The sequence below is a fragment of the Phasianus colchicus genome, chromosome 6, assembly GCF_987193195.1.
Source record: "Phasianus colchicus chromosome 6, bPhaCol1.hap1.1, whole genome shotgun sequence".
NCBI classification, from domain to species: domain Eukaryota; kingdom Metazoa; phylum Chordata; class Aves; order Galliformes; family Phasianidae; genus Phasianus; species Phasianus colchicus.
In genome coordinates this window covers 9,805,470-10,093,827 of record NC_143441.1, presented here as the reverse complement: position 1 = coordinate 10,093,827, position 288,358 = coordinate 9,805,470, and the positions used below count along the sequence as shown (strand labels likewise).

At 40.8% G+C, this 288,358-nt stretch overlaps 6 protein-coding genes across 11 annotated transcripts; 3 read left to right on the top strand and 3 right to left on the bottom strand.

Moving 5' to 3' along the window:
* Window positions 1–52,101: 52,101 nt before the first annotated feature.
* On the bottom strand, window positions 52,102–57,279 carry EIF1B (eukaryotic translation initiation factor 1B). Its single transcript, XM_031590376.2, has 4 exons — window positions 57,108–57,279; window positions 55,483–55,646; window positions 54,698–54,799; window positions 52,102–54,115 (listed from the first exon to the last, which is right to left on the bottom strand). The coding sequence occupies exons 1-4, from the start codon at window positions 57,136–57,138 to the stop codon at window positions 54,071–54,073; spliced, it is 342 nt and encodes a 113-aa protein (XP_031446236.1). The 5' UTR covers window positions 57,139–57,279; the 3' UTR covers window positions 52,102–54,070.
* Window positions 57,280–58,146: 867 nt separating this feature from the next.
* Window positions 58,147–67,436, top strand: LOC116227211 (uncharacterized). The gene is given in 3 exon segments (XM_031590378.2): window positions 58,147–58,904; window positions 63,975–65,830; window positions 65,832–67,436. Coding segments are annotated over 2 exon segments (1,941 nt in total). The 5' UTR covers window positions 58,147–58,904; window positions 63,975–64,382; the 3' UTR covers window positions 66,325–67,436.
* Window positions 67,437–68,590: 1,154 nt separating this feature from the next.
* LOC149917414 (uncharacterized) lies at window positions 68,591–70,604 on the bottom strand. The gene is made up of 2 exons (XM_090142138.1): window positions 70,278–70,604; window positions 68,591–70,072 (listed from the first exon to the last, which is right to left on the bottom strand). Exon 2 carries the CDS (start codon window positions 69,987–69,989, stop codon window positions 68,673–68,675), a length of 1,317 nt encoding a protein of 438 aa, XP_089998264.1. The 5' UTR covers window positions 69,990–70,072; window positions 70,278–70,604; the 3' UTR covers window positions 68,591–68,672.
* On the top strand, window positions 70,360–79,253 carry LOC116226998 (uncharacterized). The gene is made up of 4 exons (XM_090142128.1): window positions 70,360–70,505; window positions 74,934–75,075; window positions 77,805–77,973; window positions 79,075–79,253. Exons 1-4 carry the CDS (start codon window positions 70,360–70,362, stop codon window positions 79,251–79,253), a joined length of 636 nt encoding a protein of 211 aa, XP_089998254.1.
* Window positions 79,254–80,834: 1,581 nt separating this feature from the next.
* MYRIP (myosin VIIA and Rab interacting protein) lies at window positions 80,835–283,181 on the bottom strand. Of its 6 annotated transcripts, XM_090142406.1 has the most exons (18): window positions 270,583–270,600; window positions 219,462–219,521; window positions 219,333–219,373; window positions 186,219–186,440; window positions 126,842–126,978; window positions 125,152–125,235; window positions 124,461–124,558; window positions 124,059–124,139; window positions 122,347–122,496; window positions 111,931–112,108; window positions 107,667–108,316; window positions 102,079–102,318; window positions 90,646–90,840; window positions 87,439–87,600; window positions 85,707–85,811; window positions 85,551–85,611; window positions 84,727–84,845; window positions 80,835–84,081 (listed from the first exon to the last, which is right to left on the bottom strand). In XM_090142406.1, the coding sequence occupies exons 4-18, from the start codon at window positions 186,434–186,436 to the stop codon at window positions 84,049–84,051; spliced, it is 2,511 nt and encodes an 836-aa protein (XP_089998532.1). In that variant the 5' UTR covers window positions 186,437–186,440; window positions 219,333–219,373; window positions 219,462–219,521; window positions 270,583–270,600; the 3' UTR covers window positions 80,835–84,048. The 6 variants fall into 6 exon arrangements, with proteins under 6 accessions (XP_089998532.1, XP_089998528.1, XP_089998529.1 ...); XM_090142402.1 differs by lacking the exons at window positions 219,333–219,373; window positions 219,462–219,521 and adding an exon at window positions 283,017–283,181 and having other exon boundaries at window positions 270,583–270,733; XM_090142403.1 differs by lacking the exons at window positions 219,333–219,373; window positions 219,462–219,521 and adding an exon at window positions 282,653–282,714 and having other exon boundaries at window positions 270,583–270,733.
* On the top strand, window positions 150,247–153,735 carry LOC149917413 (uncharacterized). The gene is made up of 2 exons (XM_090142400.1): window positions 150,247–151,353; window positions 151,559–153,735. Exon 2 carries the CDS (start codon window positions 151,642–151,644, stop codon window positions 153,055–153,057), a length of 1,416 nt encoding a protein of 471 aa, XP_089998526.1. The 5' UTR covers window positions 150,247–151,353; window positions 151,559–151,641; the 3' UTR covers window positions 153,058–153,735.
* Window positions 283,182–288,358: the final 5,177 nt, after the last annotated feature.

Sequence of the window (288,358 nt, the reverse complement as noted above, 5' to 3'; positions counted from 1 at the left end):
TCAAAGATGATGATAACATTTTATAAAATTTTAATCTCGGGAGATTAAAATATGTAGATATGTAAGATATGTAAAATATCTTACATATCCCTTGATAACTGAATGTATTTAAAAGCACTCAATAAGACACCTTTTCAAAGCCTAATAGAAGTGCTTGTAAACCATACCAACCAAACCATTCTCATTTAAATGCATGCTGATTCCCTCACAGAATGCATTATTTCTTATGTAAACCTACATCCCATGAAGGATTTTGCTTTTCCTCAGTGTATCAGCCTTGTGTCAAGTGAACTGATCCATTATTATCGTTTCCATCAACTTACCTTTTGTGGAATTCAGACTTCCTGGGTGGACTGTTTCCCAGATCTCACATCAAGCTCTTTTCCAAGATGAGTGCCCACCTATGAATGGTACTTTCCCTTAACTGAACTGGCTCATGGTTAACAAAGTGTGGTTAATCTTATCCACGTGACAATTTATTTTGTCTACTACTGAGCTATGTCCTGAGAAACAAGAGCTTGGCAGGCTTATTAGTGTATGAGGAGGAACTTAGAATTATAATATATTCTGGTTCAGTTCTATAGTCTTGTCATATTTCCCCCTTGGAATTAATCAGAAGTGTACATAGCCACTTTTGCCCACATGCTGCCCTTTGTTATTAATTTGTTTTGCAATCTGTTCTTCATTATTTTGGCAGAGATAACACACTGTTTTCAGCTGTCTACTTAGGAATCTTTCATGCAAACCCTAACAAGTCTCTGGTGCATTTTTCTTTTAATCTGCCTCCTTACTGATCCCCTAGCTCTTACACTGTTTCAATGGATCGTGTTCATTGTGGCTGTGTTCCCAGAGATAGAAAAATTCAAGTGATGCCAGAGAACGTATGTATCTCCTTTGCCCTTGGTTGTTCAGACCATGGTACAACTTGATAATGAGTATATTTGAGAGTTACTACCACTCTGATCTTGATCCTATTAAAATTAAGCTAATGTGAAAAATCAGACTAGAACTTCCAAGTGGATTTGTCATTGGGCTGCAACATAATCCTATCATAAGCAGGAGAAAGTTAAGATAGAGATTTAACTATTGAGGATTTTCATACGGAGGTTCAAAGGAAGGTACAGTGTGTTTCTGTGTTCTTCCAAATGTCTTGCACCTCACCTACTTTCACTGTTTTCTTCTCAGATTGCCTTATATATGTGGAAATTTTGTGGGGTTTTTCTTCTTGTGTCAAGCTTATGGCAATTTAACTACCTCTGAGTCAGAAATATTCATCTTTCTCTGATTCTGTGCACCAACTGGTCAGTGCAAAGCAGACATAGTCATTGCTGTTTGTTTCAATGCACTACATGCTGGTCTATAGCTAAATGCATTAGCACATGTCTCATTAGCCTCTGAGCATCTGATATAAATCGTCACTTGCACATTCAAGAGATTGTCTGCATTAGCCCCGTTCATTTCCTTGCAGAAGTTAACCATTCTGACATAGACCACCACTGCTTTCAGTGGTTTGAACTCTGGAAATTTTCCACAGAGACAGAAAACTGCATGTTCCATTCCACCAGCTGAGACGTGAGAGTGTAAACACTCATCTGGGAAAGCTGAGTTAGGCTGAGCATCTGACAAAGATGCTAATGGCATCAGCTGGTTTGAGGGCTGTCCAGCTCTGCCCTCAGATATACACTGTTCAAAGCTGGGGTCATGGTTCTGTTTTCATTGCCACCTGTGGGAAGAACTGTTAGAAAATTCCCTTCAGCTCGTACAAAAATGGGGACAGTTGTCCCTGAGAAAATGTTCACTGTGCATTGCAGCCACCAAGGAGAGCCAATCTCCTGTGGTCTGCTTCAGTCCAAGAGCAGTGACCTTAATCAGCAGATAAAATGATTAAAAGAAAAATAAGAGTTATGATAGGGTATACATTTTTTAGCTTGCTTAAATACAGAATGTGCAGGTGTGGAAAACCATCTTTCCCCGGGCATTAGTGCTATTTAATGTATGCAGCAATACAGCTTTCATGACAGCAGTTAATCTATTTTGTGCAATAAACTGTCCTCTTTATGTGATGCAATCAGTACTAATTACTTTTCCATGGGATGCGATCAATATTTACAAGTCAGTATTGCTAAATCATTCCTCCCACAAATGGCAGTGGAGAAGCAGATCATAAAATGCCAGAGAATCCTTTCTCAAGAAGAAATAAAACTTCGTGAAAAACAGAGCTTTTTCTTTTGGGCTGCAGTGAATTATGATCTTGAAGTGAAAATACATTGTGAATTGAACCACTTCAGGCTTTTGCTACTACAGTCGTGGAGGACTGATGCAAGTAACATCTTGCATCTGGAAGGTGAGACCTGGTAAGCTATTTAAAATGGGCCAGCACATCTGAAAATCATGTGTCACTTTTGAAAACATGTGACCTGTTTTTAAACTTTGGAAAAAAGAAGAAAAGAAAGCCAGAAGCATCTGCAGTTTCCCAGAAAGATTGTTCAAAGATTAAGTAATATATACATGACACTGGGCAGCCTTCTGCCTGAAGTGCCTAGGAGCTCTTAGACCTTTAAAAGTGATCTCTCTGCCTAGCGTGCTCCAGTGAGCTTTCCATAAGATGTTCCTGCACCCCCACTAGTACATCCCCACACAGCTGAAAATCTCTTTCCTTGTATTCTGGGAAAACAACTACAGGTAGACTGCAGGGAGGAGGCATCAGGAGCACAGACTTTTAGCAATGTCTTCAAAGAAAATGAAAGTATTTAATACAACTCCTGATAGGTATAGTCCTGATATCATTGCCCATTGTCTGAGAGACTGAAACCTGATTCAGTATGGGCAGCTATATCACAGCTGTACCTTCTGTCTCACAGAGAATGAGATCTTACTCAATAGCAGCTAAGAGAAACTCTTGTTTTAAGTTCAAGGAACAGACACCATCATCATTTGACTGAAATATGCTGAATTTTGTTACCAGCAAAAAACTAGATGGATCAATAAAGGTCTTTTGTTCTTTCTGCTATTATAAAAGGCTAGTGGAAGATTGTGAGATATCACTGCATGTAACACATATAACTGCATGTAATAGTATTGTAGGGTACATGGCTCTTCATTTCCCTCCTGAAAAAAAAAAAAAGATTTTTTTAAATAGAAACCTTTCAATTCAATCACTAAATTGCTTCAAATGCCACATCTTAATCCTGCAGTGAATACAATCAATCAGAAATTATAGAGAAAACAAAGCCGTGCCAGCCTGTTTTAAAACAAACATACCTGTAACAATATTGTAAAAAAGTATTTCATTGAATACTGAACTTCCCATATCAGTAGGGACAGCTCCAATGCAGCACGATTGATCAGCCTGTAATCCAGAATGAGTAAGAAATTTACTACGTGGCCTTGTGTTCCTGGCCCATTAATTTCACAGACTATCATCATGTGTTTATGGTATCCTGATGTCAGCATGCATCTGTGCAAGAAAACAAAGCAAACAGTCAAATATCAATGAAGATTAGGGCAAGGCTGTGCACTGCTGAGTGTTTACAAACATTAAGACATCTTTCCAAAAGAAAGTAGACCCTTACATTTTCAAAGACACCAAAACAGACATACAAAGCATCGTGGATCTTGTTATCACAGTACCACAGAATGGCAGGGATTGGGAGGAACCTCAGGAGATCATTGAGTCCAACCCCCTGCTAAAGCAGGTTCCCTACAATAGGTCACATAGGTAGGTATCCAAATGAGTGTTGAAAACCTCCATAGAAAAAGACACACAACCTCTCTGGGCAGCCTGTTCCAGTGCTCCGTCACCCTTCTCGTAAAGATTTCTTCACAATATTGTATCAAAATATGGTCACAACACAGATTTATGCTGCTGTATATAATTATATTTTCTGTTTTCTTCTTGGTTCCTTGGTTCTACTAACTCATAATATTGCATTTGCTATTTGAACAGCAAAATGAGCTAGTATCTTTCCCAATTTCTCCAAAAGAGCTGGAGTTTATCCAGTGGCATTATAAAAGTAGCAAATTTAAAACAAAGCAGAAGAAGTAGTTTTACAGTGAGTGTCAAGAATTTACATGGTGTAACTCAGTGTTCCTAGATGTCATGGAAACTATATTTACAGAGAGATTTTCAAAGAGAACAAAATTTTTGTGATTATTGCAGAATACAGGGTTCAGATATCTCAGAAAGTTTGGGAACTACCAATCACTAGATACTAGGAGGGCATTGCAGGTATAACACTTGTGCTATTTCTTAAGCAGATGCTACCAGTCATGGTACTCATCTCCTTAATCGAGCATCATTGCCTAAAACATCTAGAGGTATGCTAAACAATATAGATGGACTAGGAACATATTAAAGTGTAATATGTATTCAGGTAATTAAAAGCTAAGAACTAAATCTTCTCCAGTGATTTAGACAGAGGTTGCAAAAATTAAAAGAATGGGATCTTCGTTTACTTACAGGTAAAAAGCTACAGTGTGTCCCCAAGGGAGAAAGCTCTGGTACTGTGAACTTTCATTCCCTGAGGAGGGGGAGAAGCTATTGTCCCAATTGAATTATTGATAGTGCTGTCCACACTGTACTGAAGTTAATGGAGGACAGACACATTTTTTCACCAACTGTATGCTCACCAAACCTCACGTGTAAGTTATAGTAGTTGTCTCAGTGGGAATTCATATGGAGATATGACAGCTGTGGGGTAAAATACCCTGAAGAAGAGACAAGGTTAGCTGAGGACAAAGTACTTCTTTGTTCAAAGTTTAAGCTAGGATATCATTTATCTCTCTGACTGGCTTGCTATTTAAAGTGCAAAAAAAAAAAAATATCTTGATAAACAATTATTTTCATGGAAAAAAAAAACAACAAAAGGAATGCCAAGAATTATTCCCCCAAGTCACTATGAATTCTTATGTCCCGCTGATAAGATCCCTTCTATTCCTTTCATCCAGATTTTCTGGTATTAGGAGTTACCTTTGTATTGGCAAGGGAGTTGCAAGAGGTAAGGTGATGTAGAATAGTAAAGTGTAAATGCTGATAAGCATTTTCCATTTCATTCCACTTCAGTAGAAAAACATCTGTGAAATCTCCATGTCAAATCAAAATTAGAAGAGGTTTCTGAAATCAACACTAGGAGATATTTGCAGCCATTACTGCCTATCTGTGGTATAATCCAATTTAACATAGACAGGTAGTAGAGATAGTGGAGAAAAAAGTAAAAATACAGTACTTACAGTCAAATATATTGCTAGAGTTCTTATAGTGGCTCTACAGCCATTTCACTGCTCTTATTTTTGAACTGCATAACTTCCAAAAAGATCCTTCTCAGGCCAAGACTCACCAGAGGCAATAGAACTGAATTGAGCCCTAAGCTACCAAACACGCACTGGGTACTGACTGGTGCTAAGGCATCCTCCGGCTGACAGAACATCCCTGCAGCCTGGAGCAAGGAATGATGAGAGGATGGGTGGGAAGAGCACAGGAACTGCAAGTGGCACAGGTTGGTTCATCCCTGCAGTTCTACGCACTATGTTGCATTTCTTTGGCCAACAACATGAGTTGATGCACAGAAGAACTCAGGACACCAACACCTACACATAGCAACTCAGGTTTTGTCAGATTTGATCCTTTCTTGGGGTGAGTATCTATCTCACTCACCACAGAACACCTATCAAATACACATTTATTATCTCAGGTACGTCAATCAAGTGCTTCTCAGTAAGTGAGTTGAATCTAGCTGTAAACAACCACACTTTCATGATGCTTCCTGATCAGAATAAACAATGAAAATCAGTAGCAAAATAAATAGATTGTAGTAAATGTACATAGGTCCTGCAGAAACTTCATCTCAGTTTGGAAATCGCTTCTACGTCAAAGTGTATTCCCAACCCATTCATTTTTTATTGTATATTCCCATCTGCTTGGTTTGTTCAGTTTAAAACAATATTTAAAAGAAGCAGGAAGAAATAATGATAGCAACGCAACAGATATTTCTGCTGGATAGGTCTAATATGGATCATGTTTGCAGTTTTCCCCAGAGCCAAAGCAATCTCTGCTTGACAGTGACATTATCAGCAGCTCAGGAGAGTGATACCTCCGCTAACTATCTGATGGTTTTTTTGTTATTTAAGAAGACTGCTTCCAAAGAAATGAAATTGACTACATCTGTACCTGGAGCACATACACACGTACTGAGAGAAGCCTCTCCAGAGTGTCTTCACATTCAAAAGGATTTGGATGTGGGCACTAACACTGCTTGCCAGAGGAATGGGTATGAATAAAAAAGGAAGGAATTCTTTGCTCTGTTTGCAGTATCAGCATGGAATCTACTGCCTGAAAACTTTTTCTTGGGTGTGTGTGTGTGTGTGTATGTCAAGCTATTGTTTTTGGTGGTTGTTTCAGTACATTTCCTGTCAAGAAGCTGCTATCATAGAATCACATAATGGCTTAGGTTGGAAGAGACGTTAAAGGGGACATTGGACAGGGCTGCCACCCACCGAATCAGGCTGCCCAGGGCTCCATCCAACCTGGCCATGAACACCTCTAGAGATGGGGCACCACAGCTTCTCTGGGCAGCTGTGCCAGGACCTCACCGCCCTCTGAGTAAGAATACTTAACCTAAATCTCCCCTCTTTTAACTTGAAGCCATTCCCCCTTGTCCTAACCCTATGAGATTATGTAAAAAGCCAGTCTTCCTCCTCTATGCAAACTCTCTTCAAGTACTGGAAGGCCACAGTGAGGTCTCCCCAGAGCCTTCTTCAAGCTAAGCAATCCCAGTTCCCTCAACCTTTCTTCATAGGAAAGGTGCTCCAGCCTTCTGGTTATCTTCATAGCCATCCTGCTGTCCCAGTCCAACACCTCCACATCCTTGTAATGTGGGTCCCAGACTTGGACGCAGACCAGGAAGGAAGAGCTCTGTCCTGAGCAATTCAGGTTTATACAGGAATGTTCGTGCCTGTTCTTCGAGATGACAGGCTACCAATTAAATCTACAGAGTTACTGAGGCTATAGACTCAATCTCTTACCAACTTTGTTTACTTTATTCAGTTTTTTTGGAAGACAAACAAGCATACAAACCGTTTCTTGTGACATTCAAAAAACGCAAGACAGGGTTCAGAGGGACTTTTTGTTTTTGCCAAAACGTCTGCCAAAGGTTTGGGCAATCCCTCAGCAAGATGATTTCATCTCTAGTTGATTGCTGTTATTAATCTCTGTTAAAGTCAGCATTGCCAAAGAGATCAATTGATAAATCTCCACTGGCTTCACAGAGAGCAGAGTGCTAGTGCTTTCAAAAAGCTTGACTTGACCTAACCTCAGAGATTAAAAATGATTAATTTAGCAATTTGATGCTGTCTTTTCTGCAAAGCTTATTTCAGTATGATGACACTATTACTCTAGAAGAGATCTCCACTATGACAGGACATACTTTCACATACTGATATGTATGTATACGTTCTAACCTTTCCAAGCTACAATCTGCAAAACAAGAATTGTTCAGACAGTTTAGTCCAGGCAATAGACTGGAGAGGAGTGGAACTTTGCTCTCATATAGAAAGGACCATGAGAGATGTAGAATAAGACAAGCTATGTGCATGGGAACTGCTGAGTCACAGCCTGAAGCACTGATTGATCACCTGAGGCAAGCACTGAGTCAGCCATGCAGCACAGGTGAAGGCAATTCAGCTGTGTGACCGAAGGGGTGGAGCCTGGCTGCACCTCTCCTAGACCCCATTTAAGGGCTGAACTGGGGAAGGGTCTCTTTCTGGAGATCCCTCCTTTTGGAGCTTTCTACTGCAAGCGTAGGATACAGGTGAATATTTCATTTTTGCTTGTCTCTTTCCACCATGATAATCTTTCTAACTATAAACTTGTAAAATACCATCCTAATGGCACTGTTCTTCTAACTGAGCATCTGTTAATTGTGCACTGTGGAAGGAAAAGCATGGTAAAAAAACAGAAGGTATAGTGGAGAGTACCTCAGAGAAACTGCAGAGGCAATAAGGATCAGCTGGTTCATATGAGATTGCAAAGCTGGATGTAAAAGCAGAAATTGCTATGAATTCCCCTGTGCTTTTTGCTTGTTTGTTTGCTGGAGAAAAGAGGGCTAAAAACTTCTAAGTTCTAGACTAAAGACAGTCCCAAAATAGAACCTGCAATCTCTAAGATACACAGAAGAGGTGTGCGGGGTTGTTCATTGTATAATCATAGGTAGCCTGCTATACTGTCGAGCAGAGGTGCTACAGAACTGCTGGGGCCCTCTGACACTCTTTTTTTCAGTATGTGTACTGCTGAATCTTCTTACCTAATTCTATGTGATGGGATGAGGGGAAAGGGCCTTCTTTAAATCATTCTGGATGTGGACAAGAGCCTGCTCATGGACTTACAGAATGGCTGAGGTTGGCAGAGGCCACTGGAGATCATCTGGTCTCACACCTCTGCTCCAAAAAGGGTCAACTAGAGTAGATTACTCGGTGCCATAACCATTCAGGTTTTGAACATCTCCAAGGATGGGCTCTCTACAACTTCTATGAGCAATGTGTGCCAGGTTTTGATGACTCTTACAGTAGAAAACCTTTTTTCTTATGTATAAGGTGAATCTCCTGTCCTTTTTGAAAGAAATGAGAGCGTCACTGGACTGATTGGTTTCTCAAGTTAGGCAGGTCCCTAGCCAGAGTAAAAGGCCAAGCTAATAATAACTGCCTATCAAATGACAAATTCTGTCTGAGATGGTGGAGCAAAAGAAAAACCATTTTTCCTCAAGGGTGAATGCCTTCATGACAGGCTTGATAAATATACGTATTTTATAATAAATGAGCTATCCATAACCATTCAAATGAATGCTGTGTGGTGCTTCTGAATTTAATTATTTTCACCTGGTATTTAATGATTTTCACCTTGTGAAGGATCTAATTTTATACTAGTATGCTGTTGAAATCAGTGTAAACAAAGTAAATGAGTCATGGTACAATAACAGTTATCCACCAAGATGGACAAGAACCAGTAAATGGCACATTAACTGCAAACTTCTGTTTGGTAACAGTAACAAGGGATTTTGTTCTGTGGAAAGATCAGAAATTATGATTAGAAACTGATCTTGTGTATGATCTGGCCCTATTTTTGTACTGCTTAAGCTGCTATCCTTAAAATAATTCCATATCCATCCTGGAAATGTGGTAGCTTATAGTTTTAAATATAATTCTTGGCTAAGCCAGAATCTATTGCCTTTATTATATTAGTGGAATACCAGTTTCTCCATTTACTTCATGGGCATCTGTGAGATTGCTCACCTTGCCAATCCTATATAAAGATAAGTGAGGCAGCAGGCAGTGGGCCTACATGACCAAATGGAAAAGGATAAATAAGCCACCAGGACGACTCATTTTCAGTCCCTGTCGTCAGTCATAGCATGCAGGGAGCCGTAAGGCTGCAGTTGCACTGGGCTGAAAGCAGTACATCCACACAAAGAGACTTGGTGAGAATAGTGTGAGAGAGAACAGAGGGAGGAGAACAAGTCAAACTGTCCTAACTGCACCCTTTGGCTATTTGTAGCTATATATGCCCTGTCATCCTGGTTTTGACTAGGATAGCATTAAGTTCCTTCGTAGTAGCTGCTACAGTGCTATGCTATAGATTCAGGATTAAAACAGTGTTGATAACATGCATATAAATTAATTGTTGCTGAGCAGTGCTGTACAGAGCCAAGGACTACTCAATTCCTTACACTGCCTTGCCAGAAAGGGGAGGGGATGGAACCAGGACACAGCTACCCAAATTGGCCAAAGGTATGCCCTATACTATGTAGCATTTTGTTGAATGATTGAAGCTGAGGTGAAAGAAGGATGGGACTGGGATGTTCAGAGTGATGGTGCTTGTTTTTCCACTAAATTGTTATGTGTGATGAACCGTGCTTTCATGGAAATGGCTGAACATCTGCCTATTGGTAGTAAGCAGAGTGAATTCCTCATTTTGTTTTGCTTGCAAGCACAGCTTTTGCTTTGCTTTTTAAAATGTTATCTTAACCTATGATTTCTCACACCTATGATTTTCTGATTCTCTCCTTCCCTGGGAGGAGTGGCTGTGTGGGGCTTAGCACAACACCTGTACAATATCTTGCTGCACAGCACTGAGCAATCATTTGCCCTTTGAATGTATTGAGTAACTGTCCACACTTGTAATGCTATTTGGATAATTGCCTGTGTGTGCAATGATTTATTGAACATCCAGCTAGGGATACTTTATTGAATAATTATTTGACAGATGTATTGTTTCAATCAATACAAGTTGGTTATTTTGCTTCATATTTCCTAGGACCATTTCTGAGTAGAGAAAACTTCCTCTGTAGTGGGTTGTCTTTTGAGCCAGATCTCTGCCAGGTTCACTCATTTCTTCTTCCAGAAGCTCTTTAATCCCAAAGCCAACTTCACAGCCTTGCTGCCAACACCACCTGATGTTAATTTTTTCTATAAGGTCTGAATACTTCTCACAACTGTTCCCATATTCACTTCAGTTGTCTTTTTCGTTGAAAATTCTGGCCTTATGAAGAAATTGTGCTCATCAGAAAGCTGTTCATCATTCTTTTTCTGTACTATTCTTGTATCTGAACTCTTAAATTTTGGGTCCATTAGTTCGCTGTGTAGAGCCCTGGTGGTGTGCATAACCAATGTGTTTTGTCACTGAAATTGAGGAGAATTCAGAGCTATTTCCATTGCACCTCTGGTCTCTGGCAGGTAGATGTCGTGAAGCTTAGCAAGCCTTGCTCTTTCTTCTGCTAGAGTGGAGGTATTTTTCATCACTTCTCATTGATTAAAGGCTGGATGCATTTCAAAAGCAAGATGTCTTATGGGAAAAATATTTTCAACATTTTTTTTTGAAAAGAGTAGTCTTTTTTTGAAATATGTTACCTCCAGTGCAGCCCCGTGTTGCTAAGTCCTTCTTACTGTTCTTTGCTTATTTTTAGTATATCAGAGTAAATCTGATTCATTGGGATGTCAAGCCTTACGTCAAAAAAACCCAGAAAGCAACAGAACCATATAAACCTATTATTCAGCATTGTTAATAGCAGCTATACATGACAAAAGGCAACACTGAGCTGGCTGGAATTTTTTTTATTTAGGATTAGCGGTTCAGGATCATCATACAGGTATTGCTTGTTCTCTGAACACTGAAAGAGAAACTACATGTGAAGGCAAGAACTGGGTGACTATTGGTCATCCAGCAGTCATGCACTGTGTGTTTGAGGTCTGTTATATTCAGTGCTCTTGCTAAAACCCAGATTGCTTTGTTCATGTGTTATTTGTCCAGACTAATGCCGTCTTCTGTTTTGGTTGTATCTATTGTTCTTTGTTGCTCCCTCTCTTTTCTGTTCCCTTTCAGTTTAGGTGATTCAGTTCAAGGATAGTGATGAGAAATATGCAGAGATGCTTACACTTGTATTTCTGGCAAAATGAGGGCTCTAATAAGCATCACAGTACTAAAGGAAAAAAGTATAATAACATTGAGTGATGATGGGGTGAAAAAAAGCAGGCTGTCTGCTGTCTGAAATGTTATGTATAAAGTTGGAACACATTATCCCATACCTAACAGATACATGGAGCAGAAAGAACAGAGTTCTTTATTTGGGGTTATTGATTCTCCTCTGCTCTTCAGGGAGAACACCTGATGCTGTCTCCTGTGCTGATGGTGTAAGCAGTACTCATCTCACATACATAAGTAGAAAGGATGGTGTAGGAAAGCTTAACAAGGCAAGACTGTACCTCTTCTCTTTCCGAAGGGTAGATATTGTATGCACTGCTTTGTCTGTGTCCTATACAAATGAGAATGGAGGCAGCAATCAAAAAAAAACATTAAACAAGCTCCCTTTGTAACAGAATACCTATAGGAAAACCTATAGGTATGTACGATCTATTTCAATCAAGTAACCTAAAGGGAACTTACACTGTAAACCAGATATATTGATTTATCACAGGAATAGCATAGCTGAAGGCAGGGGTCTTTTCTGAGCTGGAATTGTTTATTTAATCATTAGAGGAATCTAGGAAACTAGCAGAGATGGTATAGACAGACAAGTCCAAAAGTTGCTGAAGGCAAAAAAAAAAAAGCACATTCCTGGGAAGCAGTGCCAGACAATCTTTTTCACCTGGTAAGACCTCTCCAATTAATGTTTTAAAAGTCCCAGTGAAAGTATACTAAATATTTTATCAAGTGAGGTGACTGTTTTATACTTTCTTGGTAAATATTTTATTTTGTTCTCATGGATTCAGCAAATGAAAGAGGTTGCTATAGTTCTTCTACCTGTCTTGGTGCTTGTGTGAGCTGTCCCAGCTTTAGCTCTTCTGTCTAAACTGCAAAGAAGTAAGCTCTCCAGAGCTTTTTTTATAGCACCAATGAAATGAGAATTGGAAAACTCCACCACACCACCCTGAGTCTTGTTCCTCCATGTATCAGCTTTGGAAATATCATGGGACTTCAGCCACTGACCAATAAAGATTGCTGCCAACATCTTAGTCTAGTTCTGTATTCTGGCCTTATCAGAAAGGGAAGGAAACAACAGAGCACTAGAAAGTCCCCCTGGCAAAATACCATGTCTTTTCAAGTGAAATACAACTTGTTTCTCCCAGAAAATTTCAGGTAACTCCTATAAATTCTACTTACTCTAAGATATTATAGTGAATCTCCAGTGATGATGTGACCTTTACACACCTGGGTTTCAGGTAGTTCTTACAAGTTGTTGCAAGTGAGCAGATTTAGGGTCAGACTGAAGAGGTGGTGATATTTTCTGGTCATACTTTAGTATGCCTGCATGCCAGTACTCACTTTAGGAGAGTTACTAGTTGGTATGTGGATGTTGCTCTGATCCTGACCTTGCAACAGTCCACATGGCATTCTGTTTTTACATCCTTATTTTAGACAGGCTCTCTCTAGTAACAGCTATAACAATGAAATAGTGTAAGTATTGCAATGCTAAGTGTTTGAATATGAGGTTACTGCTGTTTACAGGAATTCACACAGTCAAGTTGTTGTTTAGTACTTCTAGTTCATGTAGAGAAGATCAGGTACAAAGCAGGATAGTCTGCCTGAGCTGCTAGATGTGCTATCTAACCTATAGAGAATAGGTGGGATTTAGCTATTCTCCTCTTTGTGAGCAAAATAATCACCACCCCAAACTTCTGGTGGAATAAAAAAAACATGAGAGGAGTGCCTAATATCTCTAGACAGCATCTGGTTTAAGATGTGATTATAAACAAGCAGCGTGAGGAGCAAAAATATGCATAAGTATCCTGTATTCCTCTTCTCTAAACATCTGTTCTTGTTTTAAGGAGGATCACTTCAACCACTTTAGATACATGTCCCTGATGTGTCTGCTCTAGTTGGGCCCTCCACTGCATATAGTACTCATGCAGGAGAAGACCCAGCTGCATTTCTTGGATTTCAAGTTCATACATCTTATCTTATGGAGTCTGTCTTGCACAGATGAACCTTGTCAGCTGTTGAACTGGTTCTTTCTAGTCTATGCCATCCTGACAAATAAGCAGATCTAAAAGGGAAAGAAATCAAATGCCAAAATCTGAAGGTTAGTTCCACCAGAAGACAAAACAAGATTCTTCTGACCTAAGGCTACCTCCCTGTTTTATCTACTAACTGAAATGTGACTTGTTACAGAAGAAGGTGTGGAGTCCTTTCACTTCACTTAGTGAGTCTGATGTCTCCTCTTGTGCTGTCTTGCCAGTTAATTCTTTTGAAATGTGGGTTTGAATCTCCTCAGGGAGGAGGAGGAATTAAATCTATGTGCCTCTGGCTGGGCAGGGTTATAGACTGTTCCAAAAGAAAGTGATTCTTCATTTCCATCCCACTCTCTACATCTTAACAGAAGATGCTGAGCTATGTCTTGGAGGAAGGTCAGGCCTCAGTGTGCTTTGGGACTGCTCTAAGGCTATCTATCCCATATCACCACCCTATTTAGATAGGGAATTATCCAGTTTCTTCCTCTGAATGACCCAGCAATGGAGTGTTTATGCCTAACACAACCAAGTTTCTCCACCATTATGCAGGAGCAGGGCTAATTGGGTGCCCATGACAAGAAATCCCAGTGGAGCTCATGCACAGGGTGGCTTAAGTAGCAATGAGGTGGAAGAGGGTGTCCCAGCTGTGCTATAGGAAATGACCCCATGCAAATACTCCGGAGGGATTTGGGGCTCTGTTTTACAAGTGACAGGACATTATGCAGTTAAAAGGTATGTTCTGTACATGTGTGCTCATGTTTATTTCAAGAAAATAAAAGGAAAACAAACCTGTGTTTTGTCACACTACTCTGCATAATACTATCCCAGCTCCCATATATGCCTGGCATCATTAGACACTGGTACACGGAGAACTGCTGGAGTGGTATCTGCTAAGAGGCCAACGCCTAATAAATGCCATAAAATATACAATTTGTCCAGGCCTGAAGCCCAACTACCTTTGGATGACTAAGTTTATCTGTCTGAGAAATCCCAAATGAAGGAAACTTGCTTTAGAGTTCATGCACTTTTAAAATTATTTTTATAAAGAGCACATTCTCATTAAAAATGACCTTTTTTTTTTTTGCGATATTTTATACTTTTTTTTGGTTAATGGAACTCTGATGTCAACTTTTTTCTATGTCCTTGAGGAAAATAATCTTACATCAAAAGTGTAAGTTCTTTGTTACACTGTGGAGTTAAATGTCATCTTGAGAAAGTGGGGAAAAGCCTTCAGCTGTTACTTGTCTCTGGGGCAAGTTTCATCACATTTGCACCAACTCAGAAAATGCAAATGTAGTTAAATAAAATTCCAGAATATATGAAAACTGAGCCCAACTGGACCATGAAAGAAAGAATCGTTCCCTTTCCACTGCAGGATCAATCAATAGTAATTATGTCAGTTTCTGCTTGACTGGCTGAGCTACATACAGTAAATCCCCGGTGCAAAGAGACAGCTGATTCGGAGTTCTAATAGGAATAACACTTGTAGATTTCTTTTCTATCTACTTTTTAAACAGTGATCAAAACAATTTGTTTTCACCTTCAACTTGTACATTAGCTCTTTGGCTTTCTGTGCCCTTTCTGTGTCTCATAATTCCTGATTGTTTCTGATTAATAAGTGTGCAGTATTTCAGGTCTGATTGTTCACAGTTTTCCTAGTGGCATCTTCGAAACCTTCCCTTACTTTTAAGAAGCCATATATCATGTAATGTGGTAAGTGGAGCTTCTAGAAAGAAATCATTCAATCCAATGACGTATTTCTGTTTGTGCTGTTGGGCTAAGGGATTGTTTTTATGTCACTTGCAAATGTGCCTACCTCTGTGTTCCCACCCTCAGATGTCCTGATTGTGAAACTTACAATGTCAGTGAAGGTTTAGTGAGAAATGGCTCAGAAGCAGAGACTGCTGAGAAACAGCTTTGCAATATTTATGTTCCTAATGGAGGGAATAAAAATTATTTTAGCACCATGAAGTGAAAAACAAAGCTTTAGTGTAAAAAGATGTTGGAGAACTCCATAGATAAATTTTTTGATGTTGCTGAATATAATATGAAGTGCTAAAATATTCCATTTCTTTGGCAAGTCAGGACTGTTATACAGAACTATGGAAAAGAGAGCTACTGCATTTCATACAGATTTACTGTTTAAAAATCTAATTTAAAAAATGTGAGTGAATGCAAGTCCCTTTTATCTATACGAAAATAGATGGAAATATATTCAATGCATTTATGGCATATGAAAGGTTATATTTAATGTTATCTGGTCTTGACCTTTAGACTGAAATTTGCATCTGATTTTCAGTGCCTCTGTGAATGCTCTATTTCCTGCTCAGACCCTTTTTAAATGGCGAGCAATGCGCACCATGTTGCAGTATGGATCATTTTACACTGATGATGGTAACTTTTTATGGCTTTATAAAGTCAACTGCTGTTTTGAAGTGAAATGCTGAATTTCGTATCCATTGGGGCTACACTGGAAATAGACTTGTTCAAACTTGAGACAGGCGTTCTGCTCTGTTCTATTTGTAGAGAGTGGATCTGCTCTTTGGGAATGTTTATCATAAGTCCTAGCTTGACCTGAGTTCACACCATGGCACTGCCTAAAAAATAAAACTGTATACAACTTAGACTATTCTTGAAATTTCATCTTATGATCCCTTGGCTGGTGAGACATTTAATAACACCAGTCACCTAGACTAAAGCACCGATGTTCATTGAATGTCACACTGCACTTCTCCATGCCATGAATGTTCATGCAGAATTTCATATTTCACAAGTAATCAATTTATTTTTCCCCTGCCATTCTCTCTCCACCCTGAAGCACAACAAACTAACCGTCTTCATCTTAACAATTCATTTGACTGATCCAACATTCTCAAAATCAGAACAAATTCTCTACTCTTACTGATCATTAAACTCAGCAAACTCTCTTCCAGATCTGAAGAAGGATGTGTGTGCTTACTGCTGGCTTGCTTTTCTTTTTTTCCAGTCATATCAATACTGATCTATTTTATTTAAATGTGTCATCTCCACTTTAAATTTGTTGGCATTAAAAAGTAGCACTTGAGAATTGGGACCTCCCAAAGAGCACAGGAAGTGCATGTGCTCACTCATAATGTTAGCATTCTGTATAACTTCAGATCTTCTGCTCTTTTATTTTTTCCTGCATTTTCCTGCACAATTCATATAGTTTTGTAGGACGGTGTCCTCCAGTTTCCTAGAATGATGCATGCAAACATATTATCCAGTAGTCCCAGTGTGCTCCCTTTCCCCATCTCTATGCCATCCTCTGTGCCATCTTCATCTTGGTGCCAAAGCAAACCAGAGGAAAGCTCATACCCTAACACAATGTCTGAATTTTCTCCCAAAGGAAAGAATGATGCATCAATCTGCAGCAGTCTTTTAAAAAAATTGAGATACATTTGTTAAAGCATCTTGAAGTATCTTTTTCTATTCAACTGTAAGATACACCAGGGAATTAAATAATGATCCTCTGTCCTCTTTAGAATCAGCAATTTGATGACCAGCATCATTAGTGCAATGAGGTTAGTGGGCTGCTGTGTTAGACAACAGGCTGCATCATCTTGCATTGCACTTGGGTTGACTTGCATCTCACGAGGGGAAGAGGGATGTTCTCAGAGGCCTGTGTAGATGTGCCAGTTCAGATCAGTTCTCAGTTCTGAATGCATCAGAAGTTGTTTAAGTTTATTAAAATATTTGAAATATATATTGTGCTGATAACAGAGTAGTGTCTGGATTATTGCATAATGACATAAAGGTCAAACAACAAGGGGAAAGGATATGTATTTAATACACATAATTCATGATTAGATACTATGATAGCCCCAGTGAAATAACTTTTTCAATGAGTGTCCCTAGCCCTCACTGGATTTGTTCTCTCAGGAGCACTAACAGTATAGAGTTTATATATTAAATCCAGAAAAGCAATTTATAATATGTGTTACTTGTCATGACAGTCATATTTACTGGATAATGTAACTATAATATAGCATAATAACTATCCTAAGTAGGAAAAAACAATCAGCTAGAAAAAAAATTATACCACCTTTTTTAGAGACATTGAAACATGTAGATTAATATCACCAATAGAATATTTTTGGCTGAGAAATCAGAATGCAATGCTTAAGGTCACTACTTTGCCACTCTGCTCTTCAAAGATACCCTATAGAAAGATGGGATGTTGCAGTATTACTTACAACGCAGGACCTATTTTTTTTCTCATTTTGAAAATTGTTCCCTACCTTTGTCTTTTACTGATAAGACCTGTATGGAACCTGACCATGAAATGATTAGCACTGCAGCAACAAAAACTCAACTGTCAGTGTTAGGGGCTAGGATTTACAGAGCTGAGCCTAGTGTTTAAGATCTCTGCCTACTGCCTGGGGAAGATGCAGGTGTGATGTAAGGTTTATGAGATATGCTGCACAAATATGCTGGGGTGGCAGTACAAACCAATCAGAAAAAAAGAGAATAGAAAGATTGAGATACCTGATCTGTATGCTACACTTCTCCCCACCCCAAGTTAGAGCCCTTGCTCGTGAAGCAAGGAGGATGTGTTCTCATCCTGCCATAGGCTTTGGTTATAAATTCTCCCTTACAGCTCTGAGTTCTGGGCTGATACTGGGCCAATAGGGTCAAGGGAGGAGTAGCAGCATCATAGCAGTGTCCCTCAGATGGGTGAAAAGAAATTGAGGAGTGATGGCTCTGCATTGTTTCTGCATGTCTGATGCAGAAACAGGTGAGGAAACTGGAACAGACCCCAGAACATCTTCCTGCTAGTAGATATTTCATTGCTCCAGCCATGTATACCACTCTAAAATGCTTCACTCTAATGTATGGAGTGGTTCCTCAATCTTCTCTCTCGTTTGTTTTGCTTTCAAGTGAGCCAGCCTCTGTTTGAGATTTTACTTTTCCCAGGCAGTCTCTCCTGTAGTAAGTGCAGCTGTAATCAGCTCCCTAAAATCTGCATTGCACCAGTCTGAAAGGAACCTGCACGTTCCTAGTCTCCTCAAGTTTTTGTCTTTCTTTTGGAAAAAAAGCAACCCAACAAACACCAAGCAAACACCAAAAACACAGTTCCCTGCTGGTCCTGAGACACTGCTGCACTTCTCTGAGCCCTTCAGCATTTTTTTTATTGTTCCAGTACAGCATCTTCCTGCACTCAGATGAGGGGTCATCTGTTACAGTCGTTTCTGTGTTATCCCTGTTTTTCCTTATCTTTTGGGTGAGTGACCTCTCACATCTTCTGCATGCTCTCTGCTATCACGTCTCTTCCTTGGATCTTTGCTGCTTAGCTGCAGTGTCTTTTCTTTGTTGCTTTTGTGTTGCAGCAAACCAAAACAACAACAGCAACAACAAAAACTACCTACCAACCAACCTCCCATGAAAATACCTACTTGCAGCCCTCTGTGCACTGACTTCCTTTCACTGAGCCTCAGCATCTTGACATGACTGACACCTTATTGTGACTGAATGTTTTCCTGACTCCATACATCCTGTCTTTCTGATGTTCCTCCCTGCCCACAAACGCTGCAAGCTCTTTAACACCAAGCATAAATTAGCAGAGGGAAAGTGCTGTTGCTTCAATATCTACTGTTCTTTTTTCTGCTGTCCAGCATACGGCTAAATAATACCTCCTGTAGAAAAACACACTGCTGGTGTTGGAAAACTGCACATTTTAATGATGTTTCACTATTCAGGAAGCAGCAATCTTACCACGCAATGAGACCATGTGTGGTTTGCAGAGCTATTTGGCTAAGCTACAACCAGGCTCTGTTGTAGCTCACAGGTGTGGGGAGAGGATTGCTTTGTATGAGTAAGAACAAGCAAAAAAGAAAACCAAACAATCCCCTTCCCCAGAGTTCTTAGAACTGGCTCATACTCTCCTGCTAAATCCCAGAAGAGCTGTTCCAATCATGGCAACATTTCCTAAGCTTCAGTGGCCTTTTCCATAAATAACCAGACTGCAGGTTTAACTGGGATAAGCAAGTCTTTGCCACTCAGAAATAATGTTTAATTCCTCAAAGGGAAGAGAGGCTCATTTTTAATTGCAATGCATAAATAGCCTTCCAAACAATAGTGAATGCCCATCTTTGTCAATAAGAAACATTTTCACAGGCTTAGAAAAAGAGCTAAAAAAGTTCGGCACACGTTACAACAAGAGACAGGATACTATTAAAAGCTTGTGCCTCTTTCACTCTGCGTAGAGTTTTCTTCTATCTAGAGTCACTGCATAATAGACAACTGGCTTAGTGACTCATTTGCAAGGGGAAGCAGGTTTAGTTTATCTAACATTATCCTCAGGAAATTATGACTGAATCAATCATCAATTATTTTTGCTCACCCATTTGATCTTTTCCCAACCTTCTTCAGGAATGTCTGCTACAAATACTTACAAATTGTATGCATGCTTTTATGCCAGCAAAACAAGGCTTTGCCATTGCTCATCCTTGCACCATGGCCAAGCATCACTTACTGAGAGGAAAACCACAACAGTAATAAAAGGACAGTTTAATTTTCTTCACGCTTTCTATCTGTTTATTTTTCTTTTCCTCTGCTTCATTCCTTCCCTGCTTCTTACGTTGATGCAGTGTGTTGGTTAAGAAGTACTTTATATCCAAAGTAAGTCCCTGTCATTGCCTCCATTTTTCATCCTGAAGGAGCCATTCTGAGGACTGCCTGTCTCATTTCCCCTATTACATCACTAAAAGCATGAAATCTCTTTAAACTCCTTTTTGCAAGATATCATTCTCCTTACATTTCTTTCACGTTACTTCCTTTCCTCTCTATCCCACCCTTCCTTCAATTGTATTTCTTGCTCCCTACACTCTTGGCAGCTCCATTCCCAATGGCACATTCTGGAGCCTTTAGCAACTTGAAAGTTCATGAGACAGATGTGACTGCATGCCATAAAAAGCAAGGTAAGAAACCAGGTCTGAATACAGTATCTATAATTGGCCAAGAAATCACCAAAGGGAGTACCAGAAGGAGATAGGCATTGCCTGTAACCACAACTGCTAGAGAGAAACCAGAAAACATGGTTTTGGGGTCGTGCAGCCCCTTGTCAGTCAAAAGAAAGAGCAAAGCCATCCAAAGTGATGCTTCTGGGGGGAATGCTTTTCTGGAGAGCTTCCTTCCAGCCACGGCGAAGCTTGTGGCAACATCTGGGCCTTGCTTGGAGGCAGGTGGTAGCTAATGCCCATTTGGAGGGGGGCCAGGGAGCGGAGGCTGTTGGCAGCATGGCCAGACCCATGTTTGTGCTGGCAGCAGCCGTGGTACCATTTGCTTGTGCCTAGTGTCTCTGGCCAATTCCCAATGCAAATGTGGCAGCAGATCATTCTCATATGTGAGTCAAGCCTGTTAGAACAGGGCTTCCCTGCTCTCCTCCATCTTGGTCTTCTGTAGAGTTGCTCTGGAGAATCCATGCAATTGCTATGATTGCAGATGTGTTAGTTTCCAGAGGCCTCCTTAAAATCATGTTGATCTATAGGAGCCATAATTACCTCTCTGAAAACATTAGATGGAGCTAAAATGATGGGCAATTGCTCAGGTCTATCAAAGTATGTACAGACTTTTAAACTCTTCTGATATCCATTGGGTAAGTTGCTAGGCATAACCTGTTAATGTGAGGTAATAATTTCTAAGTGTATTTATAGGCTTAGGAATGTTAAGGTATGGGATAACCATTCCCCTCCTTTTTTTAATCTAATTTTGGCTGGGCTGTTTCATTCTATCCAAAATAGCTGCTGGAATTCTTGTGTGTCATCTCTACTTACAATTTCTTCCTTCCTGGTGGCTTGTAAATGTACAGAGATGATAGCGAGAAATTATGACTGCGTACTTTGATTTTTTTTACCATGCATTTCTTTGGTGCTACCTGTTGCCCTATATAGATGAGAAGGATAGTGACTGCCCGTGAACTTCCAAGTTTCCCAGCGCTGGTGATGTTTTTAATTATTGTTGCTGAATTTGGAAATTTTCCTTCTTTCCAGTCCTGATGGAGACTGAAACCTACAGGGTGTATTGTCAAGGGTTTCTTCATACAAAGCAGACCACAAACCATCTGTCAAAGACTTTTCAATTGCTAACTTAAAGGAGAGATGGGTCACCGCTAAAATAGCTCCCGCTAATTAAATTTGTCAAATAAAACTGTCCAAACCATTCCAGGCTTTGCTTGAAAATGTGCTTAAGCAATTCCTGAAAAAATAGTCTGTGAAATAGATAAGGTAACAAAAACAAATGAAATCCATCCCATGTGAAATCTCAAGAGAACATAGGACCTCCCTCCAGAAATCTCAGCAAAACTATTCTGCTAGCCTTGGAGCCTTCATAAACTTTTATAAAGGAACCCTTCTAAACCTTAATTGATAATGCCTTGCTCATATCCTGGCATCCAGGATGGAATTGTTCTCTTATACCCAAATGAGATGTTTCCTGCAGAGACAAAGCACACTGTGAAGGAAATGGCAATTAGGTATGGAAGCCCATAATGGCAACAGTTGTAAGTGAAAGTTAGTCATGCAGTTGCAATGAGAATTGTTTACTTATTAAATTTTAAAATCTGACCTTAGCATTATTGTTACCATAATCTCCTAAATATGCAACAAAATTTTATTTGCTGTAAAATGCTTTCGTTGAGTTGATTTGTGTGGAGCAACACTTACACACGCAGAAGTACATAACATTATCGTTGTCCTTGTGTTAGCTCATCATCAGATGTACATGAGGTTGTATCAGAGGTTCTCTTTTGTCAGTCCGTCTGGTTTACGAGTAATATAATGGATACTAAATCAAAAGAATTATGGGAATCGATTACTCCAGAGAGCGTATGTACTTCAAATGCTGCTCTTTAACAGATCACTTCCTACTTTATCTCCTTTGACCACTAATTGCAGAGAGCAATTCTGCTGGGCAGGAATTATTTAGAAAAGATTACACGCATATGACTTTGATTAATTTTTTAATGCCATGTAGGCAAGAACATTAAACCCTGCAGGAGATTGCTGTGCTTGTAATCACAGCTTGAAATGCATTTAGTGTAGCAGGTGACACCATGTATCACAAATATCAAATGCACAATATTCTTTTTGTACTTGACGGAGACTAATGAAATCTTTGAAGATGCTGTGAGGCATATTCTTGTAGCAATACGTTTGCCTTGGAACTGCAAGTCTGTAGAGCTTTCATACGCACATCTTGTGTCAAGTCCTTCTGTCATGAAAAGTGGGTACCCGTGGCTGTGCGTAAGCATAAGTGTGTGCGTGCGTGCGTGCATATGCTGGAGGGAAATGTCAATTCTGACTTTCCCTTAGTTTTTGTATGGCTGAGATAAACTCTCATGATCTCCTGCTGTTTCCTGTTAGTAGACTGTCAGAGGAAAGATATTTATTCAATGCCAAATATAATTTCATTTTTATGTCCTTAAGGATGTGTTTGTTGTTAAATTTAAGGATGAGTTTTATCATCCACCAGAGCTAGAATTTTAGCTAGTATAAATGAGATTAGAGCTTCTGAGATCTGTGGAGTTGCAGAGCAACAGATCCACAGCTCTTCTTTTGGATATAATGATGGAAAACTTACATTACATGCTAGAAAAAGAGTAATAGCAAGAGAAAGGAAGAAAAAAGAGCAGGGGAGAAGAGAGGATTTTTTCTCCAAAGAGAAAAAATGTTGAACATTTTGAAGAATGAAGAAATATTTAAATAATAGTGACTAGCTTATCCAAAGAAAAAGAAAAAAATAAAGTTGGGGGAGCCCATCCTTGTTCAGTAACTGTCTGAGATAAGCAGAGAATAAGCATCTGGTTCTGATATAATAGAGAGGGTCATACTGGGAAGTTTTCCTTCAGATTAGCCAGAGTATAAACATAGCTCAGCTTTCACCTGCACCATCAGCAGTGAAGCCTGTTAGGATAGTGACAAACATGAAAAGCCTGTGCAAAAATCAGAGGAAGTTGGGTTTTGTTACAAGGCACAGGGAGGTGGATATGGCTGATGTGATTCACTGAAGCTCAGAATTCCTCTGGCTTGCCTGAAATCCAATTGTCAAGTGAATCTAAACAAATGAGTCTTAGAAGAGTTATTAAATACTGAAAGAGTCTAATGTTGTTTCCTCTGTCAAATAGGAACTTGTGATGAATTCTGTTTTGAGATTGAAAGTAGAGCTGAGAAAAGTTCTATGATATTTTGTTTGAAATGGCCAACCTGTAGTAACCAGAACCTTTTGTAAGGACACATCAAACGAACCTTTCCATTAAAATTGTGAAAACATATGGATTTCAAAGTCCTTGAATGTTTCACTTAATCATTGCTAAAATGTAAAAATCACTGATTCTCCAAATCAAAACAGCTTTCATCTTGAAAAGTTGGGTATTTCAAGAGGTGGCTAGAAACTCACCAAATGATTGTTGTTTTTTTTAAGTGCTGTCATTTTGTTTGAGTCATCTGTTGATTAAAACCTTTAAGAGCTTATGGTATCACCTGATTTGTGTCAGGAACATTTTTATTTATGTAGAAGCTTGTATAGAATGGGATTACTTCTTCCTCTATTGCTGTAATGATTAGCTCATCTGTTAACTGAAATGCAGGGCTTGCCCCATCAATCAGGAGTTTATGATACGGCAAAGTTCTCTTAGTAGTTCTCATGCAGCTGCCTTCATTTTCATTGGATTAGAGAAAAGGTAGAAGGCTCTGTTTACACATGCAAGCAACTTGCCTCCTAGGCACTAAACAAAAGCAATAAAGTTTGGAGTCATTGGGTGGTTTCACTGCTAGCTTACTCCTTCTGATCTAATGGCAGCTCCTCTGTATAGCAGGTAGCACTGGGAAACATGCTCTCTTCTAAGCTGGACCAGCAGAGTGATAGCTACATTTCTGAGCATTTAGCCTTGACCTGTCCCATTCCGGGTTATATAATTGAATAAGTAATTGCAAGGAGACAGTACTTAGCCTTGAGTTTATTTCTGATGGACCAGCCTCCCTGTTCCTTTGATGATGTTTCCATATTTCTGTGGCCAGCATTCGCATCCTTGGTTTGAAGCAATTGCCTTGTTACCATGCCCTGATGAGCCTTTCCTGTTGCCATTGTAGCCAGGAAAGCTGGAAATTGCAAGTGCTGCAGGTGGTGAGCAGCAGGGTTTGATTAATCCAAATTCCAATTTCGCATTATTGAAAAAAGATGGGACAAGAGGAATGCTCTGCAGCTGAGTGTCAAACATAGTTAGAAATATTGCAGCCATGGGGATGATGATGTGGGTCATGCAGTAATTATTTTGAGCTGGGAAAATAAAGTGAGACCATACCAGAGATTTGTCAGAGGGCATTGCTTTAACTCATGCTTATATAAGAGCTCAGTGAGAAGGCTAAACTGTGAGACAAGTGGCTTTCTGTCCTCTGTTGTATTAAAAATGTGATTTTCATCAAAACTATGCTGGACTAAAGGCTCTTAATACACAGAACTGACACGAATTTAGTGCACAGCTCTGTATCAGAAGATCGTGCAATCTTCATACAAGCAGAAAAACACTCACCTGCTGGCCATGAATTGCAGCCTTGAAGTGAAAATAGCACCCAGATATAACTGTGACCTTCAGAAATAACAAGGCAGCATCATCCTTTTCCTTATTTCCACCTGCTACAGATCCACTAAGCTTGGGGCTTTGGTTTGCATTTCTCTGCTATGGCAGTTTAATCCCGGATTTCCTGTTCTTCTAGATCCATCTCTGTTCCTGCTATTGTACCTTCTCAAGAAAAATAGGGTTTTGTTAGTGCCATTTCAGAGCTGGCTGTGAGGGGACTGTGCTTTATTTCAAGAGGGAGCAAGATATTCCACATGCCTGGGAAATAGAGGAAAAACATTTTATTTTTCTGATCTGTAAATTCCATGAATTTTCTCATTTCTGTGGGTAGGAAGAAAATGGCAGAAATAAGCACCAAGTGACAACGTTCATTTCTGCACTGTTCTGTCAAGAAATTGATGGGACTGACATCCAGTTATCAAATTGCTTCAGACTTGAAACTTACAGATTTGCTGTGGAAACATCCATGTATTTGGGACATGTAACATTGGCCTCAAGTTGTCTGATGGAACCTTGAAATTGTTTTAAAACGCACTCTTTTATAAAACCTTTCCTGTCTACCATCCTCAGGGTAATTCTCTCAAACTAAAATGTAATGCTTCTTGCAAAGCAATTCCAAGGCATGCTAACAAAAGCTTGCAAAACATCGTACACTGCCAGAGCCCTCTTTGAAGAGGCCACCATTTGGTACAGTGCTTACAAGTCATGCTGAATTCAAGCACAAGCCAGGTTGGTGTAACCTCAGTTGCCGAGGCTGAGTGCTCTGGGTTTGATTTTTGGTCTCTGTCAAGCAGAGTCTTGCAGACAGTGACAATGTGAGGAGCAGGGTGCCTTTGAGGCTGTTCATGGCAATTGGTCTGAAGCAGGCTACTTTTTGTTGGGATGGGATGGGGCTGACCTTCTGGTTTGAAGCCCTGTTGGAATGGGCCTGAAGGTGGGTCATGTCTGGCAGAGACTTAGTTGGTGTGGTTTTACTCCACGTGGTCAGCACTGGGATTCCTCGTGGCCTTTTCCTTGCAATAGACACGTAGCAAGTAAGCAAGTAAATTGTGCCAATAAATACAAAGAGGCTTGGGAACGCTGGGCAGCTCCAGGCTTCATCACAGCAGCGTGGAGAGCAGAAGAAGCTGTTTTGCAGGGATGTTTTCTCTGGGTTGGCCTGGGTCTCCTTGTGTTTCTTGGCAGCATGCTTGGCAAAGGTATTACAACTACTAGTTGGCTCCTCTCCTCTGAGCTGTATGGCTTCCAACAGCAGATTCCCCTCATGCCCATCCACTACTATGCTGCCATCTGCACTGACTTTCATTGAGGCCTTGGAATGTGTTCAGAGAAGGGCAAGGAAGCTGTGAAGGCTCTGGAGCACAAGTCTCATGGGGGGCGGCTGAGGGAGCTGGGATTGTTCAGTCTGAAGATGAGGCTCAGGTGAGACCTGATGCTCTCTACAGCTGCCTGAAGGGAGGCTGTGCTGAGGTGGGAGTTGGCCTCTTCTCCCAGGTAACAGTGACAGGGCGAGAGGGAATGGCATCAAATTCTACCAGATTGGATATTAGGAAACGTTTCTTTTCAATGTATGATTTTAAACAGATTATGTTTGCTTTTTTGGTAGCTCCTTTTACCATTAAATACTTTTTTTGCAGGTACACATTCTGTTTGGAACTATACTCTGAGAAGGAGAAGCTTTAAATTGGCAATATTTTACATACCATGTAGCATATTTAATGGACATTTCCCTTCCTTCTTTCAAGGCAGGCAATCCCTTCCTCTTATTCTACAGCCCATATTCAGTATTAAAGCAGCAGTTTAATTTAGGATGGGGATCTTGCAGAGTGACTGCTGCTAATCAGAAAATTTAAACTCACGTTGCTTTGCATGTGCACAGAAAGAGTGTCACACTTCTGCAGACTAATATAATGTTGGTATTTCTAGCAGTCTGCATGCACATCTCAGTGACTTTAAAGCTCCTCTCACACAAGATTCATTTTCCTCCTCAGCTGTGGAATTTCTAGAACAAAAGTGAAGAAATAAAGCAGTACCAGTTACATGGGGACAACAAGTAGATGCCTGTATTCACATATGTTCCAAAGTGCTCTGCTTGCCTCTGGCTGCCAGCTGGATGTACTACTGACCCATCCTGACCATTGGCTCTGCTGCATCACTTGCACTGCCACAGTGCATCTCCTCACTGGGGATGTGCTGAGCCTCAGCTACACCTTTCCTATCCAAACAGCTCATTTTTCTCTGCCATTGATTGGTGGCTTACAGTGACCCTCATGTGTCAAGGAGTGAGCGTATGAATTGATGCTGGCAGGGAGTGTGGGATAAGCAAACGAAGAAGGGCAGGGGCTAATCTCTTACTGAGTACAGCTGTAGCCAAAAGGGAAAGATAAATCAATCCTCTGTCAGCAGGTATCAAGGAATAAGCCAGGGCTCTTAATTCATAAACATGGATATACATCAATTAGGACTCCTGCCCCTTCACACACAGCTGTCCCACAGAATATGGAGAGGGCAGGAATCAATGATTGACAAATATACTCCACTTGCTGTCTTAAAAGTGAATGTCTTCACTCTTCTGTCTTGTAAAAGCTGATATAAGCCTGGAAGAGTGCTGTGAGATCTCTCATTTAGTGGAATTTTCCACTCAGTTTATATACATATGCATGCTATGTGCTGCTGGGATGCTGGCAGAATGGCTGCAGGTACTACAGAAAAAGTGGCTTTCCTCAATGGTTTGAAAGACAGGAAAAAATGAAGGGGAGAATAATGAGAAATGGCTATTGAAAAATGCAGTAAAATAGCCTTAATCCTGGGAATGAATGCCAGGGCTTCACAAACGGCTTATTATCTGAGGCATCACTGATCACATTGAGATGGTGATTTTTGTGTTCTTATTTATTTCAATTTCTGCAGTCATTAGCACTGATATAATATTTTTTAAAAACAAACAGGCAAGCATTTTTGGCACTGTCAGCATAGAGCAGTATTTGAACCTCATTTTCCTCTGTGCCAACAAATGTCAGATAGCCAGCCTAGGGCAAAAGAAGGCTCCTGAATGTGCTGGGGCAAGGTGAGCACTATGGGAGGAACTGATTGGGAGTTCCCTACTAACCAAGTCTTGTGTAAAACCTTGAGCTGCAAAAACAAATGCTGGCAATACTGCACCACACTTGAAATCTTATGACAATGAGCCAGGGACCACTGAGGAAATAGGAGAAGGGAACAGGGGAACTCGAGGGAAATACTTCAAAGAATTAAGGAATTATCCTCCAAAAAGGCGACAGGGTCAGCTGTGCAGCTGAAATGTCTCTACACCAACACACGCAGTTTGGAAACAAACAGGAGCTGGAAGCCACTGTGCTACTACAAAACCATGATGTAGCTGCCATCACTTGAAACCTGGTGGGATGATTTCCATGACTGGAGTGTGGTTATCAATGGCTACAAGCTGTTCAGAATGGGCAGATGAGGAAGGAGAGGAGGGAGGAGGTGTTGCCCTCTAAATCAAGAAAGGAGTAGAGTGTGAAGACTATCCCTGAAGAACAGCCATGAGCAAGTAAAAAACCAATGGGTGAGAGTTAGAGACTGAGGCAATACAGGGAGCTTTGTGGTTGGTGTCTACTACAGGCTGCCTGACCGAGTGCAGCTTGATGAAGCCTTCTTCCCCCAGCTACAAGAAGCATCACGATTGCAGGTCTCATCCTGCTAAGGGACTTCAACCACCCTGACATCAGCTGGAAAAGTAGCTTGATGACCTGTAGGCAATCCAGGAGGATAACTTCTTGAGCCAAGTAATAGAGAGCTGCACCAGGGACTTGTTGCTCACTAACACAAGTAAGTTGATTGGTGACATCAGGATTGGAGACTGCCTAGGCTATATTGATCGTGCAATGGTGGAGCTCACGCTCCTGAAGGATGTGGCACAGACAAAGAATAAAATAAGGATGCTAAATTTTAAAAAAGCTGAATACAGGGAGTTAGTCAACAAATCCTCCTGGGAAACTGTCCTCAGGAACAAGGGAGGGGAGCAGAGATGGCAGATCTTTAAGGAAGAGCACACGAACTCTCCATCTTCAGGGGTAGGAAGCCAGGAAAGGAAGGAAAGAAACTGGCATGACTGAACCAGGACCTACTGGTCAAGCTGGAGAGTAAGAAGAAGCTGCACAGGCAGTGGAAGTAGGCACAGGTATCCTGGGAGGAGAAGCCTCATAATTACATAGCTAGTTAACTAATATCAGCATCCAGGCTCCTCTAGGACCCTCCTTACATCCCTAACTCTAGTCATTCCCTAGCTTGCTACTTTGGGAAGCAGTAATAAAAAAAGTTATACTTGTCAAGTGATGTATCTGCTTTGTTGTGTTCAAAATTTGACACAAGAAGGCAATTTAAAACCTGAATTTTTTAAGCAAAGTCACTAAAGCTACCTTGCATGCAGGAAAGAAAGACAACAGAATGCAGCTCAACCCTTCTGTCTCCTATTGATATCAACTTCATGTCTGCAGTAAGCTATTGCATTCCTTCTGAAGGTCAGATCAACTAGAAAAGCGAAGTTTCCTAAATGAAGTTTCCCAGTCTGTGTCTGGGAGCCCCAGCTCACACTTCCACTTTGCTATAGATTAAAAAAAAAAAAAAAGAAAAAGTTGTGCTTTTCCCTTACCGTTCCCCTTATCTTTTTCAATGCAGTATTTCATTTCAGTTCACTTTTTTCTTGAGTTCCTTACCAAAAGCTGAAGATACTACAGATTGTAAACAACAAAATCTCCTGCTGAGAACCAGTTCTGCATACTGACTGTTGTGTATGTGTGAAGATTTTAAAAGATGAGACTGATCTACAACTTCTGAGATATAAAAAGGAAAAGAAGGAAAATGTATTCTTTTACTTGTATTTTATCATATCCTCTTTATTATTCCTTATGGATAGAGAGAGAGTATTTGGGATCTTAAACTACATTAGGGTCAGGAATCTTCTTAATACGAAAACTGAAGTACAAAAAATGAAAAACTGCAATTCTAGGAAACCAAAGCAAGGCTCCAATTAATAACCTATACCTACATCTACAAGTATTTTTGAGATTTATATATAATCTACATATCTAACTTAGTATAGAAATACATATTGTTATGGGTCTATATTTATCATAAGACAGGCTGTGAGAATGTTACAAATTGGCAGTGCTTGAAATTCATGCTGCACCTAGAAATGGTAAAAAATAAATATTGTTCTGATCTAGAAGAATCAGCCTGGTAAGGAAGTACTCCTTATATTCAGTCCTTTTCAAGCAGTTCTTTAATTAGGCACTTTGTATTGCAATAGAGCCTTCAGCCCTCTCTGAAGTGCCTATAATTCTAATGCTATTTTCAAGGTCTACATCTTACACTGTTAATAGGTATTAGAGAAGCGTAATATATAATAGTACAGACATATAAGTAATAGGGCAGGTATTTTAGAAGCACAGATGAGCCACAGGAAGATTAATGAAATTTGACAACGTGACGGAGAAGCGGGTGCACAACTGCATCCATCTGTAAGCTTTTTGTTGTGCATTGCTGTGAAGGAAACCATCACTGAAGGAAAATAACCCTTTCACGAGTGTAATTTGGTAACAATTCACACAACATAATAATGTGTCTTCTTAATTCAAAGACATTTGACAGAGACATCTTGACATTTTCATTAGTGAGGCTGTCAGGATCAATCTGGAAGAGAACAAGAATCTTATTGGAAAGTGCCTACTTATCCTCAGTAATCTAATAATCTGCACTAGTAGGGTCAAGTCATTTTTTATGATCCGGCCTTTAATCATCTATCAATTACAACTTTTAATTACAGCCAAGCTGCTGAGATACAGCGAGATCTTCCCATGATGAAATGAATGGTTATAGCACTGCTCTGAGTAGTGCTCTATTGCCAGAGAGACAGCAATTCCCCTCCACCACTGCTGCTATGCTGACATGGCTGTGAAATGACACTGAGCTCCTGACACATCATGCTAAATATCTGGTTATGTCATTACACTTACGCAAGAAAAACTGAATGAAGATGATGGGAAAAGTTTTAACTATGGTATTTTCCAATTTATAACCATTTAACTTTGCCCATTAACATTTCTAGCTAGCTAGCTATATTTACAGCCGTAAATGTATATAGATAGAAATAGATAGCATTTGTCTACATAAATATGAACATCTGTATAGACAAGGAAATTCTGTTCATGTCAATGACTCTGGCATCAAGAGGCTCTGCTGCAGGGCGAAGGGAACTCCTCGTCCAGGAGCCACAAAGGTCTGCTGAGGGCAGGGCATTGAGCTTCACCTCCCTCAGCAGCACGATCCAGGTCGCAGTGTTCATCACTGGCACTGTGTGGGGTAGATAAATAAAGGTACACAGCATTAATACCCCAAAAGTCAAACTGTCATAGCTCACTCGCTACCCTGAGAAACAGAAATTCTCCCTTGATTTCATAAAACACAATTTGCTGTGTTCCCTAAAGGCCCCTGTGTCTTGTTGCTCCTTGGTGGCCCTATTTTTCTATCGATTCTGTGGCATTAGAGGGCTTCGATGTCAAGAGCACAGCAATAGTTTTACTGATTCTACAGGCTCATAATGCAAGAGGCCAGCTGCTCATAAAGATAACAGGGAAACAAATCCCCATGTACTTTACATCAAGTGAAAACTTCATTTTCCCCTTTCTCTAAGTATAGGACACTTCAATCTAAAACAAAGACACATTGAATGACCCTACCAATAAGATCAGGGTAATTTAGAGAACAAAATTAATCTGCCAAGCCCTTTATGTGGTTTTTTTTTTTTTGTTGGTTTTTTGGTTTTTTTGGTCATTTGACATCACTGTCGTCTCTTTTCATCTTCAATTCTTGCTCCTCTTTGTTATTTTCTATAAGGAGTTTTATTTAGAGGAAGAGATAGATAGAGGAGTTTATGCCTCCATTATTCAATGGTGGATTTTCATCCTGGGGCAAAAAGGACAAGAAGGATTCTGATGGCAGAGCGAAGTGAATTAAAGATGAGAAAATTTGCTAGATTTGGCTGAGTGTTTATGCACTAATTTGCATACTTCTGGTTTTAATCTCAGTGACTTGTTTCCTGCTCTGCTGCCGTAGGTTTTTTTAATTTTTGTTTTCAAATTCAATTACTTGTGTATTCATTTTCACACTTTGGGAGACAGCGTCCCTGTGAGATCTAATTTAAGAAGTATATTTCCTCTTTGGAAAATAAGAGATTATTTCAAAAAGAAAAAGGAAAATCAAGAACAACAGCATTTTTGAAATAACGTACCGTGAACAGCATTTATTTCCTAGGGCTTCTGAGGAGGGGTTAATGGCTTTACAGGAGATTTGCAGAACACGTTTCTGACTCCCACCAGGCAGTGCAAAAGGCCAGAAGAAGCACTACAGCACTGCTCAAACTTGTTTAAGTGGACCTTGTTTAAGGGGTAGCACTATGTTTCAGCCAGGTGAAGGTGATTTTACTCTTCCACCTCCACCAGAGCACACCTGAGTACATTGTATATATGATGTCTCCTTCTTTCTTACAGCCTCCCTTTAGATAATGAAAGACTGCTATTGGGTCACCTCACAGCCTTCTCTTCTCCAGGCTGAACAGCCCCAGCTCTCTCAGCCTGCCCTCACAGCAGAGATGTTCCATCCCTTGGGTCATTTTTGTGGCTCTCCTCTGGATGCTCTGCAACAGGTCTACGTCTCTTCTGTACTGAGGTTCCCAACTTGGTTCCCCCCTTTTTTATTGGGCTAAAACAACCCAACCCCATTGTAACTAACAAACATAACAGTGCTGCCACAGAGGACAAACTTCTTTCCTTCTGAAACAAGTATTTTTTGCCAGGTGACACTTTCCTCCTTCTCCTGCAGCTGGATCACCTGTGAAGTGCTGCACACCTTGAGCACAAGGAGTACAAACAACTGCTGGCAGCACAGGAAGGCCTGTCCAGAAAGCCCCAGGATCTGAAGGTATAAAATATGTTGCACCTGAGTCAGGAGGAAAAAACACCATGATTCACAATCCTAATCTTGAATAGGGGAGCTTCTTATGCTCTGTTGAGAACAAGCCTCAGAGAAAGCTCTTCTCTTCTGTGAAATTAAATTCATGAACGAATGTATGTGTTTCTGATAAGTGAAAGCACTCCATCTCTGGAAAGGGAATGAAAGGAAATGACTTTTCAGTTATTTGACCTCTGTAGGACTCTGAGGGCTTCATGCTATTCCTTAATCCAGACAGTAAAAAACTCTTCTGTCAAAATACACGAGAAATTCCCATTGGGGTCAGATTTTTACAAGGGCATTTCTGGCAACCAGCAAAACCAGTAACAAAGGCTTTTCTGAGCTTCATAGGAAACTTTGGATGATGGCACTTCCCTTTCTACATCAGTTTAGTCTGCTGGTTGGCCTAAAATCTTTGGGATCGTGGTCTGCCATGCCTCAGCTCTCCTTGCAGTATCATAAAACCCAGCAAAATTTAGGAGGCTGCAAACCCCGTGTGTACATGAGGATTGGTTGTGCAATATGTCTTATTTTAGGGCCAATGAATTATTTTCTGACAGCTTCTGAGAGGAGATTCACACTCAAAAGTTATTCTGGAAGAGATGATTTTTGCAGAGCTGGGAACACTGACTCACTGCCACCTCACTCCTCTCAGTGTCTGGTACGTGATGTAGATGTGAGGTAGAAAGAAGGCAGTGATGTCTTACTTTTGCTGTGATAAAAATTGGGGCTGGTTTGTGACTTGGCTCTTTTCCTGTACATTTCCATCATGAGATGAGAGACTGCAGCTAGAGAATTGCAAATAACTGGCTGCTGGTACATAAAACAGAAAGGCAAAATTTTACTTCCCTTTCTTACAGACAGTTGCGTAAAATACTGAGACCATACAGTCCTCAAGGAACAGAAAGATGAGACTGGCTGTCATGGTCTTCTTGTACTAAATCTTGCATAGTTAGATTTACAAATGTCACCATGAAACGAGATGAGTTCAGACACTTAGACAGAGCTACACCTCCAAAGAAGAGCTCCTTTTCTCACTTTAATTTTTCTGTAAATGTTACATCTCAGCTCCACTGCTAAATGCTTTGCATTTGCTGGTGGAAATGCTCCAAATTTTTTCCTTGCATCTTGCTGTCCCATTCCTGGGCTGCACCCCTTCAAAGTAACTCAGCTGAAATGAATGCAGTGACTTTGGGAGGCAGCAGTGCTTACAGCAAAGAAAATGTGAGAAACTGCATTATTCAGGCAGCTGAAGAAGGAAAAGCAATTTTAAAGAGCTGTTTGGAATGGCTGATGCTTTTATCTTGCACAAATGAATTATTATTTTTACATCTATGTACCAAGAAACCAATTTTAATCTGTCTGTGACTACAGGAATACAATTTTCTGGTGATAGTTAGAAATACGCTTAATAATACTGGGAAAAGAAACAGCATTGTAACCACAAATGGAAATGGGATCAAACCTGTAATGGTGATGAATTCCTCAAAAATATCCTCAGTGATGCCTTGCAATGGAAAATTGCATCTCCTAGATTTGTTTTTCATACAAAAAGATCATTTATTCACAAGGGTTACTTTGCAGTGCAACATTTTTATAAAATATACTCACTCAAAAATTATGACCTGTCATAGAAAAACAAAAATCCAGCAGGAACATACTTTTCTGTATTTATTTTAAAACTAAGAGACTTCTTAATTTTTCAAAACAATGCAGAAAAGTGTATATACATATACAGAGAAGCTACTAGGAAGCTTCTAAGATTTTGCATTCGAAAATGTGATTCCTGGTAGCTGTGCATTTAAGGTCAAAGATCTTTCTGTGGAGTGAATCAGTTATATCACCAAACTAAATCTTTCTTATTGACTGCCCTCCGAGATAAGCTGAGAATGCAGGGAAGCTTCACAAACCTGCCCCCAGAGAAATCAAGTATTCTAAAGTAATGTTGCAAGCTTGTCTCTCTTTTCCTTTGGAAGTTAATGACTTATAAGCACATAAACAGTAAGTAAATGGAGAATAAGCAATACAGGATATGCAAAAGAGAAGTGTGTCTTCCAATACTTCACATTTTAACTCAACAAAAGAGCACCTCAACCGTTGCTGTAGAATTGCTACCCTACTAGATCTAGATTTCTGCTAAGTTTCAAAGGGCAAGCTCCAAAGATTGCAGTGCATCTCCAGGGAACCTCGACACAGAAAAGTGTTTTGTTCCTCTGATGTTTGGAACAAAGGCAACAGAGAGGGACTTGTTACAGAAATGATAATGTTCAGGCACTAAATATTGATCAGAGTAGAAAAGTACAAGCTAATACATTTTGGGGAAAAATACCAGCTAGATTCCAATGGGAGGGAAACTGTGCGGTTACAGACTTCAGGAGAAGAAAATAATGCACAGGAGAAATTCCATTGTTCCTCTGTTGCAAGGCTGTAGGAAGACAACCCCTTGATTTTCAGGACATTTCACTAGTTTCAGCTGTTAAGTCCTAGCTTGGAGTGGCTGCCAAAAGGTTACAAAGGGCTGATGATGCTATAGAGTAAGGGAAATTCAGAAGTAGTTAGGGCTGAACTTTCATTTCATAAATTGTAAAAAGGTTAAAAAAAAAAAAAAAAAGCCCACAGAAATACAGAAATAAATGGTAGATCTGTGCTAAAAAAATGATGATGATCTCAGGATTTCCTCTATTTCCTCTTCACTAGCAGACCTCTCCACGTAAGCAAAGGTCTCTTCTTTACAGCAAGCCAACTGAGCATCTGGTATAAGAGTTGCTGTGGCTTTAGGCTTAGCCAGGCTGTTTTGTTGCGATGGAGCAGTCCTTTGTTGCCTCCTGAAAGGATAAAACGGCATTGAAACCCTTTTGGTTTTTGTTTGATTTGTCCAAAGAGCATTTAAGGAGAGGTTTCAAAACGCCAACAAAATCTAATAAATTCTAATATCACAACAGTGAAAGGATGCCTTTGCAATGACACGGACCTAGAAGTGGTTGAACAGGTGGGAGAACCCCTGGGCAGTGAGGAAATTCTGGAAAAAATATAATCCACATTATGATTTAATGTCAGATGTGGAGAATGTACCATATGGTACAATCCTGAGTGACTAGGAAAAGAAGCAGGAGCCTTCATTCTCTCACAGCACCAAGCTGTACGTTTTCAGAGTAGAATCAAAGTGAGGACTAAATGCAGAAGAAGTGGGGAAAAAATATTCAGGCAAATGTTATCGGCACACCAACAGCTGATAATAGGGTGATAGTCAATGTTGTTATTCCTGATGTGGATTATTTCTTCCAGGTTATGGAAAGCAGGTTAATATTTGATCTTGTATCAATACATATTCCATATAAAGATTATTCTGGAAAACATGTCTTGTCATGGCCATGAACTTACTGTGATAGTTTACAATAGAAATTGACTGGGAATCTGAAGAATTTCACTGCAATTAATTATGTGAATACACTGATAACCACTCCCTACTGTAGGTGTATTGTCAAAGGTGATGTTACTGGCAGGTATTTAAAATATGTGACTTATGAATTTAATATTATCTCTTCTGGACTCTGTTTTACCACTATAGTAACTGGATGGCATTGATTTTTTCCATCTCCTGCTGCTTATCTCAAGCTCTTTCATTTCGCTTGCCTTATTGATCTTCATGTTCCCTTCATACATCATCTCACCGGAAGCTGGTAATAAATCAATGATGTGGCCTCTTAAATATATGCCCTATTATAATCCCCTGGAAGAGTCACTTTTAGAGCAAGCTCTTGGTGGCTATTGGACACATTTAAATAAGAGAAAACGTCTTTGCCTCATCTCTTACTCTTGGATGTGAGACCTGTACAGTCATTTTATTGAGCACGTGTGTTTTAAATGACTGCCATAATATGGACTTAAGAGGAAAACACTGAAGCAAACTAAAGAGATCTGTGTGAGATTTATATCTTAAATAATTCCATTTTAAGTGACTCATTTCCTGATCTTCTGCCTGTAAGTTGCATGCTTTCTCGCAGTCCCTCTTCTTTCCTCCATCCAGAAAGACTGAAAGCTTTTCAGGACAGCCTTTCTTATTTCCTGCTTACATTTCCCATAGTGTTTAGTTCTTAACAGAGTTTCATTAGCACAAAAGGTGCGCTTGAATATAGGTACAAAAGTAGTAGCTGTGCAAAACAGTGCCAGGACATCTACAACTACAAATAATCATTATTTTTTGCTTCCTGCTGCTCTAACATCTTTGGGTAACATTGATACTTAGTACCTAATTCTTTCCCATATGTGCACTTGCATTTATTCCAGTTGGCTTTTTTGCAGTACATAGGGATATTGAAACAGCTTTCTGCCATACAGAGTTGCATCTAGCTGGGAAAAGAAGACTTGTATTTATGTGCTTGAAACCAGAGTAATAACACAGGAAGATAATTCCCACTTTAAGATGTTTTAAGTGGGTACTTGAGGAAAACATAACAGTACAAACATAAATTAATCAGCACCTTGGTGACAGAAAACAATACATTAAATTTGGGGACTTCTAGGAGATGTAACATGAGTTAGAGTCTACTTGGCTGAATAAAAGCAGATACAGAGATGCTCATTTTGGAGCTCTCCAATGTAAAAGCCAACAATGAATGTTTAAAATCCATATATAATGTAGAGTAGTTAGTTACCAATAATGGTTGTGTACCTCACTATTTGTAGGCTCAAATAAATCTCACCCTGCTCTATTCTGAAAATGGGTTCAGGCAGAACTGGCACAACGACCCCCAGAGCCCTGCGGCTCAGCTCAGAAGGGCATTTCTGCAGCTGCATTGGCTGAGCAGCCTGTCTGGGAAACACCAGGTTCAGAGTATTTGGAGAAACTTCAAGGCATGACTTGCAGAGGTTGAGAGCTTGCTTATTCCCAGCTAATTCACTAAGGGACAACTGAGGACCTTCCACTGCCTTGAACAAATCACAAATTCAATGGCAGCAATCTCGCATGGCTTACTTTTAATAGAAAACTGCAGCATTGGCTCAAATGCCTCTTTCTGCTTTTGTTCTTAACCTGTGAATGCTGTCCCAAGCACATACAGATGGATTAAAATTCATGCTGACACATATGGAAAATGAACTGCCAGAGCTGAGTGAACACACAAAACTTGTGTGATAACCCTCAGGATAAAAGAGAGCTTTGCAACCCTTCTGCTAGGAGACGTGTTTGGCAGTGAAGAGGGTTCAGTTATCTGACGTGCCTCCAAACCTCTTAACACCGGAAACAAACCTTAAATTAGCCTGGTTTGAGATCCTGATCAGATACATGAGAGACTAGCTTACATTGCCTGGGCAGAACAAAACCTCCTCGTAGCAACCAGCTAGCTGGAAGCCCCTGGCTGGCTGAACCACACAGCCAGGTGCTGCTGAGCTTCTGGGCAGGCTCACAATCACTTGAGCGGACAGAAGCTGCTCTTCTGGTCCTCTCTCTTTCTCTCTACTCATCCAGCCATCCATCCCTCAGAGGACTGATCTGAGAGGGGTTTAGTATCTGACATTTGCCTCTTTTTTGGAGACTCAGATGCATGGTCATAGGAATGCAAGTTGACAAGCTACCACATTTCAACTGAGCTGCAGGACACGTGCATGGCATAAACTAAATCAGATGTTGCCATTGAGCTAACTACAGGGAAGAGCATCATGGTCTACATGCAATACCTTGTGAAACTCAATGCTGTACCAAAGACCCAAGGTATTAAAATTCACTCAAAAATTCATTCATTCAAGGAGAGAGACTAAAAACGGGTAAACAAAACAATCAAAATCTTCTAAATTTATATGCCTTCACAAGCCAATTTGACTAAGGAACGAACAAACAAAAAAACCCACAAGACTTACCAGCACTGCAATTAAAGTGAGAGTTGACGACAGTTGGTTTTGCTACCTCTGCTGTGGCTGAGTAAACAAATGATACTGAAAGATTTTTTTTTTAATCTGCTCAGAAGCCCTTCTCCATGTACGAGGCAGACCACGAGACACATTTTCCATCCTCATTTTTTGAGTGCATTATTTTTTCAAAGACTTGGTAAAGATTCAACTTGAGGGCCCTACAGCAATGCTTCTGGACTGCTATCAGCATACTACACAATTGCTGGAGTAATTCAATAAGTACCTCCTTTATGCAGCACTACAGGGAGATTTCAAAGCCCCTCGAATTGCAGAGGAGCACCAGTAACCCTGCCCTGTAAGCCTGAGGATGTGCATGAGCTACTCCTTGCATCTGCAGCAAATGATCAGCAGCATTTAGTGACTATTTTAAACATCCACAGAGTCCTTCCATGTAGTTTTATTGAGAAACATAATTGAAATGATGCTGGATGAGCAATTAGTCCTTGATGGTCTCTCAGGCAATCATAGGTGTGCTTACAATCTCTAGCCATGCAGGGTGCATCATGGTGCCTTGCTAGCAGTGGCAGTCCTAAGAGAAATTCCCCCCTTCTCAAACAGGTTCCCCCACTGTAGCCTGGCCAATTCTCATTTCTACCAAAAACAGCCCTGAGAAGCACAGTTTTTCCTGCCTTCTAATGTCTACCCAGACAGTGTCATTTCTTGCTGCTACAGTATGATGGACTAATGGCATTAGATCACGATTCTCTTTAAACTTCTTGGTGGAAGCAGGACACCTGGTTCATGGCAAGACCCCTGCCCTGGCACATGAGCTCACCAGTGAGTCCCACTCAGCTCTTTGAAGGTTACCCTGCAGCCCACGGGTCCCACCAACACCAGCATCCTCTGTGACTGCTGGATAAGACTGCCTGGACAAATGCACCAACTGGGGTTTGGGGGCACTTACTCTAATTGACCAGAAATGCTGATTGTGTTATAATTAAATTGCAGTCTAATTTTACTTGGTAACAACAGATAGAACAAAAACAACAGAAACTAAGACATGTAGAATGGAAACTGCACTAAATTCTAGTAGGAGTATCAGGCCAGAATTAGGCTGGTTAGAGAAATGTTGCAGTATTGACTAATGTCACATTCAGCAGTAACTGTGGAAATGAATATTTGGAGATCTAAAACTGCCATAGTTTGTGGCTGTTTTTTTTTTTTCTTTTTCTTTCCCTAATGCTACATCTGTCAAGACATGCTCTCAGACTTGTGGGCTTGGACAGGGAACAGAAGCCCATGCTTCTAATGGCCATTTTTTGACTGTCATATTCCCCCTTGCCAGACCAGCTTTTCATTCAGCATGTTGTAGAAAAAAGTCAGCTCACTGTGCAGATCAGTGATCAAAGGTGTTCATTGTGCAAGGCCTAGAACTAGGTCATTCATTTCCCCACCAGATTTAATCATCTATCTCTTTCATTAGTGAACTCTGCAGGAAAGGTGGCTTGTTACATTTCTTGGGCATTTAAATGAAAGCCCTCATTGCTTCAGTCTATGAAAATCGTGAGATAAAGTTTTGCTTAATGCTGGAGAGCCCATTCCTGGAGGTACCAGATGTCATGCCGTGTTTGCTGTAGAGCTCATGCTTTACTGTAAAAATTATACCTTTCTGAAAGCTGCTTCATGGGGGGAGCTGAAAATTGTTTAAACCATTCTCCATACACAACAGGGATGACAGACTGTAACAGCAGAGTTAGCATCACGAATATTCCCTTTAGGTCTTTTCTTTCTACTATCTCCACCACTAGTGACTAAATCCAAGCCTACATGGGGATGCAAGCTTTAGAACACCTCAATTCCTGACACCATTCCCTTTGTGGCATTGCATTGGTGACATGACACCTACAGCTTTTACTTGAAAATAATCCTGGAGAAACAGCTTCATCTGCATTGGCCATTGCTGACTTTACCTGTGGTAAAACGTACACCCCTGGTTTCTTCCAGGATTTTAAGGGAAGGGCAGCTCAAAAGCACTCATCTTCCCATTGACAAAACACACCACTTCCAACAGCAACGCTAGAATTGCAACTATGCAGGGAATTATGTGGCTAGACCTTCCTCAGAAGAGCTAAAACCTAGTGAGGCTTTATTGCTCACCACTGAAAAGTAGTGTGGTTTAGAAATTAGCCTGCAGACTTTCCAAGATCACAACTGGCACCGCTGCTCTGAAAGCTGGGCTACAGGAGAGTGACTTGGATAGAGCTGCAGACTGAAAGCTGCAGGACACCACTATGAGACACTTATTCTTTTCACTGACAAACCAACATGAGATTAATGTGCAGAGAGTTATTAATCCTCCTACAAACAGATCATTTTTCAGTTCATTAAACATTATTGCTAAACTACCAGCAACTCTTCCTCCACTACTCACCCCTGAGAAGAGCAGCTCAAAACTGTAAGAGAGCAGAAATAGATATTAAGCTGTTTCATCCAATGAAATCTTACAATGTGCAGGATTTGTTGTTGTTGTTATGTGGTTTATTTGATGGGGATGAACAATGAAACTTGGTTTGTCTATTTCATCAGTGCTGAAGAGGTGTATTTATTCAGCTCAGGAAATATTTATTTTACGTGTCCAGAACTTTATACAAACAGCAGAGCTGATTGATCTCTTCCCCTCTCCTCCCTTCCATCACATTCCTCAACTCTTGCCTTCCAGCAATATAAAAACACAGCCCTGTGCCTCTCCACCTTACTCAGTGGTTCCTTAGGAGAGGCCTCTGCAGGTACCTGGAACCACCCCTTTGCCTGAAGCCTGAATTTCAGCCCTGTGTGCAGGAGAACTTCTCTGCACCCTGCATGTGCTGCTAGTTGGGATGTGGAGAACAGTGGTTTGAAGGATGTGCTGAAAGACGAAGGTAACCAGACGAATAGTATATTTTGGTGGACCTTTTCCCACTCTGCCTCTGAAGAGCAAAAGAAAAAAAAGATATTCTTTCTGATAAGAACAAGTTGAGGAGGAACACTTGGGACTGGTTAAGAAATTATAGGAATCTTACAAATCCGATAAAATGCAAAGATACCTCTGAAAACACTTTAGACCCTGCCAGTCTGGGTTATTAAATTAATCTGGTTTTACTTGCAAGAGATATTTGCTCAAAAATCTAAAGAAATTATGACCTTCAGATCCAGCCCATGAATGCAATTTCAAGTCTCCAGAACAGCTATTAGTGTAGTGAAACCTCAGTTTTTCATCCAAACTAATAACTGGTAGTCCAAATTTCTTTACCGAGTGACCAACAGATTCATTTTTAGCTGGGTCACAGCCACAGTTACATAAAAGTAACGTCACGGTCCTGAGAATAATAATGCAATGCAGTCAGCTCTGTTCTTCAGCTAGGAACCCAGTAAAGAATCTACATGCATTGAAGAACCACGCTTTTCAGTGAGTAACCAAGCCTACTTGTTTTTGCAGTGTTGAGGTACTCGCCTGTCTTCAGCAGTGAGAGAGGGAGTTTACACAAAATGCTTAGGATGCTACACTAGCTGAAATTGAGCTGGGTATGCAGCTGGGTATGTAAAATGGCAGCACTTCCATTAAACTGACCTAGACTGGCCTATGTAGCTCCAAATGGCTTTCTTGCTGATATCTAGGCTGATGCTCTCAGTCCATGAGTTTTATGACAAGTCTTTACGTACAGAAGTGTGCAGCAGTTTGAGTCACGCTTACAGCTTTAATCTAGGCCAGGAATGAAATCGGTAAGGACTACACAAATCTATCAAACAAATTGTTTGGCTTGGGATTCTGTATCTTGTAATCAATATGTTCCAGAATTAAGTGACATGCCTGCAAGTCCTTGCTTCCGTGGGAACCTGTGTGCTTTCTAAACACTCAAGACAGCTCCAGTCATTTGGTTTCCTGAAATGGAATTTAAGGAGAGGATTAGGAGAGCTTTGGGCAAAGTATGGAAATATAATTAGGCATCTGCAGTCCCACAGCAATCAATAGGCACTCAGGCACCTGAGAGACTTGCTGGAGCCTGCCCTGAAGCACTACTGGCAGTTTCCAAAGGGGGTCTAAGCAGCTGTTACCTGGCTTTACAGGCAGCATCCATTTCTAAGTTCACATCCAACAATAATGCCAGTGGAAGGGGACTATGTCCCAAATCAGGAGTTTGCCTTTCCTCACCTTGCCACCTTTTACATCACACCGGGAGGCAGGCAGACTACCTAACACCAATGCCATCAAACACTGCAGTTCTGAAACTCAGTTCTTAAACTCACAGCCAGTGCCTACTTTCACGATATTTGGAGAGGGGCAGGCACTAGCGTGTGATGTTGAATGGTGCCTTGTGCCGTGGGCTCCTAGTATTGTAATGAGCGTGTTCATTCTGAGTAAAAGTTACTCCTTTTCATTTTAGTGGCAACATATCATCGGATCTTCCTCTGTCGTAAAATAACAGCTTCAATTTCCTGCCTTCATCGATAGACCACCTTTTTTCTCTCTCAAGTATAATAGTTGGATCACTTAAGACTGCTCTGAATGCAGTCAGAATCAGTGTCTGAGTTAGCAATGCGAGTTCAGTGCCATTTTCCTGAAGTTGGTTACTTCCCCTCCTTTTCCTAATTTCCACTTGCAGTTGCCATTTTTAGCATCTTGTCCCAGAGGCACTCTGTGTTCCTGCCCCAGGAATAATTAGCTGCTTCCCATGGGGCTGTGCTGAGGCAGCCGTGGTCTTGCAGAACTAAGTGTCCTTGAGCACATAGCAAGCTACAATTGTCAAACTTGAGAGTGACGTTAACCAGAATGATCTGAACCACTATAAGAGTTCAACAGCCCCAAAAGAAAGACATCTCAACCAAAAGGTGGGTCACCTTTCCTCAAGGCTAACATTTCAACAGAATCTGAAGCTTTCCACATAATTAATCTTAATGGAACTAGAATGCTCGCAATAGAAGTGCAGCCCCACTTTGCAGCCTCCTGGCTCGCCCTCAGGACTGGCCTAGGGCTTGTGATGCTGTGGGGGCCTGCAGAGCAGAAAGATGTTTTTTTATGATAAGGGTGGTAAGGCACAAGAACAGGCTGCCCATAGAGGTGGTGAGAGGCTGGACTTGGAGACATTGAGGATCAGGCTGGAGGGGGCTCTGAACAATGTGATCCAGCTGCAGGTATCCCTATTCATTGCAGGGGAGTTGGACTAAATGGCCTTTAAGGGTCCCTTTCAACTCAAACGATTCTATGATCCTATACACCAACTGCTGCAAAGAGAGAAAGGATATGTCTGTTCCTCTTCAGGTTCCCACTTGCAGGGCCTCAGCTCAAGGCAGGTACAAGTCAGAGAAGGCGCATCAGAGAGAGGCACCCTTTCTGAGACCAGTATTTCCAACTTACAGACAGGAATTTTAATTCTGTGTTTCATGCTGACACTCAAACACTTAACAAGGAAAATAAAATATTTTTCTCCCAAACAATTCACTTCTGCCTTCACATACAATTTCATGGTGCTACAATAGGGTACAGGCAGAAGGAAAGGCATCTGAAAAATACATGAACAAACTAGTTCAGCCTTGGAAGTAATAAAAGCAGAGTGCATCTTTGCTGTAAACCATGTCCAATCTGCAGTTTTGTGAGCTTCATGGCTTTTCAGAGAGGCAGAGCTGGTGCCATGCAAGCAGACATAGGACAATCTGCACTGTGCTTTTGAGCAGTGTGCGCTGGAAGCTCAGCTTCTAGGAAGCTGGAAATCAGACCATGAACAAATAAGCAGCTTTCCTCCCATGGTCCACATTAAGATGAGGAAACCAAAAGTTCAAAGTTCTAAGAGTGCAACACCGACGTGATTTGTCATTTTTGTTTCTCATAGCTATGGGGTACCTGCCCTATAGGAACAGGGTTGTAGCTGGTAATTGAATGAAATACGCCATCATGGATAACAAGCAGCTGAGGATTTTCAAACATTTGCTAACTCATCTATCAACCTGATAACGAACACCTTTCCATTGTTTTCACACACACACACACACACAAAAAAACAGCCCAAACCAAAAAGTTTTCACTGCATTTAAATTTAAAATTGAGTGTGGACTCAGCACAACCAAAAGAAAGGGAGACTAACAAATACCTTCAGCAAGGAACAGGAACTTCATTTTGAGTTAGTCTGATAGCTGGCAGGATATGTTTTTGCATGAGGATCTCAAAATATAGGTGGGTCTTCTGTATCAATCAATTATCAGAGGGGCTTATATCTCCTTACCCTCCAAAATTAGGTCTCAGTGACATAATTTTATGGAACAGTGCTAGTTGAAATAAGCTAGAAAATCACAGTGTGCCCCACCACCAGTCCAGAGAGCATCAATCACTGAACCCAGTTTTTATAATGCACGCTAAGAGAGTCCATGAGCATCTGAAATTCCTGAGCAGGAAGGATCAGCATTCCTGCTTTTTCTAGAAAAAAAAATAATCAAAAGCCATAGAAACATACATACGTAATTTTAAGAAAACAGGTTTTAAATTACTGACAGATTTATCTGGAGACATAACTTTGCACATGTCTGTGCTCTATTCTGGCATGGAACGTATTGCAATTGCATGCCCAATGATTGGAACCAGGCTCACCTGGTACAAGTCATCTACCCATTTGATAGAATTGGCCCTGGAGGTTCAGAAAGTCAGATTTCATGAACACGATGTACTTTGGAATCTTGTAATCATAATGCTTCACTCCTCAAAAAAAAAAAAAAAGCTAATATACAAAAGGGAAGTTTCAGTTGCACAAAGTTCCATTTATTCACCTGAATCATGATACAGCCAAGGGAAAGACTGCTACTGACTCATAGCAGTTACTGAATCAAGCACTGAGTTAGAAATCACTCATTTCAGCTTAGGAAAAAACACAAGCCTCCTAGAAGATCACATGGTGATAAAGTTTTATCCTTTCATAGCCAAAGCCATAGGAGTACTGTCCAACACCTACCAACTCAGCATTTTTCTCTTCTATGACAGCTTTAATAAAAGCCAGTTACAGTTTTGATGTTACAGATTTTTTAAAAAGTGTTTTTTAAACTCTTTTGTAATTTGTACCCACAGAAACCCAAAGCATTTTGACTGCTTAAAGATTCCATCTCTAATGGGCTGCTTTCAACTCGTTCGTCCTTGGGAGAGGAATGAGCCCCCAGGCATTATCCATGCCCAGATACTCAGATACCTGTAAGGGCCCAGGCAGCTTGGGATGGCACAGGAAAGGACTTCAGCCGTACAAACTTCTGACCCCTAGCAGGGCCACTGCTGGCATCTCTCATTGTTTTGACTGCATCTGCAGCACTGGCTCCTTACAGCACTTTCCTGTAGACATCAGGGCCTGGAATGCAGTCTCTCCCCTTACACACACACACCGCCGCCTCAGTCCAGCAGAACCATTCCCAACACCAATATTTCTCTGAGCCTGCAAACACAAGAAAACTGAGTGGACAAGAACCACCTCCTTCCCCCCAAAAACAAATGACTTCCCATCATTTTCCCTGCCAGAACTGTCAGAGATGGTAGAAACTAGAGATGGACAACGTCTATCTCTTTTTGTGGCCCCTTGCCGTTAGTTGACTTTAACTTGTTACAAAGACATTGTGGTCACTGTCATTGTGGCCTCTACCAGTGAATTTTTCTCCTCTCTAAGGTGGAGCACCAGGGCCGCCCTGTGCAAGAGGCTGTGGTGAGCATGCACTGAGCTATGCTGTGATGGCATAGAGAAGCCATAGGGTACCAGCCATAGGGAAGAGGTACATCTAAGGACAGATCTCTGTTCTTCTTCCTGTCAGGTAGGAGAAATTTCTTTTCGGGTACAACTTCACACAGGTTACGAGTGCACAATCACCTGGGAATTTTACCACAATTTCCCTCTCTGCATTCCCTGGTTTATTGTCACGCTCAGCATGTACTGTCTTCCATTGCCATCTAGGGATACAGACTGGAAACAGCAAGCAGACATTTACATAAGCTTTATTTAAAACATATTTCAAGCTGATAAAATAGGTTGGTTTGACAGAGGCTGGTTATTTAGTTGCTTTTGGGGAAGAAAAAAATATTTTAAAATCCTTTCTCTGTGATCTCACAATAACTATTTGTTACTGATCACTTCAATCCCACTTATCACACACAAAGGATGATAGGCAGGTAAGCACACACCACAGAAGTCAGCTCACACCTCTGCATTGCGGGACACTGCTTCAAACCTGGCAGCTGTTAATCTCAAGCACTTTTGCACTTTTCAATCAACACCATACACATTTTCTTCTTTCTTAAACAAAAGCTTTCTGGATGCACACAGGTTTTGGCTGTTACAAGCCCAATTTTGAAACTGTTTGTATAGCCTACCATCAAAGGCCCACTTTTGAAAATAAAAACCCGGTGGATGCTTTGCCAGTATCAGCACTATAAGATGCAATCTGGAAAATATTGTCCATTCAGTTTCAACAATTTTAGGACAATTTCTCTTGATGCTTACTTGAACTGGAAAAAAGTCAACCTCTTTCACTAAACTAGACCAGAGGCATAAACTGCAATTGATGCAGCTTTCAGCAGCTGTGCTGTTCCCATCACATAGCTGTGCTGCTGGATAAGCAGAGCTGGGCAGCTCAACCTAAGCAGCACTGGGCTTGCCAAAAGCTCACATACTCCATGCTGTGTCTTACTGCAAGGGGATCTGTAAGAAAGCACTGCTTAGGGGATGGATTTAGAGCACTGAGATAAACACAGGAACTCTTCTGGGCAAAAAATGCCTGTTACATAATGTAAGAGAGGCTTCTATATTAATAGTTGGTTTATAAAAACGTAGCCCCACAAGTCAAGCACTTGAAGATTATCACGTTGCCTCTCTGTATTCAATTGTTTTCACCAAGCTCCCGTTTTAAAACATTCTTAATGCCTTCCTCCTAAAAAAAATATGAGTATTAGCAGTCCAAAATCAACTTAGCTGCTAAGATACCAGAAACTAATCAGAGATCAGACCTCATCTCTTGTGATTTAGGTGAGCTCGGAGTCCACCGAGTAAATGGAGCGAATGGTATAGCCTAGCCAAATATCACATCACCTTTTTTTTGCTTAACACCCTGTAGAGCCTTGAGACAGCCATGTAAAAGTGGTACTGCCATTTTAAGCAACCAACTGAGCAAGTTTCCTTTGCATTTCCACTGCTGCACCCTCATCCAGCAGCAGGTAACTGCTAGCAACAGGATGTTTTCATTTTGTGTATAAAATGTTCTCAGATGCTCACTTGCCAGCGTTGCCCATTTCCAGTTTTGCAGGGCTTTTTTCTCCCACTGCAGATTTCCACAGTGGACTACTGGCAAATTCCCTCGTTCAGAGGAAACTGTCCTGAAGTTGTCAGGATGTCTTATCTTTTGTCTGCCTGATAATTGAAGGACTATAAATGCACCAACAGCAAGTATCCAGCTCCATCAGATCACATACCCAAACCAGCATGGTCTGTTTGTTTAGATTAATTGCTGGAGAACAGCTGCAAACCAAACTGTCTGCTACAGAAAACAGCTAAGAAATGGAAACCACACAGCTGCTCCTGAACAGTGCAAGGCAGGTATTGATGTATTGGCTTCAGGTGGGGTGACACAAAGGGCACTGTGCTGCACAGAGGTACAGATACCTCCTTCCTCCTCACCCCCTGCAGAAACACGTGCTGTTGCATTATGAACTTACCTTCCAGTGTTACTGAACAATGATTTGGTTTCACTGTGACTCTGTTCTAAGAATGAAACAAGTTTACAGACTCCATGAGATGTCCCTTCCCTTACTAGCCCAATGTCCTTCAGAAGCAGCTCAGTGATCTAGACAAGGCAAGCAAAGGTGGGTGAGGATTCCAGCGTTCAGCTGCTTTCAAACAAAGTACTATTCAGTGTTCCACCAATAAACAAAACCACTGCAGGACAATCAGGAACTATCTTCATGCCACTGCAAAATCATACCTAAGGGAAAGGTGGGGAAGGAAGGAAAATACTATTTTTAGTAATCCCTGTAACTTTTTTTCATACTGAAATCTCACTCATTCTCTTGAATAACTCATGGCTCATTTTACAAGTTACTGCTGGACATAGGAACCCAAACACTGGTTTTGTTCTGCATCTTGAAATCCCAATCCAAATCTGTGCTTTGAGTTACAGGTGCTGTAGGACTGACAAGTGTGTTTGCATAGCTATCTTTTTCACCAGTGTTAACAAGTACAGATGCGTCGATACTACTTATGCATGTTGATGCAGCCTATCAATCATCAGGAAATAAGCCCATCACTGTAGATGTACTAAGCAGTTAAGGCTGCTTTCTCTACAATAGGGGCTGCCCTTAGTTGATTTTTTCCAGCAGGACTCTTTGGAATAGGCCATTTTTAGCCTTCCTCACGGCAGAACTACTCTCTGGTTAAACATCATTGTATTTGACGTTTGCTAGGTCCATCTAAATGAGCACCCTCCTAGTTCACACCATGGACAGCTACCAAAACATTCGCAGTGCCACCTCTCATGGAGTCAGGAGCTCCATCATGACACCCAAGAGTTGTCTGTCTCTACTGTAAGAACAGTGCTGTTTCCATACCTAATTTGATAAGGACCACAAACAGCTACAGATGAATCCCATTTTCAAGCAGCATGGCCATTCTACCTGCAACCACATCCACAGAATTCAGCTACTCTAACCAAAGTTTCAACATAATACAGAGATTAAAGTGGTGGGTTTTTCTCACCTGCATAATCAAAGATGGATAGGAAAAGATAAGCAAAGATGGCTTAAAATATGTGGAAAAAAAAAATTATATACACAAGTACTATTATCAGACCCCAAATTCAGTTCTGAAATGTGATGTTACATTTCACAGATGTCATGTTCTAAAATAGCTAAGACCAAACTTGTGCATACATTAGTGGCTTCATTTTAAAACATTGCTTAGTCAAGAAATTGGATGATCATCTACCTAAAATTTCAGATCTCAAGCCAATAGTCATTGTCATATTTTAGAGCTACAATCATCCCAGAACAACTCTCAATACCTTTAAGTCAGTTAACATGGCTTACAGCAGATATTTAGAAGTGGGAATGGAACATTCTTTGAAGATATCAGAAGCTCTGTTACAAGAGGATGACACACATCACCATTAAATGGTACTTCTATCTCCCACCAAAAAAAGAAAAACCAACCCTTTCTTACTAGTATTAACAGTCCACTTGCTTTACAAAAAAAACAAAAAAACAACAAAAAAAAACAAAAAAAAAACAAAAAAAAACAAAAGACCATACATAAAACAACATTGATACATTTTATTTCAAAAGACTGTTGTCTCACCTCTCTAGCAATACTTTAATACAGGTTACGACTTGTCCAAATAATTATCAAATGGCCTGTCACATTCTTTAACTTTATAAATACTAGTCTCATACATATATTCACATCATAAGAGATAAGGCTGAGCCAAATTAAACAAGGGTGTCAATGAAAACTCCGTACCCTGGAGCCTTCCAGGAGGATTAAGAACTGCTGACTGGAACTCAAAGTACCTGTCCTACATTGTAAGATTAGAGCAGCACAGTCTCTAACAGGGCAGCACAAGAGATCTTGCACAAACTGTAACCAGGACACATGTTACAGCAGGGGGCACTGCCTCACCCCTGCTTACTGGTGGTTTGTGAATACATTATGCATGTATAAGACACCAGCGTACTGTTTACAGTCAGGATGGCAGAAAAGGATAAATGCAGAACTCTGCTTAGTTTTTAGATATGTAAGATAAGCTCCCAACAACCACTCACAAGTTTTATGATGCATTAGAGTTTAGATGCATTGAGAACCTTAAATGCCAAGTTCTCAAGGAAATTCTATTATGTGTTTTAAAAAATACACAAACAGAAATAGCAAAGCTAGAAGTCAGCTCCAGGAAAACGTAAACTAATTATGACAGATTAAAGAGACAAGCTTATTCCTAAGGCTTTATGTTCTGTTTTCCCCCTCCAAAGTGTTATCCAGAATAGAACACTTTTTGTTTAGGCTGTACAAAGATCATATTGCAGGAAAGGAGATGCTAAGCAATGCCATTGTGCACATGGTATTCATTAGTTCAATTTGTGCACTCCTTTTCAAAGGCTTTGCTTGGGAAAGTTAGTGCTCACCTGCCCATAGCTGTGCTCCTCACAATTGTCTCTGAAACAAAGGGCCAGACTTGGCAGACCACATGGGCAGGTCAAGTGCCTGATAATTCACAGAGAATGGAAAGCTTACAGACTTAAACCACTATCTTCTGGTATCACAAATACTGACTGCTACCAAAGCTTGGGAAGCAATGCTCTCCTTCAGCAGCTGTATGCTCTGAACAGCCAATTCCAATAATTTATCTATACAACAGCTTACTTCAGCTTACTGGCCAGCTATAATAGCCTAATATACCTCTGCACAGCAAGGCTACGAAACAGCAGTTTCTGCACCCAACTCCAGCTAGCAGCTAAACCTTGGTATCCCTAAGGAGGCAATCCTAGAGATACAGAGCGTAGAGGCTTTACAGTATTTCAACAGAAGAAAACACCACTATCTGCAGTCTGAGCTTGCACAGCCTCAGTCCCTGAAGGTTTTGAAGTGTATTCCACTACTACCTCCCTCTTCCTGCCTCAGTAATTACAGGCAACATCCTATTTTCTAATTTATTTTGGGACAAAGTTTGAAAACTGGCTTCACTGTGGAACTATGTTTCCCATGCAGTAACTCAAACAGCTCTTCTTTTTTCTAGTCTCATGTTCTTCAGCATTCTTGGAACACGGGTCTGTATTTCAAGTAGGCTGAGTTTTGACAGACATTTCAGTATATGACTGAAGATGAAATTGTGGAAGCCTTTTCTCTGGAAGAAGCAGACTTGTGTTTGTAACATGGTTAGCTACAATCTCATCACGACGCTAGTTTTAAACAGTTCAAGGACAAATTCTTGCATTCTTTCTAGCAAGACAAATTTTTGCTTGCTGCAGCAACAAACCCAATTAACTTGAACTTAAAACGTATTACTTATTCCCTCTCATTTTTGTTCTTCAAAGATCAAAGCATAAGCAGCTCCACCAGTACAGCATAAAAATCAAGCCACCTATCAACTCAAGACACCTCCTTTCAGAAAGCACTCTTAAATGAAGGGAACAAAATAAAGTTTCTTATTTATTTCAAGCAGAATGACTACAGAGAAAATGACTCAGATTAGGTAATGAAAGTTAACAGAACATCATTTGAAATGAAGACTGACTCAGTAACACGAGACTTGCTAATCATTTGTTAATCTCCAATTCAAAAACCCACTACAAGTACTCATGTAGTATCAGTGAAACAGAAGACTATACTGTTTTTTTGTGTTGCTCCCCTCCCCTTCCAACCCCCCATTGGGCAACAGAACAAGCTTTGAAATAACTCTTTGTTCCAGTATTTGATAAAATGAAGATCATTAAGTGCTACACACACCAAAGGACTAATCACTTGTGAATCAGGACTTGGTAAACTTGGGGAACAATGACTTTATCTCACTGATGTGCAAGACTAGCATAATAGTTGTCAATTCTTTGGATTTCAGTTCCATGTGTTGATATTCTACATTCACAGGAGGCTTTTCCTTCTCATCCTAAGCATATGACACCTTAACAGCGTTCCCTCTTCTGGGACACCCTTCTGGAACAGAAAGGCCTGTAACACCAGGAAGAATGTGTGGAAATTGAAAGAGACAGAACAGTGGAATCTTACAATTATCTAAACCACAGAATACAAAAATGTCATATGAATGCTCTGCAGTGCTCCCCCAATCATTGTTAGGGACATAAAGGTTCTTACCTGAACTCATCAATCTAAAAATGTTCTGATGGGTTATAACTGAGAATTTGTCTAGAAAGGTAAGCCTCTGAACATGAAGAGTACAGACACAGGTGGTAATAAACAGGAAAATTTCTCACATTCTTGATGTCTAGTTTGGTAATCAGTTCCCCCCCCCCCCCCACGTTCACCAGATGAAGTCATTTCATTCTGTTAAGAGACGTGCCTTGCACTCAAAACACTAAATACCTACACAGCTAACTAAAACTAGATGAGGAGCTTGGTAGAAAAAAAAAACCCAACACCTCTATTATAACACTGAATAAAGCCTAAATCAGCTTTCTCTAGTAACACCCAAACCCCACAATAAAATCCTCCATATTCAAACTTTTTACACCAGAAAAAAAAGCTTAGTGAAAAGCCTGTTCCTTTCCTCGCTTCTGCAGCTAACACCAGCAGCTAATACAAGTATTCTGCCTGCCAAAGTTAAATGCTCAGTCACTGCAGAATCCAACTCAGTACTGTTCCTCTTCACTCTGACAGAAGAGATGAAAGTCAAACGATTTTGGAGAAGCATTCAAGACCTAGATGTTTAATACACTCTCAGTAATAGCAGCTTTAAGTAGATGAACTTACATTAGTCCTACAAAGCTTAACACCATTACTACATACTGCAGTAAATTTTGGAGAGAAGATTCAGCTACTCAACAAAGAACATCTTATCATGCTGCTATTAAGATACACCTACATAAAAGACTTAAAGCTCTAGTCTTACAGCTACAGCATAAGATTGGATCAAGCTAATCTACTGATTCATCGGCTAATACTTCATGTAGATTTGCCATTTCTTTTTCAGTAAGCAGCGAGCTATACTTGCCACAAAACACTTCAGCCACTCTGTAATAAGGCTGCTGCACTAGTTTAAACCTTAAGCTAAAGCATTTCAGATATCCCAGAAAATACATGAATCAACTTTTATTTTTTAAGCAACACCACACACTATTTTAATACAACCCACACAGTTAAGTCAGGTGAAAAACAGTCAACTGAACAATCATCACTAAAACATTTCCATTGGAAATGCGCTGAAGTTCACAAGCGTCTTCATTACCACCTTACTGGAGTTTTCTTATGTGTTTCTAGTCTACACACCACATGTTTCACACAGTCATGCAAATCTGAAACCAATTCAGAATGGTGAGGTAATAGGGAAGTCCATTCACTGCAAAGATACATTTTTCACAGAAGAGCCAGCCTGGGTAGGACCAAACACTGCAGGATTCTTCATGGGAGAAGGGGTGGGTTAGAAACCATGAACCTTCAGTTGTTCTTCCTTGACAATGCCAATCTACAGGAGAAAAGCAACAAACTTTAGAACAGCTTCCACGTGGAAGATATTGTGGTATTAAGTCACTGCAATCTTCTACTTTGATTAAAGAAACCGAAATACAGTTTACACTCAAGAAAGCAGTATTCAGTTTTGTGGACTGTTTCTGGGCCACAGAGAAAAATTTACTACACAAAAAATAAAAACCTGTTGGATTCGTTCTGTAGTCCTAGCACTTGGTCTTCAATGGTTTAGAATCCCTGCATCATGATTTACATCAAGACAGCGGTGACAGCTTCTTCCTCTACAGAAGCGCCAGTTTTAAAATTATGGTTTGCATCAAGCACTTGATTTACAAACGAAGAAGTTGAGTTGCATTGCCAGAAAACAAAAGGTGTGTTGAAGCAGGGTAAATGCACTCCAAAGCAACATTTTTGCTCAAGGTCTATTCATCCTGCAAATGTCATTCTACTTCTTGGGTGCAAGTATAAAGGAACTATAATAGACATCTTTAACTACTTAATTAGCATCAGTGTCATCCATTACACTATTACTTTCAGACAGGTTTAGAATACTGCAAGGTATTTATCAGTAGTTCCTCACCTCCAAGAGAAATTGGCAGATGTTCTTCCTCTGGTCACCTTGAAGCTGGATAACTTCGCCGTATTCAGGATGCTCAATCACAGTACCATTACAAGCAAATTTCTAGAGAGAGAGAGAGAGAGAGAGATTTATATTGTAAGACATCTAACGCGCATTATGATTTTGCTTAGTAAGCCTTTTCAGGAGAATTCTGTCACAAAAGCTGCTCGCTAAGTTCCACTGCCAAGCACAGCAAAGACTAGATGTACTCTAAGCTCATTCTAAGCAAATCAAATGTGTCTGATATATACAGAGAGAAAAACCAAGCTGCTGATAGGAAATTCAAGTAAAGAAAGGATTAGCTCCCATCCTAAAGGAACTGGCCAATACTAACTACAAGAACAAAAAACAAAGGCCTAAAGTACTCTTTCAGCTCTGCACTATTAAGAATATAAGTATTTTTACCCTGGAAAACCTCAAGGTAACCCAACTCTGACAGAAGCAGGAATGCAGAAATAATTTATCTCCAATTGATCTTATTCTTTACATCAACAATGCCAAACATTTGTGAAATTTAAATGAAAAATTCAGAATATGCTTAATTTTATTAGCAGGAAAGAAGCATCTAGCTTTTTAGCAAAAAGCAAGCATCACTGGGCATCAATGGAACTTTTGAGACAGGTAGGGGAAGGGAATCTCAAAAGTGATGTCCACTATAAAGAATGATATAAAACAAATGTTTGGTTTACTTAACATTAGTAGCTATCATAACTCCTTCATCTTTATTCTTAAATCAACATTTTCACCTTTTTGAAGGCTTTCACAAGTTTCTTCTTGTCATAGTCATCTGCAATTCCCTGAACGGTGGTTAGAGTCTTTCTTCCGTTTCGCTGTTGGATCCTTATATGAATGTAATCCTCAGTCCCTGCCGGGAGTAAGTCGTCACCCTTTGTAGCATCAGCAAAGGGGTCTACAAAAAGAAAAACATCCATCTAAATCCCATGGAAGAAAAAAAGAACAAGCTCAAAACCCAACAATTTCTCACCTCACAGAGGTCTTTTTTTAAGGGACTATTTAGATCTTTTTCTCTCCTGTTTCAAAATCCGTAAAAACGAAACTTTCTATTAAGTCTCACCTGGCTTATCAACTCACCACTGTGCTCTTTAATACCTGTCTGGATATAACACTTTTCAGCCACAGTACTGCACTATTTATTTATTGTAAACTGTAAATTGTGATGCTCTGCACTTGAAATGAAGAATCCTATACAGTATATGCTTTTAAAAGCATACATTTCAGACAGTCATTAAGTATTTTCAGGGAAAAAAATAAAGTTTGTAAGGTGGTCATATTTTTGTTAATCAGATCAACTGGTTAATTACAGAAAAATAGAACAACTCCTACATGAACACACCTTTACAAGTTCAGAACATAAATTGTATGCCATGACAATTACGTTACCAGCATTTTCAGTCACAGACATAATTCCTAGCTCTTAATGTAAAACATAGCAACAGACACTATGAGACACCAGATGCAGTCTCTGAACGAACCTCTCAACTTTAGGCAAGAATTGTAACAAGGTTATTCAGGCTTTAAATGCAGAAATGCCAGCTCTGAAGTTCTTCCAAGCTTAAGTGTAATGTACCTAACACTGGTGAAACAGGCATTTCAGAAGGGTTTCCAGGTAACGAAATCATACAATTATTATAGTTAGAAAAGACCTCTAAGATCACGTAGTCCAACCACTGACCCACCATCCCCACTGACCACGTCCCTGAGTGCCACATCCACACCGTTCCTGAACGCTCCCAGGGATGGTGACTGCACCACCTCCCTGGGCAGCCTGTGCCACTGCCTCACTGCTCTTTCTGATAAGAGTTTTTTTGCTAATATCCCAAACATCCCCTGGTGCAATTTGAGGCCGTTCCCTCTCATCCAATTTCTTGTTAGGTGGGAGAAGAGGCCGACCCCCAGCTCACCACAAGCTCCTTTCAGGTGACCCTAGAGAGCAATCAGGTCTCCCCTAAGCCTCTTCTCCAGACTGAATGACCACAACCTCAGCTGCTCCAGTCCCCCCACAGCTCCGCTGCCGTTCTCTGGACACGCTCCAGGGCCTCAGCGTCCTTCAGTGAAGGGCCCAAAACGGAGCGCAGTTCCAGGTACGGCCTCACCAGTGCCGTGGGATAATGCCCTCCCCGCTCCGGCTCGCTACGTTATTTCTGACACAAGCCAGCAAGCAGTCGGACGGCCTGGCTCCTGCTGCCCCATGCCGAGGCACAAGGCCAGGCAGCCCGAGGCGGCCGCAGACGGCAGCGCTGGGAAATGGCGCTGCACGAGGGGCTCCAGCGGCCCGACACCGACCGGGGCTCGCTTGGGGCCGGCTTCGCGGCTACCCGGGGCAGGGAAGGGGCGGCCGGCGGGTTCTTACCGAAGGATTGGAGGTTCTGGATAGATGACATGCGATTCTGCGGCGAGAGGCTGGCGCAGCGGGGAAAGGCCGCGGCTGGCTCCGCTCGGGTCACGTCTGCGGCTCCGCAGTGCCGGCGGGGGCGGGGAGCGGGGAGGGGAGGGAGCGGGGAGGGTGGGGAAAGAGCGAGGGGTGGGATAACGAGAGCACAAGGAGGCGGACGAACCTGCGAGGGGAGCAAAAAGAGAAAGGAATGAGAGGAGGAGCGAACGCCGGCGGAAAACGGCGCTCCGAGCCCCCCGCGACACGCCGCCCCGCCGTACCGCTAACGAGCAGCGGCCGCCGCTTCTCCTCACAAAATGGCGGATCTCCCGCGCCGCGCTCCTGAGCGCCCCCGCCGGCCCCGCGCTGACTCACGGGAACTCGAGTTCGCCCCGCCCCGCCGCCGTAGGCCGCGCGCCGCCGCTCCGCGCCGAAGGACTACAGCACCCAGCGTGCACCGCGCCGCCGCTGGGGGAGCAGATGGCTGCTGCGCCCGCAGCCTCAGCTTTGGGGCCTCTGTGCGTGTGTACGTTTATGTTCGCAGTCCGCCGCTTCCCCAGGTCACCTGAGCCCCTTCCTCTTCAGATGGGAGTACAGACTCTCTCTCAGGCCGAACCTTACATCTCAGCACCCGGGGCTGTGCTGAAAGAGACAGTTCACACCAACGTGTTTGAATTCACTGTCCTCCCTTTTGTCATCCCAATACAGGATTCCCCTCTGTGGAAAGTGCAAATGTTGTTTCTGCATTGGATATTGAAAAGGGCAATTGATCTGAAGAAGTAAACTGTAACATATCCTTATTTATCCTTATTCTATGATTCTTAGAAATAGCTGATGTGAAAAGTAGAAATACCATATACATATTAGTAACATATCTTAGAAACTTAGTTACTGAATTACATGACAAATTCTTTCCCACAAAGCTGCAATAGACTTTAAATGTTCTAAACATTTAGGGTGTTCGTTAGGCCAGCAGAAGTGAAATACATTTAACAAGCTTTCAAGGAGTCAGGGCCTTTACACAAAGCAGAACTGCCGCACTCTATGGGAATGTTAGGATGCTATAGGCAGGCTCCAAGGTACTCCCCTCTATCCTCCTTCCAAGCTTATCTCTATGCAGGGACAGATGGATGACCAGAGCAATGACCCAGTGTAAAGGGCACAAATGCTAGGGGGTAGTTAAACAATTAAGAGGTTATGTTTATGTTGTAAAGCAGGCATCCAAAAGTTATGACCCGATGTCTGTTAAGAAAGCAACTGTTAGAAGGCAATTAACCAAGTGAGATATTTGTGTTTGGGTGGCAAGGATTTGTGTTTCCTTGGTATTTGTGTGATTAGTGAAGCGTCATGAAAGAGTGTGAACCTGCAGTACTCAGCCAATGAGGACCCAGGGGAGAAAGAGATAAGCGTGGGGCAACAGGGGATAAAAGATGTAACGCTGTTTTCTGTGTGCGCTCCTGCTTGCAGGAGGCCCGCCATTGCAATTGCAAATAAAATCTGCTTTATCAGAGACACCATCCCGGAAAACTATTTGGATATTTCCAACAATCTGTGGGCTCGTCCGGGATAATTATCACCTCTCGGGGGCCTCCCTCACTGCCCTGGACAGGATAGGTGCACCCCGCTGATTTTAGCAGTCCTGTCTGGATGGTGGGGTGACACTTTGGAACAGCCGATAAGAAACCGAGACATAAAGGACAGTCCCTAAGAAAGCCAAGAGGCAGGTTGGCGTGGATGTTGGCCATTGTGACCCGGTAACTTCGTGCACGGACCAAGGTAAGGGAATTTAATTCTTGCCTTGGGGGTCGGTTGAGACTCTTGAGTGTGTGTGTCTGAGATGCACTTTCAGTGAGAAGCGAGTGCGAAGTCCCCATTTGCAGTTCTGTTGTCCCGCGAGGGGCATGGGGCCAGATATGGACAAAGTGGCTGTGAAAGGTGAAAGGAAGAGTCTCGAGAGGGAGCTGTTGGTGTACAGTACCCTGTGCACTTGAAGAAGTGCCAGCAGTACACCCCTGTTAATCTGAGACATAGGTGTGTAGTACTCCGGAGCAATTGAGCCCAAAATCCGAGAATCAGAGTGTGGTAACCAACCTGAGAGCTGGGTAGTTCATGGTAGCATTCTGGAGGGACGAGTAATAGAAGCTCCCGAGAAAAGGGGAAAAAGGTCCCCGGAATTGTGCCTAGAGATAACCCCTTGGGAGAAATGCTTCAAAATTGGAAAACCAACCCCAAAACTAGGGACAGAGATAGGAAAAAGATGTTTAGATACTGTACCCAAATTTGGCTTCGAGAGCCTTTACAGGGAAAATCGGTATTTTGGCCAAAATACAGATCTGATGAAGATTGGATCTGTCAGATTCTGAATTTATATGTAAAGAATAAAACTCCCTTGTCAGAGGAAGAAACAGAATATGCCGCTTGCTGTTCACGAGAGGTAAGTATTGCTGGCAAAGAAAGATTTGGATCAGGAGGAATCAGGAAAGAGAGAGCTAATCAGTGGAATCCCCTAGAGAATCTGCCTCCTCCATTCAACCCTAATGTAGTATAGGAGGCGTCAGGCATTTCCCCAGAAGAGCAAGAGAAAACTCATAGAGTCATTTCACAGGAAGAAGGGCATGCTGGGCTCAGAAGGGAGTTAGAACAATATAAGAGAGATATCCCTGACCCTGACCACACTAACACCTCTATGTACCCCCTACGGGAGGTCCCACTGGGACAGGGGCAAATACATTATGTAAGCTCCCCACTCACTAGCAGAGAGGTCAGGAATTTCAAGAAGGAAATGAAATCCTTAATTGAGGATCCTATAGCAGTAGCAGAACAATTTCTGGGTCCTAACCTGTACTCATGGATGGAATTAATGTCCATCGTGGGTATATTGTTTACTCTAGAGGAAAGAGTTATGATCAGACGAGCTGCTATACAAGAATGGGAAAAGAATAATCCCCCTGGGGGATGGTGCCAGCAGAACAAAAATACCCATTGGAAGACCGTAACTGGGACTGTAATAACGCACAACATAGGCAAAACATGAAGGACTTGTGAGGTATAATAATAGCTGGAATTAAGGAGGCAGTACCTAAGTCCCAGAATCTTACTAAGGCATTTGAGATTCAGCAGAATAAGAATGAATCCCCTAGTGATTTTCTGGAAAGGCTTAGAGACAGGATGAGAAAATACTCAGGAATGAATCCTGAGGATCCTGTAGCCCAAGGGTTCCTTAAGGTAAATTTTGTAACTAAGGCATGTCCAGACATACAGAAAAAACTTCAAAAGATAGAAGGATGGAATACAAAGCCCCTGGAGGAGCTCTTACAAGAGGCTCAGAAGATATAAGTTAGGAGGGAAAAAGAGGAAGAAAAACAGAAAGCTAGATTAATGGTTTCCACAGTGGATCGTGTAGTGAAACAAAGATTGGATAATAGCGGGAGGAAAACACAAGAGAGGTCGGGCCCTGGAGGGTGGCAGAGAGAAGGAAAATTCTGAGGATATCGATCCAGACCTCAATCAGAGAATAGTGAAAAGAGGTGTTTCAGGTGTGGAAAGCTAGGAGAAAGAAAAATTGCCCAGAGTGGGGGGAGAGGAGAAGCTACAAGCTGCTTTAAATTCAGAATAGGGGTGTCAGGGGTTCTTGAAAAATTGGACCCACCAGGAGCCCTAGATAAATGTGAAAGTGGGACCTGAAGGGGAGAAGATTGTATTTTTAGTTGATAGTGGGGCAGCTCGTACATCGCTGGCTCATAAAGTGTCAGGACTCAAATTAACTGATGAGACTCTAAGAATAACGGGGGTAGAGGGGATGGGGATGACAGTACCACTTTTTGAAAACACTGAATTGAGATAGGGAATAAGACAATAACAGGACAATTATTGTATGCACCTGATGCAGGGACTAATTTATTGGGGAGACATCTTACGATGAAATTGGGAATACAAATAACAATCTGTCAGGAGGGAACTGCAGTATCAATGAATGTGTTAACTGAGACAGGTGAGAAAGATATAGATCCTGTGGTCTGGGCAAAGGAATGGAACAGTGGGGGGCTGCAAATAACCCCTTTAAAAATAAAGTTGCAGGAAAAATATGAAACCATAAGACAGAAGCAATATCCAATTCCTTTTGAGGAACGTACCGGGCTTAAACCTGTAATGCAAGGATTATTGAAAGATGGATTGTTGGAACCGTGTATGTTGCCCTTTAATTCTCCTGTTCTGCCAGTAAAGAAGCCTGATGGCTCCTATCGATTAGTCCAGGACTTGAGAAAAATTAATGAAATAGTAGAAAAACGACATCCAGTGGTTCCAAACCCATATACCTTGATGAGTAAAATCCCAAATGAAGATAAATGGTTCAGTGTCATGGATCTAAAAGACGTCTCTTGGTCTTGTCCCCTGGATCCGGAGAGCAGAGATATATTTGCATTTGAGTGGGAAGATCCTGAGAGTGGGTGAAAACAACAGTATCGCTGGATAGTTCTGACTCAGGGGTTTGCAGAATCACCAAATCTGTTTGAGCAAGTTTTGGAGCAAATATTAGAACACTTTCAGCCACCAGAGGGAGTATCACTCCTACAATATGTAGATGATCTCTTCTTGTTAGGACCAGAAAAAGCAGCGGTTAAAAAGGCTACAAATGAACTGCTAAATTTTCTAGGAAAACAGGGACTGAGAGTCTCAAAGAATAAACTACAATATGTAGAAAAAGAAGTTAAATATTTGGGATATCTAGTCTCTGAATGAAAAAGAGGGAAAAAGAGGAAGAAAAACACCCCAGAATCACCCCAGAAAGAATTCAGGAAATTGTTGAACTATCCTTACCCAGAATAAAGAGGGAATTGAGAAAATTCTTAGGGGTGGTGGGATATTGCTGGCTCTGGATAGAGGTGTATGCTCAGAAAACCAAAGGACTATACCTTAAACTATTAGATGAGGAACCCAATACCCTTGAGTGGACTGCCAAGGAAAAAGAGTTAATAGAAGAATTAAAACAAAATTTAGTTACAGCACCAGTCCTGGCTCTCCCTGCATTGAACAAACCTTTCCAGCTCTTTGTTAACATAGATTAAGGGGCAGCCCTGGGAGTGCTAACTCAGGAATGGGGAGACAAATGTCAGCCCATGGCATATCTATCTAAGCTACTAGATCCAGTATCTTGGGGCTGGCCAGAATGTATTCAGGCAGTAGCAGTGACTGCTATTCTGGTAGAAGAGAGCAGAAAATTGACCTTTGGGTCAATTTTATCAACGCTTGATAGTCACTACCCCACATAAAGTAAAAAATATTCTGACCCAAAGGGCTGGAAGATGGTTAACTGACTCTAGGATCCTGAAATATGAGACAATACTAATGGAGAAAAATAACTTAGTGCTAACAACTGTGTCTTGTCTGAATCCAGCTACATTTCTGTGGAAAGGGGAGGAAGGAAAGTGTAGAGCACAATTGTTTGGATTTAATCGAGAATCAGACAAAATTAAGATCCGACCTGCAAGACACTCCCCTTGAGGAAGGAAAGCTTTTGTTTATTGATGGGTCTTTAAGGAAAGAGACACAATGGATATGCTGTAGTAGAGGGAGCAAAAGGGGAGGTGAGAGAGATGGGCCGGCTGCCTAATGACTGGACTGCACAGACATGTGAATTATATGCCTTGAACCGAGCACTTCATCTCCTTAAGGGAGAAGAGGGAACCATATATACCATTCAAAGTATGCGTATGGAGTGGTACATACTTTTGGAAAAATTTGGGAGGAGTGAGGGTTAATCAACAGTAAAGGTTCATGGAGAATTAATCAGACAAGTCCTAGAAAATTTACCACTACCCACTGAAATTGCAATAGTGCATGTTAGAGGTCACCAGAAGGGAAATCAATCATTGCTCAAGGGAACCGAGCAGCAGATAAAACAGCCCATGAGGCTGCTTTACAGTCAGCAATTATTATGAATTATCTTGTGCCCGAGGTACCACCTCCTCCCCCAAAACAAATATTCAGTGAAAAAGAAAAGGAAACCCTTAGGAACTTAGGCGCCACAGAGTCCGAGGGAAAGTAGACCCTTCCAGATGGGAGAGAAGCATTAAACAAAGTAGTGACAAGAGAAATTTTAATCATCCTGCATCAAGGGAGTCACTGGGGAGTACAAGCCATGTGTGATGCTGTGCTACGAAAATACATAAGCATAGGGATATATGCTCTGGCTAAACAGGTCTGGGTGGAGTGTGTAGTATACCAGAAGGTGAATAATAAGGCCACCAGAAACAGGCCTAAAGAGAGAAGAGAGCTGGGGATTCGACCATTTCAAAGTACTCAAGTAGATTTTACAGAACTCCCGAATGTAGGAAAAATCAAGTACTTGTTAGTGTTAGTAGACCATTTAGCTGTGTGAGTAGAAGCATTTCCATCAGTATCTGCCACTGCAAATACGGTAGCCAAGGTAATTTTGTTACACATAATCCCTAGATATGGAGTGGTAGAATATATTGATTTGGATCAAGGTAATCATTTCACTTCACACATATTACGGAAACTAATGCACACTTTAGGGATTAAATGGGAATTTCATACTCCCTGGCACCCGTCGTCATCAGGAAGAGTAGAAAGAATGAATCAGACAGTAAAGAAACACCTCACTAAGTTGGTCTTAAAGACTCGACTCCCATGGACTAAATGTTTGCCTCTGGCACTTCTCTGAATCTGTACAGCACCGAGAAAGGATGTGGGGGTTTCTCCATATGAAATGTTATTTGGGTTACCATATCCAGGAAAGAAAAATGAGGTACCGCAGTTTGAAACTAAAGATATGTTTCTTAAAAATTATATACTCAGATTGTCTTCCTCACTATCGTCTCTCAGGATCCGAGGACTGCTAGCATAGACACCACCTCTGAAATTTCCAATTCATCCATTCCAAACTGGAGACTGGGTCCTTATCCAGACCTGGAAGGAGGCAAAGCTGCAACCCGGCTGGGAAGGACTGCTCCAAGTACTTCTGACAACAGAAACAGCTGTCAGGACGGCCGAGAAAGGTTGGACTCACTACGCTCCAGTAAAACCCTCCACTAACCCTGAAGTGTGGGAAACTGTTGCCATGGAGGATCCTCTGAAGATAAAAATTTAGAAAGAAATTATAAATAAACTGATCTGTAATTTCTCCTTAACAAGTATAGGTAGGGAGGTGTTTATGCTATATATATTTGTATTTCTAGCAGGATATATCCTATTCTTCACTATAGTAACTATATAGAGATTTAGGAGTTAACAATGATGTGGGGGAGAGACCAATTAGTAGTTTTGATTTTGACAGTGGTCCCCTTCAAAGAATGTCTTACTCAACTGATTGCTTGGGAAAAGGATGACCTGCAGAGGGGAGTGGGAGGATACCCTGTTACGATGTGGGTGAATGTAACAAGGAGAGAAACGCCTCAGACTGTCACATTTGATGCTTGCAATGTGATAGCCTGTGGGAGCTTGAGTGCCCAACGACAATTGAGTCATGAAGATAAATACCTGTGTCCTGAATTAGGCATGAATAAGAGATCCCCTTGTGGGGGATGGAATAATGTATGGTGGACAACTGCCTATCAAGGCTGGACATATACCCCAGGGATATTTGATACTTTGCAAGCGCACACCCTAAAAGAACGGATTAGTATGTTTAAGGGAATTGTCCAACCAGACTGCCAGGCCTTGCAGTGTAATCCAGTAACAATTACAATAAGCAAGGCTGATAGCCTTGTTAACATCACCTTTGGCATTGGAATAAACATACGAGGAAAAGACCCAGTAGCTAGATTCAGAATAGCCGTATGGGATTCATTACCTGATCATACTCAAAATGTCCAGGATAAGAAAAAAGGAGTGAAAAATCCTTCTAAAAATCCTGCAGCCGTAGCAGTTACAGAAATAAAAGATCTCAGAGAAACATTTGAAATTGAGACAGGATATGGAGATGTGAATGCCTGGGTAGAATGGGTTAAGTATACTGTCCAGAGTCTCAACCATAGCAACTGCTATGCTTGCGCATCAGGGCGGCCTGTAGCTCAGGTAGTACCCCTTCCACTGGGGTGGACCAAGGATTCCCAAGATATGCAATGTATGATTGCCCTGTACCAGGAGAAAACTGCCTGGGGAAATGAAGCCTGTAAGTCTCTGTCCCTACTGTTTCCCCCGATATCAGAGATGGATGCCAGAATCCCTCCAGCATTCTCCACAGCCATAGGTAACCATGCAGCTTGTCTCTCAAGACAGGGTGTGAAGGCTACCAGGTCTGTAGGGAATTTCTCACTATGCAGTGAAACCTTGGATGTTACGAAAGATTTAGCAGGGAACTATTCAAGGCTGGGAATCCCTAGAGCGGATCTCTGGTGGTATTGCGGTGGGAAGATCTTATGGTCCACTCTCCCATCTAATTGGGGAGGTACCTGTGCACTTGTTCAACTGGCTATACCGTTCACTCTGGCATTTGAGAAGGATCTATCACACACTCACAAAAGGAACAAAAGGAGCCTAGGAGTCTCATTTGATGATGATGCAATATATATAGACTCAGTTGGGGTGCCCAGAGGTGTCCCTGATGAATTTAAGGCTAGAAAACAAATTGCTGCAGGATTTGAGTCACTATTCTGGTGGGTAACAATTAACAAAAATGTAGATTGGATAAACTACATCTATTACAATCAGCAGAGATTTATAAACTATACAAAGGAGGCAACAGGGAATTGCAGAACAATTGGATGCTACAAGCAGGATGGCCTGGGAGAATAGGATCGCCCTAGACATGATACTAGCTGAAAAAGGGGGTGTATGTGTAATGTTGGGCTCTCATTGCTGTACTTTCATCCCAAATAACACAGCCCCAGATGGCACGATAACTAAAGCATTACGGGGGCTTACTACTCTTGCTAATGAATTAGCAGAAAACTCAGGAATAGATAGTTCTCTTGCTGGATGCTTGGAGTCCTGGTTTGGCAGATGGAAAGGGATGATTGTGTCCATATTTACTTCTTTGATTGTGGTGGCAGGATTCCTGATGGCCATTGGTTGCTGTATTATCCCCTGCATGAGGGGATTGGTACAGCGATTAATAGAAACTGCGCTGCTGAAGCAAACAATAATGGAGCCACCACCATACTCGGATGAAATGATAGTATTAGAAGAAATGGAGAATGAAGAAAGTGAAGAAGTTTTTAGAATCATACCTTAGAAAAGAATTGCAGACATCAATATTGTAAAAGAAAAAAAGGGGGGAATTGTGGAAAGTGCAAATGATCTCTATGCATTGGATATTGAAAAGGGCAAATGGTCTGAAGAAGTAAGCTGTAGCATATCCTTAGAAATAGCTGATGTGAAAAGTAGAAATACCATATACATATTAGTAACATATCTTAGAAACGTAGTTACTGAATTACATGACAAATTCTTTCTCACAAAGCTGCAATAGACTTTAAATGTTCTAAACATTTAGGGTGTTCATTAGGCCAGCAGAAGTGAAATACATTTAACAAGTTTTCAAGGAGTCAGGGCCTTTACACAAAGCAGAACTGTCCCACTCTATGGGAATGTTAGGATGCCATAAGCAGGCTTCAAGGTACTCCCCTCTATCCTTCTTCCAAGCTTATCTCTATGCAGGGACAGATGGATGACCAGAGCAATGACCCAGTGTAAAGGGCACAAATGCTAGGGGGTAGTTAAACAATGAAGAGGTTATGTTTATGTTTATGTTGTAAAGCAGGCATCCAAAAGTTATGACCAGTTATCTGTTAAGAAAGTAACTGTTAGAAGGCAATTAACCAAGTGAGATATTTGTGTTTGGGTGGCAAGGATTTGTGTTTCCTTGGTATTTGTGTGATTAGTGAAGCGTCATGAAAGAGTGTGAACCTGCAGTACTCAGCCAATGAGGACCCAGGGGAGAAAGAGATAAGCGTGGGGCAACAGGGGATAAAAGATGTAACGCTGTTTTCTGTGTGCGCTCCTGCTTGCAGGAGGCCTGCCATTGCAATTGCAAATAAAATCTGCTTAATCAGAGATACCGTCCTGGAAAACTATTTGGATATTTCCAACACCTCCATCAGGAAACCCTGCTGGAATAACCACTTTCCAGCATACCTTCAGCAGTCACTGTGACTGACCAGGTCCGATCCTCCTTGTTGCCTCCCTTATCACTTGTTGGTCAAGATTGTGATGCTGTTTGCTCTTAATTATGACTTTCTCCTTTCCTTACTATTGTTTTTTCTTTCTCCACTAGAAATGTCCTTAATCAGAGAGCCTTAAAGAAACTGTACTCTACCTCAACATTTCTTACTTTTGCTGTTGTTTGTCCAGGAACAAATAAATAGTTCTGAAAAGAAATAAAACTGTGTAGCATCATTTCTCAATATAAATTTCAAAGAAAAAAAAAAAAAGCTTCTATAGAATTGGCTGCAGAAGTGTTTATTAATTGAATATGTAAAAATCACATGGATGTATATGGAAGTAGAGGGAAATATAGGCAGAGTAGGCAGATTTGTGCAATTTTTACAACATTGGAATAGTAGATTGGAGTACAAAGGGGGAATGATGTTTTGTGCTAAGATAACTGAGAGCCTGGACTGGAGTGCCTTGACAGGAAAAAGTGTTGTGGGAAGTATGTGCCAGCAAGAGTGAGCATCCCTTTTTGTATCAGCATTCACAATGAATTGTCTCCTATGCATTTCTCACTCAAGCAATCCTCCAGCATCCTCAGTTTTCTCTGCTTTGATGTTACATACCCAGACTTAGTACCAAGTGCAGATGGCATTCATATGCGTGTAATCCTGTCTTTAAATCATGTACCCAGTAGTATCCCATTAGCTTCTTTCAGTGCTTCATCACAGTAGGAAATAAAAAGATATCTTCAGGAAAGCATCATGCAATCTCCAGAACATGGAGAGTGATTTAAAAATATTTGCAATCACGATTTTATCCAATTCAGGTACTCTGACAAAAGCATAATAGATCTCACTAAGCTCTGCCCACAAACATCAAAACGTGAGCCAACCAAAATCCCTAATAAGAAAAAAGACTGATGATGTGCAAGACATAAAAAACTCAGCCTCTTCCCTATCTTTTTAAATTATTGTTGCTGGATGGTTCACTGTCGTTGCTTTAAAGCTGTGAGATGACACTACGAAAGGGTCTCAGGATGAATGGATACCCACATGTGTTTCTTGTATGTTTTGAATAATATCTTACAACCCAGGGCCCAGCCCAAATATGGCCACTGAGGTGACGTTGGTCACCGTGGATCTATCTGGGAGCGCTTCTAAAATCTGCGTCTTCTGCTCATTTTTGAAGAGGAGAGTGTTGAGAGATGCTGAGTACATTAATGATCCTCAGAAAGACCGAATTATTTAACTGCTCTGTGATCCGTAAGGATAACATAGAATAAGCTGTATAAACATCATGGTGTGCTGGTGATGCTTGGCTGAGGGGGAGGATGCAGCACTGCGCGCGTGGAACGCCAGCTCTGTTTGGAGTAAAACTGAGTCTTTGTGGACTAAGCTTTTCTACCTTTATTTTTGATGAAAGAGGCTGCTAGTGCCGCCAACGGCGCAGCCTCTTGCAGGGCTGCTCTGGGTCACCGTCACTGCCAGCCCTTCTCTTAGTGGGCCGCTGGGCCCCACCAGGGGAGCGGCCAGGAGCTGAGGAGCCGCTGCCCCGAGCAGAGGGACCTGCTGCTGTGCCCTGCTCCATCTCCTCATGGGGCTCCTCCGGGTCCCTCAGGATGTGAGCAGCGGGGCAGTGAGTGGGGCAGCCACGAAGGACAGCCTCTGGTGTGCTGGGCAGGTCCTGCGCGTTGGGACTTGCGGGCCGTGAGGTGAGGGTGGCTTGTAGGGAGGCTGCGGGGCGAGGAGCGGCCACAGGGCTGTCCTGCTGCTCCCTGGACACGGTGGCACCTTGGAGGCCCAGCTGCCTCAGGGCCTCCTCACCGCAGTGGCACACAATGGTGTTGATGAGTTCCTGGATGAGCGTCTCTGCTCTGTCCTCCAGGACAGGCAACACCTCCTGGACCACGGCCTCGCTGTCCAGCCCAACGTTGCACAGAGCATTCAGGATGATGCTCTCGGTTGGCAGCGTCGGCCACCACTGTGCCCCAAAGATGAGTGTCAGTGCTTGCCGCAGCCAGGGCAGCACAGGGTCCAGGATCTGCTGGTGCTGCCTGAACAGAGCTGCCCAGACCTCAGGCAGGAGACCTCCCACTGTAGGCTCATCCTCTGCCTCCTCAGCCTGCAGCTCCTCTTCTTCCTCAGCCTCCCGTTTGTCTGCTTCATCAGCTTGCAGCTGCTCTGTCTCCTCTGCCTCCTCTTCATCTGACTCCTCGGCCTGCTGCTCCTCTGCCTTCTCTGCCCACTGCTCCTCTGCCTCCTCTGCCCAGTGCTCCTCTGCCTCCTCTGCCCACTGCTCCTCCTCCTCCTCCGCCCACTGCTCCTCTGCTTCCTCAGCCCCCTCTTCATCTGCCTCCTGAGCATCCTGCTCTTCTGCCTCCTCACTCTCCTGCTCCTCTGGCAGTGGCAGAAAGGGCAGAGGGGACAGTGAAGGCGATGGCAAAGGGGACAGCGAAGGAGGTGGTAAAGAGCTGTGGGGGCTGTAGCCAGAAGCAATGCCTGCCTGGAAGCAGGCGGGTACAGGCTGTGCTGGGGGCCTGATAATGAAATCCAGGTCATCGTCGTCGTCCCACTCAGCAACCTTGATGACCGTCATGACCGTCCTGCAGAGCGGGCAGCTGTTGTTCTGCTTGGCCCACCGCAGGATGCAGCCCAGGCAGAACTGGTGGCAGCAAGGTACTGCATAGGCCACGTCCTTTCGCTCATCACGGCAGATGGGACACATCCATGCCTGCTCAGCTGCCATGATGCTCACGCTGTGGCCTGCTGGAGACTGAAGGCGAGGATCTGCTCCGCCCTCACCAGCACCACAGTGATGAAAGTTGCGCACTGCGAGAAGGGAGAGAGGCCACGGTCAGTCGCTGTGCCAGGGTCAGGCAGAAGAAATTTGCCAGTCCCTCGGCAGGAACCCCTCCTGGTCCCATGCCTGGGCCGCCCCACACTCCCACAGGGTCGTGCTTCGGCCCTGGCAGCTCCCCACGTCCCAGCGCTCACCCCATTTCCACCCTGGGGGACGTGTCCCCGCCCAGCTCACCTCTGCTGCTACGCGTGTGCCTCGTAGGACCCTGGCTGCCTGAGCCAGACAGGCCAGGGAAATGCAGGCGGTGGCTGTAAGGATGGGCACTGAGAGCCGCTGCCCACAGTCCCCAAAGCACAACCCAACACCCAAGCCAAACGCTCGTTCCACCTCCAAGCCTCGCACACACGCTCGACAGGAGTCCAGGCACGAACAAACTGGGCCAGGCTCTGCCCGCGCCCAAAGGTACTCAGCGAGGGTGGTGTGGTCACAGTCCTTCTCTTGATGATGTCACCACCTGTTGCTCTGTGATGTTACCACTTTCCAATCTGCTCACACTGCGCTTTGTATCTGGGATACTGTCAAACTCCTTTGTAAGACAGGAATTCTTGTGTAGCAACTGTGCAGCAGCAGCAGCAGCAGCAGAAAAAATAAAAATAAAAAAAAAATAAAAAATGATATTAGCAGTTAAAATAGGCATAAAACCCATGTGGAAACCAGATTTGTTGTTGCTTAGGGTTAAATTTTAGATTGTGTCTAATTGTTGGAGAGCCCAGGCTGGAGTTAATCTTACTCACTGGTATCTACTAGATATCAGTGCTCAAAGAATGGATTGGGTATGATACTCCTGCCATTACATGACTAATGTATAACCTGGCAACTGTTGTGCAGGAAAAGATGAACATCTTTTCTAATTATCTTGATCATGGCTACAAGCTATTTAAGTCTAATGGTTGCAAGGCCTGTTTATGAATAGCAATTAGAACTTTCTTTTTTTTCAGTTCATCTGTCAAGTAGTATGTGAATCATTAAGGTTATTTATGACTGGATCAGCTCCAAGGATGAAATCCAGGGATTCATTGGCTTGCAGATGAAAAATTAAATATAACGCAGGCAAAAAGTACACTTTTGTGCAAAATGCTATGCTAATTCAGAATCCAGAGTAACCCCCAGTTATGTCAGAATGCTGGAATGAAGCGCTGGATGCTTCAAGACAGGCCAAAATATTTCCAACCACCGTTTCTTTTCTTGAACCGTAATCTTCCCTGCTCCTACTGCATGACTGTCTACCATAGCCAGCTGCATTCATAAGCCATGCATACCTCAGTGCTGTGCAGAGGGCTATGTAATGGGGGGAGGAAGAATAGTAAAAGTTTCAGAAGAAATATTCTCCCTGTCTGCAGCAGTGCGGTTTGGAAGGTGGCTGTAACTACGCCAAGCCTGGCTTGTATTTTTCCATCAGGGCTCTAAGTCTGCTGCAGCGTGCCAAAGAAGGGCTTAGGGAAATTGGTCAATGCCCTGAGCTGCATGCAGCCCATGCCTGAGCTCCCCAGTAAGCCTGTGCTAACTGGGAGAACTGGGAAAACTTGGCACCTTGCTAGTGATAAGCACATTGAATATGCAGTCCAGCTTCCTAGAGATCTGGGTCATATGCCGTTTGGTTTAGCTTTGAGTATACATTTAGAATTTAGACGTACACATCCTTTCATTTGAAAGCTATGGACATTCGTTGCTCTGTGATAAGCAAGAAGATAATTTCTGTCTTAGCCACTAGATGGTCCTGCTTCTCAAAGAAGAAAATTACTCCAAAATACAGCCAGTCCTGGCTTCTCTTGGAACCTGAATATTAGTAGAGAATGGCTTCAGTGTAATTCCACATGTAATTAACATCCACATCTAGTTGCCTGACATGGTTTTCTGAAGCTCAGTTAGTGCAGCTGGATGTCTCCTCAATCACTGATTAAATATTTCCTAGTTAATGTCAATTCAGAATTTCCAGACAGAACAAATCCCTCCCTCTTATTCAAAGATAAGCCAAATCGGAATGGTGATGTTTTACTACTTCTTTTCATGTACAGAAGTCATGCTGTACTGAAGTACGGAAAGCAGAGCAGATTCGTGGCTCATGCAGACATTCAGCACCACGGCATTTTCAAACTGTTTGCATTCTGGTATGTGAAACAGTGAGAGTGATGGGCTGGAAAAAAAAACAAAACAGAACACCTTATTTCTCTATCCACTTGTATTGAATGTGCTTTGGTGGTTTTCACCTTCTGTTTGTCAGCGTGCCCAACTTCTCCCTAAACACAGAAGGATTGAAGTTTTAATGCTGAATCTTCTGCCTCTTCACTGCACACCAGGATGTCCTTTAGATGATTTTCCCAAGTCACTCTCTTATTAATTCCATTCTTTTGATCTTTCCCAGTTACTTCCAATTAGGAATGTTTTTTGCTTTTCTGTGCAGCCTTGCTTTCCTCAAAGCATAAACCTTGCTATGAACAGCGTAATGAAATAAATGAAGATCACAATAATAAAATAAACGGAGATCACAGTTGCCTGAAATGACTCTGAGAAAACCAAATGATTGATGTGAAGCTTCTGAGTGTCATATAGAGCACTGAGGTAGTTTGGTTGTGGTCTGCTGGAAAAAAAAAAAAAGACACCTTACAGTCAATGAGGATGGAGTAAAATAGTACCGTAGTAAGAGAAATGCCTAAGAAGGCTCATTTAAATAGACTGTCTCATAGCTGATTAATCTTCATCACTTAGAATATTTTATAGTAACATTTCATGAAGGCAGAAAGACCAAAATCAAACATGAAAACACACTTGGAACTGGCAGGTGGTGTGCTCAGGACAGAGGCATGGATGTGATCTTTGTAGCTGGGGGACAGCTGTGAAGTCCCTGGCACATGATTTTGTGGATGCTGAGAATTTACATGGGTTCAAGAAGCAGCCATGAAAGAAAAAGTAATCCTTTAAAAGCTCCCAGCTACAAAGACACATTTGATTTGGGAAATCTCTGAGCCACACGTCTCAGGGTCCTGGGAGAATATTCCCATGGGGAACATCAAAATGTATTCCCCTCTTTGCGGAGTCTTACCTAGATGTTCTCTGCTGGCTGCTGCCAACAAGAGGATGCTGCGGTAGATGGATCTGGGGCCTGAGTGAAGGCAGCTGGGCATATTATAGCATTTTAAATGCTGGCTCTCCTAATAATGTTTTTTTTTCTATGTATGGCATGCTATTTTTCAGGCAGCGTTTATCTATAAGCAGCAAACCATGTTAACATGAAGGTATTGCACAGTTTTGTCACTTCTGAGTAGGTGTAAACCAGTGAAAATTCTCATTGCTCTCGAAAGGCTCCCATTGCAGTTGCAGTGGCAGCCAGACTAGAAAGAGTAAATTGGTTTTTATTTCTGCTTTAAGATGATAGGGTCACTTAGCAAAACAAGAATATGTGCTACACATCCAGGAGAGAAAAAGCTCTCACTCTGGCAATTGCTCACTAGAGATCAAGAAATGATACCTACATTTTCTGGTCAAAATAAACATGTAGAGAAAAGATCTGTGATCCAAAGCATTGAAGGGCTTTATTTACTGAGAAGATACCCTCTCCAGGCGTGCACATGGAATTAGCACAATGGGAGCACGGCCACCAACTGGCTCTTGGGAGCAGATTGATTTTTAAGTAGGGGGTATTTGCAAGGTTCAAAGTGAACATGCTAATAGGAGGTTGCTGCAGAAAGCGTGTATATTGATTGTGTTAGGTGCAGAAAGACCATTTGTGCCATCTCAGACTTCAAGTGCTCTTCATATGCTGCTATTGTACACGATCCTAAGTAGTCTGAGTAAACTCTTGAAAACTTTGATGAGGAAGACACTTCTTTTAGCTGTTAGTAAGTGGAACCTGGAGAAAGGAAGAGTATTTCTTACGCTTTACTCTGTGTGTTCATATACACGCACATAGAGAAAACTGCTTTATATAAAAGGTAGATTTTTTTTAACCACCCAAATTAGTGATCACCTCCTCCCCAGGCAGAGATAATGGTGGTGGTGGGGTTACCCACTTGATGCCTGGATACTGAGTAAGTCAGGGCGAGGCATGGGGGCATCTTTATAGAAAAACTAAACAACAGGTCTTGTTGCAGTATTTCCTATTCACTCTCAGCTTGTGGAGTGAGTCGCATATCAGGGCCAGCTGCTCTGAGCGGAGATTTATGGAGGTGCTCACTGCAGATGCTCAGCCTCACCAGGCACAGAGCAGGATCCTCTGCCTGAACAGAACCCCGTGGCTCAGACCCTGGTCCCTTCACATTTCAGCCTCTCCTCAGGACTGAAGTGGAAGAGGGGAACAGCCGCTAATGCTGCTGCAAAACTTGGTGGTGAATACAGCTGTTGAACAGTGGATTCTTATCAGCAAGAATGTGCTGATACATTAGTCAAGAGAGAGAAGTAAAAACAACTGTGCCAGTGAGATGGATGCTGTAGAAATGCAGAATTGCCCGAGATCTCAGCCTCGTGCAGATGAAAGTTTTCCCTGCCACAGCACTTATCCACACTTAGGCATGCTGCTGAACCAGGCTGGGTTCAATCAGTTGCAGGGCCTCACACATAAGCAGGCTGAGTTGGCCCCAGCCATGGCTCAGACGAGAGCTCCTCCACATGCAGCCTCGGCTGGGGACAGCAAGAAGAGGAGCACGACTGCTACAGGCAATGGGGAGGTGGGCTCTGCCCTGTGCTGAACGTGGCAGCCATGCTGCTCCGGTCTGCCCGCGGCCCCAGCCCCTTAGCACTACCCTTGGCTCCTGCTCCCTGCCCTGATCAATGGCTCTCTTAACAGAGCCTCACTTCTCTTCCCCTCCCTTTGTGAATTTAAATTTTGCTCTCCAGCACTGCTGACGTCCTCCTGGTCCACCTCTTGACTCCCTCCGCCTTCAAGCCCACTTCCCTGCGCTATAAAATCCACAAGCCCCCAGCATCTGCTCTGCTTTTGCTGGGAGCAGCGCATCCTGAGGAGCCCTGCTGCGCAGAGGTGAGTGACTCCTGCTACCTGCTTCGGTACCTCTCTCCTGTGGATTTCCTTTTTATTTCAGCTTTTACTTTTTTCCACTAACATATGTAGCTGTGCTTGTTGCTGAGCACTTTGTCCAGTGTTGGCAGCGAAGCAGGCAGTGCTGAGGAAACACGGCTCCGCAGGGACGGTGCCCACTGGAGCCTGCAGCGTGGTGGTGATGGGAGCCCCAGGCCTACAGTCACCCCACATTTGAGCTCTGGCAGAGGTTTCCACCACTGCTTTCAAGCGTGAAAGCCACTTGGTTTGCACTGGAGGAAGGTCTGCAGTTGCTGGTCTCGAGTAAGATGCTGCTTTAGGGTTTTTGAGGAATCTATATCACTTTGTCTTCTGAAGACATCCACGATCATTTAGATTTGATGGATCTGTAGCAGAGTTCAGGTTCAGTGTGCTCTGAGCCTGGTTGGACCAGCAGGAGAGCTGGGAGGGTGCTCCCACACTGCTTGGGACTGGGACTCATAGCCAGAGTTGAGAAATGGGACCTAGGTTTAGTGACTTCCCTGTGGGCTTAGCTGGAAATAGAAATGAGTGCTTCACTGTAATTTTACCAGTGACTTGAATATGCTGTAACTTTCTCCTCTGATGTTGCTCAAAGTTGCCAGACTGCTCTCATAAATGTTGCTCAGCCAGTGTGTAAAGATTCTTTCTGCACAGGGACCAAGCAGAAGGTTGACTGGATTGGCAGAGGTGCCAACTTTGTGCTGTGCTCCAGGAGCAAAATTGTTCCTGAAATTTTTGCGTCATGTTTGGTTGAAATTGGTGCATTTTTAAAGCTTCTTTGTGATCGTTTAATGGTTGGAAATGAGAAGCAGGCAAGGAGACCACATCAAGTCTTGTTTTTACAGTTTTCCCTTTGGAAGAAGACTGGTAGACTGTGGGATCAGGAAGATCCAGACCTGAGGAGATCACAGGGCCAACACAAAGGCCTGTGAGCAGGTAAACAGGGTTTTGTACTTCTCTTTTGTGCCTAGAGAATAGTACAAAAAGGAGCTGGGGTTGGAGTTGCTTGGCATCATTTGGGGTCAAGTTGGTGGCATCACCTCTACCTCGGTTTCTCCCCATATGAGCAGAGGTAGAAAAATTAGAAGGAGGAAGAATTATGGAGGATTGGAGATGCTGAGCCCCCTGATTATTTGGGCATTGCATATTGCTCAGAGGAGAGCCACGTGCTTCATTGAAACCCTAACCAGGTCAGGGGGCAAACTGAACGTTTAACACACTGCAGCAGTCTGACTGGCTGATTCAGGCAGAGGACCAGCTGTTGGATGCTGAGACACAGCATTGCTTAGGAAAAAACTGTGCTAAAAGCTCTTCCTTTTATTTTTGCCATTTGCCATCAGTAAGTTCCCAGAAAAGCTGTACACAAAACCAGACAGCAAGTAATCCAGAAAACCTGTCTGCAGCTGTGTGTGTGTAAGCACATGGGAGAGATTCCTTAAGCACCTTCATTTTTGTCTCACTGAGATGTACACCAGCTGGAATTGGTGCACAGAATGCATCCCATGTTGTTTTACACGTAAAGAACATTTAGTACTGGTTGCCTCTGTGATATTCAGTGTAAAAAATCAACTCTCAGTTCTGTTAAAATTACTGGTTAAAATCACTTTCCTCTAAGCTGCCTGCTAAGCAACTGCCAGAGTAGGGAAAAAATACACTTGCACTGAACATCAGGGGTTAAGGAGCTTTTGATTTTGCATTGCAATGAAAGACATGGTCAGATTCTCTGTTTTTTTTCTTTTGTTGCCCTTGCAGCATGCTTGGGAACAACTCGTATCGAGAGTTTTTCATTCCTGCTCTGCCCACACTGAAAGTGAGCTAAAACTTGAGCATAACAGTGCTGAGGCAGAAACGGGGAAAATCCCACCCTTACACAGGGAGCAGCTTCTGTGTGGGCATAGCCAAGGCTATTTCTTGTAGCTCTGTACCTGTACATCTCTAAGGGACGCTTAAGCAAGCAGGGCTTCTCCCAGCTTCCACTGGCAGAGGCTCCAGAATGTCAAATACAGTTAGATTTTGCACAAGGTAGGCTCCTAGCATTACAGCTGGGAGAAATGTGATGAAGCTTGACCAAAATATCACACATACGGGGTGTAGCAGTAAGTGGAGGATGGATCAGGTACCTCCTGGATGTTGTTTTCCCGACCCAGCACCTTCTGGTGGTTGCATCTAGATGCATTTACAGGACTGGGAGAACTAACAGTGGAAACAAAACTGGAAATCACAGTTTTGCCTGCTATCTGTGAAAGCTGACACAGGAAGATAATTTCTTTTCAAGAAGATTTTCTAATGTATTTACATGTAAAGAGAGAGTTTAAAATATAAATGTGAAAGGTATTACAGGTATTTCACAGATGGGGAAAGGGTGATGGAGATAGTGGCCAGAACACACTGATGTCCACTGCCCACAGTCATATGAAAGGCCATGAGGATGGTCAGTGGCAACCTCAGGGCCAGGATTCTATGTCTTGTGAAGCTGTGCCATGGGCTTTCATGGATGTTGAGGAAAAGCTCAAGCTGCACATCTTAACTCAGTAAATGGTTCACAGCAGTCTTTAAACAGAAATACTCAGGACATCCCCAGCGTCAGCTCTGAGTCATGAAATGGCCCTGATAGGAACGTGCAGTCACAACTGACATCTTCCTTCACCTTGAGAGCTTTGATGTCCCTGTGTCCACTTTCCTCCTCACAGACTCCCTACCACCACTCCACCATGTGGCATCTGGTCCTGCGGACACCACATCCCCAGTGGTCACCAAAGCACTTAAAGCTGGTCACCATCTACGTGCTGGTGCTCTTGGTATCCCTCAGCTTTGCTTCGAGACAGAGCAGACCTTTTAAACATCAAATAGACAACAGAAGTAAGTATGACTCTCACCTGATGCAATGTGATGGTGATCCTGTGGCCCCTGGTACAACAAGGGATCAGGGTCAGGCTGCCAGGCAGAGTTCAACAGCAAATCCTTGCAGGTGTTTCTATGGTAAAACAGTGGGGGGAGATCCTGCTCTTCAATTTACACTTTTAAGAGCATATACAGATGTTAATCTCTACCTTATAGCCCTGAATTTGTCAAGGGAAATACTGCAATTTTTGATAAATACCTGAGAACACACTGATGTACAAAAGACTGACAAAGTGCAAGGCAGTTTATATTGACTATTTTAACAGATTATTTTCAGCTATGTTCCATAGATCTGTGACAATTAATGTTTACTTTTAAGAAGTAATAAAGCAAGCGTCAGTGACTTAAATGTGCTTCACACAGATCCTAATTTCTGTCTGGAAACGTCATAGAGTCATAGAATGGCCTGGGTTGAAAAGGATCACAATGCTCATCTAGTTTCAAACCCCCTGCTGTGTGCAGGGTCACCAACAACCAGACCAGGCTGCCCAGAGCAGGCTCATGGTTGAAAGTGCAGTGAGCAAGAAGTGCATGTGGGGAGTAAGGCCCACAGGCTCATCAGGGGACAGCCCTCTCCTTACAGAAAGAACTGGAGATGTGGGCAGCTTTGGTTTTTAGGTCCTTGAGTCAAAATAAAGAAATGACTTGGGATTTGGCAGGCAGCAGGATGCTAAACACTGTGTGGAGAAATGTACAGCCACAGTGGATCTTTTGTTTGGTTTTCTGAGTTCAAGCAGCAAAACTCACAGGGGTAAATCCTGCTGCCTTGTGTGAGGCTTTTGTGTGACTCAAATACTTCCTTACGCATTTGAAGTCCTGTTGTGTGACTCAAATACTTCCTTACGCATTTGAAGTCCTGTTCCTGACACCCCTGTCTTTGGAATGATTTGGCATTTCCTTGGGGTTGCATCACCTCCAGTGTTCATTCATTTTCACTGACACTGTACCTTAGTATTGTACCTTCTCCACACGTTCTGTAGAACTACACTAGGCTACAAAGCCAACTATGAGTGCATTTCATAGAAAAAAAAAAAATCAACCCAGTGCTTTGAATTCCAGGCCCCGAGATCGATCCCTTTTGGTACGTGGGACGTGGCGTTCGACCCATCGGTCGGTTTGGGAAGAGGCAGCTGAGAGGTGGCCGTGGAAGCTTAAGGCCTGTGAGCAGGTGCCTGGATTTCATCCTGAACGCCCTGTGGGAGCAGGAAGTGTTGGATGCAGAGGACAGTGACTCGTGATGGCTGTGTCCCGAGGCGGTGACCTAACCTCTGCTCTCCGAGTTGCCCCTGCCCTGCACCTCGGGGCTCTGCTTTTGCCTGGCAATCCCGTGCTGCTCCTCTCTCTGCTCTGGCAAATTCCTTCAAAAAGAAACACATTGAGGTTTGTGGAGGTAAAAGGCAACGCGTTGACTCCAGCACTAAGTGTAACCATAGCTTTAAAAAGTGTTTATTCTCTCTTTAATCACCACCATTCCCTTCTCTGAGCTGTGATGATGCTGCACACTGTAACATTACGCTTACCCAAAATCCAAAGAGCTCCTGTGCTGGGATTTAAACTCAGCAGTGTTAGTGTACCATGAAATCTTCCTGTCACATTTTAGTCAATGGCTCTTGGTATGTAAAAATAAAAAGCAATGGTTGGATGAAAGAAAAAAGGCTCTCATTACTTTTTAATGTACCTGCATTAACAGCATGAAATCTGTAGCTTTTATGCAGATTGTTAACATTCACTTGTGGGAATGCAGCCCTGAAATACACTCTGGCCTTTTATCATCCTTGCTGTGCTGCTGAAAACATATTAATGAACAAAAAGGAGCTTCTGTCAAAGATAACTATCTTCTCCCTGAGGAAGGACAGGAAATTAAAAAATAGTTACTATAAAAAAAAAAGTGTAAGGTTTTGCACTTGTGTCAAGGTAATCCCAGGTGTGTACTCAAACTGAGAGGAGAAAGCCTTGAGAGTAGCCCTCCTGAGAAAGACTTAGGGGTCCTGGCTAATGAATAATTTAACATGAGCCAGCAGTGTGCACTTGCATCCCAGAAGGCCAATGGTATCCTGGGTTCCATCAGAAGGGGGGTGGCCAGCAGGACAAGGGAAGTGATTGTTCCCCTCTACGCAGCTCTTGTGAGGCCCCATGTGGGCCAGGTCTGAGGCCCCCAACTCAGGAAGGATGTGGGGCTTTTGGAGAGGGTCCAGAGCAGGACCATGAAGATGATTCAAAGGCTGCAGCACCTTTCCTATGAAGACAGACTAAAGGAACTGGGCTTGCTCAGCCAGGAAAAGAGAAGGCTGTGGGGAGAGCTCATTGCAGCCTTCCAATATTTAAAGGGCATTTATAAACATAAAGGAGACCAACTTTTTACATGAGTAGGAAGTGATAGAACAAGGGGAAATGGTTTAAAACTAAAGGAGGGTTAGATTTAGATTAGATGTTGGGAGGAAGTTTTATACTGAGAGAGTGGTGAGGTACTGGATCAAATTGCCCAGAGAGTTTGTGGATGCCCCATCACTGGAGGTGTTCAAGGCCAGGTTGGATGGGGCCCTGGGCAATGTGATCTAGTACTTGATGTAGCAGCTGGCAACCCCGCCTGTGGCAGGGGGGTTGGAACCTGATGGTCCTTGAGGTCCCTTCCAACCTAAAGTATTCTATGGTTCTAAGAAAATTGGCTAATTAAACTCTTAGGAGTAGTTCTGTGCCTACTGCAGGTACAACAGAGATAAGGGCCTAAACTGTCTGTTGTTGTTTTTAAATACATGATCTAATCAAGCTAAAGCTGCTCTCTGAGCATCACAATGTACGAATGGCAACATTAGACCACATCAATAAGCCTTGTGTTGTGGCTCAGTACTCATGTTTGCCATGGTAATTAACTCATGTTATACTCATTTTAGAAGTGTTATTTGCAGTATGTTTAATCTTGATAACTACTCGCAGCAAGACTATTCAAATGCAGTTTAATCTACGGCATGCATCCAGAAAAGATAGTTTACAATTTCAGCTAATGAATGATGGTTAATGAGTCACACTGCAGATGACAAACTAGAATGAACTCACATTCCTAGTTGTGTTTTGTTAGAATCACTACTGAAATTTAATAAAGGTTGAATTAATTATAGCAGATAATTCAACTCTTGTTTCTGTTTGTGAGTGGTCTGTCAACAAGGTATGGATGCTCCACCTCAGTGGAAAATGACCTGACCTGGAGCTGGTAGGGGGTATTTCTCCCTTCAGCTGAGCAAGAGGACTTTGAGTTGCCCATCTGCATCTAACTGAGAATGGGTTGTTTTGGTGCAGCAGCGTGGGCAGAGCGTTTCCTGACCAAAGGGCACATAAATCCACACTACAGAGGAGAGCTTTTGTGCTTTCTTTATGAATCAAGTCCTTGGAAAGGCATTTTTTTCATAAATTGCTTTTACTCTTTTATAATTTCTCTTGACAATAATTCTTGGTGAGTATGCAGATAACAACAACAAGGCAAGCTTAACATCCACCCAGACTCAATCAAATTGATCATATCGCCTTCATTTTACCCGTTAAAATATTTTCATTTATAAAAATTAATCTAAATATAAATATTAACACTAAAGATTGAGATCACTTGATGACAAAATAATCCTTTGTGTGCTATAACGTATGCTTTTATGATTTTTTTAAAACAGTAAATTATATCTTTGCACATATTTGGCACAATAAACATTTGTAAAAATTCAAATGCCATGTAGCAGGTGGGATTTTTTTTTCTTTTTTTTCTTTTTTTGCAATGCCTACACAGTACACATTTTTCTGTCAAAGAAGACTGAATATTTTAACATTGTAACACGATAATAGTTGTTTTTCATGCCTCTTAAAGAAAACAACCTATTCCAAACTTTGTTGGCTTTAAATCACACTAACAGAACAAAAGCCAAAGAGTTATTCTATTAAAATTAGTCATTTCTGCATCATACACAATATTAGTTATTATTATTAGACGAATATGTAGACCAACCACCAGTAATGACATCTCATAACACACATACCTGCGTTAACCAGAACCTGGGAATGTATTGTATACATACACGAGAACAGTCAAGGGGGGAGGAGGAGACTGCATAACAGAAAATTCCTAGGCATCCTACTCTGTTTAATCTCCTTTATGGATTGCATATATAAATAAAGTCTATTTTTATATATATACTTATATATTAAACAGAGCGGGCCAAATTCTGCCCTCACATCTGAGCAAACCAGTTCCGGAGAACTGGTATTGTGTGAGAGTAAGAGAAGGTGTAATTTCACCCAGAATAAACATATCGAGCCAGATTTCGGCAGATGGAAATTCATTGGAGAGATGGAGCATCACTTATGCCTCCTAGGTGGGAAGATGGCTGTAGATATTCTGACATGTCACTACCTATGGCTGGATAGCAGCACGCTGACAGGCTCAGCTTCAAATACTGGAGGTGGATATGTGACTGGAGCTGTTTTCCAGCCTTCCCATCTAGCCCTTCCTTACCAGTCTCACCTGCCCTCTAGGCCCTGCTGTATTCAGAGAATTAGGTTTTGCTCGGGTCCCTGTCAGCAAAGGACAGAGACATCTCACCTCAGGGAGGTGTTCTCTGACCTTTCATGCTGAAGGGAAACTTAGCAGTTCATGTCCTCCTTCACAGCATGACTCACATCAGCCCAGTCTGCATATGCGTACTTGCACTGCATTATGTGGACTATAAAAGATTCACGGGCCTCACACTTACCTTCTCTAACAAATTCCTCTGCACACCCCAGAACAAAAAGCACTGCAAATTGGCACAGCCCTTCCCAGAAAGGGTGAGAGGGACATCATGTAAGCAGCGTCTTCCCTCATGGGCACCTGTTCAAAGGCCTTCCAGTGTTTAGTGCACATTGCTAGCGTCTCATGAAAGGAAAGAAGAAATCTGGTGACTCAGTCCAATTCAGAGTGGTCCAATCGTAGCAGGCACCAGTGACAGGCCCTAGGTACTACATCACATTGGCTACGGATGGGTAAAGGAAAAGACATCTGGGCTACATTTATCTCCTCCTCAGAAAAGACAGGAAGTGGCAGAAGGGAATCTCTTACAGGTTGCAGCCACCTCACAGCCACCAGCCAGTCAGCAGAGATCTCATCCACAGCGCTTTTACTTTCTTTCTGCAATCTTAAAGACTTGGTCAGAACAGATTCTGAAGTACAGAGTGGTTGGACACCACCAAGCAGACAATGATACCAAGAAGAACGAGACAGACAAAGGTGGTGGTTTCACAACAGTACTCAGATGCGTCCAGATGCCAGGACTGTAACCCCACAGACATCTGGTCCACATGCGCTGCGTACCACCAATTCATGGCTCATCATGACATCCATGCTCCCCCCCACCCCCATCTCCAACAGCAGAACACACAGCTCTGGAGCTAGAACATTAACTCTGTCAAAGGTACTCTGAGTGAGCAGAGAAGTTCTTTGCACATCACATTTCCTCCCACCTGCCTTGTCAAAAACTTCCACTGGCTCCTGGGGAGCAGTTAGGTACACGGATCCTCCACTCTCACCAAGCAGCTAAAAGCAGCGTACACTGCACAGAGTTGTTCTTATTGCTCGACAAGACAGATGCCTACATGTATAAGAGGCCAGCAAATGTGGATCACAGGTCTGCTTTGTTCACTCTTTCGGTATGAAATATTGGCCTGTAACTGTGATTGACTGAGTGTACAAAAACATACTGCAGTTTAAAGACGACATACTTTAGTACAATCAATGGGGAGAAAAAGTGCATCTTAAAATGTGGAGCCTTGCTTTTGAAACTCAGCGTCCCTTCTAGAGTCTTGTGAGAACTTTAAGGCAGAGTTTCCTTTAGCAGACCACAATGCTGAAGACTTGGACAGCTTTCTCAGTGAGGTATCCAAACGAAGCCCTATAACTGAGGCATTGTGGGTTCTTGAGGGTCCATTTTCAGCTGGACATACACAATGGCTGTTAAGTAAAGGCACTCTAGTGTACAGCCTTAGGCAGTGTGTTATTGGCAGTAGAGAAGTCAAAGTTTAGTACATCACAGCAGATCCTATAGCAGGTTCCTGGAACAGAGAGGGACAAGGAAGACAGAAACATCAGCCAAACACAAAACAAGCCTGCTGAAGGGAGCCTGGTCCTTCTCACTTCCTCACTTCTCTTCCAGTTATCTAATGGCAAACTGCTTAGGGACAGTTAACATTTTTTTCCTTGATGAATGATCAGTGATGACTGATAGTTGTGCAGTGAAATCTATTTGTTCAAATCCTGCCTTGCCAACACGTGGCCTGTCTACTCCTCAAGTTTCACACAGGCTACCTTTGAACATTTCTCAGAAATCAGTGCAATTCAAGGTGACCCTCACCTGTAGAATTACACTGTGCAGTTGGCATTGGGAGGGCCTGAACTGCAGGACCACAACTTTATTTCTTTACTTTGAATAAGGACAGCACCTAATTACCTGACAGCTGGCATGCATTCCTACAGGCTAACATTCAGGAGCAAACAGCTGCTTTGTGCTGGTGATACATACTCAGACAGCTTCCAAAACACTGGGCACATTCATTTAGAGCAACCTCAGCACTGTATAATTTTTCTTCACGTTATTAAGAGAAGTTTTGTGAAGATGTTGAAATACATTTGCCTACACTGGCATCTCTCTATATAGCCCTCTTTATAAGCAGCTTTAAAAACATTTGTTTTGATTTTACCATTAAGTCCTTGGCAGTGCTTTTCCTCTCTTTAGTTCTTTGTGTTAGAGATCCTTGAAGCATGAAGTTTCTGTTAAATGTTCTGACAGTGGTAATTGGAGACCCATCTATTTTTTCACCTGGAAAAAATACAAAGATGGAGATTTTTCACTTAACAGACTGCGGCCAATGTAGCAATACTCCTGAAGAGTCACAGCTTCTAGAGAGAGAAAACTTCCCCAAGGACAAATAAGAAAACATAGATTTAATTTAAATGGGAAACAGCATGCTGTGATACTGGAAGTTCTCAAGTTTGAGGCCGTGTCAAATACTGGAATTACACAACAGTAAAGCAGGATGTAAAATTGTCAGAGATGAAGGAAACATGGAAGAAAAGAGCACTGTATTTTACAAAACTAATTCACAGCCATTAATTAAGCCATTAAGAAAGCAGCTGTAGGCTGTGAAGGGTGGCAAGTGGCTAGTGGCAATTAGCCCTATGACTGCCTGCCCCTCACAGCCTACCCTTGTGTGCTCAGCAGCAGCCTCACTTCTGCAGAAACTGAATTCAGCATGCTTCATTTGCTTTTCCCAGCCTTTTGCTTGCGCTCCTGATAATTTGCTACTGTCGTACCATCTACTGAAAGAGGGAGTGGTGATGTTTTATGTACTGAATGTGTATTTTATTTTTACAAGTGCAACGGTAAATGAAGAGGGTGGACACATCTAGGCTTTCTCTGTTCATTTTATAACTTAATCTTGCCCCTATTTTGTTGAATTCGACATTACACTGAAACTTCTAAGGAGGGACTACAAACATAGCATAGGTAACAACTTTAGTGCACCTTTTATTGGTGGAGCTGGAAGTTTCCTCCTCTGCTGTCTTGAGGTGTCAATAGTATGCATCTGAAAACAACACAAACGCATTACTCAACTCCATTATGGAAAACGAGGCAAGATTTCCCCAATGTATTTTTGAATACTACATAATGTTCTGGCACCTGGTTTGTTTGCTTTTGATCCCGTTTCCTTGTCAGGTGAACACATGGAGCCACGTTCAAGCCTGCAACAGTGAGAGCTGATATTCTGCTCTCAATATCTGAAATCTTCAAAGAAAATAAGAGAGAGAGAGAGACAGACAGATGGGGAGGGGGAAAAAGAAGTTTGAAAATTACTATGGATGCCACCACTAAAATATATCCCTCCCCCCAGTCACATCTTCTTTAATCAAAGAATACAGATGGCTGAGCTCTTCAGCAACTCTGACACTTTGCTTTCCTGTATACTTTAGTCCTGATGTCAAAAGGGGGTTAATTAAGATGAAGGGAAAGAGCAATCCAACCTACCGTGCGTCTCCAAGGAAAAAGCATTTTGCTCCTTTTGAGAAAAAAAGAAAGAAGAGAATCCCCTGTCTGCCATCTCCCAGTTACTCCTAGCTATATTTCCAGGTTCATTCAAGCTGTGTTTTTCAAGGGCTACATTCAAATAACTACTGTTTGGGACACATTTCATAATTCAAAATTAATTTCAAGCACACATAAAGTACATCCTCTGTCACAAAATGCAAACGTTTGATCTTGAAAATTTGTTGTAAGTGATATGCATGCTAAACACAAACATGCATAAATGCAAGTACCACTATGTAAGAGCATTCAATGGAAAACAAGTTCTTAGGAGAAACAACAGGCCAGGGAAGCAAATGTAGGGGGAAAATAAGCTGATGAATGTCAGAGAAGTGAGCTGTCAGCTGCACGTGTAATCTGATTCCTGATTTATAACACCTGAGGCGTTTATTCTGCAGAGGGCCTTCAGACCAATTGCATGTTATCTTTTTGTCATCCCGTTCTTATCACTCAGGCCTCTCCCCTCCTCTCTTCTCACCTCCATTAATGTATATAGCAGAAATTACTGACCAAGGCCAACGAGGCCACTGCAAGTTTGTCATCTATTTATTTCAGCACTGCTCTTCTGACATCAAGAAGGTGTCAAACTTAGGGCTTTCAGCACGCTTCCACTGAGCAAAATAAACAGGCACAGTCCTGCTGAAGCCATCAGGGCCCTGCTGGAGGGCCTCGTGTGGCACAGCCCAGTCAGGAAGCACTGCAGCACGCTGCTACCCACGTGTGCATTGTCCCCGTGCAGCCTGGCAGCCTTATCTTGTTCAGCTTCCTGACCAGGCCTTGAAGTTTCTTGCAGTCTCAGACTTTCTGGAACCTGCTAGAGAGACGCTAGGCCACAGAGCACAGGAGCCTCTGCCTTCTGCTGGGCTGTGCACGGCTCAGCAGCCATAACACAAGGCAGACTTGCAAGTGCTGAGCTCTGCCCTCGGCCTTTTCAAGTAGACCCACCCTGGCTTCTTTATAAAGTGCTCTACAATCTGCTGATTAGAAGAACTACCCAAGGCTGCACCTGTAGTCAGACAACAGCCACATGCATGACAGCACAGCACACGATCTCTATGGGAGCAAGGAGCAGGGACACTTCTACAGTAACACGCTGCTGCACTCCTGTCTGAAAACAAGCTGGGGGAAGAAACAAATACAGTACATCTGGCTGTGCCGAGCGACACGTCTCAGCTGTGCTTTGCTCAGCTCCTGTGACGCAGTCATGTATCCTCGGACAGAGAGTTTGCTGCGGTACAAGAGAATATTGCAGAGAAGTGTGTGCAGATGGAAGGGAAGCGTGAGGGAAGGCGGCATGAAGCGGCGAGTGGCGAGGAGCCGCCATCCTCACCTGCAGCTCTGCATGATGCACTTGGGCAGCTGCAGTGGCCACCTGGTCCTCCAGCTCAGCCAGCTCCGATTCTGCTGTCACGCTGCTGATTTGCCGTGCTGCATCCTCCAGGCTGGTCAGCTGCCCCTCCAGGCCATACACGGTGCCGGCCGTCAGGTACACCTGTGGGGCCAAGGGGGACAGGGGCAGTGATTCCTGTTCTGGGAGCACAGAGGTTCTCCATGACACCTCTGAGCTCCCCTCCTCACTAAGTCACTGCTAGTAGGTGCTGGCAGAGGTAAATCATTCATTGGAATAATCCAAAAACACACATCTGTAAAGAAAAGGGAGGAGAACGAAGAAGCTGAACTCTAAATTCCTTAAGTGCTACGATGGTATGCCAGAACAGACTTGTTCTGGATTCACTAGCAAAAAAACTCACACCAAACCAAACCACAAAAGAATGCTTAAAAGTTTCCTTTTCCATTTTTGACATTCAATTTCACAACAAAAATGAAAGCTTGCAAAGTAAAGTCAACAGATCACGCCTCATGTAAAACAGTATTTACTGAAACTTAATGCCTTCAGTATTTATTCACACTCAATGCATTCTGGCAATCAAAAACTGTGCAAGAATAACTGTCCAGCAACATGTGGCTATGAACTTCTTATAAAATAATGGAGCTCAGATGTACAACATATCTTTCCATCCCACTCGGGTCTCACACAAACATGCAGCAGCCAAAAGCTTTGCCATCCCCAGGCCCTGTGGGGAGTCAATAGACTTATTTGGGCAACACGTGGATGACAGATGCCATAACTTAGAGATCTTCCCTAAAAACAACTTAATATGTTGACCCATCTATGATATTTCCGATAACTGAAAGAAAAGATTTCATTTCCCATTCTGCTACTCAGAGCACTAATTCACAATACATTATGTTTTATGTCTTCCTTTTATTTCATAAAGAAATCTAAGATACAGCTGAATGGAGGTCCTTGGTTTATAGAAGAGGGTAATTTTCTAACACCAGCTGTTGACAACTGTGCTTAAAACTGTGCTGACCCATGTCAAAATACTACTCTTTCTGCCTATTTACTAGATAGCCAACAGACTGTTTCCATGAGGCTGGTAACAGGACAGTGGAAACGAAATATATTTTCTCATTTTTCCCACTGGCAGTTTCACTCACTGCAATACCAGTAAAGGCTGCAGTGCTACAGAAAGACCATGAATTAAACATACTCTGTGGCAGACTTCATGGCTCAATGGGCAAACAAATGGGATCAGAAGCAGATCCTTGAGTGGATAAGTTCCCTACATATGTCTTGCACTCAAGTCATTGTATCTGCCTGTAACTCCTAGAGCCCGCAGTCCTTTGACATAACGTATTTAAATAATTTCTGGCCACACTGTGACTTTATGGGTCTAAAATGATGAAGAATGATGATGATGATGATGATTATTATTTTTAATATTATTTTGTTATTGGCTCTTAATTGCTTGCAATTTTTCCTTTGTATTCGTTGTTTCAAATTTATACACATCCTTTTTTTACACGTATTTTTGCTAAGAAAAAAATTCACTACATCTTGTATGAACTGCATTTTCTTAGGGGCAATCTAACTGCAGGCAAGAAATCCTTGTAAAATGTACTTAGAACAAATAAGTGACCTGATTTAACACCTTTGCTCAAGTACTTAGAGACAGATGTGGACTGTGAAGTTAACATTATGATTTAAATATAAATGTTCCTGCTTTTGTGGGTTTTAATTATTCTTTCCATTTACTTCAGTGATGTGTCTTTGTGGTGCAATATACGACCACTTCAGATTAATAGTCCTTTTTTGGATTTATCTATTATATCTAAAAGCTCAAAGAAAGAAGGAAAGGAACAGTGAAATAAGAAACCTCTTTAGACTATGACCACAAAAAAGAAAGAAAGAAAGAAAGAATGTCAACGGTGTTTTTGTAACTCAGTCACTCTCTACATTTATTAAATTTCAATCTTATTGTTCATTTTCCAGCTAGATCTAAATAGAAGGTTTTCCTTAATACAAAGATTGTCTTTACCTGAACAACCATTGCACTTCCAAACAGCAATGGTGTACTTTCAGGTTTCCATTAAGAGGAGGAGGCAGCTTCCAAGAGGATGTAGTGCATGCATGTGTGCCCCCATCTGCATTGGTAAAAATTTTGCATTCCTGAATTTCTTAAGGCTCTTTAAATCTGTGGGTGTGCAGTACTGCAAACCTGACAGCATGCACTTTTGCCATCTACTTCAAATCCTTTCTGGAGCAGAGAAAGATGTGTGGGGACTCAGCAAGGCTGAGCTGAGCCTTATTAATGAACACCACAGCGAGCAGTGCTCTGCCTCAGCATACAGTATCTTCTCAGTGAGAAATGCTTGGCCCAAATGCAACAACTAGAGGTCACAGCACTGGGGGTCAAATAGTCAGAAGGGCATGAAGGATTGCTGGAGCTTAAGTGAGAAAAAAATACACCTCAGATAGTTTTTAATGCAGTTTCCCCTAAGAAGAGATTCTGTCTTTGAAAATTTTCTGGGGGCTAAAGATATATAGGATGTGCTTTCTTGAATTGATCAGGATGTTATAATAGGAGTGGATTTCTGTGAGATCTTTAATAGCTCCTAATGAAGGGAAAAACCACTGAAATGTAACCAGTTAAATGTGGGAAGATGAGAAAATCAAAAGTTACAAATGTGCCAATTGCATTACATGGGTGCATGAAAATATTCCAGTGGGTAGTGACTTCCCTCTGATTCAGCAATACACTTTTCCTGAAGATGACAGTGCTCATGAAAAAGGAAATATTTGTTTAATTCAACCTCTCTAGCCTGCTGCTCTTACTGGCTCCCTGGTGCTCAGTGCTGGGGAAGCGTGTATGGAGAAGAAGTCCTCACACTGGCTGGAAAGCCACAGGGATTTGGAGGGCTTACATTAATTTTTAAGATAGGGTTTCTGACATTGGTTGTAAAACACAGCACATCCCCTCTCTCAAGTAAGTACACACTGAAAGAAAGGAACACATAACGCAGCCGAGTGCCCTTTGAAATAAGATCTTTTGTTCTGTTGGTGTATTTGTTTAGCATCACAGGACTAATTCATACCAGAGGCTGATGCTGCCTAAGCACACTTTCTTTTCCAGCTGCCTCACACACACATATACCCACATATACCCACTCTCACGCTGATTTGTGTTCTTACATTTTCTTCCAGTGTGGTGAGCTGCTCGTCGAGTCTGATGGGGTCGGTCCCCAGTGGGAACGTCCCTCTTCCCTTGTCCTGAACATCATCTGGGAAATCACAGGGATTGGTGGATTCTGCTATCAGCTCTTCAGTGGCATTGATGACTTTCAGGACCTCTGTAGATATGTTGCAGAGAGAGACAGCAGAGTACTTCTGTTTTGATACAAGAGTGGAGAGAGAAAACAGCACTACGTTAGCACAGAGGGGTATTATATAGCATGGCTTTGCTTATACCTGTAGGTTTAAAAATGCCAAAAATAATACACCTGGCTAGTTGCTGAGGCACCTATTTCTCCCTTTTCAGCACATGCACACGGATACAGCAGACAAAGTAACACACATACACAACTATTCCACAACACTTTCTACTGGAGGGCTATTCCAAACCTTATGTGAAAGGAACATATCCATATCTAGCTTTAAAATCCAAGTGAGCTAGATACAGCCATTTTTGCAATAGCTTTTAAAGCAGATTTTAAACCACAGTCTTCTTTTTTGGGTGCTGGCAAACAGATGTGGAAGCATGTCTCCTTATCTACAGGAGCCATCCTACTGCAGCCACAAATGGGAGAGCAATCTGCAGCAGCCCTGTAGGACAGCAGTTTATATGGATGATTGCTAGGAGTTGTACGATGGCCCCAAAAAAGAAAGGTTGAGCTATAAAGCACATAAACATTTGTTAAATAAACTATATCAAATACCAAGGAAAAACATGCAGTTTAACCCATGTTCAAAAAAATAATACCTCAACCAACTGTAAGCCTTTTTTCTTCATCAGTGCTCCTGATTTGCAATTGGTTGTTACCCATCCCAATTCAGATGATTTTACAGAGCTTCAGCCTTCAGCACAAAACCTCTGATGGCAGTGGAATTTCACCTGACGTACCCTCAAGCATCAAACTCAACATCTAAACCACACAGCTTGGTGACTGAGAGTCTGTTGAAGCCAACACAACCACTACCACTGAATTTACAATACATACAATGCTGCTTTGTCTGAAAGTGAGGGAATTCTGACCTAAACTCAACTAATCCCTCAAACACACATACACTTATGCATGTGGATGTGAGACCCATCCACCTAGACACTTTGTAATGTAAATGTTATTGTAATCAATATTTCAGATGGTCTTCTTAGCAGGAGATGGGAAAAATAGTGGATTTTTGTTCACACAAACGCTGGGGGTTGGACTGGAAAACTTTGTATTCTCTTTCCTGTAGTTTGCTTTTCATTTCTATGTTAGATAAGACTTTCACTGAAAGTCTTCTTTAGTGGTGTGTGCTCAAGTGTAGTACGTTAAGGCATCCTTAGCACTGTTATTTCTCCGAATTACAAGAATTAATTGCACACATGAGATTAAAAAGAAAGAGAACAAAGCAAATACTGTATGCTACTGCACACAGATCTTTTGCTTGTTAGGACAGCCATGAACAAGGAAGCCTAAGACTCTCTTACAGAGAACAAATACTTGAATCCCATAAACAGCTGACTGTTTTTTCCATTTATGTTCACAAGTGCCAATTAGGATAAAAACAGATCAATAATTTTGTAGGATAGAAAAGAAATCAATGTTACTTTGTTTTATTATTTGCTTTTCCAAGTACCTAATTCTTATTCTGTTTTATCAGTAGAGAACAGGACAGGATAAAGGCCAGACATTACATTTTCATCATCATCTACATTTTCTTCAACATCTTTGCTGATGTGCATTCTCCATTTCAAGAACTGTAACCTTACTTCAGTGTTCTTTTTTTTTAATTATCCTTTGTAGCTAATGATGGATTTCCAAAAATAGATTAAATCTAATTAGAAAAAAGTTTCTTACACCAGTATCAGAGACTACATACTGGCACTTATTACAAAGTACTTTATAACAGTGTTGTTATTTTCCTGGTGAATGATCTATGATAGGAATCTTTACGAAATCAAGATTTTGAATAAAATACCCTGTATTCTCAATATATATGATCAGGAGAAGAAAAGTTGAGCAAGAAACAAATATGAATTTTAGTTTTTCTAGATTTCTGAGGTAAGTTGTTAGTGGCAAATGCTGCTTGGCTTTTAAAACCAAACATTTGATTCACATTAAATGTTGCACAAGGCAGCTAGATGAGTGTTTATAAAGTGCATATCTCAGTGAACATATTTTGATCCTGGTTGCAGGTATCTGGGCACAGGAGTCACAGTTAAGGCTTTTATTTAAGCTTGTGTAAATTCTACTTTTACAGTGTGACAGGGATACAGCACTAAATATCAGAGAGAAATAACAGGGACAGTAAAAGGACCTTCCTTAGAGTACCTCTGAGCAGCAGATCTCACAAAACTTAAGAGCACGAGCAACACTTTGAAGTATTTACATTTGAACTTTGTGAAAGTTCTCTGCTGAAGGCTATTCAGAAGTCAACTTTGCCTTGGGCTGCATGATGCGAGACATAAGAAGTGATCAATGTATGCTTGAGGAAAACATGAAATAAAAATGTAGAGAGTTCAGGAGCTCTCAAACTGGAAAAACTGCATACTCAGTTAATGTTTTCACTAATGTGTCTACTTCTTCTTCAGCAACTGTCAAAAGCTGTTTCAATCACTCATGTTTTGTAACGGCTGGCTTGCAAACATCGTAAGCTACTCTAGGGAAAATTATTTAATGCATGTAAGGAAAAAAGAAAAATTTTGGAATTTTGGTGCTTCACAATCCCTTTCTCCATCCATCACACCAAACTTAAGAGTTATGAGATTCTATAAAAATAACTTAAAATTCACAGACACGCGTACCAAGATCATCCGGGTAGGTGGATATTTCAAACTGCTATAAAGACCTTTGGCTGTCTAATTTATCTTGCCCATGCAAGAAAGGTCATTGTTAACACCCACAGGGCATTCAAAGAGACAGCTAACACGCTGTGACAAATTCTCTCCCATCTGTCTTGTTGAGCAAAGAATATAGATGTGATATACACAGAAAGCAATCTCTATTTACAAACAGCTAGCGCAGAAAAATTAAGCACAACCATTCTTCCTGAAACACTGTGATGCATTCTGTTTTCATCTGCGATACAGCAATAGTCAGTTAACACCACTCTTCTCAAATTAAATTGATACAGATGATTCAGATGGGAGTGCATGCACCACTTTTGAGAATCTCATCTACTGAATTTGAGATTAAGAGTTTAGCGGAAAGAAGAAAACATCCATCTGTCTCTTTTTATGATAATTAATGCTCAGGCTTACAAATATTGGAGATACCATCAAAAGGAGAAGTTCAGGTTCCTGAGCTCTTTGTGGAAGAGCTTTAAAACCAAAGAAATACTAAAAAAGTGTATATGTGCGAACAAATACACATGTATGTGTGCCTGCATGTTTTGAATATAACTAAAAGCATCATAAGAAACATCTTTGATTGTCATTTCCATCCGTGCTTGCACAGATGTTTCGGTGGCCTAAGCCAGCTCTTCCTGTCAAGCCATTTCCCCTCTCTTTGGCTGACACTCCTTCCCCCTGCTGATACTGCTTATATTGCTTTTTTTCCTTCTTGAATTAGAGGTGCTGACACAAAGGATGATGAATAATGGAAATAAAGTAAAATGCTTTATTTATATCTGAATTTATTTATAATTGTCATTATTTATTTACACCTGAAACAATGTAAGCGTCCAAGCTGCTGAGAGTAGTCAAGAATTAAGTACTCCTAGGCAATAAAGCAGCCTATGACATCGCCACATCATTTCTTTTCCATGAAAACTATGTATTTTATTGTTCAAGCTCTTTAAAGTAGTAAAGTTCTCCTTTAATTGCCCTATTTTTCTCTTCATGCTGTACTCAGCCATTAGAATCTTCTCTTTTTTTTTTTTTTTTTTTTTTTTTTTTTTTTTTGCCACTCCATTATACCACTGTTAAGCTCTGTTAAACTGTCTGGAAGGCAGCAACTAGTGATCCCTTAGAGCACAACAGACGTCAACAGATCAAGAAATAAAGCAAGGGGAACTTTCTTCATTGCTAAGAGTCCTGCCAGTTTTGATCAGTCAACTGCACTGCAGTTATGTTCAGCTCCGGTCTCAAGCCTGTTCCTCAGTCAATAGGCCTCACCTTCTTTGTGTGGGGAGCTTATGGGGCTGGGGAGAAGAAAAGTTTGTTTTTGCTTCTGGTTCATTCATCACTTCAGGGTACCTAGACTGAATACAGATATGACAAAAACAACACCAGAACCCAAACCTGCCTTTTCCTTTCTAAGCCTATGGGAGTTCAAAGCTTTGAGAAGGCCCTGAAAAGCCCACCAAAAGTTTGTCTTCTGCGTGGGTAAGCAAGACTGGGGATACTGGCCACATCACAGTGTGGGAAGAACAGGGCTACCAAGGCCCAGCCATCAATGGCAGTCAGCAATCCTGGCATTCAAAAGATCTTTTGGCCTAAATGTGTTGCAACCAATCAGCACCACAAAGACTGGGAAAGGAAAATAAAATTTCCCTTGATAACAAAAGGAAGACAAGCATACAATAATAAACTATGCTATTAAGAAGTGACTCTTCTATTTGAGACTTCTTACCTTGACTTTAGTATCAATATCCTCATTTACGAGCACTCATTTAGAAAAAGAAAGCCAAATCATTGTACAGAATCACCTATTTTTCTCTCTTTTTGGTTCTGCAGTATAATTATTGATACTACATTTTAGCTAATGAAGTCAATCCACTGTCCTAATATAGTTACAGGTTTCTATAATCATGAGGAAGGAAATTATTTTCCAGGAGGTAAAATATTATGGAAAGGAAACATTCAGGTCTTAAAATCTACACAGCATTTTCTGTGAGTGTCTACAGCCTGACAACGTTGCACAAACGTAAAAATATTTTTTGTTTAAAATTGTCCTTGGTATTTTCACTGAAGATAACCAAAATCTATCAGGTGGTTAAAACTGCCAGGACAAAACTTAACTCAGAGTACAGAAAAAAAGGAAAAGGTGGGGAGGAGTAATGTTTTGCTGAATTAAGCACCAACCTTTGACACAAATAAAGCTACTGTATTTTTTAATGACTGAGAAAATGGTACAGAATTGATTTGTTGAGTACTACATATGAGATACTATAAATAGCATGCATTTTAAAATACATGATAAGTATGCATTTGTTTAGTGAATAAAATGAAAATATGTTTTAACACTTGATTCTTACAAACTGAGCCTCAAATAGCACAGAATATGAGATCTGTTCCCACCTAAAAGAATGATAAGCAATAGACAGTAGCAGCAAAAAGAGAAAGTGCCAATGCACTGTGTACAGCCTCTGTAATGAATTAAGGGTTTTGTTCACTTTTAAACTGGGAGCTTAAAAAGAGTTTTGGAGACTGCTGAGATCAGGAACTGCTAAAAATGCATTGCTGAAATCAACTTCTAAAATTTTCCTTTCCAATTTTTTATCAGATGCATATGAAAGAATATGAAGATAATATACCTTATGCTTGCCTTCAGTTCTTTGCTGATAAAATCAAATTTTCTCATAATGAATCCAAATAAGAGAGCCAGTCTGCTTCAAATGTCTACTTCATGCTCATCACTCCCATTCATAACACAGGTATGCTTCTGATTAGAAAACCATTTTCTGCAACGAACACTGAACCTAGTCAAGAGGTTTGGTATTTCAGGCCTGATATTTCTAGGAAAATAATATGAATTTGAGAACTTTGTTTGGGAAATGAGGAAACCCTCAATATCACTTTGTTACATCTCTTACGTACTATGTAAGAGATGTCAAAAGACACAGACAAAACAAAGTGCTCTCACCTGCTGCAATACAGTGGATAAAAACTGCAGCTTTAAATGAAGATCAAAAGCCTTTTGTTTTTCCTAGATAGTGGGAAAACAGTTAAATAAGAAGGCAGAAAAGTTATGTTAATATCTGCAAAGGTTAAAATTTATAAAGCTTCAGACTTAGAACTTTGGGATGAGCACAAGGACAAAGAAACTAACAAATATAAAATACTAGGAAGCATTATCCTCATTACTAAAATATTTAAAGCAATTGTTGTCTAATTTATTTCATATTCAAAATAACTGATCTCATTAAGACAGATTTTGCAAATGGCACACAGTTTTTCACAAAATAAAGCAGATTGGAAATACTGATTTCTACCCCCACCCCAAAACAAAACGGCACTAGCAACAGGAGACTTTTGCAGCAGTGCTAAGAAAAGTCAGCCATCTCTTCAATTTCTGGATGCTGTGTGTGTTTCACAGTACAAAAGAGTACGTACTCCACTTAGGCCAGTTACTCATGCCTGAAACACTTGTGCTTAATTGTCTTGTGCCAAATCTCTTCTTACTGCTTACCACTGTCTCTCTCCTAGAGCTCACTGTCCCAAAACAAACTCATAAAACCCATCATACCACCACTCTCCAGAGTCAAGTCAGGAGGTTTACCTTAATCTCCCTAACTTACTTAAGTCTATTCAAACTGACTGGTTTTGCATTGAAGCAGTGACAGAACCACAGTTGTGCTGCTGGCTGTGCTGGGACAGAAGTATCACTGTGCTGAAGAGCAGCACTTCCTTGAATGTCTTCCAGCCAGATCCGACAGATCTCATGAGTCACTGCCAAATTTCTGGACTACTTAAAAAAGACAAGAAAACAGTAACTTTTTTTGTGTGTGATCTATTTTTTATTATGCCATTCTGTTAAAGGAGTTCACACTAATTGTAACTGATTTTCTGTAGCTGTACCTGTCAAATGACTTTTACATTTTCTTGCTAAGTAAATAAGTCTTCAATAATCACACAACTGAATGAGATCCCCATTTCATGCACAGAGCTGTCTTGGACAAACACATTCACATAAGTATAAAATCCAAGACTACAGAAAACCTATTTAAAAGGTGTTGTATTTCCTGTGTGAAGCCTGCTGAAATCTCACACATTCTTCACTTCTCCAGGTAGATTCAATCGCTTAAACACGAGGTGCAGTCTGAAACACCTCAAAGCATCTGGGGACCTTCTAACACAGCTGTCAGACAGACATGAGAGACATGCCTTCTCCAGACTAGCAAGCAGCTCATGATCCTGTGGGATATCCCAAGACATCTCAGATGGACAAGAAATCCAGACATAGCAACTGCATTCAGCCCAGAAGGTGTCAGAATTGGGGGATCACAAACATCAATGTCCATTATTTAAAACCTAAAAAAAATTACAATTATGCTCTTGAAGCAACTATTTTGCTTGAAATCACACTCAGATTTTGACAAAACACGCTCAGGATCAACTTAATTTTGCACAGTAAAGATCAATAAATAATATCTGGGAGAAATCTCAGAATAGCTCTCAGAATAGCATTTGTGTCAAGCAAAAACTAGAACATATACTCAACATCTTTGTTGAATTGAGGATTTAAACATTTACTTGGATACTGATCAAATTGCTTTCTAGGATGTAATTCTTGGCTGTTCCTTGAAATACAGACCTGACCCCTTATTTGCTTTATTTTTTTTTTTTCTTTTAATTGGCTAGGGAATTAGTGGGGGGAAAAAAAAAAGGACTCCCATGGCCTTTCATTATGCAGCTGGGATGAGCAGGCTTTTTAGGGGTCTGCACACTGGTTAAAGACCACTAACTGCTTCTATAAATTAATAAGCACAAAATATTACCTATAAAAACAAGTGTGCTGTGGGCTTATATTTGCTTTAGAGAGCTGTGAGCCTCCATTTTAGGCAATCACAGACTTAGAAACACTGAAGGTGAGTGTGCTGAGGTTTTAGAAAAGTTTAAGTCATAAAATTAGCCAGTATTAATTAATACCCATTTAAACCCTCAAGTATCATACACGATCTAAACAAGTATCTCACAGGTCAGCATTTTCCATCTTGTATCTTAAAGGCAGACTTACAACACAAAAGCTCAGCTGGAGGGGAGAACTGAAAATCCCTGAATGTCCAACATCAGCTAACTCCCCACTGAAGACATAAGGCGTGCCAATTCTTCTCACTGATAGAAGTCTTAATATACTCAGTATTTTTAAAGCATCATATAATCAGTGTGATTACATGAGGTTCCCCACTTCCACTAAAAAACAGAACTCTAGACTATTCAAAGGTGTTGACATATAGAAATCAGATTTTCATGAGCATGAAGTACCCAACTGCCAGTGATCCAACAGAAGATACATGTTTTCTGAAATCTTATTCTGTGGTCTTACAGGTGTACTGTAATTAGTAATTTCCTGTGATTTAAGGTTGCTAATATGTGCCAGAATAGAGCTTGAGAATAGAAAACTAATAGCTAACAAAGACAGGCAGCACAGCTAAAATATACTACAAAATATACTAAATACTGTACTAAAATATCCTAAAACACAGTTTAGTCTGTGTTCGGAAGCTCCAAGTGGACTGCTAGCAACAAAGCTTTGCTCAGTTAGAGCAACTGTAGATTTACTTTGAAACTTCATGCCCATATCAGAAGTTTCAGTCTCTGTCTGAGAATGTCCAACATCAGTCTATAAGATCTGTAATTCCCTATACACATATTCTTCAGAAATTAGGCTTTTAAAAATGACAGTTTACAGGGATCTCTGACTTTTGAGGCACCTAAAATTACTGGTTCCTTGAAAATATGTTTTCTATGCTTGCCTCCATTGAGACATGCCATCTACTCATTTACAAGTTAATGCATGGGTATATATGCTTTAGATTCTGGATGGTCTTGAAGTGACCAGGCAGTTGGACTGAATGATCACTGAAGGTCCCTTCTGATGGAACTATTCTGTTCTACTCTTTTCTGTTCAAGTTTGATATGTCTTCTTATTTTAGATTACCATAGCCACAACTAGTATTATACACTATCAACTTCAGGATTTCACTGAAGGATGTTGATCAGTCACCTTTCCAAAGACAAGGTATGTGTCAGAAGATTTAAATTATCTATAATGATGACTGTCAGGAATCAGTTTGTTTATTTCCACACAGCTGAAGCAAGTTCAGCTCCCAATTCCTCTGCAGCCATGACTGTGTATAGTACTGGATATTTTGGTTTCTTCATTACAGGCAAAAAGAACACATAATGTGACGATGAATGACTAAGACTTTTCTTCAACAAGAATCAATAAAAAATAAAGAACTGTGAGCGTTGTGAGTTTTCCTGAATACTGTACACCTCTCCTCTTTTAAACTTAAGAAAATTTTACTGCAAAAAATGTATTAAGCAGTACATTATTTTAAATAATTGACATACAAATGTTAAAGTAAAAAAAATATATATATAAAACAAGTAATGCTCTAGATGCACTGAAAAACATAAAACAAGTAATACTCTAGATGCACTGAGTAAGTACACCACAAAAAGGATGTGCAAATCTCATCTACCTAATATAACTGCTCAGCCCTAAAACTGTCACCAGAGGCAGGAGTTTCCAAACACCTGCAGAGAGAAAACCAATTTACTCAGTTTAAGCATTTCATTTTTTTTCCCCAGTGATTACTGGGGAACTTCAACAAGTTGTTTTAAGCCAAAAATCTACCACTTCCATTCAGAGAAATAGGAAACATAGCTGAAGACATCAAGCCAAACAGCGAAGATGAAACAGCAGCTACTTCCAGTGTATGGCAGGTAAGAATCTGGAGGCAAAAATATACACAAGCATAGGTTTGAGGCAGAATCTAGGAGTAAAGGGTTTGAAGCTACATCCACAGATTATCCTAGGCAAAGGCACTCTCCATCCTTCTTGATGAAAATGGGACATTCACCTTGCAATGCTAATTCATTTCTGTTCTGCTCCTTGTTCCCAGAAGGGCTTTTTATTTCAGTCAGCAATGGTCAACATGTCCACATAAGATGTCCAGTGCTATCTGTCACTAGTCAAACATTCTTATCTTCCAGATCCACTCAAGCTTGTTACTGTTTGCTGTGTGGCTACTCAGCTCTTGGGATCTTGACTGCATAGAAGCTCAGCTTTGAACAAGAGCTGGCCACTTCTCTATTATTCATCACTTTACTCAAATGACAAAAAGAACTACTATACCAAGGTGTGGAAGCTGGATCAAGAGATCCAGGTGGACCATGGAGACAGTGTCCAAAAATACAGTTATGGTGTCAGGAGAGCTAATATCCACCTGGAGTTGAATTTGGTGAAGAACACAAATGGTAACAAGCCAGTTACTAGTTGTATACCCCTGTGGCCAGTACTGGGGCCAATACTGTTTATTATCATCATTATTGGCAGAAATAATGAGTCAGAGTGTACCATAAATTAGGAGGAGTGGTTGAGACCTGAGATGGCCTTCTTGCCATTCATAGGGACCTTGACAAGCTGGAGAAACAGGCTGACAGAAATTCCATGAAGTTCAACAAAAAGAAATGCAAAATCCTGCATCGGGGGAGGAATTCTCCCTTGTATCAGTATAGGCTGGAGACTATCTGGCTAGGATATAGCTTGACAGAAAAGGAAACAGGATCCTGGAGGACATCAAGTTGCACATAAGCCAGCCGCGTGCCCTTGCAGAAAAGAAGGCTACCAGCATCTAACAAAGAAAAGAGATTACTCCCTCTACATGTTAAATTTAGCTTTTGGTTTACAAAAACAGACCAGCAATATCAAATTATTCAACAGAATATGTAGGTTAGCTATAACACAATGCAATTAAAGCCCAGAATTAAAGGCTATGGATAGGACTTCAGGAATTCTCCTGAATGGTAAATTGAGCACAAAAATGGTTGAACACAGCACCAAGTACACCCTACGATATCAAAAGAAATTCAGAAACAGGAAGAGAGCAGATGTTAAGTCCTGTGGGGTGACACTGAAGTCAGACTTCTTATTGTAAGGGTGAAATGAAACGAGTGAAAGCTCCTCCATTATCAGAATTGGATTATTCATTATCTGGCACTAGATTACCATTTTGCTAGAATATGTCACTACTGACTGGAGCTGCTTATTTGGCAGCTGTTATGCTGTAAAGTTCTAAGGAAGCACAGAGTATCCCTACAGATAGAGGTAAAAGAAGAATCCATAACATCAGAACGAGCTAAACAATTCTAAGAAAAGGAAAGCAAACAACAGGACTGAAAAAAAATTAAACAAGCTAGAGAGGAAAAAAAAAAAAAGGAGATATGGATATAGTTTTAAATAAAAACATGTATGCAGATTCTCCGTCAGCATAAACAGACAATTCCATTAGCATCAGTCACTTAACAGGTTTATTACACAGTGTTCACTGCTTCTGAGTTAATGCTGTAGGCTCACAGGAAGGAACAAATACCTTAGTTGAAGCTTTACCTGCACAAGAGTTGCAAGCTCAGAAGCACTTCAGGGATTGAAGTTTTTTAATCAGCCATGATTGATTTTCTAGACACCAGTTCCTCTTTCTGGATTCTAACTTATACAGCACCAGACCCACTTCCCTGTAATAAGCACTTACCTTCTTTAACTCCTCCTGAATGCTTTTGCCATTTTCTTCTGAGGACAAACTTTCCTTCTGGTTTTCAGGGTCTGTTCTAGGTTCAGACTCTTGTTCTTCACCAGAAGATGTTTCTTTGTCACTCATTTTAGCAGCAAGCTGAAATAATCTGGATTTAAGCTCCTCTTCCATAAGTTCAGGCTTGATATTATGATGTTGATCCTCACTGCTTCTATCTGTTTCTGATAAATCATCCAAATCCTACAAAGAAATTAGAAGTACAGTGTAATCACGGTATAGGTACAGAAGGAAAGCAATTTCATAGAAAATGGTATAGATACAATGAGAGTGCAGACAGGATAAAAAGAAAGCAAACAGTGTGAGCTGAAAAATAATTACCACGTCTTTAGAGAGGAAGGCCAACAAACCTACACCTGTTGGGTTGGATAACGTTTGTAATTCCTGGCTTTTATATCACGTTGAAAGGAGCTACCAAAATCATTACACATCTCAGTGCAGCTAATAAAGTGAAAGAATAAATGGCATTTCTCATTGCCAGTACTGCACTGTCATCACTCTCAGTTATGGTGCATATAAGGAAACTGAACTGTGAGAAGTAACTTATTCTGACAGCCTGGCAGTTGTGTCCACCTTCAAGCTAAAAGCCAGGCTCAGATTCCTTTACTGATGGTCATGAGCTTTATTCTTATTTTCCTAAGGGTTACTGGAAGCAAGGTTTGAAAAGTAACTTTTTTTTTTTTTTTAAAGCAACATTTATTAAGATTTCCAGCTTTCCCAGTGACTGTTACATAGGTGGACCCACTACAGCTACAATTATTTTCCGAACACAGCCTCCTTAGAACAACGTCAGACTTCAGGAGCATCTTCTTTTCTTACCTCTGAGTGCTTAAAGATGAAAGTACTCAGATGTTTGGTTAAATACGGTGGGTTAAAAACAGACCTGACCACAAGTTTCTCATTTTGCAGGCCGAATAGAAAAAAAGCAAAATCCTTTTACATGTCTGCCTAGCACGGTGCCTGCTCAACATTTAATCATGTGTGGAGAGTGCTTTCTTTTTCTGCCATCCAGGAGGAGGCTATAAAGAACACAGCCTGGGACTTGGAAGCAGCAGGCACACTGCACCAGATCTAAGATAATGGTTTGGAGCAATCTTCAGACAGGAAATTATTCCTGTTTGGCAGGAAATTTGCCTTGTGCTCTCTTACTGTGACAGGACCAGACAAAGCTGGAGAGACGAAAAGCTGCATTTTCTCTGCCATTTATTTGGAAATACATAAGCAGATTTGCTTTGCGCAGCCACTCTCTCTCTGCAGCCTCAGCAGTGTTTATGGATGGACCAACTGCCTCCAGTTCTCACTGAAAATGTTAACTCTGATGATTCCCTTAAATCCTCCTCACTCAACTGCTCTTCATGGACTGACACATTATGTTTGTAGTGTCAGCCTTCATCTCTCATACAGTAAACTGTACTGTATTCCCTGGCGCTTTCACAGCTTAGTGTTACAATGTGGTAATGAAAAATACATAGTAAGCTACTATAAGATCTGAAATTTGCTGCTGAATCCATCTATCCAGCAATTTGGAGAAAAACTATCACAATTTATATAATTTACAGCACATTTGTATTTTAGGAGATGCAATTCATTAACTTGAAATATTTATTATTAGTTACCTAGTCTCAGCTAATTACTAGAATCCCTCTTTACTTAATGTAGGTAGTTGGGCATTTATTTAATAGGTACCTCCAAAGACCTACTTTCCTGCTTCCAGATGATGTGGTTTAGGATTACAAGACTTGCTAGTGAGCTCTGACAGCTCTGCACCATGAGTGTAGGCTTCCTTAAGCAACATCTGGGCAGGAAGAGTATGGGTTAGCCTGGAGTTGAGACTGCAAGGGAGCAAAAAGACCACCATTCTATGCAGACAGACTGTCAGCATAGAGTCCTGGGAGAGGACACACTTTGAGGGTGTTTATTTGCTTACAGCTGGATTCTTATTACCCATCTTTCTGCTTCCCAGCCTCCTCACATTTAGCAGCTGGAGTATTTACATTTGTAGGAATTGTCAGCTCCTGCTTACACGCAGAGATAATGATATCCTGAAATGCTACATTTTGCTGCTTCTGTTATTGCTGGGCTGCTTGACTTGTGTTTGACTATTTGTGATGAAATCTTACCTCCTTTGTGGATTAGCTGATTAAAAATGCATTAGAAGTTGTGACAATGAATAAAAATAATAAAGACACTGAAAGGTATTATTTATTTAATAGATGCTCTCTTAAACTTCATTATTCTTTACTGGTCACACTTTTGCTCTGTCTGCTAAGCTTGGTGACATCCTTCTGTTCGTATAAATCATTGTGTAAGTTCCTATCAGCATGTATCAGCAGTAAATAACATTAACATCTGCAAACAAGAATGAAAAGGCTGCTGGTTTATCTGAAAGCAGAGCCTGAGGGAGGGGCTGGCAAGCTGACACAGCCACACTAAAAGTAAATCAAGGAGGTTTAATGCAAGTGTAAATCCTTTGGCAGACAATGAAGTAGGAAATACACTTTTCCTAATACACACTGGGCAAATCCTTGCAAGCAAATGGCTGATAACTCAGAGTAATCTCAGTGAACTCAAAAGCCTCAAAATAAAGTAAGCAAGCCAAATACTGCCTCTGAGGCTCCAGGAGTCCCTGCTACATTATAAACCCTGGACAGAAAAGATCCATTCAAATAGGAAACAGATTAGAAATTCCAGTTTCCAGATGAAGATGACACAGATTGTGAGTTTGCAGGCAGCTTCTCAGTGAGAACTGGGGCAATTTCAGGACAGTTGTTCCCATAAATATATCCCAGCACCATCTTGTGAGCACCAGCAGTCCCACAGTGCTCCCCCCTGCTTGGCTGCAGGGCAGGAATGTATGGGGAAGGTCTTCTGATAAAAGAATCAAACTTGTAATGAGGGCACTCTCATCACTGGAAGCAACTAAGTGACTACTTTTCATTAGACATCTAAGAATTACAGCTACACTAAGCAACATCTCCTCTCAAAATGATAATGAAAGCCAATAAAGCAACAACAATAATGATGATGAAAACAGAGTTTGATAGTTTGAGTGGCCACTTCTTGGAAAGAAGTTACAATTTGGAAAATAATTCTTGTTACAAGCAGGGTAGGTAGATAAAAGAAAGCCCAATGCTTAGACTGCTAAACTGAAGTCTTATTCTAAAATATGGATGAAAACATAACTGTTAGCAAGTTATTGTGTTATTATTACAATGCAATAAAATATGGAAAAAGTATGTTTCTTCACTGCAATTTACATATGATCAGTTGTTCACTGACGTTGTGATGCAATTTTGTGTGTTTTCAGTAAATTCTCCTTAATCTCAGCATGTGAAAATCTACACAGTGTGAAAATGACACACTGAAATTTCCTTAAGCTGTCAGTCAGCAGTTCACTGTGCATGTATGCTACCATCTTTTGCAAACTGTTTACGTGTTGGTCTCTCTCTGATGCAGCCTCCATGGTCCTACCTAGATCAATGCATTACTTTGGGGATCACATGAAATCCCCACATCCCTTTTAATTTTATTTTTCCAATAAATGGAAATGATGCCTTGTTAATTTAGTATAATAGCTCAAATCCTACCCCTCAGGCTCTTAATCATTGTAATTGCTTCCTAGGTTTTTTTTCATCCCTAGCAATTTCCTTGCTATGAAGGTTCCTGGCCAGCCCCTTCCTGCTCTGAGTTTTCTATACCAGAGAATGGAGTAACAGACAGCAGCTGGCAGGCACTGATAGTCCCACCAGCCACCAGGGTGTGTGCTCACACACAAACTAGAGGCATGCATACCCACCCATACTACTTCCCAGGGAAAATTTCATTGCTTTAGTGTGATCTGGAGTCAGAGTGTTGCTGCCTGCCCCATTATGGCTGAAGAAGCAGAGAGCAGAAACAGTCTCTTTTTGCCTACGAGGTAAAATGAAAGGGAGAATGGCTCAGAGTCCCAAACCTTGCATTTTGAGCACAACAGAGAGGTACAATCAGCACTGAAGATGCAAGGCAACTCATAAGAGAGCTGAAAAGAGCAATCAGGTTGCACTCTGAGACACAAATTGGTCTGCTGAAGGATGCAGTCATGTGTGTCTGGAGGCACCCAGCTTCTCTGCTCTCCACTGGAGGAACATCTGCAGGACTTATCTACAACAGAGCAGTAGAACGTAAGAAGCCACAATATGAAACAGACACACACAGAACATGCACAAATACGTGAAGCCAGAAATGGAAAGACAGATGTCTATGTACAAAATATTGTCCTTTTGGAGTCCCTGGAGAAGTCCTGTCATCCCATCTGATGTTCTAAGAGGCCGTTAATGGCCACTGAAGTGCTGTTGGAGCATATGAAAGTCCCCTTCAAAATCTGCAGCTCATAAACGTTTGAGGACATGACTATAAATGAGTCAGCGCAGAACACCCACACCTGCCTCCTAGAAGCAGATGGATAGATACAGAATTAACTATAGTTTATCCTACATTAAAAGCCTGATTAAATCCTAGAACCCTAGTCTTCACCTATCAAGGTCAAGTTGTACCAGGAGAGATATGTATCAGTTGCTTCTAGGAGAGATATGGGCTATAAGCAAACAATTCCAGACATCCTAACGTTGCTCAGACAGCTTTAAAGACCAGTCTGTGATCAGAAGTACAGGGAGAAGACAGCGTGTAGCTCCTTGCTTCAGACTCACCACTGCAGCATTGCAGCAATGATCCAGAGGAGTAGGACACAGGAAATGGAACTGGACAAGGGGCCAGGATTCTCCTTCACCAGACTGAGAAGTGTGCTTGCATGGCTGGTAAATGCTGGGGGACAACTGGATCCCTTACGTAATACCAGTCTCTGGCTTGAACAAATCCTAAACAAAGAAGACTTCTTTGCTTTCATGTTATCTCCTATATGTTTAAGAGAAATGTTTGGGGAGTACTTTACTGTCTTTCAGTTCTGTGATAGTTTCTTTTCAAGTCAGAGCACTTACATTCTGTTTGCTTCTTAATCAAATGACAAATCACTTAAATGGAAGTAGTTTGTGAACACTCACCGTAACACACCAGAACTGAAACAATCAAGTGATTAATAAAAAGCAGACAGTATTTGGACCATATTTCAAAATCATTCATTCCTCAATTTCTACTGCTCCCTAGCTTTATCCTATACCAGGACACTTGCAAACAGCACAGTGAGGACTCCCAGGCATCTGAGTTCATTCTTATTCCAAGAACAAAGGAGTAAAAAAAAAGGTTAAAATCTACTAACATTTGATGGCTGCTGGCAAATCAAAAGTACTGTATTTTTCAGCATTACTGATGCGATTGATCAGATGAAAGTGGCATATCTGAGAAAGAAGCAAAGCCTGTTCATGGTATATTTAACACTTTACCTTTTGTTTCTTCTTGGTTATGAGGCATGACGAAGATAAGGCTTGCGAGAACATTCCATCACCCACTCACAATTCACATGCTACTGCCAGCACAGTTTAATTAGTTTTGCCTATATATATTCTTTTTTAGATTGCATTCAGTAAGATCACAATTACCTGACTTAAATTCTTCACGTTGGCTTTTGTGTGATTTTTTCCTTCACATAATTCTTCAGAGATTGTTTTGTTCTTTTTCCATCTTCTTGATCTCTTTTCTAAATCATACTGAACTTCTTCAGTCTCACTGCTATCTGAATACTCCAAGCTGGTTGCCTGTGGGTTGAAATTTACATCCAGTTCTCCATGGAAATGTTTTTTTTCCATTCTGGGCACATCACTTTGAGTTCTGCTTTGTAACCAGAGAAGTTTGCTAGGTCCTTTAGCTTCCTGGGAAGAGTTTACCGACGATGTTTCAGAATCAGAGAACAGCGTCTCTGTGTTGGTGTATAACCCAGAGGAAGGTGAGGTGACTGCCTGGTACTGATCATTGCCATAAACCCATTCAGAATCATACTGGGAATTGGTACAATAGAAGTCATCTGGTAATTGCCGAGGTCTCCGCCGCAGCTTGTTCAAGGCCACATTCCAGTCGTAATCATCCTCACTGTCTGAGCCCATCTCGTCATATGCAGACACAACGCTGGATTCATTCTCCAAAGCTTCAAATACTTGACTCTTTGGTTTGGCGAGCATTCGAGGGCGAGGCAAAGAGATATTCTGCAAAGCTACCCAGTTTCCATCAGTGCTTTGTAAAACGGGAGGCGGATCTATGAAAATGAAAGAATAACAAACTTTTCAAATATCATACATTATCACAGTGTGAAGAGCTCTTGATGCCTGCTTGCAATTATCTGGCCACAGATTGGAGCTTTCAACAAAACCAATTGTCAAATGCACGTGTTTCTGCTACCGTGAATTCTCTCATGTTCTGAGCTATGCTGCTGCATTTCTGAGCAGAAGTCACCACTTAAAGCCATGGTGATGACAACTTGAAATATGAGAGTGCTTAAACCAAGACTTTTCTTTTTTTTCTCCCCTGAAATAAATATTATGAAAGGACAAAGGAACACCAGTACACAGACATCTATAAATCCCATATTTTGCATAAGTTTTTGATTCTGTGTGCAGTTTTGGCACCCCATCTTGAAAAAAAAAGATAGAAAAAGGATGGAGAAGAGTAACAAAGTGTGAGCAGCCAGATTCTGAAAGGGCTTCCTTATAAGGAACAATCAAGCCAGAGCTCTGTGTTCTGGAGGAGACAGAGGATACATGTTGGAAGAGATGGGGGAATCTCCTTCAGCCTAATCACTACAGGACATAAAGTAAAACTAGAGAAATCTAGTTTTGAGATCAACAAAATAAAATAATAATAATAATAATAAAGGGATGCAATAGGCAACAGACCTGCCTAAAGGTGTTAGGGATGCCTGAAATGAATCTGTAATAAAATGGAGATGGCTATGGACACGGAAGAGAAGTCCACTGAAAGTTACTAAATACAGTAAAAGACTTCCAGCTGACGTACACTCTGTATTATAGTCGCTGATATAGGAAGAAGACAAAATATCAAGCATGAGAATCATTCTCACAAATGAGGAGCTTTCTTATGTTTTTCAGCAATGCTCACTAATTTCAGCACAGGACCTTCTTGAGAGAAAGAAGACCACCTTTCCTTAAAAAACCTCACTTCTTTCAAACAAAGCAATCAGCTTTGGGAGACACAAAAGAAGTTGAATTCAGTTGTGCCATATTACTCAAAAGTAATGCAATGGATTCCCATATCATTATGTTTTTTTTTCCTCTCCCAAACCACATCCCTTGATTTTGTTTAGCAACTACACATAAGAATCATCCTCAGTTATCTGAAGGAGAGGATAATGATTGATTACATCTTAGAGGGTAAGTGGGATGGAAAGGCAACCCATTGAGAAATTTACATTCAAAAAACTTCAAGGCATACGAAATGGGTCTTTCCAATTTTCCAAACCAAAGTCACTAATTTGAAAGAATGGATTTTGCTCACAGTTCTTAGGGTGCACATTATAATTTATCCAAGAGAAAATTAAAACAGATTTTAAGAAGTCTCATTAGAAAACTATTGCAAAAAGGGAAAAAAGTGCCAAGTCAGCATTCGTCTCTTGAGTCATCATTTAAACCAGTCTAATCAAAATGAATTGTGAACTGCTTTTTGGCTACGTGACTACAAAAGCCCACTAATGTTACTGCTTCAAACTCTTGGCTAAGATTTCTTGCATTTTCTGCAGCCTAATACAAGTTATTTACTACTCATGGGTAAGATCTTATTTACACATATTAGCACACTCAGCTATTTAATATAAGCTCTGCAGGCAGCTCAATTTCATCACAGATATGGTTCTTAAATGAAAGAAACAGAGCAAATCTTCTGAATAGAGCACCTGAAAGGAAATTGGGTCAATCTGCCATTCTGCTCTGGTTATGCAACTGTTAAGTACTAAATTGCTGAACAGTTGAATTCAATGGGATCGAAGTGAGTTCTTAAGTACATAATTAACTGCTTTACTGAAAATAGGCCTCCAACTAAAATGCCCAGGAAAGCAACGTTTCCGACAGGAGCCTGAAGGAGGAACAGTTCACAAATAAAGGCTACTTAGCTAAGTCACATTTTAATACTACTTTATTACCACTCAATTTTCAGGTAGAGGACACTATTCATGCTGTCTAATTTTCAGCCTCCCAACCTCTCTATTGGCATTACAGAAACACAAATGGAATTGATGGGAAGTCCCACCAGGGATTGCTGCAGGGATCAGACAGATGCAGCAAGAGAAGACACAAGAATGAGCAGCTCCTGTGTCCTCGAGGAACAACAGCAAGAGGTAGGTCAGCTCTGCTGCTGTGTCCCTTGGAGCCTGGGCTGCTGCTAAAATGAGCAGTTCACTATCTCCCATTGTGCCAACATGATCATTAGTGTGACTGTGAGGATGAAAACTAAGCTGCTCTTTTGTGCAGCATTTACCTGACATGGCCTCACGAACAGTAAGGCCAGAGCAAGAGAGGCAGAGGAAACTGGCACCCCAACAGCAGAAGCCACATTCTTCAGTGACAGACTGTACTTATGTCACCTTGAAGCAAGCAGGGAACTGCACTCTAACCCATGGTGCTAACTTATGATGCTGCTCCACTTATTTTTCACATTCACATCCAGTCTACACAGAGAGGGCGTTTAATCTAGGGCAACTGCTTGTTCTCACCCCATACAGCTTCATCAAACCTGCAGAGCTGCACAGGTGAATTCATCAGGGTAGAAAATAAATGTGTGAGGGGAATCTTAAACTTGAATTATTTCACTGTTTGGTTCACTATGTAGCCTCACAAACGTTAACCTGTGCAACAGAAGGGAGGCTACAGGCACCTGCAAACTCCTTTCACTGGAGGACAAATATCTAAGCAAAAAAAACAACACAACCCTTAGGCTCCTGTATCTTAAAAGCTCTGAAACACATCCAAGTTAGATGCCTAATGCTTTGTAATACTCCAAAATCAACTTCCCAAAGGCCCAAATTTTGAATCTGTTATTGGAAAAAAACAATGGTAGGATAAGTGATACAGTCCAATGCAATCACGACACACTCAGCATTACCAGACAGACATACAGACGTAGACATTTTCATATGTGACTTCTGCAAGCACAGATGCTAGCAAAAATTTCCTAGATGAGGCCCTTGCTTTCTGTCTTATTTATTCCACACAGTGGACGCCTACCTGTGCAGCCTACTCTGTAGAGAACCTGCTTTAGCAGAGGGGGTTGGACTCGATCATCTCTAGAGGTCCCTTTCAACCCCTGTGATTATGTGATTTTGTGTGTGTGATAGAAGTGAAAAACAAGTGACAAGGTAAACAACTTGACCACAAGTATGTCAAGCATGTACTAATGTGAGAGTTCCAACAAAAGAGGAAGAGAAAGTGCTCTGTAAGTGACCTTTAGGCTCATCAAGGGTTATTAACATATTAAAAAACACATCTACCAATATGGAAAAAAGATGGACATGAGACAGCAGCTACCTTTTCCTAAACAAGGGAAACCTTCTAGCTCCATAATATGCTTCTCCAGTAAAGATGAAACAGAACAACCAATTAGAAACTGTCGAAGGAAATAGTTTTGTAAACTATTTTGTAAGTTATATGTTAGCAACCATCCTTCTAGCTGGGGATGTGCTTGCTTTGCAAAGGATCACCTAGCACCTGATTCTGCAAAGAAACAAAACAGAGACCTTAGTGTGTATTCTGACTCAGTGGGCTTACTGGCAAGGTGCATTGGGTGTGAACGTAACCCCTATTACAGATAGCAAGGGAATGAAAACTGAAAAAAAAGAATCATATTCGTACTAGAAATATTTACTTGTTTCATTTAGCCTGTCCACACTTTTCCAGCTGGGTAATGCAGAGAGTTTGCGTTCCTTCTGCTTCTTGAATTGTCCTTTCTGCTGCCTCCAAAGAGCCTCAGTCACAGATGATGCAGGGTCCAGTCCTTTGCTGGGCGTATCTTCACTAGCCAGGGAGAATGCTGACTGAGACCTCTGTGGGAATAAAAATCAAAGAGTGTAATTTAATAACAGAAATATTTAGTTATCAAACTCTTTTCTGTAATTAGCGTGAACATGCTGTTACTCAAGGAAGTGTGGGGCCTGTGAGCATCCAGAAATGGAATTTAATGTGTTCAAAAGAATTGCTTCAGTGCTAGGTTGCTTACCCATGTGTCTTTCTGATGTTATGCAAGGAGGCAGGGAGTTGTTTGTACTACCAGGGGCCAGATGGAAGGAGCAATTAAGGTGTAGCTGTTCTGAATGTGCTTGGTGTGGACTGATATCTACCAGTTCCAATTCAAGCTAGCTAGAAAGAGATCCCATTGTGGTGAGACATGATGATCTATTGTTGGCTCAACAGGCCATCTGTTGTAACAATATTCAGAAGTTAAAAATTAAAAAGAAAATGCAAACAAACAGCCTGTTCCCCAGAAATAGATCTGCAACTCAACTGATTTTAATGCCAAATTCTTTTGTTTGTTAGGATATTGCACAATATGCTGGGCAGTTTCGTGCAATCGACAAAACTGACAATTACACACCTATCTTTTTGCAGAAAGGTCACATTTCAAGTCAAGATGAGCTAACATATGACTGTGATTGGCTAATGAGCCCTGACTGTGACTGAGGAGAAAAGGTCTTCCTTTGGATCCACACAGAAACATCAGACATTTTAGCCTTGATTTAGCTGTTGGGATCAGCTACACAAGTCATATTTAAAATAGGCCAGATTGTCAAAAAATGGAGAAAACTGGCAGTGCCCTGCTGATTTCAAGGGAATTCAGTCTCATATTACATGTGTAACTCTAGAAACACAGTTACAGCAGCTCAAATCATGTTTTAACATCTGTTTGACACTATTTTGATACTGAACAATTTTATTTCTTTACTTAGTGGCTTTGCTTTTGATGGCACTATGCGTTCAGGCACTTTGAATGGCAGAAGTGATCACTTTTTAGAATGACAACTAGCTTCAGAAATTTTTATCACTCCAAAACTCTGCCTAGGCGTTCATTACAGAGTTTTTAGATTGTCTGTATGTTAGGGTTTCATTAAAAAATTAGGGTTCATTCATTAGGGTTTCATTCAATTGCTCGGCTACTTTACAGAGGCCAACCTGGCAGTCTGAAAGATTTGTACATTTTAACTGATGTTCACTTTACTAATAATTGATTAAATCTGTTAAAGAGCCAGCCTTTTCCTACATCAGAGCTCTCTTTTGCACTTGTTGTAGATGAGGAAAAGGATAACTTGTCTTTAAGATACTTCCAAGTCCCTTCAATTCCCAATTAAACATAAACACTGCTGGGAGTCCTTGCTGCTGTGGGAGCAATGTTTAAATGGCTGTACTGGCTGTGCTTCCTCCCATCTGAAGTGCTCCTGTGTGTGACCTGTGGGACCATGCCAGAAGATTTAATTAACTGTAAATCTTCCCATTAACTACAAAACTTCACATTTTTACTGTTATTTAGGACCAGTTCTTGTCTGCCATATACTCTGATATTTCTGTGTTAAAGCTGCCACGTATTGCGAATAGCATGTAGTTGTGGCTGTCTCCATTTGCCTGGTACCAAGAATATTCCCTTAAGGAGAACATGGCAAACAAAGGGATGCTGAGGAACCCACAAGAAGTAGTATCCTACGGTCTCTATTTTCCCTTATTACTTAAAGAACTGAATCATAAGGAGGAGAAAAAAATAATCAGGAAAACTTAAGTAGTCTGCTTAATGATAACCTGGCCTTAGATAATGAAAGCAACATGCTTTTCTTTATTTATGTATAATCCGTAGGCTTGACAACTTCAACTAGTGTTTTGTTTAAATGGCAGCTTCTCGCCTGCCTACTCACCATTTCATAAACATCCCAGTAAGGTTGCATCATGGCAGTGGCAGTGTTTGCACTTAGCTCTCAGCTAACTTGAGATCTGCTAACAGCTTTGCTGCGATAACACAGAACCTGGCATGGGTTGCAAATCTCAGGGAAGGAGCTCAGCAAATCCTGCCTGAAGACCTCTTCCTCTGCAGCACTGCTGCAAGCAGTACCCTGTGCAACCTAAAGCCAACTCGAGTGCATGTACAGCATGAGGCAGATACATCCTTCAGACAGACTGGAAGATACGCAATGCCATGAAGGATTTTAAAGAGGAGAGGGCTATCTTAAGAGCCTGATTGACAAACAGCACTGAAAGACAGGGAGGCACGCTGTTCAATGTGCTGTATCAGCCCAGTACCTCAAACACATTGGGAATGTGTTACTGAAGACAAATTGATTCTTTTATGTTGTGTCCTGAAGCCTTTGGGTCAGGCCAGATGGAAACTGTCCACAGCCTCTGTCAACTTTCTGTGGGCAGCACAGAATCAGTAATATGCTGAATCTACTGCTAATGCCAGGCTAGGATGGCTTGACTGCACCTCTGTATTCACACTGTAAAAGGGTGAAATGATGCTTCTGTAGAGGGCTGTTGAACTAGCACACTACATTACTACTTTTACAGCTGTTTAGTTGTTTCATCTGGACAGACCAAGAAATGGCATTGCTCTAATAAGCTCCAATTAAGTTGTAAATAAAAGGATTGGGCCATTTCTTGCTCTGAAAGCTGGTTTTAGTTAAGGCTGGAAGAACACACAGTGGAATTGTTTTATTCAGACACATGTAAGTGCAAGTGTAAATATTCTCCCCTAAGAGAACGGCTGGTACAACCACAGGTAGTCCTAATTACTATAAAAAAAGGAATGCCAATACTCAAGCCTGGTGCAGGAATACAAAGAAGTACATCCTGACATGAGAACAAATCAGTGCACAGTGGCATAGATATGCTCATTTTTTTCAAAGCACAAAAGCAAGCACTGCCTGTAAATCCATCACTAATTAATTGCTGTCCTGACTGGTGACTGTATTTGAAGAGAAAATGATTCACGACCTCCTTTTGTTTCTTTTGCAATTAAAAGTAGAGACAAACCTCATCTAAGGTGAGGCTGCACAGCAAAAGCTCTAACCTCGGTAGGCACATCAACCAGCTGGCACAGGTAACTCAGCAGATGTACAACTATGGGGGTTCTGTGTGGGCTACCAGTCCCATATGTGCCTGCTGACTGCACTGCCACATGAGGGAACAGGACTGGAAGCTTACCTGGTACTCCATATAGCTGTGTGTAGAGGCAGAGGGGAGACTGAGGGAAGGTCAGATGCACTGACTGGCCCTTGGGTCAATTGGCATTGGAAAAAGGGGCATGTGTTGACTGAGTGGAGGAGTCATGGCCCTGCATCTTTACCAATTGCCTACAAACCTGAACAGCAATTAGATCTCATGACTGACAAACCAATCCACTGCATTTGCCACAAGAATCCAAATAACGCAACGGCCTAAATATGACTTTCAAAAGGAGACAGAAGTGTAGGAGCTTTGATTTATAAATACAAGAAAGGTCAGATCAGGAGGACCGTTCTTGACCAGCTAAAGCTACTGGCACCTTTTCTAACCAGAGGTTCTGTTTTGTCAGAAAGTGATAACTTGTCAGTCAAGCGTGAATTACAAGGCTGTCCTGTCCTGGACTGTTTGCAGTCAGACATTGAAATACTTTAACTGTTCATTTCTGCAATAAATTTAAAGATCGGCAGATGGCACTGCAACCATGCAGGTCATTTGCTGTGCTCCCCATACATGCTGCTCCCTCTGAGGTCTGTGCTGCATATTGAATTGCTGCATAGTACATCACAGCATGCAAAATACAGTTACAGCATTCCCAACGTTTCAGTTAGATGAGTGCCCACCGAATCCTGCCTACTGGCACCTGCTGTGAGATGTTTGTTTCCAAAAGAGGTCCCAAACACTGTATTACTCTCTTTCCCCCACCTATTCAGGCAATTTCTGCTGCATAGTAATGAAGTCTTAATGAAGAAAACTTAGCCTTCATCTTGTTCTGGCATAGTACTAAAAGCACTCTGCTTTCAATGTATAGTCTTGTGTAGGCAATATGATTTCTGAAGATTAAAGAAAGATAGGATAAAAATTAATCACATAAAAAGTCTATTATTACATAAACATTCCATCACCTGGACATCTATAACAATTTATAAGATCATGCTTTGGAACACTAAATAAGTAAAACCAGAGTAATTAACCTTAAGGAAGAACAATTTTTTATAAAAACACACTTGCAAATATTGAATCTAAAGTTGATAAACTATGGATTGTTTACCTTGAATAACTGCCATGAATGTATATATACTATTTAGAGAGAGAATATGCAGATTTTGCTCTGCATTCTTTCTCAAAAGATGAAATGGTGTAATTAATGGGCAATTCCTCTTGCTTCTAAACAGAAGCCAGAGTAGTATCATAAAATAGGACCCAAAAGCAACTAACTGAAGTTTACGAAGAATATTCTGGATCATGCATGTTTTTCCCCTCACTTCTCTTCCATTTTACTCTATTCCTTTGGTCTATTTTAAGTAGCAAAATTCTAATTTATCTACACTTATCTGGTACAGATAAAAAACTCTCTTAAACCTGTGGTGCCATAAGGGTAAGGCAGCTGCAGGACCTCCATGGCACTGGAACCTCACCACTGGGCTTGGACCTGGGGGCAGCTGCTGAGTTGAGCTTTGAAGACCACCTTGTTTATTCAGTGATGCAGCCTGAAATTGCCAGCACAAACACAGATGACTTAGATGCCTCTCTCCGTGCCTGCAAATTTTACAGCTATGCCTGTTAGCAGCAAAAAACCCTCACTCGCTTCTCATCTGCGCTCTATAAATACAATCAGTGCACAGACAGAACCAGCAGGTCCCACCCACCTGAACAAGCACTGTAGCAGTCCCTAAACATCAACAGATACTGCATCCTTTGGTATGAAAACTCCCACACCAGGAAGGAGACGAGATGAGCCTGAGAACGGTGCCACTCTGCCACAGCATATTTATCCCTGGAAGTGATTTTTCCCTCTGCTCAAATGTATGCAGTCCAGACATTTAGCAGTGGGTGTGAAATACCAAGGGCTTCAAGCATCTGTTCCTTAGTTAATCTTGTATGTGGGAAAGGATCTGTTAGCAACCCTAGGGCTTCTGAAAAGGGGCAAGAATAGGCAGATGAAAGGGAGATCTTCTCACTCAACTGGTTAGGGTATCATCCCATCCTGAAACACCACCTTGAGTAGCAGCATGTGCCCCAGCTACTTGGGCAAATTCTTGAAAAACAGACTGGAAAAAAGCTAAGAGAACTGCTCCCTGTCCTGCCAAAACCTCAGAGCATCCATTCCTGTAGGGATGTCCAGGCCAACTTCCAGTACCACAGGTGCAGCCTGGCTGCTCTTCTGCTGGGTTTGCCATGCTGCCACTGGCTGCTCAGCCAGCCATTCCCCTCAACATGTCTGGTCCTTTAAAGAGACTTCAAAGGTGTGCTCAGTCCATCAGCAGTATCAACTGCACAGCTGTGAAAGAACACATAGAGCCACGTCTGGGTGTACGTTTTTTTATGGTTCAGCTTGGATTATCTGACCCTGAGGATCTGGAGACTGCAATGGAGAGCAACAGGAGATTATTCCCCAACAAGCCCATTGAAGCTGAGCATGCAAAAAGCTCTACACAGCACCACACAGAAGTATAATCCACAGTGTTTGATATACCTTTTTTTTTTTTCCCCAAACAATAACAAAGCTCTGAAATTGAAAATGCTATTGCTTTTAATGCAGAGGATTTTAAGCTAGTAATAAGGAATATTTAAATATTGGTTCCAGCAAATGAGTATAAACATCCTTCTATTGTACTAAAGTGGTTAACAATTTAGGAAGATGCTAGGAACACAGAAGAGCTAGTTCAATCAATAGCATGGATGTACGTGAGCACATCTATAGAAGTTTCTGGTACATCAACTATTACAGACTTACACCCACTCAACCTTTCATGTCCCATTCTGACCTTTGTCTGTGAAGTCGTGCTCAGAAGAGCACTCACCCATCACAGAAGATCACAGCATGTCTGACTCAAACAGCTCCTCAACAGAGAAATCTTTAGCGTTCCATGTTTGTTTGCTTCTCTCTGTGATAATACACACCAATTTCAACTAAAAATAAAGTAAACGTCAGGCAGCCTCTCTCTCTGAGCATCACAAATTTTAAATCAGATGTTAAGGCTTTTTGTGTTAGGATAACAACTTTAAAACAAAGCAAAGCTGAAAGAACCATACACGATCTATGTTCTTCAGAAAATAACAGTGCAGAACAACCATCTTTCTCTATCCCCTCTTCTATTTCCTTTCATGCCTTAAAACCTATCTTGGCTTGCTGGCAGTAATTCAGCTGAATTTAGGCCTGCATGGGCTTGATCATATATCTAGAATCCAAAGCTGTCTTTTTGGATGTTTGTCAAGTGCACAAAGAGTACTACACAGCCAAGAATGAGTAATCTTCTGCTAGAGCTGCATCTCAAACAAATTCAAACTACACAACTTAAAAAGGACAGTGCTGCCATGTTGAGCTTTGCACTGATTATTTAGCTACCTGAAGTCTTAAAAGGTGATAATGACTGCTGAGATAGTACTGCAAAAGCAGCTGTAGCCTATCCTTCCATTGCAGTGGAAGAGAGGAAATTAACCAGATTACTGTGCCCAGGGATGCGTTGATCTGAAATGCATGAAGTGTCAAATGGTCAGCTAGCCCCTGATCAGTTTTCCAATGAGACTTCAGTGTTACACTTGAAAAGCCAGTAGATGGCAGCAGGATTCATAACCTGCAAAACACTTGAAACATGGATCTGCTCAAAATAGAAGTGAATTTTAAAAGACCCATTATTTCTAGTGCACTTTTCCACTTCAGAGTTTATTGTTCTTTCCCATTCTGTGATAGGTTGTGTAAAGAAACTGGCTTCTCTTATAAGGAAGCAAGTAAATAACCCACCGGATCCAGCATAAAAGCATGCATGCCTTATTGGAAGTAGGTCCAGGCAACATGTTCTGTGCAACTTTCTGATCCCAGCTGACGCATAAAAGCTGAAAGATCCATCGATGACATGATATACTAATGAGCCATAAATATGTTTTTTTCTGACACAAAGTTGCTGAGAGGTAAGAACTGGTGCTGGCATAAACTTCCTACAGCATTACACCTCCCTCATCTGAAGTGGCTCTCCTGCTGCAGCACATGACTGCTGAACAGAGCTCCTCCTTGTAAAGATGTTCTTCAAATATTTGTTTGGGACAAACCTACAAAGGCACAGAACACCTGCAAAATCTGCAGGGATTTCCAAAGCAGTGTTGAACCTCAGGCTTTAAAGCATTCAAAGAACAGAAAAGAAAAAAAAACACAACAACAACTCATAGTACACTGCGGACCTTATAATTAGCTTAACCAGTAAATTTCCACTTCCCCTGAGGGGCATCATAATGTGTATTTAATGAAATCCTCCTTTTCCCTATATCCCTAGCTGTTTTAAATACTATAAATTATGGATGAGCTTCTGTTTATATATGCAATCTTTTAGCTGTAAAGTAAAGACCACTAATACAGCACTTAAAGCACACCAGGATGCCTGCACTCCATCAGTGTTTAAATGGGATGCAATATGCCAACTGGTCGTTTGCTCTCACTGGCAGTGATGTATGGGGCAGAAGGGGACTGCAGGAGCATGGAATCATCCATCCATCACATTAGGCTCCTCCTATCCCAGCACTGAACAGCCTCTGCTTGATAATGAGAAACAGATGGTGCCATCTATCTCTTTTTATGAGATGGAGAAATAAAATAGTCAGCTGTGCTAAAAAAAATATATGTTTGTAGGACAGACAAGGGATCTTGAAGAAATCAAAGAGGTAAAAAAGGAAAAGACAGTATTTTTAGCTACTGCCATACCATAATACTGCAGTTAAACAATCAATAATATATCTCAGGGAGATATGAGGTGGGAAAGGCTCATTACAAAGGAGATCAATAGATTTCCTTCTAATCAAGTAGGTCTCGTGCAGCCAGTCTGTTGGCTTCCACAGTGCACATGTACAAAGAGATAACAAATGTTATGGGCATTTCCAATCTGGTGATTTTGGATGCCCACTGGAATTTTCTGGATGATGTGGATGAGATGAGCTCCATGTAAGTAGCTGTGATTAGAAAAAACCTGCTCAGCAAGTGTAACCCCGCTATTATATTTGGGATCACTACAGCTTCCCTGTGCTGTTAACAAGCTTCTGGTAATACAGTGCACTGCAGTAATAAATACAGGTTTCTAATGGCCAGTGTTATGGCACCCAACTGCCTTAAGTACCAAGGTTGTTAGCTTTATTATGCTAGCTAAACCACGCGTGTTATGTTCTACACAGAAGATAAATACAAATATCTGCTTTAAGATAAATCTCTACTTCAAACGTATGAAGTTCTAATTGCTTTCATGTTTGAGATCATTACTTTCCTGCCCTCTGCACATTCATATTTCTGTTAATAATTTCTTCTTCCCTTACATTTAATCTATCTTGTTTCTGCTTACTTCAAGGACTAAGTTGTTTCTTTGCTTTGTAACAAGGACCAAACTCTACTTAAGTAATTGGTACAGGGAAACAGGAGTGTATACACAACTCCAGCCTCTGTAACAGCATACTTAAAACGCTTTCTTTTTTCCTTCCCTTAGGCTTGTTGTGGCTAATATCTGCTCAAATTATGATAGCATTCACATACAGCTCAATGACAGGATGTATACAGGAAAACTGAGGGTTTGCATTATTTTGGTGAACATCAGTGCCAACAGTTAGGAAAGCTTCACTTACTGCAGTGGAGCTCATAAGGATTTGCTGTCACAAATTTGGACAAGAGTTCTAAAATCCTCCTGGGAGGGTGTAAGGAACTTTTCATGGAATGTACATCTGGTCATAGGACCTAACTGCCAACTTCTCTAGAATCCAGGCTTTCATTTTGGAAAGATGAAGTACTGCAATACTTTTGTCAGAATAGACAGCTTTCTCAAATGATAAACAGAGGAGAAATTAATGCAATTCAGCCCTCTAAATCTGCTGTGTATACCTAGCATTTATAGGTGGATGAAGCAATATGAATGGAAAGCAAGCTCAGGTAAAAGCATTCAGGGTTGTTCTACCATTGCTGCTGAATATGAGGCAGGTAGTAACCGCTCTAAATTTGCTCTGCACAAGTTGTCCTTCAGTACACTTTCCAGCAGACCTTTTGCTAGAGTGAATGTGACTGTATTTCTGCTATCCTAGTAGGCTAACATAACAGCCTAGGAGCTGCAGAGCAAATCGCTTAAACATGCCCACTCTGATTTGTGATAGCTCGGTAAACAGCAGCAGCTTAAAGGCACTGCTCCTCCAATTTGGAAGTAGATGGGGGGATACTCTCATTTATATCTCTGCAATTCTGGCCCACAGTCTTATATTCTGGGGTAAATCTATTTTCACTGGCAGCGTAAGCTGGCAAACTAAGCTGGAGATAAGGCTCTGCTGTGGGGGAGCAGCATGCATGAGCACAGCAGCAGGATATTCAGGAGCAGCAGCTTAAACCACTCTATCAAAATTTACTGGAACTCATCTGTCACTGCCTTCACTCTCCAGTTGTGAAACAGCGTATTCAAGCCTATGACTTATTTTCACTTCTTTTCCCTAGCTGCTCTTCTTAAAATGTTACTAATGCAGCTTGTCAGATTTTCTCCAGCTTTATAAGCAGGAACTAAAGGCACTGTAGTGAGAAATAAGTGAGAGGAAGAGGAAATACTCTTTACTATAAGGCATAAATGATGCAGTAAAGTTGTTTTTACTATTTTTCTTTTTTTTTTTTTTTTTTTTTTTTTTTTTTTTTTTTTTTTTTTTTCTGGTAGTGACTGTTTTCCTTAAGATGCCTAAGGAACAAAATATAATTTATAGAAATCTAGCATGGTAGACGACATAAGATGCAGCAAAAATCCAAATAAAACCTAAGTGAACATAAAATGTTTAAGGAATAAACACTGAGGCATGGTATCTTGTTAGCATTCAAATCAAGCAGCAAGACCACTTTTGGAATGAATAGTTTTCTCTAACGCACTCACCAATGCAGCACAATGTCTGTGATGTACTTCCCTAACCCACGATGTCCTATGAAAAGTATAAACTGAGTGATGCACCTGTCAACACACAGATTTAATGCTTGTTCTTTGTAAGTCTATATGCATCATTCCAGGCAGGAAGCATACTCATCCAGGATTTCAATACGGCAGCTTCGTGCAGCAGAAAACATCAGTATTTTCTCTTAGTCACTCACCCATAATGTGTATGACCCCCTGCGACTCCCAGGAAAGGTCAGCATGCTCTGATCTGAAACAGCAACAGATGCCAGGCCACTGCTTCTGGATGGCGGCCATTCGAAGTCAGCCTCAGCCTGCTCAGTTTTGCCTTTCTGCTTCTTTATAATCTGTAAGGTTGGGGGAGTGGGGTGGGAGGGCAGGATATGGAAGGAGGAGGAAAAAAAAAAGGTACTTTTTTTTTTTTTTGTGGAGAACACGACATGAACTCTTTCTCAAGACAAACTCTCTAGAAAACAGTTTCCCTTTGCTTTTTTTTCCAGCTCACACAAGGATGACAAGCTGCACATACACTTCTCATCTAAAGTCAGACTGCATGCAAGCACACAAGCTTCAGTACAATAAATCATAATCAATGCCTAGAGGAACATCAGAAGTGAATTAAATAAACGTGGAAACCTGATCCTACCCTAACACTTAAAGCATCAGCAGCATCTAATGTCAGGTATTTTTTCTCAGATAATAACATTTGCAAAGTCACATAAAATAGTAGACATGAGGGGGATTTCAAAGGCTCCTATGACATCTAGAAACATTTCTACTTAAAACAAAGAGGTTTTAGCTGTCTAGACACTATTTTTGTTCTTGCAAATATGTACTGTCTTGAGAGAGAGAAGATCATATAAACTACTTTCCCCCTACACTGACAGATTATTTCCTGCTGTGCTTCATTTCCATACATTTCCCAACTCCAGTTTAAAATATCTACAGAATATTATCCTACAAAAGATCTTGCTAGGCTGCTTTTAACAAATGTGATAGCAATTCAAGCTTAACTAATATAGGCCCTGGACTGTCAAAGATCTAGTAAGGAGACCTGATCTTCTAAGATCCCTATTAAAAAATAAGGAAGATTATTTTCCATTGAGCTGCTGCTCTTCTAGCTCTACTTGACAGTCCTGTAAACACATGTTCCTGTTCTAGTCATTCATATATTGTTGAATGCTGCACCTCATATACAAATGTGGTAATGAGGTTAGCTCATAGGGAGGGAGATTGACCCTCCATTGAGGCTCATTCTTTAATCACTAAAGCTAAGAATCAGTTTGTTCATGTTTGTCTTGCCTTGCTCCAGACTGTCCAGGCAGTTTCAAGGGCTATTTGTTTCAAACCAGCCTTCCATTTTGGTGCTGTATTAGTTTCACCTGCTGCTTTGCAGGCAGAAGACAAAGCTTCCCAGAAAAAGCCAAACAAATCAGACGAGTTCTGTGATTTTTTTGTCTCTCTAATATTACTGTTAATATTTGTATCATAATGATTCTGTGTTTTGTAGATGCAGAGTTCAGTACAGTTGGTATAGTCAAGTACCTATTTCTTTAAAGGGGAAAATTTTGTGCATTTTGACAAATAGATTTTAAGTTTGAGCAAGTAGGGTTCTCCTCTTCCCTGTTAGTATGTCACAGACCGAAGGGATTGTACCTTTCAGCTCTGAGTGTGTAGGCCAATCACTTTAGGCACTAAATTAATCTTATCTGTACATTAATGTCTCTGTCAGATACAGTTGGTTAAGCCTTGATTGTGATAGCTGAGGTTGCAACTTCTCATTTATTGTGTACTTCCTATATTGATGTCATACTGTTTTCTGCTAGAGCCCAAGCTCACTAGATTAAAGTATTATGTTTTGGTTATTAAATAAGCTAAAATAAAAAAAAGTAAAAAATGCTTGCCATACCTTCTGCACAATGGTTGTGGCCAGCTCTTCTATGAGATCCTCCTTGTGTTCTTGCAAGTAACAAGCCTCGTTCTGTTTGTCCTGCATGAAAACAGATATCTGTAGTTGCCAATAAATACCTGTAGACTTCCCACATAAATTGTATAGATCAGAAAATGGGTAATATGTCCTGTTGGCACTGTGGGAAGAGATTGCAGGTACTTACATCACGTCACTTTCTGAAACGCAACATACATCTTGAATACAAATTCATAAAACTCATACTCAACACTGTAGGCTATACATGAATCACTACTCTTTTTTCATTGTTTCTTTTATATCTACTTTTTTTAGTACCACTACCCAAATTAAAATAATATAATTGTTCCGTTTAAATTAACAGACTGTATTAGAAGATGTTACCAGGCTGTCACTGTAGGTCTCTGCCTTAGAAATAGCTTCTTCCACTGCTTCCTCAGCAACACGTAAGGCCACAGCAAGGGTATCCATCATGCTGTGTCCTGGGTGAAAAATAAATTGAAATCATCATGTTCATTATTTATGTTTTGCATGACAGAATGCAAAATTTAGACCCATGTTCTAGACATATCTTCAAATCCTATTTTGTTCATGACTAAATTTATTTCCTCAACCCAAAATCTTGCATAGCAGAATAAACACCTTAAGAGAGAGAGAGCAATTTTTTTCCACCAACTTCCATGTAACTTCTTAAATTCAAATATTAAATACCATAAACCATGGTATTTCAGTAACTAGGGATGAAATCATAGGGGGAAAATCCGTAAGCTTTCTATAAGCACTAAGAGGATATAAGAAAAAAAAAAGAAAAAAACATCAACATAAGAAAAGAAGTAGAAGAGAAACAGCAAATACTGAATGTTAAGAAAATCATGCCAGAATAAGCGTGTAATATCTTGAATACGAAGCATGAAATCTCAGCATGGCACACATGAACACAAAGGATTTTTAGTATATTTCTAAACGTTCTGGTTAAAAGATCTGTGGACAAGACTCCTCAGCACTCTAGGCCATTTGTCCAGTAATTCAAAGTGTAAGGGCTATGTTTTAATCAAACAAGTCTTTAGCAGTATACCTTCTGTCTGCCTGTAGAATGTAGAATCACTGCCACAAATGCTTCCATCATTTTCAAAGCTTCCTTCAAAACAACCTCCTTCTGCTCAAAAAAGACAGCACCACACATTAGTACAAGAAATACCCATTCACAGCAGAGGCATTGTTAGATGAGGATATTCTCTTGAGGTACAGTGGCAACACACACAAAGAGGGATAACTGGAAAATTCCTCTTACCTTTTTATATAAAACATGATTGCAGCAATTTTTTGCACAAAATATGACTCCTTTTTAAATGAAAAATTATTTGTACAGTAAAAGAGAGAGAGGAAGAAGCTACTAGAATATAAAACTTACATGGTAGAAGTTAAGCGCTTGGAATTTGCTTTTAATATGACATGGGGTTGAAATAGATTCTACTTTAAAGGGCAATGCTGTATAAATAAGACAAAAGCAGATATCTGTGCTAGGATTTATCTTCAAGTGGAACAAAAGGTTTACCTAACAGTCACATGGAGGAAAGTTAGCCATGACATTTAGACTCAAAGATAGAGCACATGCCACTGCATCTTGTCACTGAACTGTTCACTGTCCCACTCAGGGACAAATCCAATGACAGTGTGGCTTAAGGAAAGAGTCTATATCACAGGAAAGTTCTGAAGGATCCTTCCCTTCTGTTTTAAGCCCTACTTTCATCCTGACTGATGTATTCTTGCCTTTACACGTATTTGCTCTCAGCTGTTACAGAATCTTCTCTACAAAGACAAACTGATGCAGGTACAGCAGAAAGACCAATAAATCAGAAAGCATTGGATGCTGCTTCCTAAGACAGTTTACAGCAATATTCACAAGAAACAACTGGAATTTTCACTTGGGACTAGAGAGGCCATTGGCCATCCCATATAATTTCAGAAGAAGTTGAAAACTGTAGAAAAGCTACAGTTGCTGTACAATTTGAAAGAATTTCATTCAGAAAATATTTGGCCCAATAAAACCAATGTGATCTCAAACACTCATCTAGTTGAGCTTTAATTAATTCACTAAAATTACCAGCATGACACAAAACACCACTTGGAATCTATTTTACATCTCCAACTATTTTTATGGGGTGATGCATTGTAACACCATTATTAAGGAAGGATCATCTCTCTTCATTTAAATGTTGCTATCAATTCTTCATTTTCTTTTAACCCTTTACAAACACCTTCATAAAAATAAAATGTGGCCAGTTTGAGATCTTTGATAGCAAAACCTTGAGGACAAACTGAATTTTGGTCAACTTAGACATACAGAATGTATCCCATGCTAACTACATTTTGCTTCAAATGCAAACATAGAAATGTTCTCAGGGCAAATGCTGAATGCAAAATCCTTCTCTCACTCACTGGCTACTCAGAACTGTGATAAAAGTTGGGACACAGACTCGAATACAAACTGCAATCAATTTATTTCACAGACTGAAGATCACAATTCTGTTTTGAGCAGAAGTATCATGATTAAGATTATCAGTGGTGTAACTACGACTAGACATTCTTTAAATTATTAAAAAGGCTCTCGAGGCACTTTGCCTCTTTGTTATCTCTAGTATGGTATTTCTGAAAAGATACAACATCACAAAATCTTTTAGGAAAAAGATTCTCAGAATTTTCATTGTTTCAGTTCTTGTGTTGAAGCAGGTAAGGTAATAACAAATGAACACAGCTGCTCTTACCTATTACATCAGGACAAACTCCACTCTCCAATCTATGCTTCTTGTATAAATTCTTCAGGACTTTGGCACTTCCAAAACACTTGAAGCGGCTCTTCACATTATTATAGTACCAGTCCAGAGACTGGGTCCTTAGGAGCCTAAAACAAAAAGTAAACAACATATTTGGAATTATTCCACAACAAACAAAAACAGTTAACTATTTTCTTACATTGAAAGGGATCACTGCTCCTATTTGGGGGAAAACACTGGAGCAGTCTACTCTGGGAACCTGAAAGCAGTAAAGAGCAGTATGCAGACAACCCTTCTTGGCAATGCACTCACAACTGCAGTTTGGTGTTACTTCCAACAATAAGCACCACTGACATCAATAATCCATCTTACTGGATTTGTCCCCAGAGCTCACAGACTTTTAGAAAGCCACAAGAAAAGCTCTGTATCTTTTTCTACTGGGCAGAGAGTTCTCAGTTCACATCTCTTCCTTCAGTAGTTAGTGATGGAGCATCTATGCCACATCCCCATCCAACACTATCACAGATTTCTATGGGAAAAACCACAGCAGACCCATATATTTCCTATAGAAGGAGGGATGCATCTTAAGGTCCCCCTATAAAATAGCTGATGTACCCAAAGGCATGCAGGAAGGAGAAATAGTTTGAGCCAGTGAACATGAACTTACAATGCATGTTCTCTTCCCTGTTTGAGTCCATTTGTTCTTTTGTATATTGCCATAGTAGTTCATTTTTAGTTAATTTACTGCACTTACAAGTGCAGGAAGCAAGATATTTTGGTATGACATGAAAACATCTTGTATAAAACAGTATTTAGTACAGGCTGCAAAGGTAATTTCCCCTTTGCACTAATTACTATAATAGAGGTCTTAACTTAAAAGGCTTGTGGAGCTCATTACATAATTAAGCAGAGATTATTCCCAACACAAAGATTTTAGAAAACAAAAGACTAAGGTTAGCATCCAGGGCCAATATGTGATCCCCTACCAAAATAATGCTAGCAGTGCTGAACTCTCACCACTTCCAGACTTGAAGAAATTTAGATGGTTTAATTCCATTTATTAAATCTGGAGCACTAGATGAAAACCAAACCAAAACACAACCTCACTGTAACCATAAGATTTTGCTTCAGAGACTCTGGATTTTTCTTTATAAAGAGAGAAGCACATGAAAATCCAACATGCACCATTTCACAAGGAAATACTCTCTCACCCTTAGCCACACTGACAGTGTAGATCGTACTGAGCACTGACCCTTGAGAGATGCTCGACAGTGACCCAGTATGCTGAGCAGGAGGCTTCAGCCAAGTGCTTCCAATCAGCCGCTGGATTTTTTGAGGAGTACCTGATTCATGTAAAGCAGAACATCATGGTCTAGTCTACTCCTCTGTCACCACTGGAAAGTGTCTAATAGCAAATACCATCAGTGGGAAATTTAAAATGATAAAGCATGCTGTATTCAAGCTGTGAAGTCTTAAAGTTGCACTACTTGCTCAAACGATGGCAACAACTGAAGAAAATGCACAAATGGAACAGAAGCATGTTTTTTCCTTATGCAATTAGATGTAGGAGAGGTGTTTACAGATAATGTAAAAACATCAGACCTTTACAATCCATCCACACAGTCATATCCCAAGGGGATAAATTAGCTCCACCAGTCCCATTTCTACAAATACCATTTGCATCTGACAAGGAGTAAGCTCAATTTTTTTTTTCTGAAAGACGTCTTTACAAACTGAGCAACTTCAAGATCTGATGAAACATGAGTGGCTGGTGGCTGAGCAGGAGCAGTGGGAAGCATGCTCAGGTCTGCCTGTGACACAGAAGATTTCTGAATTCCTGCAATAGTGCCACCAAGGAATCAGTGCTGATGCCTGACCAGGTCCTGAGCAGGACTTGGCAGCTGGCACAACTATGAATCTGTGAACGAAGGCTACTTTCTCTCCAAAACCCACAGTTCTTTGGTGCTTTGAGATCCTACCTTCTCAGTGGGCAGGAACTGTTAGCTTTCATGGAAACTGTACCCTAAGAAAGCATAAGATTTCAGTCAATAGCACGTAGTATGATCAGTATGATGGAGAAAACTAAGTCTGCACGACTGGGTTGGAAGATGTTTGGCAGAAGACATTTGCCAGAAAGGATGTTCTTTTACCCCACTTTTACCATCTTTTTCTGGGTCTGATCAAAACAGCTTTCATAATAGCAGAAAGCTAACACTGTTTTCTTAATGAGTTGAGACAGTGCTTTGTAACGGGCACAATTCTAGAGACAAGCTATTTATTTACAACGATAACATTTTCAGTATGTGAACTCTGGGAGAGTGATGATAGACTTCAGACAATGAAAGAAGAGGTGCTGCTCTCTTTACACCAGCTAATCTGCCAGAAAAACAAGGGCTGGGATTTTTTTGTTTAAACTTTCCATTTCTGCAGGATTAACACTTTGTGAGTAATCTAATCAACTCATCCTTCTCTCGTATGTGCTGAAAAGCAACCAACAACTCCAAATCTACACTTCAGTCCTGCATATATTTTATAGGAGATTACAATGATTCTTGTAAAGCTTTCCAGCCTCCTAACTTTCAAATAAGTCACAATGGGCCTGCCTGCTGATTCCTCCTGGGGAGAAAGGATTTGGAGAGGAGAGCAATTCTCCTTATAGATACTAAAATAAAAGGCCCATTCAGAGGATAAACAGCATTTGCTCCTTATTTCAAAATTCTTTAATGCTGACCTACATTTTAAAGCTGTATACTGCAAAGGCAGTTCCATGATGCCGGAATAATGAAAGACTATGCCACTGCTAACATTAAATTGTAAAAATGAAATGCTTCTCTTATTATCTCTAATAAAATGTGCACAAGTTCTCTCCATAAAATGAAAGTTCACACTTACAGGATGCTAGTTGTATTCATCTTATGATATTTTATTTATCTTTATTTCTGTGCCATAAAGACTGTTCTGTCTGACTGCCACGTCTATTTCTAAGTAGCCATAAATTTTAAGGACATCATTTGTATTATATAATATTGCCATGGTACTGAGTTATATTTTGACATGCTTTTGACACAGGGGAATACTGTAATTTTACAATTCTGCCTTACTAGAAAGTGTGAAGCTAAGAAGACACCTGTGCTTTAATAACAGAAAAACCTGAGTATTATAAATCCCCAGCCCTTCTTTTGGTGGAACTCATGCAAAGTCTTTACAAGCAGGAATCTTTACATGTTTCTTCTCACTTCCACCACCCAACCACTCAATTTTTAGGCTTCTCATGAGGAAAAGTGGAACACCAGCTGTGCTGGGGAGTGGGGACATGAACCATCTCTCTCATTATTAGTGATGATCACAGGAAAATTACGTGAAAGACTGCACTCATGCTGCAAGTATTCACTGCTCAACACAGAGGACGCTGTTGGTAACTGATTTACTCCTTCACTTTCGGAAGAAAAAAAATCAAACGTAGGTTGATTCTAGGTTAAAGAACTGAACTTCACGTTCTTTCCCTTTTGGATGGACCATTATTGTAGTACACACAAACACTGTACATATGAATATCCTTCCAATGCTCAGTTCCCTGAAAATTGGCTTAAAATAAGAAATTGAATATGCTCAGCCTCTTAAAGCTTGAAACTTTAATTTCTAAACATCAAACTTTGGCCAAGCTTGTGTCACTCCAAAGATGGGTTTTGTATTTGTCCACATTCACTGGATGTGAAAAGGAGCTTGTTCACACCTCAAGAATGACACCTACTAAACACTGGGCCCCAAGTGCTGCTCTTAAGTCACTTTTTAGCCAAGCTTGAAGTTGAAATTTCATTTCTTCTTAATGGCATTCTACATGAACACTTCCCACTAGACCAGGATGCCCAAAGCCCCTTCCATCCAGGCCTGGAGTGCTTCAAGAGATGAGGCATCCACAGCTTCTCTGGGCAGTCTGTTACAGTGTCTTATCTCTCTCACAGAGAATAATTTCTTCCTTCCATCCAGCCTAAATACACTCTTTTTATAGTTTAAAACCACTGCCCCTTGTCCTGTCACTACAGGTAAAAAGTATTTCCTTGTCTTTTCTCAAAAGCAATAACATAATCCCAGAGCTCTCTCTTTTCTAGGCTGAACAACTCCAACTCCCTCTATCTGTTCTCATAGCAGAGATGTTTCAGATGAGGCATTGATGCCTGTGCAGAGACATAGGGCTGCATCCAGGTGACACTGCAATACAAAAAAGCTCTGCCCCTTGACCTGCACAGGTATTACACAGGAATGGTTAAAGCAGTGCAAAACAAATGCCATTCTGGAAAAAGGCCAGAAAAATTCAAAGAACAGCAGAGGAGAGATCACCTGAAATCAAAGCATCTGTCCAGGAACGAAAACTGTCCAACACAGGGAGAACAGTGCAATTCTCTCTGTCCTGTGCCAACTGCAGTGAATTCAGGACAGTGATCTGCAGTCCACAGAATATTAATTCAGTGAGCTGTTCCTAGTGTTAGTTCAACCATCTGATCTGTGGTTAAAATAACCACAAGGTCACTGGATTGAATTCAGTACATAAATTTCAGGAGTAAAATATCTGGGTTTTTTTGTAAACATGCATGGAGAAGGTACAGCTGTTTCTCTCTTAAGAAAATAAGATTTCAACCATGTATTATTAACAAAAAGAAGAAAAAAGAAAAGATGAGATGCAAGTTTGTAACCCCTTTAAAAAGCAAAGTAACATTCCACAGAGATGACATCTAGACTCCAGGTAGATATTCGTGTACATCTGTTAACATTCATTACCTGGATCGGTTTAAACATCAGCCATATGTGGTGACAATAACATTGTTAGTATGGAAGAGTTTGCTCAGTGGCACACTTTGACCTCCCAGAGCTCCTGAGTTCAGCTGAAGCCAAGTCCTTGCAACTAAGGAGGCTGGATGTAAGCAGAGCACACCTGTGACCTTGGCTGTGCACCTCTGCTGTTTCCTGTGACCCAGTCAGAACATTTGTATTTTCACATTCTCCTGAGAAATGCCAAACCTGACACACCACCTTTGCTTCAGATTTATATCCTTTCACCATTTACACCTCCCATGCTGCCATCTCCCATGATTTAACCTCACCCAAGACTAAATGGGTGAGGTTAAATCATCCATCACCACATCCTCTTTTCTTTTTGGCAGCCAGTTGCATATTTAACTCACTCTGCCTATGAAACTGTTTGGATCCTCTCTGAGTTTTAGTCTTTCAATTCCTTTTTCCCAGAACTAAAGAGGCTACCTGCAAAAAGACAGCCTTCTTTTTAGATTTCTGCAAAGGATAAAATTTGAGCAAGTGGTGGCTGTACATAGGTCAGGCTCACTGTTTTTTGCACATCATTTAAACTTAATCCTCTCATATGAAAGCAAACAGGCTGAAAAAAAAAATGTTTGGGCTTAACTTGGGCATGAAGTTTATGGTTTATGACGGAACGTTGTGAGTGTGAGTTTGATGAGGACCATTTTCAGGTCTGTTCTCCACAGGCAGCCTTTTGAAGCAGGTGAGGAGAAGACTGAGGCAATGCTGGATATAACTGGAGATAGGATTCAGTAGGAAAACACACCTAAGAGATTAGAACACATCAGCTTTAAATGGGATATCTTGCCCTGAAAGGTTGTATGTCAGGAACACCTGACTTACAAATGAACATACTGGTATATATTGGTATATATTAGCACGACCTGCTGCCCCCATGAAGCACACTGTGTTTTAGGGTAACAGAAGTAAAAATCTACAGCAGTTATACATGTCAAATTTTAAGAAGAAAAGGGTTCTCAAACCCAGTGCTCCACTGTAATTTTGCTGACAGTAAACATGGAGTTGAAACATGGAGTCAGTGGCAGTTAAAGCATTGACCTATGTAGGTCCTGACCTCTCTTCAGGCATCTATCAGCAGTGAAAGATGTAAGAGGCCAAGTCCAATATTGCTCCTGACAGTGTCTCAGCACGAGCTAATAAGCCTTTGCCACAGCAGCATGTCTGTGTGGATGTTTGCCATGTCTAACAGCCATTAGTGAATATTCTTTGCCCACTTTTGCTTTGTAAAGGAAGCATCATTGACTGACATTTATTCAGAGCTGACCTCTGCACCTACAAGTTCAGAAGGCTGCATTGCATGGAGCTTGCAGACTGTTTGCAGCACCAGCTCTGGTTGTTTTAAGCCATGAAACAAATGAGATCACATTTCTGTTGCCCCCCTGAAATGATAATGTCTACCAGAAGATAAACAGCTGTACTAATGACTCCCCCATCCTTACACTGGTGTTCTTCTACCCTAATATTGAAAGGTTTTCCTAACATTTAAGCCACATCTTCCTTGTTTCTATCTAAATAAGATAACTTACGATGCTTGTTCTTCTCATTCATGAAGGCTAAAGAATCCTGTTTCCCCATACATCCTATTTTCTAGCCACCTGATTGCTCCTATTTTTTTTTAATTTTCCAGAAATCCTCCAGCTCCAAGTGGCCTTTATCTCTGTTTAAACACAAATCACAGAACTGGTCATTTGAGGCCTTAGCTGTACATCCTCCTTTAAGAAAGCCAAATCTAAGCGTCAGAATACAACTTGCCACAGTGCAGCCCCTCCAGATGAGATGAGATGGCAACCAACAGATATGCCTTGGTGATACTGAATCTGGGTGGTGCGATGCTGTGAATCATTCATCTACTGAAGTCTAGCTGAGACTTGCAGCTTTGAAACTGCCATCTTTCCAGAAAGTCCTGTCAAAGTCCAAGGCGTTTTCACTCTACCTTTTTTTCAAATAGATAATCATAGATGATGCTTTCAGAAACGACGTTTAGGGTACATCTCCTCACTAGCTGTCACCTGCACTAAAACGTCACTTGCTTGGCTGCCCTACTGTCTTATCAACAAGCAAACAGCTCTTTGGGATAAGAGAACCATGACGCCTGCTGTTGCCAAGAAGGCTTATGGTCACACCTATATTGATTCCCTCCATGGGCATAAAAAACCCGTCTCTCTTCATTTTACTGCTACTCTCACATCTATATTGATGTGTAAGGAGCTCTAAATGTTACTGCAGTGTCTGTAAATTATTAAGTGGCAAAAAATGGCTTGCAATCCTCCTCGCAGCGGCATAAATGGAGCCAAAGAACTCGCCACCCTCGCTTCTCAGCCTTTCCAGGTGTTTCCTTCAATGTCTGAAAACCATCCCACCACCACACTGCCAAATGTTTTCCTTTTAAGTTTTTTATTAGAGGGCTTATCTTTACACAGAGAATTTATGAAAATTAAATAAGTGGCCACTGGATACTTGAAACTAAATTGAGACAAGTCCAAATCCAAATGCTTATGTGAAGCTGGAAAGCACTGATATTTTGGTTTCAAAATGCTTCAACACTTTTATATTTATGTATAGTCTAAAGGATTTATTTTCATATAAAATAATAAAAATACAAATAAAAACATCATAAGACAAAACACTCCCTCATAAGCAAAAGAAGAGATTTCACTTTATCTGAATCCATTTTCCCCTAGAAACTTCATTTTGTGTGAAATATTGTATGTTTTTTCCTACCTTAACTTGCAGCAAAATACATTTCAGTATCTCAATATTTTTCAAAGGGAAGAAATTTCATATCCTGATCATCTTGTACTGGATGTTTTTTAAGGTAAATGATAGGAATTAATCAATACCGCATCAGTAGCAAATTCATGACACAGGCACACAACACGCTAAACCAAAATTCAAGCAAACTTGAATCAAAGCAAGTTATTACAGCCATGCTGAACACAGATATGCTGTCTTTTCCCATCACATTTGTTTCTACTTGTTATAAACATCAATGTAATGTTTACTTTGGATTTCCAAGATAAAATTCACACTGACAGTACCTCAAAATAACACACCCTGCTGTACTTAAGAAACAAGAGCTACAGATATGCATAAGTTCTCAACTGGACAAGCATCCTTTTCCTTCTCTGCTGTCACAGCAAACATTATGAATTTATCCTTTGTTCTTATCCACTGAAGTGAAGGAAAATTCAAACAAAAAACTCATATGCATATACTTCAGAATGCAGAGAGATACATCAAAACAGTCTCAGAAAAAATCTGGTCATTGAACTGTGCATTTATGTTAATGAAATGAAAGCATTTTCAGTCAAAATATAACTGAACATTAATGGCTATGAACAAATGCAGCATTCACTGACATGAGAAATGTTTTCCATTACCACAGCAGATACCAAAGGAAACAACAGAACATAAAGCAAGTTTGATTAGTTATTCAAATTACCTAAGTGAAGGATTTTCTTTCTGCAAACTTCATTTTTAGTCCACAGATTCTTAAAAAAGAGCAGAACAACAACAACAAAAGCGAGGTCGATGCAGCATAAATATTTTCACAAAAGAGATACAAACTCCACTCCATCAGAAAAAAATACCAGAGGATAAACCATGCAAATTAATTCTGTAATCCTGATTAGAAAAATACGCAGGGCTTTTAATATAGAGCTCAAGAATACCAAAAAGACAACAATCCTCTGCGTTAAGGTCTGTTTCTGTTCTTGTGTCAGGAGAAAGCTGTGAACAAACTGCTGTGAAACGCTGCCAGGATGAGAAAAGTCATTGCCAGGTGAAATCAAAGAGGAAGGTGGGCTCATTTCAAGATTATTTAAAGAAAGAAATTAAAAAACAGGAAAAAAAGAATTAAAATAAACTCAAAATAGGTAAAACTTTGGTGGGGAGCAAAGAGGTGAGGTTTCAGGTCCCATCTTTCGCAGTGGTTATCTCACCCACAAGCCCAAGTCGTGCTAAGCCAGGCTGTACCGTCATCTTCTGGGAATTAAGTGCAGTGACTCTACCACCCCCTTCCTGAGATTACATGTATTTGTAGCTTTTCAACTCTACAAGCCACCGCACGGCTTAAGAAACACGCTGTTCAGCTGAATGCACTGCTTCATTACAGATACAGCAGTATATGTAACTTATTACATACTCGACAGAAGTAGAACATTTCCAGACCCCAATCTACCTAAGTCCTGAGCTGGAAGATGTAAGGGAAGCATTTTCCTGCCGCCCACTTGGCCAGAGCAATGAGGAGGAATGAGATGCAGCCATGCTGCGCTCCCTTGGTGCAGATGGATACCCAGCACAGTCCAAGCAACAAGATTTCCTTGAATTACAGTGGAAAATGGGTTCGAATGTGAAGAAGTCAGCTCAGCCAACACCTGCACCACAGCAGCTCTTCCCCACGTGGACCACGGGCACGTCAGCACTGAGGTGAATGCTGAGCAATGGCACTGCCACTGCTGCACATCAGTGAGCAGCCTGAGCACACTGTGTGTACCTTACCCTGCTCTGTCTGCTTCTCTGTTTTGTGCTGCTTGTCAGTGGAGCTCTCTGATTAAGCCTTAAAACCACACATAGGATGCTTTAAAAAAAAACAAAACAAAACAAAACAAAAAAAATCTTTTTTCAAACAAACTCAGAAGTCACCATATTTGAAATGCATGTTTTTCCCTGGTGTAGTTTACCCCGACACACAGGGAATATTTTTAGTTGTAAGCTTTATTGTGCAAGCTGCCAGGCAGTCTGACAAAAGCTAAATTCCAGCTTACAGCTGAAAACCGTAGAAAAATTCCAAAGCCTTTACAAATTATACAAATGAGACTTTAATCCCAGCTGGCCTCAGTAATGGGGGCTCTACATCTGGGCACACACACAAATGTACTTTTCATATGGATTTTCAGCTATTTGAATAATGAAAAATGGAAAAAAGGAAACCCTCTGTTTTTGTGTGCGCACGTGTGTGTAAATACTTGTAATGCATTAGTAAAAAACAAACAGTACTATAAGCACAGATTAGTGAGAGATAATGTCAGAGAAATACAGCTGTTTCTGAAAAACAGCCCAGCTCACAGCTCTTGGATAAGACTGATCTACTGCCCAGAGCATCAGAAAGCTTCAAGGCCAATTAATCTTCCCATCCTCTCCAGGGCCAGCTATTCTCATATATCACTGTTTCCAAATGTGCTGCTTAGGTCCTAACCAGAAGTCCTCAGTGTACATACAAGGCTGTACAGAGTGGACATCTTTATATAAAATGCTACTCTGGTCTCACCTGATAATGGCAGAGAAGGCCTCACAGAAGTAACAGAAGACATCTCTACACAGGCCCTCTCTCCTGTGTGTGATGGCCGTGGGGAGAGTCGTGGCCAACAGGAGCTACTTGCTATTCCCAAGACACCACCTACTCACACTTCTCAACAAAGGGAAGAGAACATAGGTCTCATCCCAAGTAGAATTTGTCTCATAAATGCCCTCAGGAACAGAGTTTGAATTTTGGGTGGTCACGTATGGAGCCAGGAGTTGGAATCAAGGATCCTCATGGGTCTCATCCAACTTGGGATAGTCTATGATTCTAAGGTGGGGAAGCAATCCCCAGTGCTGGCTGTTAGTTGGCTGATGGGCCCTAGTGGCTCAGGGACAAAGGGCCCTCTGTGCATTTAAGGCAGGAGTCTCACACAAATAAATTACATCATTTCTCTCTGACACACACAGAACTTCTGTCAAAAAGCTGTTGAGGAACCCTCAAGCAGTAAGAGAAAGTGTCTTGCAATTCTTTTTTCTTCATTCCTTTTTTTTTTTTTTTCCTTTTTCCTTAGGAAGACGTGAAGGTGGGATAAATGTTTCGTTTGCATTACTGAGATAAATTTGGTGAGTATTGGAGCAGGCAGGCAGTAGAAGGTGGTACATTAGGGATGTTTTCAGTGTATGTGCTGCTCCATTAATGTACTGACATTCTTTTAAGAGATGAGAATAAGAGAAATCACCAGCCCCTGTCCAGCAAATTCTGGAAATATAGGAAAAAGCCAAGTACATTAAATGCTAAAACATCCTTACACAGCCTATTCCATTCTTTACCTGCCCTGTTAGAAAGACAGGGCAGGTACTAAAGTAGATTCTATTACATAAAGATTCATGGGAAAATAATTTAATGACCAATTTTTAAGGATGGTGATATGAACATGCAAATGGACGTTCATCCAAATGATGCACAGCTTTGCAGCAAATTCCTGCAGAGACATCTCTCAACTTTCTCCTGTCCCACTGTCCAGGAGAGCTCCACACAGGTCACACAACCAGGACAAGACATGAGGTAAACGTATGCACACAGGATCCTGGGACACACACATTGCAGAGGGACACGGGTAGTGTTTTCCTGGATAGTGTTGCTTTACTGGGCAACCCTGGCAGATCAATGATTTGCATCTTGGCCAAGGATTGTGCTGCAATAGAAGGAGAACTCTGCAACTGCAAAGAGCACTGCGCTGGTGGGACTGCACTGAGATGGGAGATTGCAATGCACTAGATAGGATAGGTCTGAAAAAGCTGGAGGATACCAGTGTCTTACAAGAGACCAAATTATTTGACAATAAACATTACGGCTGACAGACTACTGCACTTTGTTTTCACCCAAGGCAAAAGACAGCCTGCCTTTAAAATGATGGCAAACAAACAAATGACTAGTTGCTCAGGACATGACAAAAGGAGAGTGGAAATCAGAAGACTCAGGGATATAGAGAAGTGCTACCCAAGGCCAGAAACTTCAGCCTATCTCCTCATAGGCATGTTTTAAAAATAGTACAAACATTTCGACTAACACAAATTCCACATTGCAGAAAAAGTAGAAAATGATTTTGGACCTAGAAAAACATTCGAAGTCAAATATATATATATATGGAACACAGAATAGTTCAGTGTTCAATACAGAGTAGTCTGCGTAATGAAAAGTGGAATGACAAAAATGATTACATCTTCTAGCTATTAAAAGGAAGATATATGTTGGCTACTTGAATGTTTACCCTCACTGTGTTTTCTTTTAGTTATGATGAACTTTCATAGAAGAATACATTCTTATTTTCTTCAGTTCATTTCTGAAAAAGAGTACCCCAGGGGTAGAAATACGGGGGAAGCAGGAAAAGCAAACAAAACCCTGAAAAAAAAACCCTGACTTAAACTGCAAGATGAAAAAAATTAATTCTTCTTCTCTCCCTGCTCTCAAAAGAAAGATGCTGTACCAATAGAAAGCATTAGGAATATCTATTTACTTTCAGCATAGGAAGGAAAATGATGAAAGAGTCTACTTTCAAGGACATTTGACTCCTAGAATGAATCATATCTCGAGTAACGACAGGTTGGTACTACTGTTTTAAAATATTTGGATTTTATATGTCTAATCCACCTACTATATCAGTCAAATAAGCTTCACACATTGCAATAGGATTATTTACTGAGTATAACTAAAATAAAACCGCATGCAGTGAGCAGAAAAGATTTTTCAGAAAAATGACTAGAAACAGAGTTAAAAGCAAGAACTTCTTTTGTAGTCACAGAAGGATTTTTCAGACCAGAACCAACTACCAGATTCTGCGATACAATCTATTATCTACATCCTAATCTTTCAACAAATTAATTTCTTACAGGATCAAAAGCCACAATTCTACAGTTGGTGAAGACGCTAATGAAATTTTTTACATATATTCTACTTCACGCTTCATTTTTCTTTACAGTTTCATCCCTCTTCATGATCAGTAAGTATGGAGTGTGTATCAGGGTTATTTAAAACTTATTAACTCACTGGCAATAAAGCAATTCTGTGAAAGCATTTAAGATCACTGAAAGAAAGCTGACTAAAGTCTCAGTAAGTAAATAAAATAAATGGCTAAGCATCCTTTAAATCCATTTTACAGGTGAAAAACTGAGGCACTGAAAGACTTGCTTCCAGTTACTTAGGAAACATAGCATGTTGAGAAAGGAATTCAGATAGCCCGACTCTAAAGCTGGTGTTTTTGACTCAAGCTGACCCCTCTTCTGTCTGAGGCATAAACGTTTTTGTAAAAGCTCTGTTTTCTTATCTGCAATTTGTTCAGATTAAATATTTTATACGAAACACTTGTGCTGAAGAGAAAAGGAAACCAACACTCTCTAAATCTCTAAGCTTGAAGAACGTTGAGCGAGATCAAAGGGTCGAGTAAGCCAGCGTGACAACGCGTGCAATCTTCTTCCAAATCCAGTAGACAAGCAGCACATCTGAACTTGGAAACAGCCTGTAGCCAAGGATTTTGCCGATTATTTAGTGAAGATATACGGCAAGAATTATAAATGGCTGAATACGTAACGACAGACACAAACTTGAAGAGTGTTCAGCTGCATTAAATCTATTTAGCACTATTTCTATTACAACAGCTACACTGCTTCGCTCAGAAACTTATCAGACAAATAAGACATTGCCATTTCACAGCCAAAGATCCACAAATACATACCATGCACCTCCGCCAGCTCCTGCTGTACAAATCCCTTTGTGCAAGTCTGCACTCCCTGCAGCCCAAACACTGGCTGGCTTTATTTTCAGAAGGTTCTGAATGGCACAGAAACCTACATGCTCGCACCAATGGGCTTCTTCACAGTTTCTCATGTTCCCTCATTGAGAAAAGACCATAACTGCTCAAAAGCCCAACCATCAACAGAGCAAAGCTTTTCAGAAATATTTTTGCAGAGGTCATAAAAAATGCCCTGCATTCACAAAGACATCACAGCAGCAAGGCTCAGGTCTGCTTAGCTGAATGCTTTTTATTTGATTCCCTTTATAAACAACATAACCACTAGTAAGTTTAGGCTTACTGAAATCTCCACAAAGTAGAAGGCTGCAGGAGAAAAGGGAATTGCTTCCTCACCCAACATCATTCTATGATACAGTGTCTCCTCTGAATCCACCCATAGCATGCTTTTTAGGGTAAAAGCAGATTTGCTTTGTTGCTAGCAGAAAATAAATGCACAGATTTCTGCATACTCTTGAAAGCCAAATGCATCCTCCCCTAAAGCAGTAAAAACATACCTGGAAAATTAACATCAGGGCTCTGATTTAACCTTCATACATGCAGATTCAATGCATATCAGTTAATGCAAGTCACTGGCATATACACGAGGATACGAGAACAGCAAGGCCATAGCAAAAAGGATGGCTCAGATACTGTCGTATCAGGCCATGTATTACAGAGTGTTAATGGAATATCAATCTTCATTCTAATATCCACCTATTTCCATGCTACAAGACATAGGGAAGGACACTACAGCCACACAGCACACACTGCACAGCACTTCAGGATTGTAACGGGTCTGTGTAGGCTGCTTCAGAGCTACAGAAGTCTTGCATTCAAGGCACTCACGTTTGTAAAGCCAAACAAAATACTGCAGCCATTATCACAACGCTTCAGCTGGGTGATAGCAAAATTATTCATCACTCAAGGGGTGCACTTACTGCTTACTTAGCACAATAATGAAATTTATTTGGGAGAGGAACATGTTTCTTCATGGGGAAGCTCACTGCTGTTAGCCAAACCTCTGATACCAAGGGAGCAGTATGTTGTTGCCTTTGGGACTGAGTCACTTCAGGAGGAGGAAATGGAGAATGAGGAGAATACTGAAAGCTTTTTTCAACATTAAGTCTTCAAAAACATCACAGCCCAATTTGTACAGGTGCCAGCCACTCCTTTTGGCAGAATGCATAATGTCTTGTATTCTACAGCCAATTTGTTGACTCTAATTAGCAATTTGTGAATAGAATAAGAGCAAAAGAGGAATAAAAAATTGAGAGCATAGTACCAGTGTCTGTAGCAGGACACACACTCTTTCATTATTACTTTTCTAAATATATCTGAATGGTGACTGCATCCAGTTCTTTCTTCAGAAATAGCCATGAGTGCAAGCAGCTCCATATTACACCTGATTCTGGATGAACAAATGTTTGCTTTCCTTTCCATGTAAAGGTCCTAAGGGAACTCCAACATACAGCCTAGCAGGTAAAATTAGGTGTCAACTAACACTTTTGTATTAATTCAATTTTCTTCTTATCTCTTATGCTCTACGTTCCAATTTAACAGCAGCAATCTGGAAACCTGGATGTCTCCAAACATGTCGGTCCCCAAAAGCACTGAAAGAATGCTATGAAGCATAAACGAGCTATTCAACATGGCTAAAAAAGCCACACTGAGTTGAAGTTCACCATGCTGCAGAGCACTTGGTCTGCTCCTCTTCAAAAACTTACACTCTACCATCTTCAGCTTTTTCTCTAGTAATAAGTGAAACTTGTAAGTGTCAGCACACCAAATAACTGTAAAATCCCCAAGATTTTTGTACAGTCACTATGTTCTCTCACATGAACCACCAAATTTTGCAATATATTCTCTGATATGAATCACCAAAGAGTTTACGACAAAAAAAAAAAAACAAAAAACTCACAATCCCACAGATTTTGACAGATCAGTTTTTCAATGCAAAACAAACAAATAATAACAATGCAAGAGAAAACTATGACAACCAAGCAAAGAAAAGACAAGAAGTACCTGTATTTATTTCTTTTCTGCACACTTGAGCCTCTTTCAGAGATCCCTAGACTAAATGTCCCAGTAGTTGATGTAAGCTTTTCTGAAGTTTGATCTCTTGTGCCCAATTTTTCCTATTTGGAGAGATTAATTTTCCCAACAGTCATAACATGGATTAGTTCACCACCTCCGAACTCTTTCAGATACTTTTGAAGGGCATTTTGTAACTCCATTCCCTTTACAGATAATGGAGCTGTGGGGTGGCAACCCCAAAAGTGTGAATCAATGCACCTAAGAGAGATGGGTAAAGCACTTCAGTCTAAATATAAATCTTGAAAGAGTCTCAGATCATCTTTCCCATGGTTAGCACCAATATCTCCACCTTGAAGTCCCTGAAGCCTCCCTCCTGCTGTCTTCCCTGTCTAATGCAGTGCCTACTCTCACACAAGCAAAACCAGAACATCACTCCCTGCTTTCACTACTGCCTTCCCTCTTTTCTTAAAAAGTCATGGTTTTTGTTATTGGTAAAGGCAGCTGTTACCACAGCTTTGGTTGCTGGCTGAGTACAGAGCATTTCAGTGGCACAGGTGGCTATGAGACACTTACCCACCCCGTTGCAGCAAGTTTTTGCCATTTCTTTCTCAACAAAAACGAATGTATCTTAAACAGCGCCCTTCAAAAGAAACAGGGAGGAATAATAAGCTGAAAATTTGCAATGGCTTTGATGAGAATTGCTATTAAAATGTTACTTGCAGCCATGAGCATTCACACAATACTAACAAACACGTTAAACACCATAAAGAACACACAAGTAATAGGAAGTTTAATTATATTCTTTATAGTAAATGTTCGAGTTTTTACTTTGAAAATGTACATTCCTAGTGAGAAATGTCATTTGATTTGGAAACACTAGCTCAGGACAGTTAGGCATGAATATCTGGCTGCTGAGCAATTAGTGTCTCTTTCAGGAAGAAAGCTTTCCCAAGGGGCATGGTATTTATATCATAACATTCAAATTTATATGATCACAGTAAGATTAGATACAGAACACTCACAGATCTGGAGCAATTAAAGAGACTATACAATCACCTCATGAAGTTTCTCTCTTCTCTCCATCCTCTCCTAATAAACCTGTTAGGGCAGGAGTGGTCCAAGTTAACACTTCAGCCATCACAGGCCGGTGTATCTGCTGGGTGCACTTCTGGGGCCAGCTCACAGATTTTTGGCATGCCCAGGAGGTGACAGGCAGTGGCTGGCTGCCAGCAAGCAAGCATCCATCAGATGATTTGTTTCATTGGACAGCCTGCTAATTTTGGCCCTCAACTCTAGGTTGGCCAGAGTGTGGTACTACTCCCAGTAAAGCTGCTAGCCAGAGATTATTCATCTTGGTCTTATGCTGGGGGCAGGACAGGAGACACAAGGCAGTGCTGGAGGTAGAAGCGCAGAATACAACCCAAACTGGCTTGCTTTCACTTGTTGTTCACCTCTGCTCTATATTTAGGGTGAACCAAATCTGTACTTTTTACTATTTGTCAGTGTAACCACAAGCTACTGCAGTGTAGTAGAGCAAAAGGAGTACTGCAAAAGGACTACTACAAGCAACCCTTTCCCTGAGGAGAAAACAGTGTCACTAACAATCACTTAAGAGTTGTGAGATTTTACATGCCTTTATGTGTCTCTTTTAAAAGCTCTGCTGCTATGTGAAAACTAGCTTTGTTTTGGAAATAACAAAGAAAATGGGTTTACTGAACAAAAGAGACACAACCTAAAAGTCTGACTCGAAAGATGAAAGGAAAAAAGAACAAATCTGTGAACAACCAGCACTATCTTCTGCGACTTTTGGGATTTCCTTGCATGACCAAGCTGTGTTCTTTAATGTTTCCACATGACCTCGTTCTAGCCATGACATCTCACATGGCCTCACTGATGACAAGGTATTCCTGTAAAAATGCAATGCTTTGTCTCAACAGAAAGTGTCAAGAAGGGTAGGGAGAGTGGTCTGTGTTACCTGTGCTCCACTTCTTCCCCAGTTCCCTCACTATCATTGCTCCAATCCTTTTGTATTCCAACTCAGAGAGGAGTGTGCAAAAATCCCAAATCCTTCCTCAAAACAAAATCCCTATTTGATGTCTTATTTCTCTGCTTCACTCCCACTCTGCCAATTTCACATCAACACTTTATCCCACCAGCACCTTAAGCCTAGCAAACCCTAGTATAATTAAATGCCGCCTCTCAACTTGGCTTCAGCAGCTGAATTTTCTGCATCTGCCTGACTCTAGCTTTACATTTACTGATACAACCCTTAGACATTAAATTTCAAAGCAAAATTAAAAATTCAAAGATTACCTGATTCCAGAAAGTTTTCTCTGCTTACTCAAGAACCTACTTAAACTTTTCCACTTAAGATCTTGGACAGCAGTTTCTTGCTTACACTCAGTTTGCTGGTGTGAGAATTAGCCGAGGGTGACCAAGGAAACCAGCTGCTCGCTGTCCCTGCAAGACCTACTCATGTGCTGGCTGGACCAGATTGCCCTCCAGTGTCAGCATGGTGCTAGTGATCTTCAGAAATACAGCCACAACCACCCTCACCTAATGCAAGTAGCAAAGAACAAAATAGGTTTTATATAAATGCAGTCCAACGGCATTTGAAGTTAAAATGGTCAGGAAAGCTGGGAGAGTAAAAGCAAAAACCTCTTCCTCATTCTTTATAGAGAGGTTGACTGACTGCACTTGCTGAACTACTGATTCTGTCAACTATAAAATGTTCAAAACGTCAGACAACCTGAGGTTTGCGTGGATGAAGGTATTTCAAAAGGTTTGAGGCAAATTATGTAGGATGAGCATCTTTGCAGAGGGCTTTATGTAGACGTACCTATGAATACTTGAGGAAGAGAACTACCGCATTTCAGTTCAGTTCAATGAGAGGTCAGAGACAAATCACAGAGACATAGGTTAATGATTGCCCCAATTTGTTAAATGACATTTCCACGCTTTATGTCAAAGTTCAGCCTGACAGTTCAGCATAGCATTCGGACCATTATTATTTCATGATATTTGATGAGAAGCGGTTTGTAGCAGCAGCTTCTGAAATTAATTCCTAAATTCTTAGCTGACTCATTTGTATAATTTGTCAGGCACCTGTGGTTTCACTAGTCATTAACAGATAAACTCGAGGCACAGCGCCTGGGCTTTAACACGTAAACAGGGATTCTTGCTCCTATGCAGGTCCAAGGAAGGTTAATGAGTCATAAATATACAGAACGTAAGACTAAAGATGTTCTGTGTTACAGACAGACCTCTGACCCAGACACCGAGACTGCAAGTGCATGTAATGGATAGTATTAAAGGGGTTTATGCTAAACATGTGCTTTAGAATTAAGAAGTGTGATCACAAGATTGCACCCACCTACATATTGCATATTTGAATTAGCCTTAGAATGCTTTTTCAGATCCTTCAGAGTATCAAAGACAGGGAAAAAGAAGAATTAATCAAAATGTGATGAGGAGCACGATTAAGAACTTAATGTTACCTAATCTTCCTTTTCACCACTTACAAGATTTTCATGCAATCAGAATGTAAGAGTTTGCCAATTTACAGAATTTATAAATGCAAAAACGAAATACTGAACTGGACGTCTGCACGGTCAAAAACACTTTGAAAGCATTTGTTCTGAAGATGCTTCTTGCAACAGGTGTAAATGTCTGCTGCAGCAGATACAAGGCATTCTGAAGGAAAAAAACCACAAAAACCTGTAAAAAAAATCACATTCTTAAAGTATTCTGATTAAAATATATAATTAATGTCAAATTGCTTATCACACTGTCAATCTGTTTATGCTTTGCTACTCACAAACCCTGCTAACTGAAGTAGAAGGTAAGTTTTATTTTGGATGCATCTGGCTCCTAGAGTCCTGAGGATGTATGCTCCAAATGAGCAGGTACTTCATTAGAAAGTTGAACAGAATGTCCAGATGAAGAAATGCTGCAGTAAATAAAGTTATATGTAAGTTTAACCTCTTTATTCTGCATTGACATTTTTGCTAGCAGTTTCACTATTTTAGATTTCTCTCAGCATTGTGCTCAGGACTGGATTCCTAGAACTGCACAACATTCTCCTCCCTGAGCACCTGTAAGAAGATACTGCTGTAGGTGTGAAATTCACTTCTTGGGCCTTACTGGAGACCTTGATGAAAAATAACACAGACAAAACTGTGGTGTAAGGAGAAAAAATGACCACCCAATCACAAACTCCAAAGACTGTCAGTAACCAAGTCCCAGGGAGGGACTTTTTCCAGATAACATGTTAAAATCTATGCTGATGTGGCACTCAGAACTACTCAGAAAGGCACTTAGACCTGCACAGGAGTTATCATGGCTATCAGTAATTCAGTAATTTGGCAATTCAGAAATAAGGGTGATAACAATTCTTAGCTTTAGGTACAAGAAGATCTAATGAATTCTTTATCATTTAGCACACCATCTTCTCTGTACTGTTAAAAAGACCCATTTACAAAGTCTCCACTAGCAGTAACACTGATTTTCAACTTACAAACACACTGGAACATTTAAGATGACTTTTCTGTTTCAAACGAAATTGCCTTTATATCAAATCAACAATGCTTGTTCTTGCTGTCTCAGGTGCCCCACTTCTCCCTTTCAGCCTCAGACTAGCCTGTTCCTTTCTTTTATTCCCTTTCTTACAGCCACTAGATCTGAGCTCCCCAAAGACCTCACTGGCTGCATTAGGAATCAACTCGTGTGTACAGACCCTGTGCCACAGCCAGAGTGTGTTATTCCAGATATAAAAGCAGATTGCTTAGATTGTCCAGCAAGCCTGTTGCTGTACTTCTTATAAATTGGTACTCAGAGCGGACTGTGGTTTCCTACGAAATTAGCAACATTGGCAAGGTGGGAAATCCACCCTGGCAAAGCTAATCTCACCTCAGTTTCTTATATTAGCCTGCACGAGCATCTTTGTTCTAACACTGCTAATGTAATAGGTTTGTAAGCACGTGGTCATGGACTGAAAGGGACATGGAGTCATTCATCACACACATCCATACATCTTGGCCAAATAGGACAACACGTCTCCAGCAGCAGGTCACTCAGAAAATAGAAACCCAGGTTCCCCTGACCTCTTCTTCCATCCATTAGCTGGTCATTTGGCATTTGCCAAAAAAAGTGAAGAAGCAGAGAGGTGTGGTGCTTGTGCATGACCCTCTGGTTGTAGACACAGCACTGCCTCTGTGGGAGCCCGGCCAAGTCATGCAGCAGCTCTGTAACATCGCTGGCGTAATAGGGGAAGGAGGGGGCAGATGAGCAAATCCACTAAAAATGAGTCAGATGGAGTCTTTATCAAATGACTCAGAGTAACAAGTGAATAACAGGGATTATGAAAGTACAGGCTCTGTTGTGTGAGGCCATTCATATGACTCGTGTTCCCCAGTGACGCAAGAAGCAAATGAACCTAGGACTATTGACAGTATACGATTCCTATCTCACTGCCTGCAATACAATTTAGAAGATACTTCCACAGACAGGCTGAGCCAGAGATAAAAAAGTGACAGAAGACAGCTGGGAAAAAGAGAGAAAGAGATTAAGTTGAGGTTTTTTTCCACTTTTCTCCCCAGGCACATGGAAACAAAACTGATTGCTAAATGCTTATCAAACAGGGTTCATTCTTCAGTTGTACTGCTTATTCCTCTGGAGAATCAAAGGAGTTTTCTGCATGGCTGGAAGGCTCTCTGGAAGCCTCCAAGCATTACATGCCACCATGGAGCATCTTTCTCCACCAGATGTGCTCTGGCATGAGCTGCAACTGAAAGTGAGGCTGGTACCTTCCTCAGATCCCAAGGTAACTACACAAAACACAAGAAGGAAGGGCGGTATGACATCCCTCACCTAGTCTCTATATCAGGAAACAGTAACTGTGAGAATGCCCAAGGCTTTTATGACACTGTTTGACTTGCAGATCTGGAAGCATGTTACACAAGTACCCAAAATCTTATCTATGTTTTACAGGAGGGATAAAAGAGAGGTAAGCACAGAAAGGAGTGCTTCTAAGGTAGTTAAAATCTCTTCGGCTTGTGGCACGCAATTGAAATGATCACTCACTTATCACATCAAAGGAGTAAAGTTACCACAAACTTGCCAGGTGTTGATCCACTTGCCTTGCATTTCTCACATCTGAAAAAAAAAACAGGTTCCCTTCAAAAGCATTTAGAATCAAGTAATAAACACACTGACTAACAAGAAATAGGGAACAAATGGAAAATAATTCAGATTCAAAGATTACCATTTGATCAAACAGGCAATCTCACCACCTTCTAACATGGAACAGAACCAGGCCTATGATGCGGCAGCTGGTCCTTCCCTGACATACACAAAACTCACGGTGTCTACTATGTCACTGGATGGAAACCTCTTCAGAGATGGCTAGTACTACATTCACTTATCTAGATTTTCAAGAAGTCAGGAAGAAAGAGAAGGTTTTCAGTGCCCTGTTTTCCTGGCTTAGTTTGTGTGAACTCCTTGGGGGGACAACCACAGGAAGAATTATGCTTTCAATGTCAGATTTCCACTGAACTCTATGTTACACTGGTAAAATAACAGTAGGTTTAGTACTTTCTAGTATGAAACAATGCTAAATGAATGCCTTAACCTTTTCCCCAAAAGACAACATTCTGGATAAAGTTCATCATTACTTCCAGCTCTTAAGGACCTCTTGGCTCTTTACAAAGCATTATACCTTGTGTCATTGCTGAAAATTTACTTAACTCCATTTTGTCTATCTGAACAGCTACTCTAATATAGGTAATAGAGACTATGGAGAAGTATAATGAAAAGACCTTTTATCTCCTCTATGTAATCTAGAATAGAGAAACGAAACCTAACATGCAATGGATTAGTGAAACAAAGCTACAGCAGCAGACTGAATGATACTGAAAAGGCAAAAAATAGGCCTAGCTCATTAGAAAAAATACCGTAAGAAATTTAAGAACAACTTTATCTAACATAATGGAAGAATAGTATTTGCTTATAAAGTGTAAATCTTGGTGTCCATCTCTGCAATGATGCAAATCATCATAAGAGAAATACAACTCTTCTCCCTTCCAAGAAACACCCACAGGCTTACAAATTGACTCCGCAGATGTGGATTTCAGACCCAGCACACGCTTTTAACCACAGTGAATTAAAACAACAGCACAGGAATACTTCCTTCCTCTTCACAGGATCACAAAATCATTGACGCACAGAGATCACTGAGCCCAACCCACTGCTAAAGCAGATTCCCTACAGTAGATTAAACAGGAAAGAGTTCAGGTAGGTTTTAAATTTTTACAGAAGAGACTCTTTTACAGAAGAGACTCCACAACATTTCTGGGCAGCCTGTTCCAGTGTGCTGTCACCCTCAAGGTAAATAAGCTTTTCCTCATGTCCATAGGAACATCCTGTGTTCCAGTTTGAGCCCATTTCCCTTGGTTCTATTGCTGGGCACTGCTGAAAAGAGATTGGGCGCATTCACATGACTCACACCCACATATATAAGCATTGATAAGGCCCCCCCAGTTTTATTCCACCTGAACAGCCTTGGGTCTCCCAGCCTTTCCTTACAAGGAGAGATGCTCCTGGACCCTCATCATCTTGGCAGCTCTCCACAGCACTCTCTCTAGAAGTTCCCTGTCTTCCTTGAACTGAGGAGCCCAGAACTGGACGCAGTGCTCCAGTTGCAGCCTTAAGAAGAGGGGAACAATCACCTCCCTTGACCTGCTAGCCATGCACTTGTTAACACACCCCAGGATACCACTGGCCTTCGTGGCTACAAGGGCACACTGCTGGCTCCTGGTCAACCCGTTGTCCTCCGGGTCACCCTGGTCCTTCTCTGCAGAGAAGGTCAGCCCCTGACCCGTACTGATGTATGTGGTTATTCCTCCCCAAGCATCGAAGAATGGCAGTGCAGCCTGTTGGTGTGACAGCCACTCTTCCCTGCTTTGTATCATCAGCACACTTGCTGAGGGTGCATTCCACCCCTTCATTGCCCAGGTCACTGATGAAAACGTGCAACAAGACTGGACCCAGTGCACACCCCTGGGGAACGCCGCTAGCTTTAGGCCTCCAAATGGACTCTGCCACCGACCACAGCCCTATGAATGGTACGAGCTCGCTGAGGAGAGGTGCTAAATACGTTAAAAATGAACACTCTTCTCCACAACAACAAGAAAAAGCACATTTTAGAAGCTGTGGATCTTGAGGATATGTCTAAAATGAAAAAAAATACCAAACACACACAACAAAAACTAAAACCAAGCAAAACAAACAAAAAAAAAAGACAAAGGGAAGAAATGGCTAGTGTTCTTGGAAATTTGGAAATGGCTTTGGACATGAGAGAGGGAGGAATAAGGGCACCTGACAGGCCTCTGTGCTCAGAGCCAGGCAGGAAACAGCTGTACCTAGGAGAAGACAAAAGACTATCCTTTATCCTTTTGAGGAGGGAGGGCAAATGGCTGCCAGATGCACAGTGCTGTTTTCTCCCCCTGCACGAACCATCACCACCGGAGCATCATGTTTATACGACTTATTTTATTTTGTCCTTACGGATCACAGGGCACTGAAATAGTTTGGTTTTTCCGTGGAGAGATGCTGAAAGCATTAATGATCAACACACTCCTCCACAAGAACAAGGAAAAGACGCAGATGTGAGAAGCACACCCAAATATAAGCACAGTGACAAAAGGTGAGGAGAGAGAGTGGAAGGGGCTGGAAGTGGCACTGAGGGGACCTCAACCACATCTTAAGACACAAAAATACAAGGGGCTGCCGGTGAGCATATGGACAGCAGGGACATCACAGAGCAACAGGTGGTGACATCATCAAGAGAAGGACTGTGACCACACCACCCTCGCTGAGTACCTTTGGGCGCGGGCAGAGCCTGGCCCAGTTTGTTCGTGCCTGGACTCCTGTCGAGCGTGTGTGCGAGGCTTGGAGGTGGAACGAGCGTTTGGCTTGGGTGTTGGGTTGTGCTTTGGGGACTGTGGGCAGCGGCTCTCAGTGCCCATCCCTACAGCCACCACCTGCATTTCCCTGGCCTGTCTGGCTCAGGCAGCCAGGGTCCTACGAGGCGCACGCGTAGCAGCAGAGGTGAGCTGGGTGGGGACACGTCCCCCAGGGTGGAAATGGGGTGAGCGCTGGGACGTGGGGAGCTGCCAGGGCCGAAGCACGACCCTGTGGGAGTGTGGGGCGGCCCAGGCATGGGACCAGGAGGGGTTCCTGCCGAGGGACTGGCAAATTTCTTCTGCCTGACCCTGGCACAGCGACTGACCGTGGCCTCTCTCCCTTCTTGCAGTGCGCAACTTTCATCACTGTGGTGCTGGTGAGGGCGGAGCAGATCCTCGCCTTCAGTCTCCAGCAGGCCACAGCGTGAGCATCATGGCAGCTGAGCAGGCATGGATGTGTCCCATCTGCCGTGATAAGCGAAAGGACGTGGCCTATGCAGTACCTTGCTGCCACCAGTTCTGCCTGGGCTGCATCCTGCGGTGGGCCAAGCAGAACAACAGCTGCCCGCTCTGCAGGACGGTCATGACGGTCATCAAGGTTGCTGAGTGGGACGACGACGATGACCTGGATTTCATTATCAGGCCCCCAGCACAGCCTGTACCCGCCTGCTTCCAGGCAGGCATTGCTCCTGGCTACAGCCCCCACAGCTCTTTACCACCTCCTTCGCTGTCCCCTTTGCCATCGCCTTCACTGTCCCCTCTGCCCTTTCTGCCACTGCCAGAGGAGCAGGAGAGTGAGGAGGCAGAAGAGCAGGATGCTCAGGAGGCAGATGAAGAGGGGGCTGAGGAAGCAGAAGAGCAGTGGGGGGAGGAGGAGGAGGAGCAGTGGGCAGAGGAGGCAGAGGAGCAGTGGGCAGAGGAGGCAGAGGAGCAGTGGGCAGAGGAGGCAGAGGAGCAGTGGGCAGAGGAGGAGGAGGAGGAGGAGCAGTGGGCAGAGGAGGAGGAGGAGGAGGAGCAGTGGGCAGAGGAGGAGGAGGAGGAGGAGCAGTGGGCAGAGGAGGAGGAGGAGGAGGAGCAGTGGGCAGAGGAGGAGGAGGAGGAGGAGCAGTGGGCAGAGGAGGCCGAAGAGCTGCAAGCTGAAGAGACAGACAAAGAGGCTAAAGAGGCAGAGGAAGAGCCTACAGTAGGAGGTCTCCTGCCTGAGGTCTGGGCAGCTCTGTTCAGGCAGCACCAGCAGATCCTGGACCCTGTGCTGCCCTGGCTGCGGCAAGCACTGACACTCATCTTTGGGGCACAGTGGTGGCCGATGCTGTCAACCGAGAGCATCATCCTGAATGCTCTGTGCAACGTTGGGCTGGACAGCGAGGCCCTGGTCCAGGAGGTGTTGCCTGTCCTGGAGGACAGAGCAGAGACGCTCATCCAGGAACTCATCGACACCATTGTGTGCCACTGTGGTGAGGAGGCCCTGAGGCAGCTGGGCCTCCAAGGTGCCACCGTGTCCAGGGAGCAGCAGGACAGCCCTGTGGCCGCTCCTCGCCCCGCAGCCTCCCTACAAGCCACCCTCACCTCACGGCCCGCAAGTCCCAACGCGCAGGACCTGCCCAGCACACCAGAGGCTGTCCTTCCTGGCTGCCCCACTCACTGCCCCGCTGCTCACATCCTGAGGGACCCGGAGGAGCCCCATGAGGAGATGGAGCAGGGCACAGCAGCAGGTCCCTCTGCTCGGGGCAGCGGCTCCTCAGCTCCTGGCCGCTCCCCTGGTGGGGCCCAGCGGCCCCCTAAGAGAAGGGCTGACAGTGACGGTGACCCAGAGCAGCCCTGCAAGAGGCTGCGCCGTTGGCGGCATTAGCAGCCTCTTTCATCAAAAATAAAGGTAGAAAAGCTTAGTCCACAAAGACTCAGTTTTACTCCAAACAGAGCTGGCGTTCCACGCGCGCAGTGCTGCATCCTCCCCCTCAGCCAAGCATCACCACCACACCATCATGTTTATACAGCTTATTCTATTTTGTCCTTACGGATCACAGAGCGGTTAAATAATTCGGTCTTTCTGAGGAGAGATGCTGAGTACATTAATGATCAACACTCTCCTCTTCAAAAATGAGGAGAAGACGCAGATTTTAGAAGGGCTCCCAGATAGATCCACGGTGACCAACGTCACCTCAGTGGCCATATTTGGGCTGGGCCCTGGCTTGTAAGATATTATTCAAAACATACAAGAAACACATGTGGGTATCCATTCATCCTGAGACCCTTTCGTAGTGTCATCTCGCAGCTTTAAAGCAACGACAGTGAACCTTCCAGCAAGAATAATTTTAAAAGGAGCATGCCGAATTCTGGAACAGAACGGCACTCAAAGTTGGTGTCATCACTGAAAAGACACTGGCCCCATCCACTGCCTCTGGTCCATCACATGTTTATAAGCATAGATAACGTCCCACCCTCAGCCTTTTCCAGGCTGAACAACCCCAGGTCTCCCAGCCTTTCCTTACAAGGGGAGATGCTCCTGGACCTTCATCATCTTGGCGGCTCTCCACAGCACTCTCTCTAGAAGTTCCCTGTCTTTCTTGAACTGAGGAGCCCAGATCTGGGCACAGTACTCCAGATGTGGCCTCACCAGGGCAGAGTTAAGGGAGAAATGAACCTCCCTTGGGTGAAGTGAACCTCCCTGGACCTGCTGGCCATACTCTTTTTAATGCACCCCAGGACACCATTGGCATTCTTGGCTCTAGTGGCACTGTGCCAAACACTGTCCACCAGGACACCCAGGTCATGATAAATAGCTCCTTTCCAGCATGTGTGCCCCTAACATGTATTGACATATGCAGCTATTTTTCGTCAGGTGCAGGAACGTACACTTGCCCTTGCTGGACCTCATTAGGTCCCTCCTGACCAACTCTCCAGCATATCCTTTTTTTTTTTTTTTTTTTTTTTTTTTTACTATACTCTCAACAGATTTGCTGAGGGTGCATTCTATCCCTTAATCCAGGCTATTGATGAAGATGTTAAACAAGGATAGACCCATTACTAATCCGACCCCCAGCAAGGCTCTGAGCCACTGAATACAACCCTCTGAGCTCTGCAAGTCATCCAGTTCTCAATCCACTGCACTGTCCATGCATCCATCCCATACTTCCTAATCTTTCACACAAAGTTGTTATGTGAGACAGTGTTAAAAGCCTTGCTGAAGTACAGGTACAGAACATCCTGCATGACATCACAGAAGACTACTAGTTTTCAACTTGGTGAATATACATTGATTACTCCTGATAACCTTATTTTCTTCTACTGGCTAATAGATGACATCCAGAATAAGCTATTTCAATACCTTCTCAGGGATGGAGGTGAGGATGACTGGCCTGTAATTTCCCAGCTCTTGCCCTTTTTGAAGACTGGAGACAATGGCTTTCCTTCAGTCCTCATGCAACTCTCAAAGATGATAGGGAGCAGCTTGGCAATCACTTCTGCCTGTTTCCTCAGCACTCATTGGTGCAGCCCATCAAGGCTTGTAGCTTTGTATGCATCTAGCTTGCCTAGATGATCTCTGACCAGATCCTCCTTGACCAGAGATAAATCTTTCTATCCACAGCCTCTTTCTCTTATCTTCCACGGTCTGGGATCCCAAAGGAGCAGTCTTAGCAGTAAGGACTGAAACAAAGGTGTTCAGTACCTCTACTTCTTCAGTGCCCTCCATTATCAGGGCACCACCCCATTTAGCAGCCAGTTCATATTTTCCCTAGTCTTCCTTTTGCTACTGACATACTTAAAGAAGTCTTGTTATCCTTGACCTCCCTTGCCAGCTCAAGTTCCAAGTGGGTCATAGCCTTCTGTGTTGCATCCTTACATGCCCTGACAATTTTTCTATGTTTCTCCCAAGTGGCCAGATCCTTTTTCCACCCTCTATAGACCTTCTTCTCCCATCTGAGTTTTTTAGTGAGCTCCTTGCTCATCCGTGTGGGTCTCCTGCCACCTGTGCCTGATTTCTTACTCTTTGAGATACACTGATCTTGAGCTTGAAAGAAACACTGCTTGAAAGTCAACCAACTCTCTTGGCCCCCTTATCTTTCAGTGCTCTGGCCTAAGGAATACCTCCAAGCAGGTCCTTAAAGAGGTCAAGTTGGCTGTCCTGAAGTCCAGGACTGCGATCCTACTTATTGCCTTATTTCTTCCATGTAAGATCCTGGACTCCACTGTCTCACAGATGCTGCACCCAAGGCTGCCCCAATCCTTCACATTCTCAACCAGTCCTTAGTTTGTAGGAACAGTGTCCAGCAGTATAACTTTCCTTACTGGATCCTCCATCACCTGCATCAGAACATTATCTTCCATGCACTGCTGGAACCACCTGGACTGTATGTGCCTGGCAGTGCTTTTTTTCCAGCAAATATCAGAGTGGTTTAAGCTCCCCATGAAAATCAGTGTCTATGATCATGATACTGTGATCATGGAACTCCACAAACTGCACTTTGCTGGTCTTTCCTAAAAAGTACACAGCCATCCATGACAGCATTATCATGCAAGCTGTCCCACCATGTCTCTGTGATTGCAATGAGATCATGGCCCTGCAACTGCACACAGATCTCTAATTCTTCCTGTTTATTCCCCATGCTGCACGCACTGGTATACAGGCACTTCAGAGAACAAACAGGAACAGAGGAGGCAGGTTTCCCTAGAGGGATACAAGAGGATTCGCCAGAACTATACACACCCTTGAGGTGGTTGGCCTTCTGACCCATGGTGGGCATTAATTACATCAAAGTTAAAAAATACTAAGATACAGAGGCCACACTTAATGTCTGAAACAGAATCGGTGTTCAATGCCACTTCTGTTTAAATCTTCTTTTTGTGATGTAGCTTTGGAGCTTACAGCCTGTCTGAGTTACTGAGCAACTGTAACACTGCAGATTTGAAGAATGCCAACTTGTGCAGACTGGGCAGGAAAGTAGATGGAAATACCTTGCCAGATCCCACACACATTTTAAATTTGATCAACTTGTTACAGGTTTCCCACACTGGATCTGTTCTGCAGTTACAGACAGGTATCTTTATTCCCCAACAGAACAAGTGCTATACAACAAGTCAAGATTTCTTCTGAGCAGCCCAAACAACTTGTATCAAGACAGCAAAGCACTACATGGATCTATTCAAGGGGCACTTGACACAACTCAAGTGCTTTTGAAGCAGTGCTCCCGATACAAAAGTGCAGGACCAGCTTTAAGCTCCACTTGCTTCACTTCAGTTTCCCTCATTCTTCATTTTTAATTATTTCTATCTCTCTTTAGATTTATTTGGAGGCACTTCTAACCTATGCTCACCAGAAAGACAATATGCTCATCAATTGCTCTGCAAAACAGAAATCACTTTGGAAATTTACAAACTCATCCTTCCCTGAATTCACCAGCCTCTGTAAGCATCCAGCAAAAATGGAAGCTGTTGGATAAACAATTTTTGAAATAACTTCCTCTAGCAAAGCATTACCAAAAAGTCCCAAACCCAATCCCCAGATTTCTCTCACTTGAGCTATCTACCCTCTGATGCATTACTACATATAGTCACAGAATGCCAACATACAACACTGGGATACTGGCTCTTCTCAAGCTTAGGAAAAAAGATTTTTTACCCACAAACCACGTCTGAAAGCCATTCAGAGTAATTCATCAGATCACACTTGCTCATCATTGTCAGCTTATACTCTAAGCTGAAATGCCTACAAGCATTAAAAATAATATCACCAAGAACAACAACAACAACAAAAAACATAGAAAAGAATACTTTTTTCCCCCAGAAATTATTATATTTTCTTCATTCTCACCTGGTATTTAGGGCTAACAAGACAGCAGGCTTTTGATACAATCCACAATTAGCGGGTGGAATTTTTATTTTTTGAGCCACAGTCACAAATTGAGAAGAGCTGTACAGGTAAGAAGATCCACCAAACCGAAGAGCTGAGTTGCCCAGGGCAACTGCAGAACTTAATTGGCTTTAGAAAAACACAAGGAAAAACACAAAGAAAAAAAAAACACAAAAAAAAAGCCCAAAGTTTTCTTATGGCTTTTTTTTTCTTCCCTTCCTGCAGAGTTGGCACATCGACCAAATCTGAGCCCTGCAATAATTCCAGCTGCATATGTCTCAAAGGGAAACTTTTTGTTCAGTTAAGTTCTACACTTTTTTTTTTTTTTTTTTTTTTTTTTTTTTTTAAGAAAGACAAACTTCAGTTATTTTTTCTTCTCCGAGAAAGTAACAATTTACCATTAGAGCATTCATTATTTTACAGGCCAAAGAAGCAGTTGGAGTATTCAATAATTGTAATTAGATTTATGTAGCTCTTATAATTAAATGGATAAATCTAACAAAACACAGTTAATATATTTTGTTCTTGTTAAAAACAATTTATAAAACTTTAATTTGCTGTGTTGACAAACCAGAGGTGGTGGGAAGGAACAGGACAGCATAGGCTGCATTTAAAGTAGGATGAAGAAATATTTGCCTCTCTTGATATTACTAATCAGAACTTCAGTAAGAACAAGTTAGGGTCAGTTAACGAAGTTTAATGAAGCCAGTGTCAGCAAAGTAACCTCAATTACTCGTATGAAGCATCAGACATGAAAAGGCAGTATTATCTCTAATTCCAAACAAGGAAGTGCAACCTGCATTGCAGCAGTAGGGAAGTACTATGACCCGCTTTTACAAAACACAACACCAGGGCTCAGGGAGTTGTGTGGATCCAGGCGAGGTTTAAAACTGCAAAATTATATACCCCATTTAACAGCCTGATACGAGCCCTGTCAAGGTGCTTCCTAATACTTTCCACGTTTTACTTTAACTGTGATTTTAATCAAGCTGAGTTCTTTGACTCAAAATCTCAACTGAAGTACCATCAAATTGTTATAATTAGATAGGCAGAGATTTAGTTTTTGAACTGCTAAATTTTACATACAATTCATGGTTAGAGAATACTGAAAAATTCAGGACTGATGATAATTAGTATGATATTTTGACAGATGTTTTTTACTCTGTCTTGGAGATTGAATGGATTTCACATTTTTGCTGTAATTACTTTTCTTAGTATATTGGACACTGAGACCATGCAATTACATGGTACTTGTTGCCTTGTGCAGCAGCAAGTATTTCTGAGCTATGCTTGCGAGACAAATCATTAATTCTTACAGAATTCACTTTTTCATTGTTGAAAGGAAATTAGCAGCTCATTGCTATTTTCTGCTCATCCCTAAACTTTCTTGAAAAATTCAAACAAAAACAAAATCAAAATACCCCTAACTCACTAAAGAAAAGCTTTTTAGAGAGACTGAAGTGACTAGAAACAGTGCCTAAAAATATTCAGCCTACTTATTCTGCCAAAATGAAGGAAATGCCAGCAGGGACACTGAGACTGCCGAATGAGGATCTATTTTCATGTTATTCTTGTATGTATTTTTACCTTTTCATCTACCCAGTCACGTGCTGTGGCATAAGCTTCTTCAACAAGAAGTTTATGGTGTAAATGGTAAACGTCTGCACTTCTGGAATAGGTAGAAAATTTTGCCATGGGCTAATGGTGTTTGCATAATGCTATAAATGGGAACATCATCTGCAGTGGCACATTCCAGGCTGTCATTAGCCTCATTCTAACAGTAACTCGTAAAACAACACAAATGCTTTTGACTTCACATTTATGATCAGCTCTTCTGGCTTTGTGAAACTGTCTGTTGCATTACATCAAGGCACTATCAACATGGGTTTGTGACTAATCAGTGAGTTATATCTCACCTCATCTCCACGTGGAAGAGACCTTCGTGTTCTGTACCATTTATGAACTTAACTGGAGCAATGCATCAAAGCTAATAGTATTCCTGGCATCATTCTTCAGTGATTGCTGGGAAAGTGCTTATTCTCCATTTCTTCAAATTTATTATCCAGCTCTTACAAATGAAATTAATTATCAAGTTTTCATCTCATCAGCTACTGGAAAATGGCTATAGTGCACGAAACAAGACTTTGTATCTAGCTAGTTGGATGACTACATTTCACATCATCAGAATGACCGGTTTTCTATGTCTTTCCATCATATATAAATACAAAGAGGTGCAAGTAGGAATGAACTGATGAACACAGACAAAATACCCTGATGGTTGTACTGTCAATGGGAATCACCTAACATATTAAAAAATCCTTCTTGTATTTTTAAAAAACTTGTATGTATTCACAGAATTATAAGGGTTGGACGGGACCTCTAGAGATCATCGAGTTCAATCCCTCTACAATGAAAAGACTATTCTATCAGTTAGAAACATACTGGAACTTCCCCAGATTAGAATAGAAAATGTACCAAAACGCATCAGAGAAGTTTGTCCTTGACAATAATCCACCACTTTACAAAGGCAAACACAACAGCACGGTCTTCTATGATTTTACCTCTGGAGATTTTTGGCTCAATGCTTTACTGAATGTGAGAGCGTAAGGAAAACATGAAATATTTTTGATATTTCTTTGCAGAGAGTAGAAATGTCTTCAAACATTACCTCCAATTCAATATCTTTAAAAAAAAAGCATCTCTGCCATTTTCTAATTTACTAGTAGTCAAAGATTATGTCTTTTAAATATGAGTATGGTTACAAAATGGGGTAACTTTCTGCAAGTTTTAAGATTTCTCTTCTTTCTTTGGTTTCAAACAAATTTATCCTAACAATGCTTATGCCACAAAACTGTCATTATTATTTATTTTAAAATAATTGATTTAATTAATCCCTTGATAATATTATATTCACTGGAGAACAGAAATTGCCACAGGAAAACTAATTAGAATGAGTAATCTATAGGAGCAACAGGTTACCTACGTGCAGCCTTCCACCTCCTGCTGTTAAAGCTAGGGCAGGACCAGGGCCAGAAAACCAGATCCATTTCAGTGTGGAAACGTCAGCTCTCGCAACTGAAAGCTGTGTTGTCCATCCCTCTTCTCCCTAGAATTCCTTGAAAATAAACCCAAATTATACCCAGAAGCCTGCACAGATCTTAAGGTACCACAGCAGTAAAGGCTCAGCAAGGAGAGCTTTATACAGGAGGCAAGGTCGAATGCTTCTCAGAAGACAGCAAGGAACGGCGTGGCAAAATGAAGCTGACTGAACTGGCTCCTGACCATGGGGCCTCATGCTTTGCACGTGACCAAATGCAAAAAAGAGGCTCCTGGAAGTCACTGCATAGCCACACAGATGCCGGGAGGGGAAGAAATGAGTGTGTGGAAAGGAGCATGGAGCAGGCCTGTGCTCCGAAGACACATGTCCACAACCCCCACAGCAAACAGCTCCCAGGCATTTTCAGGGTGACTGCTTGTAGCTTATCAGCAACACAATCTGATCCTTACTTTTCCATACCATGCTGCTTCATCCTTGCCTAGCAGCTTCCTCACCATACCACCATGCCTCCCTTTTTGTCTTTTCTTGCACTGAATGTTCACCCGACAGTTCAGACAGAGAGCATGTCAGTGTAAGTAATCCCAGCATCTGAAATCCAGCACTCCCGCTACCCTGCGCCTGTAGAGATGCTGGTAGAAATGCAACACAGGCAACACTTTAGTCCTAGCTGCTGCTACATCCTAATGCTTAGTTCCTTTGATAGACTGAAAACCCAGGCAGGTACAGTGTGAGCCACAGAGGCAGAGCATGCTAAGTGTCACTTCACTCCCCCATACCTTTCCTGCAGCTCCCCTTAGCAGCCTAATCCTCATGTGGACAGATGAGCAATCATCCCTCCCTCTGGTCTGCCCTCTGTGTGCAACACAGACCCTCACACTAGTCTCCTGGCAGAAGAGGAAGAACTCAGGACAGAAAACAGCCCCAACAAATTTTATTATTAAAACAGCTGGGATCTCAGGGCTAGATGTTCTTGAATACCAAGAGATCTTTGTAGATATTTTTCCTGCTGACATCGTGAGTTGCTGGCAGTCTCCAGAACTGCAAACAATGACCAGCTATTCATATAGACCTCTCTTCTATGAGCTGCTCAGAGAAAGGCTGGTGAGCATGGGCAGATCACCTCCACAGGAGAGAAAGCAGACACAGAAACAGCTCAGCACCAACAGATTCAAGGTACTGTCTGTAACAGGAATGTGTTTAATTGATTATACTTGTAGGAAGTAGATTGAGCCCTTCAAAATTGGGACTACTATGAAGCTGTTTATTACAGACAAAGAGGAATATGTTTCACAGTGACCTAAAAAGATGATTATATGAGCAAACCTATTATCCTATCCATTCTACAGCAAAAATAAATACTCACGACTCTGAAGCTGCTGTGGCTGCCAAGGCAAAATGCAGAAGGGAGAATTATTCTCCCAGTACCTATGCCTAAGTGTATGCAGTGTAATGATGTTTTAGCTCACTTTAGAAGTTGTGATTCCTTCTACACTAGTGAGATAACATATCATTGCTCCATCGTCACAACACAGATGCTGTGATGCATCTGGGAAGACTTCATGTTGACGCCTGTAAACCCCATGTTATGACTGCAGCAGCAGAAAACAGCGTTTAGTGTTAATGCTGCTTTCCTGAAATACATTTAAAAGGCATTAAGAGAGAACATCTCTAGGAGCACTCCAGAATCTTTGTCAAAACACTGTCAAGACAAAAAAAAATATATGTAATGCAGAAGGAACTCCTATCTCAGTTGCAAAGAATACCATGGATCATCAAAGCAGGTTGCTACATCCATCAACAATTCTCTTTGCATTAAGGAACTTCTGATGTATCTATCTGGCCAAGGAAGCTACTGCTGTGTTTGTGTTCACTCCCCTGTGTGGCCACATCACAGTGCACTGCTTGAGATTTCAGCACTGCCAGTAAACATTCGGTATACATTTGTGTTTGCTCACAAATTTAAAAAGTAGAATGATTTCCCTCATGTATTGCCAAATTTTTTTTTTTTTTTTTTCAAGTCTGCATTTTGGGATAAAGCTATTTTAAAATATCTTTTAAAATCATTACAAATGTAATGATAAATCAAAACATGCTTAAGGAAAACAAAGCTCCCCCTAGCTAATCTACATCAATACTGTACAGAGATAAATGTGTCGGCTTCAAAAAACTTAAAATTGTTGTCATGCTTTCAGCATCTCAGCCTCCAAAACTAAAAGACACTCCCAGTCCTGTGATTAAATCATACACTAATGCTATGAACTGAAAGAACTGCATTGCAAGCACAACACAGGGAATCAAGTCATCTCATTTTAATATCATGCAAGACAAAGATAAGGGTATCTTTAGAACAAATGATAAGAAATAAAGCAATAAGCAGATTTACCTGGAGTAGTTACCGTGGTCTGTTTCTGCTCTGTTTCATGTTCCTTTCAGGATAATCACCCCTAAAGTATATTTCCTGCTTCACACTAATATTATTCACAACATGCGTGTTCTTCATCATTAAGTGAAGAACTGCAAGGTTTTCAGATGGAAGGCAAATAGAGGGGGGACAAAAATCCCCCCATTACCTGTCCTGGCCACTAAACTCTTTTGATGCAGGTGAATGGGCGGATTCTGCTGAAGAGAAGGCGCAGTGCATGCAGCTCCTCTCAGCAGCGCTCCTCTCCCCAGCAAACGCAGCTCACTCGCGGTAGAACAGCCTGCAGTAGAATAACAAGAGAATTTCTCAAGTGCTAGTGTAAGCGAAGGAGGGGGTGTGAGGGAAAGCAAGGAAAGAAAATGCTTGAGAAGCTGCTTCTCTCCACTGCTCAGGCACGCTGCATGTCCCTCTTTCACAGGGGTCTTCTGAGGATAGACACACAAAAGATTCCAAGGTTCTGAGATACTGCATGAGAGCTAATGCAGACAGCTAGATAAAACAACCATGGTTAGGAAATGCAAAATATTAAGTTTCCAATAGCAACATCAACACCTCTTTGCTGTAGCTCTCATAACGTGATGTGTATTTTGAGACAAACAGCAATATTGTGAGATAACAGCCTTGGCCTGAAATCGAGCTGTAAAGTCAATCTTGCTCTACCATCCCTTCCTCAGGCTTATCTGCCACTTTTTTTTCTTGTCTGAATTTACAGGTGCCATTTCCCACTGTACTTTCTCTCTTCTGACACTGAACCAACAACCAAGAAGTTAACCCTCACAGTTGCTTAGGACAGCTCTGTTTACAGCTGGATGGTGACCATACAGATGAAAAACTAATTAGCATGGATAAAAAGCCAACAAATCTTCACAGTCCGTCTACTAAAAACATCAGATTCATGCAAGACTCTTCCAGACATCACGTAACTGAAGTACAAGAGCCCTGCCGAGCCCCAGGCTTTGTGCACAAGAGTTGTTCTTTTGGCTTCCCCTTCTGAATCTTCCCTTCGGCCCCATGTGACACATTCTATTATAATACTTGCCCATGCTGTAGAGGGATTTGCTGAAGTCATTACACCCCTATCAAGCTTTGGAAGAAGAACGCCAGTGTTGCTAGCCAAGGAACAAGGTAGGGACCCAGCATGAGAGTATCCTCCACTGCAGAAGGTGGGTGTTCCCCATCACTGAAATGGCATGGACAGTGGGTGGCAGCAGTTTATCATTTCTTTCCTACATTATGTAATTAGCACTGTCAATCCCCGCCCCTCAAAAAACTCGAAGTTTAAGAAACAGGGCAAACTAAGCTGTTTTTATTTATTGTTTCGATACACTAAGCTTTAAGATTCAGATGTTTTTCAGAAAAGGGGGACCTCAGATTTCCATCACTGAGAAAACAAACTTTAAGAGGAATCACAACAGGACCCTTAATAAAATCATGACTGCCAGGAACCTCGCACAGCACGCAAAGAATTCCCTTAACAACATCAAGCTGTTGTCACTGAACACAAAGTGTTGACGACTTACCAGGAAGGAACAGCCAGGAACACATGCTAGATTGAGAGTCCAGCTGTGATGTTCCTGGATGGGAAAGGGGAAGGGGTTTCTATTTGAGGGGAGAGGGAGGCATGGATGTCAGCCGAAATGGCAGAGCACTATCAGTGCCGATCTGGACATAACTGTGTCAAAAAAACAAATGCAATTGCTGAAAGACTTTCAAAACAAAGAACATTCCCTCAGGGCTGACTGCAAAGTCTTCTAACAAGTCAGAAATAGAAAAATCATTAACTCATAGCACTTACATGCCACTTACCTTTCCAGCAGCTGGTTAATGGTGTGCACCCTGGTTTGCTTTTGCACGCAAACCCAGTACATAGCTCCAACCATCATGCAGTAAGGACGACACTGTATATTCTCTCTCTTACCTCATGCAGATCTCGGTCTCCAACAAAATACAAGTTCTTTTGCTATTCCAGTCTCCAAATGGCAATGCAGACAGACTGGCCAGGGTCAGAGTTACCCTGAAACCTAGCACAAGTCATGTCACATACTTGTGTGTGTGTGGCATCAATGTCACAAAGTAGAAACAACACCCGTGCGAGTTCCTGATACTGGAAAAAGGGTGGGTCTGACACATCAAAAAGGGAAGAGCTTTGTAGTTATATCTCCCTGTTGCATGTTAGTAACATGAGGGACAGGAAAGTCCATCCCTTTGTGAAGATTAGGCTGCTCAGATCTCTGTATCAGAGACAAGCATTAAAACCAATGTGAATCACTATTGTTACAGTACAGGAGACCCTGAGGCCTCAGATGAAACCCAGGGAACTGTACAAACAAGACGAGTCCCTTGCCTAGGGGAACTAATCATCTAAATGAAAAAGACAGACAGAGAGATGGAGGGAGAGCAGCAGCACGGGGTGGTGAAAGCGATTAGCCCAAGGCCAGCCAGCCAGAGAATCAAAAATAGAGGCTGACCCTTGATTGTCAGCCCATTGTCCTCTCTACTGACTGAAACTCCTGAAGTGGACATGACATTAAATGGGTATTTCTGTTTTGCTGTTGTCATGTTTAAAAATAAAGCATGACGGTAATGTCTTTGTACTAAACTGCTGTAATCAAGGCCACATAGGCACATTTACAAACAAAAACACCAAGAACCTTTGCTCAGAGAAGAAGGCAAGGCCCCTGGGTGCAAGGTCTGGAAAGCACATCTTGATTACTAACTACATCCACTAAGGACAAGGGTGACTGCAGTTTTGAAGACTTTCAGCATCAATGAATTTCCCAGAGCAAACCCAAGACAAGAAGTACAACCAATGAATGCAGCTAAGGATTGATGCTATGAGGAATCCAGAAAGCATCTGCCCTTACACAGGAGAGATTTAGGATGGTAGGCATGTTTGTAAGAATTCTCAACCTGGCAGGATAAATGCTCTTGTGAAGAACTTGGTGCTGCCAAACCTAGACTATTATAAATGACTGACCAAGATCCTGGTTTCCTCCAGGACCTTCCTCCAGTAGACCACTCCAAGCAAAAAGATTAAATGTTACTTTTGGAACATAAGATGCGATGAAGATTTTTACAAGTCCAGCACTGCTGTTTCTAAGGGTTGCACCAGCATTTCCTCAGGCATTACAGACACAAAACAGGACTTCCAGCAGTGTATACCAAAAGCAGGTTTTCAAAACCCCTGGGATACGACACTGCACTTCTGTAGGAGAAGCAGTCGTATGTGCTGTCCTCATCGAACAGGAGGAAAAATTATATTACCTGTGTTCAAGACAAGCACAATTCATTCTGACTACATCAACATTTTACTCCATTCTTTTCATAACAAAGTCACATAGAAAATCTTCAAGTATCTTTTTTTAAACACACATCTCCTTGAAATTGTATGCAAAACCTTAGTCCTCCAGACTGGAAGACAGCAAACATTACTCCAATCTTCAAGAATGGCAAAAAGGTAGACTCAAGTAAGAAACAAGTATGTTGTTTATTAGTGTTGAAAACACAATAAATTTCTTAAGCAGTAAGTAGACAGTTTTCAACACGTTATTTAATACAGATCCTTAGCACTTGTTCTCCTCTTGGTAAAATAAAGATAAGGAAATCTGTTTTTCTGAAGTGTTAAAAATTTCATTATTCCTAGACTGACTTAATTTAGAAACTAGCAGCTTCAGGTGCCTCTGACATGGAATTCTCTCTATTTACTTCTTGTACACTTAAATTTAAAATATATTTGAAGGCAGATGAGAGATTAAAAAAAAACTATAATTCCATATATCCACATTTCCAAAGCTCTCAGGGAATAAAGTCCCTGAGTATTATTTCTTTAAGACTGACCTCTAGAAGCCAAACCCTAAGATCCATCCCTGAACTCTGACATACATACTGTTCAATCTGTAGGCAAACTCTTTTGATACAAGGAAACACAAACAAGTGTCAGAAGTTCAATTATACAAAATAATGATGGATAGAATAGATTATCATTTCTTAAACAAAATAAGCTGCTCATAAAAGCTTTTCAGAATTGTGTGCATAGGGTGCTCTTTATTTTGTGGAAGGACTATGTCTTTCCATATATTCAAGTAATGCCAATTAGTTCATGTGTGCTATTAGAAAACAATTATAGAATAACTATCAGTGATTGCAACTTCTTTCATGAGAATCCTCCCCTCATTTAAATCAGCAAGAGGATTAAACACTTGTTTTATTGGAAAAAATAATTTTGCTATCTGTGTAGCTCTCTGCTTTGTACTTGAGTTTTTTAATACAAGTTCCACAACTACACTTCACTGTTTAAAATTAAAGACATTAGGATTCCTGAATGTACGCAAGGGACCTGGTAAGGCTTCAGAGAAAAGCCAGGAAGTACTAAAAAAGCAGTACTCATAAAATCACTGTATTTCTGAAACATGATTTTAAAAGAGCAATGTCTGTGGTTTGAAGGAGGGGAGTAGGGATGTGAGACTTTCTATTAATGTGGCGACACAGAGAATTCTGAATTATCATTTCTTATTTGGGTATTATTTCTTTAAGACTGACCTCTAGAAGCCAAACCCTAAGATCCATCCCTGAACTCTGACATAAATACTGTTCAATCTGTAGGCAGACTCTTTTGATCAATATTACAGTACATGATTACAAAGACAGTCACATCTGTATACTCTTCTACTTCAAGTAAAGCACACATATCCCCATCCTGAAAGGTATTTTTTTTTTTTTCCAAGAACTTTACAATATTAAAAAATAATGCACTTGACAGACACTACAATATTGATTTCTTTACGATGATGACAGTGTTGGTATGGGAACTGTCAGCTCCTAAAACCTGTGGCTATGGCAACACCAGCTTCCTGTTGTACTCCTCACAGCACAACAGCATTGCAATACAACGTTGTCAAACCAGAGTTTAAAAAAAGCAAGCTTGGGAAAATTATGTTGTATAATTCTCTGAAACCATTTTATCTTTTTTTTTTTTTTAAATAAATAATTTCAGTATGGTGGTCAAGTTTTAAAAGAGGAGGATTTTCAAAACAGCTTAAGCTCATGCTATGAGTCTGTAGCAAAGTAAGAAAATTGAAGTTGTTTTCCCTTCTGTATGTTCTAAGATCCACCATGTACTCAAGTTGCACGGGAATTTTCACACAGTATAATTCACATCCTGAAAATGTGCAGAATCCACAGTTTGCCATTTTCAGGCCCAAAGACAGCAAGAGGCTTACTAGAAGAAACAGTACCAAATGTTGGTCTTCCTATAGTAGAAAGCAGAGCAGCTGCCACGGCTATGGTGAGTTGACTGGCAGAGCTAGCAGAGGAACAGACATACCTGCTTACACATCAATCTACTTTTTCAAGATCTGCAGATATGCAGCGTTCTGTTGGATCAGCAGGTTGTGACAAAACAAAAATGCACTTATGCTAGGAACAAATCCATCCTGCCAGCAGAGTGGGAGAAATTTGGATGACTGGTTTAAGACTTCACCATATTAATTCCAATGGGTTTTTGCCACAGCAAAGTATACTCTGTTCTGCCTGCAAGTGAACTGTTTTGCCCATGTATTATAGGCAGTTATTGAAAAAATGGTCACAAGAGAAGTATCAGAATGGTACAGTGATTTTAAAAGGGATTTTTACAATGTTGAGGTTCCCATCTATGTTTTTCTGGTAATAAAAAGTGCAAAGGGTTTAAGAAAATCCCTTGTTCTGTTAGCTGCAATGTCAAAAGAAGCCTTCGAAGAACAGAATTCAAGGTTTTTTCATTATACTTTTCTGAAACTGCAGGCTGTCTTTGCACTACACTGTTAAATTGACTGGCCCCAAAATTATCAACAAGCATGCCTGCAAGTTGAAGGAACAGTCTGACAGTATGTCTGAATATTATTTAAAGTGCTCATATGTTATACAGTTATTGCATCAAAATCACTCCCTTGGGCCTGACAACTGTATAAACACACATTTGGTAGCAGTTGTTTCACTAAGTAATGCGGACGTGAAGCTTCATGTTAGCTCTCACCATTTATGAAAGGATTTTTTGAATGTGTATATATATATATATGTGCATGTGTACACATACACGTTATTTATACACAGACTGCCCAGGGAGGTGGTGGTGACCATCCCTGGAGGTGTCCAAGAAATGTTTAGATTTGGTACTAAGGGACATGGTTTTTAGAGGGGAAATATTGGAGGTAGGTGGATGGTTGGACTGGATGATCTTTGACGTCTTTTCCAGCCTTGGTGATTCTATGATTCTATGACTTAGTTATCCCTCAGGTCCCCCACACCTACACCTATGAGTATGTCACACCAGTGAGAAATCAGGTATGTTGTAAGCACATTCTAGACTACAAAATCTGCTCATTAAATGCTCACTAAAGCAAAGGCAGGAGCAGGCCCATAGTCATCCACCAGTGACAGATCTCTGTGAAACTGACAAGCATCCCACTCACCTCTTGCACTGCCACCCTAGGGACAACAGCCTGCTGCTCCCTTAGTGCCAATGGTGGGCAGTGTCTGCTGAAAGATGCTGACTTGCTGAAGATGCACCTAGCTCTCAGTCTGGTGGCACATGGGGAAGACTGACTGTTTCTGGCAGAAGAAATCCAGAAGCTGTGAATCCTATGCAGGAACGTAAGCTGTGTCTCCGAGGCAATTTTTGGCTTACTGACCACATTACTCTTAGTTTCTTGCAAATGAAACAAGTGTTTCATCTGCTAGATATTTTTTTTTATTCCACAGCAAGGCAGATATGCTGTAGATAAGAAATCTGATACAAAATCACATATGCAAGAAACGTATAACAAGCACGCATGAGCCATCACCTCACAGTCTCTTTAATTGCTGCTTTGCAAAACTTTTCTGAGCTTGCCACTACAACTTAAACATCCCTGAAATATCTCTGGGTGTCACTTAAACCATCAAATTCTCTTTAAACAATCCCAACGATTTTCTTCTGGTAGTCTTCAAGCTTCTACATAATGCATTAAGTATTTATATATTTGAAGAGAAAAAAAAAAAAAAAGAACCAGATCATCACTAATGCAAAGGACTAAAACTGTCACATTAGCTGATAAAATGTAATATCAGTAAACATACCCAAGACCACTGCAGTCTATCTGAGCTGTATCTTTTTTTCTTTTTCCAAGGTAAAGCTACAGAAAGGGAAAGAAAGAAAGTTGCACGTCACCATGAAAATGTTTGACAATGAAGACAAATGGAAGGGCTGTAGGAAAATCGTTCAAGTTTTAAATAGCAGGTATCCAAAATAAGGACAAAATAGTCTCCAGAAATCAAAGAATCATTAAGATTGAAAAAGACCTTCCTATTAGTCTATAGTCCAACCACCAACCTACTGTCCCTGTGCCCACTGACCACATACCTCAGTGCCACATCCACAGGGCTCCTGAACACCTCCAGTGACTCCACCATCTCCCTGGGCAACATGTGCCACTGCATCATCACTCCTTCTGAGCAGAATTTTTTTCCTAATATCCAACTTGTACCTCCCTTGAAATGTAAGATTTTCCTCCCCAGTATAATCCAAACACAGGATTTTAGTTTTTTTAAATCATATTCTAACCTAGCATTGCAGTTGAGAGACTGTAGCAGTCACCTCACATTAAAAAATCGTAAGTCTGTGCCAACTATCCCAAACCCAACAAACTTGAAAGGTCAACTTCCATCTCAAATAGATACAATTAAAATCAAAGTACATAACTTCAAAGCAGAATTACTCAAGCTACTAAAAGCTATGATCATCACACGCTGTAAGTGCACCCCTATGGTGAATGTAGAAGCCTTTCAACCTCCATGTCAGATTTTAAATATTTTTCAAGATCGTTTTTCATTTCTCCTCAGACTGCACTCAGTGACACAACACAAGTCATGATTCAACTGGAAGTATAACATGACTATGTCCATACTGCACATATCAGAGGTAGTTCAAATGCAAGGTTCTCTTCAAGACAGGGCTTAGATTTAGCTCCTGTAAGAGACCGGTAGAGTATGTTTTAAAAGACGTCTGCCTGTCCTGTTGAACAGAAGAGTAGTGGAAGTCATCTTGGGAGAGGGGGGGATTGGAAGTATCTGCGACAGAGAAAGGTTACTTTTTAATTTCCCATGGAGAAAGCAGCTTTCAGTTATAGAGAACGGTGGAAAAACGATGACCAAAGAGTAAATTTTTCAAATATACCAACCGCAAAAGGTTTCAGTGATTTAGCAAAACAGCAAGTCTGAGCAACTTACTCTGTTCAGTCATCACTTTATATTATGGACAGAAATGATTTATAAATTTGATTAAATTCAAATTAATCAAGATACATATATAACATTCTCAGAATATTTACTTCAACCTCCTAAACATATTTGTTAATCCTAGGGGTAATATGAACTATCCCTCTTGTGGAGTATGCCTCTTATGAAGCCCTGCTTTCAATATTAAATTCATTTTAACTTCAATTATGGAAGCACAAACAGTACTGGCATAATAAGATCAAGTAACATTTTGCATATGATGTTAGTGAATATTTATTTACATAAACTAAAACAGGACCACATGATCCCATTACATATCTGCACTGCTGATGCTGAAAAGCAGGTTGGGTTTCACAGTGTTTTTCCATGACTTGACAGCACCACTGTGGATTTTTAAATATTCCAAATTAGCATCTCTTGTGCCCCTCTGTAACAGAGCCAAACAGGTTATAAATACACAGGAAAGCCATTTAGACACAGAGCAAAACACACACACACACAACAGAACTCATGGTATCAAAGGAAACACAAAATGTGCAAGGAATGTGGCAGAGGCTTTGTCTAAAACAGTTACAGGGTTTGGATGCATTTTGTAAGCCAACTCTCAGTGTAAACTTGACAACAGGAAGCACTGGTGAAGAATAATCACAAATTGTGATAAAGATGTAACAGCAGAAAGGCAGGCAGCATTCTCTCATGGGAAGAGTTTGATAACACTTTGGAAAAAAAAAATATTATTCTTTTGCAAAACTGCACTAACCAGTGTAGCAATTTATTAAAACAAAACAAAAAAAAAGATGGCATGGTACAGCTCCCTGGTCATAGGAAAAAACAAAGCTCATTCAAACCTTGGTGTCAGCCTGAATTAATTTACTTTAGATCCACAGCAACATCCCATGATACTGCAGGCTTTTTAAATTATCAGACACAAAAGCAACATTCTCAACAGATACCAACTGTAGGGACAACTGCAAAATCATTTTACTTGATAATGGCAAAACCATTTTGCTTTCTGCAGACTCTCAGAGGCAGTAACTGCTACATTTATTCTGAGGGCAGTGTTCAGGTTGGAGATGAATCCGTAGAAACATCTGCAGACAATTATTTGGCAAGAATTAAAAGCAGAAGGGACCTGCAAGATTGGTGTCTGAGGGGAAATCTGTCTTCACCAGAAAGGCTGGTCTGCCAGCACCTCGCAAGCTGAGGCTCTGAAGATCTGCTGTATGGGCTTTGGTACCATTTGACTCCTTCTAGGAAGATGGTGTGCTAGCAGAAGGTATTCACTGTAAATGAGGAGATGGGAGGATTTTATGCTTGTCATATAAATAGTGGACAGGAGAAAAAAAAAATCTAAGCAACTGGCATGCTGCTTATGGGATTAGAAGAAATCACGGGGAAGCAATAATGCCATTTAGCACTTGGAGCCTCATCCTAGCCCTGCCTGGTTTTGCTGCATTCTTTGCTACTGCAGGGAAAAGACATTTTTGCTCAAGGAAATCTGCACAACACCATAGCGTTCAGCAAGAATGTTAGACTTTCCAGCTTGGCATAATAGAAACTTCTTGCTATAGAGGAAATTTGCACTAACACGGAGTCCCAGATAAGAGCATTCTCATCAGAAACCAATTCTTTCCCCTCAGATATTGTTCTTTCCTGACAAAAACAGAAGTAACTGAATTTGGAAGGTACTGTCTGTATTGCTTAACTAGCAATTGCTTGAGCAGGGTTGCAGAATCATATTACCACAGAATCATGGAATGATCCAGATCTTACAAATGAAGGACATAATTCATTGTGCTACATGCAGATTTTATCTTCCATAGGTTAAAGCAGTGCAATTTGTAAGATGTAGGTATTTCTACAGTCCCTGCTAAATGGAAATGACTTCCAGAATCCCAATTCTCACTTATTCTAAGTCCTTACTTTTGCCCCCAGATGCACCATCTTTGAAAATTTCTCCAGATAGTCCACAGAGAAGGGTCAGGAGGTGCTATTTGTATTAAGATGCTCACAGCTGATTCCATGAACAAGATTTACTGTGATTTAAGAGATCCCACTGCAGTGCACCAAGTTAATTGTGACAAAAATCACGTTAGAGGGGAACACTTACAGCTCATATATCACTTGCCCAATTTCAACCAAATCAGCTAGCATCAGATGCCAATCTTAAGCAGACTGTTAATTAGGATGCATGACAATCCCAGTCCATGTGGTAACTAGGAGAAGCACTATTTTTAGATTTTGACTCGCTATTAAAAATAAATACTTAAACCATGAAATCTAGTATCTACAGACAGCTACCATGGAGGAAGTGTTTCCCTTCACTAAACACAAGGCTTTAATTTTATTTTTATTTTCTGATCAAGATCTCATTTCCCATCTGCTATGTTATCAAGGAATTTGCCAGTAAGCTCTCCTCAAATTTTACTTGACAACCATTTAGACAGACAAGGATGCTTTTCCTACATAGCCCTCTGAGGTCCAACAGCACTGCCTTGACCACAGAAAAAAAAAACAAAAAACAGACTAGTGCAGTAATGGCAGTAATGATTAACAGTTAAAAATATATGACTTGATTGGCTTTGACAGCAGAAACCTCACATCTGCTTCCCCTGCTTTCCCATGTTATAGCATAGAGGGAAGCAAATTCTGAACTATTTTAATGCCTTTCTGATTCCAGATAAGCCTCTGTAGTTATCCAGTCCTCTAGCAAAAGAATAACTCAAATTCTCCTGCCACAGCAAGACCTTCTTCAATTCACATGCTAGAAAAAAGAACAGGCAAGCTGGTGGAAGAGGACTGGTGCAGGGAGATGTGGACTGATGATACCCTGCTTCTGACAGATGAAATTCTGGGCTGATCCATACGGAAGACTCAGGAGAAGAAAAGTTTTAAAACGTCTCACCTGGTTGGCTGGATGGTGTATCTGTGGTTCCTTACTAACACACCACAAAAATACCAAAGCCTTCCAAAGCCCTCATTTCCCACACGGTGCCTCTCACATCCTGTTTCTAACTGGACGCTCCAGGTTGCCATGATCTCAAATAAAACAGTAGTTATACAAAGATTATACAAACACATTTTATCATGGTAGGGATTATCACCTCTCTCATATTAAGCAAAAAAGTAATGGTAAGGTAGCCTTCTCTACACCAGGCAGTGAACAGGGTATGAGTAGGAAGCAGGACTCGGGTCCACTGCTGCTGCCTCATCTGAAGATTTCTGGCACCTCTAGAGGAATAGAAGCAAAAAACAAAAATCCTCCACATACTATAAAATAACTATCTAATATATGAGACATGGGAAGATATGAAAAAACACTTTTCCTCTAGCAAAAGCATTCATTTCTACATGTATATATAAACTAAAGCTGCATTTTGAATTTGAAGTTCTTCTGCCCTTCATAAACTACCCAAAGACATTTGAATTGCACAGAATCAGCATCAGCAATCATCCAGCAAAATGGAAATGTCCAAATAATTTTGGAAGCCAGAATGATGCCTTTATAACCTAAATGAAAAGTGTGCAAATATCAGACAGCTCACGAGATTCAGCACAATTCAGAAGCTCTGTCGATCAGATTGCGTAAATTCACTTTCTATTTTAAAACGTAATTCTGTGAACTAACACTTTTCAGCCTCAGTAGTGCTGGGACAGCAACTTTTTTTGTGATACAGAAAGGGTACAAGGATGTACAGTGTACTTGCGTGCCTTTAAACGTGGAACAGTACATTTGAGGAGAATCTTTGTGTGACAAGAATTGGCAAAGGCTATGTAAAGGCTGAAAGGCATACCCAAAGGCAACCAGCTATATGAAGGAGAGTTCAGAAACGGTGCTGATCTGCACTTGCATTCTGGTAACAGGCATCATCTGTACCTGAGACTTGAGTAGATTGTGGAGGCAATCCTTCACTGAGTAGCTCTACGCTGAAACACAAATGAATTTGCCTCAATTCTCTATTATATTTCATCAGAAAAGAATGAGAACACACAAAGCTCTGTATAGCTGCCTTTAGACAGAGAAGGTCTGAAGGAAGACTCACGGAATTCCAGAGCAGTAATTCTGTCAGATGACTCCTTAACATCAATAAATACATCCGAGTAACTGCAGCTGTCAAATGCTGCCAAACTTGGACCAAGCCTTCAAAAGTCTACATATATGCTCATTTAACATAACGCTCTGTATCCCTTTAAAAGTCAGAGGGATTGAATAAAATACTCAAGAGCCAGCAGGGCTGAAGTCATGGCTACCTCCGATCACAGAGAACTTCTATCCTGAAAGACTTTCCTTAACATTTTTCACAGCCAAATCGCTCTAGGAGCTACTGCTGCAGCTTTGGCTGAACAGCTGAGGAGTTCATTTGGCATCCATCAATCCTACTATCAAGAGTGAACAACTGCTAAAAGCAAGTATCAGAAAAGTCCCTATAGTGAAGTTGGCAAAGTGTGTAGCTTTAGGTTTACCTTTGCATTTTTCCTCAGATGCTTATTTGCAAAGAACCATGAAAAAACTTTTAGATGTTAATCTTCCAGGTATCTAGTTATCTAAATAGCACAGAATATGCAAGACTATCTTTGATCTTCAAATTTCCTTACTTCCAATAGCTCTTTGGACTAACACAGACAGATAATGACAAACGAAGAATAGGGCCCCAGTCACATCCCAGTGTCTGCTTATATCCATACTGGTGAGGTATAGACTGCACAAGTGGACTGGAACATGGGTGGAAACCTGGCTGAACCCCAAGTTCAAATGTTATGAGCATAGTGGAGCTTGGAGAAGGCAGGCCAGCCTGTTCTCCTAGATACCCAGAGATGGACGAGAGGCAGAGGACACAGGAGAACACTGGCACTATGATGGGATAGCTCCTAGCTATCCATAAACCAGGCATACTGCAAAGTCATAGCCAGCTTACTAACTGCAGTTCTGTTGTTTTGTTTTTTTTTTTGCTGGCACTAAGTACAATAAGCACTGGAATATGGTAGAGTACGGCGCAGGAGGGGCAGGTATCTGTCAACCAATTTGTAAACTATATGCTGGAAGAGTTGTTCAGGATCCTGAACATCACTCTCCACTGTTACTAATCTTTTATGGAGGTTTGTGCTGTTAATTGCAAGTTGGGAATTAGAGTGACACGTTATGTGACTAATTTTTCAAACTATAATTGTACTATTCCCCTCAACCTCCTCCTTCTACTTATCCTGTCAATCTCCTTTCACTCTATTTCATTACCACTTCTCTTGTTCTTACCACGTTCTTTGCTAGCAAGTAGAAAACATCAAAAGTGGAAAATACGGCACTTGAATGCACTGCAAGGAATAGACTCAAAAACACCTGCACAGGTTTGAAACCAATCCTTGCTACTCAAATTCTGCATAAGACTGTTTGGAAAACTGGGGTTTCCCAAGAATCTTCAGTCTCTAATTGTAATTTCCTCGACGAGAAACGAGAAAATCTATTGCCACACTATGTTTAGGAGTTAACAGAAACAACTGTTGTGCATCTTTTCCATGTGAGCGGTCTACTTTCTGTACTCCAAGAATCTGATTCAGAGGGCCAAAGTCTAAAATACTGACTTCAAATGTCTTTCCTTGCAATAGTTCTCTGATCCAAGAAGCAAAACACCAACAGGCATTTCACAGATCATAGAGCTTAAGACTTAAAGGACTGATTGCAATGCTGGTGGGTTTTTGTTGCAACAAAATTACTTCCCTCCAAAATAGCTCCGCATTTCTGAAGTACAGGCACTAGAAGCACTCAGAATGTGATTCACAGTGGGCACTTCTTCATGGTACAGCACTCTACAATTCTTTTTCCCCTCAGGATAGTTTCCAAAAACATTTTTGATCAGATACATGCACTGCCATCAGAGAGAGAGGCATGGATAACTGTGAATTTGCAGGATGGGGGAAACAAATCATCCATTCAATCCTTGACTCTGACTCTAATTCACTTCTTGTCTTTCCAGAGAATGAAAGTGCTGCTGACAATTACAGCTACCTGAGATATACAGAACCTAAGTCCCTTATGTTATGAAGCACTGCAAACACATCAGTGAGACAGTTACAACTATGACTACTGATGGATGCCTTCCCATAATCTCTTCTATCACACAAGCATTCATTCCAACTTCTATGTTCCAACCTCTACCCAGTGTGTTGACCAGCCTGGAAAACACACAGAGTCAATTTGTCACCAGCCAGTTGAAGACTGTGTGAACCACGCTGCCTTCTTTATCCTGTTAACCTCCTGCACAACCTCAGACTATGACAGGTCATGGAACAGACTATTTTTTAATCAAACAAACAAACACACTTCCATTTAGCACCTGGGAGCCTCATGAAAAGAGAAGGAAATCTCCCTTATGCTGAGGTGTGGAGAAGCACCCCTCAGCCTGCACATCAGTGGGCAGAGGTGAGACCTAAAGGAGTCACTGAGGAGATCCAACTTGCACATGTTGCCAGGTGACATCGCTCACCAAACTGTAACAAGCTTTACAGCCTATTAAATCTAAAATCAAAATGATAAGGGCAATCAGTACCACAGCTAGAGCAGCAAAGGCCATTCCTGTACCTTCTAAAGATTACTTCCCTGACATGAAGCAAGATCCCCTGGTCACAGAACAGCCCCTAAGCAAGGGGACTAACAAAACAGCTCCACAAATAGACAGATTTTACAACAAACTGTTCAATGCTGGGAAACAAACTGACCCGCCTGATACCGAGGAGAGGTTTCAATCTCAGCTCCCATATTTCAAGCCTGCGATCTCTCTCTCACAGGCTCCTTTTCAGAATTTCTCTGTTGAACCTCATCATTTTCCAGTCAAAACAGGCATGTGCCTGTGAAGAATTTTCATTTTTAACTAAAGCAGTTTTCTGATGAGAACATTTTATCAGAGAAATTCCTAAACACACTGGAAATCGAATACTGATCTGAAAATGAGCAGAAAGTTTTCTTTTGCTATGATCAATCAGCTAATTCAACAGTATTTTAGTTTTAGAACACTTTTGTTTAGGTGCTCTGTCAAAATCCAATCTTCATCTCTGAAGCTGCCTTTGCAAAAAAAAAAAAAAAAGGTACAACAGCTTGAAATGAATGAGGATGCCAACTCAAGAACAGCTTTAGGTTACAGATGATTGAAATAATTTTACTTTTGGATACATGATAAACACAAGGGTTGTCTATTAACTCATAAAGATTGAATGAATAAAGAAGACATTTGCCTGGAAAGCTACAGCAGAAGATGCAGATGTGATGCGGGGTAGAAAAGGGTAGGAAATATAGTCCCATAAGAGGCAGCTTTACAGGCATTAGCATTTATTTCATCATCCACAACTGTAGTGACATATTTTGAAAGCAGTTGTGGTGGAAGGATGCAAGAAGCATAACTAGCTCCACAGCCAGATGTCTGGAAAAAGATTTTACAGAAACCTGTAAAATTTAGAAAACATTTCTTGTCTTTGGCAGAAAGACCAGGCAATTGCTTTTTCCACCTTTCTTTTCCCCCATGTCACAGAAGCAGGATGGTTTACTGAAATCTGTAAATGCCTGGTCTCACAGATTCTTACTGAAGACACTGAGCAGTGAATGCTTCAATATCTATTTCAGGTGAGAGATGTATCTGAAGAAAAAAAGCATGAGGGATTTGCTTTTTGCGTGGTTAAGCTTTTTCAAAGCAACAAATTTAATTTTAACTTCTTTGGTGACAAGAACCTTTGAAGAGGATACCGTTCCTGATGGCAAAGCACATTAACTAGAGAAAAGACACATTCATTATTGCCATTCAGGGCTGCTGACTGTAAGTCTGGAGTATTTCCAATTTTATCACCAAGAAAAGAAAACTGATGCAAAGCATAGCACTTACAGTGCTTTCTAAGGGTAGCCACACATAACTGGGCAGCTGTTCACGGCTAACAGGATGAATCTTTTGGAAGGAAAAAGCAGTCAGGAGCCACAGAGGGTCTTGGATCCACAGAAAGGGGAATAAAAATATAATTTGGCACAAAAGAATCTGAATTACTTGTGGACTGTGGAAACAACCTTCATTTATAGCTCATAATAATAGAGGGGCTTATGATACCAGTGTAAATAATAGCTACACTGCACTCCTAAGGTGGGAGAATACTCTTCCTTCACTGCAGAGAACTCCCTACTCGATGCCCTGTTCTTTTAACTCACATTGGGCCTCACAAAACATTACAAACCCAGCATCTCCATGGTTAGACTTCCCAAAAAAGAGCAAAGAGCCCATACACAGAACCAGCAGAGCACAGGCCAGTCCTGACTTCACTCTTGGAAGTGGCAAAGTCAAAGGCAGCCAGAGCAGGTCGCTGACTTCTGTGCTTTCCCAAAGCTTGACAGTTGCACAGGAGAAAACCTGAAGACTCAGCAGCTGCATGCTCATGGAACCAAACGTGTGTCAAATAAGGCAGCAAATTTTTATATCAGTCATTTAAAGATGTCTACTTGAAAGTCCACTCTCTTCCATTTAAAGGTTCCTTAAAAGTGCCAGCCACAGCATGATTTTTTCTTTATTACATGTGTTTTATAATGGAAAGAGGCAATCGGGCATAATAAGACTTAACAACTGAAATTTTATTCCACCTTAAATAATAAGTCAACTTAGTTGTCATTTGACAGAGACCAGAAAAAGAAGCTCTAATTCAGTGAACAAGGAAGATGCTCTGTGTTGAGCCAGAAATGGAACATCTGATCTAGAAGTTAGAAAAACACAATTTAAACAAATGACATTTTTTGTTTTGCTTTTTTTTTTTTGCTTTTTTTTGCTTCTTTTTATTCTTTTAATTCAAAATAAACATCAGTAAATTCATTATTTGAACTTCACTACCTTTTTCCCAAGGGAGCTTTTACTGAAACTGACTCAGTGGTATTTAAAAAAAAAAAAAAAAAAAAAAAAAAAAAGCTTAGAAGCTTTTTCAGGTTAACATGCTTTGAAAAACATTTCCCAAACAATCTCAGGCTAAGAGGCATTTTAGAAACCCAGCCTAGAGGGGAAAAAAATACATGAGAAACCAACCTCTGCTGGGCAAGTAAGCATCCTGCAGCCCTAAAGAGGACAAGGAAAGGCTGATTCAGAGAGGTTTCTCAGATTCCCAAACTGCCAAGCTGTGGTGAGTGTGTTATACTTATCAGCCCCAACTGCTGCCTCATAAATCTGCTGTAGCAGAGGGATTGTCCAACACAACACAGGAAGAATCACACTTAAAATAAAGAATCCTGGGTATTTTTAATTAGCTTTCCACTGGTCAACTTCACTGAAAGTCCTTGGCTGTTGTAACACTGAAAGGCTAAATAAGGCCAATCTGCAATTCACACGTTGCTGTTGCTTGTTACGCAGAAAAAAACATCCCTCTTTACTCCCAACACAGTTCAGCACTACCAACATTTCTGCACATTAACTACATAATATTCATTTGTGTCATGGAAAACCTTCAGTAATGTGTATGACTTGCTGAAGGTAGGTGTGGTCAAACAAAGACAAACTTGTACATGTTAGCATAGGATATCACAGCTTTATTTTCAATCTTCTATCCAAGCTCTTGGTTTTCTCTGCTACTGGGATGCACGAAGTCAAGGTTTTACCTAAGCAGACTGCGGGAAAACTTTGGTAACGAAAGAGTACATTACTAATACCCAGCACTTCACAACCACAGGATTTAACATTCCGACCACTGACCTCCAGAAACTCAGCGTCATTAAATCCATTCTGACACGAGGAAGCTTGAGGCACGAGAACACCTAAAACTGGAACACAGATGTCCTAAAACACAGCTTAGTCCTTTGGGTGCTCAGCTGCATGCTCACTCCCCAAGCTACTCAAAGCCAGGAAAGATCACCAAGTTAACACTTATATTCAGCTGTTTTAATAAACCTCTCTTCTGCTCTCCTGCCTGATTCTGTTTCTACTTTTTTTTTCAGACTGAGTGCAGCACTGCAGTTGGTTGTATTATGCAAGTACAGCTCTATTCTGTCCAGCAGAACTGAAATTGTTCACTGCGTGTACTTCAGAAATAATTAAGGCAGATCAGAATAGAAAAAAACAAACAGCAGATTAACCTGGCAAAACAACCAATTTCCACATCCCTCCCCCTCCCCTTTCTTCCCCAGCTATGGAGCAAGTGAATAAACCAAAGACTGTTCCTGGCTCTTGTGCAAAACACAAGATACTGCCCTTGCTCTTCATGGATGCCTTAAGCAGAAGTAATTGGCATCTGTGATCCTCTGTGATGCTTCCACAAGCTTCCAGAGAGAGTATCAATTCACAGTAAGCAGAATGAGCCAAAGAGATAGGTTATAAACCAGAAATAATGGCAGGAGGAGGAGGAAGAAAACTGCAGTAGAGCAGCAGGCATTTTTAGAATGAATTGCATCAATTTCTACAAATACGTGCAGCTGAGGAAAACAACTTTCACTGCTACTTACTTAAAATTAGTAAATCCCTTATGTGGGATATGGTTGGGATCATTTAGAGGACACAAAAACAAACAAACAAAACAACAAAAACCAATCAACCAACAAAACTCACCAAAATCAGAACCATACATCACTTTTTCTGCTTTTCCACACTCCAAGCCAACGTCCCTATGCAATTCTACCTCAGAATGAAAAATACACATTTCCTGGCATTTACATGACAAAGTCACGGCTTCCAAATGCTGTATCTCAACTGTCAGAGAGGGACCTCATGGAGGTCCCTAATGCCCAGCTCTCACACAGGTATACAGAAAGCTGCAGCTGAAGCAGAATATCTAAAACGAGCTTCAGCTTCTTTTTAGCAGATGGCTCAGCCTGCTTGAGCACAAAACAAGTTTAGCTAAGTAGCCTTATACTTTAATTAGCTCTCCACAACTAAGCCATGAAACCAACTGTTTTGTTACAGCTAAATGTATCAACAAATATAAAGTTCAATTATTAACTAGAACCACTATGTTTTTTCAAGTACCATCCCAAGGCTTTGCCAAATTTTTGTGTCATCAGAAGCACTGCTCTGTTTTTATATTATGTAGTATTATTTCCAATGTGCTTCAGTCAGAGACAAATGTATTGGATGCTGCAGGTAGACTTGACATTAATTGTTCTTAATTCTCACTGTAATGTATATTTTAAAAAGCTAATGCATATCTAATTAATCTAATTCATTTTCAAGTTCCAGTAAGACAATTAGATTTGCTATTGATGCTAATTGCTAGAGTCTGGTTACAAGCTAGCTCAAAAGAAAGTGTCGTAAAGAACATGCAAAAATAATTCTGGATTGAGACTCTATGAAGATAAATAATAGAAGCAGCCAAATTAGCATAGCAAGTTGAGCCAATATTGGAAATGTGAAAAGCAAAAAATCCAGTTCTCTTATACACTGAAATAAATCTGTCTCTCAAGCAACCATAGTGACAATTTCTGGGACCCATTTTGAGCTGCTCAGACTACTACTTTCAATTTATGAAGTCTGAGTTTATGCAGCATCAATACATTTTTCGTAAGTCAGCATCAGTAAAGACAAAAGGAATATTTGGGTCTCTGTGTATTACTCAGTCATTAGAAAGGAACACAAACAGCAAAGCTGTTCTGTTCCACAAAGCAAAGCCGTGGAACAGAACAGTGTTGCTCTGCAGGCCAGGCAAAGCCTAGTTCAAAGAGGCCATCAGGTGATGGACTCTCATCATCTGAGTAATGGTCTTGAGAACAAGCAAAAGAATCACACAACAGATGGATGAAAAGGTATGAAAGTATTAGATGTACACATTCCCACTCACTACAAAGATGGAGATCTTCTAATAAATGGTGAGACCAGAAGAAGGGAACCTAATATGCTGGAGAGTTGGGAAAAAGTAGAGATAAACAGCCCATAGATGTCTGTGTACCTTATTTCTAAGGGATCTGTAGGCACTCCCTCCTACAGCTTAGTAGTACAATGTGATTGGCTTAGAAAATCTGAAAAAACACGCATTTTAAGGGCTTACAGGATTAGTAGTAGTGCAAGAGTTACACTTAGAGTATGCCTAGTGGGGTGCTCTGCAGTAAGATTCCTTCTGATTTGGAAAAGAGAGACAAGGAGACACCTCAGCCTGAGGACATCAGACAAATAGAAACCATGCCCTACTGCTAATAAATGAAGAAAGAACCCCCCCCTTTTGATACTAGGTATTAATTCAAAGGGCAAAGCTGCCCCAACAGGCCATCATTGCGTCTAACTGGAAAACACTGTGCAAAGCTTTGGAAGAATTGAAAACGCTCCATACACAAAATGAAAAATTGATACTAATAATACAAAATTTTATCATAACATACTTAGAAATTTAAAAGATACGCACAAGAAAGAAAATAAGCTAGAACGTTAATAAAGGTATCCAGAGGTAACTCTAAAAACAAAAGACTTCGTCAGAAAGTGTAGCAGAAGTAGAAAACTGGAAAAGTGAAGGAATGGTCTTCAACTCCTTGGAAGAGCTGCATGGACTTAGTTAAAAAGATATTTCTGAGTACTGAGATTCTAAACTGAACTGAATCATGTAATACTTAAAAGATGCATGATAAGAGGCAAAGTGCTTTAAAAGAGTACAAATGCTGGCATTTTCATTGGCTTGTAGAGGAGTTTACTACCTTTGGAAGAAGCAAAGATTGAAACTTTCTGGCCTAATTTTTACAAACATTTTTGTATGTTTCAAATGCTAACATGCATACTTGCTCTCTGCTGAATGTTTAATGTAGACCTCTGCTACAGAAGATGAAAATCAACCTCCACAGAACACGTATCTCCATTATGGTCATGCCTTGTCAGAATAGCTCAACACAGAAGATTTTCTTCTGTGTCAAGATCATCTCTCTGCAGGAATCTACCAGGAAAATACTTAGAGCCTGCAGAAGAACAGCAGTCTTTTAGAGGAAGATTACAGAAAAGACAATGGTCTAAAGATAAGGACAGAGCTCTCAGAAATGTTTTAAATTGAACCCAAGTGATGCTTGTGCAACTTATTGCTTAAAAAAAAAACAACAACCAAAAACAATCCCCATGATTTAGTTCTGATTCCCAAACTATACAGGAGTTTTTCAGATTTTTTTTGCATTTACTTATAGGCACAAACCAGTTTCTAATTCACCTACCTAGAGTCCCAAGCTCTAGTGTGTAAGGTTTACAATACAATTTCTGCTAAAAATGCTTTACGGCCTTTTGTACAGCAAAAAACTGATTCCAACACGAGAGACCAGGACAACATATTCGAAATACATGCTAGAAGCAAAATGTGTGATCGTTCCAGCACTACTGCAGAGCAGAGCTGAAGAGCACAAGTACATCACTGCATGAAGTCAGAGCTCTAAGCGTCCATAGTTTTTCAGTTTGCTTTCCGCATAGCAGAGCGTTACAAAATTAACTCCTGGATAATTAAAGAAAAATAAATAGGGAGGGAGAAAAAAAAAAAAGAACAGTCTGAAAACACAGTCCCCAGACACGCTTCTAGCCCAGTATCCATTCTAAGGTGTAGTCAGATGTGCAGAGAAGCAGCAGCTGAACAATGAACCACTTTCACTACTTGCGCTGTCTTATTAAAGGAAACAATAATAGATGTAAAAAGAACCTGGAGAGCAGCAGCAGAGCACAGTGCGTGCTCCTCCAGATGGATAACTCACTGAAAAAGGGACAGTAAATCACAGCAGACTATGCTAATTTCCTGGGGCTCTTCCCTGAAAGAAATACTAAGGAATAGTTCAAAACAATTCTCTTCCCTCAAACAAAACCAAACAACAAAAACCCAAACCAGGACATCCCAGCCCCAGCTTCCTCTGCAGGGAGGTGTTGTAAGTTGTATGGTGTAATGGACATAAAATGATTAGCAGCAATGTTAATTTATTCACAGAAAAATAACTCAAACTGAGTCTCAGGTCTCATAAATAAGGAAAAATGTTTATAACCACCTTACATGTGAGTGAGTATGAGACAAGAAAGACTTTGAGGGTCAAAAATAGCATTCTTTTAATACAGTTCAAGAATTTTCTTCCAAAAGGAAATTCTTCTCAGACTCTTTTTTTTTTTCTTTATGCTGAGGCAATGAAAAGCAATTTCAAATGCAATTCATCATTATTCACAACCTGGCTGCATGTTCTGCTGCCTGTAAGGATAAGCTCAGGAGAAGCACAGGAAAGAGGTGTTGTATGAAACAGTCGAATGAATAAAGCAGAAATGAGCACTGGCTCTTTGTGCTGCTGGAAAAGAGACTCCTGCCCTTCTTCTGTCTCCTCATAAGGGGTTGAGGAGTAGGTTTTCCTAGTCAAAAGGCAGAGGAGCAGCAGATGCCCTGGGGAATACATCCCCCTTTGGGCTCACAGGCTGGCCTTTGGAAACACAGAATCACTCACTTGGGAACCCTATGATTTTAAATACCCTGTTTCAAAGGGCACATGCTTCTTTCAACAGTGTGATGTGAAAGCTTAAAATTCAAGTGGGTGTTGATGAGAAGCAAGTATGAGTCCTTGGTAAACACAAGAATATTGTATAGCATTGGGAAGTGACTCGGCTCTTGCCTTTATCCTCTGTTCTCCAGCCATTTCTGTCACATTTGCTCAGTTATTTTAATCACCAGTGTTCAAAATTATACCGTGAGGAATCAAGCTATTTCACCTACGCTGACCGAGTAGAATTTGAGTCAGTGTTATGTCACTGCAACTGAAGCCATTTTTGGTACCTGGCCTGCAATATCAAACAAGGACTCAATGATCCTTCTGGATCCCTTCCAAATCAGGACATTCTGTGATTCTATGATTCTGTGACTATCACAGTCATGCTCCAGGGAGCAGCCCCTTTGCTGCTGCTATATGTTTGCTTTGGTTTCCTGATACTGACTTTAAACGTGTTGGCTATGTTAGCCTCAAAAGAGTGAAACAGAAAACCACTGACGCCACCTGCAAACACAAGCCTGGTAGCATTTTCTTGACAAACATTAAGAATTATAACAAGTTGCCCTGCTGTTTTGTACTGTCATTTGCCAAAGTGAGCTCAAAGCATCTCCACCAACAAACCAGCATTAGGAAAAGCACTCCAAAACACATTTGCAGCTGAATGGTCTGGTCACCAATACTCTTCCTTTTCCTCCCCACCTATCAGTGAATTTGTTGAAAAACAATTAACTGCTCTCAGCTTACATTAGTCACTTAGACATTTAAGATCACAAGCTGTGTCTAATTAGTGTGTGCAGATTCATCAGTCCCGAGAAATAAGCTTGGGAAATGCAACAGGTAGCCAAACATTCTCAGAACAAATTAACCCCTAGAAAAACAGCACATCTCAGGGACAAATTAATCACTCCATCAACAGGTACTTCATGTCCCATCTCACCAAATTTAACTAATTACAACAGACACAGGGAAAAGTGTGGCTCGGGCCACAGCTGCTTTCCATAGGTTGTTGAACAATAGGTCCCTACCTTGCTTGCTGGCAGACACTGCAAATCCAAGCTTTCTCCTTCTTCTGGTAAGAGCTGCAGCTCTTGCAGATGTTGTACTTGCAGTCTTGACACTGTCGCTTGCTGTTGATAAGAAATGTGAAAGGTGAACAGCAGCGAATACAGCAGTGCTCGTTGAACTTCTGCTGCTTGGAAAGGATGCTGCACTTGTTACCCTCTTCATCCAACTTCTGCTTCATTTCGCTAAAACAACAAAAAGAAACAAAAGTATGAATCTTTGCCTTTCTCCTCTTCCCTTGTCCTTATGTTATAACTTTTGCGGGCGTAAAATAAATGTCAAAAATGCATATTTTAAACCCAGAACTGCAAAGCAAAAATTCCTATATTCTCTGACCCACACAAACTCTAAGCTGAGACTCCGAGCAAACCATCTTCCTCCACTCAGCTTCAGCAACAGAACTCTGTGCAAAGCCAGGCTGCTGCTCAACATACTCCAGCTGCACAAAGGACTAATGGCATCTGAAAGGACATGGCTGCTTTTGGAGCACTTTGTGAATCACAAATCAGCCTATGACAGTCAAAGGACTTGGTGTGCAGTAATAAAAAACACTACTGATCAATAGTTTTGACAACAAAAAGTGCTAAGTTTGCTTTGAACTACCTCATTATTCGTAATAGTCCAGTCAAGGAAGTTAATCGCATGCTTCTTTTAAGAGAGATAAGGGTGTTTTTCTTTGTTAAAACCTATACTATGCCAACTGCAAAGTTTGTGAAAATGTTTGCCAATCCCTTGAGTTGTCTGTATTCCAACAGAAGAGCTCATTTATGAAAAAGATAGACTTTATGTGGGGCATTCATTAATTTATCTTCCATTTTACAGTGCTTCTATTTATTTATTTATTACAAATTAGGCAATCTATTCCACGAGGTGAATAATAAATAGCAGTCTGAACAAACAGTTGTGCAAGTAGACAGTTATTGGCATTCACAGCTAGTATCTACGTTAAGAGGGGAAAAAAAAGTCACTGTTAATGAAAATCATGGTAGAAAAAGCCTAGAACAATAGTGCGTATATCCATATATTCATTCTTTCTGTTTCTCAGAGCTAGTGGTTGCTAATTTACTATTTCCAAATGCTGATTAGAAACACTTATAAGACTGGAGTAACACGAAAGTCTAAAAAAACAATCGCCAACCCTAAGGATACCACAAGAGATGGAACAAGTGGCAGGAACACAGTCATGACATGGTGACTTGCATCTAAATTAACACTTAAATAGCTTGCTATGAAAGAAAGAAGAATCCTCGTACGGAGTACTTATTCAGAAATTCAACCAAGATCATCTGCACGTGCCATTAAGAGCCAAGCCTGGAATGCTAAAAAGACTCACGTGACTAGGCTCTACATCTTCTCATTTGCCATTTCTGCCTTAGGGTCATAACTCAAATACAAACAGCTTATTTGATGCACGTGTGACAGATCTATTCCAAACTCCAAGTCTAAAAGGCAATTAAGGTAGTGTTCTAAAGCAAGTAATTTCTGAACTCGCGCATACATCATATTTAACTGTATTCCAAATACAAACCTTTTATAAACTTTAAGCTTCAAAACCAATGTATTTTTCTGTTGTTTTCCCCAACACAAAGGCCTGGCCATCTTTGACTACATGCTGGAAATCAAATAAATGACCCTCAGAGTTTCAACCAAATAATCTTTATGACTTTTGTTCAGATGGCAAACTTTTCTTATTTCTGCACGTTTTTATAGGACGATTAAAAGTGAAAAATGCAGAAGGTTATCACACATGAGAGGAAAAGTCTGAATTATGTATGTTAAACTGTCTTCCTCGTGTAAAAGGACAGAATTATTCTGCAGGTTATATGAGACAATCAGACCTGAGAAGTTGAAGTTAGAAGGAGCAGCGAGAAGAGATTTTTGTCCTCTATTTATCTCCCAGAATGAGCAACTCCTTGATACTGAGTAATGCTACCCTGCACGCTCAGTGGTGTTCTGAACCTTTCCTAGGACTCTTACACATACAGCAGGATAAACTACAGAAGCAAAGCCACCTACTAAAACACTACAATGATGCTTGTACAGTATAAAACCAGGCAGTTTTGTTCACAACACAGCTAATAAAGCCTGATACCTAAAAAAAAGCTGAGCACACACTGCAGCCTTTTCATCAGCACAGGCATTAATTACATCTTTCTCCTCTATCCAGCTGCCAACATTCATTACAGGGGTAGAACCTTAATATCATTAAGGCATCTGCCTCACTGTTAAACAGGAATAAAATTGGCCTACGGATGCAAAAAGTCAATAAGATAGGGTTGGGGAGGCAGGCAGTGAAAAAGCATGAAAGAAAAAGCCTCAGTTCCACAAGAAACCAGGCAGTACAGAAAAGAAAGAGATGCTTATCTGCGTAACAGCTTTAACAAATGAAGCCCCTCTTATATTACCTCTCCCAAAGGGTATTCTAGTTTATATTAGGAGTCCAGCAGCTAAAAGGACAGTCAAAAGGGCTTGTCATTGAAGCCAAAAGACTACTCTTCACACACATCTCTTTGCCCAGAGAAGTTGTGCATGCCCCCTCCCTGGAAGCATTCAAGGCCAGGCTGGATGGGGCTTTGAGCAGCCTGGTGTAGAGGGAGGTGTCCCTGCCTACAGCAGGGGGTTGGAACCAGATGATGTTAAAGGTCTCTTCCAACCCAAACCATTCTATCATTCTGTGAAGTAAATGCTGGCATGTAACTGGATCTGCCCAGTGTGATGTAAGTTATATAGTCAAAGGGAGCAGTAGGGTCTGGTTAAGCAATACTTAAAAAGCCTCCCTTGCACATGAATTCAGCAAGGTAAACGTGAGCTTCAACCTCAATAAACTGAAAGTCTGTGGCGTTGAAATTCAGGAGGTGCAAGGTGAAGTTCAAGGTACCTGAGGTACACTTTTGAAAGCCCCAGTCTTTCCCTGCAGGATGCTCAAATGACTTAATGCAAGAAAGAGGATCGTAACAAATTTCCAAGGAAAGGGGTGAAAAGGCTGCGACACTGATCTTCTCATTTACTTACAGGAGGATGGAAGTCACTCATACAGGAGACAAATTTTTCTAAGAGGCAGGTCAGGATCTACATGGCAAGCTTTCACCTTTCCAACCCAAGCAACATCATTTTCCTCAACAAAACACAGATAAAGAGAAGGGATGGAGCAAAGAGGGTGAATGTGTGTGTGCTCCCATGTATCTATTTCCCTCTGCACACTCAGGGAGGGAATGCAATTCATAGGTGTGTAAAATATGCACACAAATAAGGCAATGAAAAAAAAACCTCCACAAAAACAAACAAAAAGAAACCTCTGGGGAAGAAGATGAAAGAGTAGGAACCACAAATGACAGAACTGATCCCCATCACTCAAGTCACAGCTGAAGACGCAGCTATTACGGTTATGTGCAATGCAGCAATGAGAATCTGTGGAGATGAGAACTCCTGCTGTGTGAATGAATATCTAAGACTGGACTCCATTTTCTATTTCAAGTGGCTGTGTTTCACCCGTTGCCTTTAAATACATAAGAACTGAACAAAGACACACAACGCATCTGTCACCAAGACTAATTCTGTCGAAGAACACGGCCTTGAATTATAAGTCCCAAAATACACAGATACCTATTCAGATTTTCCAAAGGCCCGTACAAATTAATCTGCACAGCAAATAGTGAATTTATGAGTATTTCAGTCAATTTTTAGGGTAATAGACTCCTCCTGGCACGTAATCTCACAAAAAGTCAGGTGAGGAAAACTTTTTAGCAGACTGGTTTGGATCTAGATTTTGCTATTACATGCTGACAGTCAGTAGTCTTCTCCTCTTCAACCACTACATGTTTTTTTCCACTGCATTTGTGAGTATGACATTTTGCTCTGCTGGTTTGTGAACTGTATCTGCTGTAATCATAAAATACACTGTGGCAATAGTGAAATCATTTGCTCCAAAGAAACTCCCTGTATATTGAAAGAACACTTTTACAGCATCTTTCATTAGTGACCATATAGTCCTCTCCACTGTTTTATCCTTGCAGGCAACAAATTTACAGCTAATATTCATAGAAGAGTATTTGTTGTTTCTCTGAGCCACAGTTTGATATTCGCACAGCTCCACAGCTGCAATTGCTCTGTATTTCAGGAAGGGAATCTGAAATCCTGTAAGGCTCTGTGTGCCTTCCCTTGAGGTGCTGCTTCGTTTACTGCTCAAGGGCTGGAGCAGGTGGAGCTGCAAGTTAACAGCAATACACACCTTGCCAAGTCACCACAGTAAGATAATGCTGTGAGGTTTAAAATAAGCTGGAAGGAAATCTAGGATATGCTTGAGAAACGGGATAAAAAAAATCACTGCTATATGTATAAGCCCTGATGTGTGTTTTTGCTCCCTAGAAGTGGATATCCAGATGAATGCAATGCCAAGTAAGTGAGAGCACTATGCCTTTGAAGTAAATGCCAAATTAATTCATTATCCTAAGAAGTGGCTTTTTCCTAGGCATCTATCAACACAAATCACAGCTGTGCCTCGTATTTAACACTTCATATGCCTATCAGTATTCTACACGCTGCTGGTGCTGTCAAAAAACCATGTTACTACACGTGCAAACGCTCTTCTTGCAGCTGGGGACCCATGGAAGCACACAGCCCTTTCATCTGCAAACAGATATCGATCCAGCAACATCAGCAGAGCTGAAGGGAGGATTAGGTGGTAGGAGTGCACCAGAAACAGGGATAGAAAGAAAGGAAAAAAGAATCTTAAACATCCCTCTAAAAACAGTCTTTGGGAGTGAGGGGGGCACCACCTCAGCATTCAAGCATTAAGAGGCTCATGAATTGTTATCAGAAAATTACTTGTTGCATCTTGCAATCATACTTGTTGTATGATGAATATTTCAGAGTCAGGTTATTCTAACTAAAGCTGCATTCTTCTATCCACTATCTCACTAGTATCTCTACAGGCACTTCTTTCCCCTTCAGCTATTCATTTCTATAAAATTTTGAGTAATCCTATCAAAACTTACCTTTTCAGTGTTCTTGTCCTCTTTTTTCTGAAGCAGGAGCAAGACAGTGCTATGTATTAACTGATGATAACCATTAAACCCCTTAAAATTGTTGTCCAAGTCTTGCCTTTGCCACTTCACTCAAAAGGCCTACGATGACAGCCTGCTGCCATTAAAAACTGATGTAAAGATTCAGTGACTGCTGTACATTCAGACTGAATACTGGTGGGTAGAGGAGCTGGGCTGACTTTTCTCTCATTAAGTGGTTGTAAAATCTGAGTGAATACAGCAAGGTCAGTGATGTTCACACTGGAAAAAGCAGAAACAGCATCCACATGCACAGTACATGAGGGAATGGGCCCAACAGACAAGAATTGTAAAAGCATCCAGAACCGATGTAGCGATGTTCTAAAATCAACAGCAATTCTTAATACTGACTGACAGAGGGCTAGTTATGAAAACCTCTACATGAGGAGCGCTCACCACTTGGATACCAACAGCGTGAACACTGTGAAGGGAATCATAACAGAAGCAGGTCTTTAGGAGCTTTGGATAACTTATGCTTAGTTAAGGTAAAGTGATAGACAAGAATAAAAACCTACTTGAGTACTTTTTGTTTTAAACCAGGCTTTGCAACAAACACATGGAGACTGAATGGACTCCATATTACCCCAGTGACACAGGCACCACAGCATCACAGTACTGATGCTCCATGCAGCTGAATAAGTTCTCACTAAAAGAAAGGGTGTACAGTTCACCCCTAACAATTAAAGTTATCCTTCAACAACCTAGGACAGCACTGTGAAAAATAACATTATTGCTATTAAAAGTATTTCTTCCTGGAAGGAAAGAAATTCAGCACTGAGGAAATATTGGATCTCTGTTTTTTTTTCCCCCTCTCTTTTTTTTTCTTTTACATTTGTCAACATTTCTGATAATGGGAAAAGAGCTGCACTAGCACCCTCGTATCTCTTACTAAATACTACAAAATAAATGTTGTGAAGACCAAGCTGACAGAGAGCAGCCCCAGTTGGCACCTGATTAGATGTGGCTCACCACATACCAATGCCCTCCTTCTTGTACCAGGCTCTCCCCTAATTTGTTAGCACTTCTATGCCCCGGTGATGCTGCTTCAGGTAAGGATAGATTGTGCACTGGTACTCTGCATACACTGTGCTAGGGGTGCTAAAGTGAGGTTTCCCTTTCTGTTGTTGACACAAGCACTGTCAATCAGTGTCTGACACCAAATGGAAACGACTGACATGCCAGAGCGTAGTCAAATGAAATAAATAGTATACAGGTATTATTTTAAATTCCTTCCTCTCACTCTACAAACCTTTAAATTGTCAAGAGATTGCATTTAACCCCATTTTCTCTTGCCAAATTGGCTCTCACAGAAGGACAGACTCTGTACAACACTCAACTGATAAGCTTTGAAATCCTCCAGATGCAAGGGGAGCAGGGAGGGAGAAGCAAGTTTGAAGCTACAGAGCAGATATTCTGGGAAGCTCTGGCAACATCAGAGATCTCTACATAAAAGCTGAAATTATCTTTTCCAAGAATCAATGCTGCATGGATCCCTTTGCCTTCCTGTTCCAATAGTGGCACATGGAACACATGGAAATATATCTGGGTTTTGACACTTCTAACACCTAATTTTTCTTTCCCTTCCACCCTCCTAGCTCAGTTAGAGACTACTTTGCAGACAGGAAGGCAGTTCTCAAGTGAGATGCTTCACTGGTATTTGGGACAGGTTCAGGACCTCCAAGTCAAATCCTGGGCATTATTATATCTGTACTGATGCTTACCACTGAGCGCAGTGAATGTTAAAGCTAGCAGAGGTCCAGGGAGTAATTGGAAAAATTAATGGAAGAAAAACATGTCCTGAGTTACTGTATATTGAGGTACCTACTCAGGTAGGGTGCATCTCCCAGCCCAGAACACGAATGGAGGCATTAAACCAAATTAGTCCTACTACATTATCATTCCCAAGACACAATGCTGCTGCTAACCAGTCAGGCACTGACCACCACTGTCTGAGCCTTCTCATCCAGCCACTTTTCATCTAGTTTATAATTTTATGTGTATATACCACATCGCCCAGATCTGTCTACAAAATAACGTTTGCTTAACGTTTGTTTTAGTATTTTGAGACAGCTTCCTGTTAGATTACAAAAATGTAACTCAGCAATGTACTATTCCATCAAACATCCTAACAATCTGGTGAAACCTCATTAGAGGTTTACTACCTTTCTCTAATTCCTTCCCTGCTTTTTATTTCCCACATTTTACACAGCGATTTATTTTTATGTAAACATTGACTATCTCATTTCCTCTCAATAAATGTCATTTTGCTCTTCCTAAAGCACATTTTTCACCACCTTTCTGTGTCCTTCTAATACTAATATCAGTGTTTCTTGGTAATTATAGCAGAATTTTCTTTTTGAATGTCCTTCCCAAATCATTTCCAGAGATATCAAGAAGTCTACAGAACTGCACTGAACTGGCAGCACAAACTACTTGTGATACGCAGTTATTGTCCTGTTAAACTCCAGAGCCTAACAGCTATCTATCCCCTATATTCCCAACATCTATTAAGCATTATCCCACATATTCAGCAGTCTAAGTGTAGCTCTAAAAGCCTCTAAAATGCATTATTTCTGCATCAGTCACTGTCTCTATTTACCATTTCACAACTCAAGGTAATGCACTTCGTCACCTATCCAAAATCCTGACTTCTTTGTCCTTGTAATCGAGCAGGAGGAAAAAAAAAAAAAAAGAGTTAAAGGTACATCTAATTTAAAGGGACAAAAATGAATTTCTCATCACATTGACCAACTCCCTTCTCCTCCAAGTATTTAACTGTGTATTCACTATCAGTAGAGGAAGTGAAAGCATTAAATGAGTACATTTGTCTGCACTCCTCCTGCCAATTGTCACACATCATACTGCATCTGGCCCCATGCCTCTTTCACTGGAGACTTCCATGTTTGTCCTGGCAGGCCCTGATTAGCAGCAGAAGGACGTCTGAGGCTAGGAACCTTATTTATCTATTTTGGTTGTACCAGAGCAATAAGTACAGACAAGCATTCTTAAGACCAAGGCATTGTTCACTGTAAAAAGAAAAAATAATAATAATAATTAGTGAAAATATTATTAAAATGTACACTCTTTTCCATCATACTCGTGTGATACCTTCTTTGCAGGCTGGTGGCACCCGTGACTCATTCACCGTTATCCAAATTTATGCCTGCATCAACTTAATGATTTCCTTTAAGAACAAAAAGACTACATTCAACATTTCTTCGTCCTGGGCTCCTTCCACAGCACCATCCAGCCTGACCTTATAAAACACAACTCACAGCCCAGCTAGAGCAACACAGACGCTGCCTCTGAGGAACTCTGAGTGTTCACTGTGAGTCATCATTCCCTCCTCCTGGTGGGACTCCGGCAACACAGACCTACAAACATTTACACTAAATCGTGTTGTCACCGAGTTACTATTATTTACTTCCCTATTCATGAGAAACCGAAGGGAATTTTCCCTGAACTTTCCCAAAGAACACGCAGCAGAATAAAGAAGAACACGTAGCAGAATGAACAGCAAGGCTTGCTACGGGAGCAGGCTGCACAGAGTGCCAGAACACAACACCAAGACATCCATCCCACCTTGCATGCAGAGGTGAGCAATGCGATGCACATGGGGGCTTCCACCTGGTGAGGCTGCTGGTCCCATCTTCCTGTGCCAACTGCAGCTGCCCCAGTGGGTCAGAAGCACTGGAAAGCAGGCAACGCAACACTAGCAAACCAATGCCAAACTCCAAAAGTTATTTTTCCACTTCCTTCAACAGCCACAAAAGCCCTAAGGGTAACAAGAAGCAAGCAGAAGGGAAAGGGAAAGCCTCAAAGGAGGAAGTCCCCAGGAACTGGTCTCAGAGCAAATTGCTTGCTGGCTGTATCACTTAGCTGAGTACTTTTGATAGGGCTGCATGTGCATAGCTCCCTAAAGCTCCCTACTCTAGTTTCTCTTCATGCTGCTCTTAATGCACAGTAAACGCTGTTCTATTTAGGATATACAATCCAAATAGTTTTCTTTTTTAGTAAACTGAGGCCTATAAATAATTATTTTCTTAAGTATAGAAATGGTTGCAGCATCAGTGTGGGTTTTACTTTTTTGAAGACAAAGACATACAGGCTTCAATTTACTGTATACTTCTATTGTACTGAAGACGGTTCTTGGGCAGACAAAAGCTGTTCCCAGAGAAAGCATTTTGTATTTAACCTATGTTACCACAGCACGTTTTACAGCAATATTAACACCTTCTAGAAGCAAGAGCCTGTTTCTTATGACAAAATTGACAAATCTGGGCAGAGGGCAGGAAAATATTGACAGCACCTTCCCATTCAAACACATCTAAGGCAGTCCTTTGAAAAGTGTTAGCATATGCTATTGCTATAGTAACAGGAGTGTCTACCAAAGACCCAGTCTCCATTTAGCCCCACCACAACATTTCAGATATCTCATAATTAATATCTCCTAACTTAATCCAGAAGCTCTTTATTATAGGAACATCTCTGCAAATTTAACAGCATACTAATATTTTAACATCTAAAGGGTTACTGAGTAATGAAGTGAACAGAAATCAGTGAGCTACCACAAATAATGAGAAAAGCTAATAGTCTGGAATTTATTTAGGAATTAATGATCTTTATTTTGCAGCTTAAAGCTGCAGGCATTTAGCTTTATTCTGTATGTGTGTGAATGGGTGTGTACTCATACAGAAAAGAAACACATTGTTCAGGAACTCTTGCAAGTAAAGGCTGGGATTCTCTCCGACTCAGCGCTCTCCACACCTCACCTCCCCTTTAAAGAATGTGTCCTCCCCAAAATACAGAAGGCTGGACCCTGTGTCTTTCCCACAGGAGAAGGACAAATATTTTCAGAAAGATGATTAGATATTGAATATTTGGAAAAGACACAGTGGTTCTTCCGTGCTTTTAAAATGATGTGCTTTGACAGGCTGTGCTCTGAAAGTGACTTCTTCAGTAAAAAGGAGTTACCAGTACTATTATTCAGTTCTTCTGTGGATCTTGCCATTCAGATCTCTGACACCTTTCTTCCCTCCATAAGCAGCAGATGGAAGAGGTCTCACTTAATGGAGCTCGAGGCACACTCAGACCCAGACGTGGTTCCCTTGCTCTGCACACTCTTTCTAGCTGTCAGAAGGAGCAGAGAACTCAGCACACCAAGGGCTGAACCAGACACAGCACTTGGTTCAGTAGGTTTGCTTCAGGGAAGGTGCTCTGATTCCCTGAGTTAAATATTTTCATCTTGCTCAAGCTGTATCAGGGTGGGATTCATTGGTCTGGAGCTGGATCTGCTCAGTGGAGTAGAGTTTATAATTGGGTTGCATCAGCTGATGCTGATTACTCCAGGAATTCCACCAGCCCTGTGGAATGGTGAGGCGAATGGAGAAACAGAACAAGGAGTCAATCCTCCACATTTTGTACCTTCAGCCTGAAATGCCACGAGAACATGGTCATAAACCAAAGCTGCACCAAACCACTTTGCTCCTTGGCAAATGCAGCTCAGGTTTCCCTTTCAGGCTCAGCTGTTAGACTGGACAATCCTCTCCTAACCCCCCACTCCATAGAGCTGCACTGATGTACAGTCAGTCACCCTAATTAGCTGCTTCTCATATATGACAATGATTTGCAATGGTAAACACACCTAAAGGGATAAAGGGGTTAAAAGCAAAAATTCCTTCCCCAAAATAAACATTTATTCTCAAAAAAGAAAAGAAAAAAAAGAACAATATGAAACACTGATATTTCAACAAATAACCTGAGCACAAAAGCACTGGCATCTCCATAAATGCAGGACTGCAAAACTCACATAATTAAATGGTCACAGGGGAATGTCTCCATAACTGAAATATCTGTTGATTTATAACAAATAAGGAAGTGCATTTAAATTAAACTCCAAGTGCAGGAAGCTCTACCAATGGGAACCATAGTAATAATTCTTATTAATTTAATTAGTAGAATTCCAGTGCTGACAAAATAGGTATTTACTTTTAATAACTGGATCATTCAGCTCAGTTTTATATATTTAGTTGCAAGTATGTGAAAAGGCTAAGGAGTGACCAGCTTGATTCTTGCAGGGTAAGGCAAAAGCAAGCTGAGATCTCCTCCAAAACTGTCCTGAAATCATGCAAGCACTTAGCCATTGGTTCCATGCTGGATGTATACATGACTGCTATCTCAACACTCCTTTATAGTGTCAGCACAGAATAAATACTATTCCCTCCAGCCCTACAAACACTAAATTTTCTTCCCTTCCCTTTCTCCTCCATGTGTCAAAGCAATTCTTGGTTTTGTGTTTGTTTATTTTTACAGTGCCACACTTTCAAAGCACCTTATTTATTTATTTTCTGGCTGTGGCACAATCATGCTAGAAAAGGTTTTAGCCCAAGTAAACTCAGAAAAGGTGACAGAGTGTCAAATTGAGGCCAGATGAACCAAAAGTCAAGTAGCTATCCCTCAGGCTGGGGCTACAGAAGGATGCATTCAAGTGTCAGTTGTTGGCAGACCAGCAGCCACTTACGTTCTGCCAAGAGTAAGAAAACCACAGGCAAATAGCAGATAGCAAGATGATGGTTTTCTGTGCCTGTGGGGCTATACAATATTTTACTCAATTCTGCACTTCACTCTTAGACATTTTTCAAAAGATCACTGTAGGACAAGGGTGCAGAATGCAGCTACTACTGCAATACACATAAATCAAACACACAAAAAGAAAGGATTTTAGTACTTGCAGCACAATGGAAAAATCCACTAAAAAGCTTGACTCTCAATCAGTTATTTTTACTGAGAAAAGCAACTGCACAAATAAAACGAAAAACTAACAATATTCAATATTTTTGAGCTATAAGATACAAACTGGAATGTGCAGAAACTTTGAATCATGGACTTTCCCCTTGAGCAAAAAAAAAAAAGGAAAAGCTTTCAATATGACCAGTGTACAGAATTCCTCCATGTAACTACAAAAGCAGAGAAAACAAAAGCTCAGACAATGATTGAAAGTTTATATATCAAAGCTTTACTTATAAAATCAGAGCAGCCCTGAGAAGCACTGCTGATTTAAGTGCTATTTGAAACCAGCAACCAATTAAAACTTAGCAATCCTCTTTTATTATAAGAGTAAAACACGCAAGCAGTGATGGAGAAGGTTGCTACACCTGAGATTTTTCTCCTTCCTTGAATCACTGAACTTTAACAGATTCCCATGATTTTAGTTCAGTTCATTCTCTGAGCAGTGCCACCAACAATCCGAAGCCAAGTACTTAGAGCACTTCAAATATACACTTAAGCATCCCAGCCCACTTAAAAAGCTGAATCCATCTCCAGCCTTCCTGAAATACCAGCTCAGACCTTAGGATACGTATTTTGGCATGAGAAGTGTTTATCAAATTATCAGCTCCAGCACCTAAACTTCTGTAAAGGAAGTTCTCCGCCAATCTTTCTGCAATCCCAGCTCCCATATTTCTGCAGTTTTCAGAACTTCCCAACTTCTTTCTGTCTCCCATTACATTGCTATTGGAGAAGGCATCTCCTGAACCTCAGAACTCCACAGTGGGCACAGAAAGCTTTCAATAATAAACTATTCATGGACCTCAGCCTTGTTTATCTGCTGAGTGAGATCAAGGAAGCCAGACGTCCGCTGGAAAGGTTTTCTAGGAATTCAAATGGAGTGCCCTCATGATTCAGCATCACTAAACACAGAAAGGAAATGAAATAGCTTTCTGGTATGTCCTACGCATACAGGAATAGGTACAGTTATATAACAAAACAAAACAAAGCTCAGTTGTAAAGGCACTAGCATGCTTAACAACAGAACACTGTGCAATGCCAGGACTCAGAATGCACTGTATAATGCTCAAGGGAGAAGGATGTACGTTTGATACCTAACCTTTATCAGTGAATCTTGATATCACCAGTTCTGGTGTAGCATATAAATGGGCAAACCAAGAGATACTAAACTGACTGGAGAAATATCCACTAGGAATTCTAACTCTAATCAACTGAGAAGTGAGCCTTAATTTCCACAAGATGTGAAATTGAGTCTTTACAGTCACACAAACCAAAGCTCACAGAGATTGAAACAACTGACACTGAACTCTGTTTTACTTGATGCTGTGTAACGTAAGCAGTGGAATGAAACGTGGTTTTGTCAAGCCCTATTAGGACACAGTTATTTTACAGTTGCTGCTACATCTGTCTTGCACGTAGACATAACCCATGGTTACTTGGGCAATACGATCACACAATGGAAATTAAGCACTGCCTAGAAACTTGAATCAGGAAAGGCAGTTGACTGATTTGTCCACGTTGAGCACCAAGATGCTGCATGCCCTTCCCAACCGCACCCAAGTCAGCTAGCTGAGGACAAAGCCAGATCCCTGAGTTAGAGACTAAACACCATGAACTACGGAACACTGCAGAGAAAAAGTAAGCGTGTGCAGAACACATCACTTCCAGCAAGGATGCTGCTTTTCACAGTTAAGAGATATTGAGGAAATAATTACAGTGGCTCGAGCAATGAGGGAACATCAGTTCTTCAGCTAGAGCTGCGTGGTGAAAAATTAAAGCAACAGATTGGTGATCTCCTCTATGCATGCCACGAATGCTAAGAAAAGAGAAACTTCCAACGCCAGTGGGCAATGCATCCACTTTGGCTTTGCCTCTATCACACGACACCGTGCCACTGTTACCGTCAAAGGGGACCTTGCAAGGCCCAGCCTTAGAAAACCTGTATGCTTGATGACACTAAATGCCTCACAAGCTGAATACAACTCCAGGGAGGATGCGGCAGATGCAGACAGATTGTAGGGCAGCTGAGTGCCTCGGGGCAGCCTGCTGTAAGCAAATGGCACGCAAGCTCTGCTGCCTCAGGTTAAGGACACTTCAAAAGTAAAGAAAGGGATGGCCATTCCTCTCACCATTACCATTCCTGCACGGGTTTGAAGGCTCACAGGGGACCGATTGTCATCAGGTAGAAAATAAATAGACTAAGCTCAAATAACACTCAATAATTACAGTGATGCTGTAAAAGCAAGCTGCAGTTTCAGAGATTTATTGGCTACGCAGCACCCAGCTAAGCTCCAGGGCACAAGCAAGCAAAGCAAAGCAACAAAAAACCCAGTATCTCATTATAAGGGTTGGTTATCCACAGCGCCTGTTCAGCATCAGTTTTTCCAAACTTCTTTCTAAATCTTTCAATCCTTTCAATCACTTAAGTCTAAAGTGAAAAGCTCAGCAAATAAAGTACAAATGTTAAATTCTTATTACATTGATACATCCTTAGTATTAAAATAACATGCTCTCATTCAAATCCTCCTTACGTGCTCATCACATGGTCTGTGTGTCAATATACTTACAGGTATATTGTATGCACAAACATCAAACTGGACCTTTTATTCACTGTACAGAATTTGAGCTGGATGATTAAGACCAGATTTTTGGCTCCTCAGATACGGGATGTAGAACAACAGATGCTTTGAAGGAAGTGATTTTAACTCATGGCTCAGCTCTGAGCCATTTTTTTATTCCTTCCCTCTCTGCATAGCTCAAATTTGTAAGATCGAAAAGCACAGTTTTGTTACCCAGCACTGTTAAGCAGTTAAAATATCAGCTCCCATTAAAATCAGTTAAATTCGACACGCTATACTTCATCCAGAATATCTGCATTCTTTTTCATCTTAAATGAAAACATACTAAAATATCCAGGTGAAAGAAAATAATGCACTGAAATGAACTTAATTTTCTTTAAGCTCTACTGTGCACAGCTGGGAAGTTTCTTGAAGTTCATTTCAAGAGTCTTCAATGATTTCAACTTCTTCAAAATCCTTGATACTAAAATATTTATTTATACGAGAGCAAAAATCCCCAGATTTATTATTTAATCAGAAGAACATAAAGGGAAGTTTGTAGAAGATCAAAGAAATACAGATGCAGTAAGGAAAGCAGTAAGCTACGTAAATTGGATAAACACTTTAAAATATGCATTACACGCCTGTATATTTGTGTGTATCCAATTATAACATCCAAAAACCCAACTGAACCCCTGAGAGCATGTAAGTATTTCATCTAAATCTTACGATATGTTCAATAGAGCAGAAATGACTCTGATTTTGACTTCCTGGTTTATGCTATTAAAAAAAAAAAAACAAAATTCAATACAAATAGAAAAAAAAGAAAGCTAAATGTAATTAGGGGCATGATCCTCCTACATAAGATTGATGAGGCTTTGCCCTTCAGTAAATAAAGGACATAATTCAAGCCATTTAGCATAAGCCACAAAACTTCACTGTGAAATCCAGTGACCAACTGTGAGTGATGTTAGCCCATGATTCACCTACCTGATAACTCAGAGATGGCAAACATGAGATAATCTGCTACTTAGAAGAAATGAAAGGAGATGAGATTAATTAGCATGACAGGTATTTCTAAGATGCCTCCAGCATCCCAGCACTAGTTATCCTCACATGTACTAGTTTGACATGCCACTGAACATCCATCTTTCACAGAAATTACCTAACACAGAAGCTCAAGTTATGTTAAGTTCCCTTCATGTCAGGTTAGAAATAACCCTCTAACATAGAGGATCTCTTTCTCTAGGTTGGACAGGCATTTATGCTACAACACATCATCTAGGATTCCACATTTTACTCGGGATGCTCTTATCAGAGCTTCAATATTTCTGCTTGATTAACAGCTGCCAAGTAGTTTCTGTTACTTTCTCTCCTTATCCTGCCTGTTTGCAGGTCAGCACCTAACCACATGTGTGTGCATACAGGAATGTGTGTGCAAGTGTATGTGTAATATATATATACACAAACTATATCTATATACACTATCTTATATATCTCTTATAAGGTCGGACATGTGGAAAACTTCATCAGTATCACAAGAATTTTTCTGAAAGATCAGAGAACAGCATGGCTTCCCAAGGACCAAAGCATACAACCTCCTACTGTCCCTGCACTCCCCAAAGCAAGTGTGATGAAGGCTCTAGCCATTATGGCTATTCCATGCCATTATGACTCTTTGCTATTGCTCCTTTTCCCTCCATTTCCACTTCCTGTTTTCCTTCCTAATGCAGCAATTCACTCCACAATGCTCAATGGCAATGGCTATGCAATGGTCCTCGTGTGGGGCTCTGTGCTGACACATCCAGAAAGGCCGTCATGGCAACTGATGCAATCCTTATTGCTTGGTGCTCACAGCAGATGTGTGCCCACTAAAATCCACCTCATCTTACATTAGGCCAAACTAGGCAGCAATGAATCCCATTTCACTTCATATTTTCAGCTGTTGCTAATAGAAAAGCAACCATGAAGGTCTCGTTACAGCACTGCCCTCTGCAAATAAATTTCACCTTTGCAAAACACACATTAACTCAATTATTGCTCAAAATGTACTGCCTCTGTAATATTTACACCCAGATGAATTTCAAGTCATTAAGCAGCAGAAAAACAGATTATTTTTTTTCCCAAACAGAACTGAATTCTCCAAATTAAGAGCTTTTTATTTTCTTTTTTTTTTTTTCAGATTTCCAATTATTTTTTCCAGCAAAATTTTCAACCAGAGTTAATTAAAAATCATCTCCTCCCTTAAGGCCTTCCACCACTCCTCTGTGTATCAGTGCCTTGTTTTTTATTGACTGCAGAGCACCTGATATTGTTAATTGCCAAGAGACCAAAAAATTTACCATCATATTGCAACAGTGTCAGATCTCCTAGCAAAGCAATTTACTGCACATAATGAATAAATTGATCTCTGTACTTCTGTGATAAAACATATTTTTTCCATGCCAGCCCCATGCATTCTTCTAAAGAGGGTGACATACAGACCCTTACTGCACACTGTGCTCTTGGTGCTGTAATTCAGCAATGCTACCAATTTCTCTATTCTTTGGGGTACCTAAGTGGCCCTCAGAATGAAGATCTTTGCATTTGTTGAACTGCAGGGACTTGTTTTTCCTTATGTTTGGTGAACTGTTTAAACAACAGCTAGCAATTTATCTCAACAGCTTCTCTGTCAAGCCTTCACTTAAAAACTCAATCTCAGAATTAAATCTCACCCACCCTATTATTTTGAAACGCACATAATCCAAACCTGCTATCAGCACTACAATAGTTTCTCATGGCAGCATCCTGTGCTATAACAGATTTTGAAGATTATATATCTATATATCTATCTATCTATCTATCTATCTATATATCCATTTTTGCTCACTCTGATGACTATTCTTCGTACTGCTTCCTCTTCTAACAGCTGTGAAATAATGGACTTTGGCTTTGGAAAGTAAATTCCAAAACAACCAGGAAGGATTATGGTCCAAGTAACACTTGAGACAGATGTCTAACCAGAAAGGCAGGAGTGACTGGAACACAGAAGGCTTATTTCTAGCTTCTCTGCCTGCAGAAATATCTTCATTCCACAAAGAGTGAACACTGCTATTGGAACTCCTGAAAGTCCACAATGGAATTGTTCCATAAAGGAGCTGTAATGTGGGATTTCATTGCTTGCTTGTTTGGTTTAAAATTCTGTTACATGTGAAACTCAATATTATTTGAAAAATTAATTCCTCAGTCTAACTTTGCAAAAAATAATTGGTATATTTAGTGTCAATTTGATGATGTCTTGATTGGTATCAAAAATAACTGCAAGATCATTTGATTCTATGAATTTGTAATTTCACTGTGTCCTCTTGTCTGCTTTCTACATTAAACTCTTCTCTTCATGTTTCTTTTAACACGAAAGCTTCTAACAAAAGCTCTCAATTATCCATGTACTGCTTTTCTGATCAGAAGCAATGGGTGTTTTTGGCAAGAAGGTACATCCAATTTGCACAACAGAATTATCACTGATGTTACCTTCCACCTTGTGTTCTCCAAAACTTGTGCATGAGTTGAGTTTTTGCCTAGGCATCTTCCTACCCAACTATTTTCCATGAGTTTTCAAACTCAGTACAGCAGACCAGTGTAAGTTCTTCTACTCAAGAGGCACTGCCCAACATAAGATCAAAGATGGAGAGAGAACCATCCCCAATCCACAGAAATAAATGTCAGAAATAAATGTTTCACCTACACACTTGCAGGCACTTCTGGTTTTACCTAATCTAAATCCTTCTGTTTCTTCTAAACACCTTGTCATCCATTTCCAAATCACTGATAAATAAGCTAAAGAAGTCCTTTCATATGAAGCCCCACACGCCTCTTGCCAAAGCTGAAAACTCATTATTTGTTTCTATTTGACAATTTCAGCTGCAGTTTGTAATCTACAGAAACTTTTCATTTCTAGCCTCCTGATAGCATCATGACCTTTTCTTGATCTTTTCTTATGGGATTTTTTTTCTAACGCTTTTAGAAATCAAAGTAATCCTATGGAGTTCAGCATAGCAAGTAATAAAACGAGTCAAGACTAGAAACTTCCTCCAGCTCCTGGAGTTCATAAGTTAAGCCTCCTGTGTGTGTTTTTAAAAATATTTTAATAAACACAATTGGCTTTGTTAAACTCAAAATACAAGTCAGCAGTTCATTAATAATACAACTATTTAGAGTCCAAGAGCTCTTTGTTCATAAAACGGAGATGAGCATCATACCTACAAGAGAAAAGTGCTCTAAGAAACATACGAAATAGATATCTTCCAATTTGATTTGTTGCTAGAGATAATGCCATTACAGATTTGAAAACATGCTATAATTTTAATGTAAATTGTTCCCAACCCTTATTATTTCTCATTTTACTAATTAATGGCTAATATAACAAAACAACTTTTTAGTACATCCTCAACAGTGTTGAAATACTCTTCCCAAATAACAATAACACATGAAGCACTGTGCCTTGCAGCACATCAGAACACAAACGCCATACATTACTTGCAGTCAAACTTCACTGCACATCAAAATGTTTTGCTGAAAATGATTACAAGATTATCTGCTGAACCGTGAGCATCCTCATCACATGCCCAAGTAACTTTTGTTCAAGTTACTTGGACGTGTCCAAGAAAACCATCTCTCTCAAAGCTGAAGACAAATGTTTCCTGTGCTCATGTGAACTTCCACAGAAGAAAACAGTTCTTGTCATCAGAACTATTCTAAAACCTGAAACTTTGGAAGCTTCATTTTGTGCCTCTGTGTAGTCCTAAATAAATAGTTTTGTACTTGTAAAAAAAAGTCCTATTTGTCATCCTGCCATGGAGCCTGTGAACTTCTACCAAGCAAAGCCAGCTATGAACATTTGGGCAAAATAGCAGGAAAAGAATGCTTCAACTGTCTCAGGGAGTGGCTGAAATTACCTTCCAAATGCGGGACTATGACAGGAAGCACGTAAGCTGGGCCCCAAATCTTCAAGAGATACACACAGGGTAAGAAGAATTTTACATCTTTGCAAAGTCTTGTTGATATCAGTGAAAGGCTCCAGATGGATCCAAAAAAACTTCAGGAGAGGCTCAGCTTGAGGCACAAAGACTTGTACTAAAATGCAACACTGCTTAATGTATGCTGTTTTCATTAACATTTACAATGTCCTTAAGGCTGCTATGTGTGTTTGCTGTGTTTTCTGTTCCTAAAATCAAGAACACAAACATGGTTTCTTTTTTAGAATAAAGGATGTTTAAGAATATAGAATCAAAACAATTAACACTAATTGGTGGAATAAGCTCCTTTTAAATGTTAAGAAGAGAGGACAATTTTCTCTTCCACTACAGCAGAGACATTAGGACCATAGCCTTCGAAGCAAAATGGCTCAAGCACAAGTTAGTTTTTCTATTAGTTGTGAAGAACATTCAAGGAACAAGGATGCAGGAAAGTGGTGTTTCAAAAGAGCAGGAATTTGGAAAATAACATTGTTTGTTTGCACAGTAACTGAATCATATGTTAATTATCAAGGTAACACAGGATGGGAAGAGCTCTTCCAACCAATATAAGCCAGAATAGTTACATTAACTTCATTTTGTTCTACTTTTCTCCCTTCCCCATTTTTACAAAATCAGTAGTTAATCTATTAAATGTATTCTCTCATGTTGCTCAACAGCTTTGTTTCCTTGAGCTTTCAGCAAGGGAACTCACTGGGAGACTTTTAAATCCCATGAGTGGTACAGCAGCTTGATGGCCCTAGTTCACACGCTTCTTGGCTCCCTCATTGCTCTACTATATTTTCATAGAGTGCCTTAGCTCTCCAAAATCACGTCAATTCCTCTCCAGGATTCCTGGTGTGACAGTGGCTAGCTACTTTCTTTATTAACTTTGCCATTCATTCAGTATAGAAACCAGACTTCCTAGTCAGCAGCTTCCCACTTACTGCATCCCTTTTTAGACACTGGCATCGCATAGCAAATTCATCCATTCTCCTGGTACCAGGAACAATTTAGAAGGCAGCTTTCATATCACAATTCAACAAGTTCCTTTTTCAGTTTCTCTGGAACCTGTGAGCAATTGCCATCCGGTCCCAGAGACTGACCTCTGTTCCTTTAGTAGCTTGGTATCCTTCAGTCTAGAACTTACTTGTGACACTTCCAGCTAAGGCACATTCTCATGGAGTGAGAGACCAACGTGGAAACTCTCCTAAACTCTCCCAAAGAAGAAAGAATGCAAAAGATTTATTTTGTAGTCATTAACAGACTGTCCTCCTGGATTGTTCCTTTTCCATCTTCCTCTTCAGACAGCAGACCAAAAGACTCTCCAGAAAGCTCGCTCCTGATCTCTGGATTTCACTTACTCTTATTAACTATTCTCTCCCACCATTAAGATGCTCTTTAGATCTCCTAATACACAAGAAAATTCTCTCACTCATACTATAGAACTGCAAAACAAGTGATCAAAATGTCATGACCGGGCCATTCTACAATGAAACTCCACATTCATTTTGAATTAGAATCACAGAATCATGAAGGGTGAAAAAGACCCCTAAGATCATTTAGTCCAGCTATCAACCCATACCCATCATGCCTCAAATTCATGCCCCTCAGTGCCACATTTACACATTACTTGCTTTAGTGAAGATTCTTCTTCATCGCCTCCAAGGGCAGTGACTCCAGTACCTCCCTGGGCAGCCTGTGCACTGCCTCAATGCTTTTCCAGATAACTGTTTCCTAATATCCAATCTGAGATAGGTTGGATGTTCGGACAATTCTAGGAATAGGCTACTTCCTCTACCTTCCTGCACATTTTGATGACTCAAGAAATCATTAGTAGTGATAGTATCATTATTGTTATCTGAATTGGTGTGAGACTTGGGTAGTCTAAATCTCCAAAATATCATTTCTGGTTTTTTGTTGTTGTTGTTGCTGTTTTTTAAGTCAGGCAAATACTAACAAATTGGTTAGGTACTAATCAAGTTTTCTAAAGTCTCCTCCATTAAGCAGCCAGATTTGTTTTTCCCATAATCGTAAGAACTACTGAGCCGGCATCCAAATGCTTTACTCAGATTTTCAAAATCAAAGGTGACATGGCTGCAGGAAATTCTTTTAAGAAAATAATCACATTCTAATAAAATGACAAAAGTATTTCAAAAATAGGCATTCTAGTATCACTGACTTACTCAGGAGCTGTCAAATGACTGGAATAAAATATGACCATGTATTTGTGGAACATCCTGAAGTCTTCCAGAACTGATGATAAGATGAATAATAGCAATAATGAACAATGCACTGCTATTTTTCCATTACTGAGTAATTCACTTTAGAAGTCATTAGGCAATTTCAGATTGTTTAAAATGAGATGCTGAGCTGCTGCTGCTGTTTTGCAAGCTTCTGATTCCTGACTTCAGCCTGTAGAAACGCAATTCTGCAAAAGCAGATGCCTCTGGTTTCCAAGAATAGTTTTACTGAGTATACAATTAACTAGGCAAGAACCCAGAGGTTCTGCAAATGATGCACTGCTGTTTATTATTTCACCTGTAAACCTGATAATTTCACCAATAAACCTCATTTGCTGAGGTCCTGCAGAACACCAAGAAAACAGAGACTGTAAGCAATGCCTTGCTTGAGCTCTTGATTGCATACTGTAATGTTCTGCTACATTACCCACTGCAGAAAATTAAATTATATGCTTGCTCTATGAATTTTCTCACCTGCCAACATTGGAAAAAAAGGCTGTTATATGAAAGAAGTTCATTTATACCAAAGGTTATCATTAAGCACAAACTGGCAAAAGATATTGCAATTACTGTTTTACTGGCTCTCACTAGCAAAAGAAAATAGCAAGAATATACATGCACAGCATAAGCAGCTGCTCACCAAACAGGGATGGAGCTGGGGGAACATGCAAGTAAGTTCTATGTGAAAACTCTCAGAGCATCCTCCATAACAGGATTATCCCCTTGTGACATAACTGACCTGAAATTCTTATGTGATAACTAAGTGAATCAAATTAGAAATGTAGAAGTCTGAATTACAAAGATCTGTGTAAGCTCACAATAAGTAGGCAGAGAAACTGAGAAATCACGTGTCAAATCAGGATAGAACTGCTTCAGTTGGTAAGTGGAAAATTATGAGTGCAAGTATCACAAGGTCTGGGCAGACAGAGCTGCATGCAAGAGGTTGCAGGAGTTTACACAAGCAGTTTACTCGTACCTTCTTTCTAAACAGACAGACTGTTAGGAATTATATCTCAGGGATGCTTGGGCATGACATTCAATCACTGCACACAAAACCTGCTTCTCAACCACATTTTTGAGTTTGTCATTTTTCAAAGAGGAGGTTTTTGAGTGCGTAATAAACAGCTCCACCTACTGCCCCAGAAACAAGAAAAACATTTCCTAAGTCTTCCTTTCCAGGCTGTAGGAACTATAAGAGTCTTCTCATAATCCACTTCTCATCGTGCCTTTTGGAATTAAGGGCTACATCTACACAACTTTACTATCAAAGCAAAAAAAAAAAAAAAAAAAGAAAAATGTACCAGCCCTGTAATCCTATAATATCTCACTTTGAAGTTCTTCAGATCTCCTCCGGGCAGCCAAAGGTCCATCCCAACCAGAAAAAGCATAAGGAGCCAACTGAGAATCAAACCCTCCTGCCCCACTCCTGACACAGCACCTAAAAGGGAAAGCAGAGACGCTCCCAGCAGGTCTTGCCTTCTTGATGTCTTGCAAGAACAGCAGTGTCTCACAGCCACTGGCTTTCTCCCAGAGAGAAAAAAAACCTAGCTGAAAAAAAAACGAAAGCACTAGCCAGACCAAATCAAAGCTTGACACAATTTGTTGGGAATTCTGAATGTGTAAGCTCCTCAAGTGCAATAGCAAGCACATCTAGAAACACAAAGAGACAGCCAGCTTGAGCTGACAGCTTCTGTATGAGGTGAGGAGCAACACTGCACCAAACCCCATAGGATCAAAGGATTCATCAGTTCCCACACTCTCTCAGTAGCTTAGCTGCATTGGTCAGACTTTTACTCACACCAAACTCTGAGTGAAGCTCTCCCTCTAACTTATTTAAAAACAGGGAGGTTGGACCAGATGGTCTCCAGAGGTCCCTTCCAACCTCAACCCTTTTGTGTGGATGTGAAATGGAAAAAAAGGTAAGACTATACCCTTTATTTTCAAGTATCTGAGAAGTATTAGAATACTACAGTGATGTGGCATTCAGGAAAACGCAACTGAGAATCTCTGAGACTGTGCTCCAAAGTCTGATTTGTATCTTACAAGATTCCTCTGAATATCTCCAAGTAGGGAAAAACAACTGTTTATAAATAACTGTGCTTTTAAAACAGATTCTTACTTTAAGTAACCAGTAGCTTAATATATACAGAATTAAACAAGATGCTACTTACATGGTCTGTAGGGCAGACAGGTACTTTATGGTCCAAAATCCACAGTTACAGTCTACTTGTAACTGCTACTTTAACAGCAGACTTCAGCAGGTTTGAAAAAAGCTTATGAATAAAAGAAGAGCACAGTGTGCCTGGCTGACTATTTGGGAACCCTCGTGACACTCCTCTGTTGCAGTGTCCTGGCAGCAATTACCACCAGCACCCCTGGATAGGATTGATTTGTAACTACCACCAATTCTTTGAGATCACTGTGACTCTTAAGATGGAAAAAATGCCTGTTAAGCAGAAAATAAAAATACGTGGACAGTTTTTTAGTTTGGTTTTCTTCAGCTATCTAAATGACATAAAATGAGGATGATTCAAATAAATTACACTGAATTTAACTTTGCTGAGAGTCGCTTTTGCTCATGTGACAGCCAACTGCCAGGAACTGATAACAATACACCTACATTAGTAGGAACAGTTGTGCTGGGAATTTGAGAACCCAGGTTTGTTTGCTTGCACTGGGCTACCCTGAAGTAATGATGCTAAAGGAGAGGTGTGCAGAGCAGCAGTCACTGTAGCAGCACACAGTTCCTCCTTCAAACAGCCCTGCTACCTTCCCCAGAGCCTCAGGTTAGATCAATCCCACTACTTTACCCTGACTTTCAAGTGCTTCTGTAAATGCCATCTGCTGAATTTCAAGCCATCCAATCCAAAGCTTCCAGCCCACACTGCAAACCTGCAAGGATCCTTAGCAATACTCCTGTCTCGCTCTGCCTAGACTGTTTTTTAGCTCCTACACTGAGGATCTGTCACTGTATCAAGTAGGTGGCACTACAAGCTTTGGCTGCGTAGCGATGGAGCACACGCTCAGTAAATATTCTAAGATACGTAGGAGGATGTGTGAACTAACACAACATGACCCACCTATTTCAGAGAAAAGCAGCAACGCCTTCACTTCTGCAAGAGAAAGCAGCCAGATCGGTAGGTGAGGCGACCGGCTTTCAAAAACAGAAGGTTGCAAGATTAAGACTCACTTTTCATAAATGAAGACTCGCCCAATAAATATAATAACTTCTATAAGAAGGAATTTACATTAAATGTCCGGTAGCATAACCTCTTGTTTCTTAATTACTAGGACAGCCCCGAGGAATGTGTTCATTTCAAAGATGATCCAATTTTCCCCATTCCTCGGCAGTGAAAAGCATGGCTGGCTGAAGGTTGGCTTCATCTCAAGGCCTTGCAAGCTCATCCCAACTCAGGTGATGTTTTGCCATGACAGCACATCCTTTAGCCATCATTATTTACCCTCTGCAAAGAGCAACGGGACGAAAAAGCACTGAGCTTATTGCAAGAAAAACAATTTAACAGTTCAGCTCTCAGGAAAGCAGAACAGAACCTGGACATTTGCATCTGGCCTGAGACTTTTACATGTCACTGCATGTGGGATTAAGTTCCTTTAATATGTGCTGTGAATCTATAAACTATAGCATCCGCTACAGCAGGGTGAGCCAATGAAAAGACAGACAGAAAACACAGAAGAGCATTGAGCATCCCATCAGTTTCAAGCAAGAGTTTACTAAGCTCTCTTATAGCCCTTTTAACCCTATGATAAATGCAATCCCAGGCAAAGTTTTAGCATCTCTGTTACGAAAGCATTTGCTGCAATGAAAAATTGTGCTAGTAGTCACATCTCTTGGTGTGCATACATTGTTTTCCAATGGATAAACTAGGTAAATCCTGTATTTCTTCACAGGGATAAAGGACAAAATGTCATTAAATCCGGGAAAGCAGAAATTGTCTAAAAGTCAGTGAAATAGACCAATTCACAACATATCATTAAAAATTGTATTAGTTCCCCTATTTGCTGTAGTGTTTTCTTTTGCTCAGTGCAATAGAGCAACTCAGTAAAGGTGTCTTCACGCTGATTTCAAGTTAGTTTTCTATGAGAAATTTTCATATAATTCTATCACAAAGAATACACTATCATAGTCTGAAACAGATTTAGTATTCACATTTACAATACGGTTTTACTCTCATACAATGTAATGTGATTAACAGCATACTTCTAACATTCTCAGAAAAAAAAAAAAAGGCAAAAAAATGTGGGAGAAAGAACACAAAACACTGAGAGCAATGTGTGTAGAAGTTTGGGCCACTGTTGGCATCTTTATTACGAAGACACAGTGAACCCTTGTCCTCAGAAAAGTAGCATTAGCTGTTCAGATGCCAAGCCTCAAGGGCTCCGTATGTCTAATCACCTAAAAATCCTGAGTTTATTAACTTCCAAAGGGAGAAATATAAATTTACGGCTAAGAATCAAAACTATATCTTTGCCACCAATTTCTTTTAAAACCGTGTTTTTGGGCTCATTTAAGCTACATTCAACATAAAATATGGATTAAAAGGGGGAACAAAAATAACAAAAAAAAAAAAAAACACAACCAAAGCCAACATACGAGCATGGGAAAACCACTCTGGCTGCACCTAGATATGCATCCTAAGAAGAACCAGAGTACGGGTTGATCGGATGTTCAGATTAAGTTTGCAGGAGCATCAGGGTGAATTTCTCACAGTTTCCCCAACAAGAGTCACTCCCGATTCAGAAAAAAGTAACTCCCTCAGTTCTTTCGAAATACAATGGGGATACTCCAGAAAGCATTTAGGAAATTACACTTGCCTCATTGATACCCAGACAAAATGGGAATTTGGGCCACTAGAGTATTTGAGCTAAAAATTCAGGCGAGTGAGTTAACATTGAGACAATTAGTTTTCCCTGCACACCTTTGATATTATTTATAATCTGATGGTGCTAAGAGTTTGGATAAAAGCATATCCTCAGAGAAACTCCAACTGTAAAGATAAAGTAAGCAGGGTAAGTTTCCACACTGTGCATTTATAAGTGAAGAAAGTTTGAGCAAAGAGAAGGATGCCCAGTCATTACTAACTCACAGCTTTGTTTCTGTTAGTAGCAAGACATCCAGTAATACCTGGATCTGATTTAGATTATTAAGAACTACTGCTACAAAGCAAAACTTTAGAATCTTTCTGGCCATAGCTTGAATCCCCAGCTGAAATGAGATGGGACCCTCATATTTTGCACATTATGCTTGCAGATCTCAAGCAAGTTTCTAAGGGCCACGGCCCTCAGGCTCTCCTCCTGGCCTATGAAGACTCAGCCCTCACACATCCTGTTGCAGACTAAATCTGCAACAAACAAACAGAGCGTAACTTGTACTGATTGCAAAAAATAAACAGATAATGCATGATGAACAGCTCTTGAGGAGAAGGGCAAAGTCAAACTGCTTCCATTTCCTTCATGATTTTAGCCCTGTATTCCTTTGGGCTGGCCAGTAGGTCCCAACACAGCAGGATTCCGACTGCTTGTTTAGTTGGAGCAAACAGAGCTGAGGAAATTAGGAAAGAACGTTCTCCCATGAAACACAGCTTGTCAAAGGCCTCATATCTTGTTTTGTTCTGCTTCTGCTTCCCCCAACAGCAGAGAAGCATGTTTAACAGACATCAGGATTACAAGCCTGACAGATTCTTGTAAAGCTACCCATCAACAAATACCAAAGCTAACTCCTAGCAAGCGATCCCGAGGAGGAGAAAACCTGATGTCGTTTCCAAAGAGGATCTCAAACATTTTCCCTTCCCTTTCAAACACAAAAGATACAGGTGATTAAAATGGAGAAGAACAAGTCTTTGCACGGCTGAAATGTCCATTAACTCCTGCAGTTAAACACTGTCAGTGAGTTGTGGCTCTTTGCTTACACATGCTTCCTCTTTACACTCCATCCACACAACAAATACTTGGACCTATAAAGCATTTGACTCAGGATGTCAGTTACAAATCCTGGATAAGCAATCAAGAAGAATTGTAAGGTATATCTTTCCTGAAGCTACATGCAGATTCTTCAAAATATTGTTTTATTCAGGATAAATTCTGCACAAAAATAAAAAACAGGAAACGATGAGATGTAAGGATCAGAAGAAAAAAGCCTAACATACATAAAAATATTTTTCTTTTTTTATTTTTGATATAAAATAGGAGATACTTTAAACAGCAGAATGATTCTGTCTTTCTAAGTGTTACTCATCTGGGAAAAAAATAAGTTTGACTGTGAGACAGTGGAAACATTCAGCAGGAATGCAGAGCTACAAGTGCCTATAAGCAACCAGACAACCACCTCCACGAGCTCTTTGCCTGGACAAAGCAGACCAACTGCCTGGAAAAGGCCATTCCACAGGTTACTAACAGCCTTCGTGACAAATGATCATAGCTATGAAATTATGTCATGAAACTAATATGATTTACATCCTAACAGTGTATTTCAGAACACAGCCAAACCCTGCTTGCACTTCAGAGTTCAAACTAACAGTATGAACAAGTCAAGGCCCATTTCTGTTTCTCAATAAAGTTAGGTGAGAAAACATTGCTATTAATTTGGTGCTGGATACCCCAAAGTATCACCCAGCTAGTTTTCAATAGCAAGATATCTCACACCTTGGCTGCTACACATGCTTTATGAATATAAAGATAATGCAAAACAAAACAGCCTGAATTGTTTCCTAAAACATTCATAGATCTTGGTATTTCATTAAACTAAACTTTTCACCTTCTTGGCTGACAGAAAAAAGTAATATTAAATATAAAGAGTAGATAGTTATGGTCAAAATGTGATACTGTTTTTAATTTGCTCATATGGACAACCAGGAGCAGGGCACTTTGTAGTCAGCCACTTTTTTTGTTTGTTTTTTTACTTTTTTTTTTTTTTTAATACTAAAATAAAGATTTTGCTCAAAATTTGAAGCAACTTTTAAATAATAATATTCTTCAATACCCTACTTACTGTTTCAGTAAGAGCCCAGGTGACTAAAGTGTTTCAAGCAACTGAAGCACAGATCCAGACACCAGAGACATCTCCCTTGGTCATTCACATGACACATCAAGAGACAAATTTCTGCTTTCTGAGGACATGCCATGGAGGTGACCGAGCACTCAAATGCAGAGCATGTAGGAGGACATGGGAAGATCAGACATTTATAGTTTAATACACTTTGACCTTTATTCTTCAGTCCACCTATTTCTCGTGTGACTACAAAGGATCATTCATCCTTTCTGAGAGGTTTTAAGGACTGCCTTTCACACTTTATTTCAGTACCAGCTAAAACAAGCTTTATGCTGATTTTTAAAACCCATGCCACTAGCAGCTTGTATGATATTGTAATTATGACTTCCCCAGTCAAGCTTAACTCACTAAATCTATCTGCTTTCCATATCTTTGGAAGTACTACAATCAGACCCATAACAACCCCCCCTTACCACATCCCATCATTTCTTTCTTCCCCCCCCCCACATGCTGAAGTCTCAGTGGAAAAGCAAACCCACAATAACAAGAGTTCCCTTATTTTCCATCCAAAGACAAGTAGTACGGGATAAACATTTTAGTGTGCTTGGTATCATTTAATTTCTTTGAATCAAGCCTCTATTATACCCATGCACCTTGCAGATTAACAGTAAATCTAATCTTTCTGAACTAGACATGGACATGAGAAGGTCTTCTAAAAATGATATACAACATGAAGAACTACTTAAAGTATTCTGAAATCCAACAAATCTTTCTATGACTTCATTACTTCTGCTGTTCTACAACACCACGAAAGAAGCCTTTGTCCTATTTTTATGTACTCCAAGGATATTGCTTTCTACTTTGTCCTATGCACTCCACTGACTCGCTTATTTGATCAACTTCTGAGCATGAAAACATTCCCTGAGTAGATTACACAAATTGGATTATTCTGGAGCAATTTTATCCAAACTTAAACCATTTTACCACACATGTGTAAAGGAAGGAGGCTCTACTTAAAAAAAATAGGTATATGTGAAAACTTTTCCTTAAGTAAAAAACAGTTGAGAGCTAACAAAATAAGCATGACCACCCACAAGATACTGAAGTCTGCTGCAGAACCGAATCACAGAATGGCTTGGATTAGAAGGAACCTTAAAGATCATCTAGTTCCAACCCCACTGCAACCAATCATTTCTATTTAGGACAGTGATGTTATCCATCCTACAGAGACAGAATACTCACAACCACCATCAATCTTAAACACTCACAAATCACAGCTCAAAATCTCTCTAAAGCCTCAAATTCCTATTCATTCAAAATAATCAGTTTTTGGGAAAGGACTGTGGCATCTTAACGAATTAAAATAAAAAATGAAGATGCAGTGACATTACGTTGCCACATTCACACGAAGTCTCAAAATCCCTTTGGGGTACGGATCATCTTTCCCTTCCCTTCTCTTCAAAACAGAGATTATTTAGAATACAGAAGATTCTGAAAGCAACAACACAACTGTTGTATCCCACACCTGTAACTTAATACAAAACCAAAATGCCCTGTAAGAAGTTGGACTGTATGGAGATTTAAATGATAGTTTTGGCAAGCAAAGTGAAAATTCTGATTTAAAAAAAAAAAAACAACTCAATCCAGAACAATACATGCAGAACAGGAAGAGATGCATAACAGCAAGCTGCAATCTATTACATCTCATGTGCATGAGCGTGTGCTTCTGTGGTTTCATATTAGAAGACACTTTGTCAGCTGAGTTTGGGTTATTTTTAATTACTTTGCATCCAGACAGACCCTTAACGTTCATTTTGATCTGACATGACAACAAAGTGACAGCACCACCTGGAATTAGGCTTTACTACTTGGATGAACAAAACAGTCTCATCTCTGATTCTTTGTAGCTCATGATTCCTTTACTCTCTGTTGGTCTTCTCAGCTTGAATACAACACGCTTTAATAGTCTTAATGCCACTTAAATCATTCTTGCACAACAAAACTACATGTAAAGCAAAAGAAACATCTTTTGTTTTTGAGAGAGATAAAATAACTGATGGTCAGGTATTTTTACAGATGGTCAAAAATGAAATCCTTCATTTCTTAGCTACCTCTAATTACTTGTGACAGATTCAGTTAAGTGAATTTCAACAAAGAAGGTCAAACTCAAAAGCCTAATTAATTTTACAAATACTCAGCAGGATAAAACACGATTCCCTTGGGGAATTATAGAACGAGAAAGGACTAATTAAGAATGAGAATAAGACATGTTAGTCTGAATTGATGGAATTTTTGCATACATTGTCAACCTACTAACCAAGAGCGTTGAAAAACTGCAAAGAATTTTCCCCAATTCTTTTATCTTTATTTCTAATTCAAGGGAAATTCTCAGTATTTTATCTATAAATACTGAAAAGAGCTACTGTTTTGTTTTTAACGAATATTCAATTTTTCATACGGCTCACCTTTATTACAGGTTCCAGAAGTATGGAATTCAGTGCTTTGTAAAGTAATAAACAAGGAAGGAATATACTAGTCAGCCACAGATTCTTTGAAATTTTATACCATTTTCAGGATAATCTGATTGGCTGATTTCTTTCATCCAAAACTTATGAAAAATAAAGTATCTGCAGTATATATTCAAAGTACATGTCCAAAGCTCACAACAGTACACACAAAATTCTAGCCATCCTGAATACAGAGAAAAGCTTGAGGGACAAGCAAATCTCAACAGAAAACTGAAGTGACAGAAGCCGTTTAGTTGAGGTGCCAAAAAATACCTGGAGTTGTACAGCAGGACTACAGGTTGATGACTGTCAACATTCCAGGCCAGCTACACAAAGAGAATTTTTTGATATCAACTGCCAGTGAATTAAGTGAGATAAAAACAATGGATTTACTCAGCCATCACCTGTTTTACAGTGAAAAAATGAATAGGACTGTACAATCCATATAGTTGTACCTTGCGTGTAAAGGATACATGTTACGATGTGGCACTGCTCTGTCACAAGAGATAATTACGTAGTGATTATAGTTACTGCATATTTTCTATTGGATGGATTTCTACTCCCCTACCAGAAATAAATAAAGAAATAAATAAATAGAATTTATTGTGATATACCATGCCTTAGAAGCAGGGTAAAAAAGGTTACTGCTTAAGTAATAGCAGAGTTTGGAGCATCAGGGTATTTTTGTTCGATTGGTTTTGCTTTGGAAGAACCCAACATTATTTCCTATATCCCAGAAACACACATCTCAGCTCCAGGATACACAACACTACTGGAAACACAGCATATACGAGGTAACCACAGTCAGTGTCAGGAAACAACTGCACACCTTTGTTCAACATGCATGCAGGCATTAAAACACAGCACAAGCTGCAGCAATTCCTCTACACACAGGTGCACATATTGCACATAACATCAATATCATAGAATCACCAAGGTTGGAAAAGACTTACAAGATCACCCAGTCCAACCGTCCACCTATATGCAACATTACTTTTTAAACCACGTTGCTTTTGCTACTCAAACTCACAATCAATCCTTTGCTGAATGCCCTCGCACCATTAAATATGACACGTCTGTGCATCCCAGGAGCTGACACACAGCTCCGAAACCTGAATGCCTGCATTCACACCTGTGCTTCTTCAAACACCTGCAACCAGGTTATATGGCAAAAAGGTGCATTTGGGGTCAGCTGCCCAGCCAGGCAGGAGCTGGGGAGGGATGGAGTTCCACGCTGAAGCTCAAGGCCACTCTTCATACAGGGATACACAAATCTCCCCAATCTGATGACATGAAGGGCTTCTGGGGAGCTTCAAATTTTTCTGCATTTCAAATTGCTTGGACAAAACGAATGTCTCGTTTTACTGCCAACAGCCACTTTGCAGACAGCCTTCCCACCACCACCAAAACCAGACAGTGCATTTTCAAGGAATGTTATGCTTTGCTTTTAACAAATCTTAGGGCTTGCATTAATTATCTAACAAACACAGTTTTACATTGTTCATATATTAAATGCCTCACTAACGCACACAAATATTTTTTTCTCCTGAAAAACTTTACTTTTATTCAAAATATGCACTTTTAATAAAAATACACTCAAGCCCTGGTTCTCAGGCTATCTGGGGTTGACAAACAGAGCTTTTTCAGTTCCACGCAAATGAGCACAGAATCAACAGCTCTGGGGAAAGAATGCCAATCTCTTATAGAAATAAACTCTTAGCATTGATTATTGGACCATTGAAATGGTTCTTATCTACGTGTCCAAACAGCCAGTGAGTCCAAGGAATATCTTCAGCTACATTTACAAAGTGTAAAAATTCACCCATCTTTCTAACAAAATATAAGGCAATCACCTTCAATCCCTATATTTGAATGTTGTTTAGACAGGTAGAAGTGTTTGTGTTTCTATTTTTTATAGTCACGTACCTTTTTGTCCAGTATCAAGTAGGGCAGAAATCAGAACCCCACTGAACAGAAAATAGCAAAAAGATCCATCAGGGCAGTGCTTGAGGCCATAACTTGAACAAGACAAGGACAGGACAGCATTTACCTCACCTGGGCTATCAGAGAATCAACAGTAGCACTCGCTCAGGTTCTCCAGTGCTACATGTAAAACTAGAAGAGAGAACTGAAAATTACTTAAAAGGCAAATTCACACACTGACAAAATCAATCTTGAAAAAGAAAACCTAACTAATCTACTCCTGATAATATTAGAGCTTTCTGCAGTCAAAATAAAGCACTGTTGCTGCATTTTGCTTAATCAGTCAAGACTTCAGTAATTTCATCCTTTTGAGCACGTTATGTAAGTGCACATAAACTGGGAGGAATGTTGAGTAGTTCAGCATGGAACACTATCCAGTGCCACATACATATCAAGCAGCTTTCATTTTTCATGAAAATCTTCCATCCCTGGCATAATGAATAATTACATATAATTAGCATGTGGTATTAACCCACTTACCTTACTGGTCCAGAAGAAAGAAAAACAGTTAGCGTATTGATTACTGTGTGGAGCCAGGAATGGGACATGATTATCCTTGTGGATCCCTTCCAAGCCAGGATATTCTCTAATTCTATACTACATCACATACTCATTGTCTTTGTATTCCAAGAAAAGTAAGAAGCATTACCACTATCATTTATCATTACTCCATTTCACTATTAATGGAAGCATGTTGATCTCCACACAAATGTTATCTTGATAATACAAACCTAGTAATTCTAAACTGGGATGTTGCATGTTACTTTGGGAGAAAAAGTGGGAGTTCTCATGACCTTCAAGAATATGTTCTTATACAGTATAAATTAGGAGTAGATCCTTTTTTTGTTTGTTTTGTTTTGCTCAGACAACAAACTCTGCAATTAAAACTTAGCTCCATGCTGCTCTATGCTACCATTCTTTAATGTGGAAAGACAGCTGGCTTGAAGGATATAAAATGCATGCATAGTCAGTGTAAGCATCAGAGAAGATACATGAGATGTGATCTTATAGGGAAAAGAACTAGGTCAAAAATTCTGTGTGTAATTAATCAAGTTATTTTCCTGAATTAATGTAACATCTGTTTAACTTGTGAGATCTCCCCTTGAATGTTCCAAAAATGTCTACCTTCCCCTAGAGCTTTTCTCAACAACAAAAAGCCAAAATACACAATTATTCAGAAATAAACAACATCCTGAACTCAGGAAAAAAAAAAAAGAAAAAAAATAAACTATGGAAATGTTATTATGTATATTCAACAGTGCTGGTGTACACAATATGCATTTTTCAATATTGCTTAATTACAGTTTCAGTCTCCTGGGTAATTAAAAAACGAAAACCATGGAAAAAAACTCATGCAAAATGAACACATTCTTCACAAGATTTATCTAGCAACTTATTGCCCCTTTCTGCTACAGTAGAAGAATATTTAGGAAGCAGTGGTAGTGAGATCAAAGTTTTGAAATCAAACTTGTGGGGTTTTTTTTGTTGTTCAACCACTTTAATTGCTGATTTTCCAATTTGTTGTGTCACACACCAGTCTTTCCAGAAAGCACTGTCTGAATCCACCATAATCATACCTTTTTTTTAAAAGCCAACAGAAAGTGCATTATTGAATAACTATCACAATACATATCATCTAATCCATCTTTATATATATATATATATATATACATATATAAACTTTTTTTTTTTTTTAATTAGACAGCAATACCATCTCAGCTATTTCTCAGCTGCTCCTGCTTTATTTTTTCAGCCCACAGGCTTTAGTCCAGCCTTCAACATCCAAATTGAACTTCACTCCTTCCCTAAGGTATACATAAGGAATATGAATGAGTAAGAGACAAAAAGAAAGAGTACTTGTCATGGAGATGGGTCAAAAATCCCCAAGCTGGTCTCAGGCAGGGAAAACAAGGATGCAGGTCCAGAGCAACCGGGCTGAACTGCTGCTGAGTGAACTGTAGGGCAGGTAAGAGATGGGAATAATGCTGAGGCTGATGGCCAGCAGTTCCTATTTACAGCATGCAGTGGTGCCGTGCTTCCCAACAGAGCAACTGCTGCCCAGCAACTGTCCCAGAGCCATGGTCTACTCAAGTGATGGATTAAGGCTGTAAAAGCAGCTTAAGCATCCTTTGCATTTCAGGAAACAACACCCCACTAAGATCTGGACCAGCCACACAGTGCTGGGTTCCCTATCAAGGTCTGCCAGCAGACTTTGCCCTGATGGCACAGCAAGGTTGAGTTTCACTACATGGATAACCAAAACTAGGAGCTACAGCAGTGAAAAGCAGAATCAATATCTGACCAACAATCCATAGCTTCAAATCATTTCACACTGTTTTATAGAATAACAGAATCACAGAATAGCTTGGGTTGGGAGGGACCTTAAAGACTATCCAGTTCCAACCCCTTGCCAAGGGCAGGGACACCTTCCACTAGGTCATGCTGCCCAAGGCCCCAACCAACCTGGCCTTCAGCACCTCCAGGGATGAAGCATCCACACCTTCTCATGGCAGTCTGTGCCAGTGCCTCACCATCCTTCAAGTAAAAACTCCTAACATCAAATCCCCCCCCAAAAAACAGAAGAGACCCACCAGTGCACTCTCATCCCTGCCCCAGCACTAACTTATTAGCTTTGTACCCCAAGTGCTCCTCTGCCAGCTAGGCACTTCTGCAGGCTTGGATCAAGCTAACAGCAATGAAGAACTGCCCTGAATGAGGCAATGTATTAAAACTTAGATTGTATTGAAAGAAAGAAATCTGGTCAGCTAACTGCATTTTGGGGGGATTTCCAGCACACAATGTTTTGCATAGCTTACAGTTTGCATGAGTCCTGGCATCAAAGGCTCTTATGGCTAGGGACATGCTGTACAAGGCACTATACAAACTTACAATACGAAACATTAAATGTGCCAGTAACTGGCCCTGACTGCTCTGCCTAGTTAGGCAAAGCTCTGTGGAACAAAGAGGAGAATTAATTTGCTTGCCAAGCCTCACACTAGAGGGTAGCAGAGCTCACAGTGTTTCTGGGTCACACTGTCCCCCTCTCACAAAGATTATCTTCCCCCAGGAAGATGCATTATGAATGAAGTAGGTGCCCCAAACTCAAGCCCGCAAGCACTGTAAGACTTGGCAGTATTTGGCAAGCAGTTGGGATCCTGTTGCCCCAAATTTTTTTTTCTCAACTTCTGCCTGAGTCTTATCTCTTAAGTTTAATGAGAAAGCAGCTCCTTTTCCAAGTCTCTTTGATCTTAGGATTACGTATGTGCTGGCCGCCTGCCATTATGTAAAGTCTGAATAATGTATATTGATGCTAGATAGTTCCAAGTACACTACGTACTGAGGAACAAAGAACAGCTACTTTCTGTAACAGGCATCTCAGAAGTGGTTCAAAAAGCTTGGGAAGGAGAGGAGGGATAAACAAAGCTGGCACAAAGGTGCTTTCATGCTTGCCCCATGCCCCCACACCTCTAAACCATGTCAGGATGTACAGGGGTAAAACAAACAAGAATTAAGAGCAAAAAGTGGTGGAACAATTTTGACATAATTTCCAGACTGCAGATACCTTCATATCTGAGATCTAATTCTTCTAACATGGCTCTCTCTCCCTATATATGCAACTTATCTTTACACTAGAGCATAATAAACTTATACCTATAATGCACAAACCCAGCTCTTCTCTGCCTGTCTTTGCCTCTGTGGCTGGAACAAACAGAAAGGCACAGCCAAATTTTGCGTTAGAAAATTCTACCCCCTTTGGCTTTGCTGTATTATTTGCATTTTGCCTTGGACCACACACTTCGGAAGAGATGAGAAATACACTCTCACTGCACATATCTGTACAGCAGGGCACGAGGCAAAGGACTAAAACATTCACTACTTTTTATTTAAACCAGTGTACCCACCCCATACTCATTTCATACTTGTGTCACATTGTTTTTTTCTCTTAATCAAGCCATTGGCTTCCCCCACTATTAGCTGATGAGATCCTTCAGCCTTCGAGGCAGAGCTGCTCTACAACAAATGCAGAGTAATGAACTCCCTTTTTGTCAGTGCTGCAATATGATTGCAGACTTAAGTTAAATCCTGGCAGTACTTACCTTCCTAGTAACATCAAAATGAGATCCTGCATCTCTCTATCCACATTAATACACTCAAGTCAAGCAATGGTCAATTTACACCAGAACCTGAAGTACATCATGACCGTGTTAAAAAGTTCTCTGGAAAGATTCTGAATAAACCATGCTGCTAGAGTTGGAAAACTTTAAAATTATATTGGTTTCTAAACCATTAATGTAAACGCTCAATATAGTTTGGGTGTTTGCCAATTGCAGTTCTGTGTTAGAAAGCAATGACAAAAATCTTACAGGACACGAAAATATTAAAGGACACGATTGGACCTATTTGGGCAGAAGGGGTTTCTAAAAACAATCAAATACACTTTCATTATTGCTTAAAAAACACATTTTGATTATTGCTTAAAGGCTGACAAAACGTTTGCTGCTTTTTCCAATTCCAGTAAGACAGCTGGGGGTAGAGGGAAGAGCTGGGGGTCACCACATTTCCCTGCTGCTTGGGGCAGGCAACGGTGAACTACCCAGACTCAATCTGAAAATGACTTAGAGAAAGAAAGCAGAGATCTGCAGCTAAAACCACCACAAGCCCTAAAAAGAAGCAATACTGCAGTTCTTTCAGCTTGAATAATCCTTTTGCCACCATGTTCCTTTTGGTTTCCTAACTCCCAAATAAATTCAGAACAGAACAAGTCAGAATATTAAACATTAATTTTCAAAATAACAATTATTCCACTGTCAGGTGAGTCGGGTTAAGATTTTTTATATGATAATATGAAGGGGAAAAAAGCTACAAGTCAAAATGTAAAGAAAAATTAGCTTTTATTTCTCGGTGTATAAGCACCAAGCATTACACCACAAATTCTTACATTCTACACTTGTCTCCTTGGCTTTTACATTCATAATGTGCCTGGTCTCTAAAGGATGCTTGTTTGTGACACTTTCATCAGGAAGGGTACAAACAGCTTTGCTACAAGTCTGAGACTTGGGATACGCACAATTCCATGAGCAAGTAATGCTATTCAAGATCCTGAAGAGACAACGGCATGTAAAAATAGATCTAAAACTCAGACAGGCAAAACAGGCCACTTCTGTAAGTGATCTGCACTGCAATTTCTCTGTACACACAGATGCTCAATTAAGATGTGGCCTGTATCAGTTACTGAAATAATTTATTGGTAGCACTCTTGAAGACCAAAGGACTGGACTGCTGCTACAGTCACGCATCTCTCAGCTGTGTATTCTGCAGTCTGCTCCACGCCATGGAAATCACAGCACCTTGGAAATGGATGGTTTGTAAATGTTATGCAGAGAAAGGACAGCTGTGGTCTTGGGCTGAGAGGCGGGTGGCAGAGGTAGTGACCTGCACTGTGGAAAGGTGCTGCAGCATCTGCCAAGTTACTTCTTGGCTTCTGGCATCACTCATCCTCTCAGTTTAGCCTGGATATAGTACAGACCTGAGGATGCGTAGCAGCTTACACAGACTCAAGTACCCAGATGCTGCTGTAATTACAGATCAATTAAAAACTAAAGAGAAATGTTGAAATCGTTGCTGCTTATCTATGAATATAAACTCTTATTAGAAGCCATGAAAATGTAATGCAGTCAGGGGCACAGGTGCTACAACAGATTGGAGCAAAGTCCCTGCACAAACAGCACACAGCCAGCTCTTGATGCTCAAAAGCATTCCTGCATTTCCAGACTATTTGCATTTCTGATCTGTATACATCCACTCAAATCATTCTCCTTGAACCCCCACCACTCCCTTGAAAAGCATCCATCATCTTCAGCAAGAAGGGAAACGTGCTTCAGAGTCTAGCAGAAAGGCAAGGCTGCTGAAAACAGAAAATTGCTCTTTTCTCCTGAGGCTATCAGTGCTAAAGTGTCAGATGTAAGGAGTCGTTTAGACACAAATGCAGTTGCATAACGTCATGATGTAGGGATTCTGATATAATTAACTATTAATTAAATCATACAGATGAGTAGAATTGTGCTTGCAGGCAAACTAGCTTATCTTGCATTATAATCAACTAAAATGTTAGTGAATAAACACTGCAGAAACAGTGATCTGTGCTTGATGCTGTTTTTCTTCGGCATAAAGGTGTGATTCAAAATTACATCATATTAATTATGAGTATGGTGGCATAGGAAGAAGTCACATATTGCAAAGGCATTTCTAAATACCATACAGGACAGAAGTAAAAGTTACAAAATACAATGGATCCATTCAACAGACAGCGGACTGAAGAGAACCTCATGAGGTTCAACCAAGCCAAGTGCAAGGTCTTGCACCTGCTTCATAGCAACTCCACTATTTGTACAAGCTGGGGGATACAGGGATGGAGCACAGCCCTGCTGGAAGGGACCTGGAGGTACTGGTGGGTGGGAAGCTGGATATGAAGCAGCACTGTGCCCTCACAGTCTAGCAAACCAACTGCATCCTAGGCTGCATCCAATTAAGCGTGGCCAGTGGGGTGAGGGAAGTGATTCTGCCCCTCTGCTCTGTGCTGGTGAGGCCTCACCTGGAGTACTGCATCCAGATGTGGAGTCCTCAGTACAGGAGAGACATGGAGCTGTTGGAGCACATCCAGAGGAGGGCCACAAAAATGATCCAAGGGATGGAACACCTCTACTGTGAGAAAGCTCTGGGGACACCTCAGAGTGGTCTTTCAGTAACTAGAGTGAGGCTATAAGGAAGAAAGGGACAGACTCTTTAGCAGGATCCGTTGTGATAGAAGAAAGGGAAGCAGTTTCAAACTAAAAGAGGGGAGATTTAAATTGGATATAAAGAAAATGTTTTTAAGGGTGGTGATGCACTGGAACAGGCTGCCCAGAGGGGCAGTGGATGTCCTGTCCTTGGAAACATTCAAAGTCAGGCTGGATTGGGCTTTGAGCAATCTGATCTCATTGTAGGTGTCCCATACTATTGCAGGGGGACCTTTAAGGGTCCCTTCCAATGCAAACAATTCTATGTTTCTATTAAAAAAAAAAAAATAGAATGAAGATTAGGAGATAAAAGGAGAGAAAGAAAAAGAAATATGTCCAGGTCTTCATCCTCTTTTTTTTCTTTTTTCTTTTTAAGTGGAATATATAGAAATAAATATATATTTATGGCATGAGAGACACAGCTTCAAAAGAAAGGATTCCTCTAGGAATCTCTGAAAATATTGAAAATATTTGAAATAGTCTGAATAATTCGTGAAACTTGTTGCTAGAACACAACCCAAGCATACTCATTCTTTAACCCTCATGATGAAGGTAACAGCCAACACAACTCAACAGGGTTGTGAAGGAAGGCAAAGAGGAGTTATGCTGTTCAGACTGGCATTGCAACAGTCTTCTACAACCAAACACTATGACCATTCCCACCCTTTCCCACCAACAGTAACAACAAATTCAAAACAAAACAAAAACCCACAACCTACAACCAACTTTAGAAGTTGATATACTCAGAAAAGGTAACTGCTCCTGTATTCAAAGATTCCCAAAGAGATTTTGAAAGAAAAACAGGTAGGACAAAAACTTTGTAGGAAGAATGAAAGCAGGTGTTAAAAAAAAATAAAAAGTACATTTAACTCAAGGAAATCAGTAGAAGTTAAGAATTTGAATACTTTCAAAGTCATGGGTTCAAAAGGTTTACCCAAGCTCACGCAGCAAAGTCTGAAAAACTCTGGTCACAGGATTTTTCATTTTTTTTTTTTCCTGTTAAAACATTTGCATAAACCAGCCTGGCTGAAGTGGATGCAGTAACTGAGGAGTTTTTGTCTGAGCAAAGAACACAGGGAAAAAATGAGTTCAGTCCCTAAGGCCTTCCATAGACAGTCCATTTAAGAACTGCAGGATCTCACCTCTGTGACTTACAGTGCTGATGGAAATAAGCCGTTCAGTTTACAAAAAGCACATTCTAGTAGTAGGTAACCTTGCTTCTAGCAGAAGCAGAAAAGTTGTGGCAACAGTTTCATTACCTTACTACGTGCTATTTAAGCTCAATCACTACAAGAAAACATAACCTAAATGCCTACCATCTGCAACTGCACCTGTCAGAAAAAAAAACAACAGATTTTATGAGATTTTTTAAAGAAGGAACAGGCGTCAAGCTTTTCAATCATTTCAAAAATGTTCTTCATTTATTTCTCAAAGGAAAACTTTCAAGTTAGGTATTTAGATGTTCAAAAATAAAGAAGGATTAATCTGTGCTGCATAGTCTTGACATAACGCATACAAAATGGTTCAGATAACTACAGACAAGGAGGAGCCACCAATGGACCATTCCCAGAATGGAAAGACACTGCTAATGGCACTGTCAGCTGTCCCAGTTAGTCATGTAATTAATGATACTGACAAAGGAATATACACTTACTTGCAAATGACGAAGATAGCCAAAAGAAACCCAAAACGATCTAGAAAATTGATAAACTGCCAGAAAGGAAACCTTTGAAATGCAGTAAGGGACAAACCAAGGTTGTATGGGTATCAGAATCAGCTGTGCTGCTATGGGTGAAGGAGCAGTGGGGCAGCAGCTGAGCAAGGCTGTATTCTGCCAGGGAAGGATCACAAACAGAGCACAAAGCAATTGTGTGTCCAAGATAGTGGCAAAGAAAGCAGACAGCAAAACAAGCTGAAAAAGCAGGAGAAATCACCCTTCCAGCCTGCTTCATAGGGGTAGGACAGGGTTAGGGATTGTTTTTCTGTAAGCTAGGCAAGAGTTGAACCGAGTCTGCAGCAACAACCAGGATGATCTGAGATAAAGAAATAAAGCAAATAAGAAAGAAAATCTGAAGAATGAAGATTATTAAGCCTAGAATAAAGGGCGACTTCCTAAGGTCCTGTATACCTCCATTTGCTAATCTTTATTTAATGAAAGGCTTGCTGTGTGTATTCGGATGGTTTTAAAAGACTGAAAGTGATAGGCAGAGGAGGATATAAAGACAAAGTAGACTGGAGAGAGAGGGCAGCACAACAACCACCAAGCAAACCAAATCAGGGAAATTAAGGAGAATCCCAACTCAAGACTGTCACCTATCAATAACCCTTCCCTGATTTAAATGGGAGCATATTCATATTAGCTCTTTTATCAGCTGTGGTAACAGCAGCATATACACACAGATTAACTCTGTCTGGTCTCCAAAAGGCTAGTTTAGCTCCAGGAATTAATTCCACCTGGGAAACTGCTAACAGCCAAGGCACTGCTAACTGTGATATTATCTGCCTTGGCTTTAGCATCCAGCTTTGCTCGACAGAGATGGTATTTTGCACAGCATTAGACTGCAACACAGCTGCAGCAAATGCTGCAGTACACACAGCAGCATGGTCTAAAAATGCTGTACTGGCTTCTTAAATAAAATATTGCAAAGGTCACAATGACCCTTCTAAGACACAGCTGGAATGAGGCTTCTTAATCCTTTGAGCAGCCACCTTCATCCTCCACCTTCTCACTGGAAGTAAAGGGTTATGGAAAAATAATAAGAGTAATTTTTCAAGCAAGATTCACAGTCCTGGATTTTGGCCAAAGTGTAATAAGTGTGGGATACAAAGGGTGAGCAAATTGACTGTTCACCTCCCTGCAGCTGCAGGCACCACGTACAGCAACTCCCAACTTCTGTACATCACACAAGCTTGGAGTAAGGCAGTAGCCAACCTATGAGCTCCTAAGAAATGATACAGTCCTGGTAATGGCTCAGTCAGCCCCAAGGATACTCCTAGATTGGAGGATATGGATGTCATCTGCTGCAGCTGCTCTGAAAGTGGGGGATAATAGGTGGGCCAATCAACATACAGAAGGTTCTGAAATTCTCCAAAGATAAGAGCTGCAATCTTGGTAGAAAAACCAGTGAATTACAGGGGATTCTGCTTCTCTTTTAATTTATAAAAAGAAGACAGTAGTATAATCCAATTGCAAAAAAAGGATCTCAGCCCTTTAGCTAAAAATCAATGCTAAAAGACTCCTGTTTTGATCATAATACGAAACAATGAGCAGCTTTTTGCCTTTTGGGTCCATCTGGACAACTGAGGTTTTGGGGGTAGCTATAAGATTGCAAGATTACAAGTACAAAAAAGAAACAAGCATTAAAGAAATGTTATCATCTGATAAACGTAACCAGATAAGTTCCAGAAATGCACCAAGACTTCACAGGCTTTGCCTGAATGCTTAAGTGCACAGCTGTACTGATACGAGGTCACTTCTGTATCACAGAAAGGAAAACTTCTCTGCTGTATATATCAAAATAAACCATGCATATTTCATTAACCTCCTAAAAGCAGATTCAGCTGCCTATGGAAAAAATTACAAAAACACCAAGTAAAGATATAAGACTACCACATATTTCATGGCATAACTAATTGCTGCTCTAGAAACTGGACAATCTATAATAATTTATGTGCTAGCCTGGGGTGAGCTGACTCGACTAAGTCATTGTAATTTATGTCTGTCTTAACTAAATACAAAGTGAATGAGAAATATCTGCTTAATCCTGCAAGGAATACCCATGTCTACTATCATTTTAAAGTACAGTCAGATCAGATTATTTTTTTTTCCAGAAACCTCAATTCATAATAGTTCAGGCATCTTTATTAAAAAAAAATTAATTTATATGCTTATTAATTTGAAGACTCTACAGTCACCCTGTCCAGAAAATAAAACAAAAGCACAAACAGGCAATTTTTATTATTATTCATTCCCTGGCCTACTGATGAACATATATATTTGTTTATTTATTTATTTATATTATATATATATATATATATATATATATATATAATGTGTATATATAAATATACATATATATATAAAACCTATGTGCTAAAAAAATTTTAAAAAACTTTCAAAATATATTGTGAAATAAGCATGATTATTTCTTGCTAACATGATAACAGGTCTGTGCTTCTGAGCACATTACTCTTCAGAATTAGAATTGTATATTCAAACATCTCATCACAATGTTTGTTTTTTTTTTTCATCTTGGACACCTTTAAAGGGTATCAATTTTTCAAGGTGAAGGAAATTGAGCTGTGGAATAAATGCAGCTGCTCCTGCTCTTCTCTGCTAGCAGGCAAGGAAGGAGTTGAGCAACATATGTATTTAAGGGATCTGAAGGATTCTGCCTCTCACAGCACCTCAGCCATATGCTGACCTCTTCACTTGGCTGGTTTTCCATCTTTCAAACTTAAGCACCTAAGTAAAGCCTCTAACTCATTTCAAAAGTCAACAGTTGAACATCCAAGCATTAGGACTGAGCATGCATAGTAGGGACAAAGATGGGAGAGATATGAAAGAAACCATCTTACTACTACAGGCAATGTCTCACACAGAGATAAACTGAGAAGTGACTGGTAAATTTTGTCCAATTTGCTGCCTCAGAACAGCAGTGCCAAACCTTGGGTGTCCTCCACAAAAACTGAATGCAATGAAACAACAAAATTTGTACTTACAACTGAAAAGCAACCACTGTTTTGAAAAAGTAGTATGAGAAGTTGGTTAATTACGTTTCATAGCACTAACAGTGAAGGGATGCTGAAAACTAATAGGAACAAGTCTTCCTTACACCAGCCAGAAAATTCTCTCTGCTTTTCAAATAGCATGCTATATAACTTCAATGTACTTTGCTTTCATTTCAGAGGCTTTGTAGTCAATATGCTAAATTGACAAAAGATACAGTTGACCACCACCTTCGAATAACACTCTAAGACAATCTAATTCAGAACATTTTAAAGATTATATTCTGAACCCCTTCCAGATTTCAAGGTATGAATGACCTCTAGGATGACTGGACTCACCACCAAAGATTCTTTCACAGTAGTTTGTGAGTGGCTGTAATAATCTTTACTGTGGTTAACTTAATAATCATGTGTTTGCCAGTGGATGAAGAACCTGATTTGTTTAGAAGTGCATTTTCCAACTTGGTCACATGTGTCTTCATGGTAATAAAAGCTATCCCTACTTCAAAGCAAGTAAATGAAGAGTAATTTGTTCCTACAGCGAGTTACAAGCATAAGAAAACAAACAGAAACTATCTCGCTATAAGTTGAAAAGGCAAACAAAAAGTGAATTCAAATTGTCAGGCTAGGAAAATTTGAGTTTTGGTGCATTCTGTCTTCATTGGTTGCAAAGATCAAATAGTATCATAAACAACCTATATTGTAATAAAATAATCATATTAAATTAGAGGATTCAACTGAGGCCCAGCAGCAAACTTACCTTGGAAAAGAGGCACATTTTAAAAACAGTCTGTGCTCAGCCCTGACAAATCAAATAATAAAAATTCAGCATGACGTAATAACAAGTCTCTGCTATTCCATCTTTCTTTCTTTCACTATTCTCTAATGAGCAATGCTGAAAATCTCCCCTGAAAATAACTGGTACTAAAGCACATGTATTAAGAAGCTATTGCTTTTGTGCACAATAAGCAGTTTCTTTGCTGAATAAACTATTTCACTTGAACTTCTTTATTCTAGCATGTTTTTTCCTCAATAAATTAACCCCCTACATACACAGAACTTCTACCTGGTATTGCCAGTGTTCTAGAAGCCTGGTGGTATGAGAAAAAACAACTTCCACACTCTTAATTTCTGCTAATTTTCTTTCCTCACCTGTTCCCTCTAGTTCCAACAAAACTGCCAGAAATTTCATCAGCAAAAAAGCATCCATCTCTACACTTACAGCCTTATATATTACAAGTTTCCCCACTGTGGTTTATTTTCTTTTTTCTGTATTGGAGTAGTCCATAATGTTGGATGAGAATAACTTCCATCTCAGCATGGATAAAGCCCAAAGCAAAAAAGGAGTACAATCCAGCGGAGCCTTTGGAATCAGCATTTATGACAGAACACTGATATTGATTTCAAAGGGTTAGAACAACTCTTCTCTCCAGGATCTGTGCATACTTGTTTACAATACAAAAGCATACTGTAAACTGCTGCTTAAAGAAGAAAAAAGAAAAAGGGGAAATATTTTGTCCTGAAAAACAGGACTTCCACCAAAGCACTGTGAAAGAAACATGATGTTTACAGTTTGTAAGAAATTATCTGACCACTGGAAATTGTTTTGTTTTAATGATAAGATTTGGAAAGAGCGTTAAGAATATTGTGCTGGTAACAGTGGTTTAAAGGCATGCAAGTGCCAGAATCACCAGATTATGAGCAGCCAATATGGGCAGTCACATACCCAGTCTGCAGAGCAAAGTATTACATTCAGAATAGTCCAGTGAAGCATTCACTCCTGGCATGAAGCCTGCCTCCCAGCACAGTTCTGAGCTAGATGAGCCTTCAAGAGGACGTGCAGCCTCCCAGCTGCCTCCCACACTCCACAGCCACAGACGTTCAGGAGGAAAACAGAACAAGACAAGACAGCAAACAAGCCTGGATCTGCAGATGACCAGAAGGAGATTAACACAGTAGATATGAAATGCAGTCAGCAAACAAATTTTGTGAATTTCAAACTCTTTCATGAGCAAAGGCAGTACACCCAGCACCTGGGTAGACACGTACAGCATATTTCCTACAGAACAGAAGAGGTTTAAGAAATGAAGCCTAGCATAATTGGCAGAGTTAGAACAGGAATCAATCTTCGTTATTCACAAGTAAAGGAGACGTTAAAAATGAAGGACAAGGAACCTGACTTGGGTGAGTGTAGAAAATCGGGCTGGTGAAGGAAGCAGCAAGCCAAGAAGGCAGCTGACATCTTGAAGTATGCAAGGCAACAGGTTCTGAGGTTGAACAGACTGGAATTCTAATGTATATAATGACTGGCAAGATCCACAAATCTGAAGGTAGACAGAAAAAAAGAGACCAAGTTTGGCAACTCAACCAGCTGGTATCACATGCCAGTATCTTTTGACACAGCCCAGGGACCAGGCCTACAAGGAAGCAGCAGCCAGGTATGGCACTCAGCTTACGGGGTCAAAGTAATGGACAGAGTTAAACCTCTACAACAAAAAATGTCAAAGCAGGGCAGAAGCAGGGCAAGCAAACTTAGGAGTAGTACTTTAGCTACAAATAGGTAGGTAGAGTCCCATATACCTAGGGGTTTGTTGGGTTTTTTTTGCTTGCTATTTGAAAGACTGAGAGGTGGGCTGGAGGCTGAGTTTAGACCAAATAGGAGAGAGGTCCAGGGTAGAGATGGATCAAATCATAACCAGCAGAAACAGAGCCGTCCTAAAGTAAGACATATCAAATAAAAGATCAACAAACAAATCTTGTGGAATGCAGGAGAAAAGATGGAATCTTTGAATGGGTAAACATGGGTCAGGACTAAATAGCAACAGTGTTATCCATAGTAATAAAAAGCAGAAGCAATTAACTCTGCATATATTAGAAGGTCTTCTTCCGATAAAAGTTTGAAACACAGACAAGAGGCACAAAAATAGTATCTTTAATTTTATTTTTTAAGGTTTTAACTGTAGTACTAAAAGGCAATTTTAAAACTGATTTTTTTCCTGTGGGTCTCAATCATGGCAAATAATGTTTTTGACAGACTAAGAGGTATACGAGGCATTTAAAACAACCCATTTAGGTCACAAAATAATAGTTATAGGAAATGGTTGACCAAAGCAAAAAGGTGCCTTCATTTATTCTTTCAAAGGAAAAAAATCTCATCTCCCATCCAAACTACCATTTTTTTCTGGCTACCATTTTTTTCTGGCTGGCTTTTTTGTTTTGTTGTTGTATGTTTCTTTTAAATTTATGCATAATAATGAATAGGACATTTTATTTATGGATAATAAGAGGCAGTACAGCTTTACAGCTGACATTACTAGAGATGGTCTGTTCAAGTAATCCACATGAAAAATTAATCCTCCCTAAATATAACTTGTTTAATACATCAATTTATACATTATATTAAACTAGCATGCACAGATATCTGAGCTTGTGCTCACAGCATGTCTGAACTTCAGAAATATTTAGGACAAAGAAAACGCTCAGAGGCAACCCATTTGGATTTGACTGCTGTCTGACCACATATCTGTAAAAAAAAAAAAAAAAAAAAAAAAAGATGCTCTGTAGGAGCTGGAGAATAATTAAGCATCCAGATGCCCATTCAATTCTTATCCTCTGGCAAGCTTGATCACTCCCATGCCATTTGCTACAAGGGCACATTTCTACAAAGCTCTAGGCTAGGACCAGCAAGTCATTGCATGAGCAAAGGGCAACTACTCTGTCACTGCCAGTTATATCTGCATTTGAACTTGTGATCTCAAGGAGAAAAGCTTCCTATCATGTCAATGTACTAAAAATCAGTGTTTCTGTGTGTAAAGAACTAAATAATATAAATCACACAGACTGGGGAAAAAAAAGTGAGGAAGGAGTCTGTGAAGTTATTACCATGACACTTCTGGCACAGTGAACATAACAGTACCTTTCAGTTTTTCTACTCCTCTGCTGTTAATTCTTGTGATCCTGGCTGCTCTCATCTTACAGTAATACAGATGATGTATGCAACCTCTATTTTTCAGCTTGAAAGACTAACGAGCAAATATGCCTCACCTTACAAATTGTCACAGAGTACAATTGTGCCTGATTAAAGTGAGGGGTTTTTTTAACCATTGTACAGTATTCTATCAGCAATTTAATTCTTTGTTACTAGTTTCATTCTTAAAGAGTGACAAATCTATCTTACTCTTAACTTGTACATTTTGCAAATAATTTTAATGAGGCAGTGTTCCTAATTATGAAGTGTTTTACGTAATTAAATCATCAGAATCATAGAATGACTTGGGTTGGAAAGGACCTCAAAGATCATCTAGTTCCAACCCCACCCTGCCACCAGCAGTGTTGTCAGCCACTAAATCAGGCACCAGACCAGGCTACCCTGGGCCCCATCCAACCTGGCCTTGAACAGCATCAGGGATGGGGCATCTACAGCTTCCCCATACAGCCTGTGCCAATGCCTCACTATCCTCTCAGTGAAAAATTTCCCTGACATCTAATCTAAATCTCGTTCTTCTTTTAGTTTAAAACCATTCCCCCTTGTATTATCACTATCTACCCATGTAAAAAGTTGATTTCCTTTCTGCTTAAAAGTTCCTTTTAAGTACTGGAAGAGCACTATCACATCTTCCCAGAGCCTCTCCTCGGTCTTGGTGAACAAACACAGCTCCCTCCAACTGAATGAGCAAACATACCTACACATCCCCCCATACGTTACTATATTTTATTCTACCACAGTACATACAACAGTATTACAGCATGATGTTACCCTTAGAATTTGTACTTTCCCAAGATACTTATCTAGAATGTAACATAATGCAGCCATTTAACCCGCCCGCTTGACTTCTATTACAGTAGGTTTCAAAAAATACAAAATACAGAGGTTCTTAACACGGGTCCAAATTCTTGTGTTCAATCACTACTTAGCACTGCAACAATTCTGTGCAAGAAACACTACTGCCTTTACACACAGCCATAGGAAAACACTTCTGCGCTGTGTGGGCAACAGAGCACTGGCAGAGGCTGCCCAGGGAGAACGTGGGTCTCCTTGAAGGTCGTAAAGCAGCCTGGACATGGGCTTGGGCCCTGGCTCTGGGTGGCCCTGCTCCAAAGCTCCCTTCCATCCTCCGCCATCCCATGATTCTAGCATCCAGACAGGTCTTGAATATCTCCATAGAAGAAGAATAAAAGAAATTCACCTCTGAACTGAGGATAATACACACGGTATGTGTTGCAAATGTCTGAAAAAATGGTATTTTCACTTCCTTCAAAAATATTTCCTACCCAAACCTCCTTCCACAAGACCCATTAACTTTCATTCTCTTTCCAAAGAAGAGGCATTCATTAAGTAGCAGAGCCAACTCAACAGGTCCCCAACGCACCACCACCTGCTCTTCTGTCACATTAACATTTGACACAGGCAGATCATAATTCTGTCATAGAATCATAGAATTGCTTATGTTGGAGGTGACCTTAAGGATCATCTAGTACCAGCCTCCTGTTTGAAGGTTTGCCACCCACCAGACTGGACTGCCCAGGGCCCCATCCAACCCGGCCTTTAGGAGTGCCTCCAGAGATAGGGCATGAGATTAATATTTATAAATATCTAAAGGGAGGCAAATGGATGAAGCCAGGCTCTTCTCAGTGGTGTGTAGTGATAGGACAAGGAGCAATGGCCTAAAACTTGAACAAAGGAAGTTCTGTGCTAACATGTGGAAGAACTTCTGTACAGTGAGGTTGACAGAGCACTGGAACGGGCTGCCCAGAGTGGCTGTGGAGCCTCCTTCCATGCAGATATTCAAGAGCCATCTGGATGCCTAATTAACTTTCATTTCTCTCAGAACCTCAAGACACTTTACAGAACTGTCATAATGACCTATTACTTTGCAGTGTAAGATTATACACTTCTCTAGACAGATAAACAGAAAAATTACATTGTTTGTCTGATGTGCCTAATGAGCAACTAAGAAAATGTCACTGCTTCTAGTTCAAAAAAAAATTAACGAGCATGAAAAAAATATGCAAATACATATTAAGTTTATTCTCTGTGCATGGAATACTGAGGTTAGTCTTTGTGTTCCTACTTAGCTTTAAAATTCAGAAAAGATTTTAGCAAAATCAGAATACTCAATTAGACCAGTAAACTTCTCCCAAAAGAATCAATGGGGAGGCACACGACACAAAGGATAAACGTCTGCAAAACACAGGATCATTAAGGTTGGAAAAGACCTCTAAGATCATCCTGTCTGGCCATTCACCTACCATCAATACTGTCCATTAGTCATGTCTCTCAGTGCCACATTTCCACATTTCTTGAATCTCTCCAGGAACGGTGTCCACTACCTCCCTGGGCAGCCTGTTCCAGTGCCTGACTCTTTCAGAGAAGTTATTCCTAATATCCAACCAGTTCTTAATGCAGGCAGCATAATCCCTGGACTGTGCTGAGTATCTGAATTCTCTTATTTATGGGAAACAACCTGGATCAGTCTGCATTTATTGATCAGTACAAGGCAGTTTTGAAATATTTTTGTAATGTTGCTTGAGCCAGTTGGCAAATTTCAAGGTAATAAAGGAAGAGGTAAAGCCTCATGATTGCAACCTTTCCTGCAGTTAAGCAATGAAAAGAGTTAGACCCCCCCTTGAGAGGACATTAGTTTTGTTCAGCCAGGAGGGAAACGCTGGCTGTTCTGCAGGTGGTTGGTGATGCACACATAAGCACAGAACAGCCCCCAGGCCACAGGCAGAACAGCAGGTCCTACGCATACCAGGATGGAGGCCTTCAAGCAAGATGCCTCTGTTCACAGAACGCTGCCTGTACACTCTGCTGTGACTGCACAGGAAATTGCTTTGATGCTATTTTTAACCCCAAATCCAAAATAGTATTGAATGAGCTGGAGTAAATGGAAGCGAAAAACGGAGCAGTTAGCCTCAAAACACATTCATATGAGCATTCCATTACAGTGGGCCATGCTTTTCTGCTCCCCTGAGCACACATAAGGCCAAGCTGCAAGGCCGAGAGCAGTTATTGCTGCTCAAATGCTCTGTTATAAGTCACACTGTCCACACGTGCACATTTCCTTTCCTCATGCAATGGTCTACACACTGGAGTAACCATTCCAACACCAAGCAGCTCACCTGAGCTCATTTCCCCATGCATGTGTTCACACAAAGTAACTCATTTTTTGGTGCATTTCCTTACCAGTTCTCAACTCCACACTGTTCCCCTTGAAGAAGCTTTCATCTTAAGAAAAAAAGCAAGCTTGCAAACCTCAGAAGAGGATTAGTAAAAGATTAATAAGTGTTAGCAACCCTTCGCTAACAGTAGATCGCAAAGTCAAGACAGAAGCGCCTGCTCCAGCACCAGATGTATTGTGGTGGGAACTTCAGTGCACAGCTTCATTTGATCCTATATGCAGCAAAAACTCCAGCTTTGAAAAAAAACAAACAAAAAAAACCCACACACACCACAAAGAAACTGTTCATTACAGTGCATACTGCATAGCAAAAAAAACTCCAAACATTTTGAGTCAACAGCAGTTCAAATACACTAGTTTAATTAGGGAAGTAAGAAGAAACAAAAATCAGAAGCTTTGATTTTCATAAGAACCATGGAAAATACCAGGATGCTGCAGAAAGCATGTGATTTGCATTCATTAAATATCAAAATACTAATGAATTTGCTACTGTAAACCTGGGAAATGCGTTCCCTTCTAAGTCTAAAACAAATGGAAGCCAGTAGAGAATTTGGCAAGCAAATTCCAATAACCACTCTTCAAAACTCACACTAGCAAATTCCCACTATTACTATGGAATCAGCTACCTTTTTTCTTATTTTTCTCTTCATAAACAGCTTTTTTCATGCTGCAGTACTAACTCAATTTAAAAGAAAATGCTCTTACCTAAAAGGGCTTTTCATCATATGTTCTAACATTCAAGTTTGTATTTCCTCATGAAAACACTCGGGCATTTCACCTCACGTATGACACAGATCTTTCACTCCGCTTATTTGTTCTTAGCAATTTCCTTTCATTTCCATAATTTCACCTGCTCAAATTTATATAATCTGTAAAGAGTCAAAAATAATCTGATATCCCAGCTACGATAGCACCACCTAAACGTCCCACTCGTGCCATGATAGGCAGACTGTACACTGATTGCACAGCTAGCAAGGTGTTGAAAAGACAACTTAGCATTGGCTGGCACACAAACCAGCATATAACACCTAAGCCAGCTGACTCAGAGTTGTTCTACTGGAAATACATTTGTGAGAGTTGTGATAGAAAGCGAGAGTATTTGCTTGGAACAGGCTTATTACTAGAGCTAATTTTGTTACATAGCCCAGTGATCATGGGTCAAACCCTGACTGTAAGAGAGATTATCTATTAGTAACATCTGAGAGGAATGTCACAGGACTTTTTCCCTTACTGAAGAGTCAACTTGACAGAAGCTTGCCAAGTCTTGGCAAGGAGAGACAATGGAGAGCAAGCCACACACCTACATTGAGCACTGCTCATCAGCTGCAGAAGTAGGAGCCAATTTCTGCCTTTACCCTCCTTATGAACATGCTCCTTCTTGTGGGGCTTCCAAGGGAGCAGGTCTATGCTCCAGCTGCAGCTGCTCCACTTCAATCGCCCCTTAATGACTGATTTTACTTCCTTTCCTCTCAAGCATCAGTCTGCCTGTAATATTCTAACCCAAGACTTTCAATTACATGTTACAGAAGACAGAAGAATATGCCAGAAAGGTTCCATCTCTGGAGGCAGGGACACGAAGAGCACTACCCCGCACTCACACCTATGCCACCACCCAAAGCACCCTCAAGTTCTTAATATTTTAAAGCATTATGCTCATCTAGCTAAAGACCATCAGCATTCAGCAGCCTAATTATTCCAATCCTGAAATAAAGTTGCAGTGTGAGAAAGAGTAAAATAGGTTGTTCTTATAATGACAGTGTATTTTCAAATTAAAATTTAAGTCAAGCATTAGTGTGCACTTTGTTCCTTCTCCTTTAGAAAAAGACAGACAAAGTTGCTTCATTATTTATATTTAATCAATCATTTAAAGACACCCATTGTGCCTATTTATAATTCCAATGTTTAAAACTAAATATAGTGCACTGATTGCTTCTTGTCTTTTTCAAGTACCATACAATAACATCTGAAAGTTTATTTTTGAAATAAATCAATGGAATCCATCAACCAGAAACCAAGTGCCTTGTAACTGAGCACAGTGGTGATGACTGCTAGGGTGTCCGATCTCATTTCAAGCCCACTGTGTCTCTTTCAGCAGTGCCTGGGTATTGTACAGCACAGAGAAGCAGAAAAGAAGCCCCCAGGGAGCACATGGGGCTGGGGACAGAAACGATAACAAGTGAGAGACCAGATTTCCAAGAGAGAACCAGACACAGTGAAATCAAAACAAGCAACAAATAAAACTAAACATAATGCTAGATTTTCTGTACCTCAATTTAAAAAAAAAAAAAACTGCTAAAATTAGTTTGCTTTTTCCAATCTTAATAATTACTTTAGTAACAGTAGAAATCCCTTCTGGCCTTGAAGTATCTCCATATCCAGACAGTCATCCTCCAAAGAACATCACAGGCCATCTGCACCCTGAGATCAAGAGCTCATCTGAATGCTGAGTTAAAGCATAACTCATCTCCTATCACCTTAACAGCTTACCTAGACTGGCAATAGATTGAAACAGCTTTGTTAATTAAATACTACGGTGAAACTGGATGTGGTGCACGAGAAAAGGAGGATTCTGGCTACACTGCATGTCTCCTTGGCAGCACTGAGCATCCAGTATAACAGCGCTCATCTAACAACGGGGTTCACCCTTCTTCCTGATGGGCAACACTGAACTGCCTTTAAGCAGTTATAGCCACCCTACTCAATTAGAAAGATAGATTCCATGTCACTAGATGATCAGCTCTCAACGTTCTGGCTGTGTACCAAAACAGTGCTTCAAACACTCCTGTTCTGCTCCTTACTCTTCTGCCCTTCTGATGTAGTGCATGTTATTTGCTATTCTCTTCTGAATCACCAAAACGGTAGGTCACAATTAGGGCTGGGAAAAAAATGGGTTAAATTCACACGTTTCTTCTCTCAAACTGTAAGACTACTTATTTAACACTCAGTACATTTTTCCAAATAGAACAACGATGTTGTCAACTGTTTGTATTTCAATAAGGACAAACAAATCTTAAAGATTTTGTGAACTTAAAATTACTGCTGGTGTCATCTTCCAACCTCAGTAATGCTGATAACTATGATGGTCTGTGACCGAGAAGAAGGGTCAAGTAGCTTCCCTGTTGAAATTTTCTTTTCTTCTCGATGAGGTCAGCAACAATTGGAGGAAGGAAATGCTTAGGCACAGTAATTCTGAAGTCAGATGCTGTTCTCATAAGGCAGAAGAACAGCACAATTCAGAACAAGAAAACCATACACAGTTACAGATCAAAATCTGAAAAGATTAAGGGGAAAACTGAAAACATTAACAGCCTTGAACGACAACAAAATAACAGGAGCAATTAGAACTAAACCTGAGAAAAAGTAGAAAAACGAACCTCAGTGAAATTTGACAGGGCATCAAAACACTAGAATAAAGGGACATAACAAGTACTGAAACAGCCTTTCTTTCTTTCTTTTTTTTTTTAAGCAATACGTCGGTCAGATTTTAACTAAAAAAAGGAAAAACAGAAGAAATTGTCCCTTTCTTGAACAGCATTCATATTTAATGAATAGATGTCAGCAAGCCAGTGGGCTGTGTGCTCAAATCAGCAGTTCACTAAACAAGACTACTTTAATTGTTCTTAAAAATATCACTGCTATATTTCTATATTAAAAAGATGTAACAGTGGAAAGCAGTATCACATCCAGACTATCAGAAGGATTACAGAGCAGATAGCAAAGATTTCAGGAAGAGTAGAATGAAAATAAATATTAAGTCATTTGGTCTTATTAACAAGAAAGAAAGGTTTGGCTGCAAGATGTTCGCATCTATAAAGGAGAGTGCAGATCCTCCTGCTATTTGATACCAAGAGAGCTTTTATGTCTGGAATAAAGGCTGGATAACTCAGACACACAACTCAACTTACCACTAGGTCTCCTTTAGCTCTCCTCCAAAATAATCTCGTAATCTCAAATGAGCATGTCAACTAGACTGTCTTTCCATTTCCTTCTCCTGTTTAGCAACTCATCTATCAACTAACATACTTAAAACTAAAAATGACCACTTGAAAATATGATGAGGTTATGCTATGCAGAAAACAAAACAGAAGTCTAGACTTGAGACTAGACTGCAGTTCTTTTTAGAGCAAACATGCAAACAAACCAAAAGGCATCTGAGCTTTTCCCAGACCACACTGTGCTTCAAATAAGGATCTGCATCTGGTACAAACTGTACAAAACACTAACTTTTGCAATTATGCACACTCAGAACACATATGCTTCATCAGTAACTAGGGCATATCTGGAGGAAAAGAATCACAGAATCATAGAATGGCTTGGATTTGAAGGGACCTCAAAGATCACCTAGTTCCAACCCCTCTTCTGTGGGCAACCACTAGATCAGGAACCGATCAAGCCTGCCCTTGAATGTCTCTTCTGATGGGCCATACACAGGTTCTCTGAGCAGCTGTGCCAGTGCCTCACCACCCTAAGAGTGAAGAATTTCCTCCTAACATCTAAGCTAAAGCTCCCCTCTTTCAGTTTAAAACCACTCCTCCTTGTCCTAATACTAACTGCATAAAAAGTCGGTCCCCCTCCTGCTTATAAGCTCCTTTCAAGTACTGGAAGACAGCTCTGAGGTCTCCCCAGAGCCTTCTCCAAGCTAAACAGTCCCAACTCTCTCAGCCTTTCATCGCAGGAGAGGTGCTCCAGCCCACTGATCGTCTTTGTGGTTCTCCTCTGAACCTGCTCCAACAGCTCCACCTCCTCCAAAGAGATTATCAGTTCAAAGTAAGACTTAACAATACATTATTCACATAGTAGCTGCTACAGATTTATTTTTTTTTAAAGCAACAAAACAAAACAAGCAAACAAAAAGCCCACAATGAAACAGTTGGGCCTTGGACAAAATCACATCAATCTGTAATTCCTACCATGGAGGGTGAGAAGTCATTAGAAGAACCAAATATAAAAGCAAGAACATCTGCATTCAAATAAATGCCTTTTTTTTTGTCTGAGCTACAATGCTATAACCAATTTATATGATTATTTGATGAATGGCAGCTTCCCCAACTTGGCTATTTGAGCAGCTGATGAAGCAGTAAAGATGTAAAGGGAAGACATGCTTTTCAACACGTGGGTTTTTCTTCAGAATATTCTGATTTTTATAACAATCTCACGGTTTAATTAATAGTCCTTCTTCCTACAGACTTCACTTTCCTTTTACCATTGACGATCTTAGCTGCACTGCCAATTCAACCAGAGTAAGGACTCTGACAGAGGAGATCCTTTTCACTTGCTCTTATAAATGAACAATTTCCTCCCTAACTACCGTAGCTCACAGTATTAATGTGAAACAGTGAACAAAAGTCTGTAATCACAGGTGTTTGTTTTTTTTTATGACAATAAGGATTTAAAAGAGTGTGTAGTTATCTTTATAGCAGTTGTTTGTTTTCTAAGCTGAGAAGTTTTATTTCTCAGACTACAAAATATTCCACACCTTTGATCAAACCTAATAACCTTTCCTATGCTTTTAGTACTGCTACAATAGAGATGAGAAACCTATAGCATTAGAAATGCACACGTAGTAGTGAAAAGTGGACATGGTGCAGATTTTCACATTGGCACAAATGGTTTCTGATTTGCTTTCTCTTCCTTTGCTACTATACTGTCTATTTCCTTACATTTTTAATTACCTCGTATTCAAATGAAGGAAGCACTCTTGATTTCTTCTGATGTGAACTCCAGAGCAAAAATATTTAACTGTGCTGCAATTATGTGACTCTTCAGTAGTGCCCCCTTCTTAATCCTAAGTATTACTAGCTTTGCTGACTCCTTGGCAACTTGTTTCTCTTTCTTATGCATCAGAATACAGAGAGAATTTGAGTTTTCTGATTTCTTTGGTGGACATAGCTTTCAATTTTTGAAGGATGCCTTCAATTTTGGTTTGGTTAGTTAGCTAGTGTCTTTTCAGTCTTCTTCCCTTACCTGGTGGGACATTTACTGAAGTCTATAGCTTTCATCTTGCATCCAAACACTTCTCTTTTTAGCTGTTCCTCTCTTTTGTAAATTACAATCACTTTTTGTCATTCAAAACACTAATATACAAGACAAAGGTAAGACAAGAGGTACAACAGTACCATCACCTCTTCTGATGAAATTTTTTTGCAGATAAAAAGAGGCCTTTCTATTCAACAGCTATCCTTATTCAGTCTCCAGCAAGGGATGGTAGTAAATAAACAGACATCAGCCATGCTTAAGTCAATGACATAGCTAACACTACAAAAGTTGCTTAGTGTTGCTGCCGAGTGCAAGTTAAGCGTAATTCTGTGTTCATTGTACAACAATCTCAGGATTACATATGGACTTAACAATGCCAAGTGTTTCTCTGCTTAATTACGAAAAATTAGAGGAAATTTCAAGCATCAATTTGCCTTTCAAAAGCATATTATACTGTGTTTCTCAACAGCTTAATTTGGTAAGTCATCCTCTCAAAGGCCTGGAAAACTTTTATATTATTGCAAATTGGGAATCACTCTATGGAAAAAAATTAATCAAGCGTGCAAGCCAAACATATGTAGGCTTGGTACTGTTTTGCTAAATTAGGTAAAACACAGATCACAGGATGTATTTGGTTGGAAGGAACCTTAAAGACTATCAAGCTCCAACCCCCAGCCATGGGCAGGGTTGCCACCCAGCAGATCAGGCTGCCCATCCAACACATCCTTGAGCACCTCTAGGGATGGGGCATCCAAAACTTCTCCAGGCAGTCTGTTGCGATGCCTCGCCGTGCTCTGAGTAAAGAAGATCTAAGTTCCTGTGAGTAAAGAACACCTACGCTCTTAAGAGAATTCTTTGATCTCATATTGAAGAAATAGTGTAAAATGACTCAATGACCGTTTTCTACACCTTAAATCTTTATTTGCATGTTAAATGTTTGGCACTACGTACATACTGATGTTTTTTCAGTTCACTGTTTTGAAGTTCCATATTTGTATCAAAACTTCCAGCTTATTCATCCTTCTCACTGCTACATCTTCAGTGATCTGCAAGGTTCAGACTTGGCACATAAACTTCATCCCGATGATTGTCTGGCACAAATGCTTCTGTTAAATCATAACAGACCAAGCTCCCAGCAAACAGTTCCTCTGACACTATCAGTGGAACTGAACTGCTTTTCTGCCATCAAAAAATGTACAGCCTTGAAATTGAAAACAAAACAAAAAAAACAAGACCACGACAATAAGCAACCAAAAAAACCCCCACCAAACAAAGACACACAAGTGCAGCTGGTTAGCAAGACCAACAATAAACTCCACCCAACCCAGAGGAGTTTATTTTCATTTTCTTTAGGTAGTATGTTTTGACACTATGCAGTAGTATCTCAAAATGACTTTCTGCCAGTTAGGTTTGTTTTAGTGACCATTTACATTCTGTGAAAATTGATTATATGCAGTTGAAGGAAGTTGGAAGCCAGGGATCAACAAATGAAAAAAAAATTGAAATGTCAAATGGGCTTCAATAAAAAACAAAAAAAAGAGGTGGTACAGACCAACTTGCCAACGTTAGAGTAACACACATCTAACGTCTTTTAAATTCTGATCCATATAAATAAAAATGTAACTGCTGACACCAAATTAATTAGGCCTAGAAGTAGATTAATACTTAGATCAATTCTTTGAATCAAGTGAGCATTTTTTAACAGCCTGCTGCTCTGAAGAGGATTGTATTGTCACTATGTCATCATGCTGGATGAGGTCAGGAACAGATGAATTTACAACCAATACTGACCCAATGTGCAGTTAGCACTCAGTCAGTTCTTGGGTTTTACTTTGTCTCTTCTTCTCAAAGCACATTTATTACCAGAGGTTGTTTCAGAAACAGAGCACCACTGTTTTAGTCTGCATAATATCAAAACTTAATGTAAAAACTTTTGAAAACTGGAGAAATGCTGTAAAGTACCGAGGACTGTCCAACTCTCCTCCCCACCACCTGTTACTCAGTACGTTTTTCTTCAAAATGAAGTCCTCACAAAAAAAGGAGCAAACTGAGGTTTGGCAGCTTTTCCTTAGTCATTTTCACGTGCACTGGCACGAGTTGCCCAGAAAGGCTATGAAGTCTTCTCCTCAGAAATCTTCAAGAGCTGTATGGATGTGGGCCTAGGCATCCTGCTGGTGCAGGGGCTGGACCATGTCATTCCAGAGGCCTTTCAATCATCCTGTTGTTACCCAGTGAATATCAACTGAGTGAGGAAGTACCAATACAATTTATCTTTTCAAAACAAACTGCAGGCTAAACTGCATAAACTGTTCACATTTTGGTTATCTTAAATGCTGAGTCGTAGCTCTTACCAATGCAATGTTCTTTAGAACCCGGCTCAATACAAACGGATTGGGAAAATTCTGAAAAACTAACAATATTAGATCAATTTCTAAAAAGGATGAAGTTATGGTTTGGAATTTGTTTTAGCAGTTGTAGGTCAACAACTCTTCCATTTCCTACTGTGTTTTGATATCAAATAATAAGCTTAGTAGCTAATAAACCTCCAACAAGGTTAAAGAACAAGGTAATATCAACGGAATATGAAATTCTCATCAGGCAATTGTTACCCACTGTAAAATAGAGAACAAAAAGAAGCAGACATCCACTCAAAACTAGAGGGTGAACAAAGACCAGGTTGCTTTCAAAATGAGACTCCACCCAGACAGGACCAGTACAAAAACAAAGCTGCAATATGGTACTCTAATGCATCTACACCAGTAATTCGAATGCATTGGTTTTCATAGTGAACCGCATCTTTACGAAACTATCCATCTCAATTGTGCAGTTCTGAGTATTATGATTCCCTCCTCTGTAAATTTAAGAAAATCAATTTTTTTTTTATGGAATGAAAACCTGGAAACAAGTATACAAAGGCATTCAATCCAAGCTTTTGGAGCAGCCACACAACAGGTTTAGAGGAAGGCTTCACGTGAAGTTAACAAGCTCAGTACAATCATCCAAAACACGTTTCTTACGGTCAAACTCATCAGCTCTAGCATACGACTCAATTTGTACAAGATACGCTATTCTACAAGTGCTATATGTATATAACACCCAAGATTTTTAGAAAAAAAATTCTGAAGTCTCAGATTTTGCATTTACTGATCCATCTCTTCTGAACCAGTGTCATACACCAGACCTGTTGCACAGGCACTGCGTGTTTTCAACACTCAGGAAAAGAATAAGAGCTAGGGACACTTCATACTTCCCTGAATCAATCTCTTAATGAGGCAGGACAAGGGAGTATCTCTGGCTTCATTTACTGAGTGTAGTGCATGGAAAAGATGATGATGAGAAAATTGCTCCCAACAATGAAATTCATTTTTACTTCCAGTTAAATACAAATGAAAGTCTCACTGAAAAAAGCAGTACTGCAGAACGTTTTGCTTGCACAGTTTAAACAAGTGTCAGGAAATACATGAATTCATATAGAAAGCGTCAAATTAATACTACATTAGGAGTCTGCTTTTCATTACAGTATCTCATGCTGTGGCTTCAACACGTTCCTGAGACCTCCCACATATTTAGAGTCATCCTGACCTTCCCAGCATTTTTAACTTCTGATACTTCCACTGTGAAGCTTTCTTTACTTCCCATACTATTGTCAGGAGTTATTGCTATCAGAAGCCTGAATTCAAGCAAAAGTCCAAAGTCTATTAAAGAGTAGAGCAATACATAAACACCAGGCTATCCGTATTACTCATAAGAGAAGTGTTCCCAATAGTCATTAGTTTAAAAAGACAGTTTAAGCCTGAACTAAAGATCTCCTTCGAGGACCTGAGAAGGAAACTTGTCCTCTCAAGTTGGCTAACCACCTCACGCTGCCTTCACTTAACTTTCTGGATTCCTCCCACCATCTGGAAGGTGGAAGAACAAAAGATACTTTCTATTGTGGACGGGCTCTAGTTAAATAAATAAGTAAATAAATAATAGCTGAAAACAAAGAGAAAACCTGCAATAAGAGAGTTATTGTTCATGACCAGTGCCCCAGGAACATGAAGAACCTGCACCTCATAAATGAGTATTTTTCTATGTTATCTGAAGAGAATTATCTTTAATAAAACCAATCTAGCCTTTACAAATAACACATGTCAGCTTCAGACAGACCAAAAGAACAGCTACTCATTGAAAAATTACTTCTAGGAGGGGGAAGAAAAAAAAAAAGTGCACTCTTACTCAAGAGATCTGCTTCCTGATAATACTTTCAGTCAAAAGGATATCCATTCACTCATAAATTTAAAAATGGACAAAAAGAAACCATTTATTCCTGTCATGCCTGTGCTGCTAATGAGTGGCACAAGGCATAGCACGCTGCTTTCGCTGCCAAAACTACTCTTCACAGACTCAGAATGGCGCAGGCCCTACCAACCACATCAGTGAGTCCCACGTACAAGGCAAGAGGGCTTTTGTAGGACAGCGTACTCAAATGGGCCTCAGGCTGGTATTGCTATACCACACAAGCAACTGGTCAAGGATGCTGTGAATCAAGACAGAAAGAATCAAAGAAACATACAAACAGCTAGGTTTCATTTAAGCTGTAAGAGTAGCTTTAGGCACTACCATGGCAAGAAGTTCAACACTTGGAACCCACTCAGCACAAAGGTGGCTGCAAACTACTCCTCCAGCAGCTGCCTTGGGGAAGCACACCACAAACTGGGCTGTTGTGAGGAGGTTAAGGAATCTCACGTCGTCAAAGCACTTGTTACTCTTGTGGCCTTTATGCAACAAGGCTGAAGTTCTTAAAAAAAGTGTCAGATAATAGTTCTACTGCATGTGTTCAAAGATTGAATGCCCATCAAATAAATTACTGTACCTCTGCCTGCTGTGAATTACCATAGTGCTCACTTCAATTTACTAGAAAGACTTCAAATTATTTTGACAGTCCTTGCTAGCCTTTAAAGCATTTTCCAAACATTTTGTTAAAATAAAAGGTTCGAAGTTTAGTGGAAGTGCTACAAAGCAAATTCAAAACTCATGTCCTCCATCCATTGGTCAGCAACAACTTCTAATTCAATTTTGAGTGGTAATTATTTCTCACAGAGGTACTTGTACCAGGGCATTGAACCTGTTCCAAGCAGATTTTAAAGGAACAAGCTATATACTTACGGACAGCCTGTCACTCATAATATATCTGTTCTGAAAACAAGACCTGGATGCTTCAGGTTCACAGACATCAGTGAAGCACTACATGTCAAGCCCAGAGAACACTGTATTTGAAAGCTGTTAGCTGGGGGTGGGGGCTGTCAAACACCAATGATAAGGCAGTCCTGAAAGTGTCAAGATTTTAATCAGTAGTTCGCAGAAAACAATGCTGGAACCCAGTTGGAAGTGAACTTGTGCCAGAAACTAACTTCAAACCTTAGTAACACAACATGAAAAACATAACATACCAAACAGAAGCATAGGGGACATGAACTTAAAATACATTTTACAAGCACATACGCATATCACTTCCATTTCAAAAAGAATACCACAATTAGTATGTGGTAAAGGGCAAGTTCAATGCAGTGACAGCTTAGAATCACAGAATCATTAAGGTTGGAAAAGATTTCTAGGATCATCTAATCCAACCATCCACCTACCACCAATATTGCCCACTAAACCATATTCCAAAGTACTGCATCTACCCTTTCCTTAAGAACCTGCAGTGATTGCTTCCCTAGGCAACTTGCTCCAGTGCCTCACCACTCTTTCGGAGAAGAAATTCTTCATAATACCCAACCTGAACCTCCTCTGATGCAACTTGAGGCTACAACCTCTTGTCCTATCGCTGGTAACTGGGAGAAGAGGCCAACCCCACCTCACCACAAACTCTTTTCAGGTCACTGAAGAGAGCGATAAGGACTCCCCAAGCCTCCTCACCAGACTGAACAATCCCAGTTCCCTCAGCATTTCCTCATAAGACATGTGCTCCAGCTTCACTGCCCTTCTCTGGACACGCTCCAGGGCCTCGATGTTATTCTCATAGTGAATGGCCCAAAACTGAACACAGCACTAGAAACGCAGACTCACCAGAGCTGAGTATAGGTGGACAATCACCTCCCTGCTCCTGCTGCTTGTGCTACTGATACAAGTCAGGATGTCACTGACCTTCCTGGCCACCTGGACACAGAGTTTGCTTGTGTTCAGCTGGCTGCTGACTAGCACCCCCTGACTGTTTTCCTCCATATAGCTTTCCAGTCACTCTACTGCAAGCCTGTAGCATGACCTGGGGTTGTTGTGACCAAAGAACAAGACCTGTCACTTGGTCTTGCTAAACTTCATCCCAGTGGCCCTGAACTATCCTGAATGGTTTGAAGTCTACCCTCCAGAAGTCCAAGGCAGCAGATATGTGGACCAAAACAACTTCAGTTGTGTAAGGTGTGATAAAAACACTTTATGAAGATCAGAGGCACACATACACAGAAACACCCCCAAAAGATGTGACACCTTCAAATTTTAGGCTTCTTTACAACATAATGGAAACTATATAATGCATGATCAGTTTCATTCCGCATTTTCCTTTTTTTTTCCCCCCCCCCCCACAGGACAGCGTGTTGATGCAGTAAATGTTAAAACAGGAAAAAAAACCTCCAATACAGAGATTTTTGAGTGAGAGATGATACAAGAAGTCATCATGATAGCAAAACAGGATAGAACTAAAGAAGGTAGAAGAACAGAGATAAAAAGTTACTTTCAGTTAAAGTCAGTTGCTGTAGCAGCACCACCTGATCCCCCTCAAAAAAAAAAAAAAAAGCAACACCTGAACAGAAAAAAAAAACACCACAAAAAACCTTCACACTGTCTTATGATTATAATCCCAATTTTTTGTCTCAATTTCTAACTGTTAGCACCTGTATTAAGAGTGCTAAAGCTAGACACACAGGATGTTCCAGAGGAATACATTTGTATGCACCATGAATCTCACTTGCCTTGTTTTTCCCTTCTGCAGTCTTAACACAGCCAAACTAACTTGTCATTCTTTGCACATTATCTCAAAGAAATGGTTCTGGCTTGACAATTTCTCCCTTTCTGCCAGATGCCTCCATTGGAACATTTTTTTTAAGCTGAGTATTCCTAATTTGGAGTGTGGCAATCCACACAAAAAACACTCATATTCATATTATAAAAATAGAAATAGGGCTGATTGATAGTTTATTGACACATATTTCTTTAATACATAAAGAAAAATCCAAAGTTCAAAAGCATTGTGCCCACTGTTTTAACACAAGAACAGCATCAGCCAAGGCAGGAACAGTAATCATCTCGTGCTTTGCTGAGAAGGGTCCACACAAGATTTAAGCTGACTAATCACCCACGGGTGCAGTTCCAGAGAGATCATACCTGCAAATACTGGCTTTATTAATGCTACAAACAGCAAACAGAAGAACAAACCTCTGTTAAAGCAGACACACAGGCTTACTTCAAAAAAAGCCAGTGTTCTAACTCAAATCCATGAAGCTAAAAAAAACAATCCAGGAAGGCTGAGGCTTCAGTCCAGGTCACCATACCCTGTTAATCCTTGCTAAGCAGAGGTCTCTGCCTTGCACAGTCTTTGTACACCCAGAATTGTGGTGCTTTCCTCAGGTCAAGCATGCGCTCAGCTAAGTTTACAAGTCTATTAGAAAAGGATCAGTGTTATTCCCAGGGTGCTTAAACTGGTTCTTAGTTTCTTCTCAGAATCACAGAATCGTAGGGGTTGGAAGGAACCTTTGGAGATCATCCAGTCCAACTCCCTGCTCAAGCAGGATCCCTACAGTAGGCTATACAAGAAAGCATCCAGGCAGCTACTGAATATCTCCAAAGAAGATAACTCTACAACTGCTCTGGGCAGCCTGTTCTCTGTCACCCTCACAGTAAAGAAGTTCTTCCTCACATTCACCTGAAATTTCTTATGTAACAGCTTGTGCTCGTTGCCCCTTTTCTGTCACCCACTTGACTCCTGCTGATCAGATATTTAAAAGCATTGATAGGATCCCCTCTTAGTCTTCTCTCCGCCAGACTGAACAGTGCCAGGTCTCTCAGCCTTTCCACATATAGGAGATGCTTCAGGCCCTCAATCACCTTTGTGGTCTTCCACTGGACTCCTTCTAAGAGATCTCTGTCTTTTTTGAACTGGTGAGCCCAGAACTGGGGACAGTATTATAAATATGGCCTCACCACGGCAGAGCAGGGGGGAGAGGATCACCTCCCTCAATCTGCTGACCACGCTCCTTTTAATGCATTTTGGGATACCTTTGGCCTTCTTGGACACAAGGGCACACTGCTGGCTTGTGGCCAACCTGTTGCCCACCAGGACACCCAGGTCCTTCTCTGCAGAGCTCCTTTCCAGTGGGTCAGCCCCTAACCTGTACTGATGCATGTAGTTATTTGTCCCCAGGTCCGGGTCCCCAGGATACTATGCTTGCCCTTGTTGAACCTTATTAGGTTCCTCTCTGCTCAACTCTCCAGCTTGCCCAGGTGTCAGTGAACAGCAGCGCAGCCTTCTGTGTCAGTAGCTGTATCAGCTACTCCTTCCTGATTCACATCACCAACGAACTTGCTCATTCTACTGCCCATCCAGGTCATTGATGAATACGCTGAACAAGACCACACTAAGTACCAACCCCTGGAGAACACTGCTAGCTACTACAGGGCTCCAACTGCACTGCACCACTGAGTTTCACTCATCTAACCTATGCTTCCTGAGCTTACCTGTGAGGATGCTGTGAGAGATGGTGTCAAAAGCCTTGCTAAAGTCAAGATAGACAGCATTCACTGCTCTCCCTTCATCTACCCTGCCAGACATGACATCTTGGAAGGCTATCAGGTCGGTCAAGCATGATTTCTCCTTGGTGAATCCACGTTTACTACCCCTGATTACATTTTCTTCCACTTGCTTGGAGATTACATCCAGAGTAAGTTGTTCCATCATCCTCCTTGGGTCAGAGGTAAGGCTGACCAGCCTATAGTTTTCTGGTACCCCCTTCTGGCCCTTTTCTGAAGACTGCAATGACACTGGTTTTCCTCTAGTCCTCAGTCACCTTTCCCATTCTCTATGACTTTTCAGAGATGACAGACAGCAGCTTGGCAATCACTTCTGCCAGCTCCCTCAGCACTCATAGCTTCATTCCACTAAGGCCCATCAAATGTACTGAGATTACCTAGATGATCTCTACCTAGATCTTCTTTGACCAATGCAAAGTCTTCCTTTCTCCAGATTCTCTCTCTTATCTCCACAGTTCGGTATTCCCAAGGCCAGTCTTAGGAGTAAAGACTGAAGTAAAGAAGGCATTTAGTAATTTTGCCTTTTCAGTGTTCTGTTACCAGTGCACCCACCTCACTCAGCAGCACGTCCACATTTTCCCTGCTGTTCCTTATGATGCTTATATACTTAAAGAAACCTTTCTTGTTGCCCTTGATCTCCCTTTCCAGATTTAGTTCCAAATTGGCCTTGGCCTTCCTCATTGCCCCCTTGCTTGCCCAGACAACATTCCTGTACTTTTTCCAAGTGACCAGACCCTTTTTCCACATTTCACTAATTTCCTTATTCCATTTCAGTTTCTCCATTAGCTCCTTGCTCACTCATGAAGGTCTTCTGCCAACTTCTCCTCAATCTACTACAATCTTGTCCTGTTTCAAATTCCTGTATAAATGGTCAGTAACTGGCTGGGAGACCTCCAAGGAGCAGCACAACTCAGAGCCAGACTGGGCTTCACAGCACGACTGACGTTCTGTTAGTTTCAGAGCATGCCTAAAGACACTCAAAAAGTAAACCAGTTCCTCTGCCTCAGATGTCCCTAAGGCAGAGTAAAAGTAAAGCCATGTTGGATTGGTGCAAGAAACATGAAAACCAAGAGGACAGCCAACTTCACACTGAAATGAAACACTTCTTTTATGCTGCATCACAGAGCTGTCCTTGGGCTACAGTAAGAAAGGTACATCTAGCTCTTAGACAGGCTCAACTTCTTTCTGCTCCTTCAGTCACATCAAAAAGCACCACAAAGAAAGCTGCAAAACCAGCTTTAGTAGCAAGTAGGAGAGGTAGACAGACCCAGAAATAGGAAAGAATGAGACATACATAGCACACATGACTTTTCTGAAGAATTTTTGAGTATCTGAAGATGTGAGGTCAAAGCAGCACTGCTGTAGTAACAGATAGAAATTGAAATGAAAGGAATTCACTGACATCTTTGAAGTGTGCAAATTGCCTTTATCCTGTGAGATATTGTACTGTGGTAACCACAAAACTTTCCTAGAAAAATCTTTTACAGGAATAGGTGTTGTAAAAAAATCTGGTTTAAAAAAAAAAGTTGCAGGGAATGTTACACAACTATGATTAAGCTTATCGTCCCAAAACAATGCATCCTTTTGAAATTCTCTCTGATCAATGCCTCTGTCACCTATGGTCCCACAAGCACTATTAAACCTGTTACAGGGGATTTTACAAACCTTAAGTAACACAGAGAGATTGAACTCTGCACCAGGCTATTATATCATACTTGCTAGCTTGACGTACTGGACACAATTTATCATCACATTACTTTGATTTTACCTTATGACAAGTCCACCACACTAAAATGACATTCCTAATACGCTGTAGAGGTCAGACTCTTTAGTTAAAGGAGTGGTCTACAGCTGTCAGATTTAATTGTGCTAAAGCAATCAACAGAAATTTGCATATGCCACTTGCAAAAATAAACATTTTTAAAAACATCAGCCATGTTTTAGTGTCTACATTCTTAACAACAAAGTTCCCTTTTAATAAATCAGAAGTCAGTTGTTTAAAACTGTGACACATGCAGCTTTCATAGGAACAAGATAACACAAATAAAATGGGAAATTTGCACTATATTTTCATATTCTCTGAGTATTTTTGAAAGATGAAATACAGATTCCTAAGACACAAAGTCCTACTTGCCTATAGACCAATAACATACACCTCCAAGGGACAATTAATACAGGTTTTACATACACAGTAGAGAATGCTACCTTAGGAATTAAGGAGAAAGATAAATAACTCTCAAAAACAAATACAAGGAACACTGCACCTATCATTTTAATCAAAGGCCTTTGAGAAACTGTTCACTGGAGAGCAGCTTCAATACCTGGGCTGACGAGACCGCACGATTGAACTTCTTTTAATGTATCTATGGGGAAACAATACAGAAGCAAGTGGCTGGCTCTCAGTTGCAAGGCCAATTTTTCCATGTTACTTTGCACTGACAGGACTGTATCTGCACCGGAGCACACTGAGAGGCATAACATGTCTGCCTGACTACAGAAACAACACAGTCACACCCGTACTGCTCCACAAGGACAGATACACTGCTTTCAGCCTTGAGACTGTGCGTCAGCTTTCTAGGGCCTAATGCTACTTATTGACTTCAGGCTTGGCTGCCTTCAGTGCCTACAGCAGGTATTCTCCCAAACAAAAGCTACAAACAAAAGCATACTGCTACACTTACAGAATACCACCTACATCTTCCGCTCATTGCAACAAATTAATCTGCAAAGAAAACCAAAAGCTTTGAAAGAAAGGCCTCTCTTCCACAAGTGGTCTCAACATCGCATCACTGGTGAGAGAGAGACAGACGAGAGACAAGCAGGTTCTCCTATCTCTTCATTATCACAAGCTATTTTCTCAAATTCTATATGACTATTTGTTCTCTTGAGCGTTGAGGGTTAAGGAAACAATGCCAGACCAGCTGGCACAAACTACAGGAAGACATGTTTGACTGAACAGAGCTGTGATTTCCTTCTGGAACAGCATTTTGGACTGGAGATTGGTTGCTCTCCTCTTCCTGTCAGGATGGAAAATTGACCATGGCAATGCTTCAAGAGCATTCAAGTGGATGTCTTTGCACTGCTAGAGCAGTAAGAGGATTTTAGCTACCTTGTACTGAGCTGTAAACCATTTATTTATATAAGCAGATAAACTTCAAAAGTCCATTTGCTGGTGATGATAAAGACTTCAGCCATCTAAAGTTTCTCACATATTTCCTTTTCACGTGAGCAATAAAGCTGTTACAATATTACCCCTAGATAGGTAAGAACCCTTGCATCTATCTATAGGGGACAACTACACAGAATGTTGAAACACTGCCTCAGCATCAGATATCAATACGATTATACTGCATTGCTATGTTCAGTAAGTAAATAACAAGCACTTTTTTATTTCTGGAATGGGTGCAGGTATACTCCAAATGTATAAATACTACATTTGTACGTAGTAGGAACATAGGAAGCTTCCAACTGCAAACAGCAGAGAAGGAAGTACTGTCATCCTTGTGCATCTGGGAGAGAGTGAGAGGAAAAAGGAAGGAGTAGTGGTGCACTCTGATCTAGAAAAGTAAGACCTCCAAAAACATCACTTTCTCTTGCTGTATCTTTCAAAAAATTGATTTTTATAGCCTATATTTAATCATAAGATAAACCTATATGATGAAATGAGAAATTCCTACAGTTAACAGAGACGCTCTCAACTTAAACAAGTCACTAGTTGTGATTTTCATTACGAAAGCATTGCAAATTGTATAGAAACTTTATTCTGGACATAATTTTACCAATCACAGTCAAAAGTCAGTGTTCAGAAACACAAAAAGCAGAAGCCACGTTTTATATATTCGCTTACCAAACTCACAGGATGAGTTCATAAGTAGGAAACAAAGCCAAAGTATTTACAGTACAATCTGTAACGTCAGATGGGTCTGTCTTCTTTGTTCATTTGTTTGCTACTAGTACAAAGATGAACATCAGCAGGCAAAATCCTTCCAAGCTTACTTCACTTGAACAACTTCACAACAGAAGCTAATGACAGATTCTGCATCAGCAGTACTGTAAACCAGGCTAAAATGGGGGAAAAAACTGAGTACTGCCCACCACATGCTTTCAATCCATTATTATTAACTTTCAATTGACAATTGAAAGTAGATGAGCAAGTGATAATCCAGTGTAATCCCAAATTTCTCCAACTACTAAAGATGCAAGTCGCTAATTAACGCTAAACACTTAGACATGGTTGGTTTCATTTTATCTACCAGACACAGAAAACTGTATTTGATTTGCATTTTACTCAGGGAAAATGAAAATAAAGTCAGCTGTAACAAAGGGCTCAAATAAAAGGTTCAGTATGCCTAAAATGTGAAAGTTCTGGCATTACAGATGTGTTTGTGGGATGGTGGCTTCAAAAATGCTAACCTGAACTGAAACAAGTCTCCGCTGTTTCATTTATTTTAAGCTGCAGACTCTCTCCTAGTCTCACTTGTTTGAAGAAAATCAGTATATAACTTGTTATCCCTCAGAAGCCCTGAAGACACAACACTGCTAGATTGAAACACAGATGGTTTTATTACTTCTTGTGCAATATCTTGAAAAAAAAAAATCTAATTACAATCATGCAACCCTACTAGCAATGAAAAGGCTGTGCAGGCAATACTTCAATACATCTCTCCAAGGCTGCAGGGACTTTAAGAGAGCAGAACAGCATGAAATTAGAAGACCTCCACTCAACTTCTGCAGAAATGGTCAAGTTTGTAGAGTTGGCATTAAGGGGACAAGAACACATTTGGTAAGAGAACACCAAGAAACAGTAACTTTACATAAACATTTTTACATTTACACTTTTTGAAGCAGGAGAACACTAAAGGGTCCCCTTTAGCTAGAAATAATCATACTTGCTGCACCTTGCTAATTCTCACTCACAGGCTGTTAAGCCACCTTCCTCTCTTCCCCAGACTAGGACACTCAGGAATTTGGGATTGTATCTTAGCCCCTCACACAGGAACTTCAAGATTCCGCCTCATATTATCTATGCAGACACAATGACTCACATCAGTGAGGTAAATACACATTTTCTCCTCCCACTACATGCCCCATAAGCCAAAAAAGCAGCAGGATACCAGAGGTACAGCGACAAGTTTCATGCATCAGATTGCTTCCCTGCCTAAGAAGTAAATTCCTACAGCCCCTGTTCTGTGTGCCAATGGCAACTGGGTTCTGGTTTTCAAGAAACATCAATCATTTCTGCTTTTCATGATGGCTGCTCACCATACAAGTATCTTTGCAGAGTGGCACTGTGCTAGGCTCTCCTTCCAGGAAATTTTTGGGGTAATTCCACTAGATTTCACAAAAGCATGTGAGTAAATTGGTAACCTGCCATAGTGTTCTTACCATGAAACCAATCTGCTTTTTATTAACCTACCATCAGTGCTAAGTACGAGCTTTGTTTAAAAATAATGCTTACATTGCCCTTCCTGAGATCAGCAATGGAAACAGTAATGACATAACCAAATGTTCTGTAATGAACTACAATGTGGTTTATTCTGGCCACAGAAATAGATTATTTATTGTCTCAAACTCCAGAACTGCAATAACGTGCAATCTTTTAAGTATTTCATTACAAATTAAAGTGAACCTTAAATACGATTTCAAGGAAAGATATTAGGTATGATCAAATCTAAATTCATCAATAAATAATAGCTTACACACCAGGTAGGAAAATGAACACCTGACGTACTTTAAAACTTTGCAAAGCAACAAAATACTTGAAAATGAAAGGAGTTGAAAAAGACAGACGACTCTTACAGCATGCATATTCATGTATGTATCAGGAGGTAGATTTGTTCAGCACTTGAATCAGATGAAAAAAACTCCTCCAAAATCTTCTCTAGAGAAACAAGTTCCTTAAAAACAAATCTTCCAAAGCACAAAGTGACATATACCACATATACTTTGATTTTGAAAGCTACCTACACAACTACACGCAACAAAGGATTACAGACAAATCATCCGAGTACGATTCTCTGTTTCAGGCTTATTTTTAACTCAGCTTTCTAATTTAGGTTATTCTCTCCGCTGCAGAGAATATCTTAAATGGAAGTAATGGTGGAAATGAACCAATAATGTCTATTATGCAGCCAAAGGGTTTATTATTAACACAGAAAAAGGTGTCCTCCATGTCTACCAGTTACCTCTCAAGTCAGTACAGCTCATTAGAAGGCACAGTGCAAATACTGTGGGTTCTTAAATAGCATTCAAGATTACAATATAGTTTTTGAACTATATTACAACTATAATTGTATAAGGGATATAAAGGAATCAGAGGTGTTATTTAATCATCCCTTTATTAAATTTCACATGTTTTCAGGGAAGACAAGAAACTTCACCAGTAATAGAGGACCAGAATTAATCTGTCCCCTACATAAATTACTCGAATTGAAATAGAGAGACCTGGGAAGTTACTATGTCTTCAAACTTCCTTCAGCATTCCTAAATCCAAAAAACAAGTCATAATCATAACTGGGTTTAACACAAGGTATTTGATGTTTTACTCAGAAAATGGCAACGTTAAAAACTAACTTCTGTTAATACATGACATATTTTCTAGTCACAAATTAACTGTGAAGGATCTGTTTTCTCAAGACTGGTGGCACACAACGATATAGTGCTTATAATTTTTGTCACCTAGTTGCTAATCACTTCACAAGGGTTCATTTCAATTAGCATCTCTAAGGCAAGCTGTTAAAGTCTGGTTCACTATACATTCAGCATCTCCCATGTTTAGTGCGAGATATGCCCAGATTCCCAAAATGCAAAGACTTAAACACCAATGTATCCTGGCAGTCACAGTGCCCGTTATTTGGTTTTTACTATTCAGAAAGACAAAGCACATCCTGACTTGTAATCCTCTACATTATCTACTCTTAGCTGCAATGAAAGCATTTGCTTGAGTGACCAAAAACTCCAAATACTAAAGAGGTGTTTTATCCATGCAAAGCCAACTGAGCTAGATTCATAAATCATACTAGGAGCAATCAAGCCATGAGAACATAAGCAAGAAAAAAAAAAAATCAGCTTCTGATTTCACTGGATAATAGTGGTTTCTGTGATATTTTTTTCTTCCTCCTCTTCCTTCCCTCCTTTCCTAATCTCCCTTGTCTCAGATAACCCCAGTCACTATTACAAAGTGTTGTAAAATGCTGAGGCAAACAAATCAAAGGAAAATCCCACCACACTGAGCAAGTTAAATGCAAACACATCAAAGATGTACCTGCCATGTTCTGTAAAACCTCTGAAGTTACTCTTCTGCAGCAATCAGCAAATACTGGGATTACAAGACTCTTTTCCCACTGAATCAAAAGAAGCATCACAGTTGCTTCCAAAACACCTGACTTCACACACACTACAACATTTTGCTGATTTACTAAGATTAGCATTAATTACTGCAGTGTGAGGAGTAACATGCTACAACACCAATTCCTGCAAGGTATTTAGGATCATCATTTCTGCTCAAAGTGATGATATCAGCCACACTCCCGAGCTGCAACATTGCTTCCTCTGCCAATTGATTCAGAGGCAGTGCTGAGGAATTCCCTACCAAATAGGTCTCTGGAAAGGCAGCATAACAGCTGAGCCCCAGTAGCTCCAGTTGCTATTCCCAGCAGAAGTCACTGCTGCCTCTGAGATGCACCTTATTTATACCAAACCTACAGCACACCTGGGATTGGGGAGAATTTTCAGACCACTCGCATGGTCATGAAGTGCCAATGCCAATAGCTTAACCAGGGACAGGTGGGTCAAAACACAGCCCTCCTGTGAAGAATATTTCTCCTGAGAAGTGAAACTGAGTTCTAAGTTGATTAAAGGAGCTTCTGCATCTTTTTACATTACCCAAGGGCAGAAAGGCTTTGCCCCAGAGCCTGAACTGCTTCCCCAGTTGATTAAAGACAAATGAAATCTGAGAGAACTGCTGTCCAGATGAAGGCTTTCAGAGCCTCATGGACTGTGCTAAGGACTAGAATAGTATTTTGTTTGATTTGAAAGAACAATTATTCTCTCCTGCGCTAACATGTCTTCTGTCTTCGTTTTTATTCAGAATGCAACAGGATAAAAATAACAGTCTGCAACTAAATTAAGAGTTTGGCAAATATGAATTTAAAGACTGTGCCTTCTCAGATCCACTAAGAACATTAAAAGGACATTTTCCAGCAATTCAATGGACAACTAACTTACTCTAAGCCAAGAAAATCTCTGTTGCAGCTGGCTGACAGGCCTGCCACCCAAAAGATGGCCTTTTAATCTGTTCTAAACACACAAATGGTAATTCAATCAAGTTGTCCAGTCTCCCTGAAATTGGGCCACTTGAGAGCCGGGCCCACGTTCATGTAACACAAGGATAGACATGCTTCACTTGCGATCAATCTCTTACTCCCAAGGCTGTCCTGCAATTCTCTGAAGATGGCACTCTGGCACTTTGAAACCAGCATGGTTGTGCTGATTCAGTAGAGTTGCACAGAACACCAGAAGTGGCATTTTAAAAGGCAAAAGAAATGAATGTCCAAGTGATGGAAAGAAAAACAATGGTCAGGATACTGTATTGTCCCTGATGAGGCACAGACAGTCCACCAGTCCTGGACTGACATGCAGAACTGCTTAAGAGTTTCTTTTCAAACCTAAATCTGCTCTCAATTTCACACTGACTCATCACCTATGATTGAAGAAAGCTGCTCATTGGCCAAATAGATTTATGTCAGCATCACAGAACAGCTCACAAGAGACTCAATGAATACAACATGACAAGTTCATGCTACTTTTAATTAATGAGAAAGTAAGTTTTTCTTCATCTAGATGATTAGGTATAACTGAAATGCAAACCTATGTTCCACTCAGACTAACCGCTCGTACCTGTAATATCAGAGCAGTCAAATCAATTGACAGTATTTACAAATGATATATTATGGAATAGATGTCTTTATCAGTGACAGCATTACTCAGATTACAGCCTTCTATCTAAAAGGAGATGTTATGTATCTGTCAAACAGGTTATTTTTCTATTCGTCTAAAATCCATTCAAATACAGTTTTCAAAAGATATCATTGCAGCTAATATCTTTCCATCAACTGAAGCAGCACCACTTCCAAAGACAGTTCCACTCTAGCATGACTTCTGAAGATACTAATCCTGTTGTAAACCAGCTTTACAGAGATTTATATATTTTTCTTCACGAAATTTAGATAGGAGTCAAGAGTAGAACATAAAATAATTGTAAAGTTTAATAAGTACCATAGAATGAAAAAGAAAGTATGTTTACATTCTTCTGCATTCAGGAAAACTTTACATGAAGGCTGCTCCAAAAGTAATGCCTCCTATTTTATTACGATGGCTCATAATGTTGGAGGTATGGCAGTAGAGACTGGAACCTTCCATCAATATTCCATTACATGTCATTGTCATGTGACAGATGGCAGCAGAGGAGCAGTCTGACAGAATAGTGTCTGGCATAAAAGTGCAGATGAAACAAAGACGTGGAATTGAATTTCTCCATGCAGGAAAAATGGCACCCACTGACATCCATCAACACTTGCTGAATGTTTAAGGAGACCAAACAGTGGGTGTGAGTACCAGCAAGTGCTGTGTTTCAGCAGTGCCAACAGTGACTGGAAAGACAAGCTATTTTCCAGACAGCCATGGACATTTTTACAAGCGTGGCCTCCTATTCATTGCTAGTGAACACACATAGCAAATAGTGGTGACTATGTTGAAGAAACAGTCTTTAGCTCAGAACTTGCCCTATCAAATAGTGCCATTGTGCTCTCTGTACCTGTTGCAGTTTCCATGGAAGTAAACAGGAGGCATTACTTTTGGAGCAACCTACATACAAGTCATAACTAACATCAGAATAAAAGAATTAAAGCAATAAGGCAAGAGAAGAATAAGCAAATATACTGACCAACAAGAATTCGCTCCAATCAAAAATAAAGGAACAGGCTGCTACAGTCTTACCTGCGGTAAAGCTCAAAGACTTTCTCTAACCTCAGACACAGAGTCAAATACACACCAGCTTCAAATGTGGGCACCAGTAACTCAACAAGGTTACCTCGTGTTCAAGTACAATGAGAAGGATCACTTGTAATAACTGCCCACATTCATACCATTACTCTGAACTAAACATGAAGCTCCTTCCCTTACCCCTCAAGGGTAAATTACAGTTACCCCACAATCATGATAAGTAAGGCAGAAGCATACACTGAGGTAGTACCCATTATGACAGTGATATGTGGAAAATTAATTGTTATACCGTTGTCTGTTGAGGCAGCAACTGATGTTAGCACGTTTCAAATATTACAAACGCAAAAGATACACGTGTTAGTTTATATCACTTTCTAAAATTATTTTCAAGAAGGTAAGAAAAGTCAACCCATCTTATTCCATATGTGCAACCAACAAGTGTACCCACAGTTAGAAAGCATGTTCAAAGACATTTCTGAAACAATATTTTGAAAGTGTTAACAAAGTGTTTTGACATCTTTGTAGTTCTCCCACACATGTAAATCCCATTATCATTTAGCTGAAAATATTCAGCAATTTTGTTTAGAAAGAAGAATGCTGAGCTCTCTCCAACATACCCCTTACACTGGTTAAGTTTTTTATCTTCTCAAGGTTATCTGGCAGTCCTCTGAACTCACAGAATGAACATGCTCATAAATACCAAAAATTGAACTTGCCTCTAGGCAAACGCTGTGACATTTCTAGAAAGAAAGTAGTTCACAATTTCCAACAGCTCTGAATTCAGCAGGCAATGGGAAAGACCAAACTCATGAGGTCTGTAACACTCATTCTCACGTCCAAAACAGGTTCCAGAAATTGATGGCATTCAGACTGACATGGACCATCCTAAAGGCCTGTGAATTCCTTTTCCTCAGGAGATTCCCTGTATCAACTCATGGACATATGTACCTTCTTCCCACGAACAAGTACTCAGGTTGGATATTAGGAAAAACAATTTCTCCAAAAGAGTGGTCAGGCACTGGCACAGGCTGCCAAGGAAGGTGGTGGAGTCACAGCAGGAAGTCATCCAGAAACACGTGGATGTGGCACTGAGGAACATGCTTTCATGGGCAACGCTGATGGTAGGTGGACAGTTGGACTAGATGATCTTAGAGGTCAGTTCCAAACTTAATAAGTACATGAATAACACTAATAAAGAGATTTCCGATAAATTAATATTGAGTAACATATATAATAAGATTAGTATCTACTTTCTTCTTCAGAAAAAAAAAAAAAAAGCTGAAGCACTTCCCATGCAAAGCACACAAAAGAAATAGCATTTTCAGCAACTATTTTCACTGTGATTCCTGTACAGACAGAAATCCACACTCCAGAGCGTCTCTGCCTCCTGCTGCAGGGCTACTCAGGTGAGATATTACTGCAACAAGTCACGTTTAACAGCTTAGACTCCACATACAGAAGACATCTGAGATTAAATATTGATTTTACATTATAGGTATTCATTATCACTAGACTTGCACACTCCTTTTAGTGAAACTACGGTCGTTAATTTGACTAGTCATAACCTGTGATGAAGACCAAATTACCACAAAAAGCACGCAATAATTTTACGTCTCAGCAACCTCATGATGCCTTCTTTATTAAATGCAAGCCCACAGACCATTCCAGTTCAGCACAGACCATACAAATTTTTCTAAGACTCGCTGGAATTTTTTCCTTTTCGCACTTCTTCATAAACGTAGCGTCTTGTATTAATTGACACTTGGTTCACCAGCGTTCTCTCTCAGTTAAGGCTGCATTCTAATCACACAGAAGCCACTTCTGCACAGGACCACGGAGTGTTGGCACAGAGAGTTTGGGGCAAAGCTCAGAAAGAACAGACGCAGACTCCAAACCAAACACCGCAGCGCTGCACACGAAGAGCTGCGCTGCACCACTGCTGAGACCTACTTCTTTGCATAACTTCAAGCACAGCACTTATTTGACAAACAGCACACTCAGATCAATGTTTCTGGAAATTAATGACAAGCAACAGTTTCTAAATGCATTTTAAAGTGCATCCTTACTGATTTTGGAGCCAAGGCAAGCATTAGCTACTTGGCTTTTATTCAGAATTCATCCAGGTCACTGGCTATTTTTTTCCTAGGTAACTTAACCTGAACCAAAAATACTGTTGAAGGATTTCTGTTAAAATATGAAGCATCACTGTTTAGAGAGGCTACAAAATAACAACACAGAGTAACCAGTAATAGACAAAATATTTGACAGCCCAACACTGACATTCTATGCTAGTTAAGAAATAGATTTCTTTTCACCTTGAAGCAATACACAGTAAAATTGGTGATAATGTAGAAACAAGATTAAGAGCAAGACAGCTTTGTTAACAAACCCTTAAAGTGGTACCGTCCCATTTAACGTTGTCTTAAAAACAAAAGCAGTAGCAAAATAACATTAAGTTGCAGCTACAGGTCTGATGAATCAATCATTTATAGAACTCAAAAACAAATTTAGACAGATGAGTACTAAGCTTATGACATCTCAGCACAGTACTGCACTGGAGAAGTATGCAGCTGTGTTAACATGGGAATACCGAAGGACATCCTCCCTCAGAGGAGTAAGTCACTGCAAGCTTTTTTCTTGTTTAAACCATGGGGAAGAGAAAGTAAGTGTCAGGACAGCTCATAAATAAGTGCTAACCATTTTTCTTAGTGCTGTGCGTGGCCTTGTTCACAGTGCCAATGAGCAGAAAGTGGTATATCACAGCCTCATTCTCCAGATCCCTCGAGGGGTTAATGAGTAGGCACAGGAACCAGAACTGTGCCTACCTGCTAAAAGATATCAAAGCAATGGACAGAACCCTCCTTGTGCTCTCCCCAGGCTGTTCAGGAGGAAAGGGCGGGCAGACTGATCTTAGGAAAATGCTTTGAACGAGGTACTGATCAGAATTTCACCCACTGGAACTCTGGAGCCTGTGGAGGAAATCAATTTCCCTCACCAGGAAAAGTGCTTTAAAACGGCTCTGTTTGAACTGGAGGAGAAGTGGGAAGAAGGATAGCTTTATTTTGTTTTATTCAGGTATTTAAGACATCTGCCACAGGAAGGGAAGAAGAAGAACTGATAAGCAGAATCAACAGATAGCTACCCAAATGTCTGCTTGGTGTCTTGCCAGTTTGATATGACTCATACAGACAACACTTCTATTAACAGAGGTTACAAAGAGTTTTATATTTTATCTACTACAAGACCCATGACACATACTGTGCATACACCTAAGCCTACTGCAGTCTCACAAGAAATAGAATCCCAACTGGTTTCTCAATATGGCCAGGTATGAGAATTTGTTTCTTAGGAAGCCTCTTCACAAGTCTAATTTGTGCCCAAAGCAGCAGCAATGTGAAAGGAACAGAAGGATGAATACAGGCAAAAAACAACTCTTAATTTAAAATGCTTAATCTTGTTCTACACAAGGCTCTATTTTAATTCCTCACCAAACTTCTGGATGTGAGAAAATAGCAACAATCAGAATGTAGGAGGCCCTCTGGTGAGCACATGCATTAATATTTTCTACAAAAAAGCAAGCAAGCCAACCAATGCTGGTGATTTGATTGTGAATCAGTGAAGTTCATCTTTACCACAGCTGAAAATGCAACTGCAAAAGTGAAGACAGCAAAGCTAATCTTCACCAGCTAGCTAAAATGTACACCGTATCAGGCAAACCATGCAGATGTTCTCAGCCTGATACTGATAACAGACAACTCGCAACACTTCCTAATGCTTTTCCAGTCACTCCATGCAAGTATATTAAGTGAATAACACCTTGTGATGACATGCCCACGTGGTACCAGGAGGTCAGTAATTTTTCCTCGTAAATCCATTTTCCCAGGTGATTAACAGCAATGGTTTAAATAAGACAAAACCACGTCCTCACCACCACAGAAATGCTTTTCAAACCCGTCCCTTGCAAGTTTCCAAGGCTTACCACAAAACTACCAGCACACAACTGACTTACTCAGCATTCAGTACTGTGATGGCCAGTGGTTATAAGACAACTTATGCGGTTTAGGCCACAGCCTTCTAAAAGCAAAGGAGCTACTGACAGAAAAGCCCTTGCTCAGCACCCAGAGGTTCCTGCCTCACTGGACCTCTCCTATGCCTGTCCCTTTCCCACCCCTCTGCCTTTTCTCATTTCATACTTGTCTTGATTATTAAATTCAGTATTAGTGCAGCTGATCTGTCTGCATGGACTGTTGTTTTTATAAGCAGGTTGGGAACACCCATCATCTTACTTCATATTTAAAACTTACCTAATCTTATTTGCTTCACAGCAGTCCTAATCTGCAACAACTGGACTAGCACATTTATAACAAATATAACACAACCTGTAAAAAAAAAAAAAAAAAAAAAACAAAGGAGGAATGTGTTTTGTGACAGGGGAGAAGACTATGACACACTTCCATGATCTGGAAGACTGAATACACTGGCAGTAAATGGCAACAAATGAAAGATGACAATCTGTTTTACACACCTATTTGTGCAGAGGCCTATCTCACAAATAAACACTCAGCATTAAGACCCTTGTAAGCTCTTCTCTGCTGTCTCTATTAAAAAAAGCAAAGTGCAGATATAACACAGAAATTATAAAGAACCAAACATGAAAAATTCAAACCTCAAGACAGTCCAATCTTCCCTTTGGCTGACACATTGCAGGAATGTGAAGTCTGAAATTAAAGACTAAAAACAGATTGTCCATGAGAAAACAAACCAGCAGTATCTCCAGTAGGTTTACCCTAAAAGGAATCTCCAGTAACTAATATCCCAACAGTCAACAGACAGCTCGTGTAGCTTGTATAATAGAGGTGAAGTACATAAGGCTGTACCATCACAGCCCAATGCTGCAAGTACTTGCCAAGCAACTCAAACTAATCATCTTCCTATTTATGCCAGACCTTCCTTGTTTGCCTGCGTCAGTTGGTTCACAGAAAAGCAAGACTGCCTATTTAGAAGTCAGTGCTGTAATTTTAGCCTAAATGGCTCTGAATGATTATACCAACACTGGAACAAATAAAAATATAACGCTACTGCCAAAGAACAGAACCAACACAATCAAAATAGAAAGATTATGGGTGAACAAGCAAGAAAGAACAGTAAATATTATTAATCTGATATCAGACAGAGCCATAGAAAAAAAAAAAAAAGGAAACTGCACTGATAGGAAGCAGCAAAGCATGACAAACCAACCACACTAATCACTAGCTATTTATATGCAGTTATCTTATTTGTTATCTTACCATTTTTTACCCACTGATTTTTCACAAAACATACAAGAGCCTGTCTGATAACACCAGCACTAAGTGGGAAAAAAGATATAAATTTGAGAACTGCTGCTAAAATTCCTCACTGCAGAGAGACTCAACACAGCTTTGCAGCAAAAAAAAAAAAAAAAAAAAAAAAAGCAGATGATCAGTATGGCTTCTTAGATGTGTTACATTTCACTTCAGTGTTTACATAGCACCCATGTAAAAGATGACAAAACCATACTACTGGGAAGAGAACAGTATGCACACAACTTCTACTCTAAAATATTAAAAAAAAAAAAAAATAGTAAGGGCCTTTGACTCCCCCCAAACACATCCTTGAACTGGTGGCTGGAAGTGTTACAACCCATCTCAAAAGATACATCAGGTCCAATTTTGCCAGCAGTTAAACTGCTACCTATTGTTTAAGGTCACATATTTGATTTGAAACAGATCTATGGAACTATCCAGACAAAAACATGGAACTTTTCTCCACACATTCATTATGTCATTTTGTTTAGAGAATTGTGTGAAACTAAAACATGCAACTAATTGCAATATTGTAGAAAACACTGGTATATTAGCTCTGAAACAGTTGCCACTTTACTACCCTAAGAACGTTCATCAGGAGCTAAGACAAACTTCAGTTCTTGAAGCGTTTTACTGAAGTTTTCATCTCAGGCTAGAAGAGTAAAATCTTTCTGATCAGTTTTCTGTGTACACCCTACATCATCTTCCCCTTCCTCCTCCTCTTGCTATAAGATCTAGTTGTACAGAACAGGCAAGATGCCCAGAACTTGCTAACCGTGGTGTGCTTATCTGGTAGAATAAATCCAGCCACACAAATGAGCCAGAAAAAGCCCCTCTATTCACCCTTCTTAAGCTCTGTCTATAACCCCTCCTGGCTTTGTCATGAAGGGTAACCAAAAACAATCAGTACAACCCATGTCAAAAAAAAAAAAAACAAAAAACTGTGTACCATCCCCACCTATTTTTTTTTTTTCCCCTGCAGAAGAACAATCCAAGCAAGAACCTGCATTGCATGCAAAAAATGAACGAGGCCTATGCTGCGAGCCTTCTTTCTTGTTCCTGATGTTCCAAATAGTTTCAGAAAATATTAACAAAAAATATGTGACAAAGAAGGGACTCTGCTCAGCTCCCCACTGCACCTAAACATGAAACTAGGTGCATTTCTGCTCTGCTGGCTTCAGCTTGGTGCCAAATGATAAAGAAACATATCTGTGATAGTAGTGGTGTAAGGGAATGTGTATTTGCTAACTATAAATAGGGTCTTCAGACTATCCTGGGTGGGGAAAAAAAAGTGTTTAAAGGAGGTTTATTAAAAAAATAAGAATTCAAAGAAATATTACTGAAGTTACAAAAAAAGTAGTGCATTTATTAATTCATGCCTCTGCCACTAGTTCTCCTTGTCACAGACAGGAGCCCCTGGGCTGAGAAAGCTACCTTGCAACTAGTCTCATTTGCTTTATTCTCGGTTGTTTCTGCTTGCAATCATTCTTTTGTCAGTAACCTGAACACAAAGCTTCTCAATACAGTGGATAGCGTGCCACTGCTTATTCTGGGGAAAGAGATAGGTAGAGCTGCTTCATCTTCAGATATCAGCATGTAGACAGTGTATCTGAATGAAGGACAGAGAACTATAAACTTTAACTATAGAAAACAAATCATTTTCTTAACATGAACAGAAGCTGATGGTCACATTCAAGGCAACCACTACTTAAACATACAGAGATTAAGAGACTATTCCTGTGGATTAGGCCTGGACAGATAAACACATCAACAAATTACTACGCAATAACTGGACCTATGTGAAGAAGCTAGGATGTTTACTGCCCCTGTGAAGGAATGATTATTAACACACAGAACACCACAACACTGTACAGACATGGTCATCTCTACTCTTCCTTTCTTTGCAAACAGGAGTTGCAAGTAGTCAGGAGGAGTAATGCATGGAGTGTGTTGATTGGGGCTGTGTGAGCTTTGTCTGGGGGGTCCCTGGTTCCCCCACATCAGACATCCTTGAGGACAAAGTTGTGCCATGCTCACTCAGAACAAAGGGGATGAGCTTTATGAGGCAGTGAGCATCTTCCAACTTGGTTGAAATTTAATAGTATGTAGACTGCTACGAGCTATTGCTCATTGATTGGTTCAGCAACTTCCCAGGTAAATATTGGTGTAGTAGCTTAACTCTGTTATTTCTGGCAGTCAAACAGCTGTTAGATAGAGCACAACCAAGCTTTTTGTTTTTCCCCCCACAGAAGTTACATCCTTAACTACTACAGGTCAAACTGCGGACCTCTGATATCAGCCCAGTTACTCAAAGTATATTCAGACAACAAGCCAAAGCATCTTTGTTTTTCAGCTTCCCCAAAACCAGCTTGTACTGATCCAAAAATACCAATGTTTTCAACAGTGTTTTTAATCTTACCTCAACCTTTCTTCTTCTTTCTTACGAAGGCTGAAATCTCGCTGAACCACCTGAAGCACATGCTCTGCTTCTTCATCAGTCAAGCCAGAAAGATCCAGTTTTCTGCCCATTGTACACTCTGTCCTGGATACGAACAGCTATGAAGGAATACCTGAAATTAGAAACAGTAAAAAAAATAAATAAATATGTAAAATAAATTGAAAGAACTGTTATTTTTCACCACAAGCTGAAATCACATCTCTTCAACAAAGAGAAAACTGCTATCATAAATATTGGATAAGAAAATGATTCACTGCAGAATTTTTGAAGTTACATGCATTGAAAGCAATTGCCTTCAGTTTTAAGAAGAAATGCAAAAGGTAAGTATTTGTGGTATTAAATGTTGAGGGAAGACTGCAACGTTGTCCTCCACAAGAAATGCACTAAAATTACTAAACTGAAGTGAGGTTTAGGAATTTCTTAAGATTTTATGCTGGTGGTTTGCAAAATGCAACTTCTGAGACTATGCATGAACTATGAATTTTTTTTTGTTTTTTTATTTTTTAATAATAACCACAAATGGTTTCTACTAGCAATTAAGGATTAGGAATTATTTTAAGATGTCCTCAAAAAAGTGAGCATATACATTTCAAATGCATTTCCCAGAATAACTAGAAGATTTAGAAGGCACTACCACCACAACGTCATTACTTCCCCTTCCTGTGAAAGGCAACAGAGCAAAAATAGTAGCCAAGTTTACATGCAAACTGAAGGCACTATGAAGTCTGAGCTAAAGGAACACAGTACCTTTACTTCATTAATAATCACTTTGTTCTGAGTTGTTTCCTCATGACCTCATTAATTGTGTCTAATGTTAGTAAACTCAGTATTAAGTTCTACAGTTTGATTTATAGAGTTATTTGGGCAATCATAAAGGCGCCCCTCTTCACATTAAGTTACAGTTTCAGAAAGAGTACATCATTTTGGCAAGCCTTTTATGACCTCCTCACAACGTATACAATAAGTAAGGACAAACAGAAGTTCTTGTACTGTATCAAAGAGATAAATACTACTTGGCATCAAGAGTTCCAGACAGTATAGCAATATACACAGACTGTGTGCTTTCTGTACATCCCTTCAATTCAGCTGCTGACTGTGAGCATACATTAGAAGGGGGATATTTAGATATTTACCTTAAATCCTAGGTTAGGTGGGCAGCCCCCTACCTCTTGAGAGCTGGCAAAGAATTCATTTCATGTCTATTTACTTTTAGAGTCACAAAATACCATATGTAAACAAAGCCATGAAAATAAAAACATAGGGAACTCACTGTCTGTATTCCAATATCCTACTAACCTCCAAGGAACTTGGGTTCAGTTTTGTTTTCCCTCAGGAAATCATTTTTCTTCACTTTGCTAAATCACCTCTGATCTGGGAGTATCAGAGGAGTATATAAATATTTATAAACAGTGCTTAAATGTCTTTTTTCAGTAGATCCAGACTAACATCCAGAAATATACAACAGCAAATTCTCCAGAGGAGTAGTGTGGGGGAAAAAAAAAATAGACACCAAAATATTTTACCAGCCTAAAATAACTTCCAGCCTTAGCTGAAATAACTTACACAAGGCAGCTTGCCTTCATTCCTAATCCTTCTTTACTAAATATCAAACTGAATGCGAAATTTAAGCTCTCAGAGACATCAGTGAATAATATAATTCATTAGAAAACTTTTTCTCAACAAATTAACACATTGTAACAGGAAAGCTTAGGCTTATAATACATGAATAGGTATTGTTTGAATAATACACTAATCTTAATAGTGCTTACAGCCTGGTCTAAATCTAATTAAAATTTCCATATTGTAAAAAAAGAATTATTGAATTTAACAGTTTTTAAAAAAAAAACACACAAAAAAAACCAAAAACAATACACAAAATGAAATGCTTTTCAAGAACTGCCATCAACATTTCTGCATTTTATAGCAGAGAAGAGCATCAACAGAAGAATAGAGGATGAGCAGTACATTTCCCAGTCACTCACAGGAAACCTAAGCTGCTTGGACTTGCAGCCTCAGCAGAAGATTAGCATTACATGAGGATGGGAGGAAAAACCCAAACTTCTTCATTTTTTTCCTCTAAGTACCACTTTAAACAGATCCTATGCTTGACACAGAGCTCCACTGCAAAGTATGTTATGCAAATGGTCACACTGAGTATTGTACAACAAATATCTATCGGAGCTTGATGCTGCAGCGAAGAAATCCTCACTAGGAAGGCTGCATTTAAAGTGCTGTATCCACTCCTGGTCCACCAGTAGAAACCAGGCAAGAACTTACTGGGCAAACTCTTAATAGGCAGGGCTACAGAGCTGAAGGGTTGAAGAATCCTTCAAGCAAGGAAAGGCCAGAGTAGGGCTGTTCAGCCTGAAGGACCGATGCGCTGTGGGCCTACCAAGCGCACAGCAGGATGAGACCCCACCAACACCTTTGTCACTGCAGATAAGAATGTTCTACGTGTCTTTTCACTTAGGCACAAGTTGCCATTGTGGTATCACACAATTCCACAACACTGTACTTGTTTGGCTTTGAAATTTTACCCCTATGCACTAATAAAATGGGGTAGAGGAAGAGTCGTATTCTTTCAACGCAGCTACTTGCAGCTGTAGTGTTTCACACCTTCCCTTCATTTGTTCTCAGCTTTAGAAGCACCAGACTCAACACTACAGCTTTTCCATCTTGCACAGCTACTTCACCATTTCCAGTATTTTCCAAGTAGAACGCTGAGAAGAAAAAAAAAAAACTGCCATAATTACATCTTTTGTTGTGCCACCAAATAACTCATCTTTACGAGCCTTACTGCCAGCAGACCCTTGCAACCTATGTTATGACCTACATAATCCTGCTCAATGTCTTGCAGTTATAGTTGGGCATTATCTGCAGCTTTTGCAGAAGTCTTCTAGCACCATAAGAAATTCTTTATCTAACCCTGTCAGTGAAGATTTTGCCCTTTTAACACATAGAAGGCGAAAGGCAAGCCCTTCCTCCACTGCAGAGCTCCTTCACTGTACTGCATACTTCAAAAAGAAGTTGTTTCGTGAATGTCCCAAAGAAATAATCACATTGCCACATTGTTTTTTCAATTTAAATGCCACACAATAGGTAATATCTGAAGTATATGATGGCACACACCTTACTTGCTGACAAAAGTAAATCGCAAGCGTAGAGGGAATCATCTCAAGACAGTTGAGCAAATCAGATCTCATCCAAAATAAATCATTTAAAGAACAATAGTGTCCAAAGTCATTTCCACTACAACGAGTACACCATGAAATCTAATATGAGGTACAATTGGTCAGATTTTATTTTTATTTTTATTTTTTTAAGAATTTCAATGTAAAGTCTACATGCTGCAATAAGCAGCACCTACTTTTCACTGGAAATAAAGTGGGTTCCCAAAATAAAGGGAAAATAAACTCATGGGAAATACAAAACCTCCTCTTCCAATGAAAAATTAATCACAATCCAACTGCCTCTGACATGAGGACTTACATCTGGTATACCATATCTTCAATCAGACATAGAATAAGACCTCATGAAAGAGCTTGTTACTCACTAAGCCCAAGCCAATTTTAACTGAGATTTACTGCATGTATTTCCCAGTCTATAACCAAAGCAGAAAATGATCTTCCTCTCAGACTCACAGTCATCTTAAGTCAGAAAACTGAAGAGCTTGCAGGTTTCTGAGCAGCATTACGTTTGTTGAGCTGGAGGTGGGGTGAAGCTGTGGGTTCAAAACAAAATTTATTCAATCCCTTCTGGAATAAGCATTCCCCCTTTCTTTTATCACTTTAACTGTGTGTACTTTCCTAGGCGAGTGCTGGAATACACTCTCAGGAAGGAAACTGTACAACTTCAAGGTCAGAGGTTAGCACTGTATGCCTCTGAACGTCAACCTATTTATTAAATAAATACTGATTTCATATTATTCCTCCCTCTATCTTATTGTAGTTTAAGCTACTTAAGTTGCTTCAGTACTTTTTTAAAAGAAAAAAGCTCCACTAAAAATCTTACTTTCTTTACAAAAAGAATGGCATCTCTCACCTAAAAGCAAGAAGCAGAACAAAGGCAGAACACAACATATTGAACAGTTAAAAACTATAAAATAATTTGATCTAATAATACTAAATCATAAAATGGCCTGGGTTGAAAAGGACCACAATGATCACCTAGTTTCAACCCCCTGCTATGTGCAGGGTCACCAACCAGCAGACCAGGCTGCCCAGAGCCACATCCAGCCTGGCCTTGAATGCCTCCAGGGATGGGGCATCCACAGCCTCCTTGGGCAACCTGTTCCAGTGCCTCATCACCCCCTGGGTGAAAAACTTCCTCCTAATATCTAACCTAAACCTCCCCTGTCTCAGTTTAAAACCATTCCCCCTTGTCCTATCACTATCCACCCTCGCAAACAGCCGTTCCCCCTCCTGTTTATAATCTCCCTTTGAGTATTGGAAGGCTACAATGAGGTCTCCCTAGAGCCTTCTCTTCTCCAAGAGAAACAAGCCCAGTTCCCTCATCCTTTCGTCACAGGAGAGGTGCTCCAGCCCTCTGATCATCTTAGTGGCCCTCCTCTGGACCCGCTCCAAGAGCTCCACATCAAGTGTTGTTTTTACAGGACAAAGGCCAAAGATTACATTGGAAAACTTCAATTCTGTCACTTATATTTGACAAAATAAAAGTGAATGTCATATTTAAAAAACAACAAACTGAAACCCACCTTCACAAATCCCTATTTGAGCAGGGGATTGGACCAGATGACCTCCAGAGGTCCCTTCCAACCTCAACCATTCTGTGATCCCATGAAATTATGATCATTTTATACTCATATACCAGCCTATAGCTGATACACAAGCATAAGCCCTAGTGGGAATTCAAAACGTGCTATAAAAGCCAAACTCACTGACCAGAACAATCTTTTCACTGTCAACAGCAAACTCCTAAAGGAAAGGCTGATCCAGAATCTGGACTTACCAGAGAACTAAGGATGACAGGTCTCCCAACATAAACTTTTAATGTGTTTCATTATAATTGGTTTCCTAATTCCTGTATACTCCCATTTTACCTCAGTCTCATCTCCTACTGTTTATGTTGGATTTAGACAAACCATGTTCTATTTTCTCTAGTCAGCAGCAACTGCATTATGAAGGAGACAATCAGTCTGACAGCGTTCTGACTGTGAGAGACTGATGATTACTTCTGCCAGAGTGAGGAAGACAGCTTGGCAAGAAAGACAAAACTAGAGCAGTAATGTGCTGAGATGTGATCGTACCGTGGATGATTGGCCTCTCCTCCACGTGCCTTCCATCCAAAGCACAAAGTGCAGCTCATTACCGTGACGGGTTGTCAATGAGCCCCAAGTGAATCATCACAGGTCAGAGAGAAACCAAAACATGTAGCTGGGCCATGCAAGCAACAAACTGAGAGCAGCAAACAGCCAGCAGAGTTTCCCTTTCTTCTTCTGCCACCAAAACCCAGGAAAACAGCACACAGAGACCTCACTGCGGCCTTCCAGCACTTGAAAGTAGCTTACATGCAGGAGGGGAACTGACATTTTACATGGTCTCACAGTGATAAGGGGAAACAGCTTTAAACCAAAAGAGGAGAGATTTAGGTTAGATGTTAGGAAGAATCTCTTTACTCAGAGGGTGGTAAGGCACTGCAACAGGTTTCCCAGAGAAGCTGTGGGTACCCCATCCCTGGAGGCACTCGAGGCCAGGCTGAATGGGACCCTGGGCAGCCTGATCTGGTGGGCAGCAGCCCTGCCCACAGCAGAAGCTTGGAAATGGATGATCTTTAAGATCCCCTCCTCCAACCTGTCATTCCATGATTTGTCCAGCTGGGCTGCACTGGCCTCAACCTCCACCCAACACACGTCAGCCCCAGCTCCAAACATCAGCAGCCCTGTACTGAGATGAAAGAAATAGCAGCTCCTCCTCTGTTCCTTCAAAAGATCCATGGCAGCTCACATCTCATTGTAAAAGGCAGACAGAGAAGACGGGAGTACTTAGAAAAAGGCTCGAGCTCAGCTGAGCCCAGAAAAGCTCAAGAATTTCTCTCCTGCCCAGTGGCAGACTATCTATCTGCTTTGTCAAGGTTAAAAAGAAGCATTTTCCACCTTGCTTTCCAACTCTGCAGAAAGAAATAAAAAATTCATACATAACGAAAAGCGTGTGAGAGAATAAGTCAGGATCTCCCATTTTTCTGTAAGGCATGAAGGATGGCTGATAAGGTCCAACACCATGCAAGCTGCTGAGCATCATGTGACAAGAAGTGTCCTCCTCCAGTGCCACAGTAATCACTATTTGAAAGAGTAGATACATAGGAGCATACCATGGATAAAATTCAACAAACTAGCCAAGAAAACTTAGATCCATTGTGATAATTCTCCCAAAGCCAAGATACCAAAGCATCACTATTGTATAAAGCAGCGATAAGACCCCTCATCCAAGTAATTCGTATCTTCAACTTCCAGAAGGAAACACGGACACAAGAAGAAAAAAGTTTTTGGAAAACCTCAAGCAGTCTGGAAGCACCACGTTTCACCACTACATAGGAACTTAATTTTGCATTTCACTAAAGAGGCAAAATGCTTATGAAAATTTCTTAAGCTTCTCATCATAACTTGAAAGCCATACTGTGATCAAGCAATACAAGCTACAAAAGTAAACAGTTAAATGTATTGTTTGGCTGCTATCAAAAAATCTACACCAACCAGTATATAAACATACCACAGGCACGCTTAAAACACTCTACACAATAAAAAGGATTTTGCCTCCACACCATATGGTGCATTAACTGACACCCTACACCCTTTTTATTAACTATCACCCATCCGAATACCCCTCGATTTGATGCAAGAACTTATATCTGATTGTGACACCATTTCTGTGGGAGCAGAACACAGAATCAGAAACTTGGACTTTTAGAGGTAAAAAAAAATGCTTTCAAGAGTAGTTGCCACATTAAGACTGTCTTGTCTAGTAGCACCAGATGTGAAAACAAATTTAATACAGTGAATCACTGCTAATTCAAACCACTAACAGGAAAACCCACTGCAAATTACTGCATTTTACAGATTAGCAAGTAAATGAACAGCATAAAAAAAGCACAAATGCGTCATAAGACTGTGCCTTCTGCATTCAACCTGACACCTGTGAACTGTTCCTAGCCCTGATTTATGCTAGAGCAAACAAGAATCATAAGGGATACAGCAGAACAAAAAGTGACATCTGTAAAGCCACATCCCAACTCACTGAGACTTGGTGATGAGCTGCAGTTGGTTGATACATAACTCACATATCATGAATGGAAAAAGGGTTTCAGAAGCAGGTTGTGTTGGAATTTTTCAGATAAGCATTTCTTAAGAGATACAAAACGAGCAAAATACAGACAAACCTGTAAAAAGCCTCTGAAATTTGAACTGAGGGCTTGGGTTATCTGCCAGTTGTAGGTAAGAAGAGGCACTGGCTTTGGACATGAGCTCGACTACTCTTCAATATCAGCATAGCACAACATGGAGCCAACCTGAGATCCCAACAATAAACATAAGCCTGAACTTCACAAGTTTATACAAACAAAAACATTTGCATTCAAGCATAAAACCCAGTTAGGCATTTTCTGGAGTCTGACTTCACTGTCATGTCGTGACTTCTGGCTCACTTATATTTGGCTCCAAACCGCAGCATCCTCCCTGCTCCTTTAGATAAGGGAACCAGGGCAGTTCATCTTCTTAAACACTTAGAGAGTCACCCAGATATCTTTGTTCCTCATTCTTTTTGGGTCTCACAGTAACTATCACTTAGTCAACTTGATTGTTAAGCCACCATCTTCAGGAAACAGTTAGGACAACTGTGTAACCAATTAACTTCTTTTTTTCTTTTTTTAAATGCAATTCCCTTTACCAGGGCCCACTCTCAAAGTTGTGAGCATTAGCAGTACAATGAAAGAGCATGCTCCTTTGACGGACCTCCATGATCAACAACATCAGCTTTTTAGATAGAAAGGCGATTTCAGTTTCCTGTTTGATACAGTACCTTTCCCTAATTTTTAGGTGTTGAATATCCTTCATAGGTCCTATGGACCTCAATACAACACTGAGGCCAACTTTCCAATTGAAAGCAGAATCTTAGGTATTTTTCACCTACCACAGGTGCACAGTGGGTGCACTTCCATGGAGGAGTTGCAGACCACTTGGGTTCCACTCATGATCAAGTTTACAGCACTTCATCCATTGACTGTCCTCTTCAATCTGCAATACTAACTACTAACATGGAGCAAGAGTCTGAAGCCTCATTATTAAAAATCAGAACAAAAAGGGGAGAACAATCAGGTCAATCTTCCCTTAGAGCTGAATTGGTTTCTTCTTATTTGGGACTCAGTGACTTCTATGTTTGCATAGAACAACATATAAACTTCCATGCTGCCTTTCAGATTGAATCCAAAATAGATGGTAGAAACCAACATCGCCAGGGTATACCCTTGAGAATCTTCCCCAAAGCTCTTGCAACTGTTTCTAAGATTTGGTGTACCACAAAAGGTACACCAAGCAGTGTGGGGGATGAGAAGTGAGGTGTGAAGGGATCTGTTCTCTTAAGGGAAAAAATGAAATAACCTCTTGCAAGATTACCAATAATTAGAATAATGCATACACTGTACAACATGAGGTATCCCAGGCCAGTATTAGCTATACCTCAGCCAAGAGCACTTGAACCATATGCTAAATCTCCACGCCACAGCAATTAGTGATAATGGTAAGAATCAGCACTTTGCTATACAGACTGCACTGTGACACAACATACAGCCAAAAAGGGACTGAAAAAATCATGCTAAAACGACCTTCTGTGTTAGAGGTAACACCCAATAAGCAAAGAAGCCCTTCTGGTATTAGTTTCAGAAGAAATAAGGCATTTGTTTGCGAAAGCAGAACAGAAAATTCACTCCTCAAATTGTTAACATGTTTTGCTTGCTTTCTTTTCTAAAAGGAAAACAGATTACATACAAACTTCCTCCAAGAACTGAGAGTTGGTTTACAATGGCAGATCCACACACTATTCTGCATGGAGGGGGGTGAAAGGTGTTGGGTAAGTAACTGTTCTGTTATCAAAAAAGAAAAGCACACAATGATTTCAGGCTATTTCCTGGCTTCAAAACTCACTCAAACCAGTGGGAATGCCACAGACTTCAACAGCCTTCGAACAAGACGCGACAGATCGCAATCACAAGATACTAAAATCAATTTTCTATATTAAACTACCTCAGCACCCTCTAGACAGACTTGATCCAGAAAATTATGGCTACATGAAATCAGTTGTCTGCTTATTCTTCTCCATCAGTAAGCAACACACATTGCAGGGAAGAGTCTAGAAAGTGAAGATTCCTGGAACAGCTGCCCAGTAGCTTGGGATTTCAGCAGGTAGGGCAAGCCAGCATCAGCAGAACTCAGGAAGGCCACTTAATTGATCACCATGAGTCAACTTGAGACAATGCCATCTAAAACATCTCACCCAGAAGACTGATCTCCGCAGTGCTTTGTTCCTCCACTTTAGCAAGTGATAATGTTATTTGAAGGCGTACTTTACCCCAGACAACCCAAAATTAATTCCCTATTGTAGTGCTTTATCTTAAAACAACCAGCAGATAGATGTAACTGCAGTAATTTGAATAGCAAATACTAGTGTGAGTTTTTATTTACCTGTTGATGGTCATGAAAGAAAGTAATTGGAAGTAGAAGGAGGTTTCTACTTTAATCTTCTCGGGGAGTAGCAAGACAGTAAAATCCCACAAGATGAAGGCTTTTGTTAGCATAACATTCTTTAAAAATAGAAGAAAAAAAAACAAAACCTTGAATTGTTTTGCTGTTGAAACTTAAATTTCTGGGCCAATATGCATTGATGTGTTCCTGTTCCTAGAACAGTATCTGTAAGATCTAAAAACCTGTGCTTGCAATAACAATGACAATAGCTTCTGACCAGTCCAACCTTTGCAATCCTTATATTCTACTCACACCATGCCAGCATTGTTCAGTGATTCATTGCTGTTTTCCACTATTATGTTCATTCATTTATTTTCTGGAAATGCAGCATTTTTCAATAAGCATTTTTTTTTTTTTTTTTTTTTTTTAAAGTTGGTAGCACAAATTTCTATTGAAGTTTAAATTGCAAACAGGTTGTTATCACTAATCATTTACCACATAAAGGATGGATCTTAATAGAGTGGGTATCACACATGAAGGCAAATTGAGACCTAGCTGTGGCTTGAAATCTTACTTTGCCCTTCTACAAAATTTCCAGCTTATACTGTACATGGGCCAAGTTTCTTTGACAATTTGAACAATAGTACAATATGCTTTCTTTCATGCTGAAATATAGCACTTACCTCTTCTCTACCATAAGGAGGAGCTTCATCTGAATGTATGCTGCTCCAAATCTCTAAATATAACAAACTTGGGGTTGGAGGTAGCTTATTTTCTGTCTGTCAGTGGTTCACAATAAGCCAGATGAATTTATTATCTCTATATATCCACCTAGTAATTAACCTACCTGGACCTAAAAAGCAAATAAAACATTCCACAGAAGGTTGACTTAGGCCATTCAAATAATGGTTTTCCCTAAAGAAAAGGAAAAAAAAAAGTCCCTACAGCTCTCATGGATCTGTTTGACTACTTCCTTTCAACTTATTCAGCTCTCGGAGGGCAAGTCAGGATAGTTTACACTGCCAAACAGCAGCTTCTGGTCTGACAATAGGTCATATCAATGTTGGCAGCAACACAAAGGAGTCCCATTTTCAAGCAGTTGTACTATTAATGAACAATAGCACATTTGGGACATACAGCCTTTCTTCAGCATCACCCATGCATAATTTGAGGATTTTTTCCTTTACATACAAGTTCTCCAAGTGATCTGTTTGCTGCAATTACAGAGTGAAAAAGATGAACCCCTACCACGTTCGTGCATGTGGATACACCCTATACAATCCCAAAACCTGGTTTAGCAATTCTCTGTCAGTGCATTCAGCTCCACACATCATGTTAGGGTGGAAACGGGAAACAAACTTAGGCAAATAAACAGAAGTTTTAGCTTTGCTTTGCTCTTGCTCTGGAGCGTGACTGAGATCCATGCTGGGCAGCGCTGGGCAGGATGAGGGCAGTCTGGGAGGGCAGCGCTGTGTCACAGCACCAGAAGCCGTTTCCAGATGCAAACCCTGGCACGGGGGCAGCGCTCTTCAGGAAGTCTCACGCTGCCGTGAGGGTAATGGGGGTGGAACCGACTTCTGGGAGCTCCCCCAGGCAATCAGCGCGTTGCAGATGTTGAAGTGATGCCCTCCTGTTTGCATCTGCCATACGCGCTGCACTACGTTACCTAACAGATCCCACAAGAGGGCTACAGATTTGCTGCGTGCCTTTCGGATGGCGCACGTGCTTTGATTCAAACCGGTACCCAAGCAGCTAATGGATAACACCACAGCTGGAGGGATCTGGTATAAGGTAACTTTCTCAAGCAGAAGATGCTGTGACAGAGCTGTGTAATAGGCTGGAAGCGGCCAGCACTGACAGCCAGCTTTCAGTGCAGTTCGTGGCAAACCACTACAACCAACAAGAAGCAAAAGGAAAACCTCCCCAGCCTGAGTCAGAAAAACGCCTGGTAATGCACAACCCTTCCCTCCTTTCTCTCTCCAGCCTTTCAGAAAAGGGCTGTCAGAGCAATGAGTAAAAGCTTTTCCTGCCAAATCCTGGCTGTGCTTGTGAAGAACTCCAGGCGCCACAGCACGACAGCTGCCCACCAGAAACGCAGGGAGCAGCGAGATGGTCGGCGTAAGGCAAACGGCACCGCTGGTCAATAAGGACTGCTGGATTTAGACAAGACGCTCCGGCAGGGATGCGCACCTGCTCTAAGGCGTTTGGGGATCTGCTGTGCTTGCGTTACGCTACAACACAACACAAAGCGCAGCACGCCGCACAGCCCTGCTTAATTAGCCTTCCCAAGAAAAGTCAGCCGGAGCCATATGGTATTTTCCTCGGCAGTTACGATAAACTGACCTTGATACTAGGAAAACGCACGCTCCTCTGACTGAGGCAGGAATTACACGCGCGGAGCCCTGCGATGCGTTGGCAGAAAGGCGGCAGAGGAGGCGGACGCGCTATCCCCAAACCCTCGGCGCTCCCGGAGAAGTTAATCAAGAGTAAAACACCCCATTAAAGCCATCGCGAGGAAGCGCCGCAGACGAACGACCGCGGCGCGCTCAGCCCCAGCCCCGCGCCCAGCCGGCGGCCGGGCACCGCCGGGCACCGCCGCCCGCAGGGAGGGCCGCAGCGCGGCGCCGGGCGCGGCGCAGCCCCGGAGGTGCGGACCCGGCGCGGCCAGGCCCCTCGGGACGCCCCCGGCCCGCGGCACTCACCTCGCCTCGCCTCGGCCGCACCGACGCAGGAGGAAGGCGTGCGGCAGCCGCTCCGCGCTCGGGGCACAGCGGCGGCCGATCCCGCCCCGTCGCTCAGCGCGTAGTGCCCCGCTCCGCAGCGGCGCGAGCACGCAGCCGCCTCCCCGCGCCGCCGCCGCCGCCGCCTGCCGCTGCGGTGCCGAAGACGGCAGCTCCCGCCGCGCCCCCGCCGCTCACCGGCACCTGCCCGGGCGCCGGCGGCCAATCGGAGAGCGGGGGCCGGCCGCGGGGCGGGCCGAGCCGGGAAGGCGGGGGTCCGGAGGGTCGGGGCGCCGCTCGCTGCCGCCCGCCTCGCGCCCGTCTCGGGGTCTGCTCGCTTCCCCCGGCCCGGCACTTCGCTTCGCTGTGTGGACGAGGAGCGTCCGTCCCGGCGTCGGTTACGGCCGCAGGGTGTAGGCCACGAGTGCCGTGTACGAAATGGAGTTGGGGCGAGCCCAGAAAGTCGCGCGGCGCCAGAGAGGGTTAATGTGCTGCATCACTGTCGGTGGCCGTTCCAGTCGCCGCGGAGCAGAATCACAGAACGGAATCACCTCGTCTTTATATGTCTAAATGTTCAGATGCTTGGTGCTCATTCCTAAGATTGTGCTTGGCGTGCAAACCATTCACCTTTGGTTGTCCCCCCCCTCCAGCTCGGCGTGCCCATGGGCAAGCAGTGATCCTGGCTATGCTACGGCCTCTCAAACCGTGTTGTCCTGTCAGAAACGTGTCTTCAAGGTGATTGTGTGCTGGGGTGGCTAGCAGGGTGATGGATGAGATCGTCCTCTATTGCTCTGTCCTCATGAGGCCCCATCTGGAGTACTGCGCCCAGGTCTGGAGCCCCCAGTGCAGGCAGGGTGCAGAGATGCTGCAAAGGGACCAGAGGAGGGCCATGGAGACGATCAGAAGGCTGGAGCACCTCTCCTAGGAAGAAAGGGTGATGAAACTGTGCTTGTTTAGCTTAGAGAAGAAAAGGCTCCAGGCAGACATCATTGCAGCCTTCCAGTACTTGAAGGGAGCTCGTAATCAGAAGGGAAACTGACCTTTTATGTGGTCTGATAGTGATAGGACAAGGGGGAATGGCTTTAAACTGAAAGATTTAGGTTAGATGTTAGGAGGAAATCTTTTATTCAAGGGGCGGTGAGGCCCTGGTACAGCTGCCAAGAGAAGCTGTGGTGCCCCATCCCTGGGGATGCTCAAGGCCAGGTTGGATGGGGCCATGGGCAGCCTCACTCAGAGAATGGCAACCCTGTCCATAGCAGGGGGTTGGAAATGGATGGTCTTTAATGTCCCTTCCAACTAAGCCATTACGTGGAACTATGATTCTATGAATATTGGTGGCTTGTGCACACCAAAAATGCTGCTTTGCCAGAAGAAGCAGATGGGAGCTGCCTAGCGGTACTGCTCCATACACCTCTGGGTGCTGCACACAGCCACGTGCAGAGGTGTCTCCTGCTGGGAGTCAGGCCAGGTGGTGCGCGCTGAGCGGAATCATTGCCATATGGATTCGGTGCGCTGGGTAGTGATAATGGAGGTGTGGCATGGTCATTCATTCCAGCCATCAGTGAGTCACTGCTGTAACATGAAACTGCTTTTTATCCACCTTGTATCACTGCAGCTTGTACTGTATCAGACTAATTACTTTTCCCCCGGTGTTATTTTTCATCCTTGTTTTTCATGCTTGTTTAACTTCATTTTAAAATAGCTGCAGCTGTTCACTGCAAGGTACCTTTTTATTTGATCTCAGTTGAAGTGCTCTGTCAAGACAGATGTATTCAATAAATCTTGGCAGATTTTCAAGGAAAATATTGTCTGGGATAATATTTTTGTTTACGTTAATGTCATGGTATTACAAATAAACTGGTTTATCAAACATTTAGTTCTGTGCTAACCTACACATGTCTGTGTTGGTGAAATGGGTGCCACTCCTCAAGACAAACACAACTCTGCAAGGCAAACGACATCTATTTCAAAAGCATTTGTAAAAAGACTTACGTTTTCTGAATCAGCTGTTTTGTTTTTCCCAAGAGCATACATATAAGTATGTATTTGGGTATTTCCCAAGCAGACAAAAACTTGTTACTTCTTTAAGTAACAGCAAGAAAGGGGACCAACCATCTTTAGAAGAAACGTTTTTCATGAACAACATGACACGGCAACAAATCAGGGACTGACTAAATATAAAGGTCACTCATGGCCTGGTTTGAGATAGTAATCAATAACAACACTGAGCATTTCTGAATAATTGAAAAAATACCTGGGCAGAAATCCATCTCCAATCTCATATTTCTAAGCTGGATCACTGAAATAACAATATGGTTTAGAATCAGCCATCAATATCAATTATATATAATGCTTATGATTATACAACTGCTAGATCAAACAGAGGAAACTGTTTTGCACACTCAAGCTAATAAACTACTATGAGTTGAGCTCAAGAATAATGTTTCACCCACATAATTAGACACACAGAGATCTTACAGCTTTCTCTGTAATATTTCTGCAGCAGTGAAGATGAAGTGTTGGGCTGGAGGTTCTTTTGTTCCCACCACTATAGCAATCAGTATGTTTTCAGTTTGCACCATTACTCCATGGGGTAGGTACCAACTGATACTACGCTTAAACCAGCCATTAACTACTGCGAGAGTGCAACCAAGAGAGGAGGAAGAGAAAAACCATGCATAAGAGAAGAAATTCTGGAGTGGCCTTCTGGATAGTCTGCTGGGCTTCTCGCTTTGCCTGCTTCTTGTTCCTGTTGGATGTCCTGTTTGTCTTCACCAACTGGTTTTGATGTCTAACTTCAGAAAAAAACACTGCATCAGCTGTGAGTATTTCTAGTGGATATCAGTCACGTTATTTAAAAAAAAAAAAAAAAAAAAAAAAAAAAAAAAGACAAGAATGAGTAAAATCATATTTTCATGTTTACAAGCAAAATCAGCTTTCTGCACTATATTCCTTTCAGCAAGGCAAGGGCCAGATTTCTGACCTTCCTGATATTGCGTCTTTCTTTAATAAGAAGGAGGGCCTTAAACTTGCTAAGTTTGCTTCCTGAGTGTCCCCAGCCTTAGTGGAAAAGTAGGGCTTTTTTAGGTTGAAAGAAGGAAATTGGGTATGGAAACTGTGAATACCTGTTGGACACATATTAGCCACAGCCACAGGGAGCAATTATGAATTTATGTCAGCCATTGCTATCTCAAGGCAGAATATAAAGTCATAAGTAATTAAATCTCTCTTGCTTTCAATAGATCTGTTAAGACCTCAAAGTATTTCCATAAGATGCAGTGAACACTAAGTTGATAGTAATTCCCTGGAAGTCATTGTAACCTATTTATTACTTCATGGTCTTAAAGAACTTCATAAATACAAATCACTTTATAAAGTGTGTATGTAACAGAGTGTATTATGATCATTCAGTTAAGCCAATTAAGTAACTCATAGCCATAAGCAAATAGGAAAGAAGTGAAAGAGCTGAGAATAATAGGCACATTTTTAATAGTCTATAATATGTGCAGCATATGCTTTGATACAGCACTTTGTCATGACTTTTCTTCAGAGATGACAACAGCCTCATTCCCTGCCCCAAGAGCCTCATAATGGGGGGGGGGGGAGTTTGAAAAGAGAAAAAGAAAAGAGCAGAGAAGACAGAATTAGGATTATGGACATAAATTAGTACAGAAGACAGTTTGAAGAACTTTGCCCATTGAACTGGCAGCAGAACTTAGGTGAGCTAACACTTCCAAGAGAAGCATTCCACAGCCTCAAAACTGGGAACACAGTTCCCAGACAGGCTGTAACTGATGCAGGAAAATGATTTCTTGTGACCAGCAGGGGGTAGCGAGGGGGAGTAGTGGTGGTAAATGTCTTTTTTTTTCCCCCGTTGTGGTCAGTTGAAAGGTAACAGCAAGGATAGAAGCTACCAAGAGGGTTGGCAAAGCAACAAAAATGGTGGTTAAGTGCTATGAGCTTCCTATCATTGCTAAGAAAAATAATCAGAACAGGAAGAGAAGCCTCAGGAGAGAGCATGGTGCTGATAGTACCTGTGTTACCGCAGATTTCCTCATTCATACAGGCTGTATAAATGAAATCTTGAAGCTGTCCAAGGAAAGCGATGCATGCAGTGAAATGAAGGCTTTTTTAGTGCTCCTCCCTTATGCCTGCCAGCAAATACATATGCATGAAGACAAGACTCAGCTCTTATATTTCTGCAAGTGGAAAACTCTTTGGAAGACGGTGAGTACTCCAGTTGCCGTAAAGAACATACTTCATGCCTGTGGCTGAAACACACAAGGCAAGTGTCCTTCATCCTTGGTTGTGTTACAGCCATCCTTACCTGCAGCTGGCCCCACCTTTCAGGCAGTGAGTCCCCCTTGCTCAACAACAAGCAGTAGCACCAGGGATGGGGATACTAAAGTTCTCTGGAGCTCAACATGCATCCTGTGCAAAGCAGCACTGAGGGTGTGGTACCATCTCTCCTATGGTTCAGTGCTGCTATGTCCACAGATTAAAAAAAAAGAGAGAGAGAGAGAAGAGAAATCTGCACGGTACTCAGAAGAGGAATGAGAAGAAGCACACGATTCTCCAGCTAGCCAGGAGAATGTTCATCTTAAGTCAGCTTTGATTTCACAGATTCAAACATCCTGTTTATTTAAACAGGAGCCAGCATTGGTTTGGCTCGACTTGTTCCACTTGTGCTTAGAGGCATTTTCTTTTAGCCTCTTTTGTTTCTTTGGACCAGAATCAACAGGTGGCTGTGAAGTTTTGGGTTAACACAGAAAGATCTAAAACTTCTTTCCCTGACTCTCAAGCTTCCTGGTTCAATTCTCCAGCAGTGTCAAAAATTGTTCATTTGCTTTTAGATGTAGCTTTTACCACCTTTGATGCTCAGAGCGAGACTACAGTCAAGTAGATTATTTTTCATAGAAAGACCTATTAAATGTTCTTCTGATTCAAAGAAATTGAACTTTTTCATTACTTGAAGTTATTAAAAATTAATTTTTAGAATCTGTCATCATCTCAACTGCCTTGGGCTAAAGCTGCCAAATGTACGTGGTGTTCTTAAGAGGTTTTTTTCCCCTTATGATAACTCTATACAAACTACCCTCAGATGCAAAGATTATACATTATCTAATCCCCTGCTTGTGTTTTACAAGCAAAATCACAGCAATAATGTAACGAGTCTTAAAATCCTAGGCAGTACAAAAAACAGCGAATTCCCTTAAGCAAGATTAGTCAAAATTAAAATACTTTATATTAACTTCTTAGATTTTAGTACATTCTGAATAAAGTAGTTTTCAGAAATCCTGACAGTAATTTCTGTGTGGGAATAGATTCA

Coding starts and splice junctions, on each gene's coding strand:
- EIF1B (XM_031590376.2), bottom strand. CDS start 57,138: ATGTCATCTATCCAGAACCTCCAATCCTTCG. Junction 55,647..57,107: donor CCAGAACCTCCAATCCTTCG/GTAAGAACCCGC, acceptor TTCTTTTTGTAG/ACCCCTTTGCTGATGCTACA. Junction 54,116..54,697: donor TCTGCCAATTTCTCTTGGAG/GTGAGGAACTAC, acceptor TTTCTCCTGTAG/ATTGGCATTGTCAAGGAAGA.
- LOC149917414 (XM_090142138.1), bottom strand. CDS start 69,989: ATGGCAGCTGAGCAGGCATGGATGTGTCCCATCTGCCGTGATGAGCGA.
- LOC116226998 (XM_090142128.1), top strand. CDS start 70,360: ATGGGCACTGAGAGCCGCTGCCCACAGTCCCCAAAGCACAACCCAACA. Junction 70,506..74,933: donor GGCTCTGCCCGCGCCCAAAG/GTACTCAGCGAG, acceptor TTTGCTCTCCAG/CACTGCTGACGTCCTCCTGG. Junction 75,076..77,804: donor AGGAGCCCTGCTGCGCAGAG/GTGAGTGACTCC, acceptor TCCTCCTCACAG/ACTCCCTACCACCACTCCAC.
- LOC149917413 (XM_090142400.1), top strand. CDS start 151,642: ATGGCAGCTGAGCAGGCATGGATGTGTCCCATCTGCCGTGATAAGCGA.
- MYRIP (XM_090142402.1), bottom strand. CDS start 270,692: ATGGGCAGAAAACTGGATCTTTCTGGCTTGACTGATGAAGAAGCAGAG. Junction 85,612..85,706: donor ATCAAAAGCAAACAAACCAG/GTGCCAGAACAT, acceptor TGTTGTTTTCAG/ATGCATACTATTGACACCTC. Junction 84,082..84,726: donor GCACTGCCAAGGACTTAATG/GTAAAATCAAAA, acceptor TCTCTGTTCCAG/GAACCTGCTATAGGATCTGC.